This window comes from Mobula birostris, chromosome 3 (assembly GCF_030028105.1).
Source record: "Mobula birostris isolate sMobBir1 chromosome 3, sMobBir1.hap1, whole genome shotgun sequence".
Classification (NCBI taxonomy): domain Eukaryota; kingdom Metazoa; phylum Chordata; class Chondrichthyes; order Myliobatiformes; family Myliobatidae; genus Mobula; species Mobula birostris.
The window spans coordinates 29,521,766-29,773,710 of NC_092372.1; the positions used below are offsets into that span (position 1 = coordinate 29,521,766).

The 251,945-nt window shown below is 41.5% G+C and overlaps 2 protein-coding genes across 3 annotated transcripts; one reads left to right on the plus strand and one right to left on the minus strand.

Annotated features, from left to right (window-relative positions):
• Positions 1–18,584: 18,584 nt before the first annotated feature.
• On the plus strand, positions 18,585–194,737 carry LOC140194951 (myosin-IIIa). 2 transcript variants are annotated; one of them, XM_072252403.1, is made up of 30 exons: positions 18,585–18,891; positions 49,446–49,511; positions 50,583–50,713; positions 57,980–58,082; positions 86,575–86,677; positions 98,078–98,234; positions 106,117–106,219; positions 112,872–112,997; positions 116,716–116,824; positions 121,712–121,831; positions 122,262–122,362; positions 124,974–125,060; positions 125,146–125,211; positions 128,897–129,010; positions 136,867–136,978; positions 139,813–139,859; positions 140,937–141,002; positions 146,319–146,438; positions 147,366–147,451; positions 148,358–148,405; positions 156,750–156,797; positions 161,089–161,180; positions 163,922–164,083; positions 166,418–166,548; positions 171,392–171,573; positions 172,692–172,781; positions 181,825–181,990; positions 186,865–187,218; positions 189,103–189,206; positions 194,381–194,737. In XM_072252403.1, coding segments are annotated over exons 1-30 (3,309 nt in total). In that variant the 5' UTR covers positions 18,585–18,777; the 3' UTR covers positions 194,382–194,737. The 2 variants fall into 2 exon arrangements, with proteins under 2 accessions (XP_072108504.1, XP_072108505.1); XM_072252404.1 differs by having other exon boundaries at positions 140,940–141,002.
• Positions 194,738–202,639: 7,902 nt separating this feature from the next.
• Positions 202,640–228,555, minus strand: LOC140194555 (calcium and integrin-binding family member 2-like). Its single transcript, XM_072251770.1, has 6 exons — positions 228,505–228,555; positions 224,320–224,354; positions 221,376–221,487; positions 220,996–221,140; positions 206,565–206,760; positions 202,640–202,830 (listed from the first exon to the last, which is right to left on the minus strand). The coding sequence occupies exons 1-6, from the start codon at positions 228,553–228,555 to the stop codon at positions 202,809–202,811; spliced, it is 561 nt and encodes a 186-aa protein (XP_072107871.1). The 3' UTR covers positions 202,640–202,808.
• Positions 228,556–251,945: the final 23,390 nt, after the last annotated feature.

The window sequence follows — 251,945 nt, forward strand, 5'->3', positions numbered from 1 at the left end:
CACCTCTGATCTTCCAATCAGGAGAGACTCATGGACCTCTGCTTTCATAAAACCATAAGACCGTAAGGCATAGGATTAGAATTAGGTCGCTCGGCCATCGAGACGGGTCTGCTGATTTATTGTCTCTCTCAACCCTATTCTCCAGCCTTCTCTCCGTAATCTTTAACATCCTGACTAACCAAGAAACTATCAACCTCTGCTTTAAATATACTCAATGACTTGACGTCCCCAGTCGTCTGTAGCAGTGAATTTCACAGATTCACCATCCCTCTGACTAAAGAAATTCCTTCTCATCTCTGTTATAAGTGGATGTCCCTTTATTCTCAGGCTGTTCCCTCAGGCCCTAGACTCACCCACTATAGGAAACATCTTCTCCACATCCACTCTGTCGAGGTCTTTCAACAACAGATAGGTTTCAATGAGATCCCCCCCCCCCCCATTCTTCTGAATTCTAGAGAGCCACCAAACACTCCTCATAATCCTGGAATCATTTTCGTGAACCTCCTTTGAACCCTCTCCAATGCCAGCACATCTTTTCTTAGATAAGGGGCCCAAAGCTGTTCACAATATTCCAAGTGTGGTCTAACTTATGCTTTAGAAAGCCTCAGCATCACATCCTTGCTCTTATATTTTAACATGTATACATAACACAGTGAGCCAAAACTGAAGAGATTTCTATCCCACAATGCTGTGGGAACCCATAATCGGAATAGAGCTTTTCAAATAGCTGGCTCAGCAAGGAAATAAATGCTAGGGTATTCATGTACACAAATGCAAACTGTTCTCCTGAACACCTGCTAGGTGGCAATGTCGCAAAACCCACAAGTCATCAGCACAAATCATAAAATGCCTTCGGTGCATCTAGCTTTAGAAACATGGCTGGAGTATAGTTTCCTGTGTAACCTTTAGAAAGCTTGTAAACCTTTCTCACATCAGGGAATCTTTGTTGTCCTAATTGTTTAACATCAAACATTCCTTTGTTGGCCAGTTTATGGTCTTGAAGCAGGCAAACAGGACAAAGGTGGTAAAATCCGAAGGGAATATTGCATCTAGAGTTAACATAAGTGCTATATAAAGAATAGCTTGCAAGGTAGTCATGGACTCTGTTAATCCTCAGTACGGATTCAGGGGTCTATATGAGTACATGGGTTAACAGTAAGGTATTGATTATGTTGAAATATGATACTTAGCAGTATTTTACATTGTACCTTTGGCAATTTCCAAAAAGTTCAAAGTTCAAAGTAAAATTTATTATCAGAGTACATACGTGTCACCGGATACAACCCTGAGATTCTTTTTCTGCAGGCATACTTAGCAAATCTGCAGAACAGTAACTGTAAATTGTAAACATCAGGAACTATAGATATAAGTCAATAGCAATAAATAACAAGCATGAAATAACAATATAACAGAGTCCTTAAATGAGTGTAGCTATCCCCTTTTGTTCAAGAGCCTGATGGTTGAGGAGCAGTAACCGTTCTTGAACCCGATAATGTGAGTCCTGAGGCACCTGACGGCAGCAGTGAGAAAAGAGCATGGACTGGGTGGTGAGGATCTCTGATAACTCATACTACTTTTCTGATGTATATACCTTTGCTGTCCAGATGTTCCAGGGTTGTATGAAGAGACCACGAGATAGCATCTGCTGTGAACCTGCTGCTTTGGTAGGTGAATTGGAGAGGATCCCAGTCACCATTCAGACAGGAGCTGATATGTTTCATGCAGACATGCTGAATAGTTGGGAGGGTTTTACCTGCGATGTACTGGGCTGAACCCACTACCTTGGTGTTCCCACACCAGGCTGTAATGCAATCAGACATCACACTTTCCACCGCACATCTATAGAAGTTTGCCAAGTTTTTCGATGACTTGCCAAACCTCCACAGACGCCTGAGGAAGTAAAGGCGTTCTTGTGCTTTCTTCGCAATAATATTCATATGATAGGTCCAGGATAGGTCCTCTGGGATTGTGACACGCAGAAATTTAAAGCTACTGACCCTCTCCACCTCTGATCCTCCAATGAGTACTGGCTTATAGAGCTCTGGTTTCTCTCTCCTGGAATCTACCATCAGTTCCTTGGTCTTATTGATATTGGGTGAGAGGTTGCTGTTATTACACCACTCAGCCAAATTTTCAATCTTCTTCCTGTATGCTGATCCATCACCGCCTTTGATGACTAACAGTGGTGTCGTCAGCAAGCTTGTATATGGTGTTGGAGCTGTACTTAGCCACATAATCATAGGTGTAAAGTGAGTAGATTGGGGGCTAAGTACACATCCCAGCGGTGCTCCTGTGCTGATGGAGATTGTGAAGATGCTTTTGCCAATCCAAACTGGGTTTACAAGTGAGAAAATCCAGGATCCATTTGCACAAGGGGGTATTGAGGCTCAGGTTTTGGAGTTTATTGATTAGTTTTAGACCATAAGACCATAAGACAAAGGAGCAGAAGTAGACCATTCGGCCCATTGAGTCTGCTCCGCCATTTTATCATGAGCTGATCCATTTTATCCTATTTAGTCCCACTGCCCCGCCTTCTCACCATAACCTTTGATGCCCTGGCTACTCAGATACCTATCAATCTCTGCCTTAAATACACCCAATGACTTGGCCTCCACTGCTGCCCGTGGCAACAAATTCCATAGATTCACCACCCTCTGACTAAAAAAATTTTTTCGCATTTCTGTTCCGAAAGGGCGCCCTTCAATCCTGAAGTCATGCCCTCTCGTACTAGACGCCCCCATCATGGGAAACAACTTTGCCACATCCACTCTGTCCACGCCTTTTAACATTCGAAATGTTTCTGTGAGGTCTCCCCTCATTCTTCTAAACTCCAAGGAGTACAGTCCAAGAGCGGACAAACGTTCCTCATATGTTAACCCTCTCATTCCCGGAATCATTCTGGTGAATCTTCTCTGTACCCTCTCCAACATCAGCACATCCTTTCTTAAATAAGGAGACCAAAACTGCCCACAGTACTCCAAGTGAGGTCTCACCAGCGCCTTATAGAGCCTCAACATCACATCCCTGCTCCTATACTCTATTCCTCTAGAAATGAATGCCAACATTGCATTCACCTTCTTCACTACCGACTCAACCTGGAGGTTAACTTTAAGGGAATCCTGTACGAGGACTCCCAAGTCCCGTTGCATCTCAGAACTTTGAATTCTTTCCCCATTTAAATAATAGTCTGCCCGTTTATTTTTTCTGCCAAAGTGCATAACCATACACTTTCCAACATTGTACTTCATTTGCCACTTCTCTGCCCATTCTTCCAATCTATCCAAGTCTCTCTGCAGACTCTCCGTTTCCTCAGCACTACCAGCCTCTCCACCTACCTTCGTATCATCAGCAAACTTAGCCACAAAGCCATCTATTCCATAATCCAAATCGTTGATGTACAATGTAAAAAGAAGCGGCCCCAACACTGATCCCTGCGGAACACCACTGGTAACCGGCAGCCAACCAGAATAGGATCCCTTTATTCCCACTCTCTGTTTCCTGCCAATCAGCCAACGCTCTATCCACGTATGTAACTTTCCTGTAATTCCATGGGCTCTTTTGAAGGGATGATGGTGTTAACTACTGAGCTGAAATTGATAAAAAAAAACATTCTGATATATTTGCTGTCCAGATGTTCCAGGGTCTACGACATAGCATCTGCTGTGGACCTGTTGCTATGGTAGGTGAATTGGAGTGGATCTAAGTCACCATTCAGACAGGAGCTGATATGCTTCAACACCAGCCTCTCAAAACACTTTATCGCTAATATTTGAAGTGGTGTACTTATATTTCCTTCCTTATGGCATCCAGTCAGTTTTAATAATTGTTTTTAAAGAATTCTCTTTTGTGCTTGACTGAGAGACCTGACTATTTTTGCCCCACGGACAGATTCTAGTCAAACTTCGAGAATAGGTCGAAGAATGTACAACTGTACTAGACTTGTAAAAGAATGTACAACTGTAATAGATTTCAAACCATGCAATTTACAATTTTGAAATACAATAGTTGATAGCAACATAAATTATTTTAAATGTTTGAAGTTTATAATTAAACAAACATCAAAGGCGTACTGCATCTCCATTTCTAAACTACAGTGTCAATTAGATAAGCATGAGTGAATAATTACCAAGTAATTATTTGCAAAACATCACCTTCCTCAATGCAATGCAATTGATAATTAATTTTCAAATGAAACAGGATAACAACCAGTTTTATGTAGTTCTCACCAATTTGAAATTCAACCAGTCTCTTTCGGCTATGAGACCCAATGATGTCCAAATGCAGTTTTCAAGTCAAGTCGTCATTTTTTATTGTCAGTTCGACCATAACTGCTGGCACAGTACACAGTAAAAATGACACAATGTTTTTCAGTACCATGGTGTTACATGAACAGTACAAAAACTACACTGAACTACGTAAAACAACACAAAGCTACACTGGACTACAGACCTACCCAGGACTACATAAAGTGTACAAAACAGTGCAGGCATTACAATAAATAATAAACAAGACAATATGCACAGTAGAGGGCAGTAGGTTGGTGTCAGTCCAGGCTCTGGGTATTGAGGAGTCTGATGACTTGGGGGAAGAAACTGTTACATAGTCTGGTCGTGAGAGCCTGAATACTTCGGTGCCTTTTGCCAGATGGCAGGAGGGAGAAGAGTTTGTATGAGGGGTGCGTGGGGTCCTTCATAATGCTGCTTGCTTTGCGGATGCAGCATGTCTAATGGCGGGAAGAGAGACCCCAATGATCTTCTCAGCTGACCTCACTATCCGCTGCAGGGTCTTGCGACCTGAGACGGTGCAATTTCCGAACCAGGCAGTGATGCAGCTGCTCAGGATGCTCTCAATACAACCTCTGTAGAATGTGGTGAGGATGGGGGGTGGGAGATGGACTTTTCTCAGCCTTCGCAGAAAGTAGAGGTGATGCTAGGCTTTCTTTGCTACGGAGCTGGTGTTGAGGGACCAGGTGAGATTCGCCGCCAGGTGAGCACCAAGAAATTTGGTGCTCTTAGCGATCTCTACGGAGGAGTCGTCAATGTTCAGCGGAGAGTGGTTGCTCCGTGTCCTCCTGAAGTCAACAACCATCTCTTTTGTTTTGTTCACATTCAGAAACAGGTTGTTGACTCTGCACCAGTCTGTTAGCCGCTGCACCTCCTGTCTGTATGCTGACTCATCATTCTTGCTGATGAGACCCACCATGGTCGTGTCATCGGCGAACTTGATGATATGGTTGGAGCTGTGCGTTGCAGCACAGTCGTGGGTCAGCAGAGTGAACAGCAGTGGACTGAGCACACAGCCCTGGGGGGCCCCCGTGCTCAGTGTGATGGTGTTGGAGATGCTGCTTCCGATCTGGTCTGACTGAGGTCTCCCAGTCAGGAAGTCTAGGATCCAATTGCAGTGGAAGGTGTTCAGGCCCAGTAGGCTCAGCTTTCCAATCAGTTTCGGAGCGATGGGGGTCAACTTTGTATGGGCACTTGGATGACATTTTCCCAGGAGTGGCAGTTGATGCATTCTCCTGAAACAATCTTATCTTGGCATAGCTCTTGTCGGGTATATTCTTCACCCTTCCTGCATTACAACCGTCCCAGCCACAATCTACTCCATCTTGATGCTGTAACACACCAAAGCCTAAGTATTGATTTTAAACATTGCTGATCCCTAAAGCCATTGATAAAACCTCAATCTTCAATCTCATCCATGGACATGTTGTAATGCTCCATGACTCTTTTTGATGGCAATAGTTTAGCATGAACTAGATGGGCTAAAGGGCTTGTTTCTGTTCTGTTGTGCTCTGTGACTTTGTGACATTAATTTCCTATTCTCCTCCAGATTTATGGCAGAGGCTTCTGCTATCATACTGTTATAGTATTGCAGGTAAGGCACTTGATACCTGTTGGCCGCCCTTCTCCTTGACCAATCAACACAAGATAGGCGCCGAGCATTTTCTCCTCCAACCATCATAACAAATGTTCTTAATGTCCTTTTTCCCACAACCTTAATAAAACAAGCCTCCAAATGTTTCTCCTTAGCTGTAGAGTCTATAGGTTTATTGATGGTACTGCCTTCTGGAGGGATTGAATTTAAGAGCAGGGAGGTTATGCTGCAAGTGTGCATGCTACTGGTGAGACTGCACCTGGAGTACTGTGTGCAGTTCTGGTCTCCTTGCTTGAGGAAGGATATACTGGCTTTGGAGGTGCTGCAGAAGAGTTTCACCAGGTTGTTTCCAGAGATGAGGGGTTTAGACCAAGAGGAGAGATTGAGTTACCTGGGATTGTACTCATTGGAGTTCAGAAGAATGAGATGAGCTCTCATAGAAACATAACATTTAGAAAGGGATGGATAAGATAGAGGCAGGAAAGTTGTTTCCACTGGTAGGGAAGACTAGAACTAGGGAACATAGCCTCAAGATTCAGGGGAGTAAATTTAGGACAGAGATGGGGAGGACTTGCTTTTCCCAGAGAGTGGTGAATCTGTGGAATTCTCTGCCCAATGAAGCAGTGGAAGCTACCTCAGTAAATATATTTAAAACAAGATTGGATAGATTTTTGCGTAGTAGGGGAATTAAGGGTTATGGGTAAAGGAAGGTAGGTGAAAATGAGTCCATGGCCAGACCAGCCATGATCTTATTGAATGGCGGAGCAGGCTCGACGGGCCAAATGGACTACTCCTGTTCATATTTCTTATGTTCCTATGTTCTTATTCATGTCAGTTGGCAGTTATTACCAAATAATTCTTCTCGGAGGGCCGTAATCAGCATGAGAGGTCATTTGTTGGTGACACAGCATGAGGTTTCAAAACAGCTCAGGTGTTATCGGGATTTTTTGGTGGGTGGAATCAACTGATCTAGAAGGCGCTTGACAGGGGCCAATAAAAAGAAGCAAGGTGTAAGTGGAGCAGCCATTTTGGCTCAACGGGCTTGGGCAAGCACTGGCGAAGTTTCTAATAGGTTTCTAGTTTTTTTTTGTCATACGTAGTTAATGCACTGAGAACATGTCCAGAGTCTGTTTCTTGTGTGAGGTGTGGGAACTGTGGTAGACCTTCAGTCTCCCTGATAACTGCATCTGCATGAAGTGTGCTGAGCTGCAGCTCCTTGGAGAAAATGTTAAGGAACCGAAACTGCAGGTGGATGACTTTCGGTTTATATGGGAAAATGAGGACGTGTTCAATCACCCGTAAGTTGCAGGAGGCAGGTACCTGGGTGACTGTTAGGAGAGGGAAAGGAAGTAAGCAGCCAGTGCAGAATACCCCAGTGTCCATTCTGTACAATAAAATACCTTGGATCCTGTTGGCGGGGAGGGAGCAATCTACCGGGGGAAGCTGCAGCGACCTGATCTCTTGCACTGATTCTGTCTCTGTGGCTCAAAAGGGAATGGGGGGAAGAGGAGTACTGGAGTGGTAGGGGATTTCATAATCAGAGAAGCAGATAATGGATCTTGTAGACATGAAAGAGACACCTGAATGGTCCTGGGTGCCAGGGTTATGGGTATCTCAGACTGGGTCCACAGCATTCTAAGAGGGTAGCATGAATAACTAGATGTCGTGGTACATATTGGCACCAACGACAAAGGTAGGAAAAGGAAGGAGGTCCTGTAGAGAGAGTATCAGGAATTAGGTAGAAAGATGAAAAGCAGGGCCTCCAGGGTAATAATCTCTGGATCGTTGCCTGTGTCACATGCCACTGAGAATAAGAATAGGATGATTTAGCTGATCAGTGTGTGGTTGAAGAACTGGTGCAGGGGGTAGGGTTTCAGATTTCTGGATCATTGGAATCTCTTCTGGGAAAGATACGACCTGTACAAAAAGGACAGGTTACACCTGAACCCAATGGGGACTAATCTCCTTGCAGGCAGGTTTGCCAGAGAAGCTGGAGAGCATTTAAACTGAGGTTTTTAAAATCGACCATTACAGAAGGTCTCAATGATTCTTCCCACTCCATCCCCTCTCCCTTCCAATTTTCCCAACCATGATTCCCATTTCCTTGCCTCCCTCCCACACTCAGTCCACAATAGAGACCCATATCAGAATCAGGCTTATCATCACTCATATATGTCATGAAACTTGTGCCTTTTTTTGCTGCAGTACAATGCAATACGTAAAATTATCACAGTACTGTGCCCAAGGCTCTTGCACAGAACTGTACGTTACATTATATTATCAGTTAACTATATAAAATGATGCTATTAACTAATTAGAGTCAGAGAGTCAGAGAGCAATACAGCAGTGATAGAGGCCACTCGGTCCAATGAGCTCATGCTGACCCCAGCACCCACCCAGTTAGTACAAATTTCCTGTGTTCACTCCATATCCCAGTAAGCCCCACTCCTCCATGTGCTAGTCCAACTGCTTTTTAAAGTACTGTACCCACCTTGGGGTGGCTCACTTCAACACACTCACCGCCCACTGCATAGAAACTTCCACCTCAGATATCGTAGTTATTTCCACAGTTATAAATCTAAAGGAGACAACAATGTTCGGATTATTGATTCATTCAGTTTTGAAGCTATTTTCATATGACTGCACTAACACCTCCGAAATTCTAACTAATCATTCTAGTGCATCATTCTTTATAACATAAATGCGGCTAAGTCCTTCATGCAAATATTGCTTTGAATTACTATCTACCCAAGCATATTTCATTACATAATTAATGAATAAAAACTTAAATTGAAAATATGCAAATAGCACATCAGTTATTGCAGTGACCACATTAACACATTAATACATATCATGAACTCAATTAGCACAACTTTAAGTTTCAAAATTAGAGTTTCTCCACATGTGTTCCTCTGACCTCACAGTGGTTTACGTCCTGACTTACTCTCCAACTTCCTGTTTAAGTTCGACTTTTCTTCTTTCCAATTGTTTCTTTTGAAGCCACAAGGTTACCTCGTCTGACATTTCCTTTTGCATTGTTTCCAGTTCTCAAAATTCTGCCACAGCAATTTACAACTTCTCCAATCATATTCTGACACCAGCATTTTGGACCGACAATGGTGCTGCTGGTAATATCTCTCATGGGATTTTCAGATCTCCTGAACTGCTTACACATTGTGATGTAGACTTCTCTTACTGTATTTATAAAAGTGCCAGACAATTATTATTTGCTACAAGAGAAGATGTAATTACCAGCCCTTGACACTCAGTGGTAATACTGGGGTCAGATTCCCCCATCTTCAACATTCTGGAATCGCCACTGATGAAAATCTCAGCTGGGCAAGTCATATAAATGCTTTTGTTACAAGATCAGGCCTGATGAAGGGTTCCACCCAAATGTTGGCTATTTGTTTCCCTCCATTGATGCTGCCTAAACTCAAGAGATTCTGTAGTTGCTGGAAATCCACAGTAACACACACAAAAAATCTGGAGGATCTCAGCAGGTTGGGCAGCATCAATTGTGAGGAATAAAGTTTTGACATTTCAGGCCAAGGATCTTCATCTGGAAAGAAAGTAGGCAGCAGTTCAATGTTAGCAATATGTAATAGAATTAGAAATTGTTGGAAACAGATAATAACACATGAAGTACAAAGGTTATTTAAAGTTTAGCCTGATGAAGGGCCTCAGCCCAAAATGTCAACACTTTATTATTTTCCATAGATGTTAACTGACCTGCTGGGCATAGTTCCCTCTAAGCTGAGCGCGTGTGCGCGCACACATGTTTTTCAACCAGCACACAAAGGAAATTAATGTGCACACAAAAGGTTAGTTACCTAAAGTAATGTAGTAATTAATAACTACACTTATTAAAAATAATCTTTTAGCTAACTGTTTCTGTTAACTAGTCGGTTTTTCAAATACCACAAAGTACATCACTAATTTACGTCACCTCACCTATCCTGTTCCGGTTTGTACAGCTGCATCACGGTGGCAGCCATCTTTGACGGACAGTGTTCATATCGTAAAGTTTACCAAGACCTGTTTCAAATCCTGTAGATAGCTTACTAAGTTTTTATTGGAAAAAATATTGATTCACGATGTCGAATTCAAAAGAAGCGAAGGGCGAGAAACGCAAAAGAACTGCAAATTTGTTTAAAGTTGAATGGCTTAACAAAATAGTAGAAACTGTTACACTGAAAGCTCATGAGGTCATGAATGTTCAGCTACGAGAAATATTTATGTATGATTCAGAAACTGGAGTTATCTGTTTGTATTGACGTGATGTGAAAGTTGCTGGAGAATTTGCTAGTGGAAATAAATGGGACGATATTTTGAAACTTGACTTTTTGAAGCGTCACTTGGCAAGTAAATTGCATTTGGACGGTGTACAAAGGCTCAGGCAACAGTACCGGGAGGGAGATCGGTGGGAAGGAATGGGGGGAACAAATGGACAAGGGAGTCGCATAGGGAGCGATCCCTGCGGAAAGCAGAGAGTGGGGGGGAGGGAAAGATGTGCTTAGTGGTGGGATCCCATTGGAGGTGGCGGAAGTTACGGAGAATTATATGTTGGACCCGGAGGCTGGTGGGGTGGTAGGTGAGGACAAGGGGAACCCTATTCCTAGTGGGGTGGCGGGAGGATGGGGTGAGAGTAGATGTGCGTGAAATAGGAGAGGTGCATTTGAGAGCAGAGTTGATGGTGGAGGAAGGGAAGCCCCTTTCTTTAAAAAAGGAGGACATCTCCTTTCACCTGGAATGAAAAGCCTTATCCTGAGAGCAGATGCGGAGGAGACGGAGGAATTGCGAGAAGGGGATGGCATTTTTGCAAGAGACAGGGTGAGAAGAGGAATAGTCCAGGTAGCTGTGAGGGTCCGTAGGCTTATAGTAGACATCAGTAGATAAGCTGTCTCCAGAGATAGAGACAGAAAGCTCTAGAAAGGGGAGGAGGGTGTCAGAAATGAACCAGGTAAACTTGAGGGCAGGGTGAAAGTTGGAGGCAAAGTTCATAAAGTCAACGAGCTCAGCATGCATGCAGGAAGCAGCGCCAATGCAGTCATCGATGTAGTGAAGAAAAAGTGGGGGACAGATACCAGTATAGGCTTGGAACATGGATTGTTCCACAAAGCCAACAAAAAGGCAGGCATAGCTAGGACCCATACGGGTGCCCATAGCTACACCTTTAGTTTGGAGGAAGTGGGAGGAGCTGAAGGAGAAATTATTAAGAGTAAGGACTAATTCCACTAGACGGAGCAGAGTGGTGGTAGAGGGGAACTGATTAGGTCTGGAATCCAAAAAGAAACGGAGAGCTTCCTGGTGGGGGATGGAAGTATATAGGGACTGGACATCCATGGTGAACATAAAGCAGTGGGGGCCAGGGAACTTAAAATCATCGAAAAATTTCAGCGTGTGAGAAGTGTCACAAACGTAGGTAGGAAGGGATTGAACAAGGGGGGATAAAACAGTGTCGAGGTATGCAGAAATGAGTTTGGTGAGGCAGGAGCAAACTGAAACAATGGGTTTACCTGGACAGGCAGGTTTGTGGATCTTGGGTAAGAGGTAGAAATGGGAAGTGCGGGATATGGGAACTATAAGGTTGGTAGCAGTGGATGGGAGATCCCCTGAGCCGTGTGTGCATTCAGTGCGCACATACTTTTGTCACAGGAAAAAAATTTGCACAACTTAATACTTTTGCGCACACTGACTAGTAAAAATTAGAGGAAATATTGCTGCTGGGTTCCTCCAGCATCTTGTGTGTGTTGCTTAAGATTTCCAGCATTTGCAGAATCCCTTGTGTCTAAGGTTGGTTTAGAGGCTGAGTATCCTGCTATAAATAACCCCTCTCCAAGTCTGCCAAAGTTTTCCACCTGCAAGGCCCATGCCGGCAAAATGATAGAATACTTTCCATTTGCTTGGATGAACACAGCTGTAACAAGATTTAAGAAACTGGCCAGCTTCCAGCTTCCAGGATAAAGCAACCAATTTGATAGGTTTTCCATCGTCACCCAAAATATTCATGCTTTCCACCACTGACACATTACGGTACTGCGTGCCATCAATAAAATCCACTGCAAATATTCACCCTAACAACAATGACAGTACCTACCAAGGCTGTGAACTCCACCATCACAAAGGATAATAGTTCAGAGAGATTAGAGATCAAGGCTAGCATTACTTATAACATGGACTTCAGTGAAATGCATCATTAGCATCAACATCCAACATAGTCTGAGGATTGTACTGGGGGAAAACCACAAGTGTTGTCATGATTCCTATGCTAACATAGTATGCCCACAATGCATGAACCCTAATCTTAACTGTACACTTTTGGAATGTGAAAGGAAACTACAGCACCCAAAGGAATTCTATGCGGTAATGGGAAGAACATACAAACTCCTTAAAGACAGTGGCTAGAATCGAACTCCAATTGGCACTGTAATGTGTTTTGCTAGCCTCTATGCTGGCAGTACGTGCATGGGGACACTATGAATCCAGTTTCTTCTTCACGTCATGCACCCTTTCTACATGGAAATGTCTTGTAATTTTTTAATGTAAATCCTGGAAATGGCTCCTCAAAATTAAAAGTTCAAAGTACAGACTGTACATGTCACCATATACAACACTGAGATTCTTTTTCCTGCAGGCATACTCAGCAAACCTATAGAATAGTGACTGTAAACAGAGTCAATGAAAGGGTAAAAGCTTAGAAGGCCACAAATTGTAGAATTGCAAATAAAAATAAATAGCAATAAATAACAAGATGTTATAATAATAAGTGCTTAAAGTAAGTTTTTGGTTGTGGGAACATCTCAATAGATGAGTGTAGTTATCCTCTTTTGTTCAAAAGCGTAAAGTTGAGGCGTAATAATGGTTCTTGAACCTGGCAGTGTGAGTGCGGAGGCACCTGTACCTTCTACCTGATGGCAGCAGAGAGAAAAGAGCATGGCCTTGGTGGTGAGAATCTTTGATGATGGAGGGTGCTTTCCGAAGACAGTGTTTCATGCAGATGTGTCCAATGGTTGAGAGGTTTTTAACCGTGATGTACTCGGCCAAATCCATTACCTTTTGTAGGATTTTCCACTCAAAGGCATTGGTGTTCCCATAATAGGCCATAATGCAACCAGACAATATACCTTCCGCAATAAATGTCGCACTTTGCAGGCTTGCAGTTCAAGGATGCAGCTTGAAAAGGGCATTTAGAGATGAGGAATCAATACAGAGCTTGGCAATGTTACCCATGTCCCCATTAGTCGGGAATTGAGTTCAAGAGCCGTGAGATGATGTTGCAGATCCATAAAACCCTGATTAGTCCACACTTGGAATATGGTATTCAGTTCTGGTTGCCTCATTATAGGAATGATGTGGAAGCTTTCGGGAGAGTGCAAAGGAGATTTATAGGAACCCGCCTGGATTATGAAGAAAGGTTGCGTGAACTACAGCTTTTCTCTTTGCAGCAAAGAAGGATGCAAGATGACTCGATAGAGGTAGACAAGATGAGAAGAGGCATAAATTGAGTGCACAGTCAGAGATATTTTCCTGGGGCTGAAATATCTAATACCAGAGGGCATAAAGTTAAGGTGACTGGAAGAAAGGATGTTAGAGGTAAGATTTTTACACAGATAGTGGTGAGTGTGTGGAATTCCCAGCAGGTGGCAGAGGCAGGTACACTAGGGGCATTTAAGAAACACTTAGATAAGGTCATCGATTATAGAAAAATGGATAGCTATGTAGGAGAGAAGGGTTAGATTGATCTTGGAGTATGTTATAGGTCAACACTCCTTCATGGGCCAAAGGGCCTGTACAGTGATGTAGGGATCTATATATAAAAAAGTAGCTTAGAAGTGTGTGTAGTAGTCAGGGTCAGGATCCCCATTTTCTACCTTTGATGAATAATGAGATAAAAGATTCACAATGCTAAACTTTAAACAATTTTTCTACCTGGTTGTGTTGTTATCTGCTCGCAGCAATCTATAATTCTATTACACATTACCACCATTGGCCCTGCTGCCTACTTTGCTTCCTTTAAGGTCAGTGACTGGTTTCATTGTTGGTTTCGTCCTACATTGGCAAGATAGCAAAATGAGTAAGCAGTGGCCTATCAGATAATTCCAGTCGCACTAGGCATCAGAATTATTTCCAGCCACAGGATTATGAACAGTGTTGTCAGACCTGTAAATGTGAAATTGTCATGTGTTGTCATTCAAATTAACCTATTTTAAACTTATCTCAGACTCTTTTAAAAACACGTGCTGAAGCATCTTTTTATACTTGAACTCTGTCATCAGGTTGGTCTGTGTACATATTGTTTACTGTATCAACACAGCTCTGTGTCATACTGCTTGACACCACCCACTGGTGTGTTTAGTTTAGCTCGTTGTTCTCTGGGAAAGACTACATTTATTTACCCCGATTTTCCCACTTCAATTTACTTCAGTGTTCATTCAACTGAATTATGAGCAGTTCTGGTCACCTACCTACTCTTTCAATCAGTCAGATTGAAAGAGTACAGAGAAAACTTACAAGAATGTTGAGCAATAGGGAAAGGTTGAAAAGGACTTTATTCTCTGGATCATAGGAAAATGTGGGGAAATTTGATAGTTTATGAAGTGTATAACCATCATCATTATATGCTATGTCATATGACATGGGTGATCATGCTCTTTAACCACGACTGCTCTTGGCAAATTTTTCTACAGAAGTCATTTGCCATTGCCTTCTTCTGGGAAGTATCTTTACAAGACAGGTGACCCCAGCCATACTCTTTGGAGATTTTAAAAACACAAACACGAGGAATTCTGCAGATGCTGGAAATTCAAGCAACACACATCAAAGTTGCTGGTGAACGCAGCAGGCCAGGCAGCATCTCTAGGAAGAGGTACAGTCGGCGTTTCGGGCCGAGACCCTTCGTCAGGACTAACTGAAGGAAGAGCTAGTAAGAGATTTGAAAGTGGGAGGGGGAGGGGGAGATCAAAATGATAGGAGAAGACAGGAGGGGGAGGGATGGAGCCAAGAGCTGGACAGGTGATTGGCAAAAGGGATATGAGAGGATCATGGGACAGGAGGCCCAGGGAGAAGGAATGGGGTGGGGGGGGAACCCAGAGGATGGGCAAGGGGTATAGTCAGAGGGACAGAGGGAGAAAAAGGAAAGAGAGAGAAAGAATGTGTGTATATAAATAAATATCGGATAGGGTACGAGGGGGAGGTGGGGCATTAACGGAAGTTAGAGAAGTCAATGTTTATGCCATCAGGTTGGAGGCTACCCAGACGGAATATAAGGCGTTGTTCCTCCAACCTGAGTGTGGCTTCATCTTTACAGTAGAGGAGGCTGTGAATAGACATGTCAGAATGGGAATGGGATGTGGAATTAAAATGTGTGGCCACTGGGAGGTCCTGCTTTCTCTGGAGAATTCTCAGGAAAATTCTCTTTGGAGATTTTCCGCCTGGCATCGGCGGTCGCATAACCAGGACTTGTGATGTGCATCAGCTGCTCATACGACCATCCATCACCTGCTCCCCTGGCTTCATGTGACCTTGATTGAAGGGCTAAGCAGGTGCTACACCTTGCCCAAGGGTGACCTGAAGGATAGCGCAGGGAAAGAGTGCCTTACACTTCCTTTGGTAGAGATGTATCTCCACCCCACCACCCAAATGAGGTGTGTGGATAGGGTAAATGAAAGCAGGCATTTCCACTTAGACTGAGTGAGACTAGAACTAGAAGTCATGGGCTAAGGAGAAAAGGGGAACGTGAGGAGGAACTCTCAGAGGGTGGTGAGGGTGTTGAGAGTGGAACGATCTGCTAGAAGAAGTAGTGGATGCGGGTTTGATTTCAACATTTAAGAGAAGTTTTGATGCAGGTTGATGGGACTAATGGTTTGGTGTGGATTACATGGGCCAAAGGACCTATTCCTCTGCTAAAGTGTTTCATAAATCTCTGACTCTATGACTATATAACAAAAGTGTTATTTATTTTGTTACTTGTTTATTCCTAACAGAGTTCCATTATGTTGTTACAATTGTAAAGAACCATTGGTGAATACTATTTATTTACTGTAGTTTAATGTGCCTTCTCATAGATGAGAATTGAATGTCCATTGTGGCACATGGACTGGGTCTCTGAAGCCGTGAAGGGGGTGCAACTGACATTACCATGGTAGCGCAATGGTAATAACTGACAGTCAGTCATTCATTGCTTAGCTTTTAATCAAACGATTAGAGGATTGGATAGGTGAAGGGAGTGCCAAGAAGTGCAAAGGGCACCAAAGTACATCTTAAGCAATTTTCACGCAAAGCAATCACTTTTATATCATAAAATAGTTTAAGGACATTTTAATTTTCCCTAATTTTTTTCACTTCATTTTTACTTTGGTGCTCATTCAACTGCACTATGTACAGGTCTGGTCACCTACCTACAGGAAAGATTGAAAGAGCACAGAGAAAATTTACAAGGACATTGCTGGAACTCAATGCTCCAGAGTAATGTTATTTTGTTTGGCTGTATTCATGAGTATTCATGTATGGTTGCATGACAATTCAATTTGAAGCAGACATAGATTTTACCTCTCACTGAGCTCATAACTGATTTCCTAACTCTTCTATTTTGGCTCAATTTTCCTGCAAATCCCCGTGTCTCTTGTTTTTCTTAATATCCAATTGATTTCTGTTTTTAATTAATTGAATGAGCAAGAATCTTCAACCCTCCAAGGTGGAGGATTTCAAAGACTCTGAGTGACGGCATTTCTTTTCATTTTGGTCCTAAGTGGCCTGCTATTTGGGATCCTTGGTTGCAGACTCACCAATCAGAAGGATTTTTCCTCCTTCATCTAGCTTGTTAAGGCTTGTCAGTTTCAAGAAGATCATCTCCCATTCTTCTAAACCTTAGAGAATGCATGCTCAATCTTCCCTCAAATAGCCTTTTCGGGACCTAGTCTGGTGAGTTTCTGTTATACTCCCTGAATGGCAGGTGATCAAAACTGTACACAGTACTCAGGTACAATCTCACTAAGACCTGTTATAACTGCAGTCAAATATCTTGCCTCAAATCCTCCCCAATGAAGGTTGACATCCTATTTGCCTTGTTAATTTTTTAAAGAGATACAGCATGAGACAGGCTCTACCACCCAGCAACCCGCCTACTTAAACCCTAGTCTAATGACCGGATAAACTTACACTGACCATTCAACCTACTACCCGGTACATCTGGAATATGGCAGAACACCTGGAGGAATCACTTGAACTTGACAGGAAGGGCATATAAACTTTTTACACATGACATCAGAAGCAAACTCAGAACCCCGATGCTCTGAGCTGTAATAGTGTCGCGCTAACACGCTAATCTACAGTGTCACCCTATTGTTTGCTGCACCTGCACGCTAGTGATGAGTATGAAGAAGTCAACATCAACAGTTCTCAATTTGATTGAAAAAAATACTCTGTTCTTCTCTTTTGTGCACTGAACCACATCTTTCCACAGAATATTCCATTTGCCATGTTCTCATCCACTCAGTAAGCTTGCTTATATCCCTTGCAAACCTCTTCACATGCTCATCCCCATCCCAATCTAGTTTTGTATCAAAAGCAAACTTGGAAGTCTGACATTAGGGCCCCCAGTTGACACTATAGATTGTGAATACCTGTGTCCCATGCTCCCCACCTGCAATTCCTCCCCTCTCACTACTTGCCAGACCTGTTTCTTCTCAGGCTTTGCATTCTATCTGGGGGGGGGGTGGCGGGTTGGATGGTGGAAGAGAGATAAAAGGCGAACAAAGAGAGAAAGGACCTGGGTAAACTTGTGGAAGTGGTAAGGGGAGACAGGTTATGTGAATTACCTGAAATTGCAGCATTCACGATTCGTACCATGGATTGTTGGGTCACAAACAGATATGAGACGTTACAAACACGAGAAAATCTGCAGAAGCTGGAAATCCAAAGCAACACACACACAAGATGCTGGAGGAACTCGGCAGATCAGGAGCTAGATAGGAGGTGTCCTAGTTTGTGTTTGGTCTCACTGTGGTGAAAGAGAAGGCCAAGGACAAGTAGATGTGGGAAGGATAAGGGGAGAAGAACTGAGATGCCTCCAGAAGTTCAAGATGGCTGAAGACAGAGTACGGGTGCTCTGCAATATGGTCACAGAGTTGATACTTGGTGGCACTGGTTTGCAGGATGCCACATTGCCAGCACTGAATGCTTTCGACTAGGTTGGAGGAAGTGCACGCAAATCTCTGCCTCACTTAGAAGGGCTTTTGAGGTCGCGAGGGAAGGGGAGAAGGAACATGTTGCATCTGCTACAGTTGCGTGATAAAGTATTGGGGGATATGGAGGGGTGGGTGGGGAGTGTTGAGCAGACCAGGGAGTCTCAAAGAGAGTGATCCATGTGGAAAGCAGAAAGGCGGGAGAGAGGGGATGATGAGATTCCATTAGGTCTGATGGAAATAATGAAGAATGGTATATTGGATGCAGGGGCTAGTAGGGTGAAAGGTGAACCAAGAGAGCTTGTATTTCTGTTCTACCTTGGGAAAGCGCACAACTGAGCGCAGACCTCGGATAATAGAGGAAATGCGTTCGAATGGAGCTAAGGCGGAGTGTTGGCATTGGTTCGTCAGCCAAGGCGATTGGCTGGAATTCTACAAGGGGGCGCCAATGAGCTCCTCCGGTTTTCTTGTAAGAAAGGGACTGGTTTAGAAACTGGTTTTATTTCAGCACAAGAAAGTGTCTCCTTGCTGTAACTAGTGTATAATTTGCATTTCCTAGGTTAACACAAAAGGAGACACTAGCGTCAGTGAAGAGGGGCGGTCATGTCAGAGTAGACTTGGAGGTGTCCGGAAGAAACTGTGACAGGTTTTGGTAGCGCATCCTTTAGCTCGGGAGCCGAGCTCTTGTGTGCTGAGTGACGGACGCTGTGGGGAGATGTGCTCAGCCGCCGACAGCACCGGCCCGGAGGACCTGGCCACATTGTCTGAGCTGGATGAGACCATTCTCCTGGATGTGCTCAGCCGCAGGTTCCGGCATGACCAAATTTATGTAAGTCTGTTGAAGCAGGCATCGGGTGGCGGTCATTTAAAGACCCAGTTTAGCATGGAGGAGTTGTCGCCCTCCCATTGACTGGAGGGAATGGAATCAAAATGCGATTATCGCCGGGGAACGATCAGTGTCTGAGCTCTTAAACCGACCGCGGTGATCTTGTTCATCTTTTGTTTAGTAGAAGCAAGGGGGAGCGTCAGCGCTCCGGGCACACTTTGTTTTCAAGTTTGAACGTACCTTGAGATACAAATGAAGAAGTAAACTGGCCAGGCGAGTGTGTGAACCAGCGAGGGTTGCAGTGTACAGCTAGATTTGGGGAATATAATAATACTTAAAAGATACTTTACATCAAGGAAGTGTAATCTATTTCACTCCCCTAAACCAAGGAGTGTAGTTGAACGAGCAGTAGTGATAAATTCGTGTTCAGTCACGCTTGAACCGAGGGCCTCCTTCACTGCTTTTCTATGAACTTAAATTAGACCCGGCAGGACGGCGAGGCCATGGGAACATATGTAACCCCTGAGTTACGACAAGTCACCAGGGAGTTTAAATCATACATCCAGCTCCTTATTTCCCTCCCACTGCTGAGCAGTGAGATGCACATGTTGCTGCCACAGGGGTCGTATATCAGCGGCTATGAAAGCTTGGGGGGAGGGAGAGGGGCAGTTTCTTAGCTACTGCATGCAGCCCAGAAGGCTATGAAGTAAAATCCCAGGGTGTATGCTGTGGTTGATTTTTTAAAAAATATTATTCAGGTTGTTACTCAATCGCAATGTTTCTCGTGGAAAGATGTACAGAGCCAAAGTAACTTCAAATTATAAAAAATGACCAGAAGGCACTTCTTAGGAGCGTCATCAGAATTTGGCTCCAATCCCAAGAAGTTCTTGGGAGTAAATGAATAAAATCTTCGTCAAAGATGTTTTGAGGAGCATCTCAATTGAGCGAAGGAAAGAAGGAGCTGAGGGTTTTTGGGAGGAAACTTCAGAGCTTGGGGGCCTGGGGGCGGGGAGTGCTGAAGGAGCAGCTTCTGTCGGCAGGGAGATTTAAATACAAAAGCGAGAAATTTAAAGTTGTGTTCTGCTTCTAGGAGCAGATGTTGTTATTGACTAAAGGCGAGTGAAAATGTACAGTCCTTGGGGGGAGGGTGTTCAGAGTCAAAGTAAATTTATTATCATGTTTTGTGCAGCTCTTTGAAAGAAAGAAGCAGAAGGTGGGGGGGGGGGGGCGAAATTCCGGAGTGTTTGGTAGCTTTTACAGTGAAGTACAATAACACCTTGATTTCATGATCTTATTTTGTCATATGAAAGAATTGTATATTAGAAGTCTGTTTTTCATTGCTGCAGTGGGCTAGCGAACGGGATTGAATTGCTGTTTCTGTGCTCTTTAGATGTATCAATGGGTCTAGGCAAAGAAATGAACGAAAAACATAAACAGAAGGCTCGCAAAATCCTATCAATTGCAGTGGATAGAAAATTATTTAAGGTGCATTTGGGAATGCCTTGTACACTTGCTGTGAGGCAGTGTGCTAAGCTACATCCACTTGTAAAACTTCCTTTTGAAAGCTATAATATAAAATTTATCATGGGGAAATGAATTTCTCTTGTATGATCATATCTCCAGAAAGTTCCAAGCTTATGATGCTGCCGGTTCACAACTAGTACTAAAATCAGGCACTTCTCTGAGTTCAATGCTCAATATGAGTGTGTGTAACACAAGTGAAAAGTGAATTCTTGGCACCCAGATTTCCAGCACAAGTCTGGAAGGAGAAGTGTGAAAGCCTGAATGTTAGCACTGATTAGACTATTCCCCATATTTCTTGATTCTTCAACAGAAGATGTAGTTTCCTTGTGTCCTCCTAGTGTTTGTAAGTGAAACGCTGGCTTTGTGATGCCTGGATTGCCTAAATCTGGTGTTTTCACGTGCCTCCTAATTCTTTTAAAAAGCATGATAAGAAACTAATAAATCTGCACTCCCAAGTAAACATCCTTCCAGAAGTTTATTAGGGCAAGATAAATGATCAGGGTATGAGTTTTCAGACTAAAGTTAGTGAAAGGGTAGTTTTCCTGGTCTCTGCAATTTACTCCAGGAAAAGGCAATTAAATGTTCTACACAAGTGTGAAGTTAGCTGTATCTGGATTTCTAAAACCCCCATGCAATTAAGTCTAAGTTTGCTTAGGAAGCTAAATGGATGTGTAATAAATACACATAATGTTATTTAGGGTGCAGTGCATTTAATTCCTAGTAATTTAAAAAGCCAAAATAAATTTATTATGGAAGTACATATACTACTTTGGGGTTTGCTTCCTTGCAGACATTTACAGGAAAATAAAGAACTGCAATAGAATTTATGAAAAATATTAATAAACAGGCTGACAAACAGCAAATGTGCAAAAGAAGACATTGTGCAAACATTAAAAAAATACTGAGAACATGAGTTGTAGAGTCCTTGGAAATGTTTGTGGAGCGAGGTTATCCACACTGGTTTGGTTGTAGAGTAATAGCTGTTCCTGGAACTGGTGGTGTGGGACCTAAGGCTCCTGTAGCTCCCTGCAGATGGTAGTAGCAAGAAGAGAGTGTGGCCTGAAGAGTGGGTGTATTTGATGATGGATGCAAATTCCTTGTGGCAGCACATCTTGTAAATGCACTCTGTGGTGGAGAGGCCTTGCCTATGATGGACTGGTCTGTATCCAGTAACACTTTCTGTGTTGGCAGTTGAAGTTCCTAGCATCAGATGATGTTTATCTTATTTCCAGTATACAGTAGTTTTTTTTAAAACTAAATTTGCTTTTTCACATTTCTATGGTAGAATTTCAACTCTGGGTTAATAGTTTGGACATCTACCAGTCATAATATTATAATGCTTTTATAGTATACATCAAAATTACTAAGTTTCTAAATTGCAATGTTTTAAACAGCAATGTTGGTGTTTTCTATAATTGCCTTACTACTGTAGTCATACCTGCTGAGCTCCATTTTCGCAGTGGTATAGGCAGGAATGCCTTCTTTTGACCCTGTTTTGACTTGCTGATCAGATAGTTTTACCATTACTGTGCCACCTTGTGCATTACTGTTCGATTAACTGACTCCTTTGTCTCCGCCTATCAGCTGAGGTTTCCATCTGTCTCATTTTTACCCCTAGTCTTCCTGTGCACTCCTGTTAACTGGCTTTGTTTTATCTTCTGACATTATAAATTGAGTTTATTGTCATGTGCACAAGTACATTTATGCATGGGTGCAATGAAAAACTTGCACAGTATATCAGGCAAATAGTCTCATAAGGCATTAGACTAGTAGCCTGAAGGTTGTGAGTTCGAGCCCCAGCCAAGGCAACGTGTTGTGTCCTTGAGCAAGGCACTTAATCACACATTGCTCTGCGAGGACACTGGTGCCAAGCTGTATGGGTCCTAATGCCCTTCCCTTGGATAACATTGGTGTTGTGGAGAGGGGAGAATTGCAGCATGGGCAATTGCTGGTCTTCCATACAACCTTGCCCAGGCCTGCGCCCTGGAGAGTGAAGACTTTCCAGGCGCAGATCCATGGTCTCGCAAGACTAACAGATGCCTTAAGTCTCATATAAACAGCATTCACCAGAAAACCATAAATTAAACAAGTTCTGCACAATTACTGTACCTTCTGTCCAATGGTAGGTGTGGGAAGGCGGCAGTGGGGACCTTTGACAGGTGCTGTCTTCTGGAGGCAGTGTCTCATGTATATACTCTCAACAGTGAGGAGGGATGAGCCTGTGATATTTTGAGATGAATCAACTACTCTTGGTAGTTCAAAACAGATTCACCAAGAGCCCATTCACAGCAATCTCTTTCACATCTATGCTCACTGACCTCAAACGAATTCAGTTTAGCAGTGCCTGAGTTATAAATCTGTCAAATGTCAGTAATGTCCTTTATTACTGCTTGAAATGGCCTCAAATTCTTAACTTGAGTAATCACTCCATAATGCTGATCTTGCTCTTAGCTGCTAAGATCCTGAGATTTCATATTCTCTCCATTTAGCTTTTTGTTACTCTATTTCTCATTTCCTTAAAATCCTTGTCTTTAACCAAGCTTTTAGTCATGCTTTTGTGGCTCAATGTCATTAATGTTCATGTGAAATACAATGACTATGCTTAAGATGCACTTACACAAACATAAATAGGCAGGCCTCGAAGGATACAACCAAACAGCACACAGATGGGTTTGGTGTTAATGCTCAAGGGCTGAAGGGCTAATTCCTGTGCTGATTCTAGGTTACGAGGTTACAACCTAGGATGTGAAGTAACAGTACGTTGTTCCTGTCCCCACAGTGGAGGCTACCTCAGTAGCTATATTTAAGACAAGGTTGGATAGATTTTTGCATAATAGGGGAATTAACAGATATGGGAAAAAGGCAGGTGGATGGAGATGAGTTCACGGCCGTTATTGAAAGGTGGAGCAGGCTCGACAGGCAAGATGGCCTACTCCTGCTCCTTATGTTATCATTGTATCTAAGAGCACTGGGGAAACACCAGGTAAGTTTATTAACATGGAACCTTAGAAATTATTAAATCTTCTTTTGGATCTATACTTTTCTAAGAATAGAAGGAAGTCCCTATCTTCAGATAGTTCAGCAGAAGTTCTAAGAATGGAGTGGTTTACGACTGTTTTGTGATGTGAAATTTGTTGTTTTGCAGCAGCAGTACAAAGAAAACACAAAATACTCTGAAGATGCTGGGGTCAAAGCAACACTCACAACCCGCTGGAGGAGCTCAACAGGTCTCCTGATGAATGGTTCTGGCCCGAAAGATTGACTGATTGATTCCACGGATGCTGCCCAACCTGCTGAGTTCCTCCAGTGTGTTGTGAGGCCAAAGAGAAAACATTACTATAATAGCCCCAAAAGAATCGCAAGGTGGAGTTTATGGGTTCATTGTTTCGAAATCAGATGGCAGAGGGGACACTTTGTTGACAGAATAAATTGAGAAGTGATGTTCTCACTTGTGGAACGATCTACAACTGATCTCCAAAACTAGAATTAATGAACTTAAAGGGATAAAAAAAAACAATTTATTTAATAAAGTGGTTAGGAATGGGCAACTCGCTTTCCCAGTTAGTGGTTGAGGCAAATACCCTGGATCCTTTTGGAAGGAAACTTAAATTTGTATACTCTAGAAAAAAGAAATGCTGAATTTGCTGAAAGGCTGAGGTGATTTCCATATGGAATGTAAATAGTTTTGGAGACTAGCAGACATCCCACCCTGCAAAAGCTCATTTCAGGGAGGTAGCACCATCAATTTGCGGGAGACTTCCGGGAGAGGTGGGATGTCTGCAATAGAGTAGCTCCTTAGCAGCTGGCCAGCTAGTTTAAATAACGTTAGCTATGCTAATGAATGAATAACACCTGTTAAACTCAGCTCAACATGTCTTTTACATTTTAACCCACCATGGGCAATAGAAAAGTCACTGTTGCAAACAGTGCAGCGAGCAACACTGTCATTATTTTTGACCCCTATTAGGCAGGGGTACACTTTAGGGTAGTCTGGGGTGACGTACGTTTTATATTTTCTTTTTTTGGAACACTCTGCCACTCTGACTTTTTTTGGAACTCTCTCTTGCTCTCTCTCTATCGCGTGCGTGTGCGCGCTCTCTCGCTAGTGGTCGCTCTCATGCTCGCTTTCTCTCCCACTCTCTCACACTTGCTTTCTCGCTCTCACTCACTCTCTTTCTCTCGCATGCTTGTTTTCTTGCTCTCACTCTCGCTTGTGGTCGCTCTCACTCGCGCTCGCTTTCTCTCTCTCTCTTGCACTCTCTCGTAGTCGCTCTCACTCGTGCTCACTTTCTCGCACTTGCTCTGTCGCACTTGCTTTCTCGCTCTCGCTCGCTCCCTCGTGCTTGCTTTCTCACTCTCACGCTCTCTCGTGGTCGCTCTCACTCGCGCTCACTTTCTCACTCTTGCTCTCGCTCTCTCGCGCTTGCTTTCTCGCTCTCATACTTTCACGCTCTCTCATGGTTTCTCTCACTCACGCTCGCTTTCTCGCTCTTGCGCTCGCTCTCTCGTGTGCTCTCTCATGCTCGCCCTCAAAAAAAATCAAATTCCGGGACATTGTATATCATTTGCGGGCATCAGGGAGCCACTACTAATTTGCGGAAGACTCCTGGACCTTCCAGGAGAGGTGGGATGTCTGGACTAGTTATGCCAACATGGTGTTTCTCAGTCATGCAGTCTGTAATAGTGTATGTTTATTTTTGTGTTCTGAATAATCGTTGTTTATTATTTTGGATCAGAATCACTGTCTTGTGATGTGAAATTTTATTTTTCAGCAGCAATGCAATACAAAGAAGTAAAATTAATATAATAGTGCAGAAATGGGAATAACAAAGTAGAGATTATGGGTTCCTTGTTTAGAAATCAGATGGCAAAGGACAAATGGGTCTTTAGGCTCTTTCCAATACCATCTCCCTGATGGTATGAACAAGTCGTGGCAAATTTGATTTGGACAAACTTATCAAAAAATTGGTCTAATGCAAATCTGTTACATTCATTCCAATTCATTCTATCTAACTTGTATGTAAATATTTGATGTTGTTTTATGGATAACTTGAATGTACTATTAGTAGTTTAGCCAAGCTTGTATTGTGTGACAAGCTAATATGGAAATTTTCAAAACAATAGTAAAATGAGGTTGGTTTCAGAATTTTAATGGTTGTTAAAATTCAAAGTAAATTTATTATCAAAGTATATGTCACCACAGACTATCCTGATATATAGTTTCTTGCACCTCACAGTAGAACAAAGAAATGTAACAGAATCAATGAGAAACTACAGTACTGGGTGCAATAGTCTCAGGCACATATGTATAGCTGGGGTGGCTAAGATTTTTGCACAGTTTTGTAGTAATTTTATGTATGGCACCGTACTGCTACTGCTGCTGCAAAAAAGCAAGTTTCATGAAGCATGTAACGGATGATAAACCTGATTGTGATATGGGCCTCTATTGTGGACTGAGAGTGGAAAGGCGACAGGGAGAGGGGAATCATGGTTGGGGAAAATGGGAAGGGTGACGGGAGGGAGCAGGAAGCATCAGAAAGACGTTCTGTAATGATATATATTATAAGTCTCGGAGCTTACACCAACCATAGCGTGTAGTCTGAAGACCAAAGAGCTCAATTTTGGTTTCATCAGACCATAGAACCTTCTTCCAGCTGACCTCAGGGTCTCCCACATGCTTTCTGGCAAACCCAGTGAGATTTCATCTAATTTTTTTTTATCAACAGTGGCTTTCTCTTTGCCACTCTCCCATAAAGCTGCAACTGGTGAAGCATCCAGGCAACAGTTGTATGCTTAGTCTCTCCCATCTCAGCCATGGAAGCTTGTAACCTCTCCAGAGTTGTCAGAGGTCTCTTGGTGGCCTCCATCAGTTGTCCCCTTCTTGCACGATCACTCAGTTTCTGAGGACTGCCTGCTTGAAGCAGATTTAAAGCTGTGCCATATTCTTTCCATTTCGTGTTGATTGACTTCACTGTATTCCGAGTGATACTCAGTGACTTGGAAATCTTCTTGTATCCACCTCCTGAGACTTGTGCTTTTCAATAGCATTTTTGCGAAGTTGCTTGGAGTGTTCTTTTGTCTTCATGGTGTAATTTTTGCCAGAATACGATATACATTAACGTTCTGGAAGAGGGGACCGAGTGTAGTGTATTTCAGTTTGCTGATGACACTAAATTGAATGGAAAAGCAAATTGTGCAGAAGATACGGAGAGTCTGCAGAGAGATTAAGTGAGTGGGCAAGGGTTTGGCAGATGGAGTACAATGTTGGTAAATGTGAGGTCATCCACTTTGGCAGGAAAAATGGAAGAGATTATTATTTAAATAGTAAAAAATTGCAGCATGCTGCTGTGCAGAGGGACTTGGGATTGCTTGTGCATGAATCACAAAAGGTTGGTTTGCAGATGCAGCAGGCTATCAAGAAGGCAAATGGAATGGTGGCCTTCATTGCTAGAGGGATTGAATTTAAGAGCAGGAGGTTATGCTGCAACTGTACAGGGTACTGGTGAGGCAGCACCTGGAGTACTGTTTGCAGTTCTGATCTCCTTACTTGATAAAGGATATACTGTCTTTGGAGGCAGTGCAGAGGAGGTTCACCAGATTGATTCCAGAGATGAAGGGGTTAGACTATGAGGAGAGATCGAATTGCTTGGGGCTGTGGATCGCTGGAATTCAGAAGAATGAGAGGAGATCTTATAGAAACATATAAAATGATGAAAGGGATGGATAAGTTCGAGGCAAGAAAGCTGTTTCCACTGGTAGGGGAGACATGAACTAGGGGACATAGCAGCAAGATTTGGGGGAGTAGATTTGAGACAGAGATGAGGAGGAACTGCTGTTCCCAGAGAGTGGTGAATCTGTGGAATTCTCTGCCCAATGAAGCAGTGGAGGCTACCTCAGTAAATATATTTAAGGTTGGATAGATTTTTGCATAGTAGGGGAATTGAGGGTTATGGGGGAAAAGGCAGGTAGGTGGGGATGAGTCCATGGTCAGATCAGCCATGATCTTATTAAATGGCGGAGCAGACTTGACAGGCCAGATGGCCTACTCCTGCTCCTATTTCTTATGATCTTATTATGTTCTTGATATTGACTCATCAGCAGTTGGACCTTCCAGATACAGGTGTATTTTTACTACAGTCAATTGAAACACTGTGACTGCACACAGGTCTCCAAAAACAGATTTCCATTTAACTAATTATGTGACTTCTAAAACCAATTGGCTGCACCTATGATGATTTGGTGTGTCATATTAAAGGGGGGGGTGAATACTTATGCAATCAATTATTAAGCATTTTATGTTTGTAATTTAGAACACTTTGTAGAGGGGAACAATATCCTGGCAGGAAGGTTTACTAAGGCTATTGGGGAGAGTTTAAACTAGAATTGCTGGGGGGGTGGGAACCGAACTGAAGTGACAGAGGAAAGGGAGGTTGGCTCACAAATAGAGAAAGTTTGGAGACAGTGCGAAAGGGAGGATAGGCAGGTGATAGAGAAAGGATGCGCTCAGTCCGATGGTTTGAGATGTGTCGATTTTAATGCGAGGAGAATCATGAGTAAAGCGGATGAGCCTACAAGAGGAGAAGCTGTACTTGACCTGGTATTGGGAAATGAACCTGGTCAGGTGTCAGGTCTATCAGTGGGAGAGCATTTTGGAGATAATGATCACAATTCTGCCTCCTTTACCATAGCATTGGAGAGGGATAGGAACAGGCAAGTTAGGGAAATGTTTAATTGGAGTAGGGGGAACTATGAGGCTATCAGGCAGGAAAGTGAAGCATGAATTGGAAACAGATGTTCTCAGGGAAATGTACCAAAGAAATGTGACAAATCTTCAGGGGATATTTGTGTGGGGTCCTGAGTAGATATGTTCTATGAGACATGGAAAGGATGGTAGGGTACAAGATCCGAGGTGCACAAAGGCTCTTGTAAATCTAGTTAAGAAGAAAAGAAGAGCTTATGAAAGGTTCAAAAAAACTAGGTAATGATGTGAATCTACAAGATTATAAGGCTAACAGGAAGGAGCGTAAGAATGAAATTAGGAGAGCCAGAAAGGGCCATGAGAAGGCCTTGGCGGACAGGATTAAGGAAATCCCCGAGGCATTCTACAAGTATGTGAACAGCAAGAGGATAAGATATGAGAGAATAGGACCAATCAATTGTAACAATGGAAAAGTGTCTATGGAACTGGAGCAAATAGTGGAGGTACTTAATGAATACTTTGCTTCAGTATTCACTACGGAAAAGGATCTTGGCGATTGTAGGGATGACCTACAGTGGACTGAAAAACTTGAGAATGTGGATATTAAGGAAGAGAATGTGCTGAAGCTTTTGGAAAGCATCAAGTTGGATAAGTCACTGGGACCGGATGGAATGTACCCCAGGCTACTGTGGGAAGCAGGGGAGGAGATTGCTGAGCCTCTGGCGATGATCTTTGCATCATCAATGAGGACGGGAGAGGTTCCAGAGGATTGGAGGGTTGCGGATGTTATTCTCTTATTCAAGAAAGGGAGTAGGGATAGCCCAGGAAATTGTAGACCGATGAGTCTTACTTCAGTGGTTGGTAAGCTGATGGAGAAGATCCTGAGAGGCAGGATTTATGAACATTTGGAGAGTCATAATATGATTAGGAACAGTCAGCATGGCTTTGTCAAAGGCAGGTCGTGCCTTACGAGCCTGATTGAATTTTTTGAGTATATGACTAAACATATTGATGAAGGTAGAGCTGTAGATGTAGTGTATATGGATTTTAGCAAGGCATTTGATAAGGTACCCCATGCAAGGCTTATTGAGAAAGTAAGGAGGCATGGGATCCAAGGGGACATTGCTTTGTGGATCCAGAACTGGCTTGTCCACAGAAGGCAAAGAGTGGTTGTAGACAGGTGATATTCTGTTTGGAGGCCGGTGACCAGTGGTGTGCCTCAGGGATCTGTTCTGGGACCCTTACTCTTTGTGATTTTTATAACTGACCTAGATGAGGAAGCGGAGGGATGGGTTAGTAAATTTGCTGATGACACAAAGGTTGGGAGTATTGTGGATAGTGTGGAGGGTTGTCAGAGGTTACAGCGGGACATTGATAGGATGCAAAACTGGGCTGAGAAGTGCTAGATGGAGTTCAACCCAGTTAAGTGTGAGGTGGTTCATTTTGGTAGGTCAAATATGATGGCAGAATATAGTATTAATGGTAAGATTCTTGGCAGTGTGGAGGATCAGAAGGATCTTGGGGTCCAAGTCCATAGGACGTTCAAAGCTGCTAAGCAGGTTGACTCTGTGGTTAAGAAGGCATACGGTGCATTGGCCTTCATCAATCGTGGGACTGAGTTTTAAGAGTCGAGAGGTAATGTTGCAGCTATATAAGACCCTGGTCAGACCCTACTTGGAGTACTGTGTTCAATTCTGGTCGCCTCACTACAGGAAGGATGTGGAGACCATAGAAATGGTGCAGAGGAGATTTACGAGGATGTTGCCTGGATTGGGGAGCATGCCTTATGAGAATAGGTTGAGTGAACTCGGCCTTTTCTCCTTGGAGCAGCGGAGGATGAGAGGTGACTTGATAGAGGTGTACAAGATAATGAGAGGCATTGATTGTGTGGATAGTCAGAGGCTTTTCCCCAGGGCTGAAATGGCTGGCACGAGAGGACATAGTTTTAAGGTGCTTGGAAGTAGGTACAGAGGAGATGTCAGGGGGAAGTTTTTTTACGCAGAGAGTGGTGAGTGCGTGGAACGGGCTGCCAGTGGCAGTGGTGGAGGCGGAAACGATAGGGTCTTTTAAGAGACTCCTGGATGGCTGCTTGGAGCTTAGAAAAATAGAGGGCTTTGGGTAAAGCCTAGGTAGTTCTAAGGTAGGGACATGTTCGGCACAGCTTTGTGGGCCGAGGGGCCTGTATTGTGCTGTAGGTTTTCTATGTTTCTATGTCTGTTTTCGCTTTGACACAAAATAGTCTTTTTCTGTTGATCAGCGTCAAAACAGCCAAATTAAGTCTACTGTGATTCAGTGTTGTAAAACATGAAAAATTCCGAAGTGGCGGGGGCGGGGTAAATACTTTATATTGGCACTGTATGTGCCTCAGACTTTTGCACAGTGCTGACACTGACAGACTATGAAGAAACATGACAAAGAAGACAAACTATGCAATATAAATAAATACTGAGAACCTGAGTTGTAGAGTCCTTGAAAGTCAGTCCATAGTGTTGAGTGGTCAGTTCACTGTTGTAGTGAGTGAAGTTATCATGCAAGTTCAGGAGCCTGATTGTTGAAGGGTAATAACTGCTCCTAAACCTGGTGGTGTGGGACCTAGGGCTTCTGCACCTCCTTCCTGTTGGTCACACCAAGAAGAGAACATGGCCTGGATGGTGGGGTCCTTGATGACAGATGCTGCTTTCTTGTGGCAGTACTCTTTGTAGATGTGCTCAATGGTGAAGAGGGCCTTTCTTGTGATACACTGGGCTGAATGAATTATGTTTTGTAGGCTTTTCCATTCCTAGGCATTGGTGTCTCCATACTTGCCATGATGTAGCCAATCAGGATACCTTCCACAGCGTACCTATAGAAGTTTGTCAAAGTTTTAGATGTCATGCCAAATGTGGATTCGGCAGAAAAATAGATTTTCTACTTTATTCTTGTGAAAGGAATGGAGCTCTGGAACATAAGTTTTATTTGGAGTAAGATGGCCAATTCTCCAACAGACCTATTGGAGAGAACATACTGAGGTAAATTTAATAAAACACTTTTTCAATCCTAAACCAATGGGACCCAAATATGTTCAAGTGGGATTGACTGGAGGTGCTTGCAATAATTTTTTTTTTCCATTTACGGGACGTGAGCATCACCAGCTAAACCAGCATTTATTGCCCATCCCTAGTTGCCCTTGAGAAGGTGGTGATGAGCTGCAGTCCCTGAGGTGTAGGTACCCCTACAGTGCTGTTGGGGAGAGAATTCCATGATTTTGACCCAACGACAATGAAGGAACGGTGATATGTTTCCAAGTCAGGTTGGTGAGTGACTTGGAGGGAGATTTCCAAGTGGTGGTGTTCCCAGGTATCTGCTGTTCTTGTCCTTCTAGATGGTAGTGGTCATGGGTCTGGAAGATGCTGCCTTAGGACTTCTGGTGTGGTGTTGCAGTGCATCTTGTAGATGGTACACACTGCTGCAGCTGTTCGTCGATGGTGGAGGCATCGGATCTTGTGTACATTGTAACATAGAGTGAAATGCATCTTTTGCATTAACAAACTCGCCTGAGGGTGTGCTGGGGGCAGCCTGCAAGTGTTGCCACCTATTCTGGCGCCGACATAGCATGACCACAGTGCTCAGCAGAATAACACAGCGCAACACGGTAGCGCAGCGGTTAACACTGTGTTATTACAGCTCAGGGCGTCAAGAGTTTGGAGTTCAATTCCAACGTCATCTGTAAGAAGTCCGTATGTCCTCCCCATGGAGAATGTGGGTTTTCTCCATGTCCTGTTTCCTCCCATGGTCCAAAGATGTACTGGTTAGTGGGTTAATTGGTCATTGTAAATTGTCCTGTGATTAGGCTAGGGTTAAATTGGGGGTTGCTGGGAGGTGCAGATTGAAGGCTAGAAGGGCCTATTCCAAGCTGTGTTTCTAACTACAAAATGGAACACAATAAGCAGCAAAACAGGCCCTGTTCCTCCCTCCCTCCCGCCTGCCCACACACATATACAGTCCTTTAACCCCAGGGCAGACCTCCAGCCTCCAGTGGACCTTGCTTGATTATATCCAAGCCATCATTGCAGTTCAGTGTTCAAAGAAAACCAACAGAATTTTCTGAAGGCTAACTGAGAAATGAGTAACATTAATGCTGGAAGGTGGACAAAAGAAAATTAGCCAATTCCTTTATTTTGCCACAGATACTAAAGGGACAGCTTAAAAAAATTGTTATGCATGCCATCCAAACAGATCATTTTATTTTTACAGCACAGTGAGGTTTGTTTAAGGGAAGGCAACAGCAGAATACAGAACAAGTGATCAGCAGGAGGACAATATGGTGCAAGGCTATCCTAGAGTTATAGCGTTTAGATTTAAAAGAGTAAAACAGATATAATGGTTAGATCTGCAAAGAACAGATTGCATCGAGTCCTGGCTGTGAGTGAGTTCTTGCTGACTCAGAATGGTGTGACTTTAGCTATGTTTGGTGGAAGCTGAATAACATGACATCAGTAGCCTACTGGAAACAATTTAATGTTTACTTGCATCTTGAATGGAGCAGGCTTCAGAATAAGTGGTCGATGGAATCAAGAGTTGTGGTAATGTTGGACTGTGCATCAATAGCAAAAGATGTGAAAAGGATAATGTCACTAAGATGTAAGCAGATGAAGAGGGAGCTGAGTATCAAACACTGAGCTATTCTGGAGCGGATTGTGGGGACCACAAAGCCAGCCATTGTTAGTGGGCTGGTCAGCTTGAGATGCACAAGATTGGAAGTAAGGCAGATGGTTGATAATATAATGAAAGTTATAATGGAGGACGAAGTGCTTGTGAAACAGCTGTCACAGAAAGTGTACCCCATTCTTTAACATGTTTAGAATATGTAGTTTAAAGGGTTTGATTAAGTACAGGGTTTGTGTAGAAGAGCTAGATAAGACTAGAGTAATTTGAGCAAATGGGGATCACTGATGGACCTTTTGAGTAATGGATGATGAAAAAAAATGGTTCTTCTGTAATAGTTGATGAACAAAATGAATTAGCATTTTGATTTGTGAAGATTCAACTACATGAAGATGGAAATCTTAAACATGAGAAAGTCTGCAGCTGCTGGAAATCCAAAGCAACACACACAAAATGCTGGAGAAACACAGCAGGTCGGGCAGCATCTATGGAAATTTCCAGAAGGCATTCGATAAGGTGCTGCACAAGAGACTTATAAATAAGATATGGATGCATGGAGTTGGAGGAAGTGTATTGGCATGGATAGTGGATTGGTTAACCAATCGAAGGCAGAGAGTTGGTATAAATGGGTGTTTCTCTGGTTGGCAGTCTGTGGTGAGTGGGGTGCCGCAGGGGTCAGTGCTGGGCACGCAGCTGTTTACCATTTACATTTATGATTTGGAAGAGGAAACTGAGTGTAACGTAGCAAAATTTGCTGATGACACTAAACTGAGTGGAACAGCAAATTGTACAGAGGATGTGGAGGGTCTGCAGAGGGATATAGATGGGTTAAGTGAGTGGGCCAAGGTCTGGCAGATGGAATACAACGTTGGTAAATGCGAGATCATCCACTTTGGAAGGAATAATAGAAGAGCAGATTATTATTTAAATGGTGAAAGATTGCAGCATGCTGTTGTGCAGAGGGACTTGGGGATGCTTGTGCATGAATCTCAAAAAGTTGGCTTGCAGGTACAACAGGTTATTAAGAAGGCAAACGGAATATTGGCCTTCATTGCTAGAGGGATTGAATTCAAGAGCAGGGAGGTCATACTGCAGCTATACAGGGTACTGGTGAGACCGTACCTGGAGTACTGTGTGCAGTTCTGATCTCCGTACTTGAGGAAGGATATACTGGCTTTGGAGGCAGTGCAGAGGAGGTTCACCAGGTTGATTCCAGAGATGAAGGGGTTAACCAATGAGGAGAGATTGAGTCACCTGGGACTGTACTCTCTGGAGTTCAGAAGAATGAGAGGGGATCTTATAGAAACATACAAAATTTTGAAAGGGATAGATAAGATAGAAGTAGGGAAGTTGTTTCCATTGGTAAGTGAAACTAGAACTCGGGGACATTTCCTCAAGATTCAGGGGAGAAGATTTTGGACAGAGATGAGGAGAAATTGTTTTTCCCAGAGAGTGGTGAATCTGTGGAATTCTCTGCTCAGGGAAGCAGTTGAGGCTTCTTCACTAAATATATTTAAGAAAGAGTTAGATAGGTTTTTACATAGGAAGGGAATTAAGGGTTATGGGGAAAAGGAGGTAGATGGAGCTGAGTTTACAGCCATGATCTTATTGAGTGGTGGGGCAGGCTCGATAGGCCGGATGACCTACTCCTGCTCCTATTTCTTATGTTCTTATGAAATGGATAACAGTCGACATTTCAGGACAAAACCCTTCTTCAGTCCTGACGAAGGATGTTGGCCCAAAACAACAACTGTTTATCCATTTCTATAGAAGTTGCCTGACCTGTTGAGTTCCTTGTATGTTAATGAAGTTGTCTTTCAATATTTTTATTATATTATATAAATTGCATAAATACAAATACAAAATTCATAAGGATACAAGTAATACAAATTACATTACATTTAAACCACAGTAATATGATCACAGTATCCCATATTCCAAATCAATCATGTAGAAAAAAAGATTGAATTATGAAATAAAATAACATAATTGTATTTTTTAAAAAAATCTACCCCCACTACCAAAATGAGTTGGTTGGTTAAAAAAAAAAGAAAAAAAAGAAATATCTTACCATATAATATTATAATAATGGCTCAGATCCATACTTTAATAACAGTTCAAAGATTATGAAAATAACTCAAAGGGTCCCCATAACATTAGAAAATCATGTTTAGAATCAGAAATCGAACAATAAATCTTCTCTAGATCAAGGCACAACATAACATCAGATAGCCATTGAACATGCGTGGGTGGGGCGGCCTCCTTCCACTTGAGCAAGATCACCCTCCTGGCCATAAGAGGCATAAAGGCCAATACCCACAAATTAGATGGCTTCAATTTTGTAGCCCTATCCTCAACAATACTAAACATGTCAGTCAAAGGATTGGGCTTAAAACTAACTTTGAAAAGTACAAAAAAAGTTTGAAATACATCTTTCCAAAATTTTTTAAGGCTCAGACATGTCCAAAATATATGAATTAGTGTGGCCACTCCATTAGTACATCTATCACAGTAAGGGGAAATATCTGCGTAGAAATGAGAGAGCTTGTCTTTAGACATGAACTTTATGTACCACTTTGAATTGTAATAAAGAATGACGAGCACATAACGATGAAGAATTAATCAATTTTAAAATAATCTTCCAGCTCTCTTAAGATATGAAAATCTGTAAATCCTTTTCCCAGTCTCCTTTAATTATATCTAAAGAGGCCTTTTTCAGTCCCAACAGCAGACCATAAATGTAAGATATTGAACCATTGTCAAAGGGTTTCAGATTAAAAATTGCATCTATTATATTCTTATCTGGACTGGTAGGAAATGTATGTAATTGAGATCTTAAAAAATCTCTAATCTGTAAGTATCGAAAAAAGTGAGTGTTGGAAAGGTTAAATTTTGTTGAAAGTTGCACAAAAGAAGAGAGATTCCTTCCATCAAACAAATCCTGAAATCATTTAATACCCAATCTATCCCATTCTTTAAAAGATAAGTCAATTAAAGATGGTTTTAAAAAAAAACAATTAGAAAAGATGGGACTCGAGAGGGAGAATCTCAATAAACCAAAATGTTTTCTAAACTGTAACCAAATTCTCAAAGTATGTTTGACCACCACATTGTCAGTTACTACGAAAACTCTCATGCTCTGTCTGTCTGTTTGTGGCCTCCAATTAGTGCAAATGGTGCATTACAGCAGCACTTTTTTTGGCTAAATCGAATTAAAATGCGCTAACTTACAGAATGCAGGCAAAGTTCAGGGTTATATATTGGTATAAAATTGCTCATTCGCAAAAATCAATAGGCTCCCTTTTAACCCGCAAGCCGATCGGCCATCATGGAAATCGGGACGCGACAGCCCGACGCATGCGCACGGCCAGCCTCAGCAGCGACACCTACCGGAGCAAAAGGGCAGGGCAGCTCTATTTCGAGGGGTCACATTCTGCTAATAACCATCAGCATGTGCAGGATTGGGACAGATCTAACTGCCACCCATCAATAAGAGAAAATTAAATCTTATTGTAATGACTTACTTTGAGACACCCATAAAACCCTTTGCTGCAGTCAAAGGACAGCGATGATTATATTATGTCCATTTAGGAGAGCGCCAGCCACATCATCAAGAATAATCAGCATCCTTTGGTGTTACTGCTTCGTATCTTCTGTCCAGCATTATTGTCAGCCTAATTATGCCGCGTGGAGAGGGCAAGGGGACATTATGGTCAAGGAATGATGGCAAACGTCGTTGAGAAGCGGTAAGGAGAGAGAGAGACCAAGAATCAGATGAGACCAGGGCTGCACGGCTCCAGGATCAAAGAGTCAGGACAAAAAAAGATGAGAGAAGAAGAGACAGAGGAGGAGAGGCAGAGAGGCATGCATGTCTCCAGGATCAGAGACAAGCAACAAACAGCAGAAGAGATGAAGAGACGGGGGATGAAAGGACTGCACATCTCCAGAATGACAACAAGAGGCACAAGGGTGGCAGATAAACCAGAAATGATTCCATCAAAAGTGTCCTTCATTAAATGAGGAGGAGCTATATTTGCTTTGCTACGCATCGTTCTTCTTTAATAAACTGAGGTTTTCTTCTTCAGTTTCCAAAGCAAAGTGATACCAATAGCATTCAGGAAAATTTAATATTCATTCTGGTCACATCAGACTGCACTACCCTTCTCTCAAAGGGTGCCCCAACGGGTCACCCCGTTGTCTAGTTTAAAGATAAAGGAAGCGAGAATCCAAGTAAGGAAATAATGGAAAATTTCATAACAGAGTTGACTTCAAAGAAACCCGTATAAGGCAATATAATGAAGATGTAAAGGCCTTTTTCTGATCTGACCTCAGCAGGAGCAACAGCAGAATGGTCTAATCATTTTCAATATCTTGGACTAATTTCCAAGTATCTGCTAAGAAAAAAAGCCATTCACACCTATGAGTCCTTGGCAGCTCCTGTATTCTACTCTTACCACATCCTTTCTTACCTCCTCTAAACCTATTACAGTCGGCCCTCCTTATCCACAGGTTCCGCTTGCGCGGATTCAACCAACCGCGGATCGGGAAAACCCGGAAGTTCTCTCTCCAGCACTCGTTGTTTGAGCTTGTACAGACTTTTTTTTTTCTTGTCATTATTCCCTAAACAATACAATATAACAACTAATTACATAGTATTTACATTGTATTAGTTATTATAAGTAATCTAGAGATGATTTTAAAGTCCAGGCAGTCCCCGGGTTACGAACAAGTTCTGTTCCTGAGTCCGTCTTTAAGTCAGATTTGTATGTAAGTTGGAACAGGTACATCCGGTATTACTTAGCGTCAGTTAGTCAAACATTTGTCTTAGTATATATTTTACCTTTCTATGCATATAAAACACTTAAGAAATGTATGTATTTCAATAATTAAACCACTGTGTTGCTTAGTAATAATTGTAGCTTTCATCGGGGCAGGGCCTTTCACATGCTGCATTATTCTCACTTTATCCTTTAAAATTGTTCCAATCGTTGACCGACTGTAGCCTAACGCTTTTGCAATGACCGATGGCGTTTCACCTCTTTTCGATTGCTGTATTATTTCCACTTTATTTTCAGTCGTGATTGTTTTCAGTCAACGGAACAGAAACACTGCGGATTCAGCCGCGGGCGTTGGGTCCTGAGCTCCCCCGGGTCCTAAAGTCCACCCGCGCTGAGACAGGTTAAATAAGGGGCTTGAGCCTCCGCGTTTTTTGGTATCTGCAGCAGGTCCAGGAACCAATCCCCCATAGATAATGAGGGCCGACTGAACTACAGTCCCCTATTCCTTTATTCTTCTCTTAAATGTGTCTGTATTGTTTGCTTTATCTCTTTGCTCTGTGTTCATAAGTTCATCATTCTTGTTACACTTTATCTAAGCAAGTTTCTTCAGGATTCCCTGTTGATTTCTTGATGGTTATCTTAAATTGGCGGCCTCTATTTGAGTTCTTTTTCTGCAAGATGAAACATTTTCTCTCAATCACTTGATCGTAACCCTTAATAATTTTAAAGATCTCAATTAGATTGCTCCTAAGTTACCTTTCACCAAATTTCACATCACATGCCAGTGATAATAAACCTGATTCTGATTCCTGTGTGAAGCCACACCCCCACCACCACCACCACCTCCCCCCCACCCCCCGCCCCCTCACCGACCCCAATGCCAGATGGTGATGCAGCCAGATAGAATGCTCTCCATGGTACATCTGTAGAAATCTGTGAGTTTTTTTTTTTGGTGACAAAATAATCTCCTCAAATTCCTAATGAAATATAGCCTCTGTTGTGCCTTCTCTGTAGCTGCATTGATATGTTGGGTTCAGGATAGATCCACAGAGGTATTGACACCCAGGAACTTGAAATAGCTTTCTCTTTCCCCTTCTGATCCTTCTATGAAGATTAGAGTAAGTTCCCTCGTCTTGCCCTTTCTGAAGCCCACAATCAGTTCTTTGGTCTTACTGCAACACCACTCAACTAGCTGGTATCTCTCGCTCCTATATGCCCTCTTGTCACCACCTGAGACTCTACCAACAATGGTTGTATCACTCAGCAAATTTATAGATGACATTTGAGCTTGCTTAGCCATACAGTCATGGGAATAGAGAGAGTAGAGCAGTGGGCTAAGCACACAGCCCTGAGGTGCACCAGGGTTGATTGTCAGTGAGGTGGAGATGTTATTTCTGATCTGCACAGATTGTGGTCTTCTTTTAGGAAGTAGAGAGTTCAGTTGCAGAGGCCCAGTTTCTGGTGCTTTTTGATCAGAAGGGTAGCAATGATGGTGTTAAATGCTGAGCAGCATCCTGACATGGGTATCTGTATTGTCCAGCTGATCCAGGGCCACGTGAAGAGCCAATGAGATCGCATCTGCCGTAGACCTATTGTGGCAATAGGCAAATTGCAGTGAGTTCAGATCCTTGTTGAGACGGGAGTTAGTTCTAGCTATAACCAACCTCTCAAAGCACTTCATCACCGTAGATGTGAGTGCTACTGGACGACTGTTGTTAAGGCAGCTCTCCCTGTTCTTCTTGGGCACTGGTATAATTGTTGCCCTTTTGAAGCAGGTAGGAACTTCCGACTGTAGCCACAAGAGATTGAAAATGTCTTTCAACACCCCCGCCAGTTGGTTGGCAGAGGTTTTCAGAGCCTTACCAGCTACTCCATTGGGACCTGTCACCTTGCGAAGGTTCACCGTCTTGAAAGGCTGACTCATGATGGCCTCCATGACAGAGATCACAGGATCGTTGGATGCTACGGGGACCCTCATAGCTGTGGTTTTATTCTCCTTTTCAAAGCAAGTAAAGAAGGCGTTGAGCTCGTCTGAGAGTGAAGCATTGCTGCCATTCATGGTGATGATGGGTTTCGCTTTGTAAAAAGTAATGACCTGCAAACCCTGGCAGAGTCGAAGTGCATCGGATTCCACCTCCAACCTCATTCAGAATTGTTTCTTTGATCTTGAGATAGCCCTCAGTAAGTCATACCTTGGACTTGCATGCCACAGATCTAGCCCTCAGCAGACTAGGAACCCCTATCAAACCTGCTTTATACAACCTCAGCTCTCAAAATTTGTCAAAACTGACTTGCCTTACATACTTTTCTGTCTAGTCTGTAAGGCGTTCAAATTATGAGTGTGATTTGTCTCAGTTTCTTCATTTCCTGGTATATACGTTTATATCATACATGTATATTAACACAATACAACTAAATACTTCATTAATAACACATTTTCTGTGGCGGAAGGAGAAGATGGCCATGTGATGCAGCGCGCGCAGCTCTCCAGTGAAATGATGTCGTATTTGTAAGTAGGATGCCGTGCACAATTCTGATTTGATGGAGACAGATGTGAGAAGCACAGAGGAACGTCTGGAGAAATTTCTGAAATGCCCGGTTCGCTGCTGCTGCTACTGTGCGATCGAGAATCTCTGAAGGGAAGGCCCCAAAATCCCCGGCTTTGCCTGCTGCTGGCAGCTGAGGCTGGGGTCAAAGCGTTCGGCAGAGATGGTGCTCGGTACTCGGTGTCGGATGGCTGATGGGAGCTCGAAGTTTTCGGACAACTCAGAGTTGGACTGTGGTCGGGCATGGCAGGGAGAGTTTTCTTCCTTCTCCTGTCTGTGTGAGATGTGGGACTTTCGAGAGACTTTGAACTGTTTTACTGTGCCTATGGCCCGTTCTTCATCAAGTTATGGTATTGTTGTACTGTTGTAACTATATGATATAATTATGTGGTTTTTGTTAGTTTTTCAGTCCTGGTCTGTCCTGTGTTTCTGTGATATCACACCGGAGGAATATTGTATCATTTCTTAATGCATGCATTACTAAATGACAATAAAAGAGGACTGCGTGTTCTCATAATCTAATCTAAAAATTGTGGTAAATGATCACCGTAAACAATGAAGAGACGAGCGAACACAAGGCTGACTCAAGGATCGAGGCATGCAGGTGCGATGCAAAGTTGGAGCAAGGTCAAGACATGGTTGAGATAGTCGGGGTGTACAAAGTGGCAAAAAGACAGAGCAGATTCGGAGCCCGTCCACCTAAATGGAGGTTTGATCAATCGATCTATACTCTGGGCCGATTCAGAAAGGTTGGGTGCGGGCCACAACATGGTGGCGGGGTCCAGTCCCAGAGCGTATCAATGCAACAGGGCCTGGGTCCTAGTGCGAGGGATGACCCGATGTTTTGCTGATTTAAACACCGTGCTGAAAGTATTGAAAAGGCAGGGTGTCAGAACCGGAGGCAAGGGTTGAGCTGGTTCTGTTCACTACTCCGTGACGTTTACTCCACGGCCTGCAGCGCTGAGGCTGACGCTGTGGGCCTGCTCCACTGCTCCAGGCTTCATGCCTGCGAGCTCTGCAATGATTTACCCTGCTGTGTGACGAACGGAGGCTGACGCTGTGGGCCTGCTCCACTGCTCTGGGCTTTGTGCCTACGGACTCGCTTTTGTTCTGAATGTTTTTGCTTGCTTTTATTTTTTGCACAATTTGTGGTTTTTTCCCCTCTTTCTGTGCATTAGGTGTTTGTTGGTCTTTTTTAATGGCTTCTTTTGGGCTTCATATTTTGTGGCTGCCTGTAAAGAGACCAATTTCAAGGTTGTATAATTTATACATACAGTACTTTGTACTTTGAACTATATCATTAGCTTTGAGATTTACATTAAGTATCACATTACTTGTAACTTGTGTTTTAAACAAATCTAATCTAAAACACTTCTAAGCTCAATTTAGTAAAACTGTTGCCATTTGTAAACCGTGCAAACTGATAAATTCTATCTGATATATACTGTAAGTCCTGAATAGTCTGTGTAGTGTAATGTGATACAATCAAAATAATAATCAGAACTGGTCTACATAGGATTTTACATAAATGTGTGGTTTGGGCAGGACTTGTGTTGGTGTTATAGAGGTAATTGCAGCATGTGTTGAAAAATTAAGATCAAAGTGTATATTGTTTGCTTGCAGCAATGTGTGACCTGAGTAAAGAATTAGCTTCTGACTAAATCTGTTTGAGGTAATTTTCTGCAGAAGGTTTAATGATGAGAGTACAGTGGATCCTGGTTAATTGGCCCATCAATTAATCAGGGCTGCCACTTACTTGTGACAACTTTTAAAGGACAAAAGCCAATTCAGAAAATAGCCAGGATTCTCTTTCTTTATTTGGGACACAATGCAGCTTTTGAGAGGGCATTTGTTGTTGTTGTTAAGTCATTTTAGTCGAGTCTGACTCTTCATGACCTCATGGACCATAGGATCATGGCAAGATGCAGAAATAGATTGCCAGGCCTTTCTGCTGCACAGATACTGCTGCTGCCCAGGTTGGGACCCGGCTGGGTTTGAACTCAGAACCATCTGCCCTGAAGTCCAGTGCTGATGCCACTGCATCACTGTAGTAACTTCTACTTTGAAAATGGCACACTTGACAACTTCATGCCAAAGAAACTACTTTATCTCGAACTTCAAAACCATAATGTATATATAGAGGCTTTCACAACCCGTACGGCATGACAGGGACACTATACAGTATACAAAGCACACCAGAAGTAAAAAGAACGGAAGTAAACCCCTCCCCCCATTATCCTAATTAGTATTAACTTACTTTTAATAATGCTCACATTACAACACTTCTCCCCCTTTAAAATCCAACATCCCCAAATGTGAAAAACTAGGAAATAAAAACAGTGGTGTTATTAACTTGCGTACCCCTGAAAACCTATACCAGTATCTCAGCAACAGTTTATCAATACAAAACATCTGGAAAACACGAAAGATTCAATATTCAATCAAACAACAACAACAAAAAACTGTCCCGTCAAAGATTCAGTCTGTCAGGACATTTACGAGTGCGCTGTGATCTGCGCACTACCACCCGGTGACCCAGCAGGCACCACTGGTGAGGGTGTTTTTGGTGGCTCTGGTGTTAGGGGCATGAAAGGGGTCTGTGTGTCTGCGTGAGAATGTCCATCCTCTTCAGGGGACCCCGACCCCTCTGCCAGCATCTCGCTCTCTGGCAAAGTCACTGGTGGACATGCTTCCACCGTAGTCTGTCTCACTTGAGCCTTCACATCCAGGCGCAGCAGGTTCACTCTTGACTTGGGCCTACGCCCCATCAGCATCTCTGCGGGAGTGCGGGCAGTCGTAGTCTGTGGCGTGAGGTGGTATTTAAACAGGAAGCGTGAAAGCTGAATGCTAAGAGAGAGTCCCCTGTCATCTGCTTCAGGCCTTCCTTCACTGTCTGAACAGCCCACTCAGCCAAACCATTGGAGGCTGGGTGGAAGGAGGCTGTCCGAAATTGACGAATGCCATTCTGCTACATGAACTCACTGAACAGTTCACTGGTGAATGTTGGGCCATTATCAGTGACCAGAGTGTCAGGCAACCCGTAGACTGCAAACACTTGCCCGAGTTCCGTGACGGTCTTAGAGCTTGGGGCTTCCTTAATAGCTCTCACCTTGTCCTCCACAGGGCAAAGCCCCTCAGCTGTGATCTTGTGTCCCAGGTAAGTCACACTGGGTGTCAGGAACACACATTTTCCGCGTTTCAACCACAGCCCTGCGTCTGAGAGCCTCTTCAGCACCTGTTCTAAATTAGCCAGATGCTCCACTCCATAGCTTCCATGATCAAAATATCATAAAGGTACACTGCTACGTGCGGAATCCCCTGCAGCAAAGTGTCCATTGTCCTTTGGAAAATGGCAGGGCTGGATACCAGGCGATTGTCCTTGAATAATCCCTTGTGCGTATTAATTGTGACGTATTCCTTTGAATCCTCATCGAGCAACAGCTGTTGGTAGGCTTTGTGAACAGCTTACCCCTGACAGGGTCGCAAACAGGTCATCCACCCGTGGCAATGGGTACTCCTCCAGCCTAGAGACCTGATTCACTGTAAGCTTATAATCCCCACATATCCCTCACCGTTTTGTCTGCCTTCATAACTGGAACAATGGGAGCCGCCCACGTTGAAAACTGGATAGGCTCAATAATGCCCAGCCTCTGTAAACATTCCAGCTCCTCCTCGACTTTGCCTTTCATGGCATAGGGCACCGACCTGAGCTTAAAAAAAAACATGGTGTAGCCTCAGGGTCGACATGGAGTTTCACCGTCACGCCCTACAGTGTTCCCGGATGATCCCTGAAAACGTCACTGTACCGCTGCAGAATGTCCTCCGTCGTGTGTGCATACTTAATTTCATGCCAGTTTAGTTGGATTTTGCAAAGCCAATCGCGACCCAAAAGACTGGGCCCCCTGCCCTTAGCTGTCACTAGCCTGGCTTCAACCTTCTGACCCCCAGCTGAAATGTCCACATATAACACCCCTAAATGAGGTATGGGCTGCCCCGTATAGGTCCTAAGTTTGAGCTTTGACCGGCTAATGGGAGGCAGGTTGGACCCCCATGTCCTCCCGCAGGTCTCCTCACTAATGACCGATGAAGTAGCCCCTTAATCAATCTCAAACTTAATTTCCTTTCGCCTGACAGTAACTGTGGCATAATATGGTTCAGGTGGTTCCTCATCTGCTTCCACTGCAAACATGTTGTAGGCACACGCTGCCTCTTCATCTGCTTCTTCTAGATGGTGTGTGGCTGCCCGAGCCTGTTGAGCCTTCCCCTGCCCAGGCTTAATCTTACCCTTCGAACTTCTGCACTTTTTAGCTAAATGTCCCTTTTTGCTACAAGCATGGCAGACAGTGTCTTTGAATTTGGAATTATTTGCATAGTGCGTCCCTCCACACCGGAAACATTCCACCCCCTTTGCCTGTTTACCGGTCTCCCTCTTGACTTGGTGTACTGCCACTGACTGCGAACCCACCCCCCCCCCCACCCAATGTCCTTTTTGGATATCCTTGACATTATTAGCAGCCATCTCCATGCCTTGGGCAATCTCTAAGGCTTTCTTGAAAGTCGATGGTGGGGCTTCCCCTTACAGGCAGCGTTGTATGTCGTCATTATTAATGCCGCATACCAATCGATCATGGAGCATGTCTTCCAACATTGTTCCGAAATCACAATGCTCCCACAGCTGCCGAAGCTCGGCCACGAAATTGGCCACAGACTGACCTGGCTTCCTGAAACGGCTGCGAAACTTACACTGTTGGACTATCACAGAAGGTTTCGTATTGTAGTGGTTCCCCACGAGCTTGACCAGTTCGTTATATGGAATGTCCCGTGGTTTCTGCGGTGTGGCTAAATTCCTTATTAGCTTGTAAGTCTTCACCCCACACACACTCAGGAGAATAGAGCGCTTCTTAGCCTCCTCCGTAATTCCATTAGCACAGAAAAAGTGTCCCAACCTTTCCTCATACTCCGGCCAGTCCTCCATCATGTCCACAAGATCAACGATAGTTCCAAATGTAGCCATCGGAATGTGAGGCCCCTTATTAGCGCTGCTGCTCCCGCTCGAAACGCGCCCACACGTCCACAAAACCAGTTCACCTCGTTGCCAAAAATATGTGGTAACTTCTACTTTGAAAAAGGCACACTCGACAACTTCATGCCCAAAGAAACCACTTTATCTCAAACTTCAAAACCGTTATGTATATACAGAGGATTTTACAACCCGCACGGCATGGCAGGGACACTATATACAAAGCACACCAGAAGTAAACCCCCCCCATTATCTTAATTAGTATTAATTTACTTTTAATAATTCTCACATTACAACAATCACCACCACCAAGAGGGCATACAATAAAGCAAAAATTAATGGGAAAATAGAGGATTGGGAGGCTTTTAAAAACCCTACAGAGAGCAACTGAAAGCATCATTAGAAGGGAAAAGATGAAATATGAAAGCAAGCTAGCAAACAATATCAACGTGGATTGTAAAAGCTTTTTCAAATATGTTTTTTTAAAAAAAGAAGAGAGTTGATATAGGACTGCTTAGAAATAGGACTGCTATGAGTATTTTTCACTTTGAAGACACTAGTAGTGTGCCAGATTTTGTAGTGTGTGAAGGAAGAAAAGTGAATGCAGTTACTATTACAAGGGAGAAGGTGCTCAATAAGCTGAAAGACCTAAAGGTACATACATTAGTCACCCGGACCAGATGAACTGCACCCTAGGGTTCTGAAAGAGGTAGAAGAGGTAGTGGTAGAGATTGTGGTGGCATTAGCAAAGATCTTTCAAAAATCATTGGGCTCTGTCATGGTGCCTGAGAACTGAAAAATTGCAAATGTCACTCCACTGTTTAAGAAAGGAGGGAGGCAGCAGAAAGGAAATTATAGACCAGTTAGCCTGACCTCAGTGTTTGGGAAGATGTTGGAGTCAATTGTTAAGGATGTGGTTATGGAGTCCTCGGTGACACAGGACAAGAGTTAGCATGGTTTCCTTAAGGGAAAACCTTGCCTGACAAACCTATTGGAATTTTTTGAGATTACAAGAAGGACTGATAAAGGGGATGCAGTGGGCGTTGTATATTTGAACTTTCAGAACACATGAGGCTGCTTACCAAGTTAAGAGCTCATGGTATTATAGGAAAGTTACTAGCATGGTTAGAACATTGGCTGATTGGTAGGAGGCAGTGAGGGAGAATAAAAGGATCCTTATCTGGTTGGCTGCCAGTGAGTAGTGGTGTTCCACAGGGGTCGGTGTTGGGACAGCTTTTTATGCTGTATGTCAATGATTGAATAGATGGCTTTGTTGCCAAGTTCGCAGATGATACGAAGATTGGTGGAGTGGCAGGTAGTGTTGAGGAAACAGGTAGGATGCAGAAGGACTGAGACAGATTAGGAGAATGGGCAAGCAAGTGGCAAATGAAATACAATGTTGGAAAATGCATGGTCTTGCACTTTGGTAGTAGAAATAAATGTGCAAACTTTTCTAAACGCGGAGAAAATCCAAAAATCTGAGATGCAAAGGGACTTGGGAACCTTTTAAGGTTAACTTGCAGGCTAAGTCAGTGGTGCTGAAGGCAAATGCCATGTTAGCATTCATTTCAAGAGGTCTTGAATACAAGAGCTAGGAAATAATACTGAGGCTTTACAAGGCATTGGTGAGGTCTCACCTTGAGTATTGTGAACAGTTTTGGGCTTCTCATCTGAGAAAGAATGTGCTGGCATTCGAGAGGGTCCAGAGGAGGTTCACAGGGATGATCTCAGGAATGAAGGGGTTATCATATGAGGAACATTTGATGGCTCTGGGTCTGTACTCACTGGAATTTGGAAGGATGAAGGGAGATCTCATTGAAACCTTTTGAATGTTGAAAGGCCTGAACAGGGTAGATGTGGAAAGGATGTTTCCCATGGTGGGAGAGTCTAGGACAAGAGGGCACAGCCTCAGGGTAGGAGGGTGTTCATTCAAAACAGAGATGCGGAGAAAGGCAGAAATTGATGGGTTCTTGATTGGACATGGTATCAAGGGTTAAGGGGAGAAGGCTGGGAAGTGGGACTGATGAAGCGAAAAAGGGATCAGCCATGATTGAATGGCGGAACAAACTCAATGGGCCAAATGGCTAATTCTGCTCCTGTGTCTGATGGTGTTATGGTCTTTATTCGGGCAGGAAACTTGCCGAACAATTCCTAACTAATGTCAGATGTGTGCTCTTTGTGGCCGTCAGAAAATACACTGTGCTTAGAATGAACAGTTTTTAAATGTCGTCAGTTGCATATGCTTGTGTTCAAAAAGCAGTATTTTTTTTGTCACTGAAAATTGGCAAGAAATAAACAGTAAGACAATTTAGAACTGTTTTGCTGACTGTGGTTTCAAGCATTTAGACTTGGAGAAGGCCAGAAATGGTCGAGAGTGAAAATGAAACGATTTCACTACTTCACTAAGTTGGAACTATTAAGCTTTTTGATATTACAATGCAAATGAAGATGTATAGGAAACAATTGTCCAATGTTGTATGAAGGCAGTCCATTATCTACACTGGATGCCTGCGCTGATTTTGTTCAATTACAGTCAATCAAAAGAATATGATAACTAGAGGTAACTAATTCAGTTTTATAGTACTGCAGTAGTTTTGATAGCATTTTAATTTGTTCTGTGTTTCATTTAAATACATAATTTTTTACTCCGTTAAATGGTTGGTTGTCTTTTTTGTACCTTTGTAACTATTTCCATGAAATTTTGGCTAATTGGCCAAAATGTACTGGTCCCAATGTGTCCCAATTAATGGGAATCCACTGTATTGTGTATTGTGTAATGTTTATTGTTGTTATTTGTTTACAATTTATTAAAGTTCAAAGTAAATTTATTATTGAAGTGTGTATATGTCACTTTTTTCTTAAGATTCATTTTCTTGAAGGCATTTAAAGGAAAATAAAGAAATACAAAAGAATTTATGAAAAACTATAAATAACAAAGACTGATTAGCAATTAGCGTGCAAAAGAAGACAAATCATGCAAATATTTTTTTTAAAGTCAATACATAATACTGAGTGGTGGAATCCTTGAAATTAAGTCCATAGGTTTGTGGAGGCAGTTTAGCATTGAGGGAACTGAAGTTAATCGAACTGGTTCAGGCCCATAAGTGCACATTCATATTATTTTGGAATCCTGATTGAATCACAGCTTAATGCTCAATGTCACCATTTTGCTGGAACTTAATGACATTGCAAGAAGCTTTACTCAGTGAACATTGATGCTAATGGATAGTATGGTGTGAGAGAGGGGCAAGGGAGAAGAGTAGATCTCATGCGCGTTTGAGGAGGCTTTTCAAAGTGTAGAGACTGATTACCAGGTAAGTTATTGATTATAAGGAAAAGAGATTCTTGAAACTTGAGAGAGTGCTGCCGATTTGTCGAACAACATTGAAAGGAAGCCAAACTCAAAAATGCAGAAGCTTTTTAAAAGGTGAAAATGCAGATGTTGGGTTTTCTGTCTTTGCATGGAAAGGTGCTGTGAGGAAGGGAATAAGGATTAGTGGAGCTAGAAGAGTGAATCAGGAAGTTGAAGGGGAAAAATGATGTATGTGGAAGCTGCTCAGATGCCCTTTGAAGATAAAGTGAACCACATCCTTGCATTGTGTGGGAAATTTTTTGCTATTCGATTAATATCGGCCTTTTCAGAGTTGCATTCTCAGTGTCCTGCAGTGCACGAGCAGAACCACTTGTGCTTCAGAAACTTGGTGTTCGTCAGTGAATGCTGTTCTGTCTTAGCTTAGCAAGGTCAGGGCGCACACTTGCTGACAACTTACAAGGCCTTTCTAAAAGACTTGACTATTATTGGGATATCCACTGTCCTTGTGATTCAGCACAGGTATAAAAACACCTCACTGGCACATCTACCACCTGCCACTACCATTGGTATGTCCTTTGTGTATTATACAATGCTAACGCTGCAAAAACTCTTTAAAGATTTCTTCAATAGTCTGTTACATTCTCCATAGAAGGACAATTGCAGGTCATTCAAGGATGCCATATTCACTCCAACTTGGTTATATCACAAAATTCCTTATTTCTTGCTGGATGAATATCCTGAAGCATCTTTCCTAACCGTTATGCTGCTTTCATTCTGGGAACCTCTGAGGTTCCAGTGAGAGGTTCACATCAGTCCAAGAGCAATAGGATTTGCCCTTTCCGGCATAGTCTTCTTCCTGAGAAGAAGCATTAAAGTAAACAGACTATGTTAAAAGGAACTTCTCTCATTTCTTTCTCTCTTTGCTGGGATGTATGCATGGAATTTATTTTACTTTATCAATGGAATTATTCAGTGGAGTATTACTTCGAAAATGTGCACACCAGCTAATTTGTTCTTTTTTACTTTTTTTTAGTCATACATTGGAGATATTCTAGTAGCCATCAATCCTTTCAAGTATCTGCCCTTGTACGAAAAATCGGTATGTACTTATTTTATTATATAAAACCAGCTGAATTTTTCAATTAAGTCCTACTTTTACAAGCATGAAGTTCATTAAATTTGAAATAATGTGCTAATTATTCATAAATATTACTCTCCATGGAAAATTAAATGCCTGCAATTACAACATATTGCATTGATTTTCATTTTTTTTTCCAAGTGGTTCTTAAACAGGTTGATATTTCATCTGTGATTATTAAAAACAAAAAAATAGAATCTTTCAAACAACTGGTCATGTCCCAAAAGTCAACTCCTCAACTTCAAATAGATTTTATGTACAATTTTAGGAATTTCTATCTGGCAAAACTCCTTAACTGAGACAGCACCAAATTTAATATGCATCCTATGACATAAGACATTTGAACGTATAGATGACTGAATTATTAGTACATTGTGCTGCAAGTTTACTTGAGGTAATTGTTGACTATTTCCATTCACTCTGAATTAAAATTACAGCAAGAATCTGTTCCTTTAAAAATAAAATTGATTGTGTATATATTTTTATTATTAACTTGGTTTTGAAGCACAGACAAAGTTATGTTGTGAAGAGTTGGAAATGTTAGGAGCAGTGACTTGTGAAGGAGACTAACGAGCAACCCAGAGTTTTTAAGTAGCGATGAATGGAATTTATAGAAACAGGTTTACTTGGCTCAAAGTAGATCCCTTTTAGAACGGTTGAGTGACGATTCTGTGGCATTTGCAAATAAAAATGCAAATCCATGCATTCAGTCTTTAAAATTTCTGCCTTACGTAGCTGAAGTGCAAGATGTTGAAGAGCCAAAGCAGCTGCTTTTTTTTTAATATAAATTAGCTAAGTTTGTACAGAATGAAGGAAGTGAGCCCAATGTTGCATCTCTTTTTTAGTGTGATAAATAAGGGTCTCGGCCTGAAACGTCGACTGTACGTTTTTACACAGAGGCTGCCTGGCCTGCTGAATTTCTCCGGCATTTTGTGTGTGCGTTGCATGCACATTCACATTAACAGTGCAACATTTTTTTTTTTGCAGACTTCAACAAAATGTAACTTGACAATCTCTTGTTTCTGTTATCAGGAATCGGAAAAGTACAAAAGTTGTTCAAAAGATGGCCTACCTCCTCATATTTTTGCAGTGGCAGATCGTGCCTATCAATCGATGTTGGGTCGCTTGGCCACGGGCCCCAAGAACCAGTGCATAGTCATCAGGTAAGAATACAATGACATTTTGAGAGCTCTTTTCCAAGAGAACCTCCTAAATCTGTCACAGATCCCATACAGGAAGTCAGGTAACTGTAAGGAAGTTGAGACTGTCACATACAGATCACTCAGGAATTCCCCGTGGAGTCTAATGATGAAGGACAAGCTACAACCATAGGATCATAGAACTCGGGTCCTCGGGTTAGCAACATCCTTGTAAATTTTCTCTGCACTCTTTCAACCTTGTTTCTATCTTTCCTGTAGGTAGGTGACCAAAACTGCACACAATACTCCAAATTAGGCCTGACCAATGTCTTTTACAACTTCAACATAAGATCCCATCTTCTGTACTCAATACATTGATTTACTGATTTATGAAGGCCGGTGTGCTAAAACCTTTCTTTATGACCCTATCTTCCCATGACACCACTTTCTAGAAATTGTGTACCTGTATTCCCAGATCCCTTTGTTCTAACACATTCCTTATTGCCCTACTGTTCACTGTGTAAGACCGTCCCTGGTTGGTCCTACTGAAGTGCAAAACCTCATACTTGTTTGCATTAAATTTCATCTGCCATTTTTCAGGCCATTTTTCCAGTTGGCCCAGATCCCATTGCAAGCCATGATAGCCTTCCTCGCTGCCTTCCTAACTGCACCCCCAATCTTGGTGCCATCTTCAAATTTGCTGATTCAGTTAACCACATTATCATCCACATCATTGCTGTAGATGTCAAACAACATCAGACCAAGCACCGATCCCTGCGGCACTTCACTAGTCACAGGCCTCCAGTCAGAGAGGCAACTGCCTACTACAATTCTAGGAACATAGAAAATCTACAGCACAGTACAGGTCCTTCGGCCCACAATGTAATTCTCTGGCTTCTCTCACAAATCGAAAGAATCAGAATGAGAATCAGGTTTATTGTCACCGGCATGTGTTGTGAAATTTGTTAACTTAGCAGCAGCAGCAGTTCAATGCAACACATAATAGAGAAGAAAAAAGCAAAATAAAATAATAAATAAATCAATTACAGTATATGTATATTGAAAAGATTAAAAACGTGTAAAAAACAGAAGTACTATATATTTTTTTTAAAAAATGTGAGGTAGTGTCCAAAGGTTCAATGTCCATTTAGGAATCGGATGGTAAAGGGGAAGAAACTGTGCCAGAAACACTGAGTGTGTGCCTTCAGGCTTCTGTACCTCCTACCTGATGGTAACAGTGAGAATAGGCCATGCCCTGGGTGCTGGGGGTCCTTAATAATGGACGCTGTCTTTCTGAGACACCGCTCCTTGAAGATGTCCTGGGTACTTTGTAGGCTAGTACCCAAGATGGAGCTGACTAGATTTACAACCCTCTGCAGCTTCTTTCGGTCCTGTGCAGTAGCCCACCCCCCATACCAGACAGTGATGCAGCCTGTCAGAATGCTCTCCATGGTACATCTATAGAAGTTTTTGACTGTATTTATTGACATACCAAATCTCTTCAAACTCCTAGTGAAGTATGGCCACTGTCTTGCCAATGTCTAATCCAGTTTACTACTTAATATTGATTACCGAGCGACTGAACCTTCTGGAATCATGTTTGTGAACCTCTGTTGAAACCAGTCTGGTTTCAGTACATCCTTTCTACAATAAGGGACCCAAAATTGCTCACAATACTCCAAGTGAGACTCACCAATACTTTATAAAGCCTCAACATTACATCCTTACTTTTATATTCTAGTCCTCTGGAAATGAATGCTAACATCACATTTGCCATCCTCTCTACAGACTCAAACTGCAAATCCTGCATGAGGTCTCCCAAGTCCATTTGCATCTGAGAGTTTCGAATTTTCTCTCCATTTAGAAAACAGTCTACCCTTTCATTTTTTCTACCAAAGTGCATGACACTGTATTCCATCGGCCTCTTCTTTGCTCATTTGCCTATATGTCTAACTCCTTCTACTTCATCAAAACTACCTGTCCTTCCACCTATATTCATATTGTCTTCAAATTTTGCAACAAAGCCTCAATTCTATCATCCAAATCATTGACATGTCTTGCAAAAAGAAGCGGTCTCAACACAGACCCTTGTGGAACACCACTAGTCACCAGCAGCCAACCAAAAAAGACTCCCTTAATTCCCACTATTTGTCTCCTGCCAATTAGCCACTACTTTTCCATGCTAGAATCTTTCCTGTAATACCATGGGCTGTTAACTTGCTAAGCAGCCTCATGTATGGCACCTTGTCAAAGGCCTTCTCTTTGATAGATCCTTTTTTTAAAAATCTCAGCACAATCTGTCCAAAATTGGTCCAATCTACCCAAATGATTGTGGAATTTTGACTGCTGGATTTGAAGCATGAATTGAATCTTATGATCTTTTGCCTGTGCCTGGCCTATCTCCAGTCATATTATTCATCATTTTGTATTTCATCTATTTTTTAATTATTTTGGGTCCTTGAGGAGGTTCATAAAGTTGAGCTTTTTGTACAAAAAATAGGCATTAGTGGAAAAGGTTTGAATATAATTTTTATTTGCTAAACTGACAATGCTTATTTTTAAGTGATCCTATTTTCATCTGAGATCAAACCATATCAATTTATTAATACTAAATCTATCAAGGAACATGCTGCACCATCTCAAAGGAAACTTCCTAAAACTGACATTATTGGGACTAGAAACTTTATTCTTTTGACCCCTTAATTGTAATAAATTCCAGGCTGTTACAATCAGTTAAGCTTCTGGTCTTCAAAACCATAAATGAGCTTTCTAGTATGAGTTAGGATTGTGACTTACTAGTTTTAATTACCTGTTTGGTTCCAAATCTTGAACATGGGCATTAGTTTAAATTGAAACCAATATGACTAAGCCAAAAAGCCAAGTAGGGAACCCACTACTCCCAAGGTTATTCGTACTAGTGTCTTGTACAACCATACCATGACTTCCCAACTTTTATACTCAGTGTGCTGACTGATGAAACCCTGTGTTCCAAAAGCAGCCTTCACCATCCTGTAAACCTGGGGACCCACCTTCAGGAAACCATGTACTTAAACTCCAAAGTTGCTCTCTTCCACAACACTCCCCAAGGCCATACAGTTAACTTTGACTGACCTACCTTGATCTGAGTTTCCAAAATGCAATTCCTCAATTATCTGAATTAAACTCCATTTACTATTCCTCAGCCCACATTCTCACCTGGTTAAGATTCCACGGTAATTTTTGATAGCCGCCTTCATTGTCCACTTTACCACCTATCTTAATGTCAACGCAAACTTACTAACCATGCCTTGTGCATTCTCATTTAGATCATTGATATAGATGACAACAATAGGCCCAGCACCAACCCCAAGGCACACAACTAGTCACGGGCCTCTGGTCTGAGAAACAGCCTTTCACCATGAATCTCTGCTTCTTACAGACAAGCCAGTTCTGTATCCAATTAGCCAGATCTGACTGCACGCCACGCAATCTACCCTTCTAGAGCAACCCAGCATGTGGAACTTTATCAAAGGCTTTACTGAAATCCGTATCTGCTCTGTCTACTGCCCTGCTCTCATCAACCTGGTCACATCATAAAATATATTCATAAGACATGACCTCCAACACATATGGCCATGCTGACTACCCCAATCACACACTGTCTTTCCAGACCTATGCACATCATCTTCAGAATTCTCATCAGTAACTTACCTACCACTGAATAAAAGTACAAGATCTGCTACCCTCCAATTCATCAGCATCTCACCTGTGGCTAACAATAATGCAAATATATCAGCCAGGGCTCCACAAGTTTTTCTCTAGCCTTTGGTAATCCTGATCGGGCCCTGGAAATTTGTGTATCATTTTAAAGCATCCAGCACTATCCCTACTATAATGTGGACCATCTCCAAGACCTCCCCACTACCTAGTTCCACAATCTCTGTGTCTTTCTACACAGTAAAAACAAGGTAAATATTTATTGAGGGCTTCTGTGTTTTCACACATGGATGTCCACTTTGGTTTTTGAGGGACCTTATTCTCTAATTACTCTATTTTTCTTTAATACCATATATAAATCTCTTTGGATTGTCCGGAATCAGAGGAAACAAAATCAGGTTTAGTATCACTGGTACATGTTGTGAAATTTAGTGTTGTTGCAGTACGTTGTAGTACATAATAAAACAACTATAAAATACAATAAAAATGTATATATGATTAAATAAAAAGTGCATAAAGAGAGGAAGTAAAACAGGAAGGTAGTGTTCATGGGTTCATTGTCTATTCGGGAATCTGATGGCAGAGGGGAAGAAGCTGTTCCTAAAGTGTTGAATGCGTGTCTTCTGGCTCCTGTACCTTCTGCTTTATAGTCATAGTCATACTTTATTGATCCCGGGGGAAATTGGTTTTCGTTACAGTTGCACCATAAATAATAAATAGTAATAGAACCATAAATAATAATATGTAAATTATGCCAGTAAATTATGAAATAAGTCCAGGACCAGCCTATCGGCACAGGGTGTCTGACCCTCCAAGGGAGGAGTTGTAAAGTTTGATGGCCACAGGCAGGAATGACTTCCTATGACGCTCTGTGCTGCATCTTGGAGGAATGAGTCTCTGGCTGAATGTACTCCTGTGCCCACCCAGTACATTATGTAGTGGATGGGAGACATTGACTAAGATGGCATGCAACTTGGACAGCATCCTCTTTTCAGACACCACAGTTCCATCCCCACAACATCATTATGGTAGCAATGATGAGGGCATGTCTTGGGTGATGGGAGCCCTTAATGATTAATGCTGCCTTTTTGATTCTATCTGCCTGTACGTGAGCCGTGCCCCATTTTTTCCTGGCCAGGGCCTCTGTATATCCCTTGTTTGTCATCCAAGTTCAAAACATCCATTGAAATGTGTTGTTTGCATCAGCGATCAACGCAGTCCAGGATGTGGTGGGCAGCCCACGAGTGTTGCCGTGCTTCCAGAGCCAACTTTGCATGCAACACAAACCAGAGCACCCGGAGGAAAGCTACATGGTCATAGGGAGAACGTATGAACTCTTTGGGAATTTAATCCTGATCATGATCACTGGCACTGTAAATCATCATACTAACCATTACACTCCTAACAGCCTTGTTCTTCAGTCTAACTGGAAGATGCAGAACTTGAGTTCTCACTTGCTGACCTTTAAAAGCCTCCCACAAACAGCCTGAAATCAATCACAATCTTTGCAAGCTCCTGCCTCATGCTGTTAGAATTTACATTGCCCCAACTGTGAAGCAGTTCTGTCCCTTTCCATAACTATTTTAAAACTAAATAGAACTGTGGTCACTGGTCATAAAGTGCTTCCCTCGCTTACTGACACTTAAGTTACTTACCCCATCCTGTTACCCAGGAATAGGTTGGGCTTCTCGCTCCCTAGTAGGGACCTCTCTATATTGCCTGAGGAAACTTTCTTGAACACATTTAACAAATTCCACTCCATCCAAGTCCTTAACAATATTGCAGTCCAAGTCTTTCCTAGGAAAGTTACCATCAAAGGAACCAGCCTCCCCTTTATGGGCTCTGTCTATACTTGGTGCCTCAGTAAAGCAGCCAGCATAAACCAAGACCCCGCCCACCCAAATATTCTTTCTTCGCTCTCCCATTGGGTGGAAGATACAAGAGCCTGAAAGGATGTATCACCAGGCTCAAGGACAGCTTCTATCCCACTGTTCTCAGACTCTTGAGCAGACTTCTTGTACAATAGTTGGACTCTTGGTCTCATAAGAAACATTATGATCTTGCATTTTATTGTTTACCTCAATTTATACTTGTTCTGCAGCTTTTGCGACTTATTTTGCATTGTTGCTGTTAACCTCGGTGCTGAATCGAGGCTGTGGCCTGCAGCTCACTGGATTGGCTGCAATGATAACTGGTTCCGTGGCTGCGGACTCACTTTCGTGAACTTGAGCTGTTTGCTTGCTTTTGGATGTTTGTACTATTTGTTTATTTTCTGCACATTGGGCATTTGGTTTTCTTATTTTTTCTTAATGGGTTCTTTTGGGTTTCTTTGTTTTGTGGCTGCCTGTAAGGAGCTGAAACTCAAGGTTATACGTAGTTAGCATATTTTGATAATAAATGTACTTTAACTTTTGAACTCTACCTTATTCTAGCTCCAAGCACTGTGTAATGATTTGATCTGTATAAACAGTATGCAAGACAAGCTTTTCACTGTAGCTTGGTACATGTGACAATACTAAATCAAATTACCCCCCCCCCCCATTATTCTTCCCACTGTTCACAATCTCCCTATATATTTGTTCTTTTAATTTCCTTTGACTATTTGGGAGCCTATAATACGACCCCAAAAGAGCAACCATCCTTTTATTTCTCAATTCCGCCTGTAAAGGCTTGATCCTTAAGTAATTAATCTCAGTAGTTACTTTGCAGCTGCGAAAGGGGTAAGGTTGGGCATGGGGCTAGCAGCCCCATCTTGTAAAAGCCCAGAGCTACAGAAACGCCAACAGAAGCTCAAAGGGCCTCTTCCCTGGCAGGGGAAAGATCATCACGTAGAAGGCATATGAAGTCGTGTGGTGAAAATTGAGGCCACAAGGCTGATCAGCCTTTGGCCCAGGTCAGAGGACTCTGGCGAGCTGCTGTCAACAGACTATGGCCCAATAGGAGTGATGAGCTTAAGAAGAGAGGTTGCTTGTCAGTGTGATATGTTGCAGGGACAACAGTGGCTTGTTGATCTTCTGCCTCTCTTGGCGAATGACTGATCTTCAAACCATTGAGAAGTTTGTGTGTTGTCAAAAATACCTCAGTAGTGCAGTATGTTAGTGCATGTTTTTGATTCGGACCGTGCAGCAAATTAGACGTGATTACAGATGCTTGGAATTTGGAGCAACAAATGATGTGCTGGAGGAACTCAGCATGTCAAGCAGCATCTGTTGGTGGGCACAATGCTGGAGGAACTCAGCAGGTCAGGCAGCATCTGTGGAGTGGAATAAACAGTTGACATGTTGGGCCAAGATACTTGAGTAAAGGAGGCCAATTTTGAATGTGGTCCTTTCCAGTGTTCCTGTCTTCTGACTCCCAGTACTGCTGCTCACCTTCCAGTGAGTGCAGATCTAGTTGGGTATTGTAGTACAAATTCATTCTTTCCAGCATTTGCTTCACAATTCACTTAAAAATCACACCATTAATTTACCCTTTGTTGAAAAATTTGGAATTCTTATTTTCTGTAAATTTTCATTGTGGTATTTCTGGCCAGATATGAAACAGTTTTTAAAAAATGATGCCTAGCTGAAGTTTGATCTGATTTTGAATTCACAGTGGGGAAAGTGGCGCTGGGAAGACTGAGAGTACTAAGCTGCTACTGCATCAGATCATGGAGCTCTGCAAAGGAAACTCTCAATTAGAGCGACAGGTTCTGCAGGTAAGAAGCTAATAATGACAATGTAACACCCACAAAATGCTGGAGGAACTCAGCAGGTCAGGCAGCATCTATGGAAATGAATACACAGTCGATGGTTCAGGCCCAGACCCTTCTTCAGGACTGAAAAGGAAGGGGGAAGACTCCAAAATGAAGGAGGTTGTGGGTGTGGGGGGGGGGGGCGAGGAGCTGCTGATAATTGCTTTCCCTTGTAACAAAGAGCATTGTTAAATACAGACTGAGGATTATTTGCTTTTAACCATGGAAGGGTTTGAGTAAGTAAACAACTCACACAGATGATTAGCCGAATTAAAGGATGTGGTGGTGGTTCATTTTGTTATTTCTCGGTAATACCCTTTCAGTTAGAAATTGGGAATTGGAAACTGACTTCAATTTCTTGTGTTAAATTCCTAGAGAGGTTTATTGCTGTTGTGGTGTGGCCATAGATTTCCTTATTATTACCATGTATAGCGTTTACTCTTTGAGCTTTATGTAAACGAGCAATCTCTTGCACCCTAGTGTATATGATCATATGTTAATTTGAATGAAAATCAATTGGAAATTGTCATTCATGGAACTTCATAAAGTAGCTTATAACAGAACTTATTTAAAAAAAAATAAGATTCCTTGATGACACAGATGGTCTAAATCAGGAGTTCCCTACCTTATTTATGCCATGGGCTCCTACCTTTAAGCAAGTGGTCTGTGAACCCCAGGATGGGAACCCCTCATCTAAATGATTGATAAAATGTTTCACTATTGTCGCCTGTACTGAGGCACAGTGAAAAATTTGCATACCGTTCATACAAGTCAGTTCATTGCAGCAGTGCATTGAGGTAATCCGAGGTGAAAGAATAACTGTGCAGAATAAAGTGTTACAATTACAGGGAATGTGCACTGCAGATAGACAATGAGGCACAACGTTGCAATGAGGTGCACTGTGAGGTCAAGGTTTCTTACTGTACTACAGGACAGTTCCATAGGCTGATAATAGTGGGGTAGAAGCTGCTCTTGAACCTGGTGATTTGGGTGGGGACTGTGATTATTCTGGCTGCTTTACTGAAGGAAGGATGACGTGTAGACAGTCCATGGAGGTAAGGCTGCTTTCTGTGATATATTGAGCCATGTCGAGAACTCTCTGCAGTTTTTTTTAATATATGGTCACAGTTGACCTCCTTAGTCTTGATGCTTCCAGATAAGATCCTCTCTGTATTATATTGATTTAACAACTGATGAAGGTCAAAGGAAACATGTCAAATTTCTTTAGCCTTCTGAGGAAGTAGAGGCATTTTTGAGTTTTCTTGGCTGTGGTTGGAACAGGGTAGGCTATTGGTGGTATTGAAACAAGGAACTTGAATCTTCTAAACCCTCTTGACCGCAGCACTGTTGCTGATAAAACCTGAGGGATGTGGAATGCTCTCACACCCGATCCAACACCCTGTTTGCATACAGTCCCTGGACAATACAGTGGCCACGCTTGCCTGTTGTAACAGCTGGATTTCTCCCTTTCTACTGAGATCTTTACTTCATGTTCGCTTGCAAGGCGGAGCAAGCCCTGGGCAGTGGAACTTGTGATCCTGAGCTCAACACAACTTTGGATACTAATATCTTAAAGCTATTTGAAACAGTATTTATTTAACACAATTAAAAATACCAAATTTAATAAAATCATCTCCTGAAGTAATTAAAAGAAATGTGATCTATGGAAGTAACATTTAAAACACATAACAATGGCTGGCAATTACATTTGAATAAATTCATTTACAGTGTGCTACCATAAAGCTGAAGGGCAGGGTGTGAAGTTTTTATGCACTCTCTCAGTCTCTGTTAGTTGCTGCCACCACTGGACTCCACCAATGGAGGTGGTGATTAGCTAAAACTGATCTGTAATTACTTGTTTTTCTATGGTGCAGCATGAAGCAACTGTCAAGTATCACATCAGTGGTATTTAACCCCACAGATTTGACTTTTACAACAGCATTTGTAAGAGGAAATGTTAACCATAGTTCTTGCAGACTTGACAAACACAACTGATTTGCTTGTAACCACGTCTCCAATCATCACTAACATTGACCATTTCCACCTTTGTAAGGTAGCGTAACTCTGCACTGACTCACTGCAGCACTTATTCACACTTCTGTTGAGCCTCCCACTCTTCTAAAGAAACAGTCAGCCAGATGGTGCCACTCTTGAGGTAATACACTGGTCAAATTTTCTATCTCATGGTACTGGATGAATTAGAATCAGGTTTATTATAAGACATTAAGACATAGGAGCAGAATTAAGCCATTTAGCCCATCGTGTCTGCTCCACAATGCAATCATGGCTGATCCCTTTTATCCCTCATCAGCCCCACTCCCAGGCCTTCTCCCCGTAACCTTTGATGCCGTGTCCAATCAAGAACTTATCAATTTCTGCTGTAAACACACCAGACGAACTGGCCTCCACAGCTGCCTGGGTTTAAAAATTCCACAGATTCACCACCCTCTGGCTAAAGAAATTTCTCTGCATCTCAGTTTTAAATGGACACCCCTCTATCCTGAGGCTGTGCCCTCTTGTGCTAGACTCCCCCGCCATGGGAAACATCCTTTCCACATCTACTCTGTCTCAGACATCTCACCCTGCAAAAACTCATTTCGGGGAGGTAGCACCATCAATTTGCGGGAGGCTCCCGGAACTTCCGGGAGAGGTGGCGTGTCTGCAATAGCGTAGCTCCTTAGCAGCTAGCCAGCTAGTTTAAATAACGTTAGCTATGCTAATGAACGAATGACACCTGATAAACTCACCTCAACACGTCTTTTACAGTCTTAACCCACCATGGGCGATAGAAAAGTCACTGTTGCAAACAGTGCAGTGAGCAACACTGTCATTATTTTTGACCCCTATTAGGCAGGGGTACACTTTAGGGTAGTCCGGGGTGACGTACGTTTCATATTTTCTTTTTTTGGAACACTCTGCCATGGTGTGCTCTCTCTCTCTCTCGCGCTCTTGCTCGCTCTCTCGCAAAAATTGATTTCCGGGATATTGTATAAAATTTGTGGGCATCAGGGAGCCACTAGTAATATGCGGGAGACTCCCAGAACTTCCGGAAGAGGTAGGATGTCTGCTGTCTAGGCCTTTCAACATTGGAAAGGTTTCAGTGAGATCCCCCTTCATCCTTCTAAATTCCAGCAAGTACAGGCCCAGAGCCATCAGACATGCCTTGTATGATAACCCTTTCATTCCTGGAATCATCCTTATGAACTTCCTCTGAATCCTCTCCATTGCCGGCACATCTTTTCTTAGATAAGGAGCCCAAAACTGTTCGCAAGTCTCAAGGTGAGGCCTCACCAGTGCCTCATAAAGCCTTTGTATCAGATCCCTGCTCTTATACTCTAGGCCTGTTGAAATGAATGCTAACATTGCATTTGCATTCCCCACCACAGACTCAGCCACAAGTTAACCTTTAGGTTGTTCTGCACAAGAACTCCAAAGTCCCTTTGCATCTCAGATTTTTGGATTTTCTCCCCATTTAGAAAATAGTCTGCACTTTTATTTCTTCTGACAAAGTGCATGCCCGTGCATTTTCCAACATTGCATTTCATTTGCTACTCACTTGCCCAGTCTCCTAATCTAAGTCCCAAGGCTTTTGTTTTTTCTGAATATTACCTGCTGCTCCAACAGTCTTTGTATCATTTGCAAACTTGGCAACAAAGCCATCTATACCTTCATCTAAATCACTACCTCCTACCAATCAGCCAATGCTCTAACCGTGTCAGTAACTTCGCTGTAATACCATGGACTCTTAATGTCACCGGGTTCAAATATGGCCCAAGTGTAGAGTGAGTGACACTGAAGAGGATCGATAGTTCACAGACTTGAATACGAACAGGGTTAGAGGGGAAAGAAGACAATAAACACTAGCCAAACAGGACCTTTCACTAAAACTCTCAAATAGAAAACGAAGCTTACACTGTGACTGAAAGGAAAAACTAAACATAAAATGAATACCACTAGTTTGACTCGACAGTCCAATTTCTCAGGCAAGGCTGAATGTAAGCAGGCAGCGAAGCGTTGCTGTGCTGAGTTCCAGTCTCTACAAGCACGATAATGTAAAGAATGGAATTAAATACTATCACAGTGAAATAATAATTACCTGACACATGCATATTCATGAGTGCAATTGCCGTATCTGCTGCGCTGCCGAACCCGTGATTGTGACACTTAACTTGGTAAGCAGCTTCGTGTGGCACCTTGTCAAAGGTCTACTGGAAGTCCAATATACAACATCCACTGCATCCCCTTTATCTATCCTACTTGTAACCTCCTCAAAGAATTCCAGCAGGTTCACCAGGCAAGATTTCCCTTGAAGGAAACCCTGCTGACTTTGTGCTTTCTTGTCCTGTGACACCAAGTACTCTATAACCTCATCCTTAACAATTGACTCTAACATCTTTCCAACCACTGAGATCAGGCTAACTGGTCTAACTTCCTTTCTGCTGCCTTCCTCCTTTCTTAAAGAGTAGAATGACATTTGCAACTCTCCAGTTCTCTGGAATCGTGCCAGAGTCCAATGATTCTTGAAAGATCATTACTAATGCCTCCACGATCTCTACTGCTGCCTCTTTCAGAACCCTAGGGTGCAGTTCATCTGGTCTGGGTGACTTGAGTACCCTTAATTCTTTCAGCTTATCGAGCACCTTCTCTATTGTAATAGTAACTGCACTCACTTTTCTTCCTTCACACTCTTCAACATCTAGCATACTGCTAGTATCTTCCACAGTGAAGACTGATGCAAAATACTCATTTCGTTCATCTGCCATCTCCTTGTCCCTGTTATTATTTCTCTGGCCTCATTTTCTAGCGGTTCTATATCCAGCCTCATTTCTCTTTTTTTTTATACACACTTGGAAAAGCTTTTACTATCCACCTTGATATTGTTTGCTAGCTTGCTTTCATATTTCAGCTTTTCCCTCCTGATGATTCTTTTAGTTGCTCTCTGTAGGGTTTTAAAAGCTTCCCAATCTTCTGTCTTCCCACTAATGTTTGCTTTTTTTTTGAATGCCCTCTTTTGCTTTTACATTAGCTTTGACTTCCCTTGTCAACCATGGTTTTACTATTTTGCCATTTGAGTATTTCTTCATTTTTGGAATACATCTATCCTGCATCTTCCTCATTTTTCCCAGAAACTCACGCCATTGCTGCTCTGCTGACATTCCGACCAGCAATTTACTGTACCAACTCCTCTCTTACCACTGTAATTTGCACCCCATCAGGCTCCTGTCCGGCAAGGACAATTTCACTCACAACAACACTGAAATGATCACTGAACACAAATTATGGAATCACTTTCAAGGACTACATAACTCATCAACTCAGTATTATTTATTTACTTGTTTTATTGTTTATTTATTATGAATTTTTTGGTATTTGTATGGTTTGATTTTTTTTTGCTCATTGGTTAATTGTCAGTGTTTGTGTGTAGTTTTTCATTGATCCTGTTGCATTTCTTTGACCCACTGTGAATGCCTGCAGGAAAATGAATCTCACCAAATACTACCCGGAGATGTATGCACTTTGACAATAAATAATTTGAATTTTGAACTCTTCATTAAGTGGCAGCGATGCACAGTGTGCTAATAGCAGGAATATTGATCTATTGTCTTCCCCCATGTAGTTTCAATGGGACAGAAACAGAATGTCCTACACCCTGTGATAGGTCTCACTAGCCACAAGGTATCAGTTGGAAGTTAACTTGTGTATATGTTTTATTTCCTGAAGACTGGTTCTCATTAAAATTAATCCATCATTATGCTATCCATAATTTCATAACCCCAATATCCCCAACAGAAATAAGTCTTATTTGAATCCAAGATTGCCTGAGAAGATGGCCATTCCTAAATAGTTAGTCCACCACAGACTCTGAATGGGTTTACCCACAGAAAACAGAGGGCAGTAGCAGATGTTGTGAATTTTGCCTGGTGGTGTGTGACTAGTGGTCTGGGTTGCCTGGTGTGTAATATTTTTACAAGTGAATTAAATGAGGAAGTGGGAAGGTGGGCTAGTATGTTTGCAAATGATATGAGAGTTGATGGTGTTGTGGATAGTGTAGAAGGTTGTTTGTCATTTACCATGGGGCATTAACAGGATGCAGCGCTGGCTGAGAAGTGACGAAGTGTGTAGTGGCTCACTTTGTGAAGTTGAACTTGAAGGTAGAGTACAGGGTTAATGGCAAGCAGTTTGGTGTGGAAGAACAGAAGGATCCTGGGGTCCATGTCCTAGATCCCTCAAAGTTGCTGCATGCATGGTAGTCAAGGAGTAGTGGGTGTTTCCCTTCATAGTCATTAGTTAGGGTATTGAGTTTAAGAGCCAGCAGGTAATATTGCAGCTCTTTTTCCCAGGGCAGCAGGAGCTAATACGAGACGGTATTTTTTTAAGGTGATTGGAAGAAAGTGTAGGGGGAGATGTCAGAGGTAGATACTCTTACACAAACTTCTATGTTCAAACAATCATTTTGTATGGAGAATAATGGGAGCAGGTGGTATGGTTTAATATGAATTGAATTGACTTTATTACTTACATCTTTCATATACATGAGGAGTAAAAATCTTTGTTATGTCTCTGTCTAAATGTGTAATGTGCAATTTATAGTAATTTATAATAAATAGTATGCACAACAGAATAGTCAATATAACAAATACAATTGTATCAGTGTGAATTGATGGCCTGGTGGAAGAAGCTGTCCCAGAGCCTGTTGATCCTGGCTTTTATGCTGCGGCACCATTTCCCGGATGGTTGCAGCTGGAACAGTTTGTGGTTGGTGTGACTCGGGTCCTCAATGATCCTTTGAGCCCTTTTTATACACCTGTCTTTGTAAATGTCCTGAATAGTGAGAAGTTCACACCTACAGATGCGCTGGGCTGTCCGCACCACTCTCTGCAGAGTACTGCGATTGAGGGAAGTACCATTCCATACCAGACAGTGATGCAGCCGGTCAGGATGCTCTCAATTGTGCCCTTGTAGAAAGTTCTTCGGATTTGGGAGCCCACACCAAGCTTCTTCAACTGTCTGAGGTGAAATAGGCACTGTTGTGATTTCTTCACCACACAGCCGGTATGTGCCGATCACGTGAGATCCTCGGTGATGTTTATACCAAGGAACTTAAAGCTTTTCACCCTCTCAACCCCAGATCCATTGAGGTCAATAGGGGTTAGCCTGTCTCCATTCTTCCTGTAGCCCATAATTGAAGTTCTTTTTCTGTATCATAAATCTCATGATTTTGGAGATGACATGTTAGAAGAGGAAAGAACTTAAGTTTATAAAGCAACTTAAATAAGTTCAGTTGGTCATTGAACAGTTTGAAGTAATAACAATATAATCATGAATATAAATAGGAAAATGTCAAAACCTGCTTTTATCCAGCAAGGCTCTACAAACTAAAAATGCCCAGGTAATCTTTTTTCAGAAACACTTGTTAAGTGACAGATGTTGGCCGGGTCATTGGAAAAACATTGAATACGTCCATGATACCTTATACCTCTTGCTGAGAGATGAGATTAAAGTATCATTGAAAGGCAACAATTCTATCAGCTTAGTACCCATGCAGTCAGGGACAGAATCAGAATCGGGTTCATTGTCACTGGCATGTGACGTGGAATTTGTTAACTTAGCAGCAGCAGTTCAATGTAGTACATAATCTAGCAGAGAAGAAAATAATAATAAAATAAAAGTAATAATAAACAAGTAAATCAATTATGTCTATGGAATAGATTTTTTTAAAAACTGCAAAATCAGAAATACTGTATATTTTTTTTAAAAAGTGAGGTAGTGTCCAAAGATTCAAAGTCCATTTAGGAATCGGATGGCAGAGGGGAAGAAACTGTTCCTGAATCACTGAGTGTGTGCCTTCAGGCTTCTGTACCTCCTACCTGATGGTTACAGTGAAAAAAGGGCATGTCCTGGGGTGCTGGAGGTCCTTATTAATGGACACTGCCTTTCTGAGACATCGCTCCCTAAGGATGTCCTGGGTACTTGTAGACTAGTACTCAAGATGGAACTGACTAGATTTACGACCTTCTGCAGCTTCTTTTGGTCCTATGCAGTAGGCCCTCCATACCAGACAGTGATGCAGCCTGTCAGAATGCTCTCCATGATACAAATATAGAAGTTTTTGAGTGTATTTGTTGACATGCCAAATCTCTTCAAATTCCTAATAAAGTATAGCCACTGTCTTGCCTTCTTTATGACTATATCAATATGTTGGGACCAGGTTAGATCCTCAGAGATCTTGACACCCAGGAACTTGAAGCTGCCCACTCTCTCCACTTCTGATCCCTCTATGAGGATTGGTATGTGTCCATTCGTCTTACCCTCCTTGAAGTTCACAATCAGCTCTTTCTTCTTACAGACGTTGTGTGCCAGCTTGTTGCTGAGGCACCATTCCACTAGTTGGCCTATCTCACTCCTGTACGCCCTCTCGTCACTACCTGAGATTCTACCAACAATGGTTGTATCGTCAGCAAATTTATAGATGCTATTTGAGCTATGCCGAGCCACACAGTCATGAGTATAGAGAGAGTAGAGCAGTGGGCTAGGCACACACCCCTGAGATGCGCCAGTGTTGATTGTCAGCAAGGAGGATATGTTATCACCAATCCACACAGACGGTGGTCTTCTGGTTAGGAAATCGAGGATCCAATTGCAGAGGGAGGTACAGAGGCCCTGGTTCTGCAGCTCTCAGTCCTACACATCACAATCAATTATTAAAAATGGAATAACTTGCATTGGTTGGTTTTACTCAACAGATACCACACTGTTCTCTGAAACGGAAGGATACAAAATCTAGGCTAATTTTCAGTGTAGAACTACAATTGTTGGAACATGGTTTTGTGTGCTAACCCATGAAGAAGAGTGGGAAGTGTTCTTCTTTTCCTGGATATGCTTCCCTCTTCAAGGATCATGGAAATGAATAGATTACCTGGACTTTCACATACTGAATGGATCCATTTAGATGACACTTTTCCTTTCATCCCTCACCCCTTGCCTCACTCTCTGATGCAAAGGATGCACAAACTTTAGAGGAGGAGGGTAGTGAAAAGGTTGGGCCATTTTAGGGAGTGGCTTTCTCTACACAGCTGAACCTGAAAGTTCTATTTTAACTTCATTAGTCCAAAGGACTTGTTTCCAAAATGCTTGTTTATATGTTCCTTTGAACCCTTTGAATACAACTTTTTGGCAGCAATGAGCAAAGGTATGTTTGGAGAAAAAAGGGTGCAGAATTTCATGAAAAGAACCCTTCTCCAACTGTTAAGCACGGGGGTGGATCGATCATGCTTTGGGCTTGTGTTGCAGCCAGTGGCACGGGGAACATTTCACTGGTAGAGGGAAGAATTAATTCAATTAAATACCAGCAAATTCTGGAAGCAAACATCACACCATCTAAAAAAGCAGAAGATGAAAAGAGGATGGCTTCTACAACAGGATAATGAACCTAAACACACCTCAAAATCCACCATGGACTACCTCAAGAGGCACAAGCTGAAGGTTTTGCCATGGCCCTCACAGTCCCCCGACCTAAACATCATCGAAAATCTGTGGATAGACCTCAAAAGAGCAGTGCATACAAGACGGCCCAAGAATCTCACAGAACTAGAAGTCTTTTGCAAGGAAGAATGGGCGAAAATCCCTCAAACAAGAATTGAAAGACTCTTACCTGGCTACAAAAAGCGTTTACAAGCTGTGATACTTGCCAAAGGGGATGTTACTAAGTACTGACCATGCAGGGTGCCCAAACATTTGCTTCGGGCCCTTTTCCTTTTTTGTTATTTTGAAACTGTAAAAGATGGAAATAAAAGGGTTTCCTTGCTTAAAATATTAAAGAAATGTGTCATCTTTAACTTTATGCCTTTTGGAAATCAGTTCATCTTTTACTCTCTTAGCTATTCACAGTAACAGAAATTTTGATCAGGGGTGCCCAAACTTTTGCATGCCACCGTATCTGTACCCCGCCACCCAAAATGTGCGATACAGTATGAAATGTCTCATAGAATTTATGTGAATTCATTTACTTCTCTGTCCTGCCCTCTAGTCTCTCATCACATATGAAAGAGTTCAGGAACACTACTGATGGGTTGAGGTAAATTATAGATCCCAGGAATTGGTACCCTTTCAGTCACAGATCTATATGACTGAATGTACAGACAAAGGAGACAAAATCAATCACATTTTCGAAGTTCAAAGTAAATTTTATTATCAGAGCACATATTCGTATGACACCACATACAACCCTGTGATTCTTTTTTCTGTGGGCATACTCAGCAAATCTATAGAATAGTAACTATAACAGGATCAATGAAAGATCAGGAAAAGCATGGAAGACAACAAGCTGTGCATATCCAAATATAAATAAATAGCAATAAATACGAGAGTGTGAAATAACAAGATGGAGTCCTTAAACTGATATCATTTGTTTTGGGAACATCTCAATTGGTGAGTGCAGTTATCCTCTTTTGTTCAACAGCCTGATGGCTGAGGGATAAAAGCTGTTCTTGGTGGTGCAAGTCCTGAGGCCCTGTACCTTCTACCTGATGGCAGCTGTGAGAAAGGAGCATGGCCTGGGTGATGAGGACCTTTGATGATGGGTGCTGCTTTCCAACGACATTGTTTCATGAAGATGAGCTCAATGGTTGAGAGGGCTTTACCCTGATGAACTGGGCCGAATCCATTAACTTTTGTAGGATTTTTGTAGGGTAAGTATGCGCATCTGCAATTTCCCCTTCCTTTAAGCCTTGGAAGGAACAGAGTTCTGTTTTAACAAAAAATGCACTGCACTCTCGAAGTAAATACTGAACAAACAAAAAAAATCTCCATTGTTTCTCTATCCCTTTTTCTAATTTAGGCTGCCTTGTATTGTATTCTTCAAGGAGAGTGGCTTACAGTTTCGCAAAAAGGGATAATTCTGTCTTAGTCAAGATATTGCAGAATTTAATCTGATGTTAGTATAGAATTGATATCTTGTCTGGTCCTACTAGTCAAGCTTTACTACAAAAGTGCTTAACAGGAAGAAGTGAACAGAATAGAACTAAAGGCTGGTATTAATGTTTGATCTTGTCAATTCAGCTGGCTGTACAATGTTTCATTTATGTTGTAAACCACCTCATAATGCAGCCTGTTATTGCTTATTTTTTTACAGTAATCGGTTTACAATAGCACTGCACTGATTGCCAACATGAAGTATTGTGAGAATCTTGTCATCGCTGGTAGGAGAATAATATCTTGTGTATGTTTTCAGGACCATTCAAATCAGTATGTTAGTATACTGAACTAGTGAGTCAAACACAAAGACCTTAAAGATCAGTTTTATTTCTCACATGTACATCGAACTATTCAGTGAAATGCGTTATTTGTGTCAAGGACTAATACACTTCAAGGATGTGCTGGAGCAGCCCGCCAGTGTTGCTGTGCTTCTGGTGCCAGCATGGCCACTCGTTAACCCTGACCTGTATGTTTTGGAATATGGCAGGAAGCAGGCGAACCCAGAGGAAACCAACATGGTCATGGGGAGAATGCGCAAACTGCTCACAGACATCAGTGGGAACTGAAGCCTGATCGCTGGGGCTGCAATGTGTTTCACTAAGCGTTATTCCATCGTGTCACCCTATGTTGAACTTCCAAGAGATGTCTATAATCTTTGTCTTCCTATCCTACACCAGATTTTGTGATCATCTACAAAAATATAAAAGCCTGGGTTCTGAAACAAAACATTCCCCATTATTTTCAACCTTCGGACTCCACTTTCCTGTCACTTACTTGCACTTGTCGCTTTCTGACACTTAAACAAGTTTGCTAAGGAAAATCATATTCTGGTGTGATATGACTTAGTTTGAATATACTAGCCCATAGATTCTTATGCTATGATGAAGTGGTTCTTTTACTTTAATGTGAAAAGTCCTTCCCAGAATTGCAATTAGATTAACTGTGTGCAAAGAAGAAATGGGCAGAAACAAGGCCTATTGCTTTAAATGTTTTTATTGGCAACTTTGGTCTTATTTCTACCACCTTGCAGCCATTGTAACCTTTAATTATATTGAAGACATGAAGTTAAGAATGCTACTGAACACTTCTTGCTTATAAAGCCATGATTCGTCTGCCTGAATAGCAAAATGTTAATGAGACAAATTTCAAAGAGGATGTGTAGGGCAGTTTTTTACACAGAGTGGTGAGTGCCTGGAATGCACTGCCTGGGATGTTGGGAGAGGCAGACTTAGAATCAGGTTCAGTATCACTGGCACATGTCATTAAATTTGTTAACTTTGCAGCAGCAGTACAATGCAATATACATAATGTAGAAAAAATACTGTAAATTACATTAAGTGTATATATAAGAGAAGTTTAGTTAGGCACATGAATGTGAGGGAAGTGAAAGGTTATGGTGAAAGATTAGTTGGCATTTTGATTGCTGATTTATTTTATTTGGCTCAACATTGTGAGCCGAAGGGCCTGTTTAGTTGCGAGTGACTCTTGTGTTTTGTTTCTTTTGCTTTTTCTTTTTTTAAATCTCTCTTTTTCTGATCTTTATGTTTTACTTTTGTTCTCATAGTACTTTGTCATCTATTTCACTTTCAGTTTTTTATCTTCTGTGCTGTGTCATGACATCATGTCTCATGTTCTTTTAGAAATAGATGCTGAGGTAGCAATATCCAGCTGGTTTCGTATCCTCTGTTTGAGATAGTATGAGAATCTTACAATACCTGCAGCTTACCCCACATGGAATTGTTAGTTGTGAAACATTTTTAGAATGTCTGGAAAATCTAGTAAACTATAAGTGTTAAGTTCTTGGCCCACCTTATTACATGTTTTAATAGCTGATGCTGTGTTTTTGACTAGCACTTTGAACTTTTCACATCACTATGTTTGGAAATCTGTAATGTTCAGATACTGTTGAGCAAAGCACCATAGCAGAATCTATTTAATTAGTTTGTTGTGTTGCAGACATCCCACCCTGCAAAAACTCATTTCAGGGAGGTAGCACCATCAATTTGCAGGAGACTTCCGGGAGAGGTGGGATGTCCACAATAGAGTAGCTCCTTAGCAGCTGGTCAGCTAGTTTAAATAACGTTAGCTATGCTAATGAATGAATGACACCTGTTAAACTCACCTCAACATGTCTTTTACATTTTAACCCACCATGGGCAATAGAACAGTCGTCGTTGCAAACAGTGCAGCGAGCAACACTGTCATTATTTTTGACCCCTATTAGGCAGGGGTACACTTTAGGGTAGTCTGGGGTGACGTACGTTTTATTTTTTTGGAACACTCTGCCACTCTGACTTTTTTTGGAACTCTCTCACTCGTGGCCACTCTCACTCGCACTTGCTTCTCGCTCTTGTGCTCTCTCTCTCTCACGGTTGTTTTCGCTCTCACGTGGTTGTTTTCTCGCTCTCTCTTGTGCAGTTGCTTTCTCGCTCTCTCGCGCACGCTCTTTCGCTCTTGCACTCTCTCTCGTGCTCTCTCATGCACTCTCTCACGCTTGCTCTAGAAAAAAATCAATTTCCGGGACATTGTATACAATTTGTGGAAATCAGGGAGCCACTATTAATTTGCGGGAGATTCCTGGACTTTCCGGGAGAGGTGGGATGTCTGGTGTTGTCTAACTGTTGAAAATAATGAGTCAGCCATTCTTGTCAAAATGTGTTCTAGTGACTTCACTCATTGTATACTTGAAAAACATTTTAACATCAAATTGCAGTAATTTATTATTGCACTGTTTTGTTTGTCCAACAATTGAATATGATGTTTTAAATCATTACTAGAGTTTCATTCTTGTTCCACACTTTAATGGTCACTAACAATCAGGAGGTCTGAGGAAACACCAGGTATAGTCATTGACTTTGTGGAGGAGCACGAGTCAGTCAGGGCAGGTGCCCGGTTGATGCTCTGCTGGGTTGAATGCTGTACAAGAGGCTCCACTGTGCAACACCCATGACTGAACTATGCCTGCTAGGGGTGAGCTTTGGAGAAAGATTTGCCTCCATCTCGTCACTACTATTGCATCCTTATTGTCTGATTTGAAATGAATACTTCAAATCTGTCTTGCCCACATCCATTTAGAGAGCATGTTTAGTATGCAGAGGTGTAAGCATAAAAGGGAATTTATGGGCTCTTTTTTCTTCCTGTTTCTAGCAGCTTACATTAAAATTGGTAGACATTAGGGTTTTTTTTAAAACATTGAAGGGTGAGCTTTTTGAATTCTGGCATTAATTACATTTAGTGCCATGGTCTATTTTAGGATTCTGTTGAACTTGGCTTACAAGGTTGTCAATGTGCAGTGCCTTTGGTTGCCAAATAAGTGGGAGGGAAAATGACTTGCTTTAAGGTTTTGCAAAGTTCAAGATGTAAGTAGACCAAAATTGAGAACCAAACATTTTTACTTTGGGAGAGAGACTTTTTAATTAAGATTACAATTATCTTTTTCCACAGCTAAAGGAATTACAATGGTGGCAATTTATAATTCCACCAGGTAGCTAATGTATACTGTGTTAGAATAAAAGACAGACTAAATTCCAGTAAGTCAGGGCTTTTCAAGCATTGCTTCAGGATTTGGAAATGGGAGGGTTTTCCTCAACATAACCTTAAAAAACATGTCAAAGTTGACTTCCCAGCCTTCATTGTATCATTCTCTTCACTGTTATGTTTTGTAATTTCAAAATATTAAACTAATTCGAAGGAAGACTCGGAGTCCGAAATGTCGATCTACTACATCGTGCTACTTTAATTGAGGCGTGCACATATCATGTGGTAGTGTGATGATGTATGCAATTGACATATTTAACATCTAACCCAAAATGAATTACTTAAACAAGAATGCTTACTCAACCTATATACAAGATTACTCAAATATTATCCAAATATTAAATACACTACACCCACTGCAGTAGCTTTTCAGAGTCAGAATAGTCTCTTGCTCATGCCTACCTCACCACTCTGGTTGCAGCTTCAAGCCCTACTACAGACCTTTGAATTATCTGCCATTGTCCTCTGATCTCTCTCCTGCCTACTTCCTGTTTGCACCCTGTTGTCAAAAGCCTTCCCAATTGTCAGTCGTCCAGTGTTCCTATTCTTCATTAACTCAAGTTCTTTTCTACCTGTTTGCATATAAGAGGTGATAAGTATCTAGAATGAGCCTGTCGGAGGTGGTGATAAGACAAATATAATTACATATGTTTAAAAGGCATTTGGGCAAATACTTGGACATAGTGATATTCTAGACCTCTTGTAGAATAGATAACGGGGATACAGTGGATGTTGTATGTTTGGACTTTCAGATTCTGTTCCATGGCCTTGCCTTCCTGCATCCAATGCTTGAGGACACTATCTCCTCAATGAACTGTTAACTTTTTGAAAAGCCAAAGCTTTTTGTTCAATATTTCTCATCCTATGATGACCTAGACATGGGCCATCTTCAACAGTCATTTGAAGACCTTTGCTTTGTCTAAACAAAATACCGTAAGTGTGACCTTCCTGCGATTATGTGAGCTACTGTATGCTTGCTAAACCTTCTTGCAGTGTTCATGTGCTTCAGTTTTGGTAAAGATGTCTAGGCTATCACTGCCTTCTCTCTGGATCTGTTTCTTGCACTTCTCCCTGACCAAAGCTGCCTCTTTGTTTTAACGAGCCATCACACTACTGCTCACTCCCTTGATGCTGCCATGACAATCGGGGTCACCATATTAACCTGCTTAGCTTGAATTTCTCTTGCAACATCCTTCATTCTACATTCTCCTCACAAAATCAAGCTAAATATCCCTTTTGAAGATTTTACAATGTATTTATTTATTTAGAGCAGATGTTAACCTGGAGTCCACAGGTATTGGCCCCATGGCATAAAGGTTGGGAACCTCTGATTTAGAGATACTGCACGGCAACAGGCACTTCTGGCCGAGTGAGCCCATATACACCTATGAGACCAATTAACCTACTAACCCATACGTCTTTGGAATGTGGGAGAAAACCAAAGTACCTGGCAGAAATCCACATGGTCACAGGAGAACATACAATCTCCTTACAGACAGTGGCAGGAATTGAACCCAGGTCACTGGCACTGTAAAACAGTGCATTAACTGCTACATAATTTGTAAGAGATCTCTTCTGTTCTGCGGTGCTAATAAAGTCTCTGTGTTGTCAAGCTGTAATATGCGTCTTCCACTTCTCCAAGACCATAACAGTGTTACTTGTCTTGAATACTCCACATGGATCATATAGAGGACAAATGCCCGAGTCTATTTGATGAGTTGCCCATTGCATCTCATGTGTATCCAGCATTCCTGATCAAGTTTGCTTCAACGTCAAGAACTTTCACCGCACTGAAGATTAGTCCTGTGTTGTTCTCCAAAACAACGGCATCCCAACTTTGTTGCCGCTGAGGGTTTCTTTGCTAATCCAAAAAATACTATTTCTTAGACAAGGCAGAACTAAAATCAGAGCATAAGACCATAAGACATAGGAGCAGAATTAGGCTATTGAGTCTGTTCTGCTAATTTATTATCTCTCTTACCCCACTTTCCTGCCTTTTCCCCATAACCTTTGATGCCCTTACTAATCAAGAACCTATCAACCTCTGCTTTAAGTATACCCAGTGACTTTGTCATCTGTGGCAATAAATTCCACAGATTCACCAACCCTGGCTAAAGAAATTCCTCCTCATCTCTTTTCCAAAGGGACATCTTTGTGTTCTGAGGCTATTCTTCATTGACGACAACAATTGTCAAAATAAAAAGTATCTGCAATGATTCATCGTCATGTGATGTATTAATTAAGGTAGATAGATATTGATATCTGAACACTAGCTGAAGCCTGTGGTCAGCTAAATGTGAAGGTTTCCACTTGGTTAGTTTAGAGACGTGACTAAAAACGGTGTCTGCATTCTATACAAAGCAATTTAGTTGTCACCTTAACAGTACTACAAGCAGAAAAGCCAAGGAAAGGGCATGTAAGGTAGCAAAAGTGAGTGGGAAGTTGGATGATTCGGAAGCTTTGAAAATCTGACAAAAGTCAACTAAAAAAAGCCATAAGGGAAAAGACGAAATATGAGGGCAGACTAGCCAATAATGTAAAGCAAGATGCCAAAAGTTTTTTCAGTTTAATAAAGAGTATAAGGGAAGTGAGAGTTGATATTGGACCACTGGAAAATGATGCTGGTGAGGTAATAATGGGGGACAAAGAAATGGCAGATGAACTTAATGGGTACTTTGCATCAGTCTTCACTGTGAAAGACACTGGCTGTGTGCCAGAGGTCTGTGAGTGTCAGGGAGCAGGAGTGAGTGCTATTGCTATTACAAAGGAAAAACTGCGAGGCAAACTGAAAGGTCTTAAGGTGGTTATGTCACCTAGACTGGATAGACTACATCCCAGAGTCCTGAGACAGTTTGCTGAAGAAGTAACAGATGCATTGGTCATGATCTTTAAAGAATCACTTGACTATGGCATGGCCCCGAAGGACTGGAAGATTGCAAATATCGTTTCACTCTTTAAGAAGGGAGGAAGGCAAAAGAAAGGAAATTATAGGCCACACACATCAAAGTTGCTGGTGAATGCAGCAGGCCAGGCAGCATCTCTAGGAAGAGGTACAGTCGACGTTTCAGGCCGAGACCCCTCCTGACGAAGGGTCTCGGCCTAAAATGTCGACTGTACTTCTTCCTAGAGATGCTGCCTGGCCTGCTGCGTTCACCAGCAACTTTGATGTGTGTTGCTTGAATTTCCAGCATCTGCAGTATTTCTGTTCTTCGCGTTTTTAAAATTATAGGCCAGTTAGCCTAACTTCAGTGGTTGGGAAAGTGTTGAAGTCTATTATTAAGGATGAGGTTTTGCGGTACTTGGAGACTAATGATAAAATAAGTCAGAGTCCCCATGATTTCTGTAAAGGGAAGTCTTGCCTGACAACCCCTATTAAGAGTTCTTCAAGGAAGTAACAAGCAGGGTGGACAAAGGAGAAGCAGTGGATGTCATTTACTTGGATTTTCAGAAAGCATTTGATAAAATGCCACACAAGAGGCTGCTTAACAAGATAAAATCCTATGGCATTACAGGAATGACACTGGCATGACTGACAGGCAGGAGGCAACAAATGGAAATAAAAGGGGCCTTTTCTGGTTGGCTGCTGATGACTACTGGTGTTTCGCAGGGGTCAGTATTGGGACTGCTGCTTTTTGTATTGTTTGTCAATGATTAAGAAATGGAATTGATGGCTTTATGATGATATCAAGATAGGTAGAGGGGTAGGTAATGCTGAGGAAGCAATGCGATTGCAGCAGGACTTAGACAAATTGGAAGAATGGGCAAAAAAGTGGCAGATGGAACACAGTGTTGGGAAATGTATGATAATGCACTTTGGTAAAAGGAACAATCGTGCGGACTATTCTCTAAATGAGCAGAAGGTTCAAACATCAGAGGTGCAGAGGGACATGGGAGTCTTCATGCAAGACTCCCAGAAGATAAATTTGCAGGTTGAGTCTGTGGTAAAGAAGGAAAATGCAATGTTGGCATTTATTTCAAGGAGAATAGAATATAAAAACAAGGAGATAATGCTGAGACTTTATAAGACACTAGTCAGTTTGCACTTGGAGTATTGTCAACAGTTTTGGGCCCTAATCTCAGAAGGGATATGTTGTCATTGGAGAGAGTTCAGAGGAGGTTCACGAGGATGATTCTGGTAATGAAGGGATTAACATTACAGTGGCATGCAGAAGTTTGGGCATCCCTCGTCAAAATTTCTGTTACTGTGAATAGCTAAGTGAGTAAAAGATGACCTGATTTCCAAAAGGCATAAAGTTAATGATGACACATTTCTTTAATATTTTAAGCAAGATTACTTTTTTATTTCCATCTTTTACAGTTTCAAAATAACAAAAAAGGATAAGGGCCCGAAGCAAAAGTTTGGGCACCCTGCATTGTCAGTACTTAGTAATGCCCCCTTTGGCAAGTACCACAGCTTATAAACACTTTCTGTAGCCAGCTAAGGTCTTTCAATTCTTGGTTGGGGGATCTTCGACCATTCTTCATTGCAAAAGGCTTCTAGTTCTGTGAGATTCTTGGGCCATCTTGCATGCACTGATCTTTTGAGGTCTATCCCCAGATTCTTGATGATGTTTAGGTCGGGGGACTGTGAGGACCATGGCAAAACCTTCAGCTTGTGCCTCTTGAGGTAGTCCATTGTGTATTTTGAGGTGTGTTTAGGTTCATTATTCTGTTGTAGAAGCCATCCTCTTTTCATCTTCAGCTTTTTTTTTTTACGCACAGTGTGATGTTTGCTTCCAGAACTTGCTGGTATTTAATTGAATTCATTCTTTCCTCTACCAGTGAAATTTTCCCCGTGCCACTGGCTGTAACACAAGCCCAAAACATGATCGATCCACCCCCATGCTTAACAGTTGGAGAGGTATTCTTTTCATGAAATTCTGCACCCATTTTTCTCCAAACATACCTTTGCTCATTGCTGCCAAAAAGTTCTATTTTAACTTCATCAGTCCACAGGACTTGTTTCCAAAATGCATCAGGCTTGTTTAGATGTTCCTTTGCAAACTTCTGACGCTGAATTTTGTGGTGAGGTCGCAGGAAAGGTTTTCTTCTGATGACTCTTCCATGAAGGTTATATTTGTGCGGGTGTCGCTGCACAATAGAACAGTGCACCACCACTTCAGAGTCTGCTAAATCTTCCTGAAGGTCTCTTGCAGTCCAGCGGGGGTTTTGATTTGCCTCTCTAGCAATCCTACGAGCAGTTCTCTCAGAAACTTTTCTTAGTCTTTCAGACCTCAACTTTACTTCCACCATTCCTGTTAACTGCCATTTCTTAATTACATTATGAACTGAGGAAACAGCTACCTGAAAACATTTTGCTATCTTCTTATAGCCTTCTCCTGCTTTGTGGGTATCAACTATTTTAATTTTCAGAGTGCTAGGCAGCTGCTTAGAGGAGCCCATGGTTGCTGATTGTTGGGACAAGGTTTGAGGAGTCATGGTATTTATAAAGCTTTGAAATTTGCATAACCTGGCCTTTCTAACGATGACTGTGAACAAGCCGTAGCCCTAACAAGCTAATTAAGGTCTGAGACCTCGGCAAAAGTTATCTGAGAGCTCAAATCTCTTGGGATGCCAAAACTTTTGCATGGTGCTCCTTTCCTTTTTTTCACTCTAAAATTGTACAAAACAAAAATAATACACTAATCTTGCTTAAAATGTTGAAAAGAATGTTTCATCTTTAACTTTATGACTTTTGGAGATCAGTTCATCTTCTACTCACTTAACTATTCACAGTAACAGATATTTTGAGCAGGGCTGCCCAAACTTTTGCGTGCCACTGTATGAGAAGTGTTTGGCAGCTTTGGGTACTCACTGGAATCTAGAAGAATGCAGGATTGATTGAAACCTACTGAATGTTGAAAGGATGTTCTTATGGTGGGGGTACCCAGAAATAGAGGGCACCGCCTCAAAATTGAGGGTTGACCCTTTAGAACAGAGGTAAGGAGAAATTTTTTTTGCTATATAGTAGTAACACTGTGGAATCCTCTGCCACAGACTGTGGTGGAGGCCATATCCATGTGTATATTTAAGACAGAAGTTGATTGTTTCCTGATCGGTCAGGGCATCAAAAAATATGGTGAGAATGTAGGTGTATGGCATTGAGTGGGATCCAGGATCAGCCATGATGGAATGGCGGAACAAACTTGATGGACTGAATGGCCTAATTCTGCTCCTTTGTCGTACGGTAAATGAAAGTTGCAGAAGATAGTTTACTCATTCTCAGGATGTGGATGCATTGTGACAGGTGGGATAGGAATCCAATTGGCACATTCAAAGGACATTGGAAAGTGTTAAACAATATGAGGTGATGTGCAGAGAAATGTGTGAAAGCCAGGTATTGCATTGACAGAACTGGGGTCAAAATGCTTCCCTACCAAAAATCTTCCCCACCACAGCTGTGCTGAGGGCAGTGGGCATTGGAGGTGATATGTTGTCTCTACATGATGCCTCTCATATGCAAGGACCTCTTCTCTCTTCCAGCTAAGACAGGTCTTGATCTTGTTGGTCAGATCTGGTGTAGAGATGCAATAAAGCTTATGGGATTCGAAAACAGGTGTGATGGCAATGGATTTGCTGACTGTGAAGTTCTAAACTCAAACAAAGACTTCAAGCCCTCACCGATATTAATATTTACGGGAAACCTTCACCAAAGAAAGGCTATATTGTAAGTGCTCAGTCTTCAAAGACTAGTTCACTTCCCTGTTTATCCTTCATGACGAGTTTAGCTGCCAACAGCCACTATTTGAGGGGTGGGATGCCACCCCCCACCCACCCCACCAAGGAAGAAATGATTCCATTTAACAAAGTAGTTTAAACAGTTCAGTTCAGTTATTTTTAGTGAAATCCAAACAAAATTCTTAAAGCACATTTAAGACTCATGGAGGTTTTCTATCTTATAAAAGGTTTCAAAGTTACAAACTATTTCTAAAACGCAAAGGATTTCCAAAACACAGGTACAAATCCTATAATCTGAAAAGACATACCCACGAACCATGGATGATCCAGAGGCAGAGGAATGGATTCTATTTCACCATGTCTTTCTGTCATTCTTCTTGAAGTTCCTTGACCATTCCTAAAAGCCTAGACTGCTGTCTACATTTATACTGTTTCTTTGCCACTTGGATGACTTCATACACGTGATATTTTTTCAGATACCTTTTGACACAGGTGATCTAAAAGCTTCTGGAGACAGAGATCCCAGGTACCCACAATTCATGTTGTGAAGCAGACTCTCTTGAGTATATAATCCTTCCAACTATTAACAGCAACATGGAGGAACTCAGCAGGCCGGATAGCATCTATGGAAAAAAGAGTACAGTCGACATTTTGGGCCGAGATCCTTCATCAGGAGGGTTGTGATGAAGGGTCTTGGCTCAAGACATTGTCTGTACGCTTTTCCATAGATGCTGCCTGGCCTGCTGAGTCTCTTCAGCATTGTGTGTGTGTGTGTGTTGCTTGGAGTTTATAGCATCTGCAGATTTTCTCTTGTTTGTGACTCAATTATTAATAGATCGGCTTTTCAGTTTTTATTTTGAGGCCCTTCTGTCCCTTCAAGCTACACTGTCCCAGCAACCCCATAACTTCAATTAACCCCACACCTCAATTAATCCAAACCTAATCTTGGGACAATTTACGATGACCAAGTAAACTACCCTTTGGTCTAAGGGAGGAAACTGGAGCAGCTGGGGTGTTAGAATTGAACACCGCACTCTGGTATGTCACAAGCTGTAATAGCGTCACACTAACCGCTACACTTCTGTGGCACCCATTGTTTGATATGCTAAGTGATAATGTCACTCTGGTCTGCAAGCTTCCTTGAACTAAACATCTTAGGCTACGTCCACACTAGACCGGATAATTTTGAAAATGCTGGTTTCGAGTAAAAATGACAGGCGTCCACACTACGTGTTTTTCAAAATATCTCTGTCGACACCAAAACAGATATTTGGGCGAATCTACTCCCACTGGGCATGTGCAGCTACATCTACAGAAAACAAGCGAAGAGGAAACGGTATAATATTTATGTTTCCGCGGCGGCTTTGTGCTATTTCCATAGAATAAAACTAGAGTACCAACAACAACAGCGAAAGAAAGTTTTCAACAATGTCTTCGAGGAATACAAAGAAAACCTCTGCTGGAAAAATCAGACCGGACTTCTTCGTTTAGACAGACAATGAAGTCGAGCTGTTTCTGCGAGTTACAAACGACTACAAAGTCAGCAAAGCAGTAGAGATGTTTAATTCCAAATAAACTATTAACGTAGACAATAAAGTAAACAACACACACATGAAGCAGTCCTCTACCCAAGATCAACAAGAGATTGGAATCTTCTGCCTCCAGACCTGCGCGGTATTTCTGACATTAATATTTTTAAAGATAGACTCAGTCAAATCAATTTAGGGGATCTTGTCAAAAAAGCTCACTTTCCAATTTAACTCTCACGCCGTTCACACCGACTGCGCGTTATAACAGCCGTCCGGCAGTGCTTGCACAGTACCAAGCAGAAGCAGAAAAAGCATTGTTCTTGTGGTGTTGTCATGACAGCATTTTTAAATCTCTGCATTTACTCCATCTACACTACAACGCGAAACAATCGTTTTCAAATTTAGACACTCTGGAGAGTGTTTTCGAAAGTCTCCGTTTTCAGGGGATGAAAACACCGTTTCAGTGTGGACTTAGGGTCAAAACGAAGAGAAAAAGCTTTGTTTTCAAAATTATCCGGTGTAGTATGGACATAGTGTTAGCCAGCATCGTTTAGTTTGGAGCAAGCCAAATTAACATAGCCCATTGATGACATTGCACCTCTTGAGCATTAAGCCAGATGTTGTGGGCCAGCAAGTCTGCTCTAGGACAGAGCTTGTTTGCAAAGCTATCCTTTTAACTTCAAACTAATTATTGCTTGCCATTTACATTAAGAACTGAAAACTGGCTCCCATTTACAACAAACAGCACACACAAAATGCTGGTGGAAAGCAGCAGGCCAGGCAGCATCTATAGGAAGAAGTACAGTCGACGTTTCGGGCCAAGACCCTTTGTCAGGACTAACTGAAAGAAGAGATAGTAAGAGATTTGAAAGCGGGAGGGGGAGGAGGAGATCCGAAATGATAGGAGGAGACAGGAGGGGGAGGGATGAAGCTAAAAGCTGGAAAGTTGATCGGCAAAAGGGATATGAGGGAGAAAGAAAGGGGGAGGGGAGCACCAGAGGAAGATGGAGAGCAGGCTCCTTTTTTTTCTTCTCTCTCTTTTTTCTCTCTGTCCATCTCACAATAACTCCTTGCCTACTCTCCATCTTCCTCTGGTGCTCCCCTCCTCCTTTCTTTCTCCCTCGGCCTCCTGTCCCATGATCCTCTCCCTTCTCCAGCCTTGTATCCCTTTTGCGAATCAACTTTCCAGCTCTTAGCTTCATCCCTTCTGTCTTCTCCTATCATTTCGGATCTCCCCCCCGCCCACCCCCCGCTTTCAAATTGCTTACTCTCTCTTCTTTCAGGTCGTCCTGATGAAGGGTCTCGGCCCGAAACGTCGACTGTACTTCTTCCTATAGATGCTGCCTGGCCTGCTGTGTTCCACCAGCATTTTGTGTGTATTGCTTGAATTTCCAGCATCTGCAGAGTTCCTCGTGTTCCCATTTACAACAAGTAGCTAATCAAAGAATATTGGTTGGAAATTTAACATACTGAAAAACAACAATTTGATCTATAGAAGTATAAGCTGCTGTGTTTAGAAAACAGAACCTGGTCAGTAAATATCCATCGTACAAGGAGGGCATTTTAAACCCTTTATAAGATCCATCCAATCCAATTTTAATTGGTACACTTTAAACAAGTAGAAAAGGTTCAGAAGGCAGCATTGAAAAGATTTGTTTGAATGGTTCCAGGAAAAGGATTGCAACTATAAGGTGATACTGGAGAGATGAAAATTGTTCTTTAAGCAGAATAGAAGCCCAAAAAATTCTGGAGATATGCAGGGTCTTGACTTGTTTAGACAGGCTAGTTATTTACGTTTACACCTATGTTCGTATTAGCATGTGTAGAATGAAAATTTATTCGCAATTTGAATTTGGTATTTAAATAAGCACAGGTGTTTTTGATTGCGAGGAAATTGAAATCATTTAAATTCAATGACTGAATTATGAATTAAGTGCACTTTATTTATTAGATAAACCCAAAGAAAATAGACAATATGAAAAGAAAAACAGCATTTTGATAATAAAAGACATTTCACAGCGCTCCTGTTTAAACAAAGTATATTATGTACAGACATGAGATGTTCAGTCAGTGACCAAAAGACCGACCGACAAGATAAGCGTTAAGGCTTATCTCAAGAGAAGAAATTGAGTTTTAGGTGTGAATACCAGAGCAGTGACTCTGCAAATAGACAAAAGCTGTAGCATGTCGGAGGTCAGTATTTTAGGCAATCTTCAGGGATGTGAATATTGGCTCACTAATCCAGGAAAGGTGTTGTAAGCAAAATGAAGACAAAATTGGCCATTAATTTGACAAGGCTATTGATGGTGTCAATAGTGCCCTTCCCCCGCCCCCCCCCAACCCCCTGCTCCCCCAGCTGGTAGAAGATGCTGGTCATAAAAATAAAACCACATATTGCTGACAACGTTCAGCAGATTAGGTGGCATCTGTGGAATTGCAACACATTAATATCTTAGCTGAAAGACCCTTTGTAGGTTAGATGAACAAGAGAAAACAAGTTTAAAAAATGCTGGTTTCCTATGCAACACTCTCAAAATGCTGGGGGATATCAGCAGGTCAGGAGGCATCTATGGAAATGAATAAACAGTGGACATTTCAGGCTGAGACCCTTCATCAGCACTCTCTATAGTTGTTACCTGACCTGCTGAGTTATTTTGTGTTATGTTCGTAGCATTATTTTTTATTATTTGCTCAGATTGTCTGATTTTGCACATTGGTTGTCAGTCTTTATGAAGAGCTTTTCATAGATTCAGTTGTATTTTTCCTGTCATAAGTGTTTTTTTTCTGTGTGGGCGGTCTGTGTTTTTGTATGTAGGAGATGGGGGTTTGGGGTTAGACGCTGTTGGCTATGTTCTTTTTTTTTTGCGGGGGAGGGTGTTGAGGGTTTGGGGTTTTTGATGTCTGGCTGCTATTTTCTGGGTGGGCGATCTGTTGGTTTTTGTGCGAGGGATTGGTTGGAAGATTAGAGATTTGGTATTCCAGCTGCCATTTTTCATGTGGGCGATATATCAGAGTTGTATTGTACATGCATACTTTGACAATGAAATGAACCTTTGAAATGCCGGCAAGAAAATGAATCTCAAGGTAGCATATGGTAATGTATAAGTACTTGGATTATAAACTTACTTTGAACTGTGAGTTCTCTTTCTAACTTTCTCCTGAACACCAAACACCAATCATCTTTCAGCTTTGGACATTAGAGTTGATTTTCTCAAATATTCTGCAATATTTAACTGTCCGGCTACTTTAGGTGACTTTTATAGCTCCAGATGGCATCAAATTTGTTTTGTGGGGAAGGAGGCCTGTGTCATAGTTGGGGTTTGTTGATGTTTATTAGGTGGGGGAGGTGCGGACTGATCTTGGTTCGTGGAATACAATTGTTGACCCAGATGAACCGAAACCCTTCTCTCGGGCACTGTTATGAAGGGAGTCACCGCTAGTTTCAATTTTTCTAATCTGTTTTCAATTGTTAGTTTCCCTTGGGTCTGGAAAATCTGTCTGATGTTTAAAAAATTGGGTAACAATTTTGAAAGCAGGGGACCTCATTGTAATTCTTAAGACCATAAGACATAGGAGCAGAATTAGACCACATGGCCCATCAAGTCTGCTCTGCCATTGAATCATGGCAGATCCTTTTTCCCTCCTCAGCCCCACTCCCCAGCCTTCTCTCCGTAACCATTGATGCCGTGTCCAATCAAGAACCTATCAAGTTCTGTCTTAAACACACCCAATGACCTGGCCTCCACAGCTGCCTGTGATAATAAATTCCACAAATTCACCATCCTCTGGCCAAAAATATTTCTCTGCATCTCTGTTTTAAATGGGTGCCCCTCTATCCTGAGGCTGTGCCCTCTTGTCCTAGACTCTTCTCTCACCACCCCCATGGAAAACATCCTTTCCCCATCTACTCTGTCAATGAAGTCACTCCTCACCCACTAAATACCAACAAGTACAGACCCAGAGCTATCAAACTTTCCTCATATGATAGCCAATTCATCCCTGGAGTCATCCTTGTGAATCTCCTCTGGACCCTCTCCAATGCCAGTACATCTTTTCTTAGAAAAGGAGCCCAAAACTGTTCACAATACTCAAGGTGAGGCTTCACCAGTACCTTATAAAGCCCCAGCATCACATCTCTGCTCTTGTAGTCTAGACCTCTTGAAGTGAATGCTAACATTGCATTTACCTTCCTCAACACTGAGTCAACCTGCAAGTTAACCTTTAGGTTGTTCTGCACAAGGACTCCCAATTACCTTTGCATCTCAGATTTTTGGATTTTCTCTCCATTTAGAAAATAGTCTATACATTTAATTCTATGACCAAAGTGCATGACCATACATTTTTTTAACATTGTATTGCAATTGTCACTCATTTGCCCATTTTCCTAATCTGTCTCAAGTCTTTCTGCAGCCTTCCTGTTTCCTCAACACTACCTGCCCCACTACCAATCTTCATATCATCTGCAAACTTGGCAACAAAGCCATCCATTGCATCATCTGAATCATTGATATGCAGCATTAAAAAAAAAGCAGTCTCAACACCAGCCCTTGCAGAACACCACTAGTCACTGGCAGATAACCAGACAAGGGTCCTTTTATTCCCACTTGCTGCCTCCTACCAATCAGCCAATGTACTAGCCATGCCAGTAACTTTCCTGTAATTCCATACGCTCCTAACTTGGTAAGCAGCCTCATGTATGGCACCTTATCAAAGGCCTTCTGAAAATCCAAATATACAACATCCACTGCATCCCCTTTATCTATCCTACATGTAATTTCCTCAAAGAATTCCAACAGGTTTGTCAGGCAAGATTTTCCCTTAAGGAAACCATGCTGACTTTGTCCTACCTTGTCCTGTGTCACCTAAGACTCCATAACCTCATCCTTAACAATTGACTCCAGCATCTTCCCAACCACTGAGGTTAGGCTAACTGGTCTATAATTTCCATTCTGCTGCACTACGCTAGAGTCCAGTGATTTTGAAAAATCATTACTAAAGCCTTCACAATCTCTACCAGAACCTTTTTCAGTACCCTAGGGTGCAGTTTATCTGGTCTGGGTGACTTAGGTCTTTCAGCTTTTTAAGCACCTTCTGCCTTGCAATAGTAACTGCACTCACTTCTCTTCCCTCACATCCTTCAACAGCTGGCACACTGTTAGTGTCTTTCACAGTGAAGACTGATGCAGAATACTCATTTAGTTCATCTGCCACCTCCTTGTCCTCGTTATTATTTTTCCAGTCTCATTTTCTAGCGGTCCTATATCCACTCTCATCTCTTTTCTATTTTTTTACATACTTGGAAAAAGCTTTTACTATCCACTTTGATCTTGTGTACTAGCTTACTTTCATATTTCATCTTTTCCCTCCTAATGATTCTTTTAGTTTCTCTCTGTAGGGTTTTAAAAACTTCCCAATCCTCTGTCTTCCCACTAATTTTTGCTTTGTTGTATGCCCTCCCTTTTGTTTTGCCGATAACACTCGTCTGGTATCACATACCTTTCTTGTTATCTGTTTCATCCACCTGTATACCCTGCTACAATGTTCAACCTTCTCGGATTTCCTGTAATTTTAGCTTTTTATTTATGTTGACAATAGACCTCATATTGGTTGGGCAAGGGCACTGACCCTGTGGGTCAAGTCAAGTTCGCAGCCTTGGTATCATGCTGTCCTTTTCTTGTAATTAACATTTAAGATGTTGCTATAATAGGAAAACTTACAAAGAACACTCTCTTTTGCAGGTGAATCCACTTCTGGAAGCATTTGGAAATGCTCAGACTGTGATGAATGACAACAGTAGCAGATTTGGGAAATATATTCAACTGAGATTTCACAATACTGCAGGTAAAGCAAAATATATCTTCTACACGGTTTTCAGATTCTGTAGATGTTGGAAATCCAGAGTAATACTTACAAAAATGCTGGAAAAACTCGGCAGGTCAGGCAGCATGTATGGGGAAAAAGGAACAGTTGACATTTTGTGCCAAAACCCTCTGTCAGCACTCTCCATAGACGTTGCCTGACCTGCTGGGTTCCACCAGCATTTCGTGTTAAGTTCATAGTACTATTTTTTATTATTTGTCCAGTTTGTCTTTTGCACACTGGTTGTCAGTCTTTATGTATAGTTTTTCATTGATTCTTTTGAATTCCTTTATTTTTTCTGTAAATGCCTGAAAGGAAATGAAAGTCGTGGTGGTATATGGTAAAATATACATACTTTGATTATAAATTTACTTTGAACTTTGAATTCTCTTTCTAGCTTTCTCCCAATACCCCACTCTAACCACCTGTCAGCTTTATGCATTAACATTAGAGTTGATTTTCTAAAATGTTCTGTAATATTTAACTAGTTGGCTACTTTAGATGAGTTTTATATCCCCAGGTGGCCTCATGGTTGTTTTGTGGGGAAGGAGCCTGCGTCACAGCTGGGGGTTGTTGACGTTTATTAGGTGGGGGAGGCGCAGGCTGATCATGGTTTGTGGAATAAAATTGTTGCACCAAGATGAACTGTTCCTACCTCTCAAGCAGTGATATGAAGGCAGTCATCTTGGTTTAATCTTTTCTAATCTGCTTTCAGTTGTTAGGTTTCCTTGGGTCTAGGAAATCTGTTTGATGTTTTAAAAATTGAGTAACAATTAAATTGAAACCAGGGGGCCTCATTGTAATTCACTAATGGCAAACCCATTTCCTGTAAGCATTTGCATAGTTTTCCTCTATTAATTATCAATGAAATCAAAGTAGACATGTTTTCTTCAGTTCTAGATTTATTCCTCAATATCCTGGGTATTTCCCAGCTTGGCGTTCTCTTTCTGAAACAGTAGTTATTCCAAAATTAACTTAAGATACATGCTTAAATAACAGTGCCTACAATTCTGAAAAGAATTTTGTTGTTTGTGAGATATTATTGTTCATAGAAAGTGAATATTATTGTGTGGAAGACCAGTGTTTCCTTCTCTTATTGAATGCTTGCTAGACCACTTTGCTGAGTTTGGAGTTAAACTTAGTTGAAAATGGATTTGCAAACAGGTTGTGAGAACCACATTTCCTTTTCTGCAGGACATTGGTGAATCAGGTGGATTACTGTCGACATGCTGATGGTTTCATGACCAGCATTGTTGACGTCTAGCATTTTATTACATCTATTTCACCTATTCAATGTCTTAAGTACAAATTCACAGCCACTATGGTAGGATTCCAACTTGTATTCCTAGCTCAGTACCATAGGCTTCCTCTAATTGAGTCAGTGGTGGGATGTGGGCAAGAATCACGTCAGAATAGGCTTGGGAGATGACTAAGAGGTGGGAGTTTGAGATCTGGTACCTGAGAGGAGTTGCTTCATTTGGAGTACTAGGTCAAGCGTTCAAGGACTCACCCTAGGCAAGATGTACAAACTGAAGCTGGATTCATTGAATGTCTCAAGGCACAAACATCAAGTCACAGGTTCAAGATACTACAAGATTGGACTGTGCCTTGTCCTTTAACTCTCTGGGAAAAGGTAGTAGGTTCAGCAAAACACTAGCTTGCTGAATGGCTTCTCAGTCATAGTTCTGAAGGCAATATGTGACTTTGCTTCCTTTACAGAGCATGGTGCCTTCCAGGACCATCCTGTGAGGACATGTTCTACATAGTTCAAAGCTGCTCCATTCATTACAACATTCATTTGGTCAGAGACCTAGAGAAGATCTTTGACAGGATGGATCACATATATTATTTCAGGACTCAGTATGTTTTAATTTGGACCAGATTTTATGGTCTGAGTCTGAGTCTGTACACAGTTGCAGAGTGTTCAGTGCAGGGTAACAGATCTTGAGTGGTGCCCATTCACTTTCAAAGAGGAGTACGCCAGAGATCAGATAGCTATGTTCCATCTTCATAGAACTGTTCCTTCATCATTAGATATTGACTGTGTTGGCATGTGGCCAAGTGGTTAAGGCATTGGTCTAGTGATCTGAAGGTCGCTGGTTCGAGCCTCAGCTGAAGCAGCATGTTGTGTCCTTGAGCAAGGCACTTAACCACACATTGCTCTGTGATGACACCGGTGCCGAGCTGTATCAGCCCTAGTGCCCTTCCCTTGGACAACATCAGTGGTGTGGAGAGGGGAGATTGGCAGCATGGGCAACTGCCGGTCTTCCATCCAAGGCACAAATCCATGGTCTCATGAGACTAATGGATACCTATAAAGATATTAACTAGTTTGCCACAGCATCAGCAGGTAGCCTTGGCTGTGTCCATTACACAGATCAATTAGGAGAAGTTAACAGATGAAATTCTTTCATCCATGTTCTTATCTAAGAGTCTCTTAAATGTCCCTAATGTGCCTGTCTCTCTATCACTGAGGACTATTTCAGCGTCTGGGACATGGTCACCGGGACAGTACTGTCCTACCGATGGTGGAAGCTACTCTCCACTGACAGTTGGACAAAGGGACAGACTGGATGGTGGAAGATTGACCTGCCCACCAGTGAAGCACATGGTTAGAGCATCTGTCAGACCCACGGCTCAGGGTTTAGAGCATTCCCGGCTGATCTAACCCCCCCCCCCCACCGTTGATCAGAATTGCTCATTGGACACCAAAACGTTCTCACACCACCCGCCCCCCGCCACCTTAGAGCCAGCTCCCACACAGCAGGAGCCATCTCTCAGAGATGCCCTTTGTACTGTCCCACATCTGAGCTGCTATTTTTACGTGGGTTGCTGCTACACTCCTCCAGCTCCTTGCCCTCGTCTACTGTCTAGACATACTATGGTGATCTCTACTGGGGCTCACAGTGAAAGTCTTCCCTCTCCCTTTAGATCAGGGTGCTAGGTTGGAGGGCGTTGCACAGAACAGTCAAGCTCAATAGACTGTCAGACTCCTGGGTCACCTACCATTTCTGTGTCCTCAAGGAGACTGTCTCTCCAGTTTTTCCCTGAGAAACCGCAGCCCTTGTTGGAATATTTGAAGGAACTGTCCCTCAACCCTGGATTGCTTTAGCGTACGATCCTGAACTTGGGTATGCTGCACGGGAGGGGATTGCCATTCATAGGTCCAGACAGTAGGCTCTCAAGGATCTGCCCGAGCTGTCTTGCCACTATGTCTACAGATAATGGAGTTTACAGTGACTGTTGGCTTGTTGAAGGCCTTCCAGTATTGATGGGCATTGCAGGACTGGAATGTATCCTGCACAGTGAGGATCACATCTTAATCCAAAGTTACTGTGAAATTTCTAAAGTTCTAAACACAGAGACTCTGAGGAGGAACTTGGTTCAGAGTCCCAACACATTTCATGCAAGTGACTTAAAGTTTGTGTTTAAAACCCCATGTGCTATTTACGTTAGTATGTTGGATAGTAACTCGATGTATTAATTCTAGGTAATGGTAAACATTACTTGTTATGAAAGTGTCGACTTGAAATCGTGTATTTACATTTTTCAGAATTTTTTATCAATAACATATTTTGAAATTTCAAAAAAAGGCTTTTTTCATGGCAAGAGCCATTACTTGTTGATGTTTGAAGACGTTAAAGTGCATCGCACATCACCTGTTATGTCCACGAGTTCTGTAAAAAATTTAAGTTGTTGAGGTGACTTAACAGCTGTTATGTGTTTGGAACAGTCAACGAAAAAGTGAACCGAAAGTGCGTTTTGGTTTCCAATGATTTATGCCTAAGAAAATGCAGTAGGACTATATGTGAATAGTTTAGTTTTCACTGATGTCACAGAGCTCCTATAATCTGAATTTAATTCTAGCCTTGGGTGCAGTCTATGTGAAATCTGCATGTTCTCCCTGTGACTACATCTTTTTTCCCTCCTGCCCATTCCCATACATGTGGGTGAATTGATTACTGCAAATGGGTGAAATGAGGAAAGTTGGGAAAATAGTTTGTATTTATCTAAGATTAAACAGGATTGGGAAAAGGAACTTAATTTGACTTTTATGATGGAAGATTGGATGCGGATATTGAAGTTGGTTAACTCTTCTTCAATTTGTGCTAGCCATTCATTGATTCAATTTAAAATTGTACATCATTATCATTTGACGAAGGAGAGACTTTCTAAAATCTTTCCTAATGTTGATAGTCATTGTTATAGATGTAAAACTGAGATAGCTACACTGACACATATGTTTTGGTCTTGTTCTATATTGGAACAGTTTTAGAAGTCGGTTTTCTCAACAATTTCTAAAGCACTTAAAATTAATTTACAACATAATAAATTAACTGTGCTCTTTGGAATAGTTCCTCAAAATATTCATGGTATTTCTGTGTCTGACCAACATGTTATTGCATTTGTTACATTGATAGCTAGGAGGGCCATTTTGTTGAAGTGGAAGGATACATCAGCTCCCACTTTGTCACAATGGTTCTCTCAAGTGATGCTACGCCTTAGTTTGGAGAAAATTAGAAGTCGAACCTTTGATCCTTTATTTGATTTTGAGAAAAGATGGGGCTCATTTGCTCGTTATTATCATTTGAGTTAATTGATATAATTTTTCCATGATCTAATTGTAAATTTTTTTAGTATATTTTCTTTCCTTGCTGGCAGTTTGGTGTTTATTTTTAGAAGCTTTCTGTATGACGCATGACTCCGGGGTTGTACACCTAATGGGTTCTTTCTTTTTCTCTCACTTTTCTGCTTAGTAGGTTTTTTTTGTTATCACAAAATTTTTTTTCAATCTTTAAGATAATTTTTTTTTGAGGCATTGTAAGTGTTGTTACTTCGATGTACTCATGTTATTTTTCCTGTATATAACAATAAAAAGAATTGAAAAGAAAGAAAATAGATTGTAGGAGATAAGACAAGATACAGGAGCAGAATTAGGCCATTTGGCCCATCATGTCTGCTCTGCCATTTCATCATGGATGATCCAATATTTATCTCAGCCCTAATCACCTACCATCTCCTTGCATCCCTCCCTAACCTGACCAGTTAAGAATCTCTCACCCTCTGCCTTAAATATACATAAAGACTTGGCCTCCACAGCTGTCTGTGGCAAAGAATTCCTCAGATTCACCACTCTCTGACAAAAGGAATTCCTCCTCATCTCTATTCTAAAAGGACACTCCTCTATCTTAAGCAACACACACAAGATGCTGGAGGAACACTGCAGGCCAAGCAGCATCTATGGAAAAAAGTACAGTCGACGTTTCGGGCCAAGACCCTTCGTCAGGACTAACTGAAAGAAGAGATAGTAAGAGATTTGAAAGTGGGAGGGGGAGGGGCAGATCCGAAATGATAGGAGAAGACAGGAGGGGGAGGGATGGAGCCAAGAGCTGTACAGTTGATTGGCAAAAGGGATATGAGAGGATCATGGGACAGGAGGCCCAGGGAGAAAGAAAAGGGGGAGGGGGGAGAAAACCCATGTTGGAGGAACAACACCTTATATTCTGTCTGGGTAGCCTCCAACCTGATGGCATGAACATTGACTTCTCAAACTGCCGCTAATGCCCCACCTCCCCCTCGTACCCCATCCGTTATTTATTTATATTCACGCATTCTTTTTTTCTCCCTCTGTCCCTCTCACTATACCCCTTGCCCATCCTCGGGTTTTACTAGCTCTTCTTTCAGTTAGTCCTGACGAAGGGTCTCGGCCCGAAACGTTGACTGTACCTCTTCCTATAGATGCTATCTGGCCTGCTGCATTCACCAGCAACATTGGTGTGTGTTGCTTGAAACAATATCGTGATTCTTTTTTTTTTTGTCTATCCTGCTTGTTATTTTTCAAAGAATTCCAAGAGATTTGTCAGGCAAGATTTTTCCTTGAGGAAGCCGTGCTGACTGTGGCCTATTTTTTCATGTGTCTCCAGGTAGCCTGAGACCTCATCCTTAATAATCAACTCCAATGTCTTCCCAACCTCTGAGGTCAGAGTAACTAGCCTATAGCTTTCCTTTCTTCTGTCTGTCTCCTTTCTTGAAGAGTGGAGTGACATACGCAATTTTCCAGTCTTCCAGAACAAATGGTGTTATTGGAACTGATGAAATGTTGTAAGAGCTGCCAAAGACTCGTGTTTTGTCAGAAACTATGAGGTCACTCATAGCTGTTCTCTTCCACATTTGCCCCTCTACCAAGGAAGACTAAATTGTTATTCAATCAGACCAACCAAGGGCTGAAAATAACTGCTTCAGCTGCTAACAACCCAGAATGAATTTCAAAACTACACCTGCACAACAACAGAATCACTTCCCCATGTACGCAGAGCCTGCCTCCACATTGGATTTCTTCACTGACTTCTTCCCAAGGCTCATCTCCACAAATCCAATTGAATATTAAGTCTGGCTCATTTATCTGAATGGTCTGACTAATATCAGCCTCATGGTACCTAGTACAACAAAATATTCATCCAATGCTTCCAATTTTGGTAGCCCACTTTTAAAACTGCTTTTATTTAAAAGAAAAGCACCTGAGTGGAGTCTCAAGCAACACACACAAAATGCTGGGGGAACGCAGCAGGCCAGGCAGCATCTATAGGAAGAGGTTAGTCCTGACAAAGGGTCTTGGCCCAAAACGTCAACTGTACCTCTTCCTATAGATGCTGCTTGGCCTGCTGCATTCCACCAGCATTTTGTGTGTGTTGCTTGAATTACCAGCATCTGCAGATTTCCTCATGTTTGAGTGGAGTCTGTCCTCTGATAGATTAGGCATCAATCTAGTTTGAGATTTGCTCAATCCAGTCTAATGAGAAACAGTTCCCTCAAGGCATTTTTGCCTTCTTTGGCTTGCCTTTACCGAGTCAACCTTTTGTTCTGTTACAGGTAGGAATGAGTTCATTTTGGAGTATGTAGAGTAACCCTGTAATCTCATTTCCATGCGCTCTCCCTGTAGCTACGTCAAACTTTCCATTTCAAGTATTTATTGTTCCCATTTGAGTGCCTTGATTTTAATCTGCCCAAACTAGAGTGTATCCCAGACCATAAGTCACTTTCTACATTTGTGAAAGGGATTTCTTGTGTCACATTGGCTATTTAGCCAGTTACCATCACTGGGACTGGTATAGAATGTGAGCATTAGAGAAATTGAGTTGTTTTTGGGGCTGAGAGCAAAGAATACAGATGAGCATACCTTTCCAAATTTGGTTTGCGAACAGGTAAGCCAAAGACAATGTGAATGCTTAGTTGAAGGCTCAAGAAGTCACTCTCTCACAAGTGAGAGGGTGAGATTCATTTCCTAGTGGCAAATTTATTTATTTATTTGTTTAGAGATATAGCACAGAATAGACCCTTCCGGCCCTTTGAGCTGCACTGCCCAGGAGCTCTCCCGACAAGCCCAATTTAACCATAATCTATTCACGGGACAATTTCCATAACCTATTAGGCTACCTGGTACATCCTTGTGGGAGGAAACTGCATGACCCAGGGGAAAATCCATGCATTCCATGGCACTGGAATTGAACTTCAAACCCCAGAATGCCCAAGCCATAATAGTGTTGGAATAACCGCTACACTACTGTAATGTAACCGCTCATCAACCAGGTGCTCAGCATCTGCTTGTTGCAAGTGGCTAACCAGTTAACACAACAGGAACTCAAGCTTGTTCTGCTATTCAGTATGGTCTTTTCTGTGCCAACTCCCCATAGCCCTCACTTCCTTGATTCTTGAAATGTATCTTTCTCTGTCTTAAGCACTTTTTTTTTAAAGATTGGCTTTATTTGTCACATGTCGATCGTAACATTGAGACATCAAAACATAGTGAAATGTGTCACTTCCGTCATCATTTACAATGTGCTGGGGCAGGCTGCAAGTGTCGTCATGCCTCCAGTGCCAACATACCATGCCCACTAACTCTAAATGTACATCTTTGGAATATGAACCTAGAACATAGAAATCCACAGCTCATTACAGGCCCTTCGGCCCACAATGTTGTGCCGACCATATAACCTACTCTAGAAGCTGCCTAGAATTTCCCTGGCACATAGCCCTTTATTTTTCTAAGCTCCATGTACCTATCTAAGAGACTCTTAAAAGACCCTATTGTATCCGCTTCCACCACTGCTGCCGGCAGTGCATTCCACACACCCACCACTCTCTGTGTGAACAACTTACCCCTGACATCCCCTCAGTACCTATTTCCAAGCACTTTTAAACTTTAAAGCACCTCGTATTAGCAATTTCAGCCCAGGGAAAAAGCCTCTGGCTAGCCGCACGATCAATGCGACTCATCTTATATAGCTTCATCAGGTCACCTCTCATCATCTGTCGCTCCAAGGCGAAAAGGCCAAGTTATTCTCGTAAGGTACGCCCTCCAGTCCAGGCAACATCCTTGTAAGTCTCCTCTGCACTCTCTGTATAGTACCCATATTCTTCCTGTAGTGAGGTGACCAGAATGGAACACAGTACTCCAAGTGGAGTCTGGCCAAGGTCTTAAATAGCTGTAACATTACCTCACAGCTTTTGAACTCAATCCCACGTTTGATGAATGCCAACACAACATACGACTTCTTGACAACACTGTCAACCTGCACAGCAGCTTTGAGTGTCCTACGGACACGGGCCTCGAGACCTCTCAGATCGTCCGCACTGCCAAGAGTCTCACCATTGAAATTATCTTTCTTTCTTTTTTAATCTTTTTACTAGTTTTCAAGTTCATAAACATAATAACAATAGTGATATAAAGAGATTGGAATTACATTATTGATAATAAACATAGAGAAGAGAAAGCTACAAATAGTACAAGTGTAATAAATTTCCAAACTCTTGATATAATTAATCATGAAGAGAAAAAAATAAAAAGAAAAAATATCACAAAGAAAAACCCCAAAAAAACAAAAAAAAACAAAAAAACAAGAAAAAACCAAACAGCCAAAACAGGGCTGTTAGATCCAATATATTAGATCGAATATATTCATTAATGTCGCCAACTCTGCTCCTCTATTCATATATTCTAAGTTAATAAAAAGGATTCGGAAAAAGTCATCATATTGAAAATGTTGAATAAATGGCTTCCAAATCGCTTCAAATTTAACCGAAGGATCAAAAATGAGACTTCTGATTTTTTCTAAATTTAAACATGATATAGTTTGAGAAAACCATTGAAATGTAGTAGGAGGATTGGTCTCTTTCCAATTCAATAAAATGGATCTTCTGGCCATTATAGTAACAAATGCGATCGTACGACAGGCTGAAGAGGATAAACAGCTATGTTCCATCATTGGCAAACCAAAAATTGCCGCAATAGGATGAGGTTGTAAATCAAAACGCAAAACTGTTGAAATGATCTCAAAGATATCTTTGCAAAATTTTTCCAAGAGAGGGCAGGACCAGAACATATGAGTCAAAGAGGCCACCTCAGAGTGACATCTGTCACAAATAGGATTTATATGGGAGTGAAAACGAGCTAGTTTATCTTTAGAAATGTGGGCCCTATGTACTACCTTAAATTTTATCAGCGTATGTTCAGCACATATAAAGGAAGAACTAACTATTTGAAAAATTTTCTCCCATTTCTCTATAGGTAGGTGAATTTGAAGTTTCCTTTCCCATTCATCTTTAATTTTAACAGATATACTTGGCTGTATTTTTAATTATATCATAAATAGTTGTTATTAATCCCTTCTGATAAGGATTTAAGCCTAAAATTTTTATTAATATTATATTCTGTCGTCAAATCTGACCCACCAAAATGAGAAGAAACTAGTGCACCTGGAGGAAATGCATGTGGTCATTGGGAAAACATTCACACTCCTTACAGACAGTGGTGGCAATCAAACCCCGATCAGTAATCGCTTGTGCTGTAAAACGATTGCACTAACCACTGCGCTGCTGAGCTGCCTCCTCGAATGACCTAGTATTCATAACCCAATGGTGTAGAAGGCTCTATCACCCTCTGTGAAAGAAAATTTCAACATAGCCCAGTTTTAAATGTCTAGCCCGTCTTGCAACAATGCACCTTCATTTAAGACTCTCCCCTTAATGAAAGCATCTCAATATCTACCCCATCATGCCTGCTCAAGATCTTGTGGGACACAACAATAACCCCACCCCCACCCCCTTCTGTTGAGCTCTGACGCAAACAGATCAAATATATCTAGCTTCTTTAGATAGGACGGTCCTCTCATCTACAGAATGAGCTTGGTGAATCTCCTTTGGGTTGCCTCCATGCTCTCCTTTCTGAAACAGTTTCCAAAACGTGGCTGGCATGATTGTGTAGTGGTTAGTTTAATGACATTACGGCACCAGTGACCCAGTTTCAATCCCACCGCTGTCTGTGAGCAGATGATCTTCTCTAGGTGCTCCGGTTTCCTCCCATGTTCTAAAAGACGTACAGATTGTTGGGTTAATTAATCATATGGGTGTAGTAGAGCGGTGTTAGCTCACTGAGTCAGAGGAGCCTGTTACTGTGATGTATTACTCATTCAATAAAACTTCATAAAACTGTTGGCAGCACTCTAGGTGTGGCTCAACGGTTAATTGTAATAAAACCTCTCTATTTTTAAACCCTTTGTAATAAAGGTCAAGGTGTCCTTATCTACTTGTTTGACCTGTGTACTATAATTTTGTGATTCATGCTCTACAACACCTAAATACTTTGCTCATTTGCATTCTCCCTCCATTTAGATAATTTGTGTGAGGGACGCTTCTGCTAGATAACTTCAGGGCAGCTGAAAACTTGGCAACTGCTCTGGTATGATGTAGTTTAAGCTGGGTGAATGACCCAGCCTGTGGTCTCTTGAATTTCCTGTCTTCACTTTTGCCAGTTTGCATTCATTTGCTTTGAGCTGGGGAGCCAACGATCCATTGAATTAATGTGCACTCTGGTTCAGATGAAATGAAATAATGCAACAAATTACTCAATTTAGCATAATGAGACTGTTGGACATCTGATCACTTCCCCAAACAAAGTTTTTTATGTCACTTGGAGCACAATTTACTGCGGAAGGTGATTTTGTTATACTTACTTAGGCTTCCAAAAAGTTTAGAGCTGATGCAATGTTTTTCCTTGAATGTAGTAATTGTATGTAGAAAATAGTTTTAGTTGAGTCTGTCGCATATCTGTATGACAGTATGGAAATTAAATCCTTGTCTCTCAATGTAGCTCTTCCCCTTCCCATTTACTACAGCCAGGCGGCAATTGTGTAGCTATTTTAATATTTAATTATATTTCAATTGAAATATCCTTTTAGAGTTAGTACATAATTAATGAAGTAGATTGGAGGAAAATCTTGGAAGCTCAGGGACAGTAACAATATGCTGACAAGGAGGATAGTTTGTGATAGTCCATCTATTTGACAGGATAGTTAATTTAATATGTGAATCGTTGCTTTTATCTAGTAAAAGGTGCGAAAATCAATGAATACCTTCTGGAAAAATCCCGAGTTGTGCATCAGGATGAAGGCGAGAAAAATTTCCATATTTTCTACTATATGTTTGCTGGAATATCTCCTGCTGATCAGGAAGTCTATGGTCTTCTGGATCCTAAGTTCTACAGGTAACACCTTATTTCAGAAACTAATTTATTGCATTTTTTTTTATCGTGTGGAAGAAATTACTTTAGTATTCAAATGGGAAAGGCCCCTTGTAGTGTTTTACCAATTTTAATAAATGTTGGTGATTTCAGTTCTTGAAAAACAAAAGGCACTGAAGCTTCACTGGAGGTCAAATGTGCAAATATTTTCAACCCACATCCTCTTTTTGAAAGGGCACTAAAATATAATGGTCCAGTGAAGAGAATCATGTTGAATTACCTGACAGGAATTACATGCACAATCATTTAATTAAATAAAGGTTAAAGATTAGCTTTGTGTGTCGCATACATGGAAATGATGAAATGAGCTATTGGTGTCAATGACCAACACACAGTGGGAGGATATGCTGAGGACCACCTGCAAATGGGACCATGCTTCTGGCGCCAATGTAGCATGCCAAAAACTTACTAGCCCTTACTAATTTGAACATCTTTGGAATGTGGGAGAGGGGTTGAACCTGAGCACCCAAAGGAAATCCATGCGGTCACGGTGAGAATGTACATACTCCTTACATGCAGCGGTGGTACCTTGATCGCTGGTGATGTGAAGTGTTGCACTAACTACATGCCACCCCAAAATATATAATGCATAATGCTGTCATAGCAAATTGAATGATATGTAAGACAAGTTTTCACAGTATCTCGGTACATGCGACAAAACCAAGCTAATTTACTGAAGGGAAATAAAGGGCTGAATTGTGCTGGCTCTTGCCCGTAATTTTAAAGGAACTGCAGGTGTTCAGCTGCTAGCAAGTTTTTCCTGGACTTGGTGATTGGTTGTTATTGCAGTGATGTGTACTAGGTACTGTGGTCTAGTGCTGGCTCCGTGTGGAGTTGGTCAGTCAGTCAGTCAGCCAGACTTGGCATGGAATCAGAATCCCTATTCATCTGAATGAAGGTTCTGGAAATGTGGATTGGAGTTTGATTTTTGAACTGTTACATATTGTTTTCATTGTTACTTATGTATTAGTTCACAGAGTTCTCATGTTATTTTTAATTTTTATATTTCTATCTTTTTAATAATTTTTAATGTCGTTAAATGTTTAGATTTAGATTAGATTAGATTATGAGGACACGCAGTCCTCTTTTATTGTCATTTAGTAATGCATGCATTAAGAAATGATACAATATTCCTCTGGTGTGATATCACAGAAACACAGGACAGACCAAGACTGAAAAACTGACAAAAATCACATAATTATAACATATAGTTACAACAGTACAACAATACCATAACTTGATGAAGAACAGGCCATGGCACAGTAAAAAAAGATTAAAGTCTCTCGAAAGTCCCACATCTCACGCAGACGGGAGAAGGAAGAAAACTCTCCCTGCCATGCCTGACCACAGTCTGACTCTGAGTCATCCAAAAACTTCAAGCTCTGATCAGCCCTCCGACACCGAGTACCGAGCGCCATCCCTGCCGAACACTTCGACCTCAGTCTCAGTCGCCAGCTGCAGGCAAAACCGGGATATTTTATTATCAAGGATATTTTATTACCCAGGATATTTTATTATCAGGGATATTTTAAAAATCTGTAGCCTCAAAACCTTTATCAGGTTGAGGCTCTATCCCAGTCTTACTCCGGTCAAAGTTTTGGAGTATTCCAGGGCAAGACCCCAGAGGTAGGGCGGCTGAGGCCTCCTGAGCCTCACTCAGTGCCTTCAGGTTTGGGAGACCCAGTACGATTGGCTGCGTGCACCATGCAGGTGTGGTGGATGAGCTTGGGCAGCAGACCCAATTGGTCACTCTTGAATAAGGCTTGGATTCCAATAATCTTTTATAATTTGCCAGTCGTTCATCAACGAATATATGAGGTTATTGTGAATGGCACCATGGCTCATCTAGTAGATCTGCAGTCTCACTGCTCCACTAACCCAGTTTCAAGCCTGACCCTGGCAGCTGTTCATATGGAGTTTGCATGGTTTCACTGTCCCAGCATGTACTTCCTTCCAGTGCACTTGTTTCTACCAGTTCTAAAGGCATGTGGGTCAGTAGGTTAATATGCCAGTGTAAATTGCCCTTTGTGTGTAGGTGAGTAGTTGAATCTAGGGGCAGTTGATGGAAATGTAGAGAGAATAGATTGGGATTAGTGCCCATGGGTGCTTGTTGATTAGCACAGATGCAGAGGGCCAAATGGCCTCTTTTATTTCTCCTATCTGACCTTATGATTCTATTTTCAAAATTTGCTGAATTGATTTTCCTTTTTTATTGCACATTTGAAGCCAAAAACTTATTTTCAAAAGATGAAATTAAGTGAATATAGATGGAATGCTTACTTGTGTACAATATTTCCAGCTGTATAACTGTGCCAATATCCCTGAAGTTTAGCTCAGAAAGCAAGCTAACTGCTCCTTCACCACATTGCTTCTTCCTGGTGCTAGTTTTCAAGAGTTGTTCTCATTTGCAAACTAATGCAAAGGTCAGTGGAGCAGTTAGGCAGTAGTTCTACTAGATGAGTCACTGTGCCACTCACAAAAACTTCATATTTTCATTGAGAAATGACTGGCAAGTTATAAAAGATTATTGGAGTCCAGGCCTGGTTCGAGAGTGACCAATTGGGTCTGCTGCCCAAGCTCATCCACCACACCTGCATGGCGCATGCAGCCAATCATATTGGGTCTCGCAAACCCAAAAGCACTGAGTGAGGCTCAGGAGGCCTCTCGGACCATGGGGTTCAGAGCTGCTCTTTGTAGCAAACTCTAGGCCAGGGGTTCCACCCTTTTTTATTCCATGGACCAATACCATTAAGCGGTCATGTTCAGAGCTGTGATGCTTTCTATGGTGCATCTATAAAAGTTGGTGAGGGTCAACAGGCACAAGTTGCATTTCTTTACCTGCGTGAGGAAGTGGAAGTGTAGCACCTTCTCGTCTATGGTGTTTATGTGGTTGGAGAAGGACAAGAAATTAGTGATGTTCACACCTAGAAACCTGAAGCTGCCAACCCTCTTGACCTCTGCCCCAATGACATACACAAAAGCCTGTGCTCCATCCCACTTCCTGAAGTCGATGACCATAGAACATAGAATAGTACAGCACAGTACAGGCCCTTCGGCCCACAGTGTTGTGCCGACCCTCAAACCCTGCCTCCCTTATAACCCCTCACCTTAAATTCCTCCATATACCTGTCTAGTAATCTCAAACTTCACTAGTGTATCTGCCTCCACCACTGACTCAGGCAGTGCATTCCACGCACCAACCACTCTCTGAGTAAAAAAACCTTCCTCTAATATCCCCCTTGAACTTCCCACCCCTTACCTTAAAGCCATGTCCTCTTGTATTGAGCAGTGGTGCCCTGGGGAAGAGGCGCTGGCTATCCACTCTATCTATTCCTCTTAGTATCTTGTATACCTCTATCATGTCTCCGCTCATCATCCTCCTCTCCAAAGAGTAAAACCCTAGCTCCCTTAATCTCTGATCATAATCCATACTCTCTAAACCAGGCAGCATCCTGGTAGATCTCCTCTGTACCCTTTCCAATGCTTCCACATCCTTCCTATAGTGAGGCGACCAGAACTGGACACAGTACTCCAAGTGTGGCCTAACCAGAGTTTTATAGAGCTACATCATTACCTCGCAGCTCTTAAACCCTATCCCTCGACTTATGAAAGCTAACACCCTCTAAGCTTTCTTAACTACCCTATCTACCCGTGAGGCAACTTTCGGGGATCTGTGGACATGTACCCCCAGATCCTTCTGCTCCTCCACACTACCAAATATCCTGCCATTTACTTTGTACTCTGCCTTGGAGTTTGTCCTTCCAAAGTGTACCACCTCAGACTTCTCCGGGTTGAACTCCATCAGCCCACTTCTGCAACCTATCAATGTTTCTCTGCAATCTTCGACAATCCTCTACACTATCTACAACACCACCAACCTTTGTGTCTTCTGAAAACTTGCCAACTCACCCTTCTACCCCCACATCCAGGTCGTTAATAAAAATCACAAAAAGTAGAGGTCCCAGAACCGATCCTTGTGGGACACCACCAGTCACAACCCTCCAACCCGAATGTACTCCCTCCACCACCACCCTCTGCCTTCTGTAGGCAAGCCAATTCTGAATCCACCTGGCCAAACTTCCCTGGATCCCATGCCTTCTGACTTTCTGAATAAGCCTGCCATGCAGATCCTTGTCAAATGCCTTGCTAAAATCCATGTAGAACACATCCACTGCACTACCCTCATCTATGTGCCTGGTCACCTCAAAGAACTCTATCAGGGTTGTTAGACAGGATCTGCCCTTCAGAAAGCCATGCTGACTGTCCCTGATCAGACCATGATTCTCTAAATGCCCATAGATCCTATCTCTAAGAATCTTTTCCAGCAGCGTTCCCACCACAGCCGTTAGGCTCACTGGTCTATAATTACCCGGACTATCCCTACTACCATTTTTGAACAAGGGGACAACATTTGCCTCCCTCCATCCTCCGGTACCATTCCCAAAGACAACGAGGACATAAAGATCCTAGCTAGAGGCTCAGCAATCTCTTTCCTCACCTTGTGGAGCAGCCTGGGGAGTATTCTGTCAGGCCCCGGGGACTTAGCTGTCCTAATGTATTTTAACTACTCCAACACCTCCTCTCCCTTAATATCTACATGCTCCAGAACATCAACCTCACTCATATTGTCCTCACCGTCATCAAGTTCCCTCTCATTGGTGAATACTGTATTCATTGAGGACCTCGATCACTTCCACAGCCTCCAGGCACATCTTCCCACCTTTATCTCTAATCGGTCCTACCTTCACTCCTGTCATCCTTTTTTTCTTCACATAATTGAAGAATGCCTTGGGGTTTTCCTTTACCCTACTCGCCAAGGCCTTCTCATGCCCCCTTCTTGCTCTTCTCTGCCCCTTCTTAAGCTCCTATCTTGCTACCCTATATTCCTCAATAGACCCATCTGATCCTTGCTTCCTAATCCTCATGTATGCTGCCTTCTTCCACCTGACTAGATTTTCCACCTCACTTGTCACCCATGGTTCCTTCACCCTACCATTCTTTATCTTCCTCACTGGGACAAATTTATCCCTAACATCTTGCAAGAGATCTCTAAACATTGACAACATGTCCATAGTAGATTTCCCTGTAAAAACATCATCCCAATCCACACCCGCAAGTTCCCCAATTAAAAATTTTCTTGTCCTCTCTGATTCTATCCTTTTCCGTGATAATGCTAAAGGCCAAGGAGCAGTGGTCACTGTCCCCCAGATGCTCACCCACTGGGAGATTTGTGACCTGATCCGGTTCGTTACCTAATACTAGATCTAGTATGGCATTCCCCCTAGTCGGCTTGTCAACATACTGTGACAGGAATCCGTCCTGGACACACTTAACAAACTGTGCCCCATCTAAACCATTGGAACTAATCAGGTGCCAATCAACATTAGGGAAGTTAAAGTCACCCATGATAACAACCCTGTTATTTTTGCACCTTTCCAAAATCTGCCTCCCAATCTGCTCCTCGGTATCTCTGCTGCTACCAGGGGGCCTATGGAATACTCCCAATAAGGTAATGCCACCCCTCCTTCTCTTTTTCCTCTTTGTTTCCCTTTTGACCAGCCCTCTTGTTTCGCTGATGTTGAGGGAAAGCTTACAGTGAGAACCAGTCATGACTTATCAAATCTTCCTTAGATCTTCTTTTAAGGACAATGCCATCTACTCCTGTCTTACCATTGGCTCTCTGTTTTTAAAATTATGTTTTAATATTTTAATAGAATAAGATTGAATTTTGGGCAGTGGCGGAAGGGGTGCTAAATTGAAGAAAGCCATTTTCAGTAGTATTAGGCAGGAGCTGAGAAAAGGCATTTGGGAGCTTCTGTTATTGGGAAGATCCATGTCTGAATTGTCTAAAGGCCAGCTAGTCAGAATAACGCATTCCTGTGAGGAAGGAAGACAAGGATTGTAAAGTTCAAGAAAATTGGATGATGTGAGATGTAAATTTACTCAGAGTGAAAAAGGAAGCTTGTGTGAGGATTAGGAAGCTGAAACCAAACAGAGCCCCTGAGGAATGAAAAAACAGAAAAATTTAAACAGGGAATCAGGAGGGCTAAAAGGGAACATGAAATAGGATAAGAAGAATGGGAAACAGTTTAGGGATAAGAGAATCTTTAGGAGTTTAAGATCATTAGTGTGGTTAACAAATAATGCAATTTTTGATTTTGTTAGTTAATACTAAAATTTATTTAGAAAATGGAACTATTAGGATGCACATTTTAAATATCCATACTTTTTAATCAGTTTCAACATATTGTGGGATAATACCAAAGAGAAAGTATTTCCTCTACCATCTTTTACATGCATCTATTTTTTCACAATATACCACCCTCGGATTGATTTTCTTGCGGGCATTCATAGTAACCACAACAAACAATAGAATTATGAAATGTCCTTGGTAAGTAGGATTAAAGAGAATCCTACGGCATCTTATCCATATGTTTAAAAACAACAACCTAGCTAGCAAGTGGATAAGTCAACTCAAGAATGAAGAAGGGGATTTATGCCTGGCGACAAAGAAAACAGATGCCGAACGAGTACTTTGCATGAGTATTCACCAAGTAGAAGGTCATGGAGCATAATGAGATCAGCGAGGGGGGTGTCGATGTACTAGGGCATGTTGATACCAAGAAGGTGGTGTTGAATTTTAAAAATCTAAATTAGTCGCCATGGCCTGATAGAATCTATCCCAGGTGTTGAGAGGGATACCAAGAGGTTGTGAAGCACTTGACAGCAACCTTTATTTCCTCTTTATTTCAGTGGAATAGCAAATATGTGCGCTTATTTAAGAAGGGCACAAACCAGAGGCCAGACACACTTGGTCTGTTTTCTCTGGAGTGTCAGATGCTAAGGACTGACCTGATTGAAGCATATTAAATTATGAGGGCCATAAGAGCCAGTCATGTACTTTTTCCCCAGGGTGGAGATGTCAGGTATGGATTTAAGGAGAGAGGGGGAAAGCTTAAAGGAGATGGAGAAGCAAGTTGTAATTTACAGAGTGAGTTATACCTGGAGGATATTACCAGGGGAGGTGGTGGAGGCAAATACAAAAGCTATTTAGTCAGGCATTTGAACAGGTAGGAGATGACAGGATATAGACTATTTGTAGGCAGGTGGAATTAGTTAATTTAGCACCATGGTTGGCATGTACCTCACAGGCTATTCCTGTGCTGTATTGCTCTGTTTTCTCAAGAAGAAGTATCATTAACCAGTTTTTGTTAGTGACTGTGATAAATCAATTATATTATTCTTTGCAGATTCATTTCCTAAATTAATTAGAGGTTTGTCTTTGTCAATGGATTAAACATTGCTAACCCAGATTCAAAAAATTGACACCTACATTTGTTCCAAAGATTTGTTTTCGTGCAGTTGGCTATTGTATATTTGTACAGTAGCAATGTAAGGTGTGAAACAAGCTCCAGAAGTCTATGCTTTAGTTTATTTGCTTCAGATTTCCTCAAAGGTTTGTTATTGTGCTGTCTTTAGTCCTGTTACTATATACCGACCCACCCTTTTAACTACACGCTTTGATAATAAATGTGCTTTGAATCTTTGAAAAGTTTAAAACAACATTGAAAGGCTTTACCTGCATGTTTCAACTGTAGTATGAACAGTAATAATAGTAACTTATTTATAGAGCACTTTTCATACAAACAATGTAGTACAAAGTGATTTACAATGGGATAAAGTGCAGAGATGAAAATAAAAGACAAAACGATATTAGTTAAAAGCAAGATCAATCAGTTTTGAGCTGGGGTTTTAAAGTATTAACTGAGCACGCATCCTTTATAGTTTTAAGTGTCATTTGGACAGTGTCATGTGAGATCTGAAAATACAACCCAGTCTTTTCTAGGTACCTAAATCACAAATATGGTTCTGATGAAATCATCCAACTTTGGAACAAGAAATACCATGAAGTATGCAATGCCATGGACATGGTTGGATTTCTCGAGCAGGTAAATCAGCTGTTTCTCGAAATGTTAGTACTTATTTTTAATGTGAAATTGCCATTGCAAATGTATGCATTTTGGCAGTTAGTGTAAGTGGGTGTATCCAATTGTGGTGCTCTTCTCTCTAAGTACTATTTTGAAATGTTTTCATTATTAATATCCATCCTTCAAAAAATGGAACTTATCTGGTATTTTAAGCACTAAACAAAGTATTAATCTCCATTACAGAGAAGAGAAATAATGAGAGGATTTGATGTGGAGTTATGAGGGAGAAGTTAGAAGACACTGAATTTTGGACCAAACACAACATAGCTCAGTGGCAGTGAACAAAGTCTTTTAAAGAGAAACCATTTAGGCTACAGTTTGGGGATAAGAAGATTTTTTTTAGAGTTTAAGAGCATTAGTGTGGTTAACAAATAATGCAATTTTTGATTTTGTTGGTTAATACTAAAATTTATTTAGAAAATGTATATATTAGAATGCACACTTTAAATACCCATACTTCTTAATCAGTTTCAACATAATTTGGGATAATACCAAAGAGGAAGTATTTCCTCTGCCAACTTTTACACATACTAATTTTAGAAAAAGCTGAAATCTGATTTGAAAGAATAACTCTTACTTTGACAGCTTCAGGTTCAGACTCTACTGATTTTATTATCTAATGGATTACTTTATAGGCATTGAAATGCTCCATGCTAAAATGTTGGATTCTTATTTATTCCTAGCTTAGCACACCTGAAAATTAATTGCCTTTGCGTGCACACATGCATTTAAATTTGTTAAGCATTCCACGTCTTTCTTCTCATTCCTACATTGTATTGGAGGGTGTATTTGTGATAGGATGGGGTCAGGGTCAGGCTTAGGCTCAAGATGGAGAGTAGAGAATGCCACCGGGTATGATGTTCCATATCAGCTTTTTGTATTTCCAGGATTTTCTTAAGCAATGTTCTTGACATTGAATTTATTTATGAACATAAGAAATAGAAGCAGGAGCAGGCCATTTGGACCATCGTGCTTGCACTACCATTCAGTATGGTCATAGCTGAATTTGTATCTTAGTCCCACTTTCCTGCATTAATCCAATCTACAGTGCCTATAAAAAGTATTCACTCCCTTGGAAGTTTTCATGTTTTATTGTTTTACAACATTGCATCACGGTGGATTTAATTTGGCTTTTCTTGACTCTGAACAACAGAAAAAGACTTTGTGTCAAAGTGAAAACAGCTCTCTACAAATTGATCTAAATTAATTACAAATGTAAAACTCAAAATAATTGATTGTGTAAGTATTCACATCAAATCATCACTGATGCAGCCAATTGGTTTTGGAAGTCACCTAATTAGTTAAATAGAGATCTGTGTGCAGTGAAGACATTTTAATTGATTGTAGTAAAAATATGCCTGTATCTGGAAGGTCTAACTGCTAGTGAGTCAGTACCCTGGCAAAAACTACACCATGGACAAAAGAACACTCCAAGCAACTCCGTGAAAAGTTTATTAAAAACCACAAGTCAGGAGATGGATACAAGAAAATCTCCAAGTCACTGAATATCCCTTGGAGTACAGTTAAGTCAATCATCAAGACATGAAAAGAATATGGCACAGCTGTAAATCTGCCTAGAGCATCCCATCCTCAAAAACTGAGAGATTGTGCAAGAAGGGGACTAATGAGGAGAGGGGCACCAAGAGGCCTATGACAACTCTGCAGGAGTTACAAACTTCACTGGCTGGGATGGGAGAGACTGCGCATATAACAACTGCTGCCCGAGTGCTTCACCAGTCGCAGCTTTATGGGAGAGTGGCAAAGAGAAAGCCACTATTGGGAAAAAACTCACACGAACTATCAGCTAGAGTTTGCCAGAAGGCACGTGGGAGACTCTGAAGTCAGCTGGAAGAAGTTTCTATGGTCTAATGAAACTAAAATTGAGCTATTTGGCCATCAGACTAAATGCTATATTTTAAACACTGCACATCATCAAAAACACACCATCCATACCATGAAGCATGGTGGCAGCTGCATCATGCTGTGGGGATGCTTCACTGCAGCAGGCCCTGGAAGGCTTGTGAAGGTAGAGGGTAAAATGAGTCCAGCAAAGTACAGAGAAATCCTGGAGGAAAACCTGATGCAGTCTAAAGAGAACTGTGACTTGCAAGAAGATTTATTTTCCGGTAAGACAATGATCCCAAGCATTAAGCCAAAGCTACATAGGAATGGTTTAAAAATAACAAAGTTAATGTCTTGGAGTGGCCAAGTCAGAGTCCAGACCTCAATCCAATTTAGAATTTGTGACAACTTGAAAAGGGTTGTTCACTCATGATCCACATGCAATCTGACAGAGCTTGAGCAGTTTTGTAAAGAAGAATGGGGAGAAATTGCAGTGTCCAGATGAGCAAAGCTGATAGAGGCCTATCCACACAGACTTAAGGCTGTAATTACTGCCAAAGGTGCATTAACTAAATACTGACTTGATGGAGGTGAGTAATTATGCAATCAATTATTTTGTGTTTCAAAGTTAAAACAAATTTCTACTACTTGGTCTAAGTTTATTATAGCTCCGATGTGGAAGTTTTTTTCTGTTGATCAGTGTCAAAAAAGCCAAATTCAATCCACTGTATTTCAATGTTGTAAAATAATAAAACATGAAATCTTTCAAGCGGGTGAATACTTTTTATAGGCACTGTAAGAACATAAAATGTGAGGAGTCTGAGTAGGCCATATCATTCATGTCCAAAGTTCAAAGTACATATACATTTGAAGTCAGAAACTTACATACACCTCAGCCAAATACATTTTAATTCAGTTTTTCACAATTCCTGACATTTAATCCTAGAAAACGTTCCCTGTCTTAGGTCAGTTAGGATCACTACTTTATTTTAAGAATGTTAAATATCAGAATAATAGTAGAGAGAATGATTTACTTCAGCTTTTATTTCTTTCATCACTTTCCCAGTGGGTCAGAAGTTTACATACACTTTGTTAATATTTGGTAGCATTGCCTTTAAATTGTTTAACTTGGGTCAAATGTTTTGGGTAGCCTTCCACAAGCTTCTCACAGTAAGTTTCTGGAATTTTGTTCCATTTCTCCAGACAGAACTGGCGTAACTGAGTCAGGTTTGTAGGCCTCCTTGCTTGCACACGTTTTTTCAGTTCTACCCACACATTTTATCGGATTGAGATCAGAAAATGATGTCGAGCTGGTTCATCCTTGGGAGCAATTTCCAAACGTCTGAAGGTACCACGTTCATCTGTACAAACGCAAGTATAAACACCAAGGGACCACGCAGCTGTCATACTGCTCAGGAAGGAGACGCATTCTGTCTCCTAGAGATGAACGTACTTTGGCGCGAAAAGTGCAAATCAATCCCAGAACAACAGCAAAGGACCTTGTGAAGATGCTGGAGGAAACAGGTAGACAAGTATCTATATCCACAGTAAAACGAGTCCTATATCGACATAACCTGAAAGGCTGCTCAGCAAGGAAGAAGCCACTGCTCCAAAACTGCCATAAAAATGCCAGTGTACAGTTTGCAAGTGCACATGGGGACAAAGATCTTACTTTTTGGACAAATGTCCTCTGGTCTGATGAAACAAAAATTGAAATGTTTGGCCGTGATGACCATCGTTATGTTTGGAGGAAAAAGGGTGAGGCTTGCAAGCTGAAGAACACCATCCCAACCGTGAAGCATGGGGGTGGCAGCATCATGTTGTGGGAGTGCTTTGCTGCAGGAGGGAACTGGTGCACTTCACAAAATAGATGGCACCATGAGGAAGGAAAATTATGTGGATATATTGAAGCAACATCTCAAGACATCAGCCCAGGAAGTTAAAGCTCAGTCGCAAATGGGTCTTTCAAATGGACAATGACCCCAAGTATACCTCCAAAGTTGTGGAAAAGTTGCTTAAGGACAACAAAGTCAAGGTATTTAAGTGGCCATCACAAAACCCTGACCTCAATCCGATAGAAAATTTGTGGGCAGAACTGAAAAAGCGTGTGCGAGCAAGGAGGCCTACAAACCTGACTCAGTTACCCCAGCTCTGTCTGGAGGAATGGAACAAGATTCCAGCAACTTACTGTGAGTTGTATCATTCATCATCATGAAGTGTTTCGAGAGGCTCGTCATGAGGCACATCAAGATCCTGCTGCCTCCCTTACTGGACCCTCTGCGGTTCATGTACCGTCCCAACCGTTCAACAGACGACACCATTGCCATCACCCTCCACCTGGCCCTAACCCACCTGGACAAAAAAGACATGTACATTCAAATGCTGTTGATAGACTTCAGTTCAGCATTCAACACAATCATTCCTCAGAAACTGATTAGAAAGCTAAGCCTACTGGGCCTGGACACCTCCATCTGCAGCTGGATCCTAGACTTCCTGACTGGGAGACCTCAGTCAGTCCGGATTGGAAGCAGCATCTCCAACACCATCACACTGAGCACGGGGGACCCCCAGGGCTGTGTGCTCAGTCCACTGCTGTTCACTCTGCTGACCCACGACTGTGCTGCAACACACAGCTCAAACCACATCATCAAGTTTGCCAATGAAATGACCGTGGTGGGTCTCATCAGCAAGAACGATGAGTCAGCATACAGAGAGGAGGTGCAGAGGCTAACGGACTGGTGCAGAGCCAAAAACCTGTCTCTGAATGTGAACAAAACAAAAGAGATGGTTGATGACTTCAGGAGGACATGGAGTGACCACTCTCCACTGAACATCGACGACTCCTCTGTAGAGATTGTTAAGAGCACCAAATTTCTTGGTGTTCACCTGGCAGAGGATCTCACTTGGTCCCTCAACACCAGCTCCATAGCAAACAAAGCCCAGCAGCGTCTCTACTTTCTGTGAAGGCTGAGAAAAGTCCATCTCCCACCCCCCATCCTCACCACATTCTACGGAGGTTGTATTGAGAGCATCCTGAGCAGCTGCATCACTGCCTCGTTCAGAAATTGCACCATCTTGGATCACAAGACCCTGCAGCGAATGGTGAGGTCAGCTGAGAAGATCATCGGAGTCTCTCTTCCCACCATTACAGACATTTACACCACACGCTGCATCCGTAAAGCAAACAGTATTGTGAAGGACTCCACACACCTCTCATACAAACTCTTCTCCCTCCTGCTGGGCAAAAAGCACCGAAGCATTCAGGCTCTCATGACCAGACTATGTAACAGTTTCTTCCCCCAAGCCATCAGACTCTTCAATGCCCAGAGCCTGGACTGACACCGTCCTACTGGCCTCTACTGTGCCTGTTGTCTTGTTTATTATTTGTTGTAATGCCTGCACTGTTTTGTGCACTTAATGCAGTCCTGGGTAGGTCTGTAGTCTAGTGTAGTTTTGTGTTGTTTTATGTAGTTCAGTGTAGTTTTTATATTGTTCATGTAGCACCATGGTCCTGAAAAACATTGTCTTGTTTTTACTGCCCACTGTACCAGTAGTTATGGTCGAAATGACAATAAAAAGTGACTTGACTTGAGAAACTGATGGAAGGCTACCTGAAACGTTTGACCCAAGTTAAACAATTTAAAGGCAATGCTACCAAATACTAACAAAGTGTATGTAAACTTCTGACCCACTGGGAAAGTGATGAAAGAAATAAAAGCCAAATTAAATCATTCTGTCTACTATTATTCTGACACTTCACATTCTTAAAATAAAGTAGTAATCCTAACTGACCTAAGACAGGGAATGCTTTCTAGGATTAAATGTCAGGAATTGTGAAAAACTGAGTTCAAATTAATTTGGCTAAGGTATATGTAAACTTCTGACTTCAACTGTATGTCACCATATACCACCCTTGGATTCATTTTCTTGCAGGCATTCACAGTGACCAGACCAAAACACAATAGAATCAAAGGAAAATTGCACACAACAAATATGGACAAACAACCAATGTGGGAAAGATAAAATGCTATGCAAATACCTGGTTGTATGGGACCTAAGGCTCCAATACCTCCTTCCTAAAGGCACAAGTGAGAAGAGAGTATGGCCTTGGATGGTGGGGGTCCTTGAAGATGAACACTGCTTTCCAGTGATAGCGCTCCTTCTAGTGTGTTCCGTGGTGGGCATAGGTCTGATTTGCCTTAGGCTTCATCTCCTCCTCTGTGCTTGTTCCCCATAGACCTCAAGGCTTTGATCTTTCTAAATTGTATCTTTATCTTTAAATACCCTCATTATCAATCTCCTCATTCCAACTTTATCAAAAAAAATACTATTGATTTCTGTCTTAAATTTTGACAGTGACTGAGTTTCCACATGCCTCCAGGTTAGAATTCCAAAGGACCACTATGCTCTGGGTGAAATAATTGCTTCTCATCTCTGTCCTGAGTGCTGATGCTATACATTGAGACTCTGACTCCTGGCCAGGGAAGTATCTAGACCCGACTGGAGTATCTCCCAGCTCCCCTCGAACACCAATGCATCCAATCTTACACCATTTAAAAGATATTCAGCCTTTCTATTTTTACTACAAAAGTCTATGACTACATATTTTCCAGGTGCTGAAAGCATAATGATCTGTAACAAAGCTTATTTGTTAATTGGACCATTTAACGCTGTGTTGTATTTTGGCAGCAGAATGTGCTAATCGTGAATTGAAACTAACAAGAATCCATCTTAAAATACTATCCAATTCATATTTTGCCTTTATCTACAGGAGCAGGTAGACATGATGACAATATTAGCAGGAATCCTGTCGCTAGGCAATATCCTTTTCGAACCTCAAGACACTGGAATCCTTAAAGTGACAGATCAGTCTAAGGGTTGGCTGAAAGCAGCAGCAGTATGTATACCTTCAATATGTACCTCAAATAAATGAACAAACCTGAAAGTATGTGAAGTTCTCTCCAGTAAAAAGCTGTTTTTTTTTTTGTCATGACTAAAGAATCATTGAAATGTACAAGGGTGTTTTGTTTCTATAACTATTTGTATATAATCACAGTGCCTGTTTCTCAGAAATTGGTCAGATTACTTATTGAAATCTAACTCCTTTATCCTGTAATATCTTTATAAGTGCATTGAGACTCAGCAAATATATATCCAAAAATATACTGAGTTACTTTGCAAAGCAGAATATTTTAGCTACACAGGTGTTGAAACGTTAAGTAGACTCGCCTTGTGTCAGTCTGATCGAATCAGGATTACTTTATGGACACCCAAATGGATGCAAAGTGAATGTGGTGTGGAATTAAAGTCCTGCCTCCTGCAGACAGAGCGAAGGTGCACGACTTTGGGTCTCAATGATGTAGAGGAGGCCGCAGCAGGAGCACTGAATACAGTAGATGACCGCGACAGACCTGCAGTTCAAGTGTTGCCTCACCTGGAAGGAATGTTTGGAGTGCTGAATGGCGGTGAGGGAGGAGGTGAATGGGCAACAATTCACCTCCCCCATCGCCAACAATGTACTACTTGTGCCGGGGGTTTGCAAGGATAAGTGCCTGGAGGGAGATCAGTGGAGAGGGACGAACAGACAAGGAAATCACAGAGAGAGCAGATGCTCCCATCTCCAACTCTGGTTCGGATGGCCCCTGGCTCCCCCAGACTGCAGATCCCAACGTCTCCAACTCTTATTCCAATGGCCCTGGGTGTCTCCAGACCTCAGCTCTTGAGTCTTTGGGCTGTATGTCTCAAGATTGTTGTATCTTGGTTTATTGATGGTTGCTGCCATCTCCACAACTTCATCATTGTTACTGAGCTTCCTTTGTTCCCATCTTGAAACTGTGCAGGAACAGGGGAAACAGGAGGAACAGCAAAAGAAGCTGGAAGGGAAAAAGAGTTTGGACTGGCACTTCCAGAAGTTAACATTAGTTTATCAAAGAGTGTTTCACATGTCATATACTTCCTCCCACTTCGCTGTTCTCTTAGAGTCACACTATCTTTTCCACCATCCAGATACAAGTCTAGGCCCTGCTTTACTCCGAGATGAAAACCAAAATCAACTACACAACAGCAGGGGTGGAAGTCTTAAAAATGATAACACAGCAAGTCAGGCAGCATAAGCGGGGAGAGAAAGAGTTAGAGTTCAGTGATGTTCCTGCTGGATACCCAGCTGGATTCCACATGCTGTGGTAAACCCTAATGCCATGTGATTGTCGATAACTGGATGTCATGTTTCCAGGCTGCACATGCTGATGACAAATAATGCTTGCCCATCCAGCTGATTACCCAGGATACTTTGTGGTGTTGCTTCGAGATTCAAGAGGTTCTGCAGGTGCTGGAAATCTGGAGCGACACACACAAAATGCTATATCTAAGGAGGGAAATGAACAGTCAATCCTGGTGAAGTTTCTCGGCCCAAAACATTGTCTGTTCATTTCCCTTCATAAACGGTGCTGAGTTCCTCCAGCATTTTGTGTGTGTTGCTTTTGGTGATATTTCACCATTGTTTTTATGGGATAGGGCATGACCACAGAATCCCCCCATTTTCAGTAAGTAATCAGATGGCAAGAATCACCATAGGCTTCTGTATCAGCTATCTGGGAATTGAGGTATTTTTTTTAAATAGTAAAGAAGTTTGTTTCACCCTCTACAGAATGTATTAATCACTTTCCCCATCCCTTAATCTCTTTCCCCAACCCCACACCACTACCTGCCCTTCCTGGTCACAACCACGATGTCAAACCTTAGAACTCACTTGCTTCCACGGATCTCCAGAGATCACAGCCCTGCAGTTCCCAGTGACAGGATCTCCCTCAGGATTTGGTGAAACTTGGCCACCTGATCCAGGTGAGCCCCAAAAAAATAGAGCAGAGCAGGGGAACCAGGTTCACTGGCAGGCAGTTCAGTGACCACCAAGAGTCTTACATTGTTAATCTCACCATCTGGTGGGTAAATTGCATACCCTGGTAACTTCAAGTTGAACAATATATTTGTTGTCTGATTAGGCATAGCAGGCAATTTTCATTTGCGACTATTATTAGGTTATAGCAAAAAAAGCTTTAATATTCAATATTTCACCAATAAGTGTCAGATTTGGGATTATGTTTCTATAGAATTGGCACAATTGCCTTCTCTTCTGTTCATCTGCCCATCACCTCCCTCTGCTTCCCCTCCTCCATCCCTTTCCTCCACCGTCCTCTCGTATTAGATTCCCTCCTCCACCTATCACCTCCTGGATTGTCTCTTCACGCCCCTCCCCCACTCACCCATCTTTCCCCCTTACCTGGTCTCACCTATCCCCAGCAAGCTTGCACTACTCCCGTCCTCCACAATCTTATTCTAGCTTCTGGCCCCTTCTCTGCTGGCCTGGATGAAGGGTTTCAGGCTGAAATGTTGACTGTTCATTCCCCACCACAGATACTCCTGACTTGCTGAGTTCCTCCCATGTTTTGGTTTCTGGAATCGACAGAATTTCTGGTACAAAAGGCCATGTTTGCTTTACAGTTTCTCTATCTCCTTCCTTGTCATCATCGTTTTGATGGTCATTGGCTGGGAAAGTGCACAGCATTGAAGAAAAGAGCAGCATGCTATTGATGAATCAGTGCACTTCATATGTATTTGCACCTTGCAAAGACAACAAACATCAGGCACTCGTAATAGAAGTTCACTGACCTTAAAAAACATTACACCAAAGTCAAACAAATTAACATCAGTGAATGAACACAAAGTAAATACAGAGGCTTCATGAGATTGAATAAATCTGTTGTTTTCTCTGGAGCGGTCAGGGCCGAGGGGAGGTTTGAAAAAGGCTTGTAAGATATTGTGAAGTATAGGAAGAGTAGACCGCCGGTATCTTTTGCCCAGGGATTTGAAATGCCTAAACCTAGAGGGCATCATTTAAGGTGAGAGGGGGCAAGTTGAAAGGAGATGTGCGGGCAAGTGTTTTTTTGACACATCGTTGTGGGTGCCTGGGATGCTCTAGCAGGGGTAGTGATGGAGGCAAATTGGATAGAGGCATTCCTGAGGCTCTTGGGCACATAGGCATATGACCTTGTGTGGGCAAAACAAAATCGATCAGCTTAGTTGGACAATTGATTACTAACTTAGTTTGGCACAACACTGTAGGCAGAAGAGCCTGTGCTATCAGCCTGTACCTGTTCTACGTACAGTGCCTTAAATGTAGCAAATGTAAGTTGGAATGGGGTTGGGAGTTGATCCATTCAGGGTCACAAACGAGGTAATTAAGTCTTCAAAGTGGGATGGATGGAATTTATAAGGTATTACAACTGTGTTTTAAAAGAAAGCTAGACAAGAGAAATGGAGGAATAGTAGAGTCCAGTGTTACCAGAGCATCTTGAGAGTTGGAACATTTGAACAATGGCCACTTTGTGGCACCATTCGAGTGTTGCTCCCAACAGGGAGATAATGCAGGTAACCCTCTCAACGTTATAACTCCTATAGAAATGTTTATACAATATTAGTAATTTAAAAAGCAGAGCTGGAAGAAATATAATTATTCTAAATTAAATGTGAATGTGACTGCTGAGACTCTATTGCTGACTTGGAAGTGCTCTATTTGCTTCGGTGCCCTGAATTATACTAATTAATGTTAATTTCAATAGGGTCAGTTTGGTGTCGAGCAAGACGAACTTTTAAAATGTTTGATCTGTACAATGGCAGTCACTCGAGGAGAGTCCATTCAACGATACCACACCAAACAGCAAGCGGAAGGTAGAGGCAATTTATTCAAATCTAGTAGTAATTGACAGGCTTATACTTGGCATCTTGGTGTCCAATTATCCTGGAATGGACAAATACAAAATATAGTAGATACTGTGTAGATATTATGTAATAAGTACTGGAAATACTCAGCAGATCGGCAGCATCTGTCGAGTATGATTGAAACCAAATTTCTGAATAAATTTATTGCCTAGCAGCTGCTACCTGCTCAATTCATTGATCAGTGTGAAATGTGAGCCCTTTAAGAAATGATGGGTTCACCTCTGATGGGTCTCATTATCTGTTTTTGAGTTGGGTTAACGAATCTAAGCTAAGTTAGTTGAAGCTACTTGGGATAGGGAGATGGGGAAAAAGTGAACTAGGATTTTCAGTTTCTAGTGTTATTTGGCCACACTTTATGGTCAATCAGTATTCACTGTGGAAAACTTAGATCCTACTTGTGACCACTGGTTCCAATCTTAGGCAATTAGCCTTCTAGTATTTACTCTTGGATGAGTTTGTTGTAATAAGTGATTCACATCTTGAACCCTTTTTTTAAATAAAAATCATTACTCGGTTCAATCACAAACAAGAGAGAAATCTGCGAATGCTGGAAGAACTCAGCAGGCCAGGCAGCATCTAGGAAAAGCGTACAGTCGACGTTTCGGGCCAAAACCATTCAGCCCAAAACATCGACTGTACTCTTTTCCCAGATGCTGCCTAGCCTGCTAAGTTCCTCCAGCATTTGTGTGTATAACAGGGCTCAAGATAGGAATGTGTTTAAGCACATATGTAACAACATTTGGTGTTCATTGGGTCCAGAAGAAATTGTTCACTTCATTGGAAATTTCATTGCAGAATTTAAAATCCACAATGTTCTTCCATTGCCATTTATCAAAGTTGCCTGTAACTTCTGCATCAATCTGAATTTATCTGGTACTTCAGCAGAGAAAGCATTTCCATTTTGTTTCATGGATGTGCACAAAATAAAATTCATATTGAGTCAAAGATGGATAGAATAAGTAGTAGTTGACCGGAAACTTAGTCAGTAGTATATTTAGTCATAGAGAAATACAGCACAGAATCTGGCCCTTCGGCCCATCTAGCCCATGCTGAAAACCAGTTAAACTCAGTGCTCCCATTGACCTTCACTGGGTACATAACCTTTCATATCCCTACTATTCATGTACCTATCAAAGCTTCTCTTAAACATTGAGATCGAGCTTACATGAACCACTTGTGCTGGCAGCTCATTCCACACTCTCACGACCCTCTTGAGTGAAGAAGTTTCCCTCATGTTCCCCTTAATCTTCTCACCTTTCACCCTTAACTGAAGATCTCTGGTTGTAGTCCCACCCAACCAGAGTGGGGAAAACCTGCTTTCATTTACCCTATCTATACCCCTTATAATTTTGTATACCTCTATCAAATCTCCTCTCAATCTTCTACATTCTAAAGAATACAGTTATAAACTATTTAATCTTTCCTATTATTCAAATCCTCCAAACCTCATAACATCCTTGTAAATTTTCTCTGTACTCTTTCAACCTTGTTTACATCTCTCCTGTAGGTAGGTGACCTAAGCTGCACACAAAAACAAAGAGCTGGTTGCGGACTACAGGAGGAATGGAGACAGATTAACCCCTATTGACATCAATGGATCTGGGGCTGAAAGGGTGAACAGCTTTAAGTTCCTCAGCATTAACATCACCAAGGGATCTCACATGCTCCTATAGAGAGTTGTTAGGATTTGGGGGCCCATACCAAATTTCTTCAACTATCTGAGGTAAAAGAGGTGCTGTGTGGTGAAAAGGGCACAACGGCACCTCTTTCATCTCAGACAGTTGAAAAAATGTGGTATGGGACCCCAAATGGAGCATGATTGAGAGCATCCTGACTGGCTGCATCACTGCCTGGTAAGGGAACTGTACTTCCCTCAATCGCAGGATTCTGCAGATAGTGGTGCGGACAGTCCAGCGCATCTGTAGATGTGAACTTCCCACTATTCAGGACATTTACAAAGACATGTTTGTAAAAAGGGCCTGAAGGATCATTGGGGACCCAAGTCACCCCAACCACAAACTGTTCCAGCTGCTACCATCCGGGAAATGGTACTGCAGCATAAAAGCCAGGACCAACAGGCCATCAGACTGCTTAATTCCCGCTGACACAACTGTATTTCTATGTTATATTGACTATTCTGTTGTGCATACTATTTATTACAAATTGCTATACATTGCACATTGCACATTTAGACAGAGACGTAACATAAAGATTTTTACTCCTCATGTTTGTGAAGGATGTAAGAAATAAAATCAATTCAATACAATTCACAATATGCCAACTTAGGCCTCACCAATGTCTTAAAGACTTTCAGCATAACATCACAGTTCTGTACTCAATTAATTGATTTATGAAGGCCAATGTGCCAAAAGCTTTCTTCACAACCTTATCTACCTGGGACATCACTTTCAGCAAATTATGTACCTGTACTCCCAGTCATCTTTGTTCCACTGCACTCCTCAGCGCCCTACTGTTAGCTGTGTAAGACCCACCCTAGTTGGTCCTACCAAAATGCAAAACCTTGCACTTATCTGCATTAAATTCCATCTGCCATTTTTCAGCCCATTTTTCCAGCTGACGCCTATCCTTCTGCAAGCCTTCCTCACTGTCCACTACACCCCCAATCTTGGTGTCATCAGCAAATATTCTGATCTAATTAACCATGTTATCATCCAGATCATTGATATAGATGACAAATAAAAACAGACCTAGCACCTATCCCTGCAGCACACCATGAGTTACATGCCTCCATTCAGAGAGGTAACCTGCTATGAATGCTCGCTGGCTTCTCCCACAAGGACAATGTCTAACCTAATTTACTACCTCATCCTGAATGCTGAGCGACTGAACCTTCTTGATCAGCCTCCCATGCGGGACCTTGTCAAACGCCTTATTAAAGTCTGTGTAGAAATCATCCACTGCCTTGCCTTTATCCACTTTCCTAGTAACTTCCTCAAAAAACCCTAAAAGCTGGATTAGACGTGACCTACCATATATGAAGCCATGCTGGCTATCTTTAATCAGTCCTCACCTACCCAAATACTTGTATACCTGAAGATACCTTCCACTTACTTTTCCACAGCTGAGGAAGGACTTAACGGCCTATAATTTCCTGGTTTCTGGTTAGTGCCTTTTTAAAACAGCAGATCAACATTGACTATCCTCCAATCCTCTGGTACCTCACCTGTCACTAAGGATGTTTTAAATATCCCTTCTAGAGCCTCTGCAATTTCTGCACTTGCCTCCTGTAGGGTCCAAGGGAACACTTTATCAATCCCTGGGGATTTTGCTACCCGGATTTGCCTTAAGGTAGCAAACACCACCTCTTCTGTAATCTGTACAGGGTCCATGAAGTTGATGCCGCCTTGCCTCACTTCTATAGACTCTGTGTCTGTCTCCTGAGTAAATACAGATGCAAAGAATGCATTTAAGGTCCTTCCCCATCTGTTTTGGCTCCACACATGGATTTGAAGGAAGGTTTTATGGCAGGAGGGAGAGGTGGACAGTTAGTTGATTTCAACAGACATGAGAGGCGTTTGGCTAATGGTGCGACTGCCAACGCTGATATTAAGGAAAAGGATCCACAGTGGGACTAAGTCCATGGGATGTGGAATGCCGCTGAGCTCTAAGTGAGCACCTCTGGTTGATCGTTTTCTGGCTGTTGAATCAGTGACTGCACGTTTTCTGTTGCGGTAAAAACAAATCACCATTGTTTACCTCCTTGATTGCTACAGGTTAGTTGCACAAGCCATTCTTTTACCATTTCAAAGTGACCAGATTCCTAATTACTTGCTTTCCTGGAATGGGGAAGACAAGGAAAGACTTGATGAAGGGCAACGTTATGAGGCATATAGACATGATAGGTATTGAGAATCTTTTTCCCAGACAGGAAATTGTAGGTCTAAGATAAGAGATGCGAGATTTAGAGGCAATCTGAGGGCGATTTATTTTTTCCACACAGTGCGGGTGGAAACTGGAGTGCACTGTCTTAAGGTGGAAGCAGATATTCTCACATTGGAAAAATAATCTAGATAAATACTTAAATTGTCAAGTCATAGAAGGCTATGGAGCAGATGCAGGTAAATAGGATTACTATGTATAGTCAGCAGAAGTGATGGGCCGAAGGGCCTGATTCCATGTTCTACAACTCTATAGCCTTGTGACTCAATCTGCTGAAGCTTTACTAGCAATTAGGCAGATGCTCACCACACCACTCCCTGGCCTATTTCCAATATTTTTATCAGTAGCAACATATGAGAAAAAAAATTTAAAACAGTCATTTTTATTTTTACATTCTCCAATGTAAAAAAGAATGTTTACAGGAGTTTCCTGGGACTAATTATTAATTACAGGTTCCCTGGGGAATTGGCAATCTTATTTGGATCTTATGGTTGGAGAAGATGAAGGTGCAAGTTACCTTAAAAGGAAGCAGTTCCCCCAAAGCATAGCCATATTCTTAAAATTGTTGCAAGATGCTTGCAGTGTAGATTTAGTCATTTCTATTTTGATAGGTTTATAAAATTTTAGCATTGTAAATTAGTGTTCTTTGGGTATAATGTAATTATTTTTCCTCATTATCAGCATGTTTTAGTTCATTGTGAAGTGAAGGATTTATTGAACAAAATAAACTGAGTTTGAATTTACAGAACAATATCAAAGACAAGGTGCAAGTCATAATCCACGAACCTGTAATAATGAATGATTCTATTTGCTGCATCTGATAGAAGCAGAGACTGTGGATGAATACTTGGGGATTGAAGTGTAACTCATGATTGGAGCTGAATGGGTTGCATTGGTCCCTGTGTTACCATTCTAATTTTGTGTGTGTTATTATAGATGCCAGGGACTCTATTGCTAAGGTTGTATATGGCAGAGTTTTTGGGTGGATTGTCAGCAAAATCAACCAACTACTGGCTCCAAAAGATGACATGGATATTGTTCAGCTGTGGGAGATAGGTATGTAACACAAGCCTTTCACGTGTTAAGATCATACAAGTGAAGCTGTACAAATGTTGTCTAGCATTGTTAGTCATCCCAGAATAACACTTATTGTCAAAGTGAGAGGAACTTGCACACTCAAGAACAAATTAAGTTGTTTATCTTTAATTAGAAATAGTTTAGAACAAGGGTTCCCAACTTGGGGGTCTACAGACCCCTCGGTTAATGGTAAGGCTCCATGGCATAAAAAAAGGTTGGGAACCCCACTCTAGAGGTTGCCATTTTGAATATTAAATATTTTGAATTTGGAGAACATGGCAGTTTAATTAAGTATACATTTTTATTGTTAGTTTTGCTGTTTCCATCTATCACAAATGTCCCTTTGTATTTCAACAAATTATGCAGACGCAAACTGCACTCTTACTTTAAATCCTGGTTTTTATTTTAGGTATATTAGACATTTTTGGGTTTGAAAATTTTGCGGTTAACCGGTATGAACAGATGTGTATTAATTTGGCAAATGAACAGCTTCAGTATTTCTTCAACCATGTAAGTAAACTTGAGTTTAAGATTATGTTATTAAATTAGGTATTGGTTTTTCCATCGTTGATGGTTTTTGTCATCAACTACCATCCATTAAACTTCATTCTAACTTTGAATTTTCAGCTTTAATTGATGGCATTTGAGAAATATGTAGATATTTTCTGCTGGTTATTTACATCCGTTACTTAGAATTATGTACTCTTGTCAGGATTTGGAGTTTTAAAAAAGGAAATAATGATTTGCTGCATTATTTTGAGACAAGTGGGAATTTACGTTCTTACTTTGTTTTTATTTTTAATCAGTGAACACCAGTTCTAGAGGTTGGCCCTAACTACTTACTCCTGACATTTCTGTAACATGGCCGTCTCAGAGTTTTGCATCCATCATGAGCACTGTTTGTGTCCCCACTGAGTGGCACAGTGTGCAGGGAGTGGAGTTGCTACCTCACCGTTCCATTGCACCAGGCTTCATCCTGCCCTCTGTGAAGTTAGCATGCTCTTCCTGTGATGGTGCATGTTTCTATGGCTCTCTGGTTCCCCCCCCCCCGCCCCCACAACTTCCTAAAGGTGTGCGGGTTGATAGGTTAATTGGATAATATAAATTACCCAAGTGTTTAGGTGAGGATTGAATTTGGGAAAAGTTGATGAGGATGTCGGAAAAACAAAATTGAACAGACGTCGCAGAGTGATCGAGCACTACCGCACAGAAACAGGCCCTTGGGCCCATTAATTCCATACCAAACTATTCTGTTTGATCCCATCAACTTGCTCCTGCATCATAGCCTTCCATACCCCTCCCATCCATATACCTATCCCAACTTCACTTCACTGTTGCAATTAAACCTACATTCACCACATCTGCTGACAGCTTATTCCATACTTTCACCACCCTCTGAGGGAAGGAGGCTGAACATTTCACCTTTCCCCATTAATCTATGACCTCTGGTTCTAGTCTCAACCAAACTCAGCGGAAAAAGCCTACTTGCATTTACCCTATCTCTACCCCTCATAATGTGTACCTCTATCAAATCTGCCCTCATTCTCCTACACTTTAGAGAATAAATTCCTAACCTATTGAACCTTCCCCTATAACTCAGGTCCTCAAGTCCCAGCAACATCCTTGTAATTTCTTTTTCCCCCAAAGAAAATTTTCTCCTTCATTCTTCCAATCTTTCCTAAGTAGGTGACCTGAACTGCAGACAATACTCCAAATTAGACCTCTCAAACATCTGCAAATTTGCTGATCGGTCAAGCAGACTGTTTCCATGCAGTCAAACTCTACTTCCTTATGGCAGTGTGCATAAAATTGAATGGACCAGCCACACGCTATGATTACAAGAAGCACTTTGAGGTGAGAAACACTTCAGTGACAGACAGATTGGGGTCTTTCTAGTATCTGCAAAGCACAAGTGTTGAATGGATATTCTCCCTTTCTCTGGATGAGAAATTCGTACTACCAAGTCCAAGCCCACCCTCTTCCTGGCATGCACTCAACAATCCTAGAGACTAATTCCTTCCACCATGAACACACCAGGGTGACAGGGCACATCATCTACAAATTATACTCAATTACATGCCCAGGCTATTCGGATGAAATCTCCGAAGCCAGTGACCCCTAATTCCAAAGAAAGGAAGAGTAGCAGGCTTCAACACCGATTTCCTGCTAACTCACACACCATCCTGAAGTGGGAATGCTACGCCAAATGTCACACCATAGTTATCAGGTCACGTTTATTGTCATTTATACATGTATCTATAAACGAGACAACGTTTCTTCGAACCAGGGTGTAAAGCACACAGCGCACAATAACTTATGAAGTTAAGGATAAAAACTAGAGATGACTCACACACAAATAACAAACTAAAGTGCATTAATATTAAATATTGTAAGGTTTGGAACAGATTAAACAGTGACACTTTGAATACAATGCTGCAGGGAGTTCAGAAGCCTACTGGCTTAGTGGCTCTAGTAGAAGAGCTACTTAGAATCCTAGTAGCTCTAAATCCTGGAATATTGAATGCCATTGAAGGAACACCATCACTGGAATACAGTGCTGATTTAGGAGTGTGCTCATCACCACTACCGCAAACATTTAGTGATAGATGACAAATGCTGGCCTTGTTTGTCATGCCCTCATCCTGTACAACGCATAAAAAATGATATTTACTCAGTAACTTCTACCAGCCACCATGATTTAGAAATTATGAAGCAGATGTTTGTGAGGACCTGCAATAAGTGAGCTCAGCATAAGCAGATTGCAAAAGAACATACAGCCTTAATGACCTTGACTGCTTTAGTAACCTCAGAATAGTTCCTGTCCTGTCTTCACCAATACCAAATTCACTAGTCTGCAAACGGCTACATTATTCAACCAACAAACTTCACACATTCTGCTTCAGGCTCACAGATTTTAAACCTGCGAATTATTCTCTGTAAATAATATCAGAGTCTTGTTTCCAATCTAGACCTCAATGCTTAGTCTAAACATTCAGAACAATATCTACTATAATATTGGTTTTGTTTGATTCCTTACTGATACAAGTATGTGTGTATATTTTGATTATTTTATATATCTAAACTTACAAATGAAATGGATTTCTTTTGTTTTTCTCCACAGCACATATTTTTAATACAACAGGAAGAGTACAAGCAAGAAGAGGTTGAATGGAAAACAATTTCCTTTAAAGACAATAAAGCAATCCTGGTAAACAAAAAAGTGTTTCGTTCTGCTTTGCTTTTCTTTTTTCATGTTGCTTCAGATTATTCAAGCTTAAGCTTTCTCTTCACAGGACCTGTTTTTAGCAAAACCATTAGGAATTTTTTCCCTATTGGATGAGCAAACTGCATTTCCACAGGTAAGAACCTGAAAGCAAGTGTAAACATGACTGAGGCTTATTACTAATGCTTTAAAAATGAAAATAATTATGCAGAAGTAAAATGCAACAGATCTTAAAGCACAACTACTTAGATTTGGCAGGTAGCAGCTGTGGAGAGGGAAAATCAGAGGCAACATTGCAGGTCAGTTAGATTAGGTGCACCTGAAAACATTAAACTAATTAAAAGAAAGGCACAGAAGCTGAGAGATGCAAGTACATTAATTTTGTTCTACTCTTTGTGATGCTTGCAGTTCTCACGCAGTGGTGTGATGATATATCCAATTCACATATTTTTACGTATAACACATAATGAAATGCAGTATATAAGCAACAAAGCATGTTTAATCAAGCAATATATTTACAGGATTACTCAAATATTAAATACACATCAATGACCTTTTGCCTGAATGTTCTGATAAAGGACATTAAACTGATACGTTAAATCTCTTTGTAGTTACATACAACCTAACGTGTTGAATATTTCCAGCATTCTCTGCTTCCTCTGTAATCTAAGCTGCCCATTTACTTCAGCTTTAAGATTTGTAATTTAAAACAATACATGCATTTGTTATGACACATAAAAACCAAAGTTTAGACACCTTTCCTTTTTGTTTTCTACTTCCAACTTTTCTTTTTGTTTGAGTCATACAGCACAGAAACAGGCTTTCCAGCTCACCATATCCACACTGCCCATCAAAAACCAATTTACACTAGTCATGTTTTCCCTCCTGCATCCCTTTTGGCTCCCCCCCCGCCCACCCTATCCTCCAGCTACCCACCTACTCTAGGGACAATTTACAGAAACCAGTTAACATACCAACTACTCTGCCCATCTCCCTCACATCCAGTTGCTTTGACTGTCCTGTCACTCCATGTGGTTTTATTAGGTCAACAATGCCATGGCTGTTAACATGGCTGTTAAGTTGCTGATGTTGTAGTCTGGTATTATCTATGACTGATATAATACCCATTTTGATGCTGACGTTTAATAGTTTCTGTGCTGACATTGATCTTAATATGTTATTGCTGAGATAATGGTTCAATATGTTTTATTTGATGGTGGGGTATCCACTGTGGTAAACATGATGCATTGGTTTTTGTAAGAATAAAAACTTGCAAGAAAAATGTTGAAAGTCCTATTGAAAGAAAGTCACTTGTTGAAGAATTGTACTCAGCCAGTTTTATTATCATTGACATATGTTGTGAAATTTGTTGTTTTGCTACAGCAGTACAGTGCAATACATAAAGTATACTATAACTTGCAATAAGGAATAATAAATGTATATTGATGGCGGGTTCTTCACTTGCGAAGATCAGAAGGGAAGAAGAGTCCTCAGGAGCGCTGACACAATTGTTGGTGACTATAGAGGCCAGTTCTGGGCCTGCAGACTCTGCAGCAGTAGAGACATGGAAATAGCTGGGATGTGGGGACTTGGATAGTAGGGTCCTTTCTGTGTCTCCTCTTCAGCAGTCACTCTCCTGGATTCCTCAAAGTTCTTGGCTGCTCCGTTCATCGGTGTTCTCCAACGATCTCTGTCACAAGCCAGCCGGTGCTCCTCATTGACCTCGATATATCCCTGAGAGAGCTGCTGCTTAAGTTGGTCTTTGTACCACTCGTGTGGAGCTCTACAATCTCTCTTGCCCTGAGAGAGGTCTCCGTAGAGTACGGCTTTCGGTAACCTGGGGTTGTCCATGCGAGACACGCGGCCTGACCAGCAGAGCTGTTGGAGCAGCAAAGTGGCTTCAATGCTTGGAAGTTGAGCATTCTCTAGGACCTCATTGTTGGAGACATGATCCTGCCTGCTGATACCCATGATAGAGCGGAGGCAGCATTGATGGATGTGCTCGGGCAACCGGATTTGCTTGCAGTACAAGACCGAGGCTTCAGAGCTGTATAGCAGTGTTGTGACAATGGCAGCCCTATACACCTGGATGTTTTCAGATGGACACAGACGGTGGTTCTTCCACGCACGTTTCTGGAGGCGTGCAAAGACGCTGCTAGCCCTGGCGAGTTGATTGTCAACGTCCCTTACTACCATAGTTTTGTTGGAGATGACACTGCCCAGGTAGGTGACCTGCTCAACCGTGGTGAGAGGGTGGTTGACAATGGTGACCTGAGGAGGGCTGTAAATGCCACAAGGGGGTTTCTGATGGAGAATCATTGTTTTCTTCAGATTGACCGTAAACCCAAAACCCCTTGCAGCCTTAGCGAACTAAGTGACTGTAGCCTGTAGCGCGTCTTCTGTGTGCATGAGGAGAGCACAGTCATCCGCATATGGTAGCTCGGGAATGAGCTCTTGCATGGTTTCTGTTCGGGTAAAAAGACGGCGGAGGCTGAAGATATTTCTGTCAGTGCAGAACCGCTGAAAAAGATGGTGCCAAAACACAGCCCTCTTTCACACCAGTACTGATGGGGAATGGGTCAGACAGGTCACCATTGCGTTTGACCTGACCGCTTTGGCCCTCATGGAGCTGCTGCAGGATGGTGAGGAATTTTGGGGGATGGCCGAGCTTCGACAGAATCTTCCAGAGACCATTGCGGCTGACTGTATCAAAGGCCTCGTTCAGGTCAATGAATACTGTGTCCAGTCCCATGTTCTGCTCGCAACACTCCTGTGTCTGGCACAGGATGAAGATCCTGTCGATGTGCCTCTGCTCACTCTGACTCTCTGAGAGGTTGCCTTTGGTAATGGTAGGGAGAATTCTGTCCATGAGAATTCTGGCGAGGATCTTCCCGCTGGTGGACAGCAGGGTAACCCTGCTATATATATAATATATAGACATTGAGGGCTTTATATAATGTAGTGCAAAAATACAGGTAGCATTCATGAAATCTGACAGATAGCAGAGGGGAGGAAGCTGTTCCTGAGTGTGTCTCTAGGCTTCTGTGCCTCTTCTCTGATGATAGTAATGTGAAGAGAGCATATCCCGGGTAGTGCTTTAGAAACATATTTTGTCAGTCTGCAGTTGGATTTTCATAGTGGTATGTACCTAAGATGTTTGCAAAAATGTAACTGTAATTATAGGGACAAATAGAAGTAAGAGTGGACTGTATAGCCCCTAAAATTTTCTCCACCATTTGATGAGGTAATGGCTCATCTCATTTTGGATTGATTTTTACTTTGTTCTGTCTGTTCCTCATAGCCCTTTAATCCCCTATAGGTCAATCATCTGGCTATCTCTGCTTTGAGTATAAACAATTACTTTGCCTCCATAATTGGATAGGGTAGAGAATGCAAAATTTATGAGTGTCTGAAGAAACGTCTGTGGGATCCTTCTCTCGGGGAAGGTGGTCTGATAAGATTTCGAGTTGCCTCCTGTGCCATGGCGTACCCTAAAACCAGCAAAGGAAAAGTATTTAAGGATCTCAGACACAGCACCAGACTTTTCCACCAAGAACCCAGGTCTCTGCCCTCCCGTGGATTCATGAAATTAGAGCATCTTGCAACGGACTTTGTCGTTTTATTCATTCAGGCTTTGTTTGGCTTATTGGTTACTTTACATTTTTTTAAATAAATGCATGCAAGCTTGAAATAAGCTTTAGATAACACTTATATTTGAAATACTATTAGTTCCTTTATTAATCTAAGAAAAGTTTGCTAACAAATATTAATCCTGACAATATTTGTGGAGTAAGCAGATATACCTTTTATGTACATTACAGGCCACTGACTGGACTTTTGTAGACAAACTAAACAATGGTTTCAAGCGGAATCCAAATTTTAAATTGGGCAGAAGTCACAATCCAGTATTTACAGTAGTACATTATGCAGGAAAGGTAAGAGTATCTTGTTTTTATTACGAGGATGAAATAACAGTGAAAAATGTTTAATTTTATATATTCTGTCATCCAGAGTTAAAGCTTGTGTTACTGAAAGAAACAAGAAAGTTAAACTTTAAGCCATGATCCTTGATATTAGTAATTGGGTGGTATGAGTGTGATCCTTTTTTTTAATAAAAGCTTGTTGTTATTAGAGCTAGAGTTTGTTGAACGTTGTGGGTAAAGGTAAGCAATGCCAAGATTATTTGGTGAGAGTACTGTTTTTACACTCCATCTGCAAATACCAGTCACCGCTGCTGAAATGTTTCGTTCAAATAAGAATATTGCCACTTTCCAAAGCAAAGGTGCTATCTGTTTGGTGTGTCTATTTGGAGTTTAATAATTGTCAGTATTAAATTGAACTTTTTTACCTTCCCCAGTATGTACCAAGAATCGCAATCTCAGTCTGGAACAATTGGCTCTAAAATTTAACCTAAATCTTTTTTCTCTCAACTCCCAACCACCTCGCTCTTTCTCTTCCTCTGTTCCACCTAATGTTCAGAAGACTTGCGATCCGAGACGGTGCAATTCCCGAACCAGGCAGTGATGCAGCTGCTCAGGATGCTCTCAATACACCCTCTGTAGAATGTGGGGAGGATGGGGGGTGGGAGATGGACTTTTCTCAGCCTTCGCAGAAAGTAGAGACGCTGCTGGGCTTTCTTGGCTATGGAGCTGACGTTGAGGGACCAGGTGAGATTCTCCGCCAAGTGAACACCAAGAAATTTGGTGCTCTTAACAATCTCAATGGAGGTCAATGTTCAGCGGAGAGTGGTCACTCCGTGCTCTCCTGGAGTCAACAACCATCTGTTTTGTTTTGTTCACATTCAGAGACAGGTTGTTGACTCCGCACCAGTCTGTTAGCCGCTGCACCTCCTCTCTGTACACTGACTTGTCGTTCTTGCTGATGAGACCCACCATGGTCGTGTCATCGGCGAACTTGATGCTGTGGTTCGAGCTGTGTATTGCAACACAGTCGTGGGTCAGCAGAGTGAACAGCAGTGGACTGAGCACACAGCCCTGGGGGGCCCCGTGCTCAGTGTGATGGTGTTGAAGATGCTGCTTCCAATCCGGACTGACTGATGTCTCCCAGTCAGGAAGTCTAGGATCCAGGTGCAGAGGGAGGTGTTCAGGTCCAGTAGGCTCAGCTTTCCAATCAGGTGCTGAGGAATGATTGTGTTGAACGCTGATCTGAAGTCTATGAACAGCATTTGAACGTATGTGTCTTTTTTGTCCAGGTGGGTGAGGGCCAGGTGGAGGGTGGTGGCGATGGCATTGTCTGTTGAACGGTTGGGACGGTACGCGAACTGTAGGCGTTCCAGTGAGGGGGGCAGCAGGGTCTTGATGTGCCTCATGATGAGCTTCTTGAAATACTTCATGATGACGGACGTGAACAATGGTACGATAGTCGTTGAGGCAGGACACTGAAGACTTCTTCGGCAGCGGGATGATGGTGGCAGCCTTGAAGCACGTTGGAATGATGGCGCTGCTCAGGGAGATGTTGAAGATGTCAGTGAGAATACCTGCCAGCTGGTCTACACATCCTCTGAGCACTCTGCCAGGAATATTGTCCGGTCCAGCAGCCTTCCGTGGGTTGACCCTGCATAGAGTTTTCCTCACATCGGCCACAGTGAGACCCAGCACCTGGACATTGGGAGGAGGAGGGGTCTTTCTTGCCACCACGTCATTTTCCGCCTCGAAACGAGCATAGAAGTTGTTCAGTGCATCTGGGAGGGAGCCAGTGACGTCATCGATGCACTTGCTAATGTTAGTCACTGATGCTGTGTACTCCTCTAAGTTGGTAGAGTTGTCATCGGTTGCAGCCTCCCTGAATAAAGGAGAGAGAAAGAGAACACTGGAACAAATCAGAAGTTTAAAGTGCAACAATTTGCCTCTTTCCTGAGAAATGTTTGTCTTTCAACTCTCATCACTGGAAAAGATTATCAGATCATTTACATCACTAACAGCTGGCATGGTAGAGTAGCTGTTAGAGCATCGTTCTTCCAGCAGCCCAAGCAAGAGAGGAGGCAATTCACAGGTCCATGAGTGAGATTTTAAAAAGGAGTGTTTGCAGGCTTTTGGCATTTTTCCAGCTGCACAGTCTCATCACGAGCAAGAGAGGAGGCAACTCACAGTGAGATTTAAAAGAGGAGTGTTTACAGGCTTTTCACATATTCCAGCAACCCAATCAAATAGCAATTCATCAGCAAGGGCAAATAAAAAGAAGGTAGAGACAAGCGGAGTAGCCATTGTGTGAGTGAACCAGTGTTAGAATGGAGAGGTTTTGGCTCATCAGTCTAGGGAGGGGTACAAATCTGATAAGTTTTTTTCTTCAGTTTTCATTCTTCATCTGATAATACATATTTAGAGCAGTGAGGATGGCTCCAGGGGCTGTGGTGTGTTCTGTGTGGGAAATGGAATGCTGGGAGACCTCCAGCCTCCCGGATAACCAGACCTGCACCAGGCGCACAGAGCTGCAGCTCCTCAAAGGAACTGGAGCTCCAGGTCAGGAACATTTGACTCACAGTGGAACCTGAGGAGGTGATCGATGGGAGCTATTAGGAAAGTCATCACCCCTAAGTTGCAGGAGACCTGGGTGACTGTCAGGAGAAGGAAGGGAAATGAGCTTTCAGTGCAGAGTACCCCTGTGGCCATTCCCCTCAATAATATAACACTTGGAATACTATTCAGGGGGTGGGAAGTGACCTAACAGGGGGAACCGCAGTAACAGGTTCTCTACCACTGAGTCTGGTGCTGTGGCTCAGAAGGGAAGCAGGGAGAAGACTACTGGGGTAATAATAGGGGATTCCATAGTTAGAGGAGTAGACACGAGGTTCTGTTGACACGATAAAGACACCCAGATGGGGTTGGAACTGCCTCTTTCTATGTTGAATATCAATGATTTGGGGATGACGGAATTGATGGCTTTGTGGCCAGGTTTGTGGGTGATACAAAGATAGGTGGAGGGTGAGGTAGTGCTGACGAAGCAGGGAGGCGGCAGAAGGACTTTGGCGTGTTAGGAGAATGGGAAAAGAAGTGGCAGATGGAAACATAGTGAGAAGGGTGCAGTTAAGCACTTTGCTAGAAAGAACAAAAACAAAGAATATTTTTTAATTGGGAGAAACTCAAAAATCCAAGGTGCAAAGGAACTTGGGAAACCTTGTAGAGGATTCCCTGAAGGTTAACTTGCATGATAAGTCAGTGCTGAGGAAGGCAAATGCAATGTTAGCATTAATTTCGAGAGAACTAAAGTATAAAAGCAAGGATGTAATACTGAGGCTTTATAAGGCACTGGTGAAGCCTCACTTGGAGTATTGTGAGCAGTTTTGGGCTCCTTATCTAAGAAAAGATGTGTTAACGTTGGTGAGGGTTCAAAGGAGGTTCATGAAAATTATTCCGGGACTGAAAGGGATCTCATTGAAACCTATCAAATGTTGAAAGGCCTTGATAGTGGATGTGGAGAGGATGTTTCCTATAGTGGGGGAGTCTAGGACCAGGGGACACAACTTCAGAATAGAGGGACATCCATTTAGAATGGAGATGAGGAGGAATTTCTTTCACCAGAGGGCGGTGAATCTGTGGAATTCATTCCCACAGGCGGCTGTGGAGGTCAGGTCATTGGGAGTATTTACGGCAGAGGTTGATAAATTCTTGATAAGTCAGGGCATGAAAGGTTACGGGGAGAAGGCAGGAGAATGGGGTTGAGAGGGAAATGGACCAGACATAATGAAATGGTGGAGCATACTTGATAGGCTGAATGGCCTAATTCTGCTCCTTTGTGTTATGGTCTCGTGGTGTTTACAGGGCCAGTGACCGGGATTTAATTCCCACCACTGTCTGTAAGGAGTTTGTAAGTTCTCCATGTGGGTCTGCTCCAGGTGCTCTGGTTTCTTCCCACATTCCAAAAACCTAGGTTAATTGGTCACATGGGTGTACTTGGGCAGCACTGGCTCGTTTGGGCCAGAAGGGCCTGTTACTGGGCTTTACCTGTAAAAAATCTAATGGTTGTGGAATTTTTCCTGTGCACAAATTGGTTCCTGCTTTTCTGCACTTTACCATCATGACAGCTTCACTGATCGCTCATTAGCTGAGATCATGAAGTATCAAAGATGTTTCAATTGCTTCCATGGAATAAATCAAGTAGGAGCAGAGTTCTTTTGAAAACTACCAGCTTCTGCTGACAAATTCTACAAATGAGGAATACCAGAAATGTTGATACATAATGGAGGAAAGCTATTTTACACAGAGAGTAGTGGGTGTGTGGAACACCCTGCCCGAGGTGGAAGTAAAGAAATGTTTTAAGAAACTCTTACATAGGCGCATGGATGATAGAAATATGGAGGGCTATTGATCTTGGGAGTAGCTTAAATAGTCGGCACAATATTGTGGACTGAGAGTGTACAGTGCTGTAGTGTTTTATGTTCTAAATAATTGCCACATGGATTTCAACTTTTAAGAGAAGGACCTTTTTCCAGGCAGCAGAAAATGTGAATCTGCCAAATCTTAAAAAATTTTGTTTCAAAGGCAAAATTCCCGCCCTTCCTGTTTAGAACAGTGTTCCTTTGACATTATTAAGCAATTAACTTTATGATGCCAGATGTCATTAGTCGCTAACCTTCAACCAAGTTCGTGATTGCTTTGTTAGCCTGGCCTATGTGGCTTGTCATTTTTGCTGTGATTTTTCTGCACTTCCTCCTTGCAATGTTGGAGTATAAAATATGCACTGTTTTATCAGTCTGGAAGGAAAATAAATCTTAGCAAAACTTGTCTGTCTGCAGTACCCAAGTCAGAGTACAAAGGTCAATAAACTGCCAGTTCTACATTCTAAAAATGTAGAATCTGTCCAGATATTGCACATTGCAAGCAGTGAAGTTATTGAAAAAATTTATCCATTGTTGAAATTAACAGCTCTTTGTAGCTTTTACACTTTATCCTACATTGTTATTGTTTTATCTTGTTCTACCTCAGTGCACTATCTACTGAGTGGATCTGTATGAATGGTATGCAAGAGAAGATTTTTACTAAATCTTGATACCTGTGACAACAGCAAATGAATTTCAATTCCAGTTCCAGTTAGTCCAAGCCCAATTCGTGACATAGGAAGGAAAGTAAGTTGTGAAGCAGATATGATGATAAGATGGATGCACATTGAATTGAATTGACTTTATTTCTTACATCCTTCACATACACGAGGAGTAAAACTCTTTATATTATGTCTCTGTCTAAATGTGCAATCATAGTAATTTATAATAATTTATAATAAATAGAACAGTCAATGTAACATAGAATACACTCAAATCAGTGTGAGTTCATGACATGGTAGATTCTGAGAGGATGCCTCCTCTTGCATGGGATCTGCCAGGGGTCATAATTTCAAAATAATGGTGGCCCCTCGCATATGAAGAAGAGTATGTATTTCCTCTGTGAGGTTTATGAATTTTTGAAAGTATTCACCTCAAAGGATGAGTTGTTGAATAGCAGGAAGGTGGAAATTGAAACCAAGAACAGATCAGCCATGATCATACGGAATAATAGAACAAGCTCGAGAGGCTCTGTATCACATACCTGTACCTAATTCTTGATATTCTTGTGTTGATGAAAAAAACATGTTTATTTAAATCTGATTGTCATTGTCCTGAAGTGCCAAATTGCTCAAGTGTACTTACAGGTTGGTTAATGGCTTTCTTCTATTTGGTCAACCTTGTGCATAGCATTGAGTGAACTAATAAAAAGGTGATTTCTTACACGGATTAGTTTAATTTGGTACTTCTTAAAAAATTATCTTTGTTCAATTACTTATGTTTTCTTAAATTATTTAATATAACTATATAAAGAGTGATTGATTTCCAACTGAATTCGTGGCTATTGACACAAATCTTCCATAGATTTCACTGCAGATCCTCAACTGCCCCTGTTTTACCCCAAAAACAGTTGTCTACTCTCCAGCAAACGCTCCCACTGATCCCTTCTCAACCCAAAGGGTGGAGTACACGGGTGGTCTTTGATCAGCAGCATTATTGACTGCTTATTCCTGGTGGTCAAGATGGCCTCATTCCCTGGGGTGGCATCTTCCGGATAGTAAATCTTTCCAATTATTTCACTTTTTTCACGCCTTCTGCTTGTTTGTGTTACGGAAACTGCTGGAGCCTGTGACGTACAGTTTGGAACTCCGTTGAAGGATCCATCACTACTCTGTGTCCGGAGTGCTGCCTCATGGAGATTAGAGATGGGGGGGGGGGGGATCGAAAAGGACCGAGAACACGAGCTGACTCATTGAAAAGACGAGACGAAACGCGAGGTCGTGAACAACCCCGTCTCGAAGCAATCAGGAAGATCGAAGCATCGAGGTGAATGCGGAGGAGGTCAATGATGGCTCCCAACAGCGATGGTCAGCAGCTGGATCAGTGCGTTTGACCCCCAGTCGGTGGCACTCGGACCTGGGTCAACGGTCACTCTTTGCAAAAGGACTGAGTTTGTGCGGCAGCTCTCCTCATAGCAGATGAAAATATGTTTCCCATGTTCTGAAATTAATGTGATTATTGGACTCTATATTGATTTCCTTCAGCTTTTTGGTGTTTTCTTTCTTGTGGACAATTGGCGGGTGGGTGATCTGTTCATTTTCCTGTGTGGGGGGGTGGAGGGTTTGGTGCTGTTCTTTCCTGGTCACTGTTCTTTTCTGTGAGTGAGAGTGTCGGGGATTGTTATCTATAGGGGGTTGGCAATTGCTATTGTGGCTGGATTTTTTTGCTGTGGGGGAGGGGGATTTCGGGTTTAGAATTCTTTACCTTTTCTTTTCGTGCTGGAGGGGGATGTTGATGTCTTTTCTTCCATCAGCACCTATGGTCTTTCTATATTTAATGGCTATTTGGGTAGACAAATATTAGAGTTGTATTGTATATGCTTTCTTTGACAATAAAATGAACCTTTGAAACTTTTATGACGCAATTGTAATCAAAACAACTCTGCTGAAAGTACAGGAAATTTTCAGAGGGCTGTGGTTTCCAGTAAAATGATTGGTAGCCATGTGATAAACAAACGGATAGCAATGTTTGACTGATTTCAGGAGCTATTTAAATAGAGCCCTATCCAACTGACGACCCGCATCCTGACAAATAAGGACTGATGTCAATTTAATTCTTCTCTACTCCGTAATATTTTATGAAATGTTAACCTATTTTAACTGCATTTCTAAAGTGTCTCCTCATTCTGCCTTTCCCACACTCTCTGCATGTTATATGTCTCTACCAGAACTAACTCTCCATATTTAACCGCATCCTGCTGCATTCCCCATTCTCCCAACCCATCTGTCACTTTCCCCATCCACCCTGCCCTGCCTTTCCCGATTCACCACACACTGCATTTTTCTGTTTCCTTCTTGTTTAGCTACTCCGCACTCTTTCTGTGTGCCCCACTAGTCTGCCTCTCTGTGCACTGCACACCTCCCATGCAGTCTCCCCATTCTTTCTGCGTCCCACCCACTGTGGCCCTTTCCCTGTTGCCTGACTCAGCCCCCTCCCCACCTTTCAACTGCCACTTTATCTGTCCCGTAATTTTGCACTGTTAGTTTTAAGGTGTGTTTTGTATCTGGTGTGTATTGAGTTAAAATAGAATGATAATTGAATATTACTATGAATAATTAACAGATCCTGACCAATCTACCGTTTTTAATGGGTCTAAATAGATCTGTTTTAGAGCCAAGTATCTAAAGGGAAAGACAATGTGAATCATTTGCAGGAGAATCTTAAGATCACTTTACACAATTTGGTACTGTTAGCAAATTTGTCATTTTTGACTGATGCCCATCTGATGCCCTGCAGGTCCAATACAATGCGTCCGGGTTTTTGGAGAAAAATAGAGACACTATACCAGCAGGTATTCGAGGACTGTTTATTAATAGCATCACTCCACTGCTAAGTGTACTTTTTACAGGTAAATGTCATCGCAAACATTTTGAGCAGTCAAGTTCGGTCACCTTTTGGTCTTAGTTAATTGATTTTTGACTGTTATCTGCTTGATACAATAAGTGTACGGCACTCTCACAGCCCCAGTGACCCAGTCCAGTCGTGTACTCAGGTACTGCCTGTTTCATACCTGCACATTTCTCCCAAACGCCACACAGATATTCCCACCTCCCAGGCTCTCTGGTTCCTTTTGTTGTCACACGTACATTGAAACATACATTGAAATACATTGTTTGCGTCAAAGACCAGCACAGTCCGAGGATGCGCTGGGGACAAGTGTCACCATGCTTCCAGCACCAACATAGCATATCCAAAATTTATTAATGTATTTCTTTGGAATGTGGCAGGAAACCGGAGCAGCCGGAGAAAATGGGGAGAAAGTACAAACTCCGTAAAACAATCGTAAATTATTCTTAGCGTAATCCAAGTGTGGCGAACCGTTTTGAAAGCATGTACTCAAATGGGTGATAATCTTCTATAAAACATATTCTCGTGCTTTAGTAATTTTGAGCAGAGATTATTATTGATTGATGAATTAGTAACAATAATTATACTTTTTAAGGAAAAAGGCTGAGTCCTGTTGCTTACTTACATGTATTCATTGTCTTACTACCAATAGCAGTATTAATTTAGATTTTATCACCCTTTTTAATCATGCCAAATCTTTCACTCCACAACCCTTGAACATCTCTGCTGCTTTTCATATCATTTGAATGTTTTTGTTTCTTTGTTGGTATATCTGACACACTGCCCAAGCTGTAAAGAGTAACACAATTTAAAAATATCTCACCGATAAAATAAGTAATTCTTGTACGATAAGATGGACTCTTAGCCTCACAGTCTATCTCATTATGATCCTGCAGTTTATCATATACCTACACTGCATTTTTTCCTGTAGCTTTTACACTTTATTCTGCGTTGTTATTGTTTTACCTCATTCTATCTCAGTGCACTATGTAATGATTTGATCTGTCCAGCATTTCAGTGTATTTCAGTACATGTGATAATAAACTAATATCAATAGTTCTATAAAATTAAATAAAATACCCTTTTGTAAAAAATGTTCATGAAGGCATTAAACTGCATGCAATATTTACTATTGTTATCTCTGTATATTCAGTGTTCATAACTACAGAAGGAAAAATATTAATAGAGGGAAGGCAATCTCAACTGGTCCAGCATTTTACAATCGAAATACTGATGTCTACACTAGGTTCATGAGGGTTTCCAAACATATCATCCAATGCCACCATGTTTTCACAACCATCTAGTTGGCGTCAAGCCAGCATGAGATGTTTCCTGTGAAAATATCCCACTGCTCTTGGATGGTTTAAAAAAAACATTGACTGTTTCATTTGGCAGTCAAGATAATTACGTTATTTCTTTATATAATGGGTGGGACTTAAATAATCGAGCAGGGGCAGGTTTGCCACCCCTGGGAGGTTGATGATGGATGTGGATTGACAGATCAGTCAGGGTTCTATGTCTTTCAATGATTCTATGACTACGATTTCATAACAAAGACATCTTATAAAGAATACAAATTAGCATTTGTTTTATCTATAACACCATGCAATCAAAAAAACCTTAAATATTTTCATGAAAGCATATCTGGACAAAATGGGAAAAGAAGGAAATATTAAGAGTTTGACTGGAAGGATAGATACGGTTAATGAAAGGTGAGAGGATATCAAGGTCAGGTTACTAAAGAACTCTTCATTATGTATGCACGACAGGAAGTTAATCGAACTCCTAACCTTGGTACTGGGGAGAATATTTTCCCTTTTAAATAATTTGTTCAGCAGGCTCCTCTTCACTGATCCAATCAAAAAAAAATATGTTCCTGATTTTAATGGACCGCTGTTTGAAAGACAGGTTTCCAAATAAGTTCTGTACCCCACTTTGTAACAAACAAAACTGTTAAGTCGCAAGATAGATGAAACACTTCGTTGTTAAAAAAAAATTGATGTAGTAAATGTTTCCTAACTTGAGGAGATCTGCTCCAGGGTGATTGAGGAGCATGGGCCGCCATGGAAGAGGTAAAGAGAAGAGCTGGGTAGATGGCGGAGGGGAGCAGATTTACGTGGTAGTGGTGAGGTGGTGTGCAGAGTCACACAAGAAACCATAGTTGGAGAATTTTTAATTGGTTCTGCAATTGGTAATGACTACATAAAAGGCAGTTTTCTGATGTTGGGTTGTAGCAGAGAAAGTCAGTGTAGGCTTATGGGTAAAGATGCAAATTTGATCTCTAGAAAAAAAGCTTCAAAATTGGTAAAGGCCAACAAAATGTGGAATAATGCAGGAGATTATCAATAAACTAAGTATGGGTGTGCATTGGCAAATTAATTTTGACAAGTGTCAGATGGTGCTTTTAGAAGAGCAAAGAAGCTGGAGGAACAGGATGGAGGAGCATGAGGATGTGAGCGGAAGGCCAGCAAAAGTGAAGGCATTAGAATTATTGTATCTGTAAATCCAGCAGATGACATTTTGTGTGATGAGTAGAAGTAAATGTAACAATAATGTATTGGTATATAGGGTTTGCTTGTACACAGCGCAGTACGATGGGACATGAAGATTTGCTTTTCTCCAGCTTACTGATTCTCTATGTACAAGTACATAAATCTTTGTATTGAGCTTTAGTCACAGAAGAAAAGGGAAGTCGCTAGAGAAATAAGGAAAGAAAGAAAAGAAAGTGTATCAATGTACTCATTATACTTTTTAAAAAGTTGTGTATTGGTGGATAAATATAATCAAATATGACTCCAATTTATTTAATACTGACATTTATTTTTTTAATTTCAGCTACAGTCTCAAGAACAGGAACCTTAATGGCTCATCAAAGGCAAAGAGTAAGTTCTACCAAAACCAGAAAAGCGAAAATAACCATTGGTACAGGAAGTCTCAAGTTATGCTGAAGATCCTCAGCAGGTCAGGCAGCACCTGTGGAGAGATAAGCAGTTAATAACCATAGGAAAATGATGCTGGAGAGACAGTAACAGGGGAAGAATCATGACTGACCTTAGTAACTGCTCTGCGTGGACAAGGAAGATAGCAGCAGTATGCTAGAAGTTCAAGAGTATCAGGAGGCAGATGTCAGTATAGGTGCTGTTACTAAGGAGAAGGTCCAAAGGAAGCCGAAAGGTATGAATGTAGATAAGTCACTTGGACTTATTTACCTTTACCCCAGGATTCTGAAAGAGGTAGCTGAAGAGATTGTGGAGGCATCTTTCAAGAATCACTAGATTCTGGAATATTTCCAAAAGATGGGAAAATCAGAAATATCACTCTAGTCTTTAAGAAAGGAAGAAGGCAAAAAACAGGAAATTATAGGCCTGTTATCCTGACTTCAGTGGTTGGCAAGATGTTAGAGTTAGAACATAGAACAGTACAGGCCCTTCGGCCCACAATGTTGTGCCGACCCTTAAACCCTGCCTCCTATATAACCTCCCACCTTAAATTCCTCCATATACCTGTCTATTATTAAAGATGAGGTTTCAGGGTACTTGGAGGCACATGATAAAATAAACCGGACAGCACGGTTTCCAAAAAGGAAGATATTGCCTGACAAAGGTACAGGTTTGAAAAGAAAGTCAACAACAAAGACTGAATCATGGGCCAAAGTGCCCGTACTGTGCTATGCTATTCCAAGGCAGTGGAGACACAGCAGGGAAGTGAGGCTAACTGGTTTGCTCTTGTATTGAGTCGATACCGGCTTGATTGGCTGAATGGCTTCCATTTGCGCTGTAACCTTGTAATTCTGTGATTGCTATAATTAATCGCAATCATCAGTGTCAAATATCTTCTCTATATTCCTTTTTAGATCAGTAAATATCATTAAATAACAATTGCTTTGCATTGAAACACCAAGAAGCGTATTTAGAAATGTTTTAAAGTTATGATTTAGGCCTAAATTTGTGTTTTATTAGCAGGCACATAGAACAGAGGACAACTTTAACAGCACCAGGAAACAGTCTGTTGGAGCTCAATTTAGGGTAGGTATCCATGTTTACTTTTACCCATTAGCTGCTAAGATTAACAGGTGTAAATTCTGTTTATTTTCAAAATTTTAATCAGCAACGGGAAACCAATCAGGGTATTAATCTATTGAAGGTTTTCCACAGGAAAAGCTAAGCTAAAAATTTGCTGGGTGTGTATCTCCTCTTTGTATCAGCATGCGTTATTCTAACACTTGGGTAAAATGGATTCAGGAGCATTGGTTGCTTTGACCTATAGGTAATTTGTAAATATCAAATTAGCATTGATAAAAAGACAACTTTTGGCAACTGAAGATGATTAGAATTTTTAGATGACGATGGCTGTTTGGGTTAATAACTCCCTGGTTTAATCCCACCACCTAGCACCAGGTCCATAGCCCAGCAGTTCAGGGCTCTTCAAAATGCATCAAGTATTGCTTAAATCTGATGAGCATTTCTACTACGGAGAATTCCAGATGTTTACTTCTTACATCGCCCCTCACCTGTCTACCAAGCAATTTAAATTCACGCTGCTTGGTTTTCACTCCTCTGTGTGAGGAAATTGGTCTTTCCTCTTTACTCTAAGGACTTGTACAATTCTATGCACCTCAGTCTTCTCGGTTCCTAAGAAAACAATGTTAGACAATCAGGATAAAATTTTCCAGTCCAGGCAACTTCTTTGTAAGTATCATCTTCAGTGCAATCCTATTTTCAACACTTTTATTCTGTGCCTCAACTAAAGAAGTAATGTATTCTCTGTCTTTTTGACTACCTTAATGACCTGTTCTGCCTTTTAAGAATTTTGAAGATACATGCCAAGATCCTTCTGTTCCTCCACATCACTCAGTACCTCCTGTTTATTGTAGGTTCCTTTTTGTTGTCAAATTCAGTTACATTATCTTACTCTTCAGCTTAAATTCCATTTGCAGCTTTTTTGCCCAGCTGACCAGACTGTCAATACCTTCTTGTGATCTAAAGAATTTCTCCTTATTGTCAAACGTATAGGCAGTTTTTCTATAGCAACACATAAAATGTTGGAGGAACTCAGCAGGTCCTCTATTGTCTACTGTCTGATTATGTTAGTTTAGCTCATTTATACATACAGCGGACTTAAAGCAAGGACCAACTGTTGAGTCCTGTGAACTCCCCTGAGCTTTGCCTTTAAAAACATTATTATCCTTTGATAGGCTCTGCCATCTTCATCAGGAATGATACCACGATGATGAAGACGGCAGAGTTTGTCATTGAAACATCGGTTACAATCGATACCTGTACCGGGCTGGAAGCCCGAAAAGAACTTATTCGTCATATACACCAGGAAAGCACTAGATCCTTTGATTCCTGTCAAAGTACATTGCTTAGAAGTACAATTTACAATATTGATCTTGACCCAAAGGGTTAGTTCTCTTTCTCTTTCTACAGATGCTGCCTGACCTACCGAGTAATTCCAGCATTTTCTGTTTTATTTCACATTTACCAGCAATTTTTTTTTAGGTTTTGACAAAATTAGAAATTGAGTTCACTAAGTAATTTGGCTTAAAAGTCACAAATCATTTAACTTTTAAGAGTATGAATGAATATAAAATAAAAAATTGTTTTTAAATTTATAAAATTTCAATGGAAACATCTCCATTGAAGTCCCAATAAATTAAGGTTGTTGTAAGGGGAATGGGGTTTGTAGAGCAGCCTATTTCCATTAATTGAAAGATTAAGAATGAAGGAAATAATTGAAGTGCAAAAAAAATCTGTAGATAATAGAATTCTGAACAAGAAAGAAAATTCTCAGCAAGTTAGGCAGCATCTGTGGAAAGAGAAAAACAGAATTAACACTTCACTTCTTCTGTGTCCTGTCACCCTTCCTATCTTGGGGCAAATGCAGTACTCCAGATATAACCTAACTAGAGTTTAATAAATACAAGAATAAGGTGTCCTGATAAAGGTTCTCAGCCCGAAATATCAAGTCTTTATTCTGACCTGCTGAGTTTCTCCAGAGTTTTGTACGTGTTGCACTAGAGTTTAATAAACTGCAGTATAACTTCCTGAACTCATTTCCTCAACTAATTAAGCAAGCATGCCATATGCTAACTAATGTGCAGCTACTTTCAAGAAGCTATCACCTTGCACTCCAAGAACCCTCTGCACATCAAAACTGTTAAGGGTCTGTTCAGAGAGGACACAAAGATGTTGATCAAGGCCCCAGCAATCTCAGATCTTGAAGGGAGTTAATGGATTGTCTGCAATAAATTAGAGACAAAAGGAAGATGGAACGCACAAACTGGTGTCTAATGAGAGCCTTATGAATGGCGGCTAATTTGTCAGAGAAGTTTTAAAAGAAGGGGAAGAGAGAAAAGATGTCTGAAAGAGTGTAAATGCTGCAAAAGACCAACAAGTCAGGTCGCATCGGGAGAAGACATCTGAGTTAACATTGCGTGATGATGACTTTGCATCAGAACTAGTCAGCTTTGACACAAAATGGAAAGGCTTTTGACCTGAAACTGTTGAATTTAGTGTTGAGTGTTTAGTCCCACAGTGTTCCCAGATGAAAAATGAAATGAAGTTTCATACATGCATTCTATGCCCTCAGGACCTGGCACTAGGGTTGAGCTCACAAGGTGTTTTGCAGGAGCTGTGTAAGAGGCCAAAATCAGAGGTCAGAGTTGGAGTGGTATGGAGAATTAAAGTGATAAGCATAGGGAAGTTCAGGGTTACCTTGTGAACCTTTCAGCACCCCTTCACTCTAACACTGTCATTAACACTTTGAATATGGAGGGAACCAGTCTGTAAGCAGTGCATTAGATAGGAAGAAATGCAGTTCAATTGCTGGCTGCAACATGTGTTGGTTCTGGATGCTGGGAAGGAATAAGGCAAAAGGGTAAACCTGTTTGTGCGTGGGAAGGTGTGGTGAAAGGAGGAGATGGATGTAAACGTGAATGGAAAAGTGAAGAGGAGTACTGAACGCAGAGAAGATGTGTCCGGCTGTGGCACCTCACTGAAGGTGATGAAAATCACAGAAGAGGATCTGCAGAATGTAAATGTGGTAGTGTAGAAAGTGAGAACGTGGAAATTTCTCTGGTAGGGAGGAAAGGGATAAGAACTGTAAAGTGGGAAATCAGCATTTGAGAACTTCGTTGAGAATCCTGTCAGCTACGGTGGAGGGAAAGGTACTACTGAGGAAATGTGGAGTCATTTCAGATGGATGTGACAGAGGTTGAGAAACTAAGTGAATTGAATGGAACTTTCACAGAACATAAGGTGGGAGGAAGTGTGCTGCAGAAGGCTGTGCCTTGTAGTGGATATTGGGCACCTCTTATACACGAGTCTAATATAAAAATGTCACAAAGGTAAGATTCAGAGAGGCTTCATGTGTAAGTGAGAGATGTGTGGGCAAAAATAATGGAAAGTTTTAAATTGTGTATACAACTTCAAGTAGCACTAGCACAGTCAACCAAGTACTGGAAAAAGAAATTGGTGAAGGAAGATGCAAGATGCTGAAGTCTGGGGCAAAAAATAAAACTACTGGCAGGATCAGCCAGTGTCAGGGAGGCAAAGAGATGATCGATGTTTCAGGTTGAGACCCTGAGAGTGTAGAGCAATGATAGCCAGTGTATAGACGTGAGAAGAGAGGGGTGAGACTGAAGCTTGTAGGTGGAACTAGATGAAAGGGATGATAGACAGGTCGAACGATGGGGGAGAGTGTAGCAAAGATGAATCAAGGGAACAGTAAGGAATGAAGAAACTGAGTTCTGAGAGCACAGAATATCGTCAAAGGAATGCAGTCAGGTTAAGTGTGTGAGTAAACTGCTTCAGATGGAGGATAATGTAAAGATGAGCAACGATAAGCCAAAAATAAATAAACTTAATACCTCCAGTACTTCAATCTTATGTCAGTTATCTTAAAGTGAAGCATACTTCACATGTTTTTTTTTACTCAGGATACCCACTGCAATATGTGTGGTTGTTTGTTAGCCACACATTGTGGCCTGGTCATCAAAACTTTCAATGAAGTTGCAGTTCTAAGGTTCCTGTTTAAACACTAAAGGAAGTTGCATTGTGACCACTTTGGTCACAGACCCACACAGCACTCTGAGACCCCAGCGTGGCTCAAATGTGCAAGTTAAATCCCATTCTGCTCTAGTTTAAGTAAGTGAGGTGAGTCAAAGGCATTCACCACATTTTTTTGTTCTGCAGCTGTGTTTAAAATCAATGTCCATTTTTTTTTCCCTCTTTACGCTGTGCCCTTGTTTTCTGGAGATGCCGACTAAAAAAAAATTATTTGGTATCCATGGGTTTGCTCAATTTACAGATTGGTCAACACAAAGATTTGTAGATATTCCACTTAAATTGTACATTATTTTAAATATGAAAAGAATATTTTGTTTTGATAATAACCCTGGTGTTCTCCAAATTCTAATTTTGTGCACACAAAACATAAAAAATAGGAGGAGGTGCAGACTATCTGGCCTTTCAGCCCTGTTCTGTCATTCATCAAGGTCAGGCTGAGCTCAGATCCATTTTCTTGCTCTTTTGTTTTATTAGTTGACGTCTTTAATATTCAGAAATCTACCAACCTCTGTTTTGAAAGAATCCACAGCTGCTTGGAATAGAAAGATCCACCACCCTCTTCTCAAGTGATTCCTATCTGTTGACCACAAGACTTCCCAGAAAAGGGAAAATGTTATTTCTCAGGCCTGGTGAGAAATTTGATAGTTTTGGTGGGGATCATCTCTCACTCTTCCTAGCTGAAGAGAATACAAACTTAGTCTGTTCTTGAGAAAAAGTTTTGAGTGCATTCACCCTATCAATACCCTTCATGATTTTATAGACATTCCAGGGAATAAAGCCCTTGCCTGTCCAATGGCACTCTACAAATAAATGCCTCAAGTCCTAGCATCATCCTTCCAAACCTTTTCTGTATTTAATAACATCTTTCCTACAGCAGGGTGTCAAGTATGGATTTAAAAAAAGTGTCTATAGTCATGCATTGTTTAGTGTGAGTAGGAACCTATAAAATCAGTAGGTGATCTACGACTAGCTGGTAGTGCAAGGGTCAATTTTAAAAGTGTTAATTTTTTTTATATAGTTTATGAGTGCTTTTACTTTGTCAAATCTAATAGCACTTATAGATTGATCCTTGTATTTTGTTTCATGCTCCAGCTCAGTCAACTTGAAGCTTGCCCTGTTTAGTGCTACTTAGTTTCCTTTCCTGTGAGCAAAGTTGGTAATGTCTGTTTGTTGTGTTGTACAGCAGTCCAACATGTAGTTTGTGCATTTAAATCCAATATTTTCAGGAAATGAAAAGTTTTCATGAGCACTATGTCCAAATTCATTTTCAAGCATTCCTTAGCTGTACTAATGGAGAAGATGTTTTCAGCAAATCCACATTTCATTCGATGTGTGAAACCAAATATTAATAAATTGCCAGATCAGCTGGACGTCAAAGTTTTCATGGATCAGGTGAGTCTTCCAGTCGTGCAGACGCGATAAGTTGCAAGTGAGGAGGGGTTAAATTGTGATGATGTTCGGAACCAGAGTAAAATGAATTTAAATGGGTTTAAGAAACAAAACACAAAAGTATAACGGCTGGAGGGTGGAGCATGCAGATGGAAGCATTCCCATTTGCCTGCTCTCCTTGCTTTCATGGTGATGGAGACTGCAGGTGTGGGAGGTGTTTTTGGAATAGCCAAGGTGGGTAACTGAGTTCACCTTGTGGATGATGCACACTGTAGCTACTGTGAATGAATGTTGAGTCAGAAAATCATAAAGAAGTACAGCACTGAAACAGGTTCTTCAGCCCATTCAATCCATGCTGAACTTATTAAAATTGCCCACTCCCATTGACCTGCACCAAGACCATAGCCCTCTACATCCCTGCAGTTCATGATGTTGGGTGACGGAGTAGCAGTCAAGCAAGCAAACCTGTCCTGCAGTGATATCCTCAGATTGGGACAAGTTCAATAATCTTAATAAATCTTTACTATTTGTCCCCAGGTTCATGACTTAAAGTTGTTCATAAAGCATGGGGGAAATTTGAAGTCATTATAGATGTTAGTTTTACTGATTGTGACCACAGAATTTGGAATCAGGAATTTTAAGGAAAATTCCACTCCTTATTTACAATAGGAACATGACTGCGCAGTATTTTTTTTTGTTAAATTCTAGTCTTTACTTTTCTCACTTTTTTAAATGAAACTTTTGAAAGTTTCATTAGAATCAAATTTCTAAAAAAAAATTCATTATTTGTTCTTGTAGAAAAGGAGAGTGCTGTTTTCATTTACTGATGGATAGAAGAAGGGGGACTGTGTTAATATATTTGTGATTTTGATGGAATCATTCTGTACTGTCCATTTATTTTCATTTCTCATTGATTCAAACTTGTTTCAGCTGCGATACAATGGATTATTGGAAACTATCCGGATTCGTAGAGATGGATATTCTTGGAGACCATTCTTCGAGGAATTTGTGAAAAAGTATTCAATGCATTCAATGTGATGAGTATTGTGCTGTATTTTGAATAGAGGAATAAACAGTGCTGGACTTGTCATTAGATGTGAATTAAAGTATGATCAAGAAGTGTGTTTTATAGGTGGGGAGAAGTTCAGAAGAGGTTCAGAATCAGGTTTTATTATCACTGACGTAGGTCGTGAAATTTATTGTTTTGCAGCAGTACATAAGTTAAAAATACTATAAATTACAACAAGTATATAAAAATGAACAGTTCAAAAGGGAAGCAAAATTGTGAGTTAGCATAAGGGTCATTGAGAAATCTGATGGCAGTGGAACGAAGCTGTTCCTAAAACATTGAATGTGCATCTTCAGGCTCCTCTACCCTCCTCCCAGATGGTCATGATAAAAAGAAGGCATGTCTTGGTGGTGAGGGCCCATGATGATAGATGGCACCTTCTTGAAGCATCACCTTTTCAAAGATGTTCTCTGTGGGCTGGTGCCCGTGGTAGAGCTGGCTGAGTCCACAACTGTAGATTCCGAGCAGTTGATAGTGGAGCAAAGGAGTCCCAGGAGAGGCTGGAGTTGGTGGACTGAAGGATGAAAGGGGTTTAAAATGTTGTTGAGACTGTGGTCGAATTTGTAAGTGAGAATATGATTTCAATCTGATTAGGAGGAGTTAATTGTAATTTGCTGCAACAGATATGATGAACACTAGTAAAGACAGTGATGAGGAAGTGAAGATTATAAGGATTCATGTTACACAATTTTGGATGGCAGACCTTGCAGTGAATTGAATTCTTTTCTATAAATGTCATTTTTTAAAATTTATAATATAATTTTAAAAATTAACTTGTGTAAATCGGTATGGAAATGAGTAGCAAGAAAGTTAATACATGAATACTGTTGATTGCTTATTTTTATTTTTACAGATATGGAATACTGCTTATTACCCCTAATGTACCACTTACCAAAGAAAGGTAGAGTGAAAACAAAAGCAAAATTGTAATAAAAAGGATTAATTGTATGTACCTTAGCTCTCAATATGTGGCTATTTTAACAAAGCTAACAATAACGTAAAAAGAAATTCCTCTTTAATAAGTTATTGTTAGCTTCGGTAAAATAGCTCCATAATGCATGTATATTTCTTAAAGTTGATAATAGGTCCTACATCTGAGACCTGTGGGAAGGTTGGATGCACGTTCGGCTAAAATTCTTTTCTGTTCAGGTCACTTTGGGATATACTACGCTGGCATGGCACAGCGCTTTACTGAGATATTGTAATCAGCTTATTGGTGCTGCTTAACTCCTCTATTCTTGATCAATAGTATTTATGTTCAGCATTAATAAGCAGTTTTGCCTCTTTTTCTGCAAATGTAATTTGTTGAAATTAAAACTTTAATTGATTGAGTCAGGTTTTCAATGGCTGTGGTTAGGTTGAATATTTTGAATTTTATATCAGAACCGAGCTGTACCTGTAAGATAATGAATGATAGGTTTTTTTCAGGTCTAACAAGAAAATAAATATGAACATGATTCAAATACTTGATGCTTTCTTTGGAAAAATAAAACATTTTCAAGATGAATGATACTAATATAGTAACAGCATGGTTGTAGTGGGACAACAACAGTTCGGCATCACTAGGTCCTTCTCCTAGTTTGCTTTAAAGTGCTATCTTGGTTCTTTTCTGGAGGCCATGCTTGGAAGGTCTGATGTTGAGCTTGTGTTAAGGGAACCACATATGGAAAGGATGCTTTGGAGCTGGGTGTCTGACTGGGTGCATTGGAATCAGGCCAGCCATTGAGATCAGATGATCAGGAAGATCAGCAGCAGCAGCAGAGAGAGATGGCTTGGAGGGCCAGAATACTGATAGAAATTTGGATGGGGGTGGGAACGCACGAATCGAGGATCTGGACAACTAGCGTCAGGATAAGTGGGAGGACAGGCTTGGGAGCTGCTAAGCAGTTTCAGTTATGAAGACTGAATGGGAGGCTGTGTCTGCTTTCCCTGGAGTGGAGGAGATTAAGAGAAGTGACTGAGGTATATAAAATTAAGAGGGTATAGATGGGGCAGACTGTATGAAGCTTTTCCCCATATCAGAGGGAGGCAAGCCTAGAGGGCATAGATTTAGGGTAAGGTGAAAGAAATTTAGAGGGAATCTGAAGGGGGTCTTTGTACCCAAATTCTGATGAATACTGTTGTGACTGTGATCAGTCACCAGGAGACACTGAAGCTCATGATATAGAACTCTTTTATTCAGCATAACAAGCAGGCATCGTACTGAAGACACTCTTAGAAGAGGATCCCTGATCCAATATTACATGACATTTTATATGCTAAAGATCAAAGGTAATGCCAGGACAATTCTATAGTTACAATGTATCCACAATGCTTCTTTGAATTACAAATAATTTTCAAACACCAACACTTCAGACATCCAAAATGAATGCTAACCACTACTGTCTCGAGCTATATTCAAGCACATGCAGTCATCTCAGGCCAATGAGTGTTTCTTGGTTTGCAAGCAACCCCAGCTCCAAGAACATCGTTGTTCTTGGCTGCATCTTAAACTCAGTCTACGATCCACATTCCGATCTGAACACTGCTTGCTGTTGAAGTTAATATTTGCTATATTTCATAACTCCAGAATACGCCCTAACAAGTACCTGGAATGAACTTCCTGAGAGAGTAGTGAAAGCAGAGTGACTGACAGCATTTAATATTTTTCCAGATGAACACTTGAATCACCTAGGCATAGAAGGCTCTGAGATTAATGTGGATGGGTGATTAACGTTGCCGTGGATACGATGGGCTGAATGATCTGTTTTCGTACTGTAAGGCTCTGTCAGGGATCAGGCCAAGTGGGAAATCCCAAGGCGGGATATGTTGTTGCAGTCGTGTGGGGGGGGGTGGGTTTAAGTGTTCAGGTGATGGAGAGAAGTTGGTGATTTAGTTCAACTTTCTCATGTCCCTGCAGATCAGCCAAAGGGGATTAGGAGCATATTGACATGGAAATCAATAGAGATTATAAAGATCAGGTGACAGGCTAAACTTCCTTATTGGTGTGATTTCACCCGAAAATTGTACAAACATGACTTACTCATGGGGCATCAAACAATCTGCAGGAGGAACTGCTGAGTTCCTGCAGGAGATTGTTTGTTGCTCTGAATTCTGGCATCTGCAGTCTCTTCTGTCTCCATGAATCAGATTCAGGTGTATTATCACCGGCATGTGTTGTGAAATTTGTTAACTTAGCAGCAGCAGTTCAGTGCAATACATAAAGTAGAAGAAAAAGAAATAATAAATAAGTAAATCAATTATGGTATATGCATATTGAATAGATTAAAAATTGTGCAAAAACAGAAATGATATATATATATAAAAAGTGAGGTAGTGTTCAAGGTTTCAATGTCTATTTAGGAATCGGATGTCAGAGGGGAAGAAGCTGTTCCTGAATCGCTGAGTGTGTGCCTTCAGGCTTCTGTATCTCCAACCTGATGGTAGCAGTGAGAAAATGGCATGCTGTGGGTGCTGGGGGTCCTTAATAATGGACACTGGCTTTCTGAGACACCGCTCCTTGACAATGTTCTGGGTACTTTGTAGAGTAGTACCCAAGATGGAGGCGATGAAATTTACAACCCTCTGCAGGTTTTTTTGACCCTGTGCAGTAGCCCCACCCCCCCAATACCAGACAGTGATGCAGCCTGTCAGAATGCTGTCCACAGTATATCCATATAAGTTTTTGGGTGTATTTGTTGACATACCAAATCTCTTCAACTACCAAGTGAAGTCTTGCCTTCTTTATAGCTGCATCAATATGTTAGGACCAGGTTAGATCCTCAAAGATCTTGACACCCAGGTACTTGAAACTGCTCTCTCTCTCTCCACTTCTGATCCCTCTATGAAAATTGGTATGTGTTCCTTCATCTTACCCTTCCTGAAGTCCACGATCAGCTTTTTTGTCTTACTGATGTTGAGTGCCAGGTTGTAGCCACATCACCACTCCACTAGTTAGTATGTAGAACAGTACAGCACAGTGCAGGCCCTTCGGCCCACAATGTTGTGCCGACCCTTAAACCCTGCCTCCCATATAACCCCTTACCTTAAATTCCTCCATATACCTGTCTAGTAGTCTCTTAAATTTAACTAGTGTATCTGCCTCCACCATTGACTCAGGCAGTGCATTCCATGCACCAACCACTCTGAGTAAAAAACCTTCCTCTAATATCCCCCTTGAACTTCCCACCCCTTACCTTAAAGCCATGTCCTCTTGTATTGAGCAGTGGTGCCGTGGAGAAGAGGCGCTGGCTGTCCACTCTATCTATTCCTCTTAATATCTTGTATATCAAGATATCTTATTATCTTGGTCCTGTACGCCCTTTCGTCTCCATCTGAGATTCTACCGACAATGGTTGTATCATCAGCAAATTTATAGACGGTATTTGAGCTATGCCTAGCCACACAGTCATGAGTATAGAGAGAGTAGAGCAGTGGGCTAATCACACACCCCTGAGGTGCACCAGTGTTGATCGTCAGCAAGGAAGATGTGTTATCACCAATCCACACAGATTGTGGTCTTCTGGTGTGGAAGTCAAGGATCCAATTGCAGAGGGAGGTACAGAGGTTCTGTAACTTATCTTTCTTTTTAAAAATCTTTTTATTGAATAAGTATACAAAAAGGTAAGCCATATAGGCACTAATACACTGTTAGAATATAATAAAATTACAGGAGATATTAATACAAAAAAAATGATACAATGTAATTTAAACATAACGTACCAAGGTAACATAATAGTATACTAATTTTTATATATATATCAATAGAGAAAAGGAACAAAAAACCCCCCAAAAAAACCCACCGTGCAACTAACTAAAAGCAAAGCAAAGCAATGGGCTAACTTGAAACCAAACAGTTAAAAAACTTAAAATCACGTCCTCAATCCCGACCTCCATTAAAAACAGTAAAAAAAAACAAGAAGGGTATATATTACATTAAATGAAAATATTGAATAAAAGATCTCCAGGTCTGTTCAAATTTAAATGAGGAGTCATAAAGATTGCTTCTAATTTTCTCCAAATTCAAGCATAATATTGTCTGAGAAAACCAAAAAAAGGTAGTTGGAGCATTAAGCTCTTTCCAATGTTGTAAGATACATTTTTTCGCCATTAAAGTAAGAAATGCAATCATTCTACGGGCTGAAGGAGAAAGATTACTGGAAATTTTAGGTAGTCCAAAGATAGCAGTAATAGGGTGAGGAGAGATATCTATATTCAATACCTTGGAGATAATATTAAAAATGTCTCTCCATAAAGTTTCCAGAGTAGGACAAGACCAAAACATATGAGTTAAAGAGGCTATCTGCCCCGGACATCTATCACAAAAAGGATTAATATGAGAATAAAAGCGAGCTAATTTATCTTTGGACATATGTGCTCTATGAACAACTTTAAATTGAATTAGGGAATGTTTAGCACAGATAGAGGAAGCATTGACTAATTGTAAAATCTGCCCCCAGTCATCCACGGAAATAATAGATCCCAATTCTTGTTCCCAATCTGACCTAATCTTATCAAATGGAGCTTTCCTAAGTTTCATAATAATATTATAAATCATAGTCGATGCACCTTTCTGACATGGATTAAGGTTAATTATAGTATCTAAAATGTATGTAGGAGGAAGCATTGGAAAGGAAGAAAGTATAGTACTTAGGAAATTTCTAACTTGTAGATATCTAAAAAAATGTATTCTTGATAAATTATATTTATTAGATAATTGTTCAAAAGACATAAGGGAACCATCTAAAAATAAATCCAAAAACCGTGAAATACCCTTAGTCTTCCAAAGTTGAAAAGCACGATCCGTAAAAGAGGGAGGAAAAAATATGTTACCTAAAATAGGAATCGCTAGCCCAAATTGGTTAAGATCAAAAAATTTTCTGAATTGAAACCAAATACGTAAGGTATATTTAACTATCGGGTTAGACACCTGTTAAAGGCGTTTCAAATCAAAAGGAAGAGAGGAACCTAAAATAGAGCCAAGTGTATAGCCCTGAACAGATTGTAATTCCAATGCTACCCATTTCGGAATGGATAGTATATCCTAGTCAAGTAACCAAAATTTCATATGTCGAATATTAATTGCCCAATAATAAAATCTAAAGTTACGTAATGCTAAGCCTCCATCTCTCTTAGCTTTCTGTAAATGTATTTTACCCAGTCTCGGGTTTTTATTTTGCCAAATAAATGAAGAAATTTTGGAGTCAACTTTATCAAAAAAAGATTTTGGAACAAAAATTGGTAATACCTGAAATATATATAAAAATTTTGGCAAAAAAAACATCTTAACTGCATTAATACGACCAATCAAAGTTAAATATAAAGGAAACCATTTAGATGAAAGTTGAATAATATGGTCAATTAAGGGTAAAAAGTTAATCTTAAATAAATCTTTGTATTTACAAGTAATTTTAATCCCAAGATATGAAAAATAATTATTAATCAATTTAAATGGAAAGTTATGATATAAGGGAAGTTGTTTATTAATCGGGAAAAGTTCACTCTTACTAAGATTTAATTTATAACCTGAAAAAAGACCAAATTGTGCTAATAGCTCTAAAACAGCAGGGATGGATTTTTGGGGATTAGAAATATATAAAAGTAAGTCATCAGCATAGAGTGATATTTTATGGGACTTTAAGCCCCGAGTTATCCCAGTAATATTTGGAGATTCTCGAATGGCAATTGCGAGAGGTTCTAATGCAATATCAAATAATAAAGGACTAAGAGGACACCCTTGTCGAGTACCTCAAAAAAGAGGGAAAAAAGGTGAGTTTAGAGAGTTAGTACGGACCGAGGCCACAGGAGAATGATATAACAATTTAATCCAGGATATAAATTTCGAGCTAAAATTAAACATTTCAAGCACCTTAAATAAATAAGGCCATTCTACTCTATCAAAAGCTTTCTCAGCATCTAAAGTGATAACACACTCAGGAACATTTTGTGAGGGGGTATAAACAATATTTAACAGTGTGCGAATGTTATAAAAAGAGTGACGACCTTTAATAAAACCCGTTTGGTCTTCCGAAATAATAAAAGGAAGTACTTTTTCTAATCTATTTGCTAATAACTTAGAAAAAACTTTAGAATCAACATTTAATAAAGGTATTGGTCTATAAGATGCACATTGAGCAGGATCTTTATCCTTCTTTAATATTAGAGAGATTGACGCTCTATTGAAAGATTCAGGAAGTTTACCAAGTTTTAATGAAGCCTCAAAAACCCTACAGAGCCAAGGGATTAATGAAGGTGCGAAACATTTATAAAATTCTACGGTAAACCCATCAGGGCCAGGAGCTTTCCCCAAATTCATAGAGAAAATAACATTCTTAATCTCATCCGTGGTAATGGGAGTATCTAACATAGAAGACATATCCTGTGAAATCTCAGGGAAATCTAGATTATCTAAAAAATCATTCATATATTTAGAATCTCGAGGAGACTCTGATTGATATAAGGAAGAATAAAAATCACAGAAAGTTTGATTAATCCCCACATGATCAAGTATCAGTCGGTCATTTTGGTTATAAATCTGATTAATTTGAGATTTAGCATAATTAGACTTCAGTTGTGTAACTTATCAAACAGGAAATTTTCAGTTGGATGGTGCTGAATTAACCAACAAAATTCTGCTCAAACTGGTTGAATCCATATATGTGAATGTTTGTGCAAGTACGTGCGTGCATATGCATGTGCAGTTGTGTGCAGGTACAGTCCATGCATTGATGAGTGTGTATACACATGCTCATATTTATGCACATTGCTGTAAGCATTCTGTGAGTTAATAAGACCATATGATACAGGAGCAGTATTAGGCCATTCGGCTCAAGACCACTCTGACATTTTTATCATGGCTAATTTATTATCCCTCTCAACCACATTCTCCTGCCACTGTCCTGTAATTCTTGCCGCCCTGACTAATCAATTAAGTATTAATAATTGCTAATAAATACAGACAGTGGTGAGAGTGTGAGCTGCTGCAGCTGAAAATTTTTGAAACATTATTGCTGAACAACTGTAACTATCAGATTTCCTTTGCCTTCTGTTAATTTTCACTTACATGACTAAGATTTATAGCATTGGTATTTTTATGCAGTCTGCTGCGTTAACTAAGTTTGCAACCCTGTCATTTGTTAAGTTAAGAGGATAAAAATATGCTGAATGCATTCCCTCAGAATTTTTTCCCCATTCTATTGCTGTCACATCAATACTGAGGACCCTCCAAAGATGAAACAATAAAGTCATTTAGAATCAGCTTGCCACCTGTCCACACTTCATTTCAAATCAGGACTCTACTTGCAGGAAGAATTGAAAGACATGCGTAGGTCCAACTTGTTTGTAAGAAATCTCCTACAGCGGCCTTTTGATAAAGATAATGTGAAGCAGCAGTGTGTGTACTGCAGAAAGCCAAATTTGTTTGCCTGATATCAGTTAACTGAATAAAGTGGCAGTGAACGTACTAGAGTTAACTAAGGAAGAATAAACAGCATTTACATCTCCTTGATCTCAGGAGAAAAATATCTATGTTGCATCTGCCAAAGATGGTTAATGCTTCCTGCAGGCTTCATGAAAATACTATGCTTGTGCAAACATAGCACAGGAATTGACAACTGTGAAGTCAACAAGGAAGTTAAAAGAGTAAAATATCATTTATGATACAATCTTCTATTGTAAATCCTTGCATAGTTTAAGTCTTTGTTAAGTTATCATCTAGGCTCATGTGATTGTTGTCCCTCCTCTGAGTTAGCAAGTTCCCAGCTTATTGTGGAAATAAATGCATATTTTATGAAGTTACATCAGTATTGCTTTAAGGAAATGCTACAATCATCTATGTGCGGTATTTGTACATGCATACGTAATTAAGATGCAAGATCTCCTGGTATTTCTTCCTTATTCAGACAGGCTAATTGTTACATTCAATGGGTGTAGGAAAGTGCAGTGTGTAAGACAGCTTAGTGTTTAGTTGGTTAAAAGTGAATTCAAGTACCCAATGAAAATCAAAACGCTGCAGATGATTAAATTTTGAAATAAAAACAGATGTTGGAAACACTCAGCAGGTCAGTCAGTACCCGTAAGGGAAAAAAAATAGTTAACATTTAAAGTTGAAAAACCAGAAATACTAATTCTGCTTCTCTTCCCACAGATACTGCCTGACATGGGTGTTTCCAACATATTCTGACTTTATCTAATCTTCAGAGAAATGTCCTTTTATATAATGTGTCTATTCTAAGTGGTAATATTGCATTTTTCTCTCTGCTTTGTAGTTGCCTAACTATTCTTCAAACTACTGACCTGAAGGACTGGAAATTTGGGTAAGTCATAGCCCAAAGACGGCATTGCTGAAGTATAGAAAGCACAGAAAAAAATAAAATGGATATTTGGATTCTTTACTTGGTGATTCGTTACCACATGTGGATATTACATGTTACATTTTCTTCAGATATATGATATACTGATCTACAAAAAATAATGGACAGATCAGCTATGATCTGAAAGCTGTTGGCATTTGAAATGGGGTCTTTAATCTGGCTTGTTTATAAAATGTTCTGACTGAAGCCTCTGTTTTGTCAGATGCTATGTCACCAACTGCAGCATTTCCTGCTCTAAGGATTACAGTGTTCTGCATTCATGGGTTTTGTTTAAAATATTTCAGCCTATCTGCAATGTTTTTATTTACAAATCAGTTCTTGACCCTTGACCTGTCTTTGCCGTCTCCCTGCTGTAAATATCTCCATGCCTGTATTCAGTGATCCATCTGTAACTCTCCATTGACATGATCGCAGCTAAGCTCTGCTGGATAATTTACGCTTCCTCATGCACTTGGTTTCCCAATATTTAAGCATAAGGCTTTCATATGAACATTTAAGTCACTGTTTGGTGTTCTCATTCTTTCTTTGAAATCTCAAATTCAAAGGCATTAATAAAGTATAAAGTTAACTCTGAGGCAAGGAGGATGTGGTAGAAGGGATGGGGTGGACGGTTAGCAGTTGGGCATTGTGAACACACAGGAACTGCAGAATGTGTCTCAATTGTCATCGTAAAGCTTCCCACTCTCAGTGCACCTGCATAAAAGTGTCTTCCTGTCAAGCTGTAAATGTGTAAAATAGTATTCACGTCTGTGCTAGATTGAAAGCAATAAGGACTTGAGATATACCTCAACATGTGATCTCTTTTGTTAGAGATTAAGTCAGATCACCTGTTCAGGATTAAATGGTATATACGGAGTAATTCTATTGCAGTTGATTACCGGGGAGCTGATGAAGTTGGGGACAGGGATATGGTCTGTATTAGAAGCGTAGAAGTCTACAGCTCATTACAGGCCCTTCAGCCCACAATGTTGTGCCGACCATGTAACCTACTCTAGAAACTGCCAAGAATTTCCCGACCGCATAGCCCTTTATTTTCCTAAGCTCCATGTACCTATTGAAGAGTCTCTTAAAAGACCCTATTGTATCCTCCTCTACCACCTTCACTGGCAGTGCATTCCACACACCCACCACTCTCTGTGTGGAAAAACTTGCTTCTGACATCCCCCCTTGTACCTACTTCCAAGCACCCTAAAACTATGCCCCCTCGTGTTAGCCATTTTAGCTCTGGGAAAAGGCCTCTGGCTATCCACATGATCAATGCCTCTCATCATCTTTTATATCTCTATCATGTCACCTCTCATCCTCCCTTGCTCCAAGGAGAAAAGGCCACGTTCACTCAACCTATTCTCATAAGACATGCTCCAATCCAGGCAACATCCTTGTAAATCTCCCCTGCACACTCTCTGTAGTCTTGAGTAACACACTGAAAATGCTGGAGGAACTCAGCAGGTCAGGCAGCAATTAGGGAGAGAAATAAAGTCAACATTTTGGGCTGAGACCCTTCACCAAGACTGGAAAGAAAGAGGGAAGAAGATGGAATAAGAAGGTGAAGGGAAGGGAAAGAGCAACACCTGATATTCTGTCTGGGTAGCCTCCAGTCTGAAGGCATGAACGTCAATTTCTCAAACTTCCAGTAATTTCTCCCCTCTTCTTTTTCTCAGCTTTTCCATTCCCCATTCTGGCTCCCCTCTTACCCCGTTCTCTTCTCCTCACCTGCCTATCATCTCCCTCTAATGCCCCTCCTCCTTCCCTTTCCCTCAAGGTCCACTCTTCTTCCTATCAGATTCCTCCTTCTTCATCCCTTAACCCATCTATCTTCTTCCTCACAGGACTTCACCTATCACCTTCCACCTACTCCTTCTCCTCCCCCCACCTTCTTATTCTGGCTTCTTCCTTTCCAGTCCTGATGGAGGGCCTTGGCCCGAAACGTCGACTCTTTATTCATCTCCATAGAGATGCTGCCTGACCTGCTGAGTTCCTCCTGCAACTTGTGGGTGTTGCCCTGGATTTCCAGCATCAGCAGAATCTCATATGCTTATGGTGTTAATTGAGGGTAGGGTTTGGAACGTAATTGTTTAGGGTGGGTGGTGATTTCTCCTGCACCAATGACTATCATGGAAATTGTGTCCTATAGCCTCTGGTCTTCTTGTCTCCTTTCAGTGCTGTCATCTCAGATTCCAGCGAGATCCAACAGCCTATACTTAAAAAAAAACACTGTTAAAGGTGGGATAAAGTGTCACTAATTATTTAGATAATAAACCTAGCACCAATCTCTTGCCCTGCATCGATTGCATAGACATAGAACAGTACAGCACAGTACAATCCCCTTGACCCACAAAGCTATGCTGAGCTTTTAACCTACACCAAGATCAATCTAACACTACCTCCCACATACCCCGTAATTCTTCTTTCATCTAAAGTTCAAAGTGCATTCATTATCCAAGTATGTATACTATATACAAGTTTGAGATTCATCTCCTTACAGGCAGCCACAAAGCTAAGAAACCAATAGAACCGATTTTTTAAAAAAAGAGAAGACTGTCAAACGCCCATTGTGCAGGAAAAAAACGAATCATGCAAACAATAAAAGTAAACAAATGGCGTTCAGAACTGAAGTTCATGAAAGTGAGACCACAGCCGCCAAGCCCAACATCACTGAAGCCGATCCAGAAGCCCATTAGTTTCAGGCCACAGCCTCAGTTCAGTGCAGGGACAAGTGAACCTCACAGAGAGCAGCAAGCTGAACACTGGCCCATCTCTCGCCTCCAGCCCCAACACCTAGACTTCTTCAATCTGGCCCAGTGTTTAAATCGGCCAAACCTTGGTTGTTCCTCACTCTCGTACCCAGACCCTGCCGCTTCAATACGCTCTTGGACCCGGGACCGAACACCTCGATTTGGCCCAAACCTGACTTTCCCAATTCGGCCTGGTGTTTAAATCGGTCAAATCTCGGCTTATCCTTGCTCTTGGGCCCAGGGTCTGCTGCCTCAACTCTGCCTCTCCTTGGTTCTGCTGCTTCGAATCTCCTACAATCTGCTTATACAGCCAAACAGGAGTTCCTTCTCTGCTTTCTGGCCCACGACCGGCCACCTCGATTCAGCTGTATATACCATGCCACCTTCGAGACTTCAGTTCACATGCAGTTCAAATGCTCGACTCTGATAGGGAAGTTACAAACTATTGATTACAGTGATAATTTTCAAGAAAAAGTTTGATTTAATAAAGTAAAAGTTATTTTTACTGCCAGTAAGTCATTGCTGTGCTTCACCAGTGCCATCTTAAACAGATTTATACTTGACCATAGGTTAAAACAATTTATGGTCAGGTTTGAGGCAGACTGGGTTTCTGTTTCATATATCTGGGTTCTTGATTGCAACTTAAATTAACTCATTCAATTCTGCTGATAGAAATTCTATTCCCTGTTGCTTCTTATTGCAAGATCAAGATTTATTAACATTATTGAAACATGTGGGTGTATGAACCAAGTATCATTCTTGTACGCCAATTTATTCTGGTAATGTCAACAAATTCTGCACTCCATATCTGCCTCAAGATGCTTTTGAACCCAGTTAAGGCTGATTTATACTTGTATGTCAAATGTACGCCGTAGGTACGGCGTAGCCGCATACCCTACACTGTACTCTACGTGAACCCTATGCTGTAGCCTAATGCGCACCTCTCCCAAAATGTAACTACACGTCGCGGCGACACAGACCTCAACAACCATGACTGGTCGGCTTGGTAGCATTACATTTCCTCCTATGCTGCAATAGCTTCCCATTGGGCGACCGAAGGGCAGGGAAGGAACTCTAGCTGCAAAGCTTTCCATAACTCGAATAGTGATTGCCAGTCCCTGAGTGTACTGTGCGAAATAAATGGTTGGAGACAATGAACCAAATCATCAAATGTACCTGCCGACATCTGAAAATACTTGAAATGCATTTCCTCGTCCAAGTCTCTCAGTGGCTGGACAAGCACAGAAAATTCACCCTCCTTCAGTTTCAGTCGTCATTGTTTGAAGTTTGAATTTCTTCGTGTTGAGTTTCAACACGAAGAAACTCAACACAGTGGCATAGAAACCCCACCACCAACTAGTGTCTTGACGGTGAATTGCAGAGCGACGCAGACACACCAGGCTACGGCGTAAGCTAGTACACACAAGTATAAGTCAGCCTTAAGTGTTGTATTACTGATTTCTTCAAGTTTCAGCTGTATCCCCCACCTTCTTGTGCAGAAAATCACGCCTGTTCTTTAAGTACTGGCATCAGGATCAACTCGCAAAGTGCATCGAAAAACTTGAAAAAGCTGCATTGATTATCCAAAAAAGTAAGTGAAGAGCGTTCAATTTTCGTTTAAGTGGGAGAATTTACCGTTGTTGAAGTTTTTAGTAATACTTTAACTTGGTTAAACAAGCTGAATTAATAAATAGCAGCCTAAAATGATGAAAACAGTAGATCTAGTTTAGTTGCCTTGAAGGTAACTTATTTTCACTCTAATACAAACCTCAAATATCTTTCAAACTCTGTTTCATGAATTGTTAAATTTTGCTTTCTCCTACCATTTCTCTGTATAATGGTTGACAAGTAACAGGCAAGTGTTGCATAAGCAACAAGTAATAACCATCCGAAGCAAGCAGAGCCTTACTATTTCCCAAGGTTCAGTGGCATTGTCATCAATAGTCTCCAACAATACTGTTGAACGAAACTAGCTTTACTGATATCAAGGATGCCCGATGACAAGTGGTTCACTCCCCGATACCTCCATGCCTTGTGACCATTGATAAGGGTGAAGTTGGAAGTATGATAGAATACTTACTGTTCAGTCTGAATAGGGGAAGCCCAGGAATGCAACGTCATTCCAGAATAGCAAATCGGCCTTTAACTCTGCCCAGAATCCACCTCCTCCATTACCACAGTACCACAGGTATAGTACCTTATCTGTAGAATGCTTGCATCTATTCAGGAGGATTTCTTTGATGGTACCATATTTATTGCCAGCTAAAAGACCTGTGGTGCTTTGGGGCTAATGCGACCAACAGTCCCATAATGCCTCCTCAAGTTATCGCTCCCTGAACCCCTCCTTAGACCATAAGACATAGGAACAGAATTAGGCCATTCAGCACATCAAGTCTGCTCCACCATTCTATCATGGCTGATTTAATCCTTAACCATACACTAACCTAGCTTGGATGCATGTTGCAAGTAAACTGTTGCTTCGTCAATACAGGTCGACCTTCACTAATCCGGCATGACTGGGACCTGAGGAGTGCCGGATTAGGGAAAATGCCGAATTACAGAAGGATCACATTGAGCAATAGCTAACTGCCTCATCATACCTTTAAATTATCATGTAAATCAGTACAAGTTAGATAATAATGAAACAGAAATATTAAATGAGTAGCAAGTGAAATTTTAATAAAGTAATATACTGTACAGGCACAGATAAAATAAAGGGTACAGGTAAATGTACGGGAATTAACTTATACAGAAAAGTTGAGCACTTCCACTTCTAAAGTGAGGCGTTTACTATACCTTCGGGCAAAGTTACATGTCTGCAAGTGTGGGATTGTCAGGATCATCAACAACTTTTGCCAGTGACCGGTAACTTGCATCTGTGGGTTCCTGCAGCATTAGAGCAGCCTAGCAAAGTCACACGATCTCTCGATGCCTCATACCCTGTTGGCAATTCTGCATCTGCTGCTGTTAGTGTTCTTCCTGGTGTTCATCTCCAATACAGAACAGTCTCATCAGCATTGTACACCTGCTCGGGGCTTAATTTTTCATCAGAGACTAACTTGGCGAACTCGTCCACAAACTCTGCTGCTGCTTCCTTGTCTGCTGAATGTTTTTCACCACACACTGCACAAAACTGTAAGCCATGACACTGCTTGAACCGATGAAGCCAGCCTTCACTATAGTCACACTCATAACCTAGTCCTAGTTCTTCATGAAACACTTTTGCTTGTTCCTTCACCATATCTACAGACAGTTCAACACCTTCACTTACACGAAGATTAAACCACGTTATCAGCACTTTATCTAGTTCCGAACTTCTTCCGTCTTTCATTGTTTTTCTTACGCACATCTGTTTCTTTGAGGCACTATCAGCAAAACAAATGTAGCAGTTTGTCTTTCTGTTTCTTTATATCGTACACTGTGGAAGAGCCAATGTTGTAACACTCGCAGAAGCTTTTCACCAATCACCACCGTCCAGTTTTTCAAGCATTCAACCTTATCTTTAATGGATAATGTGCGGTGTTTTTGCTTCACAGCACGAGGTGCATTTCCTTTACCTACTGGGGCCATAACTAGGGCTAAAAGAGAGCCAATGATATTAATAAATGCAGGAAAACAAGCAGGAATCGCCTGTCTGCGCTTACAAGAGAGCGCCAACACGTGAGCAGATCTAGCACAACCAAAACAATGCGCAGCAGATTGGTACGGTGGCCCGGGAAATTTGAAATTACAGTTGCGTGGAAAATTTGAAATCAGTGCTGGATTATCGAAGGAACCGGATTACAGGTAGTCAGATTAGTGAAGGTTGACCTGTAGCCTGACATTCATATCAATAGGCTTAGATGGAGGTCCATTACCTCAATGTACAGCAAGTCAGTAGCAGCTAACATTTTCTTGAGAAAATATACTAGCTGTCTTATCTGCTGTTTTCATCAAGATTTTAATGTTTTTCATACATTTTTGACTTCATACATTTATTAGACAATGCTGCCACAAAGCCTCGCTGGATGCTGTGACTGGTGATTCTAATTCTTTGATTAAATGATTTACTTAAAGATAAATGAGAAGTAGCAAACAAGCTCCCTGAAAATTTTCATTACCATGTTCAAAGCTACTGATAAAGAGCAGAAGGCCTTTGACTCTTCTCCAAAATATAAGATGGATGGAAGGTTTAAGTAGAGCCTAAATAAGTAAGCATAATTGTGCTGATCATACTCTCATTTATAATAGATTTATCTTTTATGTTTAGTTTTTCTTTTAAGTTAATAATATCATTGATTGCGGAACTGTGAAATTGATTTGGCCCAATTTATTTTGCTAATTATTCTTCAGGCTATAAAAGATACCACTGTCAAAGCAAATATAAGGCTTTGTTGCTCGAACTACAACACCAGCGTCGTCTGGAACTGGAAAGGCAAATGGAAGAAAGACGCCAGATTGAATTGGAGCAGGAAATGGAAAGAAAAAGGCAGGAAATGGAGTGGAAAAATGAAGGTAGATTTTGTGAGAGCTACAGAGATATTTAATATTAATACAACACTATCAATGAAGTTTAAGTACTTAGAATGGAGAACATTATGAATAGTGCGTTGAGGCTGATAGGTGGCATAAAAGTTAGTCTAATGCTATTACAGCGCCAGATCGTGATTCAGTTCCCACAGCTGTGTCCCCGTGACTGCGTTGGTTTCCTCTGGGTGCTTTGCTTTCCTCCCACATTCCAAAGATGTACTGAAGTGTGCAAAAGTCTTAGGCACATATACATAGCTAGGTGCCTAAGACTTTTACACAAGCTGTTTCTATATCATTTCCTGTGTGGGTTAATTTTGATTTGACTTGAAGCACATGGTGGAAAGACATCCATCCTCATCTGCTCTTTATTTGCCTTGAAACGGCAATATCTGTGAGTCATAAGTTTTTGTTAATATTGGTAAATATTTAGTAGACACAGTACTATGCAAAATTCTGAGGCACCCTAGAGATATATATGTAGCTAAGACTTTTGCGCAGTACTGCATGGTGAGTTCCGGGCATGCTTTGTTGGCGTCGGCAGCATGAAAATGCTTGCAAGCTGCCCAGCACAATCTTCGCTGATATGATTTGATGCAAAACTGCGCATTTCCCTGTATGTTCCAATGTACATGTGACAAATAAAGCTAATTTTTAATCGAGTGTTCAGACAAAGGGAATAAGTAATTGCCAAATAGTCCGTGAGGAGCAGGGAGTTATTGCTGACTTACAGGTTACTCCCATTGTTGTTGATGCCATTAGTGGCAATGGCTCCTTGGGGATGCGCAGTCAGAGCCAGAAGTGTGGCAGCACAACCGCTCAGTTGTGTTGGAGGGGAAGAAGAAGAGCGAGCGGGTAATGGAGAAAAGGGACCGGTAGTTGGGGAAGCAGTCGAGTGTGCCTGTGGCTGAAAGTATGACTCCACAATGGTATGTTGCCATTGTCAATGCTGTCAATGAATGGCTGCAGGTTAAACTGAGGGGGGAGGAACAAAAACCAGAGGTCGTGGTCCATATCTGTACTAATGACTTAGGTTGCAAAAAGCCATATTTAAGATTCAAGATTCAAAAAAGTTTATTGTCATTCTAACCATACATCAACTCTACAGGGCAGAATGAGACAGTGTTTCTCAGGAGCAGTGCAATCATAACATAACAAACGCAACACTAAATAATAAATATAACAATAAATAGTAAAACACAACAGCCACATGTCAGATAAAATCAGTTATAAGTGTCCAGTGCAAGTTAAAAGTGTCCAAAGCAGAGTCGGGTGGAGCAGCTATTTAGCAGTCTGACTGCCTGTGGGAGGAAGCTGTTTAGTAGCCTTGTGGTTTTAGTTACGATGCTCCTGTAACGTTTGCCTGACGGCAGAAGAACAAACAGTTCATGGAGAGGGTGTGAGGGGTCTTTAGTGATGTACCGTGTCTTCTGGAGGCATCGACTCTGAAAGAGGTCTTGGACAGAAGGTAGGGAGACCCCAATAACCTTCTCTGCTCCCCTAACCACCCTCTGCAAGGCTTTTTTGTCCATAGCACTGCAGCTGGAGTACCAGGTTGTGATGCAAAAGGTCAGCACACTCTCAACTACGCCTCTGTAGAACGTAGTTAAGATGTTAGTGGGGAGTGATGCTTGTTTAAGCTTCCTCAGAAAGTGCAGTCTCTGCTGGGCCCGTTTCACAATCCCAGTGGTGTTCCTGGACCAGGTGAGATTGTCCGAGATCTGCACCCCAAGGAACTTGATGCTTTCCACTCTCTCCACTGTGGAGCTGCTGATGCTGAGGGGGTGTGCTCAGGCTGAGACTGTATAGTGCTGTAGGCAAAGTTTAGGGAGTAAGGAAAAGAGTTCTAAAGCAGAACTTTAAGGATAACATCCTCTGTTTTACTCCCAGTCCCACCTCGTAGCAAACAGAATAAGGAAAATAGAGCAAATTAGTACTTGGCTGGAGAGATGTGTTACATTACTGAGCCGCTGGACCACTTATTTGGTAGATGGACTTGTGCAGGACCAGGAACAACATCCTTGTAATAGGGCTTGCTAGTGCCACTCTGGAGAGTTTAAACCTTTTGGAAATTCAGAAAAATTAACAGGAGGTGAAAAGTAGTGAGCGAAATTGTGCTGCCGGCTTCACTGAGACAGCAGAAACCAATTAGATTAACATCAGTAGCCTGGGAAGTGCTGGTAATCGGCCAATATATTAGCAGCATACACATGTGAATCAGTTGAAATTTGATCTCTGCAGCAGAATATATAAGCATTAAAAAATCATCAGTTGCATGTAAAAAATAAAATTAATATGTTAATCAAAATCCCTACTGTGCAGGACCAGTTACACCACCTGTTCCACTTCCGAGAAAAAAGAAGCCACTCCCTCGACCTCGCTTTGCGGCTGTAGATAAATTTCACAAAGACGTCCAGCCTCCTGTTCCCAGGCCGCGGAGTAAATTAGTGGAGGTATGTTTTTCAGGAAGATGCACCCTCAATAGTTTCAGAGGAAATAGTTTCTCTATGTATTTTTGTTTGTTGCCATTACCATGAAATATTTAACTAGATTGTTCCTTGCTCTTCTGAATTCCAGAGAATACATCTCTATGCAAACGTTCCTTTATACATTAGCCAATTTAACTCTTGTAGTGCATGTGCCTTGTTGCTAAGTTTTACATCCATATCCTTCAGGCTCATAACTCTATACCTGTGGTGTATTGCCCAGAGCTGCTGTTGCTACTTCAGATTTAATCTAAACAAGATCTTTACAATAGCATTAACAACTGAAAAGTAAGTTCTAGCCTGATTAAGGGTCATATTCAGTTATGATTTTGATTTCTTTATCTGCCAATGAATTAGATAATTTATGTATGTGAACTTTATAAAGGATCTCTTGCGTCTCATCGTTTAGAAGTACTTTGTTCTTGCTCATAAGCCTTAATGTAATCCATGTAAAGTCAATATTATCCAAAGATATGCTGGCCATTTTTTTGAGCTAGAGGGATTTCTCCACGGTTGATACTGAGACATTGATTCAGTAGTACTTCCTGATTAATGTTGTGCAATTTTCAAATTTTCTGATGACAAAAAAATACCTAGAGGCGTAGTGAACTGTTAAGGGAATGATAATAATAGGCTAAGGAGTCTTAGATATGTGTGGTATGGCTGATTGTTCAGATGAAGTCTAATCCTTAAGAAGGTGAAATGTTATGTTTTGATAGCAAAAATGAGAAGACATGATAAAATCAGAATGAGGTTTAATATCACTGATATACAGTGCCCATATATTCACCCCCACCCCAGAAGTTTTCATGTTTTGTTGTTTTACAACATTGAATCACAGTGGATTTAATTTGGCTTTTTTGACACTGATCAACAGAAAAAGACTCTTTCATGTCGAAGTGAAAACAGAACTCTACAAAGTGATCTAAATTACTTACAAATATAAAATGCAAAATAATTGATTGCATAAGTATTCACCCCCCTCAAATCAGTGTTTAGTAGATCAATTCAAGTCAAGTCACTTTTTATTGTCATGTCAACCATAACTGCTGGCACAGTACACAGTAAAAACAAGATGTTTTTCAGGACCATGGTGCTACATGAAACAATACAAAAACTACCCTGAACTACATAAAACAACACAAAAACTACACTAGACTACAGACCTACCCAGGACTGCATAAAGTGCACAAAACAGTGCAGGCATTACAATAAATAATAAACAAGTCAATATGCACAGTCGAGGGCAGTAGGTTGGTGTCAGTCCAGGCTCTGGGTATTGAAGAGTCTGATGGCTTGGGAGAAGAAACTCTTACGTAGTCTGGTCTTGAGAGCCCAAATGCTTCGGTGCCTTTTGCTACATAGCAGGAGGGAGAACAGTTTGTATGAGGGGTGTGTAGGGTCCTTCATAATGCTGTTTGCTTTGTGGATGCAGCGTGTGGTGTAAATGTCTGTAATGGCGGGAAGAGAGACCCCGATGATCTTCTCAGCTGACCTCACTATTCGCTGCAGGGTCTTGCAATCCAAGATGGTGCAATTTCCGAACTAGGCAGTGATACAGCTGCTCAGGATGCTCTCAATACAACCTCTGTAGAATGTGGGGAGGATGGGGGGTGGGAGATGGACTTTTCTCAGCCTTCACAGAAAGTAGAGACGCTGCTGGGCTTTCTTTGCTATGGAGCTGGTGTTGAGGGACCAGGTGAGATTCTCCGCCAGGTGAAAACCAAGAAATTTGGTGCTCTTAACGACCTCTATGGAGGAGTCATCGATTTCAGCAGAGAGTGGTCGCTCCGTGTCCTCCTGAAGTCAACAACCATCCCTTTTGTTTTGTGCAAATTCAGAGACAGGTTGTTGGCTCTGCACCAGTCTGTTAGCCTCTGCACCTCCTCTCTGTATGCTGACTCATCGTTCTTGCTGATGAGACCCACCACGGTCGTGTCATCGGCGAACTTGATGATGTGGTTCAAGCTGTGCGTTGCGGCACAGTCGTGGGTCAGCAGAGTGAACAGCAGTGGACTGAGCACACAGCCCTGGAGGGGGGGCAGGGGGGGGCCTGTGCTCAGATGTACCTTTGGCAGCGATTACAGCCTTGAGTCTGTGTGGATAGGTCTTGTTGCGAAAAAAAAATACTACTTCTACTTATAAAGATGCTTAGTGAGGCACAGTGAGATCTGTATTTACCAACAAGTACCTTTATTGTTCAAACTAACAAGTATGTGAATTCAAACACTAAGTACCCTGTGTGCACACCCAGTAAGTATCCTTGACTCTCCTGAAAGGTCAAAGAATAGCAAAGGTATTACTCGGGGAAAGGAGTTTACACTGGCCAGGCGTTCCTCGTAGTCACGATTCACTCGCTACTTGTTTCACACAGGGTTGCTTACGCTTGTATCTGTGATGGTTATTCTTCGAAGTTACCACTACCAGCACACACAAAGCATCCACTTTTATATCCATTCCTTATCAATTCAAATATCGCATTCCAGTGTCATTGGCCACAGGCCATGTGCCTGTCCTTTAACACCTTGTTATTGGCTCTGCTCCAAGCCAGCATCCATTTATTGCCCTCTTCCCATCAAGTGACAGTTGTTAATTTATGGCTGTTTGTTCTCAATCAGCAATGAGCTCGAATCACTTCAAGCAGGCATCAGCCCCAACATTCACAAACCTGCATGTTATAGCCAACCAAAGAATATCTCACAAATAACTTCTTATTTGGAGATGATCTCCAGTCCAGTAGATTACCTGAAGAATCATTGTGTCTTCTTTAAAACATTGATCAAGCCCAGCATGTCAAGCTCACAAAATGGAGAATAGCATGTCTTCACAAAATGGCAACCTCCATCCCCAAGCATGTGGCAAGAACAAAGACTGCTTCCATTGTCCTTGATTCATTTGAATTCACTGATTTGTAGATTGTCATTCTTTCTGGCCAACAGTCTCTATCAACTTTGCACATCTGGACACTGCAATTTTTCGCCATTCTTCTTTACAAAACTGCTCAAGCTCTCTTAGATTGCATGGGAATCGTGAGTGAACAGCCTTTTTTAAGCCCAGCCACAAATTTTCAATTGGATTAAGGTCTGGACTCTGACTTGACCACTCAAGGACATTAACTTTGTTGTTTTTAAGCCATTCCTATGTAGCTTTGGCTTTATGCTTGGGGTCATTGTCTTGCTGGAAAATAAATCTTCTCCCAAGTCATAGTTCTCTTGCAGACTGCGTCAGGATTTCCCTGTATTTTACTGCATTCATTTTACCCTCTACCTTTACAAGCCTTCCTGGGCCTGCTGCAGTGAAGCATCCCCACAGCATGATGCAGCCACCACCATGCTTCATGGTAGGGATGGTGTGTTTTTGATAATGTGCGGTATTTGCTTTACACCAAGCATAGCATTTAGTCTGATGGCCAAAAAGCTCAATTTTGGTTTCATCAGACCATAGAAGCTACTTCCAGCTGACTTCAGAGTCTCCCACATGCCTTCAGGCAAACTTCAGCCAAGATTTCATGTGAATTTTTTTCAATAGTGTCTTTCTCTTTGCCACTCATCTATAAAGCTGTGACTGGTGAAACACCTGAGCAACAGTTGTTGTATGTGCAGTCTTACCTATCTCAGCCACTGAAGCTTGTAACTCCTCCAGAGTTGTCAAAGGTCTCTTGGTGTCCTCCCTCACTTGTCCCCTTATTGCACGATCATCAGTTTTGAAGGACGACATGCTCTAGGTAGATTTACAGCTGTGCCATTTTCTTTCCATTTCTTGATGATTGAATTAACTGTACTCCAAGGGATATTCAGTGACTTGGAAATGTTCTTGTATCCATCTCCTAACTTGTGCTTTTCAATAACCTTTTCACGGAGTTGCTTGGAGTGTTCTTTTGTCTTCATGGTGTAGTTTCTGCCAGAATACTGACTCACCAGCAGTTGAACCTACCAGATACAGGTGTATTTTTACTACAATCAACTGAAACACCTTATTTGCACACAGGTCTCCAAAAACTGATCTCCATTTAACTGATTATGTGACTTCTGAAACCAATTGGCTACACCAGTGACGATGTGGTCTGTCATATTAAAGGGGGGAGGGTGAATACTTATGCCATCAATTATTTTGTTTTACATTTGTAATTAATTTAGTCACTTTGTAGAGATCTGTTTTCACTTTGACACAAGAGTCTTTTTCTGTTGACCAGTGTCAAAAAAGCCAAATTAAATCCACTGTGATTCAATGTAGTAGAACATGAAAACTACCAGGTGGGCTGAATACTTTTTATAGGCACCGTATGTCATTGCATTTGTTATTTTGCGTCATCAGTTCCATGCAAGACATTAAAATTGCAAAAAGTAAAAAAAATAAATAAGTAGCACGAAAGAGGAACAATGAGGTAGTTTTCATAGTTTCATGGGCCACTTAGAAATCTGTTGGCGAAGGAATGTCACCAACAGTGACCTCAGCAGTCGGGAGGATGGTGCCTGTAATGGAACTGTAGGGGAGGATGAAAATGGCTGGTAGACCTCTCAAATTTATTTTCTAAGTTTCTCCATTTTCCCAATTTGAGCATTTAGCTAGCAAGCCTAAGCTAAGGATATTGGCTGATCTCCAACATTTGGAAATCAGGGACTAATACAGAGGTTTGTGTATTCTGCTGCATGTGCTTAGAGCACTGGTGTAAGTAACACCTTTGATTTCAACTACGTTTCAGTGGGCACCCCTATACATCCAAGTGCTGGTATCTTCCACAGTTCACTTTAATGATTCACTAGCAGATTATCTGATTTAAAATGTATTATAAACAAAGCCTTTGTTTCAGGCAACTCCCTTTGATAATTCTCGTGAGCATGTGAACAACTTGTGGATTCAGGAGCAGGCAGAGAAGGAGCAGCAAATTATCAAGAAAAGGGCTACAATTCGGTGGTTCAAAGAAACTCAGGCTGGAAAAGTAGCTCAGAATGGCACGTTTCCTTGCTGGTTTCATGGGATGATCACAAGGCGGTGAGTGTAATTTAAATTTATTGGGTGGGATTTATCATTGATATTGATCATCTTAATACCATGGTCAATGGCATTGATTGCAAATGTGGTATTCAGTGATTTTAATTATTTAGCAAAACTTCAGATTCCCGATTCTGCTTGAAAATACTTATAACAGTGCATTGTCAGTAGCTACAGACAGATTACGTACCTTATGTTTGATGTCCACTGCCGGGACTTTTATCATTACCAGAGAGTGAGAATTGGTGTGGGTCATGGGAGGGGCAGGAAAGTAAATAATTCAAATTGGACTGACTTGAGTCCGGTTTCTTGTGACAACTGTGCTGAAACAGCACTCAACTGCTACAGAAAAAGCTTGCTTCTATGAGACCAGTATGTGGAAACTGCGGGCCATCCATGTTCTGCTGAAATCTGTGGAAGGGCCTCAATGTGTGATATATGTCATTGGATGCTACGGTGTATATATATATATATATATATATATATCTTGCTTAAAGACTAAAAGATTAGCTTTATCTGTCACATGTGCATCAAAGCTTACAGTGAAATATGTCATTCGTGTCAACAACTAACACAATCTTGGAAAGTGTTGGGCTCAGTCCACAAATGTTGCCATCCTCCCAGTGCCAAAATAGCATGCCCACAAATTACCTTTTTCTTGGGGAATGTGGGAGGAAACTGGAGCACCTGGAAGAAACCCACACAGTCATGGGGAGAAGGTACAAACTCCTTATAGACAGAGGTGGGAATTGAATCTCAATCACTGATTACTCAAATTTCAAAGTAAATTTATTATCAAAGTACATCAATGTCACCATATACAACCCTGAGGTTCATTTTCTTGCGGGCATACTCAATAAATCCAATAACCATAACAGAATCAATGAAAGACCGCACCAATTGGGCGGACAGCCAGTGTACGGAAGAAGACAAACTTTGCAAGTACAGAAAGAAAGGTAGATAGAGCCAGAACAGAACCTGGGTACGCAGTCATGCGTGTACAAGGAGTACCGTAGGGGGCTGAGGAAGTACTGTCTGGGGCACCAGTGTTTTCGGATATTTCTTCTTTATTTATGAAAGTGTACTACAAAAATTAATTTTTATACTTTGCATTGCAGTGAAAGTGAAAACCTGTTGGCAAACCAACCCTTAGGTTGCTTCTTGATACGTGTCAGTGGAAGCAGGGAGGGGTACACATTAACTTACAGGTAACTATTTTTGTCGTTTAAAATCATTAGCCTTGCCTGAAATTGCTTAGTTATCAGTGTAAATTCTCCCTCCCTTGTACTTCTCTCTTTCCCTCTTTCCCTTGCATTTTTTTTCAGACCCTCACGTTATGCACTCTTTCCCACCTTCCCTCTGCCCCCACAAACCCCTTGACCGCTCGGGTCAAATTCCATTTAAATCTTGATAATTTAATTGTTTTTGAAAACTCTTTAAGGTGATGTTTCTTCCAATATGCACTGATCTCTAACTTCTATTTGATCAGATGGATTATAATCACTGAAGTTTGTTTAGTATCCCCTTCATATTTAGTTTCCTTTATTCACCAGGCAACACCCACACCATTCTGGCGTGCATTACCAGTATCGTCTGTTGTGATTGGTTTCAGAAATAATTAACCTTCCTTATCCTCTTCATAGTATTTAACACAACAGATGACATCTTTCCGTAAACAAGCACTCTACTGTGCAAAAGTCTTAGGCAGGTATGGTGCCGAGAACTTTTGTACACTCTAATGATTTTATGTATTGCACTGTATTGCTGCAAAAAAAAACATACGACATATGTAAGTGATGATAAACCACATTCTGATGTGAGTCTCTATTGTGGACTGAAAGGGGGAAGAGGGCAAGGAGAGGGGAATCATGGTTGTAAGAAGGGGAAGGGAGAGAGAAGGGAGCAGGAAGCACCATGGAGATATTCTGTTAATGATCAGTAAACCAATTGTTTGGAATCAAATGACCTTGCCTGGTGTCTCAGAGCTGAGTGTGTCTGCACCCATGCCATCCCCCACCCCTGGCACTCCTTTTCGGTCACCTATCCCACTCCACTCCCACGGCCCTCACCATTCCCAACATCCTTTGCTCCCAACAGATCTACAAAGTCCTTCTCGCTCTGAGTTGACAAATATAAACTACTGTGCAGAAGTCTTGGGCACCCTAGCTCTCTAACGATATGACCTGTGTGTGTGAGTGTGTGTATATCTCCCCCTCCCCTCCCCCCCCCCCCCCCCCCCCCTGTTAAGCAGTATAGTTGTAAGGAAAATGGTGAGACTGGTGGAAATTAATGGCTGCATTTTTTTGTTCTGGTTTTCACACTGTGTAGTAAAGAAGTGGGAGGAGACACGTGGTCTGTCTTGGTGCAATAAGTGAATCTAGGAAGTGGTTGTGATTAGGAAGTTTCTTTATAAGTTGTTATTCTTTCATTCAGTTGGGACTTTGACATAAAAATGGGCAATAATGGATTTTGTTCTCTTTTTTTAATTCACTGAATTTTGGGAAAGTTTTCCAACATTTGGTGGGTGACTATTGAATCTGTTACTTAAATTAAATACCCATAAATTACACGGAATGAAGACCGATTTACTGTTTTATTTGTTTTGCCTGCGTTATGGTCACAAAACATAAATTTCACAACGTGTGACAGTAAACCTGATTCTGATTCTGAACTTGTATCTGTTGTAGTCATCACATTAGCAGCTTTGCAAGAGTCAAAGAAACACAACTAATTTTACCATTTAAATAAGAGAGATCAATTAAAAGATATGTTGTCTGATTCTCCAAATTGGAGATCACTGAAACATTAAGTACCTATGAATAAGCAATTCATATGTATACATAATTCTATTGATACATAGTCATTAACAAATTGTTACTAAATTGTTTTCCCTCATGCTTTCCACATGGAAATATTTTAATGAGTGAGAAACATTTATTTATTTAGAGATGAAACGGGGAATAAACCCTTCCAGCCATTTGAGCTGTGCTGCCCCTGACAATCCAAATTTAATCCCAGCCTAATCACAGGAGAATTTGCAATGACCAATTAACCTATCTGGTACGTCTTTGGACTGGGGGAGAACAAGAGGACTCGGAGAAAACCCATGCATTGCACAGGTTTGGATGGACAAAGGCTCTGTGCAGAGGAGGCCGGAATTGAATCCCAAACTCCAACACCCCCAGCTGTAATAGTGTCACACCAGCCACTGCGCTGCAGTGGACGTACAAATGGCTGGACATTTACAGAATAATACATTTCAGGAAGCTGCTCAGCCCACACTAAAATGGGACACCACTTTGAAAGAGCTATACAATGAATTCCATTCCCTTTCCTTCACCTTGTGGCCCAGTAAGTCTTTCCTTTCAGGTTATTCGGATTTGTCTTTAATCCAGCCAGTTTTCTTTTTATTAACTCGCAGCCTTAAGTACTATTTTCTAAGTCCCATTTCTTTTTCTCTCCAGTTGTCTCACAGAGTTTACCCTCCATTGTCAGCCAGAAGTTGTTGGATTTGTCCTTTGCCCCTTACTAAAGAAGCAGGGTTGCAATATAAGGAATTGTCTGGCATCAGTCCCTTTGTATCGGAATTAAAAACTTGTGGTTAGATTAGTCATTGTTTCTATACCTTCCCACAGCAAGGACTAGATGATTTTTTAAGTTCCACCCACCTTTTCTTCAACTAACTCTCTCCTACTAACAGAAGCTTCTTTAGCAAAAATGGATCCAGACTATCCATTCACGTTCTCAGCTCTCCTCCTGCTGCCGCTAAACAGACATTTTGCTCGATAATCAATTGTCTTCCCTTCCCTTTCACTGGATTGTCTTTTTACTCTGTATAATGGTATAGGAACTTTGGCTTCACTTTTCCGCTCATTAATACATCATCTTGCTCCTAAATTCTCGGGTTCTTTTCCAAAAATTAACGAATTCTGGGGATATTAGAAATGTCCAGCTGTATAAAGATAAAAGGGTCTTTTAAGTCAATGGTTTCAAACTTGAAACAGAGTGGCAGGTGCTGAAACGCACTGCCAGGGGTGGTGACAGGCTCATGCAGTGGAGAGATTCATAGATGGACACATGGGCTATGGGCTGTGTAGGAGCGAAAGTTTAGATTGATTGTGGAATAGCACAACATCGTGGGCCAAATGACCCATACTGTGCTGAACTGTTCTATGTTCTATGATCATTTAGTCACTTCCTGTTCTTTTTAATTAACCTAGCAGATAAGTGCTGGTCCAAGTGCGAAAATTAAGCATTTAGCACGGAAGTCAAGCATTCATTGTGGTGAGGTTAAGAGAATATTTTCTAGCCTACAGCTTATGTTGGTAAAGCTGGACATATCGGAACACAGCACAGATAAAACTCTGAAAGGCTTTGTCCCATTTGCTTTCTAAAGAAAAAAGTTGACATGTTTGTTTTAATTGTTCTTGGGGCTTCGCCAAGAGTCACTGCAGCTAAGAACTACACCCAACGTAGTCACAGGCCACAACAGTAGACAGCAAGGGATGAGGTGAATAAGTATTTTTAAATTGTAGTGCTAATTAAGAAGTTAGTATTAAGGTCCTTATGGTCTCTTAAAACATTTAGTATTCATCTGTATTAGTGGGGAAGAAACTGGAGGAAATTCTAAGGGACAGGGTCCACCAACACTGGAATAATCAGAGTTTGATTATGAGGAGTGAGCATGGAAAGTTGTGCTTGACAAGCCTATTATAGTTTTGTTTTGTAGAGATAATGAAACAGCTAGATGATGGTAGGGCAGTGTATGTTGTCTATTTGGACTTTAGAAAAGCCTTTGACAGGATTCTTCATGGTAGGCTGGTCTGGGTGGTTAGGTCACATGGAATGCAGGGACAGCTAGATAGATGGATTCAAACTGGCTTTGAGGTCGAAAGCAGAGGGCGTGGCTTGGAGATAGTGAAGGCCGTTTCTTGAACTGGAGGCTGGTGACAGTGGCGTGCCACAGGGGTCAATGCTGGACCCTTATTGTTTGTTACTTATAGAAATTATTTTGACTTGAAAGCACAAGGATTGATCAAGAAGTTTGCAGATTACATGAACTTCGGAACTGTTGTTAATAGGAAGATCATTATTAAAGATTACAGGGAAATATTTATTAGTTAGGGATCTGGGCTAAGGAGTGGCAAATGGATTTCAATACAGCTATGAGTGGGGAGATGCATGTTGGAGAGTCAAACCAACATAGGACTTACAGTTACTAAGAATGGTAGGGCACTAGGGAGTGCAATGGAATTGAAGGGTCTGGGGATACAAGTGCATAGTTCATTGTAAGTGTCACAGGTAGACAGAGTTCTGAAAAAGGCATTTAGCATTCTGGCCTTCGTCAGTTAGAGCACTGAGTATAGGAGTTGGAACATTATTTTGCATTTGTTTAAGTCACTGGTGAGGCTGCACTTGTAGTACTGTGTACAGTTTTAGCCACCCTTTTATAGACAAGATGTGGTTAAACTTGATGCAGTACAGAAAAGATTTAGGTAATAGATAATAGGAGCAGAATTAGGCTATTTAGTCCATCGAGTCTGATCTACCATTCCATCATAGCTGACTTATTAGCCCTCAATTCCATTCTCCTGATTTCTCCCCATAATTTATGATACCCTTATTAATTAAGAGTTGATCAGCTTCCGCTTTATTGGCCTCCACAGCCATCTGTAGCAATGAATTCCACAGATTCACCACTCTGGCTAAAGAAATTCCTTTTCATATCTGTTCTGAAGGGGCATCCTTGTATTCTGAGACTGTGCCCTCTAGTCCTAGACACTCCAACTAAAGAAAACATCCTCTGATTTAAACATCAGTTGTAAGGATTTAAACACCATTTATAAAGATGTTGCCAGGATTAGAGGTCCTTTGTTGGCCAGGCTAGGTCCTTATTCTATAGAGCATAGGAGACTGAGGGGTGACCTCAGTGTTTAAAATTGTAAGAGGTATAGATAAGGAGGATGGTAACAGTCTCTTCCTCATGGTAGAGAAGTCCAACACTAGGAGCGCATGAGAATTTGCTGCAAGGAGCAGGGCTTAGAGGATATGGCTGAATGCAGGAAATTGGGACCAGCTGGATGGGCAATGGGGTCAGTATAGACTTGTTGGACTTAAGGGCCTGTATGCTTGCTGCATTGTTCTGTGACTCATGCCACTTGTTGCCTGGTCTGAAAGATTGAAACTCTGTAAATAAAGAACTACATTGAAATGTCAGCCTAGAGAGAAAAATAAAGAGAAATTCCATATTCTGGACCATAAGACATTGGAGCAGAATTAGGTCACTAGGCTGATCGAGTCTGCTTTGCCATTCAATCATGGCTTTCTCCCCTCCACAACCCTATTTCCCAGCCTCCTCCCTGTAACTTTCAAGAACCTATCAATCTCGCCCTTAAATACGCCCAACAACCTGGCCTCCACAACTGCCTGTGGTAATGAATTCTGCAAATTCACTACCCTTTGGCTAAAGAAATTTCTCCATATCTCTGTTTTAAATGGATGGCCTTCTATCCTGAGGCTGTACCCTGCTGTCCTAGACTCCCTCACCATGGGAAACATCCTTTCCACATATACTCTGCCTATGCCTTTCAATATTCGAAAGGTTTCAATGAGATACCCCCTCATCCTTCTAAATTCCAGCGAGTACAGACCCAGAGCCATCAAACGTTCCTTGTCTGATTACACTTTCATTCCTGGAATCATCCCTGCGAACCGCCTCTGGACCCTCTCCAATGCCAACATATCTTTTCTTAGATGAGGAGTCCAAAACTGTACACAATACCCAATGAGAGGCCTCACCAGTGCCTTATGAAGCCTCACCAGTGCCTTATGAAGCCTCCGCATCACATCCCTGCTGTTGTATTTAAGACCGCTTGAAATGAATGCTAACATTGCATTTGCATTCCTCACCACCAACTCTACCCACACGTTGAGCTTTAGGGTGTTCTGCACAAGGGCTCCCAAGTCCTTTTGCATCTTAAATTTTTGGATTTTCTCCCTGTTTAGAAAATGGTCTGCACATTTATTTCTACTACCAAGGAGCATGACCATTCATTTTCCAACATCGTATTTCATTTGCCACTTTCTTGCCTGTTCTCCTAATCTGTTTAAGTCCTTCTGTAGTCTACCTATTTCCTCAACACTGCCTGTCCCTCCAACAATCTTCATATCATTTGCAAACTTGGCAACAAAGCTATCTATTCCATCATCTAAGTCATTTATATACAGCATAAAAAGAAGCTGTCCCAACACCGACCCCTGCGGAACACCACTAGTCACTGGCCACCAACTCACTGCCTCCTACCAATTAGCCAATGCTCTAGCCATGTAACTTTCCTGCAAATACTATGGGCTCTTAATTTGGTAAGCAGCCTCATGTGTGGCACCTTGTCAAAGGCTGTCTGAAAGTCCAAATATACACATCCACTGCATCCCCTTTATCTATTCTACTTGTAATCTCCTCAAAAATTCCAACAGGCAAGGTTTTCCCTTAAGGAAACCATGCTGACTTTGTTTTATCTTGCCCTGTGTCTCCAAGTACTGCATAACCTCATCCTTAACAATCGACTCCAACATCTTCCCAACTACTGAGGTCAGGCTACACTGGTCTATAATTTCCTTTCTGTTGCCTTCTTCCTTTCTCAAAGCGTGGAATGACATTTGCAAATATTCTATTTAGTTAGCAATTCAAGATCCCTGGCAGAATTTGACATAGCAATTGTTCCCTCCCTGGTCCTGAACAATTTCCTTCCTCAAACATATAGTCAATTAATCAGATATGCATTTTGTTACAACTTCCACTTTTCAAAGGAAGTGTTTGAACCTTGTGTCTTGAGATTTTACACAAACACGTCAATTTTCTCTGGTCTATCATTCATCTAGAGAATCATAAAGATTCCTTTAACCGAGAGGAGGTCATAGTCTAGATAAACGCAGCGATCCAACAAAGATGCTGGCAGTTAAAGCAATTTAATCAAAGTTCAAGTTCAAAGTTATTGTCATGCAATCACATACATGTACACCGCCAAATGAAACAATATTCCTCCAGACCAAAGTGCATAACACAGTACATATAACTCACACACAATACTTAAATATTATTACCACAAATAAATTAACAAAAAAAACAGTAAAGAAGATTGACATTTGCAATAAGGAGAATTTACGACACAAGTTTAAAAAGTAAACAGTGATGCTTGGTGGTAGAGAGTTCAGTAGTTTGACAGGCTGTGGAAGAAGCAGTTTCCCACCCTAACAGTCCTTGTCCTAATGCTATGGTACCAGCAGCCTGATGGTAGGGGATCAAAGATTGTGGGATGGATCAAAACTAATCCCTTCTGTGATTATATCTGTGGTCAGTCTGTTTTGACAGCTTTATTATGAGTAATTCCAAGGGCTTGCCAATTATTTGTTAAATATTTCCAACTAACAGAAATGAGCAAGGTAAACGGTGTGACCTTCATTAAATATGTACTAACAGATTAATGAGATCTGTATCAGCCGAACCAAATGTTTACCACAAACAATGCTCATGTCACAAACAAGAGAAAATCTGCAGATGCCGGAAATCTAATCAGCACACTCAAAATGCTGGAGGAACTCAGCAGGCCAGGCAGCATCTATGGAAAAGAGTACAGTCGACACTTTGAGCTGAGGCCCTTCAGCAGGGCTTATAGATGCTGCCTGGCCTGGTGAGTTCCTCCAGCATCTTGTGTGTGTTGCTCAAGCTTCATGTGTCGGGTTTAAGAGTTTCTGATCAACTTCCAAATGTTTCTGATTGTAATGTTTTTAAAGTTCCGAGTATGTAGATGTTACTATTTATCTTGAGATTCATTTCCTTGCAGGTATTGCAGGGGAAAATAAATGCAGTAGAATTTCACAAAAAAAACTATGTGGACAAAGATTGACAATCAACCAATGTCCAAAAGAAAAGACAAACTGTACAAATAAAAATAACACTGAGAACAAGAGTTGTAAAGAAGCCTTGAAAGTGAGTCTGTAGATCGTAGAATCAGTTCAGGCTAATGGTCAATGAAGTTATCCACACAGTTTTGTGTGTATTAGCTTTGAAACAACTAATACCCCTTCTGTAGATACTTTGATGAATTAGAAATGAGCCATTGTGTCCACAACAAGCTTAGCCAACAAAACTTGTGTTTATCGCAGAATGTGATCAAGACACAGAAGCTGCACCAAGGATAAAGAATGTGATAAGGAGTTTAACAACCCATGGGGGAAATGGGGGTTTCGGCCCGAAACATCGATTGTGCTGTGTGTGTTGCGCGAGATTTCCAGCATCTGCAGAATTTCTTTTGTTAATGCGGTTAATTGGGCTAGATGTAAGAAACAAAAGAAGGATACGGTTGAAGAACAGCGTGAATGGGGTTGATTCTAATCAACAGAACAACACCTTGCTCGGTAGGGCTAGTCGTGGGCTGTAGGTGACACCAGACCGTCATCCAGAGACTATAAGCAATAGGGAAAGGCTAAGGGTAGCAACATGGAACATCCATACACTTTACCAGAAAGGAAAGCTGGACAACACATTAAATGAAATGAAAAGGTTGGAAGTTGATATCTTAGGCTTGTCAGAAATTAGATGGACCAACAGTGGCAAATTCACTAAGAATAGTTCTCTGATAATGTATTCTGGAAGTCAACAGCATATGTATGGAGTTGGAATTATTTTAAATAAACAAGTATCAAAATGTCTTATGGGATATTGGGCAATATCCGACCGGCTGCTTTTAGTTCAATTAAGGGGTAACCCTTTTATCATTAGCATAATCCAAGCCTATGCGCCAACAAATGATGCGGTTGAAGAAGATATCAGCAAAGAAGAAAATATATGGACACTGTGAAAGAACTAACAAATCTAAATGTGCGAGATATCATTGACGCTGCAAGGGATCATTCGATGTGGAGAGTCATGATCTCCCAAGTGTGTAACGCGCAAAGCACATGACGAAGAAGAGTGGGGTCAAAGAGATGGGTTTGCAGAATGTGAGGTCTAAAAATGAAGGTACTGCTGGTAATAATTAAATGAAGAGACGGGAGGGAGCCCTGGGGAAATGAGTTGCTTGCTTGCAATTAGTAAACGTGTCAAACTTTGTTACTACTTTAACCTCAGATTTATAATTCAGTAAATCGGGAAGAATTGGAAGTGTGTTTCTGTAACTGGATTGTTTGAGGCTCTGTGCCAGGAATCTGCTGCTTAATCACGCATTATTTTTGTTTCCCCAACCACTTCAGGGGTGTAGATCGATGCAGACACTATATGATTGAAATGCAGCCAAATGGGAAGTATGTGATACTGGGAGAAGATAGGGTTCACTCATCACTACCAGACTTGGTGGAGTATTATAAAACTGTTGGAATTCAACCATTTATGGAAGTCCTCACTGTACCTTGTGGACAGGTAAATAATTATAATCCCTTTGGGAGCTCCTTCATGTACTTCTTGTGCCATTTCATAATTTTATTGTGGTGCCAGAAAATAATATTAGGCCTTTTGTAGTTTATTGGATAGGGAAACATTTTGGAAAATTTGTTAGTAATTTCTGTTTTGATGTGAGTCTGATTCTTGCTTGCTCACACATTCACTCAAGGGGTATAAAAGTCACTGGTCAATGAAACACTTGTCAGCAAGAATAATCAGTGCATTGGGGTGTCCAGGAGATCTGTCTTGCACAGCATTAGAAAGCCCTAGCCCACCTCCAGGATTAATGCTGTTACAGAATAAAGCAATGTTGAAAGAAGGTGTGAGCAGAATTATCTGCAGCTTAATGTGAAAAAGACTAAGGAGCTGGTGGTAGACCTGAGGAGAGCTAAGGTACCGGTGACCCCTGTTTCCATCTAGGGGGTCAGTGTGGACATGGTGGAGGATTACAAATACCTGGGGATACGAATTGACAATAAACTGGACTGGTCAAAGAACACTGAGGCTGTCTACAACAAGGGTCAGAGCCGTCTCTATTTCCTGAGGAGACTGAGGTCCTTTAACATCTGCCGGACGATGCTGAGGATGTTCTACGAGTCTGTGGTGGCCAGTGCGATCATGTTTGCTGTTGTGTGCTGGGGCAGCAGGCTGAGGGTAGCAGACACCAACAGAATCAACAAACTCATTCATAAGGCCAGTGATGTTGTGGGGATGGAACTGGGTTCTCTCACGGTGGTGTCTGAAAAGAGGATGCTGTCTAAGTTGCATGCCATCTTGGTCAATGTCTCCCATCCACTACATAATGTACTGGTTGGGCACAGGAGTACATTCAGCCAGAGACTCATTCCACCGAGATGCAGCACAGAGCGTCATTCCTGCCTGTGGCCATCAAACTTTACAACTCCTCCCTTGGATGGTCAGACATCCTGAGCCAATAGGGTGGTCTTGGACTTATTTCATAATTTACTGGCATAATTTACATATTACTAGTTAACTATTTATGGTTCTATTACTATTTATTATTTATGGTGCAACTGTAATGAAAACCAATTTCCCCTGGGATTAATAAAGTATGACTATGACTATGAATGGTTTCACAAAATATATCAAAGTGTGTATTTCTCTGCTCACCCCTACAGAGTGGGGATCCTCACTGAACACACAGAAGGAGATACCACTTGTGAATGAACAGAGAGATGTAGCAAGCTTACGAAGTAATTGGAAAAGGGATTTGTTTAGTAGGTGGATCTGCACAGCAGGATGTGAGGGTATTTTCCACATCTCCCAGACTCTCCAGCTGGTATGGATTGTAGTTTGTAGAGGGTCATATGGATTGCATTGAAAGATTTAATTTGCAAATCCTTATGAAAATGAATTCACAATTCATTTTCTTTATAATAAATAGATGCCTCGTCCATCTGGCTTCATAAGAAATTGGTCAGGCTGTATTTGGAGTATTGTGAAAGTTTTGGACCCCTTATCCCAGCGTGTTGTGAGTGTTGCCTTGACCCCAGCATCTGCAGAGTATTTTGTGTTAAGGGATGTGCTGGTATTGGAGAGGGTCCAGAACAGGTTCATGAGATTGATTCTGGATTCTGAAGGGTTAACATATTTGGAGTGTTTAGCTTTGGGCCTGTACTTGCTAAGGTTTGGAAGAATGAGAGGGGATCTCATTGAGACATATCAAATATTGAAAGACCTAGATAGAGTAATGTTAAGAGGATGTTTCCAACTGTGGGGGAGTCTAGGACCAGAAGGCACAGCCTCAGATTAAAGAACGTCCCTTTAAATCAGAGATGAGGAGGAATTTCTTTAGCCAGAGGGTGGTGAATCCGTGGAATTAATTGCTGTAGGTGGCTGTGGAAGCGAAATCATTGGGTACACTTAAAGCAGAGGTTGATAGATTCTTGATTAGTAAGTGCGTCAAAGGTTATGGGAGAAGGCGGGAGAATGTTAAGAGAAATAATAAATCAACCATGATGAGCATATTCAATGGGCTGAATTGCCTAATTCTGCTCCTGTGTCTTATGGGTCTGAAGGCTAGGGAATGAGGTTGCAGTTGCTAAGCTGGTGTGTCCACCTTCTTGCTCCTGCTGCTCTCCAGGCTCCAGCGCATGCAGTCAGATCCTGACCCGCCTTGCTCTGCGTTCTCTAGAAGTGGTTGCTTCCCATTTCTGTGAATTCTTAATCCTCAGGAATATCACACAACCACATCATAGCTTTCAGAAAATTATCCACATGATTTCACTTGTGGTCTATTGTGCTGCTTTCAGACAGTTTAGAAACTGGTAATTTGATTTCCATAATGTCGGCTGCAGTTGTAACTTGCCAATCAATCCCATCTGTTAAGTTGGCCTGTTTATGAGGGGAAATCGTTGAAACATTTTAAAATTGTAAAATTGTGGCACTAGGCCAGCTATAGTGTATTGTGGTTGAAGAAGCCTCCGAGCTGGTTTTATTCGCTCCTTTCCAGCTCTGGATGTTTCACATTTCCGGACGCTCCGTTTCACAAGCCGGGCAAGAATGGGCACAGCTAAAATTCTCATACCTGAACCAGGCTTTTACAAACAGAACAAATATGAAACAAATTGAAAATAATTTCTAAGCAAAGTGTGATGCACTCTTGCAATTGTGCATCACGTATTCCATAATGTTGTTTCTCCTTTGCATTATCTGAGAATGAAACAGCACTGCAGCTGGTTAATTGGGCTCAAGTGTTTACTGACTTTTCCCAACTTTTCCATTTAGTTCCATTTCTTGGCTCAAATAAATATGTTTCCAACACTAACTGCATCCAGAATCCTTAAAAGAAATGTTCTTGTTTAAAGAGAAACAGAATCCTTTTTGTTGTATTTCTACTGATCATCTTACATCTGTATCCACTGATTACAGACACTTTCAGCTATTGAAAGAAAATACTAATTGACTAAACTATAATTTTAAGTACCTCTATGAATTATTTGATGGCCCTTCAATCTCAGCTATTTTTCTTTGTTGTGTATGGTGAGGGCATTTTGGAAAATCTATTTTGTTTTTCTTGCTATCGGTAACTACCCTTGAGTATGATGAGGAATCGCATTTTTGAACTAGTCTAGTAGAACTAGTTGAACTAGTCCTTCTTACCTCTGCTCTAAAGGGTCACCCCTCAATTTTGAGGCTGTGCCCTCTAGTTCTGGATACCCCGATCATAGGAAACATCCTCTCCACATCCACCCTATCTAGTCCTTTCAACATTTGGTAGGTTTGAATGAGATCTCCTTGTATTCTAAATTCCAGTGAGCACAGGTCCAAAGCTGCCAAACACTACTCATATGTTAACCCCTTCATTCCCGGAATTATCCTCATCAACCTCCTCTGGACTCTGCAATGACAACACATCCTTTCTGAGATACGGGGCCCAAAACTGTTGACCATACGTTAGGTGGGGCCTGACTAGTGTCTTACAGAGGCTCAGCATTATCTGCAGTACGTTTAGTAGCTACGACGTACCAGTTTTGGAGAGAGTGAAACTTTTGAGTGATGGATGGGGCTTTAAGTAAGCACATTGTCTTGGATATAGTCAGCTTTGTTGGAGCTGGAGTTATCCAAACAAATAGAGTTTGTTGGGGCAGCACAATAGAGTAGCTTTTGGCACAATGCTTTACAATGCCAGGTGTAAGACTGGGGTTCAATTCCTGCTGCTGCTTGTAAGGTTCGCTTGTTCTCCCTGTGACCACATGGGTCTCCTCGGGGTGCTCTGGTTTCCTCCCTCAGTCCAAAGACATACGGTTAGTGAGTTGTGGGTATGCTGTGTTGGTGACACTTGCAGGCTGCTCAGTACAATGCTCGCTGATTTGATTTGACGCAACGGATGCATTTCACTGTTACGTTTTGATGTACCCGTGACAAATAAAGTTAATCTTTAGTATTCACTCACACTCCTGAAGTTTGCCTCGTTTGCAGGTGGGAAGGCTTTGCGGTGTCACAAATTGAATCAATTACTGCATCCCAGTGATGACAAACTCTTTAAACCCTACTTCCCACAGTTAGGAACAACATTTAACTTTGTTGTATCTAAGGTTTAGCATTACCATCCATCTGGTGTTTGTACTTTATAATGCCTGTGATTGTATATTAATTATTTCCAATGTTCTATATAATAAACCAGTGAATGTATGGAGAAATAATATGTTATTGTTCATATTGGTTGAAGGAGGAAAGCCAGTCAGATGCTTGTGTGCTCAAAGTTGACTTTTAACTTGTGTCATAGGAGTCTGTGTGTGCATATGTAGTGGCAGAAGGTAGCATTTCCAACAAGGCTGCATTTGTACAGTAATGCGATGAAAAATCCAGTATCAGCACACACAACATGCTGGAGGAATTCAGCAGGTTAGGCAGCAGCTGTGGAGGAAATGAACGGTTGGTATTTCGGGCTGTGGCCCTTCATCGGGACTGGAAAAGGAAGAAACCAGAATGGAAGAGTGTGGGGAGAGGAAGGAGCAGGAGCTGGCAGTAGTAGGTGAATCTAGATGAGAGGGGGAAGGCAGGAGGGTGCGGAGGGTGAATGTGAAGAGCTGGGAGGTGATAGGGAAGGAAGGCAAAGGGCTGAAGAAAAATAAATCTGATCAGAGAGGACAGTAGACCATGGAATAAGGAAAAGGGGCAGGGAACCAGGAGCAAGATGAAGATGATGCGAAGGTCATGAAAGTGGGGCCAGGGAAAGAGGAGGGGTAACTTTTAAATGCTCAATCTTCTGACATGGAGGTTAAGACAATACGTTATGACGTTCAAAGCGTAGCAATGAATTGTTTTCTTGGGTAATCTTTTTCATGTTTTAATGGCTGTGCACTAATGCTGAAATTATTCTTTCTCAGAAATGTGACAGTGAAACAGATTATGAGGAACTCAGGCACTTCTCGATGAAAATGAAATCACAAGAAACTACAAATTCAGATACTGAGGCAACTGTCTGGACTCACAATCAAGCGCACCATGAGCTGTCCAGACTTTTCATGCCAGCTGAGCCACAGTTGTCAGTGCAGCCTCGAGTTCCACCAGTCATGAGAAAGATCTCAGGCAGAAAGCTGCAGAATGCCGCATTAGGAGAAACGCAAACACTTGATGCAGAGAACTGCTATGACGATGAGCATAAAGGAAACAAGCGTACATTCCCAAGACTTTACCCTTCTATACGCTTAGCAATGAAAGAGATTCAGCAACTTCATGAGGTATGTAGATGCATCAAGTCATAGAACAATACAACGTGGGTTCAGGCTCCTCGACTGAACCAGTCCATGCCAACTACATTGCGCACTCAGCTCGTCCCAATTTCCTGCATTCTGCCCATATTCTTCTAAGCCAGGGGTTCTCAACCTTTTTTATAACATAGACCCCTACTGTTAGCCAAGGAGTCTGCAGACCCCAGGTTGGGATCACTTGGGAGCCCAGCCCCTCGAAGTACCTATCCGTACTACTTAAAAGATGCTATTGCATCTGCCTCAACCACCTTCTCCAGCAGCTCGTTCCACATACTCACCACCCTATGCATGAAAAAGTTGCCCGTCGAGTCCCTTTTAAACCTTGCCCCACCTGCCCTTAATTAATGTTCTTTTATCAAAATTGGGTTTTAGTATTTCAATTCAGTAATAATGTTTTGTGAGTACTGTTCCCTCTAACCCATGCAGGTGCGCGGTGGCGCAGTTACTGAAATGCTCCCGCGCGCATAGACTTGTTGTCGTGCAGCTGGAATTTCCTTTTATATTATGTTAATTTAAAGTGCTGGGCAGTTTTTAGGCCCTGTAAAAAAAAATGATAAAAATACATTTTTAAAAAATACTGCTGTGAGCAATGGTTGGTCCACGCATTGTAAAAAAGGGGGAATGTTGTTAATGAGTAAAATGATCTTTATCGATTTTTTTTTAATGTTGTTACTGAGTAAAATGGTTTTTATCGTATAGGTAGTATCCAGTTGCCTGCCTAATTGCCTTCAATGAAATACTTGGTATTGGCCATATTTTTAATTACCTTTAGTGAATCTTAGAACTAAAAACTCAAATTATCACTTTTCATCCATTTTGACCTGTTTTGTATAACTTTTAAAAGATAATTGGTGACAAAGATGGGAAGAGATCTTCCAAAGCTGTTGATACTTTTGTTTAAATTATGTAAATGTACTGTAGATGACCAGAGATGACTAAAATTCAGAGCCATGTATTTTAATCAGAAATTTTCAAGTAAATAGAATTTGGAAAGATCTTGTAAGAGCCCTTTTAGTGCAAAATTATTACATATAGTTGAGATGTTTCCACTTGCACTTCAGTCCTTTCATATATCAGCATGGTAATCCTTGGACCAGCTGGTATTTACGTATTTATATTTGATTACTCATGTCACGGGTATAATTACAAACAGTACTTTGATATGGTGCACGCTCTTCTTTAGACCATCACAGTCTGCCAGAACTAAGGTGCATGTCAATTCTTGAAAATGCTCAAATGTGTGCAGATGTACTCTGGAATTTATCAGCCTGCAGCACAGAGTTCTTGTCAACTAAAGCCTGCTTACCACATGAATGTCTTAATTATCTGGAGAAAAGCAAGAAACACTTGAGTTTCAGTAACAGGTTAACCTGTGCTGTTGCTATTAGAAAGTATGATATTCTGGCATGGATTCTCAATTCTAATGCATGCAAGTTTCTTAGGCAGCCCAGTTTTGTGGATGGCATATAAATTTTTGAAAACATTTTAATGAGAATAATTTAATAAATGGCTATTAATGTAATGAGTAATATTTATGATGTTCAGTATATCCATAACATAGCTCACAGCAACTTTGACTTATTATGTGGTTCTCTATTTTCAAATATTTTACAAGAAACTCAGCTCTTCATGTGTATTCAATATTGAAAACTGCCCATTAAGCAATGTATCTTGCAGAGTGTTAAGTTTCTCATCATTTCTACTAACAAGAAGTGATGAAAACTTAATGTTGAACTTAACTCCATTTTTAATTAGCTGAAGTCCTTCAAAGTAATCAAACGACTTCCTTAAGTAATGTGAAGCTTATTTGCAAAATATTTAACTAATGTTTGGCCATTATTTGCTTTTAAACAGAAGTATGGGTGTGAAGTGCAAACTAATAACAGAGAGGAGGTGCCAAAACTCCCTCCAAAGCAGTTCAAAGAGCGACATCTGAATACTACATTGCAAGATAAATGGTTTGTAAACTAAAAGTTGGAGACATGTCCCATTGAATATACACAAACACGAGGAAATCTGCAGATGCTGGAAATTCAAGCAACACACACAAAAGATGCTGATGAATGCAGCAGGCCAGGCAGCATCTCTAGGAAGAGGTACAGCCAACGTTTTGGGCCAAGACCCTTCGTCAGGACTAACTGAAAGAAGAGATAGTAAGAGATTTGGAAGTGGGAGGGGGAGGGATCTGCCTGGCCTGCTGCGTCCATCAGCATTTTTTGTGTGTGTTGTCCCATTGAATATAGCTTTCTTGCTGGGAGTGAAACCAGATCTATTGTTAAAGAGTAAAGGAGACAAGAAGGGTGACAATGGAGGTGGTGAAATTTGAGGAGATTTGCAGTGTTAATTTTTTCAACCATTTACATGAATGAGAAATGATTGTTCAAAGAAATTTGAATTCGACATGGGAGCATCGTTCAGCTCTTGCAGTGCTAAAGGAAGAGTATGTGCTTAGTAAAGTGGATATAAAGACTGGTGATTGCAGTAATAATTTAGGAGATTGCCATGAAATCAAACATCTTGGCTTTATGTATTGCAGATGCACAAACATGTAAAAAGGCAATCTTTTTAATTTTCTTTCTGTTAAAGCCCCATGAAGAATCACAGTTCAAAGTAAATTTCTAATCAAGGTATGTATATGTCATCATAACTACCCTGATTCATATTCTTGAAGGCATTCACAGTAGAACAAAGAAATACAATCGAATCAATGAAAAACTACATGGGAGGACGGACAAACAACCAATGTGCAAAAGAAGGCAAACTGTGTGCAAACACAAAATAAATACAGGTGTCCCCTGCTTTACGAATGTTCACTTTACGCCACTTCACTTTTACGTAAGACCTATATTAGTACCTGTTTTCGCTAACCGACAGAGGATTTTCGCTTGTACGAGAAAAGATGCCTACTTTAAACTTGTGTTTACCCCGAAAAAAGACTACCATGACTGTGAAGCCTTGCACGGACAAGTGTGTGCACATGTGTGTACGTGCCGATTTTTTTTCTACAAATCCGTTTTGGCTAAATCTTACTGATTCTGTTAAGTGAAACTACACTGTACATACATTATTTCTACTTTATATAGGCTGTGTATTTATCATATCATTCCTGCTTTTACTATATGTTAGGGTTATTTTAGGTTTTATGTGCTGTTTGGTATGATTTGGTAGGTTATTTTTTTGGATCTGGGAACGCTGAAAAATTTTTCCCATATAAATTAATGTTAATTGTTTCTTCACTTTACGCCATTTCGGCTTACAAACGGTTTCATAGGAATGCTCTACATTCAGATAGTGGGGGAAACCTATAGATAGATAATAGAGAGAGTGTGTGATGTTTGATCTGTTAGGGAATGAGACAGGGCAGGTGGCGAAGGTTTGTGTGGGGGAACACTGCATCTAGTGACCACAATGCAATTATTTTCAAAGTAAATATACAAAAAGATAGGTCTGGTCCACAGGTTGAGATTCAAAATTGGAGAAAGGCCAATTTTGATCAGAAAGGAGCTGGCAAGTGTGGATTGGGATGGGCTGTTTTCTGGCAAAAGTGTACTTGATAAGTGGGAGGCCTTCAAAAGTAAAATTTTGTGGGTACAAAGCTTGTATGTGCCAGTCAGAATAAAAGGTAACAAGTGTGGGGAACCTTGGTCTTCAAGAGATATTGAGGCCCTGGCTAAGAAAAAAGACATGCTTAGCGGGTATAGGCAAGTAGGAACAAATGAGGAACATCATGAGTATTAGACATGCAAGAGAATACTCAAAGAAACCAGAAGGTCTAAAAGGAGGCATGAGGTTGCCCTAGCAGACAAGGTGAAGGAAAATCCTAAGGGATTCTACAGATATATGGTAAGAGCAAAAGATAAAATTGGCCCTCTGGAAGATCAGAATGGAAGCAAAAGAGATGGGAGAGATCTTAAATAGATTTTTTGTATCCGTATTTACTCAGGAGATGGACACAAAGCCTAAAGAGGTGAGACAAAGCAGCATCAATGTCATGGACCCTGTACAGATTAAACAGGAGGAGGTTTTTGCTCTCTTGAGGCAAATTAGGGTGGATAAATCCCCAGGGTCTGACAAAGTGTTCCCTAGGACCTGTGGGAGGCAAGTGCAGAAATTGCAGGGGCCATAACATATATTAAAGTCATCCTTAGCAACAGGTGAAGTACCAGAGGACTGGAGAATGGCCAATGTTGTTCTGCTGTTTAAGAAATGTTCTAAAAATAAACTAGGAAATTATTGGATGGTGAGCTTCATATCAGTATTGCGAAAATGATTGGAACGTATTATAAGAGACAGAATGTACGTGTATTTGGATAGACATGGACTGAGCACGTGAAAGGGGCCCTGGGGAAAGTCAGACACAGCAAAGCATTGGGACCGAATGGTGTGAACCCCAAGGTCCTGAAGAAATGTGTTGAACTGCCATGTGGAGTTCTCCAGTGCATTTTCAATCCGAGTCTCAGTCTGGAAAGGGTCCCAGCTGTGTAAAAAACATTATGTTTAGGCCCAGTACCCAAGAAGGGCCAACTGAAAGTCTTGAATGACCACCGTCCAGTGGCCTTGACCTCATACACCATGAAGACCCAAATGAGGCTGGTCGTGGCTCACCTCCGACCCCCTGGTCCAATCAGCCAGTTTGACTCCATTAGATTCAATGATGTTGTCACCTACCTGCTGAACAGAGCCTACTCCCATTTGCTTAAGCAGGGCAGCACTGTGAGGATCGTGGTTTTTTTGATTTCTTGAGTGCCTTCAATACCATACAGCACTCATTGCTGGGGGAAAAGCTCTGTTCAATGCAGGCTGGCACTTCCATTGTATCCTAGATAATGGATTACCTGCCTGGCAAACCACAGTTTGTGCGACTTCAGAGCTGTGTGTCAGACTTGGCTATTGGCAGCACTGGGGCCCCACAGGGGACTGCATTGGCCCCCTTCCTGTTTACCCTGTTTACCTCGCATTTTAGGTACAACACTGAGTCATGTCATCTACAGACATTCTCTGATGACTCAGCAGTAGTTGGGTGTATAAAGGGAGGATGGGAAGATGAATACAGGGACCTGGTGGTTGATTTGTCAAATGGTGCAAGGTGAATCATCTGCAGCTCAACATCAGTCAGACAAAGGAGATGGTGATAGACTTTAGGAAGACTAAGCCTGCACTGCTCCCCGTTACTATTGATGATGAGGACATGGATGTGGTGAGGACCTACAAATACCTGGGGGTGCACCTGGATAATAGACTTGAGTGGGGCACCAACACAGAGGCTGTATACAAGAAGGGCCAGAGTCACCTCTACTTCCTGAGGAGACTGAGGTCCTTTGGAGTATGCAAGCCTCTCCTTCACATGTTCTACCAGTCTTTTCTTGCCAGCATATTCTTCTATGCAGTGGTGTGCTGGGGCAATGGCATCAACATTGATGCCAAACAGCTCAATAAACTGATTAGAAAGGCTGGCTTTGTTACGGGAGTCAAGATGGACACACTGGAGGCTGTGGTAGAACTGAATACCCTATGGAAAATCCTGGCAATTCTGGACAATGTTTCTCACCCTCTGCATGCCACCTTGGCTGAACAGAGGAGCACTTTTAGTAACAGACGAAGACAACTGCGCTGCTCCAAAGAGCGCTATATGAGGTCATTCTTACCCTCGGCCATTAAGCTCTATAATGAGTCAACCTATAGCCAGGGAAGTGATGACCCCGCCCCCCCCCGCCTCCTGTTAGACTGTTTGAAGTAACTTATTTTTTATTTTTTACTTCTCTTCCAATATTTGTATATCTGTACACTTGTAATGCAACTTGTGCCACTGTAATTTCCTTTGGGATCAATAAAGCATCTATCTGTCTATCAAGGATAGTCAGTATGGCTTTGTGCGTGGTAGCCCGTCTCTAAGGGAGCAGCTCCCCACAACTCTGAACTGATTCTACAACTGCTGCTTTGCAACTCAGTCTCAGTATTATATTCTAGTTGCACATTATGTCTTCTTTCACACATCGGTTGTTTGTCAGTCTTTGTTTATGTATAGTTTTTCATAAATTCTATTGCATTTATTTATTTTCCTGTAAATGCCTGCAAGAAAATGAATCTCAGGGTGGTATATAGTAACATATAAGTGCGTTGATAATAAATTTTACTTCGAACTTTGGACTTTAAAGTGCTGGTTTCACAGTTGCTCCAAACGCAGCAACCCCTCCCTACTGCACGGACAAATCAACTGTAGAACTTTGTACTAAAGCGTCACTCAAACTGCAGCTAACAGGCCGATGTGGTGAGACAGTGAACCATGACCAATCACTTGTGCATATTGATATTCCTACAAGTGATAAAAGATTCTTGTCAATTTATTATACATTATGGAATTTCAAACACATTTCCGAAAACATCAAATCCTTACAACCCCGAAAAAGTGGCAGCTGCTTAACTTCAGTTCTGCTGAAATGTAATGCTTTGTATGAGGGTTTGCCTTCTTTATGGCCCTAGGTATATTCATTGACTAGTTGTCTGTCATATCCAGCAATGACAGCAAAACCTGTGTGTGGGGAGCTTTTTAAGTGGAAAAGCCATTGCACTGTGGCAGTTCCCCTCTTTCAACCGCAGAAAATTGGGTCTAGTGGTACAAGTTGTGATGGATGACCATGACGTCTACTGTCAAGCCCTGCGCTCTCAACGAAGTGTTGCAGTACGTCTCGCTGTTGATCCCATCCTCCCAGTCTGTTGGAGCTGTCTTAGCATGCTAGGACAGGCATGGCCCTACCTCTCTGGGGTAGGCCCACCGGCTACCCTCACCTGGTTTAGCCCACCTGTCAAAGTGGTGTACTAGGGTGTGATCTCTGCCACATGCATATGGCTACTTGGAGCCACAGATGAGAGCTGAAGTGTCTGGTGGAGACCAAAAGTGAGTGAAGTTCCCCAGAATGGATATGACAGCCCCTTCACCAGAGGAGCTAACCCTGCTTGGAATCTCCACACACAATGTCAGCTTCATGTATGTGGAAATGTATCAATTATTTAGCTTCCAGAGAAAATATTGCTGAGAAAAGTAGTCATGAATCTTACTTGGATAATATTAGAAGCTGTTAGTGAAGTCGCACACGTTATCAAGCTGGTAACAATTTACACATCTGCCTTTCAGATTGAAGTTTGGAAGAATCTGTCCATGAAGAGATGAAAAGAAGAGACATGTTTGAATGTTTACTGCAGCAAATTTTCTATTGTTTATGGAAACACAATACCAAGTTTATCCGGACCTCGAAGTGTTGGATATGTAATGTCAATTTTAATGAGGATTTTGCACAGATTTATTTTTGAATAGTATTTTTTTTTTGGTTAAAGGTTTTGTCAATAATCTGCCAAAAGCTGCTTGTTATAATGAACTGTTTATATTTTTCACTCAATACATGTATTGTACATATTTTTCTGGGCACGATTGATCTATTATTAACCTGTATGCTAGGGAACAATTTGTACTGTTAATAAAACATCAGAATCTTTGTTATTGAAAGCTGTCTGTTTGAGTATGTCGATTTTCCTCCCCAGTTATCTGAATTATACAGGAAGACAGTGTTTAATAGCAACAGCAAAGCTGGTTTATCTGGATATCCTCACAGAAACCTCCATTTACAACACTTGGTGAGCCTCAGTTGGGTGGAGTCTCTTTCACGCAGTTAGTATAACGCTATTACAGTGCCAACTGTAAAATCAGTTTTCGATTCCCACCACTGTATACAAGGAACTTGTATGATTTCCCCATGGTCCTGTAGGTTTCCTCCTGTGTTCAAGGACATATGGGTTAGGATTAGTGAGTTGTGGGTATACTATGTTGGTGCCAGAAGTTTGCCAACACTTGTGGGGTGCTCAGAACAAGCCTCACTAATTTGATTTGATGCAAACATCACATTTCATTTCATGTACAAAGTTCAAAGTACATTTATTGTCAAAGTACATTTATTGTCAAAGTACGTATACCATATACAACCATGAGATTCATCTTCTTGCAGGCAGCCATAAAACAAGAAATACAATAGAATCCACAAAGACTGTCAAACAGCCACTGTGAAAAAAATAACAAATCATGCAAACAATATAAAAATAAACAAACAATTCACAGAACATGAACTACAGAGTCCTAAAAGTGAGTCCATGGCCACAGAGTATATGTGACAAATAAAGCTAATGTATCTTTCTACTGCACCTGTAAGACTGAAGCATCGCCATGTGCCCTTCACTCCCATAAGTCCTTGCTGACCTTGAACCATTCATTGCAAACTCCACACAGACAGAAGCCTTCAAATTCTAAATTTGTGTATATTTACAAAATACAATTAAGTTGGTCAGTAAAACTATTGAAAATCTTTTCTTTGTACTTTTGTCAGCTAAATAAAGGTTCACGTGAATTAACTTATGACAGATTTTTGTTTTTATTGCATTTTGGAAAATATCCCAACTTTTCTGGAAATGGGGTTTGTATATATATATATATATATTGCTTATTGTAAACTATAGTAATTTAATGTACTGCTCCTGAAAACAAAACATTTCATGGCATATGTCAGTGATAATACAATAAACCTGATTCTGTGAAAAGCACTGATCCCTGTAACACTTCTCTAGTCGCAGCCTGAAAAACTGAGAGCAATCTTATTATTCCTGCTCTTTCTTTCTGTTTTGTAACCAATTCTCAGTTTCTACAAGGCTTCCAGTCAAACATTTAAGCTGGAATTGTCATTACAATTTGACTTTGTCTAAAGTTAGTGAGCCAGCTGCACGATTTGTATACAAATGAAACTCACTAAATATGTTTCTCTTTAAAAATCTTTCATGCTCTTTGATGTTTCTACCACTGGTTTCTTGGACGACAATGACGGGAAATTACTCCTTCAGGCGTGGAAGCATTGTGGAAATGTTGCACTGGTAGACTCATCATGTGTCTTATATGTACCATCTATAAATCTCAACAACTGATGAAAACGTTTCTATGCTAATATGCGCCATGTGATGCAGTAATGTGGCTTTTCATGGTGAAAGAATAATTCATATGAGTTCTGAGAGGAAAATAGAAATGACATCCGATCAACTAGCTTTAACCAGCATCCAATTCCACTGCAGGTTTAATTTGTGGTTGAGTAGACACATGCCCAAGTACTTTCTGTATGACAGAAGGGTTGGCAATAATTTATTGGAAAATTTCAGGAAATGGCTGTGAGGAAAAACATGTTGTTAAAAGAGGAAACTGGAAATACAGAACTTCACCCTTCACCAGGATGCCATCTGGTGTCCTGAAAGGGGATGTCTGACATGTTAAGGTGAAGCACCTCAACACAGGAATTGCGTTTTTAAAAAAACTACAGATGCTACAAATGTGAATTTATGTTTTTCTTGTGAATGTTACTTATTTGATGCTATGTGCCATGATGCTGCTGCAAGTTTTTCATTGTATTTATTGATGTGTACTTATGACAATAAACTTGGCTGTGACTTTGGCATAAAAAGAAAAGCTTTGGAAATGCTCAGCTGATCAGCTCACAGCTGTGGGAAGATAAACAGAGTTAACATATCAGGTAGAAGCCCTTTAATTAGAATTGGGAAGGAGATAAAAGAAGATCATTAAGGTGCAGGGAGGGTGGGGAAGAGGGTTGCCCCAAAGGAGCAAAACCAGGATTGGAGATGCATCTGATTATAGGTGTAACAGGTTCAGTGTTTATGGAGTATTACTGCAGTTGGGAACCTGGGGCAATGTCATCCTTCTGCAGTTACTTGCTCTGCTTATCATGAGCAGTTTCTGTCTCTTACAATACTTGATTATGTAATCATCAGCTTCTCCTGAAACCAAACTTTAGGGATTAAGGAAGACTGTGACGGAATAATGGGTCTAAGTTGATCTCCAAATCTGATATCTGAGTTGACTATTTGCACTGATGGAAACCGGAGTTGTCATGGTTTGGGGAAACATCCCACTATTAACCTGCAAAACTATCCCTTCTTCCATACACTGTATCATTATTTAACTTGTATCACTGTCAAAGAGATTCTGCAGATGCTGGAAGTCTGGGAAAACATCCATAAAATGCTGGAGGAACTCAACAGAACTTCATTTCTTCAGCTGCAAAAATCAATCATTTTTTAAAATACATTTATAAATTTAATCCAGTTGTTTTATTACACTGACTTGGTTGCTGAGGTGTTAGCTGTTTTAAGAATGTATGTGTTGACACAAATCTTAGTCTGTGGAACTCCAAATTTGGTCTCTTCCACTTCAACGCCTGACTGTGGGTTTGCACTGTTGTACCACAAGATAGAGTATGGCCAAATCTTCACTTCAGATGTCACTGATCATACACAATGCTGCTGCTGACGATTCTAACGTAATTCACACTGGTGTTGCTCAATTTTGCTTTTCTCTTGACTAAACTAAACCTTTTATAAATAGTGTGGTTGGCTTGTATTTTTCTCTGCACCACATCCCCTTTTGCTGAGAGATTTATTTTGTTACAAAAACCTCTCACTCCATGTCAGCAAGATCAAGGAGCTGACTTCAAGAGAAGGAAACTAGAGGTCCATGAGCCAGTCCCCATCGGGAGATCAGTAACTTTAAATTCCTCGGTGTTATCATTTCAGAAGACCTGTCCTGAGCCCAACACATAAGTGCAATTATGAAAAAAGCACAGCAGTGCCTCTACTTCCTTAGAAGTTTGTGAAGATTCGGCATGAAATCTAAAACTTTGACAAACTTCTGTACTGTCGATGAGTAGTGGAGAGTATATTGAGTGGCTGTATCACAGCCTGGTATGGAAACACCAATGCCCTTGAATGGAAACTGCTACAAAAAGTAACGGATACAGCATAGTCCATCACAAGTGAAGCCCTCCCCACCACTGAGCGCGACCGCAAGAAAGCAGCATCCATCACCAGGAACCCCCACCATCCAGGTCATGCTCTCTTCTCGCTGCTGCCATCAGAAAGAAGGTATAGGAGCCTCATATACCTTCATATACCATCAGGTTCAGGAACTGTTATTACACTCAAAGATCAGACTCGAACCCGTGGGCAACTTCACTCAACTTCATGCACCCCATCACTGAACTGTTTCCACAACCTATAACTCACTTTCAAGGACTCTTCATCTCATGTTCTTGATAGTTATTGCTTTATTTCTTTCTTTTTGTATTTGCACAGTTTGTTGTCTTTTGCACACTGGTTGAAGACTCAAGTTGGTGTGGTCTTTGATTCTGTTATGATTATTATTCTATGGATTTATTGAATATGCCCACAAGAAAATGTATCTCAGGATTGTATAGGGTGACATACATGCACTTTGATAATAAATTTATTTTGAACTTTGTACTTGCAGTTTGTTGTCTTGAGCACATTGGTTGTTTGTCCATCCTGTTGGATGTGGTCTTTCATGGACTCTGTTATGTTTCTTGGATTTACTGAGTATGCCTGCAAGAAAATGAATCTCAGGGTTATATATGGTGACATACCTGTACTTTGATAATAAATTTACTTTGAACTTTGAATTCTGTTGAGCCTCCTCAGAGAAAAAAAATACATTTTTAAAATTGAGCTATTTGGGATTTAGACTAGACCTGTGGTTGGACTATCTTCCTCACTTTTGTTCCTGCCTGAGTGTGCTGGCTCCTTCCCGGGATAAGTTGCAACTTGCATTATTTGGCAGCAAAGACCACAGTAGATTATGTAATCACACTCTCATAACAGGCAGGGTAGTAGGTGATCAAAACACAAACCTTTTAAAGAAAAAAGAAATAGCAACAGGAACAGACAGGTATGAGAAGGCAGGTATCTGCAGCTGAGGTAGAATCTTGAGAGCCTGTAATTGACTATGTGGTTACTTCATTCATTCATAGCCTTCTTAATACATACGTCTTAGAAAAGGGGGCAGTTTTGAAATTAAAAAAACCCTTAATTCACTTGTCATGTTGCAGCTGTACAAAACTTCGATCAGATCACACTTAGAAACTGTACAATTCTAGTCGCTATGCCTAGAAAAAGATGTGATAGCAGTGGAGAGAATGCAGAAGAGATGCACCAGGATGTTGCCTGGAATCCAAGGGTTGCAAGTTCTAAAGGCAGATTGGATAGGCTGATGGGTGATCTATTATGATTTATAACATATAAAGTGTCAAGTCGGATATCTTTTTCTTCTTTGAACATGTGCAGCTTCCCCACTTGAAAGAGATTGAATGCGTCTACCCGAAGGTTTTTTAACTGGATTCCACTCAATGACCAAACAACTTTTCCTTTTTCCTCCTTTTATTTTTCGCAAGTGCGGCAGTTTGATAGTTCCATCAACCATTAGCCATTAGTCATTAGACATTAGGTGAAAAAACTGGCTGTCTCTCCGGACTTTGTAGACGGATTCTGACATGCACACTGTCCGCTCCCTAATAGACCGTTATGTTTTCAAACTGGGAGACCCTTCCTGAAGGTTCCCGAGCCCTTCTTAAACCTCGTGCCATTTCCCAGAAGCGCCTGCGCGCGATGATCCCCGTGACGTGAAGCTAGCGCTAACCCAAAACACAGTGACAGCAGTGCTCTCTTCCATGAAACAGTCTCTCAAGTTATTTAAAGTTCAGCATCTTACCGCAGATTCCAGCGCTGCTCCTGGACTGCCGCTGTGATGCTGCCGGGTCCTCCCGATGTTCCGGGCAGAAGCCGCACTCAGGCAGTAGGTTCCATCCGGTCTATCAGTGGATTCTTGCTATGAATTTTACATTTTATTTTCTTTTGCCTCTAGGTCCCAATACTTTCCAGAAACTCTAGTTTGACTTGACATAAAGGATAGGACAAATAGTCTGAATCTTTTCCTGAGGAGCGTTTGATGACTCTGGGCCTGTACTTGCTGGAGTTTAGAAGAATGAGGGGGATTTCATTAAAGCTTATTGAATATTGAAAGACCTAGATAGAGTGGATATGGAGAGAATAAGACCATAAGGCCCAAGACATAGGACCAGAATTAGCCCATTCGGCCCATCAAGTCTGCTCCGTCATTCCATCATGGCTGATCCAGAATCTCATTTATAAGATGTTTCCATTAGTGGGGGAGTCTAGACCAGGAGGGATTTCATCAGCCAGAGAGTGGTGAATCTATAGAATTCATACTTTTCATACTTTATACTTCATTGTCGCCAAACAATTGATACTAGAATGTACAATCAACACAGCGATATTTGATACTGTGCTTCCCGCTCCCTGAATTCCAAAATTCATTGCATTACTAGAGACTATAAGTTTGCCAGCAAGATAGTCGGTAATGGGAGTCAAAAACCCCATTTTCCTAAGCACACCTGTATCCCTGATCAGCAGCCATGTTTCCTTCGAGGACTCTGACGAGAAGTACGGCCACAATCGGCATTGTTTCCATTAGTTTTAAGCAGCAATAGATTGTTCAATCACATTATAACATCTCTATTAACTGTACAGACCTTGGAAGCAGTTGTGATTCTCAGCTGTATCAAGCTGAAATGGGAATATTTAATCGTATCCATCGAGCTGCGCTGCGACAATATTGCCTCAAAGCACTATATGCAGGAGAATGGGGTTGAGAGGCTAAAAACTTGGCCATGATAGAGTGACAGAGCAGACTCGATGGCCTGAATGGCCTTATTCTGCTCCTAGTTCTTATGGTCTTATAGACATTGGAAAAGGGAACAGGTTTAAGGTGAGAAGGGAGGAATTTAAAGGAAATTTGAAGGGTAGCTTTTTCCACATGGAGGATGTTGAATTTCTGGAATAAGCTGCCAGAGAGGAGGTGGAGGTAGGTACAATACCAAAATTTAGCAGGTGTTTGGACTGGTAATTGAAGAGCACTACAGAGAAAAAATTAAGGGCCTGGCCCTCTCTCCCACAAAGAGACTTCCAACCACACTTGATCAAATCAGAACCAATTGAGAAATACTTATAGTCATTTTTTGAAAGGAAAAGAATAATGTTGACTGTCCAATACATTAAAGTGTATTAGATGTAGTGAAGTTTGGGAATAGAGGTCTGCCTTGTTGTTGTTAGATTAAAACCCTACAATCCATCTATTTTGGCTTCTATCTTCTTGCTAGTCTTGTGATACAATAAAGGAGCTGTTGCCTAATGATAACAATAGGTCTCTATCAATTAATCAATTGAAGTTGGCTCTTGTTAAAGAAACTTAATACCCTCTCTCAACATCTTGAATTTATATTAAAACCTTAAAAAACTGATACATCAGGAGCTGAATTAAGCTCTGAATGCAGAATTGAATGTATGCAATTTTCTACATGGTTTTACTAAGAATATATAACTGAGAGTAGAATTTATGAACACATCAGCAAAATTCACAAATAGAAATAAAACTTAGTTATTTCATTGTATTTGACTAAACTTAATACATGTTCTAAAAGTTAGTTTGGAAACCTCTTGATGGTGCATGAGATGGAGAAATCAAATTTTAGTGAAAGGTACATCAGAGACTATAATAATACAACTAAAGAGGATCGTCTTTTTGAAACCAAAATCTCTCCAATGAACATATTTCCTTTCAGATCATGTTTGCGGAAAATCTTGTTCAATCGGACAATATGTACTGAATCATGTTTGCAAGCTTCCAACGTGCTGCATTGGTGGTCATTCGAGCAGGACTTCTCAATGTGATTACTGGATTCAGGTGTCTCTCACTAGTATTCAAACTGAGAAGGTGATGAAGAAAACTCCAACTCTGTAACATTCACTTTAAATGCTCTGCCCCACACATCAAAGTTGCTGGTGAATGCAGCAGGTCAGGCAGCATCTCTAGGAAGAGGTACAGTCGATGTTTCGGGCCGAGACCCTTCGTCAGGACTAACTGAAGGAAGAGCTAGTTCAAATTTCTTACTATCTCTTCTTTCAGTTAGTCCTGACGAAGGGTCTCGGCCCAAAACGTCGACTGTACCTCTTCCTATAGATGCTGCCTGGCCTGCTGCGTTCACCAGCAACTTTTTAATACATATCCATAATTGTGACACACACAAAACATACTAATGAATGCAGCAGGCCAGGCAGCATCTCTAGGGAGAGGTACAGTCAACATTTCGGGCCGAGACCCTTCGTCAGGACTAACTGAAAGAAGAGCTAGTTCAAATCTCTTACTAGCTCTTCTTTCAGTTAGTTCTGACAAAGGGTCTCGGCCCAAAACGTTGACTGTACCTCTTCCTAGAGATGCTGCCTGGCCTGCTGCGTTCACCAGCAACTTTGATGTGTGTGGTTTGAATTTCCAGCATCTGCAGATTTCCTTGTGTTTGCGACTTTAAATGCTCTTTCTGTTTGGCTTAATGAATTATTTCAAACAAATGTGCATTTCTCTGAAGGTTTTTCTTTAATTCAAATACAGCAATCAGATGAGATGAAACGAAGACTTGGGAAATTCTAACTCAGATAATTAAGTGTCATTTAGTTTAAAATACTCAAGACATATGTAATAGAAATCTTGCTTCAGAATATGGTCATGGAATACTTTCCAGCTGAAAAAAATGGTGCAGAGTAGCATTAGAAGTAAAGGTTTTATTGTGTGGCAGCCTCTCATGTACTTAAGCTCTTCAGATTCTAATGTGAAAAGTGCTGTTGAAAAATAAAAAGATTTTAGATTTTAATATTTAACTCTTTAGAAAGCCTTACACATTCACTTGTTAATTTTACACATTTCATTAATCGTACGGAATGTGATAACATTGATACAGTACTAATGTCCATCTGCTGGGGAGTCTAGGACAAGAGGGCACGACTTCAGGATTGAAGGACATCCATTTAGAACAGAGGGGAGGGAACGTCGACTCAGACCTCGAGAGCCCTGCGTCGGGCACTTTCATGCCTTACAAGGCACAGATTGGAGGTCTGTGTGGGGCGCCACTCCTCGCACAGACAAGAGCAATGTGTGGTTAAGTGCCTTGCTCAAGGGCACAAACATGCTGCCACAGCTGAGGCTCGAACTAGCGACCTTGAGGTAACTAGACGAACGCCTTAACCACTTGGCCACGTGCCCAACAACGTGATAGAGTGACAGAGCAGACTCGATGGCCTGAATGGCCTTATTCTGCTCCTAGTTCTTTACAACAGAGATGCAGAGTAATTACTTTAGTCAGAGGGCTGGTAAAACTGTGGAGTTTGTTGCCACGAGCGGCTGTGGAGGCCAAGTCATTGGGTGTATTTAAGGCAGAGACAGATAGGTTCTTGATTAGCCAGGGCATAAAAGGGTATGGGGAGAAGGCAGGGGACTGGGATGACTGGAAGAATTGGATCAGCCTATGATTGAATGGCAGAGCAGACTCGATGGGCCGAATGGCCTACTTCTGCTCCTATATCTTAAGGTCATGGTCTTATTGATGCATGGGGCCAAACTTCCTGCTTTCTGGAAGTATGAGGGGTTCATTCTGTAAGCGTTTCAGTGATATTGTGAAATGCAGCCATAAATTCAATTTCATTTATTTACCACATGTACATTGAACCATACTGTCAAAGTCTCATTTGTATTAACAGCAACTCAGCCTAAGGATTCAATGCCTGATTGGTGTTGAGATTGTTGACCCCATACAGCGAGTCCATTTGGAATCTCAGGATAGTATATGGTGAAATATACATACTTTGATAATAAATTTACTTTGAAATTTGAACTTTGATGTCATGATAGAATTATAAGATGTCAGAATGAAATCAGAAAATTAAATAATGCATTAAAATCTTACTATCGCTCTTTTAAAATGCGAGCAAATAGTGTGATTAAGTTACTTTCAGAACATTTCCCGCATAAAGAATTGATATTTAGATGTCTTATTTTTAAGTCACTCACCCAATATTTTTCCTTCACTTAACTCCTAATATCTGTCAAGCCAGCCTTACCTTCATTGACCATTGAGTATATGATACTGAATTACAATTAAGATGTATAAGTTTTGGGGTAAGTTTTTTATACTAGTAGCATTAAAGTTTCAAGTAAGTTGTACAGCTGAACAGATGTTTATAAAATGTTAGATGAATCTTTTCTATGTTCTTCATCATGGGCACAACGCTCCCCTCCATGAATGAAATCTTCAAAAGGCAGTGCCTCAGGAAAGCTGCACCCTTTAGGGATCAGCACTCTTCTCATTACTACCATCAAAGAGGAGGTGCAGGAGCCTGAAGACATGTCCTCAATTATTCAGGACCAGGTATTCCCCTCTGCCATCAGATTTCAAAGTTCAAAGTTCAAATTTATTATCAAAGTATGCATGCCATCACAACCTTGAGGTTCATCTTCTTGCAGGCGTTCATAAAACAAAGACAGAATAGAATTTACTAAAACACATACACACCGAATGGCTGCATGTCTAATTTGCAAAGGGGGACGGATAACGCAAATAGGAAACAAAAACACATTGAACTTGAACTGCAGAATCACTGAAAGTGAGTGCAAATGTGCAGAGCCCATTCAGTGCTGAGGCAAGTGAAGCTGGTCTAGGAGTTTGCTGGCTGCAGGATAACGTGGGACCCAAGACTACTGCACCTCTCTCCCGTTGGTAGTAGCAAAAAGAGGGAGACCGGTCAAATGCAGGCAGACTGCGCTGAGCACTTGTTTGCTTCCCACTCTTGTCCTCGACGAGTTTATTCTTGCTCAACACTTTCATCGGTGCAGAGCAGTGGAGCCAAACACACCTTCTGCTATCAGGCCTCAATGCAGCCTCCTCCCCCAGCGATGACCACCCCAGCCATACCTACGCTCTCGAGGGTCTACTTCGCTGAATCCCCCAAAAGCGCCAGGTCGTTTAGTTGGCTCAAAAGTACAATCTTAAAAGGGAATTGACAGGCTGCAGACAGGAACAATCACAGTTCAGAAGAAAATTTATATCTACTAGATCGCCGGCGTCATCTTGCATCTCTGAATGGTCCATGGACCCATGAACACTACTTTGTTATTCCTTTCTTTAGTAGTTTATTTTTGCAATTTATAATAACTTTTTGTCTTTGCATTGTACAGCTGCTACAAAACAACACGTTCCATGTCATACTAGTCAGTAATAATAATCCTAATTATGATTCTGATTTGAATCCTTTTCTTCCTGAAGTTACAAATCAACCTGTTACATGAAATGCCAGGCTTAGCTCACTGATACAGTACCTCGATTTAAGCCAATGTTAAAAAGACACGTGTGGATTACGGTTCAAACTGACATTTGTGTGCATTCGTAAAGAACAACAGCATTGACAAAGTTGCTGACTTCCACTAGGTAAAATGCTAGACTGGGCTCGTTTACTCTCTCTTTATTTTTTCTCCTCATTTTTATTCCAACCCCTCGCTAACCAATGACATGGTTTTCAAACTATACATCAAATTTCACAGATAGGCTAATGGACCTGCCCAACTTCTCAAGACTTCTTCACACTCACAACTGGTCTTCAGTGAAGCAACTCCTCCTGCATTAAAAACATTGTCAATCCCTATTGCCAAGAACTCCATTCTTCTATTATTGATTCATTCTTGGTCATGACTTCAGAATAAACTGGTATATTTGAAACTGAGCAGTTTTATTTGACCCCAGACATTTTATCCCATATCTTCTCCATCACAAAACAGCTTATCCACCAGCTCCCAACACAAATTCTCTGCCTTCACTCTACCTTAATCTATCTGCCGGCAACAGCCTCTTTCTTACCATTATCACTTTCAGACTCAAATGTTGCAATGATTTCCTAAATGTTCTCCCATAGCGGTGTGCACATCCAAAGCTGCATTTCACAACTTCATCTGCTGATCCAAACTTGCATTTTAGTAAATGTTGTTTATTAACAACATTTAAAAGACACTTGGTCAAGTACATGGAGATAACGGTTTAGAGGGATATGAGTCAACTATGGGCAGGTTAGACTAGATTAGATGGGAATCTTGGTTGGTATGGAGCAGCTGGGTTGAAGGGCCTATTCCCATGTTGTATGACTCTATTGCTCTGTGACCCAATATACCTGTACCCACTGGCCAACATTTACATCGTGTTCCCCATTTCCCTTTGTAACCCTTGTTTAGATTTGGTTGTGATGTTAATTCTACTCCCATTCTCTGAAACATATTCATTTGAAATTATTTTCTTCCCGAATGGAGTTACTGCATGCGGTCAACACCAAATCTGTGAATTACTCTCAGAATGTACTTACAGCCCCACTGGGACTCCTGGTTCTTCCAGAAAGATTTAGACAGGAAGGTTGATATCTTACATCAGTAGATGTGATATTATCAATGTTTAAAAATGCAACCATATCCTCTATGATTCATGAAATATGTAAAAATAAAAATAACAAAAACCTTCATTGATCGACTTTGACATTACCTCACAAAATCTGGGGCACGGGTGATCATGTATTCAAAGTCAGCTAAAGACAGTTTCCCATCACCATACAGGTCTCCTTCCTCCACGACTTTGTCGCATACCAACTGAAGTTCTTCATCTGACAGCTCCTTGCCCGTAAGCTTGTTGAGCATTACCTCCAGGTCAGACTGGCAAATGAAGTTATCGTGGTTGAAGTCTATGCAAAATATGACACAGATATAATGATTTGTTTGATTGTGTGCTGTTCCAGAAGATAAATAAGATGAATAAAACACTGACCAGACAAGAAAAATGGGTTTTGGTCTGGAAAATGTGGAAGAGATTGAAGAAGACAAAGACTTCATGCAGTCTGAACTTCTGAAGTGAGTTAAGAATAATGAGTGAACTTCATAGGGTGAAGTTTCAGAAATGAAGATGGCCATCTGGGAACACATATCTAAAGCAAACTAAAAACTGAAATGACCATCGCTGTAGCAATAAACAATAGTTGAGGAAGCAAGGAAAGTCGGTGACTGAAGGAAAAAGATATGATAGATGAGACCAAACATGGGATATGAAATGAAAACACTTAGGTAGGAAGAATGAGAAAAGACAAATATTGATGAAGTTGTACAACCTTGAATGGGATGTCGGAGCAGGGAGTCAAGAGATTGTGTAAATGTGTCTCTGGGGAGGATAAGACATAGGAGACATCTCATAAATAAGCAGGCATGAACCATGGCTTTATAAATGTAAGCGTGAAGTACAAGAACATGGAAGTTGTTCTAAATCACTGGTTAGTTTGCAGATTAACTTGGGGTGATTTAGCAGCATGGTCAAAGTCTAAGAGAGTGTGGAGTGGAGATTTCTGCAATATAATCAAGAATTTCAACTCATATTTCAAAGAAAAACTAAAGAAAGTTGGGTTGTGTTCAACAGAACAGAAATTCAGAGAAGACTTAGTAATCAAAATACACAGAGTTAAGCTGTAAGGCAAAAAAGTAATGAGGAAGAATAATTTTAATCAGCATTTTGTTCTGATTGGCAAGATACGTTTGGAGTAAGTTTATACAAATGTAATAACTATTTTTGAAAGGAAGTTGTAGAAATACTTGAACAGGATTAATTTGCAAAGCTGCAGAGGCTGCAAAAGCCTTCTTTTATCCTCCACACAGAGGCCTGTCCTACCTCAGTAATTTCATTCCAGCTGGTCTGGGCTGAATTTTCTGTTCACAATTATTCCAAACACAACACTCTGCTCTTCCTTCACCGGTCTTCTGTTCACCCAGCTCCCTTTACCACAACCCTTCAGCTGTCCTTGTCTTCCCTCTCGGAATATTTCCCCCATTCCTACTTTAAGATCCTCCTTTAGATCCTTCGCTTTGATTCCTGCTAGTCGTTACTCTCGGTGGCCACTTTATTGGATACCTCTTGTACCCAATAAAGTGGCCACCGAGTGTATGTTCGTGGTCTTTTGCCGCTGTAGCCTGTCCATTTCAAGATTCAAAGTGTTGTGCATTCAGAGATTCTCTTCTGTGCGGCACTGTTGTAATGTATGGTTATCTGAGTTACTGCCGCATTCCTGTCAGCTTGAACCAGTGTGGCCATTCTTCTCTGGCCCCTCTCATAACAGGGCATTTTCATCTACAGAAATGTGTCTCACTGGATTTTTTTTGTTTTTCGCACCATTCTCCGTAAACTCTAGAGGCTGTTCTGCGTGAAAATACCAAGAGATTGAATTGAATTGAATTGGATTGAATTGACTTTAATACTTACATCCTTCATATACCTGAGGAGTAAAAATCTTTACGTTACGCCTCCAGAAGAATGGCCACACTGGTTCAAGCTGACAGGAATGTGACAGTAACTCAGATGACCATGCATTACAACAGTGCCACACAGAAGAGAATCTCTGAATGCACAACACTTTGAACATTGAAATGGACAGGCTGCAGTGGCAGAAGACCACGAACATACACTCAGTTCATCTAAATGTGCAATGTGTAGTAACTGGTCTATCTATCAATTGCAAAAGACAGAATGTACGGTGATATCCAAAAAGAAGGAGAATCCTATCTGCAGGCTGAGAATAAACAGGGAAGACATAAAACAAGTACAGAACTTTTGCTACTTAGGAAGCTGGGTGACATCAGATGGCAGGTGCAAAATGGGCATCAAAAGAAGAATAGGGATGGCAAAAGACATCTTTACGAGAATGAAGAGTACACTGACAAATACTAAATTAGGCATGACAACCCGCCTCAGAGTACTGAAATGTTACGTTTATCCAGTTATGTTACATGGCTCAGAATGTTGGACAATATTTAGTAACATGAAGAAATGAATTGAAGCAGCAGAGATCTGGTTTTTGAGGAGGATGCAAAGAATATCATGGACAAAACGAATATCTAACGAGGATGTCATGAACAGAGCAAACACAAAAATAGAAATAATGCTTGAGATCATGAAAACCCAACGTAACTTCATTGGACATGTGATTAGGAAACAGGAGTTAGAATGCACGGTAATTATGGGAAAGATTGAAGGGAAGAAAGCAAGAGGAAGACAGAGACAAATGATGATGGAGACAGCAGCCAGAGAAGTGGAAATGAATACCAATGAATTGATCCACTTGACCTGAAACAGGAGTGTGTGGGCCATGGCAGTCAAAGCTCAAACTGGGCATGGCACCTGATGATGACGATGACAGTAATTTACAATAATTAGTATATACAATAGGACAATCAATAAAACACAGAAATACAATTGTATTGGTGTGAATTAATCAGTCTGATGGCCTGGTGGAAGAAGCTGTCCCAGAGCCTATTGGTCCTGGCTTTTATGCTGCAGCACCATTTCCCAGATGGTAGCAGCTGGATCAGTTTGTGGTTGGGGTGACTCAAGTTTCCAATGATCCTTCGGGCCCTTTTTAGATACCTGTCTTCGTAAATGTCCTGAATAGTGGGAAGTTCACATCTACAGATGTGTTAGGCTGTCCGCACCACTCTCTGCAGAGTCCTGTGATTGAGGGAAGTACAGTTCCCATACCAGGTAGTGATGCAGCCAGTCTGGATGCTCTCAATCATGCTCCTATAGAGAGTTCTTAGGATTTGGGGGCCCATACCAAACTTCTTCAACTGTCTGAGGTGAAAGAGGTGCTGTTGTGCCCCTTTGGTGATGTTTATGCTGAGGAACTTACAGCTGTTCACCCTCTCAACCCCAGATCCACTGATGTCAATAGGGGCTAGTCTGCCTCCATTCCGCCTGTAGTCCACAACCAGCTCCTTTGTTGTTGCGAGGTTGAGGAAGCAGTTGTTTTCTTGACACCACTGTGTCAGGGTGATGACTTCTCTGTAAGCTGCCTCATTATTATTTGAGATGAGGCCAATCAATGTAGTATTGTCAGCAAATTTAATTAGCAAATTGGCGCTGTGGGTGGCGATACAGTCATGGGTATACAGAGGGTAAAGGAGGGGGCTTAGGACACAGCCCTGAGTGGCTCCTGTGTTGAGAGTCAGAGGAGCAGAGGTGAGGGAGCCCAGTCTTACCACCTGCTGACAATCTAACAGGAAGGCCAGGATCCAGCCACACAAGGCAGGGTGAAGGTCAAGGTCTCTGAGCTTCTTGTCAAGCCTGGAGGGAATTATGGTGCTAAATGCTGAACTGTAGTCCAAGAACAGCATTCTCACATAAGCATCCTTCTTCTCCAGATGTGTAAGGATGGTGTGTGGAGCTGTGGCTATTGCATCATCTGTTGATTGGTTGTGTCAGGAGGCAAATTGTAGGGGGTCCAGTTTGGGTGGTAGCATGGTGCAGATGAAGTCCTTGACCAGCCTCTCAAAGCATTTGCTTATTACTGAGGTGAGTGCGACAGGATGCCAGTTGCTCAGACATGCTACCTTGGTCTTTTTAGGTACAGATCAATGGTTATTGAGATACTCAAACTACCCCATCTGGCACCAACAAACATTCCACAGCCAAAGTCACTTAGGTCACATTTCTTCCCCATTCTGATGTTTGGTCTGAACAACAAATAAACTTCTTGCCCATACCTGCATGTTTTTATGCATTGAATTGCTGCCACACGATTGGCTGATTACATATTTGCATTCACAAGCAGATGTGCTTAATAAAGTTGTCATTGATTATGCCTTTTTTAATATAGCATTAAGTAAATATAAATTGTCTTAAATGGAGAAGTATTGTTACTATTACTATGTACAAAACTTAAATGACCAAACCTCATGCAGGGTTTCAAACTAAAGTGGCAACATTTCTTTCCTCCGACAATTGATGCTCAACCCACTGAATTCTTCCAACAGAATGGATTTTGTTAAAGCAACCACTAACTTGATTTGGAGACTGAGTTTCCTTTCCTGAGCCTGTTCATTGCTTGTTAGTGTCCCAGGTTTGAGGGGAGCCAATGTGATCTTAGCGCTCAAAGCAGGATTGTCGGAGGGCTAATAACAAGGTTCTATAATGCAGTGGTTAGCACAGCGCTTTACAGTACTGATGACCTGGATTCAGTTTCTACTGCTGTCTGTAAGGAGTTTGTACACTCCCCCCGTAACTGTGTGGGTTTCCTCCAGGTGCTCTGGTATCCTCCCACAGCCCAAAGGCGTCCGGTTGGTAAGTTAGTTGGTCATTGTAAATTGTCCCGTGATTAGGCTAGGGTTAAATTGGAGGTTATTGGGCGGCGCACATCGAAAGGCTAGAAGGGCCTATCCCGTGCTGTATCTCAATAAATAGCTAGAGCAGCAAAAATTATTTTACATCTATTACTTTAATTTTATTATCTTACTTTTTATTTTTATGTTATTAAACTTTGGTTAGACTACAGTGGAGAAGTTTGTACTGTTTTGGTCACCACACTACAGGAAGGATATGGTAACAATAGAGAGAATGCAAAAAGATTCACCAGGCTATTGCCTGGACTGGAGGGCTATAGTTATAAGGAGAGGTTGGAGAGGTTGGGTTTATTATCACTTGAACACGGGAAGTTAACAGATAACTTTATAGAGGGGCATAGGTAGGATAATTTGAATCTTGCACCCAGGGCAGGCTGAGCAGTTTAGAATAAGAGGACACAGTTTTAAGGAGAAAGGGGACATATTAAAGGAGATCTGAAGGGTAAGATGTGCATACAGAGGTGGTGGTTATCTGGAACAAGTTGCCAGAGAAAGTAGTGGAGGCAGATACATTAATAGCATTTGGACAGATACTTAGATAGGAAATACACAGAGGACCTTTTCGATCGGGACTACAGAGCGTCGTGGGAGCTGAATTCTGAAGGAAGGCAGTTTTTTTAAAAACTTCTTCGAGTGCAAGAAGGGCGAGACTGCGCAAGTCAACAGGACCGCGCGGAGAGTTTAAAAGGGAGACCACCCTATACAGCGAGCAGCTGACGGAGCGGGCAGCGGGGTGAGTGGGAGCAGAGTGTAGGGCTTTGCTTCAACGGGCTTCGGTGGTAAACGGGAAGAGGCGAGAGCGAAGCACCAACTCTTTTTTTTCTCCCCCCACTTCACGAATCAGCCCGGACAGACAGGAACAGCAGGGCTCTCACAGCTAACGGTATGAGCTAACGGTTTAAAAATTTCGTCTGTTTGGCGAGGTAAGTTGGTGAGTAGACTTATTTTTCCTGTATCATTCCTGTAGAATTAGATAGCATGCCTGCAGGGTTAGTGCTTTGTTCAGGGTGTCAGATGTGGGAATCCTGGGAGACCTCCAGCCTCCCTGATGGCCACATCTGTGCCAGGTGCACCGAGATGCAGCTCCTCAGAGACTGTGTTAGGGATCTGGAGCTGCAGCTTGATGACCTACTGCTTGTCAGGGAGTGAAGAGGTGATAGACAGGAGCTACAGGGAGGTAGTCATCCCTAGGCTACAGGGGTCAGAAAACTGGGTCACTGTCAAGGGAGGGAAGGGAAATGCCCAGATAGTGGAGAGCACACCTGTGGCTGTCCCCCTCAGCAACAAATATCTTGTTCTGGATGCTGTTGAGGGGGATGACCTGACAGAGGATGCCCATGGTGACCGGGTCTCTGGCACTGAGCCTGGCGCTGTTGTGCAGGAGAGAAGGGGGGAGAAGAGAAATGCGGTAGTCGTGGGGGATTCCATAGTCAGGCGAACAGACAGGAGGTTCTGTGAACCTGACAGAGATACTCGCATGATGTGTTGCCTCCCAGGTGCCAGGGTACGGGATGTCTCAGATCGGGTCCTGAATATTCTAAAGGGGGAGGGTGAGCAGCCAGTTGTCTTGGTACATTTTGGTACCAATGACATAGATAGGACAAAGGAGGAGGTCCTGAAGAGAGATTTCCAGGAGTTAGGAAGGAAGCTGAGAAGCAGGACCTCCAGGGTAGTATTCTCAGGATTGCTACCTGTGCCACGTGCTAGCGAGGGCAAGAATAGTCAGATCAGGCAGATGAATGCGTGGCTGAGAGACTGGTGTAGGGGGCAGGGCTTCAGATTCTTGGATAATTGGGATCTCTTCTGGGGGAAGTATAACCTGTTCAAAAAGTGCAGGTTACACCTGAACCCGAAGGGGACCAATATCCTGGCGGGAAAGTTTAATAGAGCTGTTAGGGAGGGTTTAAACTAATTTGGCAGGGGGATGGGAACCGGAATGATAGAGCAGAGGAAGGGGAAAACAGAAACAAATCTAAGATAGTGAGCAGTAAAGATGTCAGGAAAGTCAGGCAGGTGATGGGGCAAATTTGTAGCCATCGGGATGAGTTGCAGTGCAATAGAGTTGCAGTGAGTTCAAAGCAAAAAGTATCAAATACTGGTCTTAAGGTGTTGTACTTAAATGCACGCAGCATAAGGAATAAGGTGGATGATCTTGTTGTACAGCTACAGATTGGCAGGTATGATATTGTGACCATCACTGAGACCTGGCTGAAGGATGCATGTCTCTGGGAGCTGAATGTCCAAGGATACACGGTGTATTGGAAGGATAGGCAGAGGGGGAGGCGTGGCTTTATTGGTAAGAAATGATATTAAATCATTAGAAAGAGGTGATATAGGATCAGAAGGTGCAGAATCTTTATGGGTTGAGCTAAGAAATAGCAGGGGTAAAAGGACCCTGATGGCAGTTATTTATAGGCCTCCAAACAGCTGCAGGGATGTGGACTACAAACTACAACTGGAAATAGAAAAGGCTTGTCAGAAGGGCAGTGTTATGATAATTGTGGGGGACTTTAACATGCGAGTAGATTGGGAAAATCAGGTCAGCACTGGATCTCAAGAGAGAGATTTTGTAGAACGTCTGCGAGATGGCTTTTTAGAACAGCATGTTGTTGAGCCCACTAGGGGATCGGCTGTACTGGATTGGGTATCGTGTAATGAACCGGAGGTGATTAGAGAGATTGAGGTGAAGGAACCCTTAGGAGACAGTGATCATAACATGATTGAGTTCGCTATGAAATTAGAAAAAGAGAAGCCGAAATCTGATGTGTCGGTATTTCAGTGGAGTAAAGGAAATTACAGTGGCATGAGAGAGGAACTGGCCAAAATTGACTGGAAAGGGACACTGGCGGGAAAGACAGCAGAGCAGCAGTGGTTGGAGTTTATGCGAGAAATGAGGAAGGTGCAAGACAGGTATATTCCAAAAAAGAAGAAATTTTCGAGTGGAAAAAGGATGCAACCGTGGTTGACAAGAGAAGTCAAAGCCAAAGTTAAAGCAAAGGAGAGGGCATACAAGGAAGCAAAAATTAGTGGGAAGACAGAGGATTGGGAAGTTTTTAAAACCTTACAAAAGGAAACCAAGAAGGTCATTAAGAGAGAAAAGATTAACTATGAAAGGAAGCTAGCAAATAATATCAAAGAGGATACTAAAAGCTTTTTCAAGTATATAAGGAGTAAAAGACAGGTGAGAATAGATATAGGACCGATAGAAAATGATGCTGGAGAAATTGTAATGGGAGATAAGGAGATGGCAGAGGAAGTGAACGAGTATTTTGCATCAGTCTTCACTGAGGAAGACATCAGCAGTATACCGGACACTCAAGGGTGGCAGGGAAGAGAAGTGTGTGCAGTAACAATTACAACAGAGAAAGTACTCAGGAAGCTGAATAGTCTAAAGGTAGATAAATCTCCTGGACCAGGTGGAATGCACCCTCGTGTTCTGAAGGAAGTAGCTGTGGAGATTGCGGAGGCATTAGCGATGATCTTTCAAAAGTTGATAGATTCTGGCATGGTTCCGGAAGACTGGAAGATTGCAAATGTCACTCCGCTATTTAAGAATGGGGCAAGGAAGCAAAAAGGAAATTATAGACCTGTTAACTTGACATCGGTGGTTAGGAAGTTGTTGGAGTCGATTGTCAAGGATGAGGTTACAGAGTACCTGGAGGCATATGACAAGATAGGCAGAACTCAGCATGGATTCCTTAAAGGAAAATCCTGCCTGACAAACCTATTACAATTTTTTGAGGAAATTACCAGTAGGCTAGACAAGGGAGATGCAGTGGATGTTGTATATTTGGATTTTCAGAAGGCCTTTGACAAGGTGCCACACATGAGGCTACTTAACAAGATAAGAGCCCATGGAATTACGGGAAAGTTACATATGTGGATAGAGCGTTGGCTGATTGGCAGGAAACAGAGAGTGGAATAAAGGGATCCTATTCTGGTTGGCTGCCGGTTACCAGTGGTGTTCCAGAGGGGTCAGTGTTGGGGCCGCTTCTTTTTACATTGTACATCAACGATTTGGATTATGGAATAGATGGCTTTGTGACTAAGTTTGCTGACGATACAAAGATAGGTGGAAGGGCCGGTAGTGCTGAGGAAACAGAGTCTGCAGAGAGACTTGGATAGATTGGAAGAATGGGCAGAGAAGTGGCAAATGAAGTACAATGTTGGAAAGTGTATGGTTATGCACTTTGGCAGAAAAAATAAACAGGCAGACTATTATTTAAATGGGGAAAGAATTCAAAGTTCTGAGATGCAACGGGACTTGGGAGTCCTCGTACAGGATACCCTTAAAGTTAACCTCCAGGTTGAGTCAGTAGTGAAGAAGGCAAATGTAATGTTGGCATTCATTTCTAGAGGAATAGAGTATAGGAGCAGCGATGTGATGTTGAGGCTCTATAAGGTGCTGGTGAGACCTCACTTGGAGTACTGTGGGCAGTTTTGGTCTCCTTATTTAAGAAAGGATGTGCTGACATTGGAGAGGGTACAGAGAAGATTCACTAGAATGATTCCGTGAATGAGAGGGTTAACATATGAGGAACGTTTGTCCGCTCTTGGACTGTATTCCTTGGAGTTTAGAAGAATGAGAGGAGACCTCGTAGAAACATTTCAAATGTTGAAAGGCATGGACAGAGTGGATGTGGTAAAGTTGTTTCCCATGATGGGGGAGTCTAGTACGAGAGGGCATGACTTAAGGATTGAAGGGCGCCCATTCAGAACAGAAATGTGAAGAAATTTTTTTAGTCAGAGGGTGGTGAATCTATGGAATTTGTTGCCACGGGCAGCAGTGGAGGCCAAGTCATTGGGTGTATTTAAGGCAGAGATTGATAGGTATCTGAGTAGCCAGGGCATCAAAGGTTATGGTGAGAAGGCAGGGGAGTGGGACTAAATAGGAGAATGGATCCGCTCATGATAAAATGGTAGAACAGACTCGATGGGCCAAATGGCCTACTTCTGCTCCTTTGTCTTATGGTCTTATGGACCCAGGCTTAATGCAGGCAAATGTAATTGGCATAGATAAGCATCATGGATGGGACAAACAAGCTGGTTGAAAGGGCCACATATCTGTGATTATACTGCATAATTACAGCTCAGTGCTGGCTCCCAGCAGATCAATCTCAGTAGCATCATTCTCCTTCTCTATTGACTGGTGCTTTGGCACTGTAATGATTCCAGTGAGCATATATTAATAGGATAATGGAATGTGATTGGGAATTTTATGTCATGAACAATTTATGAAATTTGACACAACTAACATATTACCTTAAACACAATAAATTCTGCAGATGTTGGAAATCCAAAGCAACTCACGCAAGATGCTGGAGGGACTCAGCCGGTCAGGAAGCATCTATGGAAATGAACAAACGATGGCTGTTTCGGGCCGAGACCCTTCTTCAGGACTGGAAAGGAAGGGGGAAGATGCCAGAATAAAAAGGTGGGGGAAGGGGAACAAGGATAGCTAGAAGGAGATAGGTGAACGCAGAGGGCTAGGAAAGATAAAGGGCTGGAGAGGAAGGCATCTGATAGGAGAGGAGAGTGGATCACAGGAAAAAGGGAAGGAGGAGGGGTCCCAAGTGAAGGTGATAGGCAGGTGAGAAGAGGCAAGAGGCCAGAGTGGGAAATAGGACAAGAGGGGAGAGGGAAGGAAAAATTATTTTACCGGAAGGAGAAATCAATACTCATGCCATCAGGTTGGAGGCTACCCAGACAGAATATAAGATGTTGCTCCTTCACCCTAATCATGGAACAAGAGGAGGCCATGGACCAACATGTTGGAACAGGAATGGGAATCGGAATGAAAACACTGGGCCACCAGGAAATTCTGCTTATGGTGGATGGAGCAGAGGTGCTCGTTGAAGCGGTTCCCCTAATTTGCGACGGGTCTCACCAATGTAGAGGAGACCACATCAGGAGCACTGGATGCAATAGACGACCCCAGCAGATTAACAGGTGAAATGTTGCCTCACCTGGAAGGACTGCCTGGGGCCCTGAATGGAGGTGATGGGGAGGTGAATGGGCAGGTGTAGCATTTTGGCTGCTTGCAGGGGTAAGTACCAGGAGGAAGATTAGTGGGGAAGGATGAACAGACAAGGGAATCACGGAGGGAGCAATCCCTGCAGGAAAGCAGAGAGGGGTGGGAAGTAAAGATATGTTTGGTGGTAGGATCCCTTTGGAGATGGCGGACATTACAGAGAATGATGTGTTGAAGGCAGAGGCTCATGTGGTGTTAGGTAAGGACAAGAAACTGTTAAGGTGGCGGGAAGATGGGGTGAGCGCGGATGTACAGGGGATGAAGGCGATGCAGGTGAGGGCAGTGTCAGTGGTGGAGGAAGGGAAACCCTGTTACCTTTCATCTTCTGAACTGAAGACTAAAGCATATGCTAACGGGAAAATCAAGCATTACAAGATATAACAATAGCTTTAAGAAGATCATTTAGTAACCAGTTCCCTGTAAACCTTGCCAATATATTTCAAATGCCAAGCCGAGAATCTTGAAGTTCCAAGTAACTTTTGTTACAACTTTCTTACAAACTGTACGCTTAACTAATATCAAATAAGAGAACTTATTGTTCTAGTATTAAGTCACCATAGTATTCATCAACTGAGTCAGTAACTGAATCCAGTGGAGTTTGTTTTGAAAGGATGACAATAAGGAACTTTATAAATTCAACATTTGATTTATGGTAAGTAGGAGTCTGTGTATTTTCTTGTCTTTGGCTCTATTGAGTTTCCTATTCATTATTCAGGAAAAAAAACTCCACTTAGACATCAATGGCTAATCATGTACAGCTTGCCTATATACTGTATGTGGATACTTTGTTAACTTACTAATCTATTTTAGATTCACATCAGAAATAGACGCCACAGATTTAGGTGTGAGGGAAGAGATTTAAAGGGAATTCTTTGAAGATTTAAATAAATTTTTGTATTCTGAGGCTCTACCCACTGGTCCTAGGCTCTCCGCTATCGGAAAAATCCTTTCCCCGGCCACCCTAACTAGACTCTTCAATGTTCAGTATATTTAAATGAGATCTCCCCTCATTCCTTTAAACACCGGAGAGTATAGGCTCAGAGCTATCAGATGCTTCACTTTCATTCCTAGGGTCATTCCCATAAAACCCTCTTCAAAGTTAGCACGTCCTTTCGTAGACATGGAGCTCAAAATGGCTCAGGATACTCCAAACGTAGTCTGAACAAAGCCTTATAAAATCTCAGCACTGAATATTCGGTTTTATATTCTAGTCCTCTTGAAATGAATGCTACCATTGTATTTGTCTTCCTTGCTGCTGACTCAACCTGCAAGCTAACCTTTAGGGAATCCTGCACCAGGACTTCCAAGTCCCCTTGCACCTCCAATTTCTGAATTTGCTCCCAATTTAGAACATAACCTATACGTTTATTCCTTGTGCATGGCCATACACTTGCCTACAGCTTAGCTGGGAACCTTGATCAGGATGGACCAGCAGAGCTGAAGGGCCTGTTTCTATGCTGGGTAATTCTATGACTCTACAACTCTGTAACATCAGCTGGTACTGAGTGTGATTTGTGGGAAGAACATGACGATGTAAATATGAATCGATGTGCTTCCTCATTTAGGCTTCATGTCTCAGAGATATATCTCAAATCATCATCTGGAGCATTTAATTTACTGATGGCATTTGTTTCCAATAAATTATTACTATAAATATATCACCTTAACGTGAATGTTTTAATGATACATTTGTTCCATGATATCAGATGGAATTCTCTCACCATTTAAAAAAACTGTGTTTTCTGATCATTTCAATAGATGGAAAGGGTTAATGATCTTCATTCCATCATGCCTGCTGCTTCATCAGGCTGAAAACTGTTGTGGTTGAATTAATCCCCTTGCATTGATCAGTTCTGGGAAGTGAATACCAGCTTCGCTGACGGAAAAAATGAAGGAGAAAATTACAGGGAATGTGAATGAAAGATTGGAGATTGTCAGCAGCTTTTGTGTCAGAATCAAAGGGATCAGACTGTTACCTGTTCATTATGGAACATCTTGCTTCGCTGTTTTGTTGGCAGTTATTTATTGTGTCTGAAGTGAACTGAAGACTCCAGTTACATTTTAAGTTATAAAATTAACAGATTTTTCTGGTGTTATTCTTTTTAAGGTTTATGTAACAAGGTGCTAGCAACAAAGATTTATATTCAGGCTACAACTTCGTCTGCTAATCATTTTTATGATGTGGAACTCTCACCTTCCTATTACAAAGTTCAGTTGCAGAACTTAGTATCAAACATCTGATCTAGATGTGTTACTACATGCTTTAGGCTATGCAATGTGAATGTTGCAATCCTACATACGTCTCCACCTTTACCTTTCCCACCCACCGGCTTCACCTATCATCGTTTAACTATCCTTCTTACTCTCCTCCCCACCACTTTCTTATTCTGGCATCTTCCGCCTTCCTTTCCAGTCCTGAAAAAGGGTTTCAGCCTAAAATGTCGACTGTTCATTTCCACACATGCTGCCTGACCTGCTGAGTTCCCCCACCACTATGCGAATATTTATTTCAATTCCCACATGATTTTGTGCCATAACTGCTGCAGGAGCAATTTTACGGAGCAGTGTTTATATGAACAGTTGTGTCATTTATGTTGTTATGTTGTATAATAAATACAAATGATAAAGACACAAAGGCCATGCATTTCTAAAACATGATCATTCTCGGGAAGAGAGGGATCTTGCGGTCCACGTCCATAGATCCTTGAAAGTTGCCGTGCAAGTTGATAGAGTGGTTAAGAAGAAATATGGTCTATTGGCCTTCATGAGGTACTGTTGCAGCTCTATATGGCTCAACCTCACTTTGAATGTTGTGTTCAGTTCTGGTTGCCTCATTATAGGAAGAATGAGGAAGTTTTAGTGAGAATGTAGAGGATAGTTACCAGAAAGCTGCCTGCATTAGAGAGTATGCTTTATGAGGAAAGGTTGAGCAAACTAGGGCTTTTCTCTCTGGAACAAAGGAGGATGATTGACACACTCAACGATTCAGGAAAAATTGCTTCCCCTCTGCCATCCGATTCCCAAATGGACATTGAACCCATGAGCACTACCTCACTTTCACAATTTTTAATGTAACTATTTAACATACATATATATACTTACTGTAACTGATTCACTTATTTTTCTATATTACCATGTATGACATTGTACTGCCGTCGCTAAGTTAACAAATTTCCTGATATATGCCAGTGATATTAAATCTGATTCTAATTTGATTCTGAGGATGAGAGGTGACTTGATAGAGGTATATAAGATCTTAAAAAGCACAGATAGAGTGGACAGCTGGCACCTTTCTCCCAGAGCTGAAATGGCTAAAATGAGGGGACTGAAGGAAAGTTTAGGGGAGTGTCAGAGGTAGGTTTTTTTACACAGAGGGTGGTAGGCGTGTGTACCGGGAATGCACTTGGGACATTTAAGAGTCTCTTACAGAGGTACATGTATGATAGAAAATTGTGAGAGGGAGGGATTAGATTGATTTTAGAGTAGTTTAAAAGGGTGACACAACATTGTGGGCCAAGTGGCTGTTATTGTGCTGAAATAAAATATGCTCTAATAGCACAGCTTTCATCTGCCTGATTTTACATCAGCTCACTTGGGCAACACCACTATTTTCATTTTAATTTGAGACAGTTGAGAATACACTATACAACAAATTTAATTTTCAATTAACAGTTAAGTATAAAACTCTAAAATGATGCTGAGAACACAGTTCTCTTACCGTATGAAGACTTACCGTAAATTTTAAATGCATAATATGCCTTTAAACTGTTAGGCGCCATGTCACTTAAGGCAGAGAACATATTTAGAAACTCATTAAATGTCATGACGCCCTGCTCATCTGAAAACACTTTAAGTATCTCTTGATGAAAGGGGTTTTCCTGAAGGGAAAAAAAGAGGGAATAATTATAATTTCAAATGTTTAACATTTGTACAGGATGCTTCAGGAATAGAATTTACTTGCTCTCATTCTCACTGGGTGAGAAGAGTTAGATGTCAGGATAATCGTGTTATTATGAGCCAGTCTCAGAAAGCTCTGGCACTGGGTATCAGATTGTTCACCAAGTAAAAGAACCAGGTCATTTTTGCCATCAATAACCAGTCCTACATTCGTACCTTCAGTTCTGGCATCTTGCTGATGAGTTGCAGTGGCAGCTTGATATCTTTAATATCATTGAATTGCCAAGGGACATTCTGTGGTACCAATGCACGGAATCTATGATATAGTCTGAAAGAGTACAGAGATTCAACAAAGGTGGGGGGAAATGGATTAACTTTCTTTGTTTATTATAAATAATGATGAGATATGGTTAAATGAATGCCTCCAAGAGGACCACAACCTTGTCGTGCTTTGGAGGCCTGCCTGCCTCAATGACCCAGAGAGCTATGTTGGCTGGAGTCACAGCTTTATGTTTTGGCTCATGAGAGTCACCAGTGCCAGACAAGTCAAAGGACAGAGTTCAGACTAAGAGAGATCCACCGGTCCTCCAGGTTTAGGGGTCCAGCTCTCGTCTAACAACCCTGACTGGCAAAACAAGATTGTTACAGAAACAGCAATAGAGAATCCTTCTACATCCGAGTTCGACAGTATTCCTGAGTCTCCACTCAAGACCTGCATGACTGACGGTAGTGAAAACCGAAAGGAAGCAAATGATATGGTGAAGGAAGACCTGAACACCGCGGAGATGGAGGACCTTCATTGCTGCCCTAAATGCCAGTGTGTAACAGGCAGTAGCAAGGTTAAATGAATGTGGGAAATTATTGGAGAAGTTTTCCCACAAAATACTTTGACGAAAATGGAAATAATCGTGATATAAAAGCATATGGATGGAGAAAGAAACAGGATATAGAGGCAATAGGCCTGAAGATTGGGAACACTTCAGAATTCACAATAGGCCTGAGGATTGGGAACACTTCAGAATTCACAATAGGCCTGAGGATTGGGAACACTTCAGAATTCACAATAGGCCTGAGGATTGGGAACACTTCAAAATTCACAATATAAGTCAAGGAAAATAGTAAACAAGAATAACTTAGCATGAACAATATAAAGCACCTCTGGAGACGTCAAGTGGGATTTGCAAAAGTTAATACTGGATGCCTCACAGAATGAGATGGGAGAAAGAAAATAGCCAACAAAAAGAAACCATTTTTTGATTGGTCTTCACAGGATAAGGCATAGAAAACATCCTAGAAATAGTGGAGGACAGTAGGTCTAGAGTAAACGAAAAGCTGAAAAAAATTAGCATTAGCAGTAAAAAAAAAGTAGTGTTAGACAAAATAATGAGACCTGCAACCTAAGGTTTTGAATGGGGCGTCCTGGAGGGTAGGGGTTGTTACCTTCCAAAATTCCATAATTTTAGGATGGTCCCAATAGATGTGAGATAATAAATATGTTCCCAAGTATAGAGGGAGATCAGAGAGTGAAAATGGGGATCAGTGAGCCAATTAGCTTGACATCATTAGCAGAGAAAATTTTGAAATGTATTACTAGGGAAGTGATAACAAGGAATTTAGAGTACAGGATTGGGCAATCAACATGAATTTAAAGCAAGCTATATTTGATAAAGCTAGTAGATTTCTTCTAAGATGGTAACTAGAAGAATGCATAAAAGAGAACTAACGTTTGTGTGTATCTGGATTTGCCAAAATCCTTCCCAGATAAAAGCACATAAATTTTGAGGTAACATATGGTGTAGATTGAAGATTAGTTAGCAGAGAGAAAATGGAGAATGGGAATGATCAAGTCACCTCTGGGTTGGGAGGCTGCCACAGGAATTGGTGCTGGACCTCCAGCTTTCAAGACATATTAATGATTCAGGTGAGGTGATCAAATGAAGTTAACAATACAAGGTTGATAATACAAAGCTACATACAGGTTCCATGGATGGGAGGGGTTTGCAGGGATATGATCTGGGCGCAGTAAATGGGTTTGGGCAGGTGATCCGGTTGGTATGGGTTAGATGGGCTGAAGGGCCTGTTTTGGTGCTGTAGTACTCTATGACTCTATAATGGCACCACAGAAATCCCTTCACCAGACTGTAGGTTCAAGCCTCCTTCCACCACTATCATCTTCTCAAAGGCAGTTAGGAATGGGAAGTAAATGCTGACATCACCAGTGATTCCCATATCCCATAAATATACTTTTTTAAAAGCCAAGCCATATTTATTGTGTTTGTGAATATGTGGAATTATTGATGTTGTGCTGTCGCACAATTCCTATCTTACTCTGTTTAATGGATGCCGATCTTTGATGTGGCAACATTGAACAGTACAAAATAGTCACAAAAATGGAATTTACACTGAAAAGCTATGAACAAGCATTCCTATTGAAACAGTGCCTTATGTTCACTTTATTCTTGACAACCTTGGAATCATAGAATAGTACAGTGCAGAAACAGGCCCTTCAGCACATCCAGTCCATGCCAAACTATTAATGCCACCAACTGGCATCTGGACCATAGCCCTCTGTACCCCTCCTATCCATGTACCTATCCAAATTTCTTTTAAATATTGAAATTGAACCCGCACCCACCACTTCTACTGGCAGCTTGTTCACACTCTCACCACCCTCTGAGTGAAGAAACCCCCTTCCATGTTTCCCTTAACCCTAGAAGACCTCATTTTCAAACTGAAACTGATGTCTTCAGACAACCTGACCCTCTGTTCTGGCTGTAACCTCAATGCATGGTGGGCTCTTTGCTGCACAGGGACACCATTTAGCTCTCATATTGCTACGCTCACACTGGCGGAACAGTGGCGTGACAGTCATCATAATGCTTTACAGCGCCAGCAAGCGGAAAATTGGCATTCAGTTTCCACTGCTGTCTGTAAGGAGTTTGTACGTTCTCCCCATGACCGTGTGGCTTTCCTCTGGGTGCTCGGTTTCCTCACACATTACAAAGATGTACTCGTTAGGATTAGTAAATTGTGGGTTTGCTATGTTGGGTTGCTGCAACCAGCACATCCTCAGACTGACACAATATGACACATTTTACCATATATTTTGATGTTTTGATGTACAGTACATATGAAAAATAAATCTAATCTCTTAATTTACCTCATAATTTCTTTCCTTGAGAAGACAGTACAATCCTTGAAATAGAGAAAAAAAATTAGTTGCCTTTTTCTTTAAGACTTGTCCCACATAAAGATGCAGAAACTAGGATAGTTCACCAGGCTATCTAACACTTAGTGCTGTGAAAAGTCAAAACTGAATGACGAGTGTTGCCTCATTTTAATTAGTTAGCTGGTGAATCGCGGCAGAAAAGGCCACCTGTGAAGTGCCGTAACTCATAGGAGCTGCAGAGTATTTCTGGAAGCATTTTCAGCTAGATAAACCTATGGCATAAACGTTTAGTACAAGGGGATACACTTCTAAGGAGATTGGAGAAAAGTATGGGGGGGGGGGTGAAGTCAGAGGTATGTATTTTTACACAGAGAGAGGTGGGTATATGGAATGATCTGCCAGGAGTGGCAGTAGAGGCAGATTGTTTGATGATGAAATTCAATAAAAAAATAAATTACAAAAAAAATAAGAAGAAAGTAAAATGAAAGGCTACATGGGAGAGAAAGGTTAGATTGATCTTAGAGGAGGTTAAGCAGTCAACACAACATTGTGAGTTGAAGAGCCTATATTGTACTGTACCATACTGCTCAATGTTATCAGAGTTAGAGTCTCACTGTGACACAACGTGAAGCCGTGGGTTACGTGAGCAATGGCATTCAGGCATTCCTACCTAACAACAGCAAAGGAGGAACGGATGAATGCCAGAAAAGATGGTTCAGGCAGACAGTGCATGAATGCCCAACTGTATTTTACTCTTGTTGTATTCACCTCTGAATAGAGTTGAGTTTACAGTTCTTGTGGGTTACAGCCAAATCCAAAGGAGATAGGTCCATTGCCTGGGTCAATTATCCAAAGGAAAATGAGGCAACTAGAAAGGCTGGAGTGCTGGAGGGTGTATAGTGTCATAGAGTTGTATAGTGCTGCAGGCCAGGAGCAGGCCCTTTGACCCACCTAGTTCATGCTAAACTGTTATTCTGCCTAGTCTTATCAATCACCAGCAGGACTATAGCTCTGCATGCCCCTTCCATCCATATATTTCTCCAAACTTCTCTTAAATGTAGAAGTTAAGACTGGTATTTCTGCTGCATAATAATAAGACAGCTTTTTAATTCTGCAGTAGCAGTGTCAAGGACATTGCCAAGCAGCTGAAGAACATTCTATGCCAAAGAGGAATCTGGTTCTGAAAGCAGATTTTGGGAACAGTTAAGAGTAAAAGGGAGGACCTCAAAGTAGGAACCTGTGGAATTCGGACTGCCCATCCAAGTGCTAATTACCACAGAAAAAAGGAGCTTGTGGTTACACCAAAAAGGACTTTCGATTCCTGGGAGGATGGACTTGTACAAAATAGACAAGTTGCACTTCATTGGGTCAGGGACAGAGTAGTTTAATTACTGAAGACTGATGCAATGACTCAACCTGAAATGTCAGCTTACACCCTTTGCTTCCATGGATGTTGGCTGACCCACTGAATTCTTCCAACTTGTTTTTGTCCAATATTTCAGTCAGTGCAAGGGCTAGGAACCTGGATGTGGAGTCAGAAGGGTGAGAAAGGGGGAAATGGAAATGGAGTTAATCATTAGGTTTGGAAGGATAACAAAAGAAAGATTAGGAAAAAGACAAATAAATTTGGTAATAATAAACGGTAATAAAAAATTACTTCGCACTTTGGTACAGAGTACAATAACAGTACTTCGTAAATAGGTGGATGAATTTAGGACACAGATAAATGTGCTTAAGTCTGATATTACAGGTATTACTGAAACATGTCTTAAGGAAAGGAGAAATTCCAATCTGATGTTCCCGGTTACAGGGTAAGAGAAGAATGCGACTTTAGTTGGTGGGGTGGATAGAGAGGTGATGTATTGGTTATTGGAACAACGGTAGCTGTGAAACATTAAGATTCACCTCAGTTGGAGCTTCCATTCTGTTCTTAGCCTTAATTAATCTGTGGAGTGTGCCTCAAAGTGGAGCATTATCAGGAGCTGGCATTACAGAATAACGATTACTGCCACTTGTATAGATGCATTAAAGGATTGTTTATTTTATCTTGCTACCCAGACACAGATAAGAGACACTACACATTTATGTACAAATACCACATATTTCCCAATTTGCTAACTCAACCACTAAGAATGAGCTGCATTAGAAAATCTTAATGTTATAAAAATAAATGTAAAGATCTCAGAAAGAGATCATCTTATGATTCTTCATCAGCTATATTGCTTAAAATTGCATTTTATATATATTCGATTTAGGTTTTTAAGTCAGTTGGATCTTAAGCTTTAAATGCATTTTCATATAATGGAATAACATTATTTATCAATTGAGTTTTGCCATAAATCTATTCCATTGCTGCCACCTACTGTCCAATAAATGCCTTCTTACTAATTTGGTCCTGCACTGAATTGTTGTGCTTTGGTGAATTTAATTGATTATTTCTCAGAAGCTGCCAGGAATATGAAAGGGAAATATGAGCACTAGCCATAAAAAGTGCTGAAACAAAACATCAACAAGACAATAATGAACAAAATATGCAGTGAGTTACCAACCATCATGGCTGGCTGGATAACTTATGCAGTCTTAAACGTGCCAAAGAACAAAGTTTGGTGGCACTAACCTCTACATAAGACTCTGGTGGCTTTCCATCATAAAAATAGATCGCACCCTTGGCAGCAAGCTAAGGCTGTTATCTGACAATATAAGCAGCAGTTACAAAGTAAGATTTCTGTGCGGGCAATGTCACTAACCTCTCTTGAAACTTTGACCACTTGCAAGATTGAAACTTCAAAGGCCTGGGGTGAAGGGGTTTATGGGTTTATAATTTATAGGCGATCAGTTTTTATTTCACTTCTTCATTCATTTTTTCATTCTCAGAATCTAATCTTCCTGTCCCTTTCATTAGACTGCAATGCTTAGGTCAAATTAGCATGAGCGCAAATGAAGACAGATGCATAAAAAATGAATAAAGCAAAATGAAAGGATGTGTTTATAAAGTCAACTCATCTTCCATCCATTAACACATGATCATCCTGGCAAGAAGGTCATTGGCAGGAGACCTTACCAATGAGTGTACCTCTCTTCAACTAAAAGTGATCTTCTATAAATTTTAAGCAATTAAAGTGGTGGATATATGGAATGCTCTGCCTCAGAAGGCTGTGGAGGCTAAGTCTCTGGATGCTTTCAAAAAAGAGATGGATAGAGTTCATAAAGATAGCGGAATCAAAGGTTATGGGGATAAGGCAGGAACTGGATACTGATAGTGGATGATCAGCCATGATCACAGTGAATGGCAGTGCTGGCTCAAGGGGCCGAATGGCCTACTCTTGCACCTATTGTCTAAAAGCAATTTTAAGAGTTATACCTGAATAAGAGCCATTTTCAGATGATTGCAAGCTTATGTTCTGTTGTTAGTCACCTGTGAATTTTATTTTGACTCACAGTAGCTCCTTGTTTTTACGGGAAACAATTATCACACTGTCAATATAATGTCATCGTGCATTGCTGTAAGTTCAGTGATGTATATTTTATGTGCACTTACTGAGGATTGTTATTTGCATTGTAACAGTTGCTATAAAAGTAAGCAATTCCCTTCCCAATATCTAATAGATCTAAAAACTATTTTCCCCACCTCCCCACAAAAGTAAAATATTATTTGCATTCATTCCTTTGACAGCATTATGGAGGAATTTGTGACACACCTGATATTCCCTTCTTTTAACAGATCTACAGCCATTTAAATTCTGATAATGTCTTCTGGCTGAAATATTTCACAATATTTTCTTCCAACATTTTCTGGGTAGCCTTCTGCTGCTCATTCATTTCAGAACCCCACCATTCACTTCATCCATAGAATGACTTAACCTGTACTTAAATTCTCAAGTTTCTCCAAAATTAGATAGATTAAAAAATGGTTAAACCTTAAATCAATAATCATTACTTCTGTAAATAACCCATACCCTATTGTATATCATTCTTCAGTGACATTAAAATGATTTTTCTTTGCATGTTTTTAAAGTAGAACTTTACCAAACATTACCTATCATATGACATTGAAACTGGAACAATTTTAATAGATTCTCTTCTATTATAACATTACAAATTAGTACATTTAAATGCAACATTAAGAATAATAACCTTGTATACTTTTACATTACATAATCTCTTCCGTGGACTTACCTGATATTCATCTAGCTGTTCTTCAATAAATATACTTTGTTTATTTCCCATTCTCAAATAATATTGAAGCTTGTGTTATATTATTTTACATTCAATTTTTTTTTTTTGAAAAGCAACATCAACAAGACTCAGTCACATTTGCCAGAATGATCCAGCCTTTCACTAAAGCAACTTCAGTCTAATATTCTATTCAATAAGGAAGAGGGCTGGGCAGATGTTAATGGCTCTAGCAAACATCATGCAAGTGTTTTCTAAATCAATTAGCTCATTCACAGAGTGCCAGCTGCAGATTGTCTTTCACATTAAACATCATTTTGTTTGGTTGATATTTGCCAGCATTAAAAAGTATTATGTCATTTTTTGTGTGGACAGTACAGTTATACTGTGAATGATAATTTGTGGATCATTGCAAAGCTCTTTAGTGTGAACAAAGAATTGAAAGTTTGCAATGATACTTATTAAATCTGAATGTTGTATTTTGTTGTAAGGCATTAAATGAGCTGAATAAATATAAATAGAAAAATAATAAACAAGGGAATATCTGCAGCTGCTGGAAGTCCGAGCAACACACACAAAATGCTGGAGAAACTCAGCAGGCCAGATGGAATTAAGGGAATCAAGTAGTGAGATCATGGAAACTGTACAGATTGTAAAGGGGGAGGTGCTTGCTGTCTTGAGGAAAATTAAAGTGGATAAATCCCCGGGACCTGACAGGGTGTTCCCTCGGACCTTGAAGGAGACTAGTGTTGAAATTGCAGGGGCCCTGGCAGAAATATTTAAAATGTCGCCGTCTACGGGTGAGGTGCCGGAGGATTGGAGAGTGGCTCATGTTGTTCCGTTGTTTAAAAAAGGATCGAAAAGTAATCCGGGAAATTAGGCCGGCAAGTTTAACGTCGGTAGTAGGTAAGTTATTGGAGGGAGTACTAAGAGACAGAATCTACAAGCATTTGGATAGACAGGGGCTTATTAGGGAGAGTCAACATGGCTTTGTGCGTGGTAGGTCATGTTTGATCAATCTATTGGAGTTTTTCGAGGAGGTTACCAGGAAAGTGGATGAAGGGAAGGCAGTGGATATTGTCTACATGGATTTCAGTAAGGCCTTTGACAATGTCCCGCATGGGAGGTTAGTTAGGAAAATTCAGTCGCTAGGTATAAATGGAGAGGTGGTAAATTGGATTAGACATTGGCTCAATGGAAGAAGACAAAGAGTGGTAGTTGAGAATTGCTTCTCTGAGTGGAGGCCTGTGACTAGTGGTGTGCCACAGGGATCAGTGCTGGGTCCATTGTTATTTGTCATCTATATCAATGATCTGGATGATAATGTGGTAAATTGGATCAGCAAATTTGCTGATGATACAAAGATTGAAGGTGTAGTAGACAGTGAGGAAGGTTTTCAGAGCCTGCAGAGGGACTTGGACCAGCTGGAAAAATGGACTGAAAAATGGCAGATGGAGTTTAATACAGACAAGTGTGAGGTATTGCACGTTGGAAGGACAAACTAAGGTAGAACATACAGGGTTAATGGTAAGGCACTGAGGAGTGCAGTGGAACAAAGGGATCTGGGAATACAGATACAAAATTCCCTAAAAGTGGTGTCACAGGTAGATAGGGTCGTAAAGAGAGCTTTTGGTATATTGGCCTTTATTAATCGAAGTATTGAGTATAAGAGCTGGAATATTATGATGAGGTTGTATAAGGCATTGGTGAGGCCGAATCTGGAGTATTGTGTTCAGTTTTGGTCACCAAATTACAGGAAGGATATAAATAATGTTGAAAGAGTGCAGAGAAGGTTTACAAGGATGTTGCCAGGACTTGAGAAACTCAGTTACAGAGAAAGGTTGAATAGGTTAGGACTTTATTCCCTGGAGCGTAGAAGAATGAGGGGAGATTTGATAGAGGTATATAAAATTATGATGGGTATAGATAGAGTGAATGCAAGCAGGCTTTTTCCACTGAGGCAAGGGGAGAAAAAAAACCAGAGGACATGGGTTAAGGGTGAGGGGGGGAAAAGTTTAAAGGGAACATTGGGGGGAGGCTTCTTCACACAGAGAGTGGTGGGAGTATGGAATGAGCTGCCAGATGAGGTGGTAAATGCAGGTTCTTTTTTAACATTTAAGAATAAATTGGACAGATACATGGATGGGAGGTGTATGGAGGGATGTGGTCCGTGCGCAGGTCAGTGGGACTAGGCAGAAAATGGTTCGGCACAGCCAAGAAGGGCCAAAAGGTCTGTTTCTGTGCTGTAGTTTCTATGGTTTCTATGGTTCAGATAGCATCTATGGAAAAAAAGCACAGTCGACGTTTCAGGCCGACACCCTTTGGCAGGACTGGAGAAAGAAAAACTGAGGAGTAGATTTAAAATATGGAGGGAGGGGAGACCGAAACACTGGGCGGGGGGGGGGTGAAGTAAAGAGCTGGGAAGTTGATTGGTTAAAGAGTCAGAAGGCCATGGAAGAAAGAGAAAGGGGTGAGGAGCACCAGATGGAGGCGATGGGTGGGCAAGGAGGTGAGGTGAGGGAGGGAAAAGGGAATGGGAAATGGTGACAGGGAGTGGGGAGGGGTGCGGTGGGAGGCATTACTGGAGTTTGAGAAATCAATGTTCATGCCATCAGGTTGGAGGCTACCCAAACGGAATATAAGGTGTTGTTTCTCCAAACTAAGTTTGGCCTCATCGCGACAGTGGAGGAGGCCATGGATGGACATACCGGAATGGGAATGGGAAGTGGAATTAAAATGTGTGGCCACTGGGAGATCTAGCTTTCTCTGGCGGACAGAGCGTTGGAGCTCATTTCTGGTGCTTTGCTTTGATTACTCACGCACTGAACCCGCATTCTAGGTGAAAGACACCAGCCACAGTTCAAACTTCCCTCGAAGACCATCTCGAAGGAATCTGGTTAACTCAAGGGTATTGGGACCTCCTCCTTGGACCCATTCATCTGCTCAAAGCACTCCTTACAACGGGGTCTCTCCTTCGAGCCGCATTCTGTGAGCATCTTTCCTTGTGCGCCGTTCTGCACCTCCCGCCAACAAGGACCCCAAAAACAGGCTACTGTCTGTCAGAAATCTGATCTCACCCAGCTCTCTTGAATGTCCCATGGCATAACTGGACAGAATGTTACAACACACTAGCATGACAAACCTGGTCGGCTGACACAACATTCCTGGGTTGAGTAAATGGTTCCTTATTTCAGCTGAAGCCAAAATACTAGTCTGTGAAGCAGGAGCAGAAAAGCTGCTAAAATAAAATACTTCAAGCATAGCACAGAAATACAATAAAAGATGTTCTTAACCAGGGCATTACACAAAATTATGAGGGGTATGGATAGGATAAGAACATAAGAAAATAAGAAATAGGAGCAGGAGTAGGCCATCCGGCAAATCGAGCCTGCCCTGCCATTCAATAAGATCATGGCTGATCTGTCCGTGAGTTCAAGCAGGCTTTTTCCATTGAGGTTGGGTGCGACAACAACCCGAGGTCATGGGTTAAGGGTGAAAGGTGAAAACTTTAAGGGGAATAGGAGGCGAAACATCTTCACTTAGAGAGAGTGTGGAATGAGCTGCCAGCTCAAGTGGTGCAAGCGAGCTCGATTTCAATGGTTAGAAGAAGTTTGGATAGCTACATGGATGGTAGGAGTATGGAAGACCCTCAAAATAAATATCCAAGTTGCAGAAAAGAATACTAAACCACTATAGAAAGTGCAAAACCAAATCCTTCAGAAAAGAGTGAAATTTAGCAGATAGACAGAAAACCAAAAGGTGTGATGTTTTAAATCATAGAGCTGTTTTATAATTGATTATTATTGCGTGTACCAAAATAGCTTTGTTTTGCATGCCACTCACACAGATCACTCCCAACCTCAGGACAGTACAAAGGGAAAATAACAGTTGTGGAATACAGTACAAGAGCTGTAGAGAAAGTGCAGTGTGCCTGGACTAATAAATCACAAGGACCATAAGAATGTAGATTGAAAGATCAAGAGCTGATTTCTTTCTTAGGAGGAAAGTTTAAGTATATACTAGTCCACAAGTTAATGAAACAATTAATTCCAGAGGAGCACACACAAAATGCTGGAGGAACTCATGAAGTTAGGCAGCATCTATTGTCAGAAACAAACTTGGTGCTATTTGACATCAATATACAAGGCAGACTGCAACACACTATCATTGTTTTTAAAACCTGTTTAGAGTAATGAATCAGGTCTCAGCCCAAAATGTCAATCGTTTATTCTCCTCCGTAGATGCTGCTGAATTTGCCGAGTCCCTCCAGTATTTTGTGTGTATTGCTATTGTTACACATGATTTGTTTATGAAAGGAGAGTTTAGAATGATAGGCCAACAAGGCAAACAAATAGAGAGAAGGAAGAGAGAATAGAGAAACCATTGAGCATTGATACAGTGGTGGAGTTCGTTAAACTGCTACCTCACTGCGCCAGAGGCCTGGGTTCAATCCTTGGGTGCAGTCTGTGTGGAGTCTGCATGTTCTACCTACATGACTGTGTGGCTTTATTCAAGGGTACTCCACTTTCTTGACCAGCTTGGTGCATTAATCGGCCACTATAGATTGCCCCTGAGTTAAGTGGTAGAATCTGGGGTAGACTGATGAGAATGTGGGGAAAATAAAATGGGATTAGTGCAGGATTAGTGTAAATGAGTCAGCATGGACTCAATGGTCCGAAGTTCCTGTTTCTATGCTGTATCTACATACCACGAAAAGCTGACGTTAATCCAGCACTCGAGATATTGATTGCTGCCATCAACAAAGAAGAAACAATCCAACCTGATGCATTTTAAATAATATTTGAGGACTTCAAACAGGCTTGTCTGAAGAAATCCCTGCCCAATTATCATTAGCATTTAATCCGCAGCGCACTAAACCTCTGATATACTACGGTAAGTGTACCATATAGCCTACAGTATAATAATAAGTATAAGAAGATGGAACGTTAAATTTCAATAGGAGATGGTATCATAAAGGTCAGTCTATCTATTTGGAATGTAAGGAGAATACAAAGATTGGCTGTGTAATTAGCTCAGTTGGATCAAATGAGATATGGGTAAAGAAGACAAGTGATAGCACAAAGATGTGTATATATCTAGGACAGATGCACAGAGCAGTCTTCATTATACGGAGGCGATCTGCTGCCTAGAACCCTTAGCAAGTTGGAGGCGCACATCTTCTTAACTCAGAGGTCAACTTTTCATGACTTTTATATGGAAATCTGTATTAAAACAAACAAGTTATTGATAGACATTACCCGGAGAGGCAGAGAAGACCCCCCCACCACCAAGACTTGAGTTATAAATGGGTCTTAGACCAAAAGTAAAAAACAGGCTTGTTATAATTTAATATTATTATGTTACTTTGTTATAATTTGATATTATTAAGTTACTAAGTAAACAAATGGTAGACGTTTGTATGTTAAGCGTAAACATATTTGTTTAGCATAGTGCCCCAGTAAAAAAAAGCAGTGGATGAACTATTAAAATAAAAGGGGAGGAGTGTGCCATATAGCCTGCAGTATAATAAGGGACTACTTTATGTTATAGTAACACATCATTGAATACGCTATTAGGCGCATATTGATCTGTACGTGTGTGTTTTAGTTCTGATTCTGCCAGTAAAGAAACATGAAACTTAGCTCCCGTCTCTAGCGTTTTTATTAATAGCATTGTTGTGTAGCCAGGCCACATACACAACAAACTGGCGATGAGGATTATGAACCTACATCTTATCAGAATGCCGTGTTTTAGTTGATAACGACACTCAGAGGAGAAGAGAGAAAATCTAGATGCATCTAGACGGAGTTCGCTCGTTGTGCTAGCAAAAAGGACATGTCAGTCAAGGAAAACAAGGGGAGAATGGGGCTAAATTAACATAAAAATGATGGCGATGATTGGAACCATTACAGCATTTGATAGTGGCATTGAAGACTGGGCAACTTACATTGAAAGAGTGGAGTTATAGTGTGACGCTAACGGTGTTAATGATGAAAAATAGCCAGTGTCTTACTCAGTATTATGGGAGCAAAAAGGTGCGGGCTGCTACGGAGCTTGTTAACCCCTGAAAAGCCAGCAGACAAAACGTTCAAGCAAATAGTAGACACAGTCCAACAGCACTTAAACCCCAAACCACTGGTCACTGCTGAAAGATTTAAATTTCACAAATGGAATCAGAGCAAAAATCAAAGCATTTCTGAATATTGTGCTGAACTGCGCAAATTATCAGAATGTTGTCAATTTGGAGCTAGTCTAGCATTGAAGGACAGGTTAGTGTGTGGCATGCACTGTGAAACCACACAGAAGAAGCTCCTGGGTGAAAAAAGACCTTCCAATATCATTGGAAATAGCAGCACAGGGTGCTTCAGAGATACAACAAAAATCTCTGGAATATGCTATGAATAAAATGTCACTGAGCAGGTATGAAGGAAAGAAAGGTTACCGTTGTGGGAACATGTCACATGACCCTGACGACTGTTGGTTTAAAGACAAAGAATGCAGAAACTGTGGCGAACAGGGCCACATTGGCAGAGTATGCAAAGCTAGCAAACAGCAGAAAAAGGACAAAATACAGAGAAACATGAAACCCCAGAAAGGAAAACACAACAATGTACACAAAATGGAAGAAAGCAGTTCTAATGAAAATGACTGAGACAAAAGTGAATTGTCTTGTCTGCAACTTCACAGCGTGAAAGAGACAGATGATAGAAGAGTAATAAGGATCACCCCACAAGTGGCAGGCGTGAGACTGAAAATGGAGTTGGATACAGACTCAGCTTTAACAGTGATCTCTGTACACGACTACAAACGACTGTTTTCTCACCTACCTCTGAAATGAACTAAACTACTGCTAAAGACTTACACAGGACAGAAAGAGCGTCCCAAGGGTAAAATTAAAAAGACAGTGACCTACGGGAACAAAACACAGCAGCTGAACCTCTATGTACTGAAAAATGGAGGACCACCGTTGCTGGGACGTGAATGGCTCAGGAAGATCCAGTTGGATTGGCACACCATCAAGGCACTAGATGTGTCAGCAAAGAAGGGCAGCTCGGCAGGGAAGATATCCGCAGCTCTCCTATCACCCATTGTCGATTATTACAATGACGAGGAGGAGCTAGACAACGTCGACGATGAGGATGAACACAGTATCCGTGGCCACGACTCGGATGAAGATATAGAGGATGCAAGGGAGACAGATATTGCCAATAAACAGGATGATGAAGACTACCTGGAAGTAAAAGAGCAGATGTACCAGGAGAAATTGACATCTCTCAAAAGTTACAGGAAGGCACTTTTCAGGAGTATCCAAAAAGGATGAAGAAACTAGATCGACAATACAAGGAAGGAATACGAAATGCAGAGCTTTTTCTGCAACTGGAGACAGGACAAGTGGAAAGGAATTATATTAAAGAGAAGAAAGCAGCAGCGAAGGAATTTGAAAATAAAAAGATTTAGTTATAAGAAAAGAAAAAGATGATTGAGAGTGAGAGGCTAACAATGGAACTCACAGGAGATTCTATGGAGGTAAGGCCAATAATGACTAGGAAACTAAGGAGGAGACCTAATGACCCTGTTCCAATTACAGACAAAAGATGAAAACCTGCACCTGTGCAGTTAAATTACTTGTTAACAGATGAACAGATAATGGAAGATCTGCGAACTCTCAATAAGCTTAAATCTCCGAAACGACCAGCATCTCCGTCTTCTCCTGAGCATCTTCCTAGCATTCCTGCTGCATCACCAGCACAAAGATTTGAAGCACGAATAGAAGATGGAAAGTTATATTATGATAAGAGATGGTATCATAAAGGTCAGGCTATCTATTTGGAATCTAAGGAGAATACAAAGATTGGCTGTGTAATTAGCTCAGTTGGATCAAATGAGATATGGGTAAGGAAGACAAGTGATAGCACAAAGATGTGTATATATCTAGGACAACTGCACAGAGGAGTCTTCATTATACGGAGGCGATCTGCTGCCTAGAACTCTTAGCGAGTTGGAGGCGCACATCTTCTTAACCCCCTATGCTCAGAGGTCAACTTGTCAAGACTTTTATATGGAAATCTGTATTAAAACAAACAAGTTTATTGACAGATGTTACCTGGAGAGGCCAAGAAGGACCCCCCCCCCCCCGCAGAGACTAGACCCATAAGTTATAAATGGGTCTTAGAACAAAGGTAAAAAAAAGGCTTGTTATAATTTGATATTATTACATTACTTTGTTATAATTTGATATTATTAAGTTACTAAGTAAATAAATGGTAGGTATTTGTATGTTAAGGGTAAACATATTTGTTTAGCATAGTGCCCCAGTAAAAAAAACAGATGATACACTATTAAACTAAAAAGGGAGGAGTGTACCGTATTGCTTACAGTATAATAAGGGACTACTTTACGTTTTAGTAACACGTCATTGAATGTGATATTAGGCACATATTGAGCATACGCTATTAGGTGCGTATTGATCCGTACGTGTGTGTTAAAGTTCGAATTCTGCCAGTAAAGAACCATGAAACTTAGCTCCCATCTCCAGCGTTTCTATTCATAGCATTGTTGTGTAGCCAGGCCACATACACAACAGTAAGGAATGCCTACCATTCCATGTCCAGACCACATTTAGGGAAATCTGATCACTTGGCTGTCCTACCAGTATCCAGGCAAAGGCTAGAGAGCAAAGCTCCAGAGGTAAGGACAACAAAGAGGTGGTCGTGGGAGGCAGAGGAACGGCTACGGGATTGCTTCAGGACAGTAAACTGGGTCAAGTTCAAAGACTCATCAGAGGATCTGAATGAATACACCATGGTTGTCAAGGACTTTATAAAAACAGTTGTGTAGATGAGTGTGCCCCCACAACATCATTCAGAGTCACCCTCAATCAGAAGCCGAAGATGAACCATGAGATTTGCATTCTGCTGAAGGCCAGGTCAGTGGCATTCAGGTCTGGAGACCAAGAAAGGTACAAGAGGTTCAGGTACAATCTCCACAAAGCCTTCTCACATGTGAAGTAGCAATTCTGTACTGAACTTGAATCACTGAAGGATGCTCCACAGCTGTGGCAGGGCTTGAATGCTATCATCTCCTACATAGTGAAACCAAATGACAGGTGACAACAACGCTTCACGTCCAGGTGAGCCTTTTATACTGGCCTTGACCATCAAAACATAGAGGAATCATCACAAACTCCCACACCCCCCAATGACACTGTGATTTCAGTCTCTGAGGCTGATATGTAAGCAGCTTTCAGGAGGGTGAACCCATGGAAAGCAACCAGCCCAGGTGGGGTACCAGGCTGAGTACCAAAGACCTGTGCTAATTGTGAGAGCAATTTTTGGGTTTAGGACATATACATTTAACAATTGACCTTGACTACCAGTCTTTACGTCTGCAAATGTATTGTGGATTTAATTTGGAGTGCAGCTCTGACTGGAAGTGTCTCCATATGGTACCTTGTTTTGTCAAATAAAGAAACTGGTTTGTATCTACCAGTAATTTTCTCCAGTGACTTCATTAACGCAACAATATTTGGTGTCAAGTGGGATACCTTCGTGCGACCCGTCCTGTGGCCAGCAGTCTTAGCAGTCTATGTGGGTGAGTATTTTTAGAAATTAACACTCATCCTTGGATCTTTTCCAGTCGGTGTTACCCGGGAACATGAGGTATCGTGAACACAGAGAGCTGAACTGGTAGTAGTGCGTGCGCGTGCGTGTGTGTTTATGTAAGAGACAAAACGTTGTGCGTTAATTTGGTGCGAAGGGTGGTTACCGACGGTTTGGGACGCCAGAGTGGAGGCCGGTATACTCGCTCAGGAGCTGCATTTTAGCATACACGTTCTGCAAGTGTGACGCAAAGGAATACAGCAGGCATTGTGAGTTCAGGCACTCAAAAGTGGCAGACAGGTGAGTGCATACTCTGCGGTTTTAAGTACGTGCTGTTTAACTGGTACCCGTCATTTTTATTTTGCGTAGTGAGGGAATTAGTGTGGAGATAGTTTAGGAAGAGGTTTTACCCAGATATATCTGTCAGGATGGCACCTATTGAGGCCAGGCAATGTCAGGTCGAGAACCCTGATGATCTGACCCAGCCCACACTCCGATTATGACCCTTCTTCCCGGGGGGCGGGGGGGGGGGGTAGAGACAGAGCATTTTGTCAAGAGTTGCCTTCACTTAAAGTCGCATGTGGCAATTCGGACTTCAGATGCAAGCTCGAGGAAATGGTTGAAATTCACCAGATGCACCCTGAAGATATACACGTGCTGGTAAAAGCGAAGTGCCCGAGGAATATGTGGGGCAGGATTGTACATGGGCAACTACCAGGAACGCCAGCAATGAAGAACGATATCGCTCCTTTAAAGGAGAAGTGAGGCAGCGGCTGGGGGGAGGTGAGAGTAACTAGGGAACGATAATGTCAATGATTCAAAGAGCTGATGAGATGGCCATGGATTATGCAGAATGTAAATATCGAGCGTATGAGGAATATTCAGAGACGGATGATCCAGTCTTCCTGAAAATTATGAAGGAAAGCCTAAACTCAGCCCACCAGGAAGTTTTAGATTGAGGACTAGCGGTGGGGTCGACCTACTCTGTGACAGTTTCGTGGGCCAGTGAGATAGACCAAAGAAAGTGCAAGAGAAATCGTAAAGCGGCTATAGTGGATGCAGCTGCTGGGATGTCCCAGAGAGTTTGTTTTGTTTGCCGGCGACCAGGGCACGAAGCAAGGAATTGCTGGAGTAGATGTGGGAGGGTAGAGAAGTTGATATGCTACGGCTGTGGCCTATCGGGACATGGTTGGAGGCAGTGTCCAAAAAAGAGGAAAGAAAACCAGGTGAAAGTCATGACAGACACACAATCTCTCACCCCATCAGTGCCCAGTCTGACCAATCAAACTGCTGGTCAGATCATAGAGCTGGTGAAGACACTTGTGTCTGTGTGCAGACTTGGCGAGGCAGCCAGCAGAAACACCGGACTCAAGTTAAACGGTACGTTTCACCTCTTGTTGCTCCCTCAGACAGAACGGGGGATCAAGAAGATACCGACATAAACCCGTGAATAGCATGTGAAGTGTAATGGTAATGGTACTCTGTGATGAAGGCTGGTTGCTGAAGGTAGATGATTAGTTGAACAGCATAGAACAGAAAAGATACTGGGGAAATAGATGGAGAGGGATTTAAGTTAAAGCAGAGACAGCAAGTTCCATAACATTGATGGCATGGCAGACTGAGAAAGATTGCACACGGCATCTGAAGGCATTCATCCCCAGTCTGAATGGGGAGTGAATACAAATGAGCTGGACCCTTTCAGCAGCCGGGCCAGTGACTGACTGGACAGTTCGGGAGGGGGTGCCACCAGGGAAAGATCCTTGCAGTCATTCAAATAGAGACCACCCCAACCCCTTCCTCTACATCGATGAGAGGGCCTGTGAGCCTAATGCACTTACCTTGCTGGTGCCCTTGGAAACAGAGAGTTTTAGCTGCCAGAGAATGAAGGGGTGAAGATGGGGAATGTGATTAAGCTGCAATTGGCCAGCAGGGGAAGACACAACAGGTGTACAAACGAAGCTGCATTTCTAAAGACTGTTGTCTAAATTTCTGGAATAACCTCTCTGCTCAGCATTTTGTAGGTAGCCATATCCTGCCCCCTTTGTGGAAGACTCAAGAAATTCTGCAGACAGTGGAAAACTTGAGCAACACACAAAATGAATACTGCCTGGGTTGCTCCAGCATTTTGAGTGTGGTGCTCAAGATTCACAACATCTGCAGAATCTCTGGCATCTATGTTATGCTACACCTCTGTGAAGTCCCTTTGAGGTATTTCTACTCTGAAGAAATTTAAATCCTCTCTTACAAGCTGCCTGACTTGCTGAGTTCCTCCAGGATTGTGTGTGCGTTGCCCATATCTGCGAGGTTTCCTGGATCGCATTGGTCCCATTACCCACGTCAGATCACAGAAAACTAGAATAGTTTTAATTATTTTTCACAGCATTACTTTTCAACTTTTAGTATCAAAACACCATATACATCCTGAATTCTGACCAAAACTCATTCAGTTTGAGTACCTACTTCATCCCAAAGGTACAACAGTTTAATTGCTATTAACTCTAAATTGCCATAAGAGAAACCATGAAGACTTGTTAAAAAGAAATAGAATCTTTGTGTCAGAATCCAGTTTCATTCCCTAAGAACTCATTTTAACAAAGAAACAACTCATCTTTACCCAGGTGACATAATTATAATCTTCTAGCATACCTTCCCTAGGTTATAGCCTTGATAGCTAGTTTAAGCCTACCAGTTTCAAACAGAAATACTTTTTATTTCAGCTATGAAGCTGTCATTCAATATTGCATTACTTTGGTTTCCCAAAGTTCAACATGATTACAGAATCTGGCAACTTGTGGAAAAACCGTTATTCAATTCCAAGGCACAGGTGACACATTGCTCTTCAAAAGGGTCTAAATTAGAATGAGACAATCTCTGCTTTTTTACAGAAAGAGAAGCCACACTGACTTACAGCCATTATTAGAAGTAGTAAACTATGTTTAGTTCATACTTCCTCTTTCATTAACATTTCTATTCATTCCACACTTGTCCAAATAATTTTGAAGTGGCTCCATCTAACTATCCCTCTCTAATGCTATGGTAAAGGAGATAGAATTGTGATCACTATCTCAAAAATGCTCTCCCACTGAGAGATCTGACACCTGACCAGGTTCATTTCCCAATACCAGATCAAGTACATCCTCTCCTCTTGTAGGCTTATCTACATATAGTGTCAAGAAACAGAGATTATGGGAGCTAGGGCTTTACTCTTTGGAGAGAAGGAGGATGAGAGGAGACATGATAGAGGGGTACAAGATAATAAGAGGAATAGATAGAGTGGATAGCCAGCGCCTCTTCCCCAGGGCACCACTGCTCAATACAAGAGGACATGGCTTTAAGGTAAGGGGTGGGAATTTCAAGGGGGATATCAGAGGAAGGTTTTTTACTCAGAGAGTGGTTGGTGCGTGGAATGCATTGCCTGAGTCAGTGGTGGAGGCAGATACACTAGTGAAGTTTAAGAGACTACGAGACAGGTATATGGAGGAATTTAAGGTGGGGGCTTATATGGGAGGCAGGGTTTGAGGGTCGGCACAACATTGTGGGCTGAAGGGCCTGTACTGTGCTGTACTATTCTATGTTCTATGTTCTAAACCTTCCTGAACACACCTAACAAACTCCACCCCATCTAAACCCCTCACTCTAGGGAGATGCAAATTAATATTTGGGAAATTAAAATCATCCACAACAACAACCCTGTTATTATTACACCTTTGCAGTTATTGACTCCTTCCTATTCCTAACTTCCACCCACAGAGACTCCGAAGGCAATCCCTCCATGACTTCCTGCTTTTCTGCAGCCATAACACTATCCCTGATCAACAGTGCCATGCCCCCACCTCTTTTGCCTCCCTCCCTGTCCTTTCTGAAACATCTAAAGCCTGGCACTTGAAGTAGCTATTCCTACCCCTGAGCCATCCAAGTTTCTGTAATGGCCACATCATAGCTCCAAGTGCTGATCCATGCTCTAAGCTCATCCACTTTGTTCATAATACTCCTCGCATTAAAATTGACACATCTCAAACCATCAGTCTGAGCGCATCCCTTCTCTATCACCTGCCTATCCTCCCTTTCGCACTGTCTCCAAGCTTTCCCTATTTGTGAGCCAACTGCCTCTTCCTCCGTCACTTCAGTTCGGTTCTCACCCCCCAGTAATTCTAGTTTAAACTCTCCCCAATAGCCTTAGCAAACCTCCCCGCCAGGATATTAGTCCCCCTGGGATTCAAGTGCAACTCGTCCTTTTTGTACAGGTCATGCCTGCCCCAAAACAGGTCCCAATGATCCAGAAATCTGAATCCCTGCCCACTGCTCCAATCCCTCAGCCACGCATTTATCCTCCACTTCACTCTATTCCTACACTCACTGTCACGTGGCACAGGCAGTAATCCCGAGATTACTACCTTTGAGGTACTGCTTCTCAACTTCCTTCCTAATTCCCTGTAGTCTGTTTTCAGGACCTCCTCCTTTTTCCTACCTATGTCATTGGTACCAATGTGTACCACGATCTCTGGCTGTTCTCCTTCCCACTTCAAGATATCATGGACGCGATCAGCAACATCCTGGAACGCCTGTCTGATCCCCTAACTATAGAGTCCCCTATCACTGCTGCCATCCTCATCCTTTCCCTACCCTTCTGAGCCACAGGGCCAGACTCTGTGCCAGAGGCGCGGCCACTGTTGCTTCCCCCAGGTAGGCCGTCCCCCCCAACAGTACTCAAACAGGAGTACTTATTGTTATGGGGGACAGCCACTGGGGTACTCTCCAGCATCTGACTCCTGCCCTTCCCTCCCCTGACTGTTACCCACTTATCTGTCTCCCCAGGCCCCAGTGTGACGACCTGCCTATAGCTCCTCTCTATCACCTCCTCACTCTCCCTGATCAGACAAAGGTCATCGAGCTGCATCTCCAGTTCCCTAACGCGGTCCCAAAGGAGCTGCAGCTTGATGCACCTGGTGCAGATGTGGCTGTCCGTGAGGTTGGGAGTCTCCAGAACCTCCCACATCCGACACCGAGCACAGAAAACCGGCCTCACACACATACTTCCTGTCTGCATTCTACACAGATAACCTACATCGCCTAGATCCGTTATCGCTGAAGTCCCGTTAAGCCAAAGCCTTCCTACTCTGTTTCCCCCTGCTCCGTCGCCCACTTCTCCAAGGCCCGCTGTATAAATCTGACTTCTTTTTAAACCCTTTTACTGTTCTCACTGGCTGACCTCCACATACCTGTGCAGTCGTGCCCCGATCAAACTGCTGAAGAAATAACCCTGTTTGCTATCTTAATCTCATATTTCATCTTTTCCCTCCTAATGACTCTTTTAGTTGCTCTCTGTAGGTTTTTAAAAGCTTTGAAATCCTCTATCTTCTCACTAATTTTAGCTTTGTTGTATGCCCTCTCTTCTGCTTTTACAATGGCTTTGACTCCCCTTGTCAGCCATGGCTGTACTCTTTCGTCATCTGAGTATTTCTTTGTTTTTGAAATACATCTATTCTACACCATCCTTATTTATTCTGCACCTCAAGCCATTGCTGCTCATCCCTTTCAGCATCTCTTTCCAATTTACTTTGGCCAATGTTGGCCAACTCCTCTCTCGTACCACTGTAATTTCCTTTAATCCACTGAAATACTGCTACATCCGACTTTAGTTTCTCCTTATCAAATTTCAAGTTGAACTCAATCATATTGTGATCACTGTCTCCTAAGGGTTCCTTTACCTTCAGCTCCCTAATCACCTTTGGTTCATTACGCAACACCCAATCCAGAAAATCTGATTCCCTAGTAGGCTTAACAATAAATTGCTCTAAAAAGCCATCTCATAGGCATTGAACACATTCACTCTCTATGTTAAAATCTCCCATGCTTATCATAACATTGGCTTTTTGACACGCCTTTTCTATTTTCCATTGTAATCTTTAGCCCACAACCCAGCTACTGTTCAGGAGCCTGTATATAACTGCCATCAGGGTCTTTTTACCCTTGCAGTTTTTTAACTCAACCCATAAGGTTTCTATATCTTCTGATCTTATGCCACATCTTTCTAATGATTTGATGCCATTCTTTACCAGCAGAGCCATGCCACCCCCTCTGCCTACCTTCCTATCCCTCTGATACAATGTTTAACCTTAGACATTTAGCTCCCAACTACAACCATCCTTCAGCCATAGTTCAGCGATGGCCACAACATCATACCCGACAATCTGTAAAAGTGCATCAAGATAATCCACCTTATTTCTTATACTCCATGCATTGAGATATAACACTTTGAGTACTGTATTTGCTGGCCTTTTTGATTCTGCATTCCTAATACACTGATACCCACTCTGCTGGCTGCAATTTTGTCCTATCCTGCCCTTCCTGACAGTCTGACTGCGCAGTATCTTTGCTTATTTACCATCCATCCTATCCTGAGTTCTTTCACTCCGGTTCCCATCCCCCTGTCAACTTAGTCTAAACCACGCCCCCCCCCCCCCCCCCCATCAGCTCTAACAAACCTGCCCATGAGAATATTGGTCCCCCTCAGGTTCAGGTGTAACCCATCCCTTTTGTGCAGATCATACCTCCCCCAGAAGAGATCCCAATTATCCTAGAATGTGAAGCCCTGTCCCTGCACCAGCTTCTCAGCCACGCATTTATCTGCTAAATCATCCGGTTTCTACCCTCACTGGCATGTGGGACAGGTAGCAATCCAGAAATTACTACCCTGGATGTCCTGCTTCTCAGCTTTCTACCTAGCTCTCTAAATTCTCCCTTCAGGACCTTTTTGCAGAACCTGGGGATAAAGATACTGTCTGTGGACTCTATCAGTGCCTCTCATAATCTTATAAATCTTTATCAGAGCTCTCCTCAGATTTCATCATGGCTGATCCATCTTGACCCCATTCTCCTGTCTTCTCCCCATAACGTTTCACGCCTTGACTAATCAAGAATCTATCAACTTCCACCTTCCTCTGTGTTAGAAAGACAAGGTTTCATTTTTATATTTTCTTTTCCCAGTTATCTTATAACAATGCTCTCTGTTTATCAACAGAAATAACAGTTATCTTCTATTTGCATTATCAAAATGTGTTTCCAATATGAATAGTCAACTCTTAATCTTCTGCCTGAAAACAAATCTACTCTTCTATAATCTCTTCACATCATGAAGTTCTTGTTCCTAATAAACTTTCTTTGTAACTTCTCCTACCCGTTGACAAACTTCTTAAAGAATGTTCCCTAAAACTGTACAGAATATGCCAACCAGATTGGCTTTAATTTGTTTTATTTATGAAGATATTGATATTCCATGTATTTTCATAACTGTGAATGCACAGCCTTCTTTCTGGGATTTGGGAATTAAGAACTAGAGGGCAAAGGTTTAAGTTGAAAGGGGAGAAATATAATCAACCTGATGGACAACATTTACACACAGGGGGCGTTCTGGTTTTCTGTCACATCCCAATAATTTACTGGTAGGACAGTGAGCCACTGTAAGTTACCTTTGCAGTCAACCCTGCTATGAGACCTTGCATTTGGGACAAATTTACAACATGCTTGGTAAAACTAGGATGATCAAATTTCTCAAATTTAATTCTGATCTAAATGTAACTTTCCCTTGAGAAATAATTGCAGAAGCATCAGAACTTATACTTAGTCCAATGGTTTGGAGAGGGAATGAAATGATTCAATACAGAAAATCCTGACCTTCTTTGTTAACTAGTCGTGCTTCATCGGCTAATTTACACCATGTGACCATGAGGCATAGGAGCAGAATTAGGCCATTTGGCTAATCAAATCTTCCCCACCATTCCATCATGGCTGATCCAGCTCTCTCTCAACTACATTCTCCTTTCTTTTCCCCGTAACCTTTCATGCCCTGACTAACCAAGAATCTATTCACCTCTGCCTTAAATACACTCAATGACCTGGCCTCCTCAGCAGCCTGTAGTAACAAATTCCACCGATTCACCACACTCTGGGTAAAGAAATTCCTTCTCATCTCCATTTTAAATAGGTGACCCCTCTATCTTGAGGCTGTGCCCTCTCATCCAAGACTCACCCACCATAGGAGACATCCCCTCCACATCCACTCTATCTAAGCCTTTCAACATTCAATAGATTTCAATGAGATCCCCCTCCCCACCTAATTCTTTCAATTTCTTTTCTTTCCATGCTCTGTTAACAATGAAAAACCACTATCAGTAAAGAAAAGTACATGTTGCTCTCTTGACAAAATTACCTTTGTTCAATCCAAGTGTTGTGCAATAACTTGCAAACAATTCAGAGGGTGTTTGTTTTTGATCTTCCAGAATCAGAACCAGAAACAGGTTTCATATCATCGGCATATGTTATGAAATTTGTTAACTTTGCAGCAGCAGTACAATGCAATACATAAGAGGGAAAAAACCTGTGAATTACAGTAAGTGTATATACATATTTACACAGTGTGTGTACATATATATATTTTTTTTAAATAAGTAATGGAAAAAATAGAAATAAAATAATAGTGAGAAGTGAGATAGTGTTCATGGGCTCAATGTCCATTCAGAAATCTGATGGCGGAAGGGAAGAAGCTATTCCTGAATCGCTGAGTATGTGCCTTCAGGCTTCTGTACCTCCTTCCTGATGGTAACAGTAAGAAGAGGGCATGTCCTGAGATGGGGTCCTTAATGATGTCGTTGCCTTTTTGAGGCACCACTCCTTGAAAAGGTCCTGTCTACTAGAGGCTAGTGCCATGATGGAGCTGACTAATTTTACAATTTTCTGCAGCTTACTTCAATCCTGTGCAGTAGCCCCCCCTTCCCCATACCAGGTGGTGATGCAGCCAGTTAGAACGCTCTCCAAGGTGCATCTATAGAAATTTGCGAGTGTTTTTGGTGACGTACCAAATCCCCTCGAACTCCTAAAGAAATATAGCCCCTGACTTGCCTTCTTTGTAGCTGCATCAATATGTTGCGTCCAAGTTAATTCCTCAGAGATACTGACACTCAGCAACTTGAAATTGCTTACTCTTTTCACTTCTGATCCCTCTATGATCACTGGTGTGTCTTCCCTTGTTTAACCTTTTCTGAAGTCCATGATTCTTTGATCTTACTGACATTGAGTGCAAGGTTGTTCCTGCAACACCACTCAACTAGCTGGTATATCCTGCTTCTGCACACCCCTTGTTACCATCTGGGATTTTGCCAACAACAGATTTATCATCAGCAGATTTATAGATGGCATTTTAGCTGTGCCTAGCTACACAGTCATAGGTGAAGAGAGAGTAGAGCAATGGGCCAAGCACACACCCCTGTGGTGCTCCAGTGTTGATTGTCAGCAAGGTGGAGATGTTTCCAATCTGCACATATTGGGATCTTCTGCTTAGGAAATCGAGGATCTAATTGCAGAGGGAGGTACAGAGGCTCAGGTTTTGGAGCTTTTCAATCAGAACTTCTGGGAATGATGGTGTTAAATGCTGAGCTGTAGTCTATGAACAGCATCCTGACATAAGTGCTTGCATTGCCTGGAGAATCAATGAGATTGCATCCAAAGAAGACCTATGGTGGCGATAGGCAAATTGCAGTGGGTCCAGGCAGGAGCTGATTCTAGCTATAACTAACCTCTAAAAGTACTTCATTACCCTAGATGTGAGTGCTACTGGATAATAGTCGTTAAAGCAGCTCACCCTGATCTTCTTGGGCACTGGTATATTTGTTGCCCTTTTGAGGCAGGTGGGAACTTCTGACTGTAGCAATGAGAGATTGAAAATGTCTTTGAACACCCCCGCCAGTTGTTTGGCACAGATTTGCAGAGCCTTACCAGGTACTTCATCTTCAGAATTACCTGCCTGTTTCAGTAAAGTTATCCCAAGATTCTCTACAAGGGCCAGTCATTGCTAACAGTTTCAACCCAGGCAGCAGATTTGTTCACCACAACACCCTGAGACTAACCTTTCCCTCAAGTGAAGAAGAATGCTCCACCCCTTTAGGAGTATGGACAACATTATCACCAGCTAAGACTTTATCCAGACAGGAAGAGGGAATGAAATAATAACAATAAAGAATCTTCCGTTTGTGTCCGCTCCAACAGAGGATAACAGTAGTCTGTAATGGACAGATTAAAGGGAGAATTTGCTTGCACTAGGTCACTTCTCGTGACATAAGTGCTTTTCTGGCCTGTTTTATGCACAGAAGGTAGAAGGAAAAGTCTCAGATGGGTGTAAAGCATCAAAATCTAGCCCTGTGTGGAGGTGTGGTAATCAGTTTCAGCATCCAAACATATCCATGAAACAGGCATGAACTAAAGTAACAAGGATGTCGCCAGGATTAGATATACTGGGATCCAGGGAGAAATTGGACAGGCTGGAAGTTTATTCCTTGCTGCACAGGAGACTGAGGGATGATCTCATAGCTGTGTATAAGATCACAAGAAGCATAGGTAGGGTGAAAGCACTGTCTTTTCCCCAAGGCTGGGGAATCAAGAACCTAGAGGGCACAGGTTTAAGGTGAGGGAGAACTTGAGTGGCAACTTTATTTTTACATGTAGCCCCCCTGGCCAGCCTCAGGGTCGCTCAGCTCGTTGTCGTCTAGGGAAACAGCCCCGGCCCCGCCAAACTGGGTAATTAGTTTGTGTGGATGCTGAGTGAGGTACCCCACCCCACCCAAATAGCAGACAATACACCAGATATGATTAAATGATTTACAGTTTATAGGTATTTCTGGAACTATATAATTAATAGAGAATAAAATATAAAAGGAAAATAAAAGGCACCACACTTACCAAAGTTCAAACTCTTTGTGCACAAACAATTGGAGCTCAGGACCCTTCTTCTTCACCCTGCGACCCCTCGGACCACCTCGACCGGCCGCCTGGGACCAACACTGGTGGTCGACCAGACGCTCCACACGAGTCCATCTCCGTCTCCTCTCCTCGCTCGGGGTCCGACCCCGTTAGCGGACTCACAGCATCTGGTCCATCCTCTGTCTCCTTCTCCTGCCTTCTCCCCCCAAAACCCCGTGCATACAATATCTTACAGACACACCAAAAGCATAACAACTATCGCAATTGGTTCATTCGTCCTCTTATCAATAGATAATCCAAAACAAACTGCTAGCAGGAAGGACTTTCTCAGCAGTTAACATAACAAAGAAGCCCTTTCAATTATAACATAACAAAGAAGCCATTTTAATTAGACTACGCAGTGACAAAAAACCCTTACATACACAAAGTGTGTCGTGTATGTGGATTGAACTGCAAAGGAACGGGCTGAAACAGGTACAATGACAAGTTTTAAAAGACTTTTGGACAGGTACGTGTATAGAAAGTTTAGGATATGGATCAAAAGTGGGCAAATAGGATTAAGTTGGATTGGGGATTTTGGTGGGCATGAACCAATTGGCCTGTTTCCATGCTTTATAACTCTAACTCTATCAACAGAAAATGTTGGGAAAACAGAAACTGGCAGATCAAGCAGCTTGTATAAATAGAGAGAAACAGAATTGACATTTAGGCCAATGAAGACCATTTTTACTGCCTGACTTGACTATTGCCAGCATTTTCTGTTTTTATATTCTGTTTTAAACTATACTACTTACAAATTTTCACTTTCTGGTTGATTTTTAATTAGTTTCATGTTCTGTCACACTTGTCAAAGATTGGTTTGTGCTTTAGTTTGGGGAGACTTGAGCATAAATTGTTTCCTTGAGTTGCAAGATTCTAACCATGTTCCACTACATCACAATTCATTATTCTTTGAGGCCAGTGAAAAGGAGCTTTATAAAATAATGTTTATTTCACTGTCAGTGTTTATGAAATTATTACTTCTTTGCTTTCTTTTGTTCTTTCTACCCGTTGTCCTTAACCTTGTGCTTGTTGAACACAAAGTCAGTCATTCTATGTCCTATCCTATCAAAAATACAAGTTGATTGTTGCCAGATACAACATGTTTTACGTAAGTGAAGTATGTATTAGGACATCAAGGGCTTAGCAACTTACTGGCAAACCAGTGGCCTTTCTTGTCTGTGACACACTGCAGTGCTGCCAGCCCCACTACATCAGTGAGCCCTGATCTAGAATGGGGAATCACTTTGTGGTGCACTTTCACTCCATCCACCACAAAAGGTGGAATTTCTTTAGAGACTCCCATTTCAATTCCACTTCCTAACCCCATCCCAACGTGTCAGCACAAGGTCTCCTCTACTAGCATGATGAGGCCACTCTCAGGTTGGAGGAGCAATACATCATATTCTGTTAGGGTATCCTCCAACCTGATGGCATGGAACTCAATTTCTCAAATCTCCCCCTCCCTCCTCTCTCTCTTTCCATTCCCCATTCTGTCTCCACTCTTACCTCTTCTCTTCTCCTTACCTGCCCATCTCCTCCCTCTGGTGCACCTCCTCCTTCCATTTCTCCCAATGTCCACTGTCTTATCCTATCCTATTAGGTTCCTTCTTCTTCAGCCCTTTAACTCTTCCACCTATCACCTGCCAGCTTGTACTCCTTCACCTCCCCCACCTTCTTATTCTGGCTTCTTCCCCTGACCTTTCCACTTCCAATGAAGGTTCTCGGTCTGAAATGTTGACTGTTTGTTCCTCTCATAGAATCTGCCTGACCTGCTGAGCTCTTCCAGCACTTTAAGACCATAAGACAAAGGTTCAAAGGTACAACTTAATGTCAGAGGAATGTATACAATATACATCCTGAAATGCTTTTTTCTTCGCAACCATCCACAAAAGCAGAGGAGTGCCCCAAAGAATGAACAACCGTCAAATGTTAGAACCCCAAAGTACCACCCCAGCTCCCCTCCCTTCCGTGTGTAAGCAGCAGCAAGCAACAATCCCCCCTCTACCCCCCACCGGCAAAAAAAGCATCGGTACCCGCCACTGAGCGCTCAAGCGTGAGCAAAGTAGCAGTAAAGACGCAGGCTTGCAGTTACCCTAATAAGGGAGAAAGAGGTGTCTCCGTTTTCACAGCGAGCGGGGAGACATAACAAACAACTTGTTGGTCTACGATGTTAAAAGTCCGCCACGTCGCTTTTCTCTCCAGCTCTGTGCCCGAAGACCACGATCACAATTCTCTGGGCACACAGCCACAGATATTCCAATTCCCCCGATGACACACAGGTCTCCTGTCGTGACAACGACCCTCGATTCACCTGTCTCCAGAGCCCCGAGATCCTAGGCTTCCAAAGCCAAGCCGAATACTTAGGCCGAGCCCTTGGCATACCAAACAACGTCGGCTGGTTATGAAACCCCGAGAGTGGGTTCCATTCCCACAAAGGACCACAGTCAGTGTGTAACTCCAGGTCAGGGTCTTCAAAAGAACCCTGAAAGGAAAGAAGTAAAGATATTAAAGATAGAAATAGAGCTGTTTCCAAAGGTGCAAGCAAATGAGTCGCCGTTTTGCACCATCATCACTCCACTCCGCCTTCTTCAGACAGAGGAGCAGAATAAGGCCATTTGGCCCATCGAGTCTGCTCCACCATTTTATCATTGCTGATTCATTTTACCCTCTCAACCTCATTCTGCTGCCTTCTCCGGTAAACTTTCACACCCTCACTTATCAAGAATCTAACAAACTCCTCTGTAAATACACCCAATGACTTGGCCTCCACAGCTGCCTGTGGCAATGATTTCCACATATTCACCACTCTCTGGCTAAAGAAATTCCTCCTAATCACTGTTCTAAATTGATGTTCCTCTATTTTGAGACTATGCCTTCTGGCGCTAGACTCACCCACTATTGGAAACATCCCTCTACATCCACTCTCTGTAGGCCTTTCAACATTCAATAGGTTTCAATAACATCTCCCCTCATTCTTCTGAACTCCAGCAAGTACAGGCCCAGAGCCATCAAATGCTCCTCATACAATAATTCTTTCATTCCAGAATCATT

What these genes read in the sequence shown, in the direction of transcription:
- LOC140194951 (XM_072252403.1), top strand. Translation starts at nt 18,778, where the DNA reads ATGTGCTCAGCCGCCGACAGCACCGGCCCGGAGGACCTGGCCACATTG. An exon ending in TGTTCAGCTGTGGGAGATAG is followed by an intron (nt 121,832 to 122,261) that starts GTATGTAACACA and finishes TTTTTATTTTAG; the next exon opens with GTATATTAGACATTTTTGGG. An exon ending in TGCATTGATTATCCAAAAAA is followed by an intron (nt 161,181 to 163,921) that starts GTAAGTGAAGAG and finishes ATTATTCTTCAG; the next exon opens with GCTATAAAAGATACCACTGT.
- LOC140194555 (XM_072251770.1), bottom strand. Translation starts at nt 228,555, where the DNA reads ATGGGAAATAAACAAAGTATATTTATTGAAGAACAGCTAGATGAATAT. An exon ending in TCAAGGAAAGAAATTATGAG is followed by an intron (nt 221,488 to 224,319) that starts GTAAATTAAGAG and finishes GTACTCTTTCAG; the next exon opens with ACTATATCATAGATTCCGTG. An exon ending in TTATGCATTTAAAATTTACG is followed by an intron (nt 206,761 to 220,995) that starts GTAAGTCTTCAT and finishes TATTTTGCATAG; the next exon opens with ACTTCAACCACGATAACTTC.